The 282448-nt window shown below is 48.2% G+C and overlaps 14 protein-coding genes and 2 long non-coding RNA genes across 49 annotated transcripts in view; 8 read left to right on the top strand and 8 right to left on the bottom strand.

Moving 5' to 3' along the window:
• The window catches only part of gab1 (GRB2-associated binding protein 1), a 39198-nt gene extending 2961 nt beyond the window's left edge, over positions 1 to 36237 (bottom strand). For 2 of the 18 annotated variants that reach the window (XM_047044621.1, XM_047044626.1), the window contains exons 1-12: positions 35846 to 36237; positions 35534 to 35657; positions 11041 to 11169; positions 10713 to 10878; positions 9156 to 9366; positions 8726 to 8803; positions 6600 to 7228; positions 5560 to 5657; positions 4449 to 4758; positions 2159 to 2248; positions 876 to 969; positions 275 to 395 (exon numbers count right to left, since the gene is read on the bottom strand). In XM_047044621.1, the coding sequence (XP_046900577.1) occupies positions 275 to 395; positions 876 to 969; positions 2159 to 2248; positions 4449 to 4758; positions 5560 to 5657; positions 6600 to 7228; positions 8726 to 8803; positions 9156 to 9366; positions 10713 to 10878; positions 11041 to 11169; positions 35534 to 35605 (1998 nt within the window). In that variant the 5' untranslated portion in view covers positions 35606 to 35657; positions 35846 to 36237. The remainder of the gene's footprint in view (positions 1 to 274; positions 396 to 875; positions 970 to 2158; positions 2249 to 4448; positions 4759 to 5559; positions 5658 to 6599; positions 7229 to 8725; positions 8804 to 9155; positions 9367 to 10712; positions 10879 to 11040; positions 11170 to 35533; positions 35658 to 35845) is intronic. The other 16 variants (XM_047044625.1, XM_047044627.1, XM_047044633.1 and 13 more) reach the window with 13 other exon arrangements.
• A 3862-nt stretch (positions 36238 to 40099) lies between these two features.
• On the bottom strand, positions 40100 to 51613 carry usp38 (ubiquitin specific peptidase 38). The gene is given in 13 exon segments (XM_047045333.1): positions 40100 to 40168; positions 40170 to 40280; positions 40844 to 41323; positions 41453 to 42173; positions 42873 to 42979; positions 43246 to 43339; positions 43515 to 43702; positions 44573 to 44731; positions 46098 to 46199; positions 49218 to 49347; positions 50025 to 50160; positions 50265 to 50997; positions 51518 to 51613. Coding segments are annotated over 12 exon segments (2979 nt in total). The 5' UTR covers positions 50947 to 50997; positions 51518 to 51613.
• Positions 51614 to 57705: 6092 nt separating this feature from the next.
• Positions 57706 to 82985, top strand: rbm47 (RNA binding motif protein 47). 8 transcript variants are annotated; one of them, XM_047044649.1, is made up of 8 exons: positions 57706 to 57801; positions 58156 to 58503; positions 77741 to 78599; positions 78710 to 79055; positions 79803 to 79826; positions 80380 to 80589; positions 81858 to 82027; positions 82340 to 82985. In XM_047044649.1, exons 3-8 carry the CDS (start codon positions 77772 to 77774, stop codon positions 82571 to 82573), a joined length of 1812 nt encoding a protein of 603 aa, XP_046900605.1. In that variant the 5' UTR covers positions 57706 to 57801; positions 58156 to 58503; positions 77741 to 77771; the 3' UTR covers positions 82574 to 82985. The 8 variants fall into 8 exon arrangements, with proteins under 8 accessions (XP_046900605.1, XP_046900607.1, XP_046900604.1 ...); XM_047044651.1 differs by having other exon boundaries at positions 57724 to 57809; positions 80383 to 80589; XM_047044648.1 differs by having other exon boundaries at positions 57724 to 57809.
• A 1107-nt stretch (positions 82986 to 84092) lies between these two features.
• Positions 84093 to 87719, bottom strand: LOC124484695. Its single transcript, XR_006957995.1, has 2 exons — positions 85853 to 87719; positions 84093 to 85697 (listed from the first exon to the last, which is right to left on the bottom strand). It is a non-coding gene; the product is annotated as an uncharacterized LOC124484695 (long non-coding RNA).
• Positions 87720 to 88202: 483 nt separating this feature from the next.
• Positions 88203 to 95280, bottom strand: chrna9a (cholinergic receptor, nicotinic, alpha 9a). Its single transcript, XM_047045737.1, has 8 exons — positions 94877 to 95280; positions 94388 to 94533; positions 93003 to 93157; positions 92468 to 92648; positions 91414 to 91639; positions 90257 to 90382; positions 89286 to 89908; positions 88203 to 88903 (listed from the first exon to the last, which is right to left on the bottom strand). Exons 1-8 carry the CDS (start codon positions 94950 to 94952, stop codon positions 88733 to 88735), a joined length of 1704 nt encoding a protein of 567 aa, XP_046901693.1. The 5' UTR covers positions 94953 to 95280; the 3' UTR covers positions 88203 to 88732.
• A 3392-nt stretch (positions 95281 to 98672) lies between these two features.
• rhoh (ras homolog family member H) lies at positions 98673 to 102989 on the bottom strand. 2 transcript variants are annotated; one of them, XM_047044712.1, is made up of 4 exons: positions 102454 to 102989; positions 101988 to 102087; positions 100357 to 100439; positions 98673 to 100007 (listed from the first exon to the last, which is right to left on the bottom strand). In XM_047044712.1, the coding sequence occupies exons 3-4, from the start codon at positions 100376 to 100378 to the stop codon at positions 99361 to 99363; spliced, it is 669 nt and encodes a 222-aa protein (XP_046900668.1). In that variant the 5' UTR covers positions 100379 to 100439; positions 101988 to 102087; positions 102454 to 102989; the 3' UTR covers positions 98673 to 99360. The 2 variants fall into 2 exon arrangements, with proteins under 2 accessions (XP_046900668.1, XP_046900667.1); XM_047044711.1 differs by lacking the exon at positions 101988 to 102087.
• Positions 102990 to 103074: 85 nt separating this feature from the next.
• On the bottom strand, positions 103075 to 117986 carry n4bp2 (NEDD4 binding protein 2). The gene is made up of 17 exons (XM_047045330.1): positions 117577 to 117986; positions 115725 to 116793; positions 115483 to 115607; positions 114843 to 114931; positions 114671 to 114747; positions 114293 to 114424; positions 112870 to 114151; positions 111000 to 112554; positions 110578 to 110663; positions 110035 to 110080; positions 109585 to 109802; positions 109136 to 109251; positions 108178 to 108289; positions 107637 to 107852; positions 105482 to 105650; positions 104903 to 105026; positions 103075 to 104632 (listed from the first exon to the last, which is right to left on the bottom strand). The coding sequence occupies exons 1-17, from the start codon at positions 117818 to 117820 to the stop codon at positions 104584 to 104586; spliced, it is 5709 nt and encodes a 1902-aa protein (XP_046901286.1). The 5' UTR covers positions 117821 to 117986; the 3' UTR covers positions 103075 to 104583.
• Positions 117987 to 118441: 455 nt separating this feature from the next.
• On the top strand, positions 118442 to 156454 carry pds5a (PDS5 cohesin associated factor A). 3 transcript variants are annotated; one of them, XM_047045935.1, is made up of 33 exons: positions 118442 to 118549; positions 119441 to 119592; positions 128384 to 128587; positions 129265 to 129351; positions 129592 to 129689; positions 133790 to 133916; positions 134027 to 134107; positions 134973 to 135113; positions 135303 to 135418; positions 135509 to 135603; positions 135741 to 135886; positions 135985 to 136136; positions 136290 to 136403; positions 136554 to 136635; positions 136737 to 136785; positions 136864 to 137003; positions 137994 to 138109; positions 140380 to 140485; positions 141853 to 142013; positions 143295 to 143418; positions 143687 to 143845; positions 143957 to 144025; positions 144268 to 144404; positions 145124 to 145247; positions 145467 to 145671; positions 147115 to 147229; positions 149668 to 149800; positions 149969 to 150088; positions 150183 to 150245; positions 150380 to 150513; positions 150628 to 150709; positions 150941 to 151227; positions 156097 to 156454. In XM_047045935.1, exons 2-33 carry the CDS (start codon positions 119479 to 119481, stop codon positions 156098 to 156100), a joined length of 3885 nt encoding a protein of 1294 aa, XP_046901891.1. In that variant the 5' UTR covers positions 118442 to 118549; positions 119441 to 119478; the 3' UTR covers positions 156101 to 156454. The 3 variants fall into 3 exon arrangements, with proteins under 3 accessions (XP_046901891.1, XP_046901892.1, XP_046901893.1); XM_047045936.1 differs by lacking the exon at positions 156097 to 156454 and adding an exon at positions 151281 to 151835; XM_047045937.1 differs by lacking the exon at positions 118442 to 118549 and adding an exon at positions 118699 to 118765.
• A 423-nt stretch (positions 156455 to 156877) lies between these two features.
• On the bottom strand, positions 156878 to 161489 carry ube2kb (ubiquitin-conjugating enzyme E2Kb (UBC1 homolog, yeast)). 2 transcript variants are annotated; one of them, XM_047045938.1, is made up of 7 exons: positions 161017 to 161489; positions 160116 to 160209; positions 159959 to 160017; positions 159724 to 159806; positions 158944 to 159043; positions 158299 to 158427; positions 156878 to 158134 (listed from the first exon to the last, which is right to left on the bottom strand). In XM_047045938.1, the coding sequence occupies exons 1-7, from the start codon at positions 161077 to 161079 to the stop codon at positions 158060 to 158062; spliced, it is 603 nt and encodes a 200-aa protein (XP_046901894.1). In that variant the 5' UTR covers positions 161080 to 161489; the 3' UTR covers positions 156878 to 158059. The 2 variants fall into 2 exon arrangements, with proteins under 2 accessions (XP_046901894.1, XP_046901895.1); XM_047045939.1 differs by having other exon boundaries at positions 159724 to 159853; positions 161017 to 161487.
• A 545-nt stretch (positions 161490 to 162034) lies between these two features.
• Positions 162035 to 170470, top strand: smim14 (small integral membrane protein 14). The gene is made up of 5 exons (XM_047045940.1): positions 162035 to 162231; positions 163228 to 163313; positions 165712 to 165760; positions 168789 to 168934; positions 169037 to 170470. The coding sequence occupies exons 2-5, from the start codon at positions 163239 to 163241 to the stop codon at positions 169070 to 169072; spliced, it is 306 nt and encodes a 101-aa protein (XP_046901896.1). The 5' UTR covers positions 162035 to 162231; positions 163228 to 163238; the 3' UTR covers positions 169073 to 170470.
• A 147-nt stretch (positions 170471 to 170617) lies between these two features.
• ugdh (UDP-glucose 6-dehydrogenase) lies at positions 170618 to 177922 on the top strand. Of its 2 annotated transcripts, XM_047045808.1 has the most exons (12): positions 170618 to 170832; positions 171111 to 171272; positions 171445 to 171546; positions 171628 to 171828; positions 172119 to 172316; positions 172427 to 172574; positions 172985 to 173079; positions 173872 to 174002; positions 174304 to 174431; positions 176187 to 176278; positions 177552 to 177662; positions 177750 to 177922. In XM_047045808.1, the coding sequence occupies exons 2-12, from the start codon at positions 171111 to 171113 to the stop codon at positions 177843 to 177845; spliced, it is 1464 nt and encodes a 487-aa protein (XP_046901764.1). In that variant the 5' UTR covers positions 170618 to 170832; the 3' UTR covers positions 177846 to 177922. The 2 variants fall into 2 exon arrangements, with proteins under 2 accessions (XP_046901764.1, XP_046901765.1); XM_047045809.1 differs by lacking the exon at positions 170618 to 170832 and having other exon boundaries at positions 171187 to 171272; positions 171449 to 171546.
• A 1389-nt stretch (positions 177923 to 179311) lies between these two features.
• lias (lipoic acid synthetase) lies at positions 179312 to 186816 on the bottom strand. The gene is made up of 11 exons (XM_047044996.1): positions 186437 to 186816; positions 185910 to 186091; positions 184583 to 184676; positions 184191 to 184271; positions 182395 to 182551; positions 181792 to 181849; positions 181487 to 181615; positions 180936 to 181081; positions 180494 to 180564; positions 180287 to 180398; positions 179312 to 179962 (listed from the first exon to the last, which is right to left on the bottom strand). The coding sequence occupies exons 1-11, from the start codon at positions 186518 to 186520 to the stop codon at positions 179910 to 179912; spliced, it is 1167 nt and encodes a 388-aa protein (XP_046900952.1). The 5' UTR covers positions 186521 to 186816; the 3' UTR covers positions 179312 to 179909.
• On the top strand, positions 186808 to 191965 carry rpl9 (ribosomal protein L9). Of its 2 annotated transcripts, XM_047044998.1 has the most exons (8): positions 186808 to 186856; positions 187470 to 187516; positions 187630 to 187745; positions 188207 to 188302; positions 188426 to 188558; positions 189621 to 189701; positions 191204 to 191322; positions 191803 to 191965. In XM_047044998.1, exons 2-7 carry the CDS (start codon positions 187471 to 187473, stop codon positions 191308 to 191310), a joined length of 579 nt encoding a protein of 192 aa, XP_046900954.1. In that variant the 5' UTR covers positions 186808 to 186856; position 187470; the 3' UTR covers positions 191311 to 191322; positions 191803 to 191965. The 2 variants fall into 2 exon arrangements, with proteins under 2 accessions (XP_046900954.1, XP_046900953.1); XM_047044997.1 differs by lacking the exon at positions 191204 to 191322 and having other exon boundaries at positions 186809 to 186856.
• A 1214-nt stretch (positions 191966 to 193179) lies between these two features.
• On the top strand, positions 193180 to 194902 carry LOC124484349. Its single transcript, XR_006957958.1, has 3 exons — positions 193180 to 193281; positions 193678 to 193824; positions 194863 to 194902. It is a non-coding gene; the product is annotated as an uncharacterized LOC124484349 (long non-coding RNA).
• On the top strand, positions 194897 to 208320 carry rfc1 (replication factor C (activator 1) 1). Its single transcript, XM_047045235.1, has 21 exons — positions 194897 to 194935; positions 195117 to 195197; positions 195966 to 196243; positions 196592 to 196642; positions 198335 to 198412; positions 198516 to 198881; positions 199362 to 199469; positions 199596 to 199775; positions 200297 to 200395; positions 200477 to 200852; positions 200986 to 201098; positions 201286 to 201400; positions 201476 to 201564; positions 201788 to 201925; positions 201997 to 202092; positions 202199 to 202449; positions 202961 to 203078; positions 203281 to 203426; positions 206222 to 206435; positions 207258 to 207446; positions 207601 to 208320. The coding sequence occupies exons 3-21, from the start codon at positions 196172 to 196174 to the stop codon at positions 207694 to 207696; spliced, it is 2895 nt and encodes a 964-aa protein (XP_046901191.1). The 5' UTR covers positions 194897 to 194935; positions 195117 to 195197; positions 195966 to 196171; the 3' UTR covers positions 207697 to 208320.
• Positions 208321 to 210709: 2389 nt separating this feature from the next.
• wdr19 (WD repeat domain 19) lies at positions 210710 to 235929 on the top strand. 4 transcript variants are annotated; one of them, XM_047045352.1, is made up of 37 exons: positions 210710 to 210813; positions 211674 to 211765; positions 211887 to 211952; positions 212040 to 212165; positions 212526 to 212641; positions 212878 to 212993; positions 213127 to 213207; positions 214227 to 214339; positions 215370 to 215543; positions 215849 to 215919; positions 216082 to 216254; positions 216611 to 216725; positions 216852 to 216958; positions 217033 to 217149; positions 217247 to 217402; positions 219444 to 219585; positions 219744 to 219948; positions 220896 to 221055; positions 223357 to 223467; positions 224122 to 224231; positions 224324 to 224381; positions 225014 to 225160; positions 227239 to 227321; positions 227684 to 227767; positions 227897 to 228043; positions 228140 to 228264; positions 228542 to 228651; positions 229428 to 229496; positions 229581 to 229658; positions 229890 to 229986; positions 231725 to 231849; positions 232159 to 232240; positions 233740 to 233890; positions 234015 to 234138; positions 234387 to 234463; positions 234598 to 234717; positions 235582 to 235929. In XM_047045352.1, exons 1-36 carry the CDS (start codon positions 210808 to 210810, stop codon positions 234710 to 234712), a joined length of 4029 nt encoding a protein of 1342 aa, XP_046901308.1. In that variant the 5' UTR covers positions 210710 to 210807; the 3' UTR covers positions 234713 to 234717; positions 235582 to 235929. The 4 variants fall into 4 exon arrangements, with proteins under 4 accessions (XP_046901308.1, XP_046901306.1, XP_046901307.1 ...); XM_047045350.1 differs by having other exon boundaries at positions 219441 to 219585; XM_047045351.1 differs by having other exon boundaries at positions 217244 to 217402.
• The last annotated feature ends 46519 nt before the right edge of the window (positions 235930 to 282448 follow it).

Raw genomic sequence — 282448 nt, 5'->3', positions numbered from 1 at the left:
TTAAAAGGAACCTCACCCAGCACCTCTGCATGTGGACTATGTGGTTAGTGTGAAAGGACCTTTTATCGTTATGTTGCATTTGAGATGATGTTGTTGCACTGTGTCTTCCTTGACACTGGACTCTGTAATACTGTTTGAACTGTCTGGTTATTTAACACAAACCGCATCTCTACATGGACTTAGTTGTGTCCTTTTTGGATCAACTTATGTGCCAAGTCTTATGAGGTGTGCGCATGTGCATGAGTGTGCGTTTGTGCATGTGCATGCTACGTACGGGCTCGTCTGAGGGCATGCTAGGGACCATGGGAACATAGTTCTCATCACAGTCGTCAGAGTCTGAGCTGGAGCCACTCTGGAGGGAGGGGGGCCGAGGGGGGAGCTGGAACCTGGAGGAGCTGGGGAGAGCCACAGCTGTTACACACACACAACCACAAATACACAAGCACTGGTGCAAACACACAACCACAAATACACACGCACTGGTGCACACACACACAACCACAAATACACACGCACTGGTGCAAACACACAGGTATCTCTCCAAGATATGTTCACTTTCTCACACACACAGAGCAGCACACGGTGTCTGAAGACAGATTAAAATGAGTCCACAGAAAATCCACAGCAAGACAAACGCACACCATGCTTGGCTTTGACTACAATGAATGCAAGGTTAGAACACACTTCTAATATCCAAGGGCCTCATTTGAATTCACTAAAATACAACCTTCCTTCCTTCGTTATCTTGGGGTAGGTAGGGATAGAGGGACAGTGAGAGAGGAAGGGAGGATGTATTTCTGAAGGAACCAAATGGGACCCTAGCTTATGCCAGGACATGGAGAGAGAGAGGGAGACAGACAGAGGTAGACACTTACTCCCGGGCGAACGACCTGGTGACGGGCGAGCGAACGGGCGCACACGGCTCCTCCCACTCTGGAAGAGGCTTGATGTCCAGCGGGGCGGGTTTAGCTGTGATAGGAGCAACCATCCATCAATCACCTCATCCCCATCACAAAACCACAACACGGAAGGATACTCCAAGGAAATGGTTTGGAGTTGCAGGTACAGTATTTGACCATGAGAGGGAGCCATTGAGCCATGTGCAATCACCCTTAAGGGATTTCTCTGCTAGATGTTCTGAGATATCATGCAAGCCAAACGTTCAAAAATGGTTGACAGAGGACCAAACCTGGCAACCCAGCATGGCTGCTGTGTGTACAGTGCTACAGTACAGTGTGTGTGTGTGTGTGTTACTGAGGAGAGCTCAGCCCATATGCTGCTGTGTGTGTACAGTGCAACAGTACATTTACATTTAGTCATTTAGCAGACGCTCTTATCCAGAGCGACTTACAGCAAGTACAGGGACATTCCCCCAGAGGCAAGTCAAGTAGGGTGAAGTGCCTTGCCCAAGGACACAACGTCATTTTGGAATTTCAATTTTGGCCTGGAATCAAACCAGCAACCTTCTGATTAATAGCCTGACTCCTTAACCGCTCAGCCATCTGACCCCGCTGTACAGAGTGTGTGTGTTACTGGGTTACCTCATGTTCAAGATATCCTGTGGCACCTCATGTTGAAGCTAATCCTTCACCGTCAACATGAGGTACCACAGGTTAGCTGCAACATGAGGTACCACAGGTTAGCTGCAACATGACGTACCACAGGTTAGCTTCAATGAAGAAATGCACATACTTGGGCCTTTATCAGGGCAGGTTAGGTGTTGGGGTTAGGATTAGGTGTTGGGTTTAGGTTTAGAGGTTAGGTAGGTGAGGACTTAGACATTCATAAGTAAGAAAAGTCAACAGTTAAATCACAATACGGTCTGATCACACACAGTCTGAAAAAGATATTGCCCTAAAAACGTCACGTCACGACAGATCAGTGATGGACCTCAGGACAGACATCAGCTATCACACAATGCATCAAGTTCCAGCATGCCACAAGTTGGAGTGACAAAATGACAGAGAAAGAGACAGAGAGAGACAGAGAGAGACAGAGAGAGACAGAGAGAGACAGAAAGTATAGGGAAGAATGAGAAATCCAGACGACAGAATGGAAAGACAGAATGGAGACAGAACAGAGAGACAGAATGGAGAGACAGTTGTTGTTTGGACCAAGATGGCGGCTGGCGTACCAAGATGGCGGCTTGCGTACGTACCCTTGCGTTGTCTCATGAAGTCCCCCACAGTGTGGGAGTCGGTGCGCTCTAGCCCCGCCCCCTTAGCCCTGATTACCTTGGGGCTCTGACCTGATTGATAGGAGAAGACTGGGCTCAGACACACAGGACCTCCACAACCTTACAACGTCCTCCTAACTAACCAGACACCCATCCGTCTGCTCCATCCATTGCTCCTAACTAACCCTGCCATGCAAGCAGCGCAAACACAGCCACACATCCACACATCCACACATCCATCCCTCCATCCATCATGCCTTCGCCAGATATCACCCGTTTATAAACGCACAGACACCAGCGTTGCTGCAATGGTAGAGCAAACGTATCCCATCATGCATCTGCATGCAATTCAACCACCGCAATTGAGAGAGTGATAGAGGGTACAGAGAGGGAATAGAAAGAGAGAGTTAAAGGGAGAGAGAGAGGCAAAGAGAGAGAGAGAGAGTGAGGTACAAAGAGAGAGTGAGGTACAGAGAGAGAGAGAGGTACAGAGAGAGAGAGGTAAGGAAAGAGAGAGAGGTACAGAGAGAGAGAGGTACAGAGAGAGAGGTACAGAGAGAGAGGTACAGAGAGAGAGAGAAGTACAGAGAGAGAGGTACAGAGAGAGAGGTACAGAGAGAGAGAGAAGTACAGAGAGAGAGAGAGGTACAGAGAGAGAGAGAGGTACAGAGAGAGAGGTACAGAGAGAGAGAGAGAGAGGTACAGAGAGAGAGGTACAGAGAGAGAGAGGCAAAGAGAGAGAGAGAGTGAGGTACAGAGAGAGAGTGAGGTACAGAGAGAGAGAGAGGTACAGAGAGAGAGAGGTAAGGAAAGAGAGAGAGGTACAGAGAGAGAGGTACAGAGAGAGAGGTACAGAGAGAGAGAGGTACAGAGAGAGAGGTACAGAGAGAGAGGTACAGAGAGAGAGGTACAGAGAGAGAGGTACAGAGAGAGGTACAGAGAGAGAGAGAGGTACAGAGAGAGAGGTACAGAGAGAGAGAGGCTGTGAGCCAGGCAGCAGGAGTTATGGAGTAGGGAGGACAGTATGTGCAAGCTCCCCTACCCACCTTCTACCTCCCTATCTCCCTCACTTTTCCCTCCTCTCTCCCTCCCAGTCTCCCTTTCCCCTCCATCTCCCTTTCCCCTGCATCTCCCTTTCCCCTGCATCTCCTCTTTCTCCCCCTCTTTCCCTCCTCCTCCAGGCCAGTTTCCATGTCCTCCCCCTGCTCCTCCCCCATCAAAGCCTCTCTTTCAATCGGGACACAAAGGGCAGCAAGGTGACAGCTCTGGCCCGCAGCTCCTCTGGGCCAGGGCCCCGGCCCTCTCCCACAGCCCCAGAATGGCCTCTTCACCCTGGGCACAAATGGCCCTTTGACTGGGAAGGGGGTGGGAGGGAGATGTGGAGAAGCTAAAAAGCTAGGCTGAGAGAGTAGAGGAGGGGAAGGATGCTTATCTGGGACACAGCAGCGATGGTTAGGATTAGGGGATGGCTGGAGACTAACGCTGCTATTTTCGTTTCACACCCTTCACACACCCTCCACACACACCCTCCACACACACACCCTCCACACACACCCTCCACACACACACCCTCCACACACACACCCTCCACACACACACCCTCCACACACACCCTCCACACACACACCCTCCACACACACCCCCTGCTACACACCCTCCACACACCCTCCACACACACACACCCTCCACACACACCCACCCTGCTACACACCCTCCCCACACACCCTCCTCACACACCCTCCCCACACACCCTCCTCACACACACCCTGCTACACACCCTCCCCACACACCCTGCTATACACCCTGCTACACACACACCCTCCTCACACACACCCTGCTACACACACCCTGCTACACACACCCTCCCCACACACCCTGCTATACACCCTGCTACACACACACCCTCCTCACACACACCCTGCTACACACACCCTGCTACACACACCCTCCCCACACACCCTGCTATACACCCTGCTACACACCCTCCCCACACACCCTGCTACACACACCCTGCTACACACACACCCTCCCCACACACCCTGCTACACACACCCTGCTACACACCCTCCCCACACACCCTGCTACACACCCCCTCCACACATAACTGTGCCTCAGCTCTGGAGTAGGTTAGAGGTTAAAGCTCGAATAGAAGCAAAGTTGTGTTAAACACAGAGTAGTACACACACACACACTTTATACACACACACCTCCATCCCCAACACACACTGCTCCGTTCCCAACACACACAGTCCTTCCTCCCAACCCCCCTCACCTTTGCGGTCAGGTTTGAGGTGGCGATCTACAGGAGGGGGCTGACAGTCGCTGATGAGTGTGGGTCTTCGTGGGGGGGTCTTGGGGCTGGAGCGGAACCCCATGTGGGCCGGGGGGGGGACCTGCTTCCCCAGGGAGGAGAACTCCAGGGTGCCAGGGGTCATGGGGACGTAGTTGGTCTCCTGGGGCCCGTCTGAGGGCCCCAGGGTTAGGGTTAGCTGGGACGGAGAGTTAGGGTTCATGGGCACATAGTTCTGGTCCACCTCCTCGGTGGACTGGCTCCCACACACTGGCATCATGCCCTTGTTTATCTGGGGGGGGGGGGGGGGGGGGGGGGGGGGGGGAAGGGACACACACAGGCAGGGGAAACACACACACACACAGGGAGGGGAAACACACACACACAGGGAGGGGAAACACACACACACACACAGGGAGGGGAAACACACACACACACACACACACAGGGAGGGGAAACACACACACACAGGGAGGGGAAACACACACACACACAGGGAGGGGAAACACACACACACACAGGTAAATTGTTTGAACGTTTTGATTAGTTAGCAAAGCTGACATCTTTTCATTTGATACTATACCTTCACATACCTATCCTATACATTTATACTGACCCTAACCCTATACCTTCACATACCTATCCTATACATTTATACTGACCCTAACCCTATACCTTCACATACCTATCCTATACATTTATACTGACCCTAACCCTATACCCTCCCAATATATTTTATTATGCTTTTTTATGCATATCAAAAAGCCTGCATTTTTCTGAGTGGTTATACAGTGAGCACAATTACTCGTTGGACAGCTACACGTTATATTACATTTACATTACATTTATGCATTTAGCAGACGCTTTTATCCAAAGCGACTTCCAAGAGAGAGCTTTACAAAAGAGCATAGGTCACTGATCATAACAACGAGGTAGTCCCAAACATTGCAAGCAGCCAAAACATTGCTTTCATACATTGTGAAAAAACTAAGTGCCAATGATTCTGTCCTCTGGCACAATGAGAGGATACATTATGTGGTGTGTATATGGGAGTGTGCATGCATGTGTGTGTGTGAGTGAAAGAGCTACTCACAAAGTAGCTGTTGAAGCTCTCGTTGAAGTCAAAGGAGCAGGTTTTGTCAGAAGGAAAAGATCTGGGAATGGAATAGCATTCCTGCGAGCCGAAATCTGCTAGATGAGAGATCCACACGCACACAAACATGACTACCATCCAGTTATCATGCTATGAAAATCTAACACCTAAACCTATTTTTTACAAAGTCAGATTCAACCCCATCCTAACCCTAACCCACAGTGACCCATCCTAACCCTAACCCACACTGACCCATCCTAACCCTAACCCACACTGACCCATCCTAACCCACAGTGACCCATCCTAACCCTAACCCACACTGACCCATCCTAACCCTAACCCAGAGTGACCCATCCTAACCCTAACCCACACTGACCCATCCTAACCCTAACCCACAGTGACCCATCCTAACCCTAACCCACACTGACCCATCCTAACCCTAACCCACACTGACCCATCCTAACCCTAACCCACAGTGACCCATCCTAACCCACAGTGACCCATCCTAACCCTAACCCACACTGACCCATCCTAACCCTAACCCACAGTGACCCATCCTAACCCTAACCCACACTGACCCATCCTAACCCTAACCCACACTGACCCATCCTAACCCTAACCCACACTGACCCATCCTAACCCTAACCCACACTGACCCATCCTAACCCTAACCCACACTGACCCATCCTAACCCTAACCCACACTGACCCATCCTAACCCTAACCCACAGTGACCCATCCTAACCCTAACCCACAGTGACCCATCCTAACCCTAACCCACAGTGACCCATCCTAACCCTAACCCACACTGACCCATCCTAACCCTAACCCACACTGACCCATCCTAACCCTAACCCACACTGACCCATCCTAACCCTAACCAAGCCATGGCGCCCTCTCAGAGCTGGATCATGTTTCTGGTTTAGTGATGAGCCTCAACCATAAGAGAACTCTGGTAGGTGTAATCTCACCTGTCACCACTGGAGGGGGCTGTGAGGACATGAAGTCTGCTGAACTGAACAGGAAGTCTGCCTGACATACCTTTCCGGATGCGGGAGGAGTCCATGGTGCCGATGGTGTTGCTACGCAGTGCTTTGCTCCCAACACTGCTGGGAACACAGTAGTTCCCGTCCGTCTCTGACACGGAGCGCGGTGTGCAGTACACGTCTGAGGGGGAGCGCTCAGCCGGGGGCCCCGGGGGGTTCCCCCCTGTCAGGGAGCTGAGGGAGGGCTTGGGGGGCCGTGGAGGGGGCACGTCCCCCCCGCCCTCTGACCCCCCCGCCCCCACGGAGGAGCTACGAGGGACCTGATAGGTGCAGTTGCTCCCCGGGGTGGGCGGGATGTCGTAGCTGACTGACAGGTTCCGTATCTGCGTCTCCATGGAGGGTTTCCGTGACGGTGTGTTGAAGACGTAGAGCTCCACCTCCCCGGGGTCCTGGGAGGGCGAGGGGGCGGGGCCGGTGAGGACTGTGTCCTGGGAGAAGCTGCGGGGGAGGTGGTAGAGGGAGGCGGAGTCTATCGAGGGCCCACGGGAGGGGGGGGAGTCGTACAGGGAGGGGGCACCGTTGTGGGAGGACGTGTGTTTGGAGGAGGAGGGGGGGGTGCGGCGGGAGGGGAGGTTGTCGTTCAGGTCAGTCTCTGAGGAGGTGGACTTGGAACAGTCATGAGCCCTGGGGAGGGGGGGGGGGAGACACAGGTTAGGGAGGTAACCCTCTTGTTCAACACACACACACAGCAGTGTTGCTCTGCAGACAGTCACATGACCAGGGTGGGTTCAGACCAGGAAGTCTGCTGGTGACAACATATTGTCCTGCTGGGTAACATCTGCTGAGGTTCACAGCTGACTGCTGGGAACACACAGAACAGCAGGAGGAGGAGGAACAGCAGGAGAAGGAACAGCAGGAGGAGGAACAGCAGGAGGTGGAGGAACAGCAGGAAGAGGAGGAGGAGGAGGAACAGCAGGAGGAGGAGGAGGGGCAGCAGGAGGTGGAGGAGGAACAGGAGGAGGAAAAGCAGGAGGAAAAGCAGGAGGAGGAGGAGGAAGAGGAGGAGGAACAGCAGGAGGAGGAGGAGGAGGGACAGCAGGAGGAGGAGGAAAAGCAGGAGGAGGAGGGTTGAGCTTTACAGATCAACAGGAAAACGAGTTAGCTGGAGTTTTCCAGTGACTGCTGTTTGGGAGGTGAGGGATCACACACACACTGATTGGGAGGTGAGGGGTTACACGGTCACACACACACTGTTTGGGAGGTGAGGAGTCACATGGTCACACACACAATAGGTGCGTTCGACATGACCCGACTTCATGCGGCGCTGCAGCCGGCTGCAGGCGGCTGACTAGAAAGTGAATTCTGGTTAGACTTTCTGTCTCACTTGAGACGGTGCCGAGGCTAGGTCACTGTGACGTAGCCATCAAAGTACCGTGAGATCGATTCGAGAACTGCCGGCTGTGTAGCCGAGCGCATTTTCTCAAGAGCAACTGCACGGGTTCTAGTGACGACACAGCTATTTCATGATTGGCCAGACTCACACACGACAACTTTGACGCGTGTTTTGTAATATTCGGACACCTTCAGTTTCGCCAACGCTCAAAAAGTTTAATTGAATACAAATTGGTTGAAGAAAGGGTTTTAGTCAGCCTCTTCACTAACGGAAAGAGTAAGTTAAATTATAAATAAAGTAAAGTAAGCAAACAGCGCTTGATCGGCCATGACTGACATCAACGTAGCAAACCACGAGAAGCTGGAATGGCCGACTTCACAAAGCCGTTTTCAACTCCTCTCCGACTGCCAGCGGCTACTCTCGCCGGTCGTTTCATGCAGCCGCAGTCCATGTCGAACGCACCTACTGTTTGGGAGGTGAGGAGTCACATGGTCACACACACACTGTTTGGGAGGTGAGGGGTCACACACTGTTTGGGAGGTGAGGAGTCAACGGAACATGGTCTCACACACACACAAATACACAATCACACGCACCTGTGCGGGCTGGGATTAGTTGTATTAATCCTAAAATGTCTGTGGCTGTGTGTGTGTGTGTGTGTGTGTGTGTGTTTGTGTGTGAATGTAGCTGTGTGTATAAGTGTGTGTGTGTGTGTATGAGCGCCTCATCTATGAATGTGTGTCAGTCCACACCAGCAGGCAGAACTAGCTGGCTAGCTAGCCACTCACAGACTAGGAGGAGGAGTCCTGCTCTCACACTCCTCTAGGAGCAAGTACTCCACTGGGGAGGGGCCACCCCGTACTGGACTACAACGCAGGGAGAGATGGGAAACGGAGTGAGACAGTGAGAGAGGGAGTAGACAGACTGGCAGACTTCTGGAGCTAGCAGCATGAGACATGCTGAGACGTTTGGGAAAAGACAAGAGTCCAGCTGAAGATGGCAAACCTGAATAAAACAATAATGCGCAAAAAACATATATAAACAATAACATAAACATCCGACATTTAGAAAGGCCAGTTTGAAGAAGAGAGACAGAAAGAGACCATCACTGAGGTACACCACACAAACACAAAAGACAAGATTAAAGATGATCAAGCTACAGTAAGACCACACACACACACACACCCCTTCCACCCTCAAACACACACACACACACACCTGTTGGGCTCTGGCTTCTTGCTCTCACAGTTAGCCAGCCAGAGGTAGTCCTGGGGCTCGTCCAGGCTGGACTGGGAGTCCAGGTGACGCACACTGACAGGCTGGTAGGGGGGGGGCACGCCGGCCAGCACCCCACCTACCCCTAGGGGAGGGGGCGTGTCCACTACTGAGCTGCTGCTGCCGCCTGATTGGTGGGCTGCTTTCACAGCTTCTAGACAAAGAGGGAGGGGGGGAGAAAGGGGAAAGAGAGAGAAAGAGTGAGGGAGAGAGGAATGGAGAGGGAGAGAGTGAGCGAGAGGTGTGTGTGTGTGTGAGCATTGTACAAAAGTCTCTCTCTCCCCCTCTCTCTCTCTCTCGTTCTACATACAGAGCTCTCATTCATTCTGACCATCTCTGCCTTTGACTGTAGATGCCTCTCTCCCTCCAGCCCATCCCTGTCTCCTTCTGTCTCTCTCCCCCCCAGCCCAGTCCTCTCCCTCTCTCCCTCTCCCCGGCCCATCCCTCTCTCCCCCCAGCCCATCCCTCTTTCCTTCTTCTGCTTGTTTTGAAGGCAGGAAAATCCCTTTACTCTCTCCATCCCTCCCCTCCAAACAGTGTGGCTGATCTCTCTACATCCCTCCCCTCCCACACTGTGGCTGATCTCTCTACATCCCTCCCCTCCAAACAGTGTGGCTGATCTCTCTACATCCCTCCCCTCCCACACTGTGGCTGATCTCTCTACATCCCTCCCCTCCAAACAGTGTGGCTGATCTCTCTACATCCCTCCCCTCCCACACTGTGGCTGATCTCTCTACATCCCTCCCCTCCAAACAGTGTGGCTGATCTCTCTACATCCCTCCCCTCCCACACTGTGGCTGATCTCTCTACATCCCTCCCCTCCAAACAGTGTGGCTGATCTCTTTACATCCCTCCCCTCCCACACTGTGGCTGATCTCTCTACATCCCTCCCCTCCAAACAGTGTGGCTGATCTCTCTACATCCCTCCCCTCCCACACTGTGGCTGATCTCTCTACATCCCTCCCCTCCAAACAGTGTGGCTGATCTCTCTACATCCCTCCCCTCCCACACTGTGGCTGATCTCTCTACATCCCTCCCCTCCAAACAGTGTGGCTGATCTCTCTACATCCCTCCCCTCCAAACAGTGTGGCTGATCTCTCTACATCCCTCCCCTCCAAACAGTGTGGCTGATCTCTCTACATCCCTCCCCTCCCACACTGTGGATGATCTCTCTACATCCCTGCCCTCCAAACAGTGTGGCTGATCTCTCTCCATCCCTCCCCTCCCCTCCCACACTGTGGCTGATCTCCCTCCCCTCCCCTCCCACACGGTGTCTGATCTCTCTCTGTGTGTAAGAGTGTGTGTGTGAGGGGGTAAAGCCAAGGTCAGACTTCTGTTATAAGAGCAGTTGGCTCCTGCAGCTTGGTGGACGTGACTCCAGCAGCCTTCTCTACTCTGACGGTTTGTGTCTATCACATGGAGGGGCAGGGCTCTCATGTTTAAAAAGAAGCCATCTGATTGGCTGTCTCCTACCCCAGCCTCCCTTTGATTGGCTCTTACCGTCGTCGGTGGGGTTAAAGCCACAGATGTCGCAGATGCAGCGGACCCACTTGTTCATGTCGTCCTCCGTGTCGGCCACCAGATAGAACACGCGGTCGATGGTCTTGATGTCAAAGATGAAGCTGTGCTCCAGGTCTTTCTTGTTGAATGTCAGACCTGCATCCACCTGGGGTGGAAACTAGCATTAGCATGGAGCGCTACAGTGTAATGATCAAGGTTTTTAGCATTTCTTTTGTAGCATTGGCATGTAGAGAAACAGTAAAAAAAAAAGAGGCAGGATTTGGGATGTAGCTCATAGCGTTATGGCTAAATATGTAGATCTCTGTACCTGTTCACACAGGTTGAGGTCGATCACTCTGATGGGCTTCTTGGCGTGGTCATTCTTATAGTACTCCAGCACATCTGGGTCACCTGTCAGACGGCCACTCCGAAGAATGAACCAGCGCTTCTTCCATGCCTGAAAAGAGGGAGGAGTAGGGGCGAGGGGGAGAGGGAGGAGGCGTAGGAGAGAGGGGGAGGACAGAGAGGAGGAGGAGGGAGGTAGAGAAGGGACAGACATGAGTCAAATAAAAAACATCAAAGCCCCCCAGACTACAAACATGGTGGCTGATAGCTGCTGCTGGTGTTGTTGTTGCCCTTCTCTGGCCACACCATAACATTAGGTGCGTTCGACATGGACTGACTGCATGCAGCGCTGCAGCTGGCTGCAGGCGGCTGACTACAAACACTGAATACTGGTTAGACTTTTTGTCCGACTTGAGACTAGGTCACTGTGACGTCGCCATCAAAGTAACGTGAGATCGATTCGAGAACTGCCGGCTTTGTAGCCGAGCGCATTTTCTCAAGAGCAACTGCACGGGTTCTAATGACGACACAGCTATTCCGTGATTGGCCAGACTCACACACGACAACTTTGACGCGTGTTTTGTATTTATTCTGACACCTCAGTTTCGCCAATGTTCAAATCCGGACCAAACTGTTGAATTTAATTAAATATTTGTTGAAGAAAGGATTTTCGTCCGCTTCTTCACTAACGGAAAAACTAAGTTCAAATATAGCTGCAAGCAGCGATGCGGGTTCCTCCGCAAAATATTATGAACATTTACATTGTAGAAGGTCAAGAGCTGGACGACAAGAGAGCAAATTGACTTAATGTTTGGCAAACAATAACAGGCTGAATGGAGATTTTAACTCAAGACTCGCTATTAATGAGCAGCGGAGAGGTACAGCAGCCTTCAGCAGCAAGATCAACCCAGTTTACCAGGAGATTAGAGAGGCCTGCACTAGGAACTATCACCCAGGCCAGGATATTGCCATTGACGAGAGGATGGTTGCCTCCAAAGCTCGCATTGGACTAAAACAATATAAAAAAGACGCCTGTTTGCTAGGGATACAAACTGTGTGTTCTGGCTGACTCCAGGAACGGTTACACGTGGGACTTTTTAGTATACGAGGGAAAGCTCCAGGGAAACAGTGGCAAGGGACTCAGCTAGGAGTCAGGAGCTAACCCTAATCCTAGGAGTCAGTGATGGAGCTAACCCTAACCCTAGGAGTCAGTGATGGAGCTAACCCTAACCCTAGGAGTCAGTGATGGAGCTAACCCTAACCCTAACCCTAGGAGTCAGTGATGGAGCTAACCCTAACCCTAACCCTAGGAGTCAGTGATGGAGCTAACCCTAACCCTAGGAGTCAGTGATGGAGCTAACCCTAACCCTAACCCTAGGAGTCAGTGATGGAGCTAACCCTAACCCTAGGAGTCAGTGATGGAGCTAACCCTAACCCTAACCCTAGGAGTCAGTGATGGAGCTAACCCTAACCCTAACCCTAGGAGTCAGTGATGGAGCTAACCCTAACCCTAACCCTAGGAGTCAGTGATGGAGCTAACCCTAACCCTAACCCTAGGAGTCAGTGATGGAGCTAACCCTAACCCTAACCCTAGGAGTCAGTGATGGAGCTCATGGACACACAGTCCCACCCTTTTCCGAGACCTCCTTCAGAAGAGGATCTGGCAAGGCTTCAAGCTGTGGTACAATTCTGTCTTACAGCTAATACCTACCACCTGTAGGCCTCTTTAGGCCTATATTTTCAAAACAAAATTTAGGCGGAAATAGAAACTTTCAATTTCCTTGCGTTCACGCTTCTATTACTCAACACCAGCAGGACCTACAGGGGTCCTGACACCAGGCAAAATAACATCAGAGTGTCACCTTTCAAAAGAGACCACAGTCATGCATGTACTCCAAATGGTTCAAGAACAGCCTTCAATTTACTTTGGGTATGCTGTTTAGGCATTTTCAGGCAAATTTAACAGGATTTTTTATTAAACAGCTCTAATTCAATCATTTTGACATACCCAGGTGAAATTGTTTATGGTACTTGAGAGCTATGTCCTCTTGAACCCTATTAGGTTCGAAAAACCATAAGTAACACAAAGATATTGAGGCAATGTGTACATTTACATAAATACGCCCCTTTCAGCCATTTTGTGTTGCATTTCTTATTCCATTTTACCCTATATGAAGACATGTATTCTACATATAGGTTACACATCTTAAGTCAATTGGATCTATGGTTCATGAAGAGAATGGTTTTGAAGGTTGTACCAAATTTGGACAGTAGAGCAAAAACTATCATGGCAGACCTTATGGGTCCTTAAGGCTTTTTTGTTCCCCATGAGAAATAAGGCATGTGCAGGCATTTTGGAGTAATGGGGCGCTGGGGAAACCCCGTAGACTTTGGGCATGGCTTATAGCGCCACCTATGGGCGTACGTGGGCCATTAGCGATCTGGGAGTAGTGAGTGAACTGTTGTATCATTGGGCCAAATTTGAAAAGGTCGGGCCAAGGACTTTTTGAACAATTGAGACATTTCATGGAGAAATATAATAATAATAGGAATACTGACAAATAAAATAGGTTCTCTCCTATCGGAGGAACCCTAATTATAAATAAAGTAAAGTAAGCAAACAGCTTGATCGGCCATGACTGACATCAACGCAGCAAACCACGAGAAGCTGGAATGTCCAACTTCACAAAGCCGTTTTTAACTCCTCTCCGACTGCAAGCGGCTACTCTCGCCGGTCGTTTCATGCAGCCGCAGTCCATGTCAAACGCACCGATTGTTAGACAGGCCACACCCACACCATAACAATAGGTGCATTCGACATGGACTGCGGCTTTGAGCATTGGCGAAACGGAAGGTTTCAGAATAATTACAAAACACGCATCAAAGTTGTCGTGTGTGAGTCTGGCCAATCATGAAATAGCTGTGTCGTCACTAGAACCTGTGCAGTTGTTCTTGGGAAAATGCGTTCAGCTACACCGCCAGCAGTTCTCGAATTGATCTCACGGTATCTTTGATGGCGACGTCACAGTGACGTGTCCTCGGCAGCGTCTCAAGTCGGACAAAAAGTCTAACCAGAATTCACTTTCTAGTCAGCCATCTGCAGCCGGCTGCAGCGCTGCATGAAGTCAGTCCATGTCGAACACACCAATTGTTAGACGGGCCACACCCACACCATAACATTGTAGGACAGGCCACACCCACACCATAACATTGTTAGACGGGCTCTCCGTCTCTCCCTCCATCGCCAGAATAATAAACAAGCGAATGGGAACCCCCTGTGCCCAAGATAACCACAGGAGAGAGAGACAGATACAGAAACAGAGAAGGCACACACACTGAATGTAAAGGTCAGCATGCCATCACCCTCCACAATCCTGCTCCTATTCTCAACCCCAGCACTGGAGACACCACTTCCTGGAGACACCACATTCACACCAGCCCTGGAGACACCACATTCACACCAGCCCTGGAGACACCACATCCACACCAGCCCTGGAGACACCACATCCACACCAGCCCTGGAGACACCACATCCACACCAGCCCTGGAGACACCACATTCACACCAGCCCTGAAGACACCACATCCTGGAGACACCACATTCACACCAGCCCTGGAGACACCACATCCTGGAGACACCACATTCACACCAGCCCTGGAGACACCACATTCACAGCAGCCCTGGAGACACCACATCCTGAGGAGACACTCTGAACTTTCCCCAGATCAAACTGCAATATCAAATAAGATAAAACTACATTTTCCATAAGTCCATACTAAGCACCGGTCAGGTTCCAGTCCACACAACGAACAACAACATAAAATCTAATATACACTGTGTGTGAGTGTGTGTGTGTGTTTGAGCGTGTGTAAGAGAGACAGAGAGAGAGTGTGTGTTAAAGAGAGTGAGTGAGAGAGAGAGACGGCGAGAGAGAGGGAGATGGACAGAGAGACAGAGAGAGACAGAGAAGGAGAGAGTGCCAGAGGGAGAGTGTGGTGGTCCATGACAAAGCAGTCTGGGGTCCAATTACCCCCCGGGGACGTGGATGGGGGGGGCAGGGGATTGGGTTACCATGGCAACACCCTTTCTTGGGTAGAGGGGCCTCGTTTAGCCACAGGGACACACTCACTGGTGGATTCACATCATTTTTACCACATTACAGACGTGTGTTTAGTCCTGTAGCAGCTAGGCTAGCAAGTTAGGGTTAGGTCCTGTAACAGTTCGGCTAGCAGGTTAGGTCCTGTAACAGCTAGGCTAGCAGGTTAGGGTTATGTCCTGTAGCAGCTAGGCTAGCAGGTTAGGGTTAGGTCCTGTAACAGCTAGGCTAGCAGGTTAGGGTTATGTCCTGTAGCAGCTAGGCTAGCAGGTTAGGGTTATGTCCTGTAGCAGCTAGGCTAGCAGGTTAGGGATAGGTCCTGTAGCAGCTAGGCTAGCAGGTTAGGGTTAGGTCAGACCTCCCCCCTCTTGACTGAGCTCTACTGTCTGGCGACAACCACCACACTACGCTGCTCTTGAAATGAATCAACCCAGAAATATGATGGTTGTACCCAGTGGAAGCAGCCTCTGTGGTGAATCCGAGGTTTATGTCCTGTAACAGCTAGGCTAGCAGGTTAAGGTTAGGGTCCAACACACCTTATATTCCTCCTCATTGTGTCAGCTGCAGGACCTACCTTGTCTGCGTGGTTCTCAGCCCAGAGAGGAGAGCCTCTGTGGGGTCAGCTGCTCCACGCTAGCCCCCTGCTCCCCTCCATGCCCTTGGCTACGCTGCTCCAGCACACCCCAAACAAACCCAATAAAAGTTTTTTTTAAATATAAAAAAACAAACAAAACAAAGACAACGCCACAGTCCTGGAAAAACAAAACCACTCTGGAGACGGCACCAGTGTGTGTGTGTGGCTGGTTGGCTGGCTGGCTGGGGAGTGGGACCGAGTGGGACAGGGACGACAGGATACCCCTGAGTTGCAGCTGTCCCCTCCTCCCTCCCTCCCCCTCCCCCCCTACTGTGGTCTAGTTGGCCGATGGGCAGGAAGACCCCCCCTCCCCCCCCAATGGATGGACAGAGACATCATTGAAGGGGGACAAGAGGAGGGGGAGGGGAAAATGGGTGAGGATGAGTGGGGGAGTGGGGTGAGGAGGAGGAGGAGGGGGGAAGATGCCATCTAAGTGGAGTCACTCTTGACAGAGACCTAGTGAACCCGCTAGGAGGGGAGGGGGCAATAAGGAGACAGAATGAAAGAACAAGTGTAGGACAGTAGACAGTTACTGTGAAAGAGACTCAACTGGCCTTTATGTTTCAAGAGGGAGGGGGTTTGTGTGGCGTGTCTGGAGGGAGGTGTGTGTGATGTGGGTGTGTGTGTGTGTGTGTGTGGCAGAGATGGGAAGTAACAAAGTTAATGTACTTTAGTAGATTTTCTCTGGGATCAGTACTTCACCATACATTTTTCTGACAACTTTTTTACTTTCACTCCTTACATTTTTTACACAAATATCTGTACTTTCTACTTCTTACATTTTCAAACCAGATTCGTTACTTTAATTTGGTGGCATGATCTCTCTCCTGTCCAAAAGTTGCGTTATGGATGAGACAGAGTGAGTTAGTGATCAAATCAAATCAAATCTATTTGTATAGCCCTTTTTACACGCAAGCATGTCACAGAGGGCTTCACATGCGCCCATAGAACTGCCCCTCAACCAACCTAAACCCTCAAGGAAGACAAGGAAAAACTCCCAGAAAAACTCCCACCGGGAGAAAAAATTGAAGAAACCTTGGGAGGAGCAATTCAGAGAGGGATCCCCTCCTCCAGAGACGGTTGGTAAGAGAGAGGAGCAGAACACAAGCTAAACATAGTCATACAGTGTCAATGGGTTTTGAAACACCAAAATCCATTGTTCGGCTTTATAGACGTTGGATGGGACCGGGAAACTCGCTGTTGGCCGTCATGGAGACTGGATTCCGGGTGACGACCTGGTTCAGCGTTGGCAGACCGACGACCAAGCAGGTCCTGACAGCTCAAACCCCCCACACCACATGTGATGTCTACATGACTGAGAATAGAGACATTCCTGATCCCCCATGGAAATATATGAGGGAGATCTTTGAAATTCTAGGTGTCAAAAAGGATTTCTAGCGAATGAGATGCGTGTCTAGTGTATTAATGTTTGTTTATATGCACATTACATTTCATGTTGTGAGGTCCAGTTACAAGCGAGACACTTAAACAAGTAGCAGTATTGGCTACTTTATCAGAACCCACACTTAAACATGAGTATCTGGACTTCTACTTGAGTGAAGGATGTGTGTACTTTTGCCATCTCTGGTGTGTGTGCATGTTATATAACCATTCTACAACATCCGGACTGTAGCACCAGAGACCGGCCTGGCCGGGTCTGGTCCTAGTCTCCACGGCGACAGGCCCCAAAAGATAACCACACACCCACAGCCCAACTGTCAACCCCCCTTCCCTACACAGATACAGCAGCATATTGTGCTGTAATTCGCTCTTCCCCCCCAGAAGGCAAAGCACACCCAATAATAAATATAGCTGCAAGCAGCAATGGGGTGGCCAAGCAGGTCAGATGACCCAGAAGAAACTTTCGACATCCTCAGAAGAGGGTTCCGAGTACACGCAGCAAGTTTGGCGTGAATCCATCAAATATTTGCTGAGATACCTAACCCTAACCCTGAGATACGACACAACTTTCTGTTTGGCGGCTCTGCTGACGATTTCAATTGGCTTTACCGGACAAACTGTTTCGAAAAATCAAAAATCATTTTGATAGTTTGTGTGAGGATTGCATTGACTATATACAGCTTTACTACAGGTAGCTAGCAACTGCGGTATACCTGGCTTCCTTTTCAGCGGCTTACAGTCTCGCTTAACAGAGAATCAGAGACATGACAAGCTTGTCGGCTTTGGCTGGATTCGAACCTCTGATGTTGCCGTTGTCAGGACACCAACTTATCCTAGTGAGCTTTTCTTAGTGCTGGAAATCACAGAATTCAGTTACTGGGTAAAAATATAGCAGTTTTTCCTGTGACAAGCGGTTGTCAGATTTGGCCCAAGTTTAAACAGCTGTAATTCAGTCCTATTTTGATATGTCAAGGTGATTGTGGTCTGAAGATAATCTGTGCCAAATTTGGTGAATATTGGATACATTGTAGTGAGTAAGGAAAAAAGTTGTATTCATTCATTCAAAATGGCGGCCTCATCAATTCGTCTGGTATCACCAGTTAACATGCGTCAGACACGGGATCTCCTAAGATATCACGAGACATAAGAATCACTTAAATACGACAAACAAATCAACAGTTATTGGTCAAAACACAATTATGCCTATTTTAGCACCCCCTAGAGCTCAAATGACCTTTTTCGGACCTCTTAATAAAAGGGTAATGAATCCATGCACCAAGTTTGGAGTCAATGCATCAAAGATTCTCTAAAATATGAACTCACTTACCTTTATCCGGATCAGTTGCTGAATTTGATTGTCTGTAACTAACAAACGGTTGTGAAAATCAAAAATCCAGGGGATATATTTAGTGAGGCTTGGTCTGAATATCATCTTCGGCAATTTTGAAAAAGATTTGCCAAGAATTGTAGGAGGAGTAGCGAAAAAACGCTTTTCATTAACATTCAAAATGGCGGATAATCTATATAAACTGGGTATGACGTCATAGAATGCATTGAACTCATCTTGATCCAGGGAATCCAATGATACCTCATTTTTGAAAATGCGGCATTTGGTTCAAAAGTAACTTTGACCCATTGGTGGCGCTAGACGGTTGGAATGGGAGACATGAAACTTGGTGAAATTGATGAGGGGACTGGTCCCAAAGAGTGTGCCAAATTTCACAACTTCTGACCATGCAGTTCTAGGGGCTGCCATAGACACCAAGAGGCGGAAGTTTAGACATAAGAAGAAGAAGAAAAGGTAGAAACACTCTGGGTGGCTGCTTGGCCGCTAATGATAATAGTCATAGTTAAATACATTCAACAATTATAACAATACGAGTCCAACATCACGTTTAGATTAGGTAAAGCTCTGAAAACGATTTAGCGCTCAAATTAATGCAAATAAGGGTATTGCGCTCGCATTTTTTGTTGAAATCCCCATTTCATACATCTCTAGATGTATGAAATATAAGAGATGTAACCTCCCACTGTACTGACTCTTAAGGCCATTGCACACTGAGTCCGAAATTTTCGTATGCGTTTTTTTGCAATCGTCAGCCTTAACATTCGGTGGCTCTGAATTTCCAAAAAAAGACTATCAAAATGCTTGCTTTGGATGTGAAAACGCAGAAAATACGAACTTTTTTTTTGACGGACGAAAGTTTCAGAGGTAAGCGCTATGGACATAACATGAGGTCGTATTTATTTTTTAACGTGCGAACATTTCGGATACGAATTTCAGACTCAACTGCAATGGCCTTAACCCCACAGGGTTAGTTTGCACTAACCCTAACCCACATGAACACCACATACCTCCAGAAAATCACATTGCCTTCAGTCTCCAAAGCAGCGGGTCTGTGTGTGTCATTTCACTTAGACACTCCCTCTAAATCGTTAGTACCCACTACCTTTACCACTCTAACCTCTACCACTGTAACCCACCCTAACCCTAACCTCTACCACTCTAACCCACCCTAACCTCTACCACTCTAACCCACCCTAACCCTAACCTCTACCACCCTAACCCTAACCTCTACCACTCTAACCCACCCTAACCCTAACCTCTACCACTCTAACCCACCCTAACCTCTACCACTGTAACCCACCCTAACCCTAACCTCTACCACTCTAACCCACCCTAACCTCTACCACTCTAACCCACCCTAACCCTAACCTCTACCACTCTAACCCACCCTAACCTCTACCACTGTAACCCACCCTAACCCTAACCTCTACCACTCTAACCCACCCTAACCTCTACCACTGTAACCCACCCTAACCTCTACCACTCTAACCTCTAAACCTAACCGTTAGTACCCCCACATGCCTCTGGGAAGATAAGGGATGTCTCACAAGCATCCTTCTCACAAACACATCACAAAGCTTCAAGGACACACACTCCTACCAATATCCTCTGCACCTTGGGTAGACAATACATTTTCTCCAGGAGATCCTGACTGAACACTTCCTGATATCACCCCCTCCCCCACAGCAGGAGCAGGGATATGATCACCTCTAGAATCACACATCAGTATGCCTCATCACCACCACTAACATGTCCGTAACACATTCCACCTCCTCTATAGCAGGCAAATGACTTCACCTCTATGGAGGGTCATTTATAAACAAATTCAAAAGTAAGACACTGAACTTGTGAACTAGCTGCTGAACTGGTGCCCTCACCACACGCAGGTTCACCTGTGTAGTCAGGTGACCCCTTCACCAGTATTGGGTGTTCTGTCTCAGTGGTGGCATGTGACCCACAGAGACACACATGACAGCGTTCCAGTGTGTGTGTGTTTCGTACAGGGTTGAACATTTGTGCATTCCTTCATGGCTGCAAATAACCTGTACTGCAACTGCTGCTGTGTAATATAACTACTCTGTCTCTCTCCAGCTCCCTGTCTCTCCAGTTCCCTGTCTCTCCAGCTCCCTGTCTCTCCAGCTCCCTGTCTCTCCAGCTCCCTGTCTCTCCAGCTCCCTGTCTCTCCAGCTCCCTGTCTCTCCAGCTTCCTGTCTCTCTCCAGCTCCCTGTCTCTCTCCAGCTCCCTGTCTCTCCAGCTCCCTGTCTCTCCAGCTCCCTGTCTCTCCAGCTCCCTGTCTCTCCAGCTCCCTGTCTCGCTCCCTCAGAGGCGATGACCAGAGTACACAGTACTAACCCTGACCTTAACAATACAAATCCTAATCCTAACAGCACACAGTACTAACCCTAACAGTACTAACCCTAACAGTACTAACCCTAAGAGTACACACGTCCTTCACTCTAGTAGAAGTACAGTCATGTTTAAAAAGACTGGTAAGTAGGGCTGCAGCAACAAATCGATTAAATTCGATTAAAATCGATTATTAAAAGCGTCAATTAGCTTACATTTGTTGTGCTGATAGCCAGGAAATGAAAGAAGGTGCAATGACAAGAAATAATATTGATAATGCCACCAAATACAAAATAGAGGGAGGGAGGGAGGGTCCTTGGGCAAGGCACTTCACAAGGGGCGCAAAACCCTCGTGAAGTGATCTGGCGATATTTCCAAACCATCCTGTTGACTTTTATGTTGTTGGAGATTTGCTAGTGTTTTAGAAACTGACATGAAGCACGGATCGCAGTACTGTCCTCAACGAGCAGCGGGTGCTGCCGTGAGCTCCTCTGCCGTCTCAAAGCACTCACAGGCGGTCAGTCTCACTATAGCCTCGCGGAGCTCCACTACTTTCCTTACTGAGGAGTTGGCAACACGGCTGGAGAGGCAAATCATACAAAGCTAGGCGCGTGTAAAGTATGCTAACCAGTATTTACAAGTATGCCAGGGAGGGACAGGGAAGGAGAGAGAGACGGATCAATACCTAAATAGGGTTTTCCTGGCCTGACCAGGTTTAGACACTCAGAGATGACCCCCTCCACGGCCTCTCTCTTCCTGCATGTTAACCAGGTTTAGACACTCAGAGATGACCCCCTCCACGGCCTCTCTCTTCCTGCATGTTAACCAGGTTTAGAAACTCAGAGATGACCCCCTCCACGGCCTCTCTCTTCCTGCATGTTAACCAGGTTTAGACACTCAGAGATGACCCCCTCCACGGCCTCTCTCTTCCTGCATGTTAACCAGGTTTAGACACTCAGAGATGACCCCCTCCACGGCCTCTCTCTTCCTGCATGTTAACCAGGTTTAGACACTCAGAGATGACCCCCTCCACGGCCTCTCTCTTCCTGCATGTTAACCAGGTTTAGAAACTCAGAGATGACCCCCTCCACGGCCTCTCTCTTCCTGCATGTTAACCAGGTTTAGACACTCAGAGATGACCCCCTCCACGGCCTCTCTCTTCCTGCATGTTAACCAGGTTTAGACACTCAGAGATGACCCCCTCCACGGCCTCTCTCTTCCTGCATGTTAACCAGGTTTAGACACTCAGAGATGACCCCCTCCACGGCCTCTCTCTTCCTGCATGTTAACCAGGTTTAGACACTCAGAGATGACCCCCTCCACGGCCTCTCTCTTCCTGCATGTTAACCAGGTTTAGACACTCAGAGATGACCCCCTCCACGGCCTCTCTCTTCCTGCATGTTAACCAGGTTTAGACACTCAGAGATGACCCCCTCCACGGCCTCTCTCTTCCTGCATGTTAACCAGGTTTAGACACTCAGAGATGACCCCCTCCACGGCCTCTCTCTTCCTGCATGTTAACCAGGTTTAGACACTCAGAGATGACCCCCTCCACGGCCTCTCTCTTCCTGCATGTTAACCAGGTTTAGACACTCAGAGATGACCTCCTCCACGGCCTCTCTCTTCCTGCATGTTAACCAGGTTTAGACACTCAGAGACGACCCCCTCCACGGCCTCTCTCTTCCTGCATGTTAACCAGGTTTAGACACTCAGAGACGACCCCCTCCACGGCCTCTCTCTTCCTGCATGTTAACCAGGTTTAGACACTCAGAGATGACCCCCTCCACGGCCTCTCTCTTCCTGCATGTTAACCAGGTTTAGACACTCAGAGATGACCCCCTCCACAGCCTCTCTCTTCCTGCATGTTAACCAGGTTTAGACACTCAGAGATGACCCCCTCCACAGCCTCTCTCTTCCTGCATGTTACGTTTCCTCCTGCCTGACCCTCTTCCTGGTCCAGTGGGCTGATGTCTAGCCCACCTGCAACCCGACACCCTGCAGACCCCCCCCCCCCCACACCGCCCCCACAGGGTAAAGCATTAACCAGAGACTGGGAGCTTAAACATGAACACGGCTCCCATCAGCCCTGAGCAGAGGAGCACAGAGGTCACATGGTAGGGGTCAGTCAGGAAGAACCACACCACCACACAACTGCTGTGCTCTTTGCTACAGGAAACACAGCTTTTACTAAGCAGAACAACTGAAGCAGCACACACATACACAAAACACATCCCTCTCTGCTGAAGTTTCCACTTTGTTGGCATTTTCTGCTCTTCCTTCTCGTCTGTTCTCTACACTGGGCAGAAACACTTCCCTTATGTCAGACAGTCGGACGTGTGCGAGTGTGTCAGCGTGAGAGTGTTCCAGACCTCCTGAGTGTTGAGGTTTCACTTCTGCAGCAACACCAGAGTTCCCAAGAGACACCAGAACCTCTTCCACACCATCTCAACCCTTCCTCTCTGCTCCTGCCTGGACTAACAGCTTCCTCTCTGCTCCTCTCCTCCCACCACCAGATCCTCTCCTCCACCCTCACCACAACAGGAGGCAGCCTCCACCCTCCAGCGTTCTGTGTCTGCGAGCGAGTCTCAGGAACACACATTCTCACATGCGTGTAAACAGACACGTTGAGAAGGACAAGATCTCCTTAGTGTGACGAAGACTCGTCCAATCAGAAACCCCTTGCACACATGGCAGCTTAGATACAGAGGGAAGGAAAGAGAAGGAGGGAGGAAGAGAAAGAGGGAAGAAGAGAAAAGGAGATCTGCTTTACCTGGTAGCGCTGAGGTCCGCTGCTGTAGGAGGAGAGCTGCTAAACACTGTCTTGTTTCGAACATGTCTGGCTACTTTCCTGCTAGCCCCCTCCCTCTCCCTCCCTCCCTCCCTCCCTCCCTCCCTCCCTCCCTCCCTCCCTCCCTCCCTCCCTCCCTCCCTGTCTGTCTGTCTGTCTGTCTGTATGTGTAGAGGCTGCATAATTCAGTCCAGTAAGTTCGGGAGCAAAACTGATGGGAGGGGGGTCTTATTGTGTTTAGTCTTGACAAGTGTTAGCAGAGTTCCAGACCTGACAAATCCACCTGATTGATTTTGTACTTTAACAAGTTAAGCTGTAGGCAACAACGGCTGACTGTTCCTTCCAACACACACACACACACCTAACAATATGGCTACCAGCTAAACCAATGAAGACTGGCCATCATGCAGCTCCCAGTCTCACTGAGCTTGACCCTCATGACAGTCTCCCACCCTGAGCACTCACAGGTGGGGTTTGATAACAGCCTGGCAACCCTGCAGCTGTGGGGGGCAGGGCCAGGGGCATGGCCAGGGAGAGAGCCTGTGGAACACTGATGACAGGAGTGACAATGACAATATTTACTTCAACTAATGGTTGTGTTGAAACAGAGTCATAGTGAAGAAAATCACTGTGTGACTTTGTATAACACTGTTGTATAACACATACTGTCTGTATGATTAATGTGTGTATTATTATTTATGATGTATGAACGATGTTAGATTTTGTCTGTACTGGTCTTGCTTGGGAGTCCAACATGAGGACCTGGGTTACATTCTTCTCCTCCAACCTCCCCTCTCCACTCCTCTCCTCCCCCACTCCTTCTCCAACCTCTCCTCCCCCACTCTCCTCTCCCTCCCCTCTCCTCCTTTCTCTAAAAGTCACATGAGCCCGTCAAATCTGCATCTCTAGAATTCAACACATTCCATTGGCATGTCAGCCCTGGTCACATGACCACAGTGTATGTGTGAGTGTGTGTGTTCACATGATCACACTGTGAACAATCGTCCATTTACTCTGGGTTAACAGCAGATGGTCAAATGTCAAAACACACTAAACTCCAAACACAAGCAGCATTAATAACATGAACCCCCAAACCAGGATGACGCGTGTGGGGCGCGCATGTTGCTGTGTGTGTCTGATGCAGCGTGTTAACAGGCCAGACAGAGCTAAACACCCCAGTCAGAACAACAACTCAAACCTCCTCTAAACGTCTTTAGACCATCTACATGGGGAAGCGTTCAAGATAATGGTTGGATTCTTCAACTGTGTACTGACCTTAAGCGCTGTCTGTCGACCACAACCTGCTCTGTTATCCAACTGCTACGACGAACGAGCGAGACAGAAAAAGAGAAGAAGACAGAGGGAGAAGAGAGAGAAATGTGGATAACCCTTTAATAGTGGCGGGCGGGCAGTTGAGATCGAAAGAGAGAGAGAGACATAGAGAGACAGAGAGAGAGAGAGACAAAGAGAGAGACAGGGAGAGAGAGAGAGGCAGGGAGTGTGTGTGTGTTCCTAACCCCTGGCCTAAGTCTTGGTCAGAGATGCAGCAGTCCCGCAGCACAACACTCGTGACAGTGGCCGCAAGAGTCACTGGAGACCACCAGTTAAAGGACTTCCCCTCCCGCTCACTCTACTCCTCTCTCTCCCTTCCTCCTTTCTTTCTCCGCCCCTCTCTCTCTCACTTCCCTTCTCCCCCTTTCCGCCCTCATCTCCTTCAGTAACCTGAGAAATTACACAGGCAGGGGCGGCATTTCACAGTTCGCCTCAGTTCGTCTCGTCCTCCCTTCTCCCTCCTTCCCTCCCATCTCCCACCCTCATCCCCCTCTTCCTGTCTCTCTCCTTCCCTACATCTTCCTAATTCTCCTCCCCCCATGTGTGTGTGTGTGTGTAGGGGGGGGGGGGGGGGGGGGGGGGGGGGGGGAGCAGAGAGACCAGAGACCAGCTGTGTTGTGTGTAGGGTTCCCCCTCTCTCTCTCACTCACCATCACCCTTCCCTTAGTCTCTCTCCCTCACATCTTCTCTCCAGCCATCTGGTTGCCATCAGTGGCTCATACAGGAAGAAGGGCTGTGAACTGCTGGGCGCCAGGGAGCCACGCCTTCCTCTCCTCTCCCTCTGATGAGTGGTCGACTCTTGATAAAGGAGACCCGCTGCATCTATCCTTCTCTCTCTCTCTCTCCCGCCATCTTCCCCTCCTTCTTCCTCTCTTCCCTCTAGAGTGGCTTCCATGATGGAGTGGTATATTGATTTAAATTCCATTTCTTTCTCTCTCACACATACACACACTCTGGGTGCAGAGTAGAAACACAGCAAAGTACAATCCAGTACAGCACACTATGCTACAGCACAGTAGATTAGAGTACACCAGGACAGGGCAGACCAGACTACCAAAGCCACGACTCTGGAAATAGACTGGGTCCTTATGACAACAGCAGTCTATTAATACAGCCTGCTGCCCTTTTGAGCACAGCTACACCAGAACCAGACACCTCCAGCTCCCAGACACTCACCAAGGAAACAGCACTCACTAACAACACTACTTTTAACAGCCCGAGTGCCAACTGGGTCAGTTCACCTAAACATACTGTCCATATGGCTGTAATGTCACTAGAAGTCCTACAGCAGATGATGTCATGGCTGCTCCTGGGACGAATGCAGGCTAAATATAGTCCTGAGGAGCGATGTGACATTCTAGAGAGAATGTCACTACACCTCTACCTCTCAAGCAGGAGTTAAGGCCAATTTATGCTTCTGCGTTTTTATGGACACGCACACAGGGAACGCCCACTCCGTCAAGGAACTCCCTCTCCTACGAGGAACTCCCTCTCCGTGCCCTCTCCAAACCCCTTGGAGAGCTCTGCGTGCACCTCCTGATTTTCCTGACCATCCGTCCGTCAGTCCGTCATTTTACCGATACCCCTTGGCTGTGATTGGTCCGTATTAAGAACCGCTTGAGTCAGGGGTGGGGGCGGGGTTGCCGTGACCAACAAGAGAACAGAATCCTTTGACCGCCATTGTTGTACGTTTTTACAATTCATATTTCAGCTAAACAGTACATGTAAATCAGCATCTGAATAAAAATGTGACGAGAAATGGGCAGTGTAGTTGCTGAAAATGTGCTTGTTTTATTGATGAAACGGCTGATTTGTAAATTTGCTCCGACTTCTAAATAACCTAGCTAGCATCGCAGTGCAGCGCCATCTACCGTTCTGGCGGTAAATTGCTTTCAGCACGCAGAGCCGTCGGAGTAGAATGAATTCAACCAATCCGTCCAACTCTGTGCGTGCGTCTGGCCGTAACGGAGTTGGAGAAGTATAAATTGGCCTTTAAACAGCACCACCTCTAAACAGAACCACCTCTGATGAGTAACAACAACATTCCCGTAACCGGGCCAGGCCGAGCCAGACTACCTAGCGTTTTCAGTCTAATGTGATCATCGTGGGAGAAGAAGCCCTTGCATGGGAACAAGTGTTTGTAATTACATAATATTTGTATGGATGTTTGTTTTAGGATTAATGATGATAATCCTCAGATGCCCGTTGGACTGCTTTAGCCACACTTCAACATGAATATGCATGTCAATAAAGCATTTTTATAGAATAGAAAACTGGCGACAGGCGTTATAATTTAATAGATAGAACATTTCAAAATAAGACAGAGACAAAAAGACAGCCCCAGACAGAAAGGGGAGCCCCTGTAACCTGATATGGTTCAGTGTCCACACACAGGGGGGTCAGCCTGTTGAGCTGGAGTCATTTGAGCCTCATGAGTTCACGTGAGGTGTGATGACTGTGAGGGGAGTTAGCCTACAGTTTGCCTACAGAGCCAACAGATCTGTGGAGGACACAGTTAACATGGCCCTCCACCTCACCCTCCAGCACCTGGACTCCCATGCATCCTATGCCAGGATCCTGTTTGTGGACTTCAGCTCTGCCTTCAATACCATCATCCCCGCCCTACTTCAGGACAAGCTCTCCCAGCTGAATGTGCCAGACTCCACCTGCAGGTGTATCACAGACTTCCTGTCTGACAGGAAGCAGTGCATTAAGCTGGGAACACAAGTCTCTGACTCCCGGTCCATCAGCACCGGATCACCTCAGGGCTGCCTTCTTTCTCCTCTGCTCTTCTCCCTGGACACCAACAGCTGCACCTCCAGTCATCCGTCTGTCAAACTCCTGAAGTTTGCGGACGACACCACCCTTATTGGGCTCATCTCTGGTGGAGACGAGTCTGATTATATGTGGGAAGTGGCCAACCTGGTGACCTGGTGCAGCCAGAACAACCTAGAGCTCAATGCTCTTAAGACAGTGGAGATGGTTGTGGACTTCAGGAAGAACACAGCCCACTCACCCCCATCACCCTGTGTGACTCCCCAGTCAACACTGGGGAGTCCTTACACTTCCTGGGCACTATCCTCTCCCAGGACCTCAAGTGGGAACTGAACATCGGCTCCCTCATCAATAAAGCACAACAGAGGATGTACTTCCTCCGGCAGCTGAATAAATTCAACCTGCAAAAGACAATGATGGTGCACTTCTACACAGCCATCATTGAGTCCATCCTCACCTCCTCCATCACCATCTGGTACGCTGCTGCCACTGCCAAGGACAAGAGCAGGCTGCAGGGTATTATCCGCTCTGCGGAGAAAGTGATTGGCTGCAATCTGCCTACCCTCAAGGACCTGCACACCTCGAGGTCCCTGAGGCGAGCGAGGAAGATTGTGGCCGACTCCTCCCACCTGGACAACAGTGTTTCCTGCATGTTGATTTTGTCATGGTGGCCCGCCACGGTAAAATTTCTCTCGCAACGGTATCAGAAATAGGGCTGTACAAAATTTTAGGCCGTCTCTCAGCAGTGATTGTGTTAGAGTGCATATCGGAGAATAGCAAGGACACATGCTTCACACCGCAGTTGAGATTGCGTATGTGAGTCCTTGAGAACTGTAAGTCGTATAACTTATGTTGTCAGTTAATTTAAGCCTGTTGTATTAGTCTATAGTTCTTGCAAATTTAAATTAAGTTAACTGTTGATTTTCGTTGTTTGTATTCTTCCACTGCTAGCTAAATTGCAATTCTATTGATTCGATAACGATTGCTGCCCTCGCTCCCATATGTATTTTAAGTGCATTATTATGCTGAAGTAGTTTTAATTAATAAATATTGGGTTTATTGTTATTATTTGCTACAGAATGCTTAGCCTATCAAGATCAAATGAAGCAAACAGTGTACATGCTTTCGAGTACCTTAATCGAAGTTTAAAAGCTAGGCTACTGACCATTTACAACAAGTTGTTCACGTCAAATATTAATTGGCAGCATTTATGCCATTTAGAACAGACCTGCCCCCACTGCAAAAAAAATCCTAGAAGAAACACTGCACTCCCTGTTTCAGTCACCCCCCTCCTGTAGAAGGCTGCGGTCCATCAGGACCAATACCTCACGCCACAAAACCAGTTTCTTTCCTGTTGGCCTTTTCAATAAGGCCAGGGTTCACACTGACTTGTATGAGTAAATGTCCTTAAAAAATTGCTTTTTGCACTGCAAAACACAATTGTATCTTGTACCATTTGTATTTCTTGTATTTTTATATTGCAACTTATTTTAATATTTTATTGTACATTTTACTTTAATTCTAATTCCACTTTGTTATTTCTAGATTATTTACCCTCAAAAATAGTTAGTCCTCATATTTAAAACCAAAGCACATTCCTTGTTTGTGCAAACTTTCATGGCAAATAAAACCCATTCCGATTCCGATTCTAACCTGGTTAGCCAGCTCCATCTGAATAAGCTGAGGATGAACAGTTGCAGACAATGCATTGCAGTAAGGCGGGCATTAATATTTTATATCTTTAACACTTATTTGTAATGGACATTTAATAATTAATGGCCCAACCCACATAATTTCCAAAGCACCAGCACTCGCTAAGGAAGCTAGCTAGCCTGGAAGACTACCGTAGCAGTGCTAACTACACTCTTCTCCTGCCTGGCCCCCCCAATGGTGGAACCAGCTCCCCACCTCCATCAGGGACACTGACTGTCTCCCCACCTTCAAGAAAAGGCTCAAGACGCACTTGTTCCGGGAGTACAACGGCACTTAAGAATGCTTGGCTGGACTTGTTAGTTAGTTTCCTCCAGGATCACAATGACTCTTATTGAGTGACTTGTTGCTCTTTTAGGTTAGATATAATTAAGTTAAGTCTTGTACTCACTGTGAAATATTTTACTGTTGATTGTTCTTCTACAGGTACAGTCCTGCACTTTTGTGGTTCATGTTGTTTAATTTGTAACTTGTATAACTGCATGCTCTTATGGGTCTTCCCTTTGGCACTTGTTTAGCTTTTCACAATGTGTGCTTCATGTTTTGGCTACTTGCAATGTTTGGGACTATCCCGTTGTTATGATCAGTGACCTATGCTCTTTTGTAAGCTCTCTCTTGGAAGTCGCTTTGGATAAAAGCGTCTGCTAAATGAATAAATGTAAATGTACACTGGGCAGGCTAACGTAGCAGTGCTAGCTAGCGTGGTAGACTACTGTAGCAGTGCTAGCTAGTAGGGTTGCCAACTTCCTCAACCCCAAATGCGGGACACTTTCTCTCCCCCCCCCCCCCGCTAATGTGTACAAATGATGTGCCTGATATGACGCTAGTTAGGGACTTCCATGGTTAATGCGAGCACGCTCCTCGCTGAGGCCAGGAGTGCTTTCAGCTTCTGATGGTGGTCTGCACTGGTGATGCAAGGCCCTTCGAGTTAATATTTCCATGCACTCGCGCTCCCTTCTGACACGCGCACCTGTTCACAGTTCACTGAATATGAATACCGGCCGGCGAGGCTGTGATTGGAAAAAGGGACTGGAGCTGTCCCGGACGGGACAAATCAAAATCACCCATAAATCGGGATGTCCCGGACAAATCGGGACGGTTGGCAACCCTACTAGCTAGCCTGGAAGGCTAACATAGCAGTGCTAGCTAGCGTGGAAGACTAACATAGCAGTGCTAGCTAGCGTGGAAGACTAACATAGCAGTGCTAGCTAGCCTGGCCAGGCTAAGAGGCCAATGCATTATAAATGCTTGTTTGTTTGTTTCCTTCCTTGTCCACATGAGGGTTTAGCCGGAACAACTGTTCCCTGTACCACACATTAAGCAGATTTAACGAATCCTCAACTTGACAAATAAGGGGGGAAAAAGAGGGCTTGTTGTTCCACCCTGGCTGCAGCCCCGTACTGCTGGCAGCTCCACACGGAGCCTGCCCTGTGGTAGGCAACTACTGCTTGGGGAGAAAGAGAGGGGAAAAGAGAAAAAGAGAGGAGGGGAGGAAGAGAGGCTAACCCTAACAGCTGAGAGGAATCACTTGGGTCTACAGACTGTTGTCAGTCCTGCTCAGCTAAAACCTCAGGGTTCCCCGCTAGAACCAAGACACACAGAGAGACCTCAGGGTTATCCGCTAGAACCCAGACACACAGGGAGACCTCAGGGTTTTCCTGCTAGAACCTAGGTAGGAACCAAGCAGGCCTCTCCCTTCTCCACTTCCTCGTGCAGCATGACAGATAACACCACGCAACCGATGCTGTGGGAGATATAGCCTGTACACTCTGCCCCCCCCTTCGCCTGCCCCCCCCTTCGCCAGCCTCCCCCTTCGCCTGCCTCACCCTACCCCCCCACCCTTCTCCATCCCTACCTCCCTCCTTACCTACCTACCTCTCTTTAAATGAGCCATTCTGTCACTTTAAACAGAGACAAGAAAAACGCAAGAGGAAGTATTAGAAAAAGAAACAACGAGAGAATGAGAGGGAGAGAGGACAGATGAAAAACTAGAGCTGATGGGGTTTTTGTAGAGAAACATTTTGATTCTTTAGCGGGGAATCTCAGGCTTGGGTTTCTGTGGGAGGTACAGCCAACCTCACACCATCGCAGGAAGGCGAGAACACTGAAAACACTGTTCTACAGAAATGCAACTGTTGTTTTTTTACATAAGCTTAAACCTAAATGTTAGTACATAAAATCTGATACAAAAACAATAGACAAAAATACCTCTAAGCCTTAGTCGAAAGATGTTTCTGCCGAGAAATGTCATACATTTTGTAGTCTCAGTACGTGTGTAACGTCCTGACTGGGTTTAACACACACACGGTCTGGGAACCCCTACAAGCAGACTGAAGCCATGACCCCCAGAGAGCTTCAGCAACCAAACTAAACAGCCTCTCTCCCCTTCTCCACTCCCTCTCCACCCCTGGCCTCTCCTCTCCCTCTCCACCCCTGGCTTCTCTCTCCTCTCCCTCTCCACCCCTGGCCTCTCTCTCCACTCCCTCTCCACCCCTGGCCTCTCTCTCCACTCCCTCTCCACCCCTGGCCTCTCCTCTCCCTCTCCACCCCTGGCCTCTCTCTCCACTCCCTCTCCACCCCTGGCCTCTCTCTCCACTCCCTCTCCACCCCTGGCCTCTCTCTCCACTCCCTCTCCACCCCTGGCCTCTCTCTCCTCTCCCTCTCCACCCCTGGCCTCTCTCTCCACTCCCTCTCCACCCCTGGCCTCTCTCTCTACTCCCTCTCCACCCCTGGCCTCTCTCCACTCCCTCTCCACCCCTGGCCTCCCTCTCTCTCTCCCTCCCCCTACTTCTTCTCCACCCCTGGCCTCACTCCCCCTGGATCATACACATCCTCCAGCCTCTCCTGCTAAAGACCCCCGGCACTCCTATCAAATAACACAGGCTCACAGGAACACTGTGCCTGAACAGCAGCACAGCCAGAGGGCAGTCCAACAGTCAGAAACAGACAGAAAGACAAAGTCAAAGTCAGAGAGACAGAGACACAGACAGGCAGACACAGTCAGAGCGACAGAGAGAAAGAAACAGACAGTCAGAGAGCCAGACACAGAAAGAAACAGACAGAGAGACACAGACAGACACAGACAGAGACTGACTTCAAAAATATCTTTATTGGGCAGTCAAAACTGCCAGCTAGACACCAGTTACATCACAACAACCATTTTGGATCCTACTTACTTGTATTGAAACAAGAACTTGAATAGTTTTACAGACACAAAGCAAAAGAAAGGTGGAAGATTTGATGTTTGGAGGGGAGAGGGCTTCGGTTAAGTTTTAACCAAGAAAGACAGACAGAGAAAGAGAGAGACAGAATTACAATAAGGGTCTTTTAGAGGAACACCAGTAGGCTTCCCTGGTTGAATGAGTCAAAGGTCACAGAGGGCTCCAGAGAGCGACTAGACCTGCAGCTTCCTCGGCAGCCTGTCTGTCACAGAGAGGCAGCACGGGACAGCCAACAAGCAGAGGATCCTTCACGCAGTGTGACACATCACATGGCCTTCAGGCCTGCTGAGTGCAGTGTGGTCGGAAATACTGTATATACATTACCTTTATGAGCTGTAGGAACAGAGGAGGGAGAGGAAGAGAGGAGGGAGAAGAGAGGAAGGAGGGAAGATGTTGGGTGGGACAGGGATGGAGCCCTGACTAGGACTTCACTTAGTAGCATCATCATCATCATCCCAACTACATGGAAACTTCTGTGATCTTCCCAGTAATAGCACTTCAGCAGTGCCTGGTCACTTGACCTAACCCAAGTCCTTCATTTAATTGGCAGGTTGCCCTACCTGGTTTCCTGCCGCTGCTGTGATTGGTCTGTTGAAGGTTCAGTTTGACCAATCAGCAACACTCCTGGAGCCAGACTAGCAGGTGAGCAGATCCCTTTAACCATAGTTACAGGTGTCTTCCCGTCACCCAGTGTCGTCTCCCCCTCCCTCATCCCTCCAGGATTCAAACACGGGTCCTCTGACACACAGCAACTACCTTTCACCAACTGCTTCAACTACTGACAAGACACCAACACGCTGGTATGGCTCAGAGGAGTTTCCACTGAGAGAGCTAACTGTGTTACAGTCCGCCTGTCAGAGGAGAGGATCTGGGGTCTGCGCTTGTGGAGAACTGCACCCTGGAGGCTGGTGCTGGAGCCCTACAAGACACACACTTGAAAAATGTGTGTGTGAGATAACAGGGAGGATATCTTTTGATATTTCCTGATGATATGCTAGCATGAGGCCGGTTAATTGACAGGCAGAGATTACATCTAGAGAGAAAGGCGCTTCTTGGAAACAGTGATTGCTATGCAAACATGCAGCCTTACTGCTAGTAGAAGGGCCCTTACATAAATATCAACATAGATCCAGTATCCCACTAAGACAACACACCAGCTGTAAGCTAAGACCTGGAGTGAGGGTGAGCAGGGCTGGGTGAGGAAGATGAGGAAGATGAGGAGGGCTGGGTGAGGAGGGCTGGGTGAGGAAGATGAGGAGGGCTAGGTGAGGAAGGTGAGGAGGGCTGGGTGAGGAAGGTGAGGAGGGCTGGGTGAGGAAGGTGAGGAGGGCTGGGTGAGGAAGGTGAGGAGGGCTGGGTGAGGAAGGTGAGGAGGGCTGGGTGAGGAAGGTGAGGAGGGCTGGGTGAGGAAGGTGAGGAAGGCTGGGTGAGGAAGGTGAGGAAGATGATGAGGGCTGGGTGAGGAAGATGATGAGGGCTGGGTGAGGAAGGTGAGGAGGGCTGGGTGAGGAAGGTGAGGAGGGCTGGGTGAGGAAGGTGAGAAATGAAGAGGGCTGGGTGAGGAAGGTGAGGAAGGCTGGGTGAGGAAGGTGAGGAAGGCTGGGTGAGGAAGGTGAGGAAAATGAAGAGGGCTGGGTGAGGAAGGTGAGGAGGGCTGGGTGAGGAAGGTGAGGAAGGCTGGGTGAAGAAGGTGAGGAAGGTGAGGAGGGCTGGGTGAGGAAGGTGAGGAGGGTTGGGTGAGGAAGGTGAGGAAGATGAGGAGGGCTGGGTGAGGAAGAGGAGGAGGGCTGGGTGAGGAAGGTGAGGAAGGTGAGCAGGGCTGGGTGAGGAAGGTGAGGAAGAGGAGGAGGGCTGGGTGAGGAAGGTGAGGAGGGCTGGGTGAGGAAGAGGAGGAGGGCTGGGTGAGGAAGAGGAGGAGGGCTGGGTGAGGAATGTGAGGAAGAGGAGGAGGGCTGGGTGAGGAAGATGAGGTGAGGAGGGCTGGCAGTTCTACTAGCCTCCCCTCTGGCATGTGTCCTGGGCACCATGGTGATGAGACAGAATTCTCCAGATAACAGATCAAATATCAGCGCAGATACAGCTGAGGTAACACACACACTTAGATACAGCTGAGGTAACACACACACAGCCAGCCAGCTGAGGTAATAGGCTACACACACACACAGAGTAGAAGCTGTTATTACTTTAAACAGGAGGTAACCTATATTGGCCTGTCAACATTAATATACAGCTTGCAAAACAGTACGTCCATTTCTCTTTGTGTCACCAACTCTTCCAGGAGCTGTACTCAGACAGATAAAGACCTTGACGCTTCCTCTCCTTGTAGCAGAAACAACATATGCTAATGAGCAGCCGACCAGGAACTAAGGGTCCTAAGCACACACATCCCTGCCCAGCAGGAGGAGTTCTGTGGGATAGTTTCACAACATTGATCTGCGTAGTCCTGCTAGCAGCCGCTGGCATTTGTAAGCAGAGGCGTGCGCATCAACTATCACAATATAAACAAGATTATTTGACTTTCCAGACGGATAAAGGCGATGTCTCCCAGTATCGGGTGCATCGCGCGAGTGCCTGAGACGTGTGAACGTGAGTCTCGTGACTGGAAAAGCAATGGATCCTGCTGATAGTTTGGGTGTGTTCTACATTACATGCTTATAACAACTTAATTTGACTTCATCAACCAGCCTCCGTTAAAACGGCAAATAAACAAGCAGGTCAGCAGCCGCTTTCATTCAAGAGCAGTGATTCGGCGAGAGCGGACGCTGTTACAGCGCGGTTACATTTGCATGGAGGCAACAATATGGATACAGTTGAAATCACTTACGTAACGTCGCAACTTTTTTTCAGGAGGCGACTTTCTCAACCAGCCCGAACACACCACATCTCCCCCGCTCATCTTCGCTCCTCACGTCAACAAGTTTGGGTTGTGGAAGCCGAAGTTGGGGGCTCTGGAAAATAAACAGGAAACCTTCAAACAAAGTACAAAAAGTTCAGATGTTCCTTTAGCAGACTAAGGAGACGGTAAAAGAATAATGCCGCCACTCCTCCCTTGACAGTCTCTCGGCGAGTCACCGACAGAGAAGACGTATCGACCAAACAACGAATAGTCTAATAAGAATCCTGAACTGTCACACACATTTCCAAGTTGTCGTCGTTTAGCAAACCTCCGCGGCTGCCTTCCTCCGGGAGTGTGCCTCCTGCCGAACACCGGACGCTTGTTTTCGTTTTCCAATCAGAATAGTCGAATCAAGCCTGGCGCCAGCAAGTGAAACTCGACAAGTTTCGTGTTCTGTTATGGGTTTTTGCTATTTCAATCAGAGTGGAACCAACCGTTCTTTGCGCAACTGGGTGTTTATTTTCTTCTGTTTCGGACGCATATTTATCCCACGACGAATACGGTGCTTTTTCACCAAGAATGCTGTGGGCCTTCCTCCCAGTTTCAGTCCGCGTGGTTCCTTAATTATGATTGACAGCTTAGTCTTTTCCTAAACTCCGCCGCCTCTGGAGCCGTGTGGAGGGAGAGGCGGCGTGAAGGAAAAAATGGAGAGTCAACTATGGGACATGTAGTTCTCAATTGTTAGCCGTTTGCTTCCGAATAAGCGTACGTACTTTTTATAAATGTTGTTTGATTTCATAAGGTCAGGATACAAAGGAAAATTATTGACAGGCAACGATGGCCGGCAAAAACTACAAACTCTGCTTGTGTTAGCGAGGACACGTCCATTATGGCAGACGTGCAAACTACACTTACCATAATGCACGCGCAGTGGAATGTGCTCGAGGAAACCACCTCCAGCGGTGCCGAGCTGCCGAACCAGTCAACCATATTTAGGCTGAGAGATACCAAACATGCAGCATAGGCTTACAACAATAACACCTCAAATTATTTTTGTTATTATTACGTTACATATCAACAGCATGATCTGAAATACAAAATGCATGCCTCAGTAAATGGTTGATATCGATTTTTTATTTATTTTTTGTCTGTCAGAACTCCCTATCTCATACCTTCCAAGATGCTGGGCTGGGTGGGTGGGTGAGCTATATAAGGAATCTTGGAACAGCATTATTATGGTAATCAGTGCCCTAAAGGACGTTACGCTCTGCGCCTGTCAGACCACCGTGATGAAGTCAGGATGCGTTTCAGAAGCAGCGCTGGTCTCATCCAGGAGAGACTGTGTGCTGGAGACTGTGTGCTGGAGGCTGTGTGCTGGAGGCTGTGTGGAGGAGGCTGTGTGGAGGAGGCTGTGTGGAGGAGGCTGTGTGCTGGAGGCTGTGTGGAGGAGGCTGTGTGGAGGAGGCTGTGTGCTGGAGGCTGTGTGCAGGAGGCTGTGTCGAGGAGGCTGTGTGGAGGAGGCTGTGTGGAGGAGGCTGTGTGCAGGAGGCTGTGTGGAGGAGGCTGTGTGCTGGAGGCTGTGTGCAGGAGGCTGTGTGGAGGAGGCTGTGTGCAGGAGGCTGTGTGGAGGAGGCTGTGTGGAGGAGGCTGTGTGCAGGAGGCTGTGTGCAGGAGGCTGTGGGGAGGAGGCTGTGTGGAGGAGGCTGTGTGTATAAGTGTGTGTACCTACTCGTGTGTATGTACTTCATTGTGAATTAATTTGTCACTAAAACGCATCTTTCAGGGCTGGGATATATTGCCATAGAAACAGTTCCTCCTGTCAGTGGTATTTTGCTGAGACATGCTTGTCACTAGGGAAAGAACAGCTGTTCTTAGGGTTAGGGTTAACCCCAACCTAACAGCTGTTCTTGCTGTTCTTTCCCTAGTGACAAAGTTCCGGGAGTACAACGGCACTTAGGAATGCTTGATTGGACCTGATGTTAGTTTCCTCCAGGATCACAATGACTCTCAATGAGAGACTCGTTGCTCTTGTAGGTTAGTTATAACGAAGTTAACTCTTGAACTCGCTGTGAAATGTTTTACTGTCGATTGTTCTTCTACAGGTACAGTATTGCACTTTTTGGGGTTCATGTTGTTTATTTTGTAACTTGTATAAGTATAACTGCATGCTCTTATGGGTCTTCCCTTTGGCACTTTAGTTTTTCACAATGTATGCTTCATGTTTTGGCTGCTTGCAATGTTTGGGACTACCTCGTTGTTATGATCAATGACCTATTCTCTTTTGTAAAGCTCTCTCTTGGAAGTCATTTTGGATAAAAGTATCTGCTAAATGCATAAACGTAAATGTAAGAACAGCAGCAGAAATTACAACTTCACAGTCCCATAGACTCCTGTAGGGAGAGGGTGGGACAGAGGGAGGGATAGAGAGAATGAGATCGAGAGGGTATAAGAGATAGGGTGGAAGAAAGGGAAAGGGTGGGAGAGAGAATGAGAGAGAGAGGGTGAGGGAGACAGAATTAGAGAGAGGGTGGGAGAGAAAATAAGAGAGAGAGAGAGAGAGGGTGGGAGAGAGAGAATGGCAAAGGCACTTTGTTTATTGAAACCAAATTAAAATGCCTGGTTCAAGAAATCATGGATTTGTGAGCAACTTAAACATTTATGAGAAAAGCATTAAAACCCCTGATACTTTTACATGCCACTGTGGTACATGAATCATCAAAGGGACAATCACTATTAATGTTTGGTGTGGTGGCTTTCTCTACAAATAGTTTCAGCCTCTAGGGTACAAGTGCTACAAATTCATCTTCGTCCTAATCCATACTAAATCATAATCATGTTGTGTCTCTAAGATATTTATAAACATCTGTGCATGTGTCAAAATCAGAAAACTAAAAGCTGGGATGAGCTATAATTAATGTTCAGATTAACCCTAACCCTAACCATGGTCTTGTAGTGTGCAGAACTTCACTATATTTCAATCGTATAAAATCAGATGTGTTCCCGATACACTACAGATTAATATACCAGTGTGATTGTTCAGTGCAACAGCATCTCTACCAAACGCTCATTGTAACAGTTAACCCTACCCCTAACCCACACACCAATCAACTAGAACTCTAATGGATGGGAGGATGAATTATTGAGTGGAATTGATTGGACCAAATGCTTTTAGATTGAGTAGAGGGGAGACAGAATCTCCAATATAAAAGCGGAAACGAGTAAAAAAAGAAAAAAGATCATCCCATTTGCAAAGTACACTAGGCTACATTACCCTGCGCTACAATACCCTGCGCTACATTACCCTGCGCTGCAATAGCCTGCCCTGCATTAGCCTGCGAGGGGTGAGGGTGCAGGGGTGAGCAGGGTTAGGGTTGTTAGGGTTAGCAGAGTTAGCAGGGTTAGCAAGTTAGCAGGGTTAGCAGGGTTAGCAGAGTTAGAGCAAGCAGGGTTAGCAGGGTTAGCAGAGTTAGCAGGGTTAGGGCGAGCAGGGTTAGCCGAGTTAGCAGGGTTAGGGCGAGCAGGGTTAGCAGAGTTAGCAGGGTTAGGGCGAGCAGGGTTAGCAGGGTTAGCAGAGTTAGCAGGGTTAGGGCGAGCAGGGTTAGCAGAGTTAGCAGGGTTAGGGCGAGCAGGGTTAGCAGGGTTAGCAGAGTTAGCAGGGTTAGGGCGAGCAGGGTTAGCAGAGTTAGCAGGGTTAGCAGAGTTAGGGCGAGCAGGGTTAGCAGGGTTAGCAGCTGGTCTGTGACAAGAAACAAACAAAAAGAAGACACTTTCAACAACATATTTTTACAGTTTAAAATGTCATTAACATTTTATACTATGAACATTGTACAGCAAGAATGAGGTACAATTCCAGTCCAATTCAGTTGGTAAAATCTGCATTATGTATCAAAAGGCACATCAAATCTACACAAAGAAAAATCTCCCTGAATGAATAACTTAACAGCTAGTAATCAGTTATGGTATCAGAATCAATGTTGTCAAGAATAACCTCAAACTTAAATTATATTATGTCAGCCTGCAAATCTTCATACCTGCAAATACATATTGGAAAACAGCTTGGAAAACATCTTTGTATTAAAGGATGAATTACAATTGTATTTTCATACCAATAGCCACTGTACACAGTACTCATGGAAACTGGTTTAAATTCCATGATTATTGAAAGCAGATTTTCAATGTTGTCTGTACATTTATTGCATACAAATGTTTCATATAGGAGAAAATGTTCTCTTATCCCCAGATAGAAACCATTACAGCTAAGAAAAGGCAGAATCCCTCCATCCCCTCCTCCCATCCCCTCTCTCTGTCTCCCCTCTCTCTCCTCCTCCCTTCCCCTCTCTCTCTCTCCATCCCCCCCTCTCTCTCTGTCTCCCCTCTCCGCCTCCCATCCCCTCTCCCTCTCCCCCTCACATCCCCTCTCTCTGTCTCCCCTCTCTCTCCTCCTACCATCCCCTCTCTCTCTCTGTCTCCCCTCTCCTCCTCCCTCTGTCTCGTCTCTCTCTCCTCCTCCCATCCCCTCCCCTCTCTCTCTCCCTCTCTCCCTCCTTCCCTCCCTCAGAACACCAGTCTACTGACGGTGTTGAAGCCCCCCCCTCCTCCACCTCCCCCCCCCCCCCCCTCCCCCCGAGGGCCCACAGCTGCCGGGGGGGTCGTTGTCATCGGGGCCGTGGGGGCGGGACGAGCAGGAGGCCGAGGACGCCTGGAGGGCCTGGGTCCGAGCGCTCAGCTCCTGCTCCTATTGGACGCAGACAAGAGGTCAGCCAATGAGCGCACAGGTCATAGGTGAGGCAGTAGCTAAAGCAAGAGCAGTGTCCACACATGTGACTCGATAGTCAGACGCTGGGGGATGTTAGTGTAAAAGTAGCTCATTAAGGATTACAATGTATTTATTCTAATTTGAGATTATAATTAGAGGTATAGATAGAACTGACAAGAGCAGGGCCTAAGACTGCCAGTGTACTTTATTACACACATAAACCTTAACCTGACTGTGTCCCAGTTCCAGTGTAGTGAGCGCCCCTAGTGGAGAGATGGCAGCACTGCTCAATGACTCAGGAGTTTGTAGCAGCAGACTGACTCATGAACACAAGCTTTACAGACAGATCAGACAGACCTCTGACACACACACACAGAGAAGGAGAGAGAGAGACTACAGGTGAGACCCACCTACAGGTGGAGGGAGAGGGAGAGAGAGAGCCTACAGGTGCAGAGAGAGAGAGAGGGAGAGAGACTACAGGTGAGACCCACCTACAGGTGGAGGGAGAGAAAGAATAGAGAGAGACTACAGGTGAGACACACCTGCAGGTACAACTTGTTGTCCTTGGTGATGGCGTCCATCAGCTCCTTCTGCAGTGGTGGCTCCGCCCCCAGCCTCAAGCCGTTGGCCCCGCCCCCTCCCCCGTTATCGTGCGAGGCTGGCGCATGCTGCCGCCGGTACACCAGCACGTACGCCGTGTCCTTGGGGAAGCGACTCGTCACATTCTGCACCGAACGGAACGACGTGAATGTCACTCTGCTGTCATTGAACAGCAGCCAATCCTTGGCCTCGTGGCCATCCCCTAAGACTCCAACTTCCTGTCTGGGTGGGGCTAAGCTCAACTCTGCTTCCCCGTCAGCATGCTCTGCCCCCAGGGAGCAGTGATTGGCCATCTGCGGCTCCGCCCCTGTAAGGTTGCGTCCGTAGGAGTAGTAGTGACCGCTCTCCGACGACATCCCAGAATGCATCACCACTGAGCTGAGGACATACGGTATGGACTGGACCCCCCCTCCCTCCTCTACCTCTCTTCCCCCCTCTCCTTCTCCCCCTCTCCACTCTTCTCCCCCTCTCTTATCCTCTCCCCTCACCTCTCCCCTCTCCTCTCTCATCTCTATCCTCTCCTCTATCCTCTCCTCTATCCTCTCCTCTACCTCTCTCGTCCCCTCCTCCTCCTCTCTCCGCGACGGCTTCAGCTTCTTGGCCAGGTTCTCGCTGCTCTCTGGAGAGTCCACCTGCAGAGGTGAGGAGGGGGAGGAGGCGTGTCGGGGTAGAGGGGCATGGACAGGCAGCCTCATGAGAGGAGGGATGGAGACGTTGTCCAGGATCTTGCGTCGGATGTGGCAGGAGGAGTCATAAGAGAAGCGGAGCAGCGTGAGGATGAGGTACTCAGGAGCCGCAACCACCCTCATCCCCCGCTCTGCACGCCGCAGCGCACCGCAGCGCTCGCAAAAGTAGGCGTTGTCCTCGTCCAGGATCTCCGGGGCCAGGAAGTAGTTCACAAGGTCGGGGACAGACAGAGCCGGCTGCTCGCCAGCCGCAGTCCCAACATGGCCGGCGGAGAAGGCGGGTGTAGGAGTGTGGGCGGGCGAGGCGGCTCTCTCCTCGCCACCCCCGTTAACGGACCCCTGGGCTGGGCGGCGGGGCTCGTCTGAGGGCCTGAAGGCCAGGGACAGGTCGGTGAAGGGCTCCTGGTTCTCTGACACGCTGTTGCAGGTCAGACAGCGCACCTCCGTGCTCACACGCCCGCCAAACATCCGCTCAATTAGTGTGGCCCCGCCCCCTTCTTCCTCACCCCCAGGGTCGCCGTTGGGGGAGACAACATTTGTCTTGGCCGGCAGGAGGGCCTGGAGGGTTTTCTCCTCCTCGTGTAACCTTGGTGACAGGAAACAGGTGTGTGTCACTGGTGTGAGGGAGGGAGTGGGGGAGGAGGGAGGGAGGAGGCTATAGTGGGTTGGAGTTAGTACAGCTGTTCTAAAAAGAAGGAAAGACCGAAAGAAGGAAACAGAGAGACAGAGACAGACAGACAGTTACCTGTCCAGGAGAGAGAGACAGACAGACAGACAGACAGACAGACAGACAGTTACCTGTCCAGGAGAGAGAGACAGAAACAGACAGACAGTTACCTGTCCAGGAGAGAGAGACAGAGACAGACAGTTACCTGTCCAGGAGAGAGAGACAGAGACAGACAGTTACCTGTCCAGGAGAGAGAGACAGAGACAGACAGACAGTTACCTGTCCAGGAGAGAGAGACAGAGACAGACAGTTACCTGTCCAGGAGAGAGAGACAGAGACAGACAGACAGACAGTTACCTGTCCAGGAGAGAGAGACAGAGACAGACAGACAGTTACCTGTCCAGGAGAGAGAGACAGAGACAGACAGTTACCTGTCCAGGAGAGAGAGACAGAGACAGACAGACAGTTAACTGTCCAGGAGAGAGAGACAGAGACAGACAGACAGTTACCTGTCCAGGAGAGAGAGACAGAGACAGACAGTTACCTGTCCAGGAGAGAGAGACAGAGACAGACAGACAGTTACCTGTCCAGGAGAGAGAGACAGAGACAGACAGTTACCTGTCCAGGAGGAAGCGGAGGTACTCAGAACAGTCCTGCTGGGAGCCAGAGTTGAACCAGGGGGGGCGGGACACCTCCAGGAAGCTCCTCGGAGAGAACGCTGCCCTCTGGAGGACACACACACACACCCTTTAAAAGAGGGGAGGGAGGATGGAGGTGGAGGGATGGAGGGAGGAAGGGTGGAGGATGTAGGGAAAGAGAGAGAGGGATGGAGGGTGGAGGGAGAGGTGGGTGGAGGGAGAGAGGGAGAGAGAGGAAGGAGGGAGAGAGAGAGGGAAGGATGGAGAAAGAGAGGGAAGGAGGGAGAGAGAGAGGGAAGGAGGGTGGGAGGGATGGAGGGTAGAGAGAGGGAGAGAGGGTAGAGGGAGCAAACCTGAGTGTGGGCCAGGAAAGCGAAGAGCAGCTGTAGTCTCTTCATCAGTGTGTGGGCGTCGTTCAGACGTAGCGACATAACCTGCCTCCTGAAACTGAGAGATGGAGGGAGGGAGGTTGATCAACACCATTAGAGTGTGTGTGTGGCAGTGAGAGAGTGTGTGTGTGTATGTGTGACTGACTCTGTGGCCATGAAAAGGGTTTATTACTACTCCATTAGAGTGTGTGTGTGTGGCAGTGAGATAGTGTGCGTGTGTTTGTATGACTGACTCTGTGGCCATGAACAGGGTCTGGATGATGCTGTTCATGTAGCAGGTGTTGCCCAGGTTGACCAGGCCGGTGCGTCCAGTCTCAGAGCGCCCTGCCAGCTGCACCACTCCAGACGAGCTAGGCTGAGACGTCCAGGCTGCCTGGTCAAGAACCAGCTTCATCTGCTCCTCACTGGGCCTGGGCAGGTCCTGGAGACACACAGCACAGGCAAAAATACCATTAAGATACTGGTTGTGCAGGGGCTTGGATGAAGGAACAAAAAAAAACAACTTTTGTTTTGATTTGTAAATCCAAACACTGAGCAACTGTTATGCTTCGTTCGTTTGCTAGCCATGATGTCTCTCCAGGAAAAAACGATATCGCTCTTGCCTTTGCCCGATCGTAGCTCAGTTTTTCATGGGCGGGCCAGATTATCTGGGCAGGCAAAGCAGAGAGAAGGGCGGTAGCCTGGCTCCTTGTGACGTCACAAGGAGGAGATTTTCAAACAGAGCAATTGAGCCTTCATTATCTCAAAGGCGGAGAAGAACACCCAGGGCTTGGTTTACACCTATCGAAAATTCTAGCCACTGGGGGACCAAAGGCAGGCTAGGGGAACTCATATTAATCTTAAATAACCTCCTAAAGTGAAGTTTTCATCTCATGTGACCTTTAACTGTAAGACGTAGAAAGTACAGAGTGAAAGTAAAAAGTTGTCAGAAAAATAAATTGTGAAGTAAAGTACTGATACCAGAAAAAACTACTTAAGTACAGTGACGAAGTATTTGCACTTTGTAACTTCCCATCTCTGATTAGCCATCCATCTCTCCTGGTCACGGCTGCAGTCCGTTTACACATGACAGGGAGCTAATTAGCGCGTAACAAATTTGAAGAGCTGAAAAGACGATATGAAAATGATAGGTGGGTGCTCTTTGCTGATGCTCCTTACTTTTGAAAGTTGGGAGCACCGCGCTACCGAGTACCAAGACACAATAGAGCCCTGAACTGTGTGTTTAGTACTCCCTTGTGACCTCAACTTGATGGCCTCCATATTAACAAGAGTTGTGCCTGTGTGGACTCACCTTGATGGCGTCCAGGATGCAGTCGTAGAGGTCTGGGAAGCCAGAGTACTGGTACATCATGCAGTGGACCAGCTCAGTGAACTGCAGCAGGAAGGCACTGCTGCTGGGCAGCCCGTCACTCCTCAGAGACTGGACCAGAGGCAGCACATGAGGAAGCACCTGTGGGGGGTACCAGGTGGGTTAGGGTTTGTGTGTAGGAGGTACCAGGTGGGTTAGGGTTTGTGTGTAGGAAGTACCAGGTGGGTTAGGGTGTGTGTGTAGGAGGTACCAGGTGGGTTAGGGTTTGTGTGTAGGAGGTACCAGGTGGGTTAGGGTTTGTGTGCAGGAGGTACCAGGTGGGTTAGGGGTGTGTGCAGGAGGTACCAGGTGGGTTAGGGTGTGTGTGTAGGAGGTACCAGGTGGGTTAGGGTGTGTGTGTAGGAGGTACCAGGTGGGTTAGGGTTTGTGTGCAGGAGGTACCAGGTGGGTTACGGTGCGTTCACACTGCAGCGGGGCGGGCAGAGCGGGGCGTCGGCTTCCAATTCATTTTCAATGAAACCAGGCGTTGACGCCCGCGTAGGGCATTGTGGGAAGGCGAGCGGGGCGTCGACGCTCGCGTAGGGTATTGTGGGAAGGCGAGCGGGGCGGCGAAAGTTGGATTTTTCTGAACTTTATGTAAATGAGGAGCGTAAAAACGCCAGCGATGGCCAATCGGGTTGGTTTCTTGTTTCTTGTAACATAGCAACTGTTGGTCATGGTAAACATTTCTAGGTTTGACAATTTCAAGATGGAAGAGCAACTCATCGTATGTGTGTCTTCATACCCAGTATTGTATGATACGTCTATGTTCGATTACAGAGACATAAACAAAAAAAATGATGCCTGGCGCAGGGTTGCTGAGGTTGTCGGCGTCCCTGGTCTGTTGTATTTTGTACTTTAATTCAGTTTCTTCACATTACGTAACTTTCTTCTGTGCTAGCTGGATAGTCTAGCTAGCTCACCCGGCACACTATTGACATTCAACGCTGAAATGCTGGCTTGCAGCCACTCGCTATCCATACAGTGAATGTGTTGTGGCAAGTCATAATCTAGCGATTGATTTGCAGAGATTTCTTGTAATATAATAAAAGGTTACACATGTCAACGTTTATGTCTGATGCATCTTTTTTTCCAGCCGGAACAAGACCCGTTCCATAGAGTGCGGGTGGCATTTAATCTTTCACTCGGCCTAAAAAAAGTGTGGAAAAAGATAACCTATTGTGTGCTGTAGATAAGATCATGTCAGATCTAGAATGCGTGTCGGATTTTTGCTTAATGTGTGTAAAAGTTGTATTTTGTCCGCACATTTGCCATGACATTATACGAACTACAACAGTGATTTAAGAGAACCACAGCTCTGAATTAATCTGTCTGACACACCCCCGACCGTGGGGCACTGTGGGAAGGCCGGCGGTGCTGAGCGGTAAAAAAGTCTGCAGTGTGAACGCACCGTTAGGGTGAGTGCAGGAGGTACCAGGTGGGTTAGGTGTGTGTGTATAGGAGGTACCAGGTGGAAGGCCTCAGGAGAATGCTGGAAGCTGAGCAGCATGTGAGCGAGGACCTCTAGCGCCCCCTGCCTCACGATGGGGTACCACAGCCGGTTCAGCACCTGCACACACAGGACACACCGACAAGCTCACACACACCACAACAACAGGGTCACACACACACACCAATAACAAGCTAATACACACACACCACAACAACAGGGTCACACACACACACCAATAACAAGCTAATACACACACACCACAACAACAGGGTCACACACACACACCAATAACAAGCTAATACACACACACCACAACAACAGGGTCACACACACACCAATAACAAGCTAATACACACACACCACAACAACAGGGTCACACACACACCAATAACAAGCTAATACACACACACCACAACAACAGGGTCACACACACACACCAATAACAAGCTAATACACACACACCACAACAACAGGGTCACACACACACCAATAACAAGCTAATACACACACACCACAACAACAGGGTCACACACACCAGGGCTCGACAATAACGATGGCCCTAACATCTCAGCTACCAGACACAGTGTAAAGTAACATCTCAGCTACCAGACACAGTGTAAAGTAACATCTCAGCTACCAGTAACATCTCAGCTACCAGACACAGTGTAAAGTAACATCTCAGCCACCAGTAACATCTCAGCTACCAGACACAGTGTAAAGTAACATCTCAGCTACCAGACACAGTGTAAAGTAACATCTCAGCTACCAGACACAGTGTAAAGTAACATCTCAGCTACCAGACAGTGTAAAGTAACATCTCAGCTACCAGACACAGTGTAAAGTAACATCTCAGCTACCAGACACAGTGTAAAGTAACATCTCAGCTACCAGACATAGTGTAAAGTAACATCTCAGCTACCAGACAGTGTAAAGTAACATCTCAGCTACCAGACACAGTGTAAAGTAACATCTCAGCTACCAGACACAGTGTAAAGTAACATCTCAGCCACCAGTAACATCTCAGCTACCAGACAGTGTAAAGTAACATCTCAGCCACCAGTAACATCTCAGCTACCAGACACAGTGTAAAGTAACATCTCAGCCACCAGTAACATCTCAGCTACCAGACAGTGTAAAGTAACATCTCAGCTACCAGACAGTGTAAAGTAACATCTCAGCTACCAGACACAGTGTAAAGTAACATCTCAGCTACCAGACACAGTGTAAAGTAACATCTCAGCCACCAGTAACATCTCAGCTACCAGACACAGTGTAAAGTAACATCTCAGCTACCAGACACAGTGTAAAGTAACATCTCAGCTACCAGACACAGTGTAAAGTAACATCTCAGCTACCAGACACAGTGTAAAGTAACATCTCAGCTACCAGACACAGTGTAAAGTAACATCTCAGCTACCAGACATAGTGTAAAGTAACATCTCAGCTACCAGACAGTGTAAAGTAACATCTCAGCTACCAGACACAGTGTAAAGTAACATCTCAGCTACCAGACACAGTGTAAAGTAACATCTCAGCCACCAGTAACATCTCAGCTACCAGACACAGTGTAAAGTAACATCTCAGCCACCAGTAACATCTCAGCTACCAGACACAGTGTAAAGTAACATCTCAGCCACCAGTAACATCTCAGCTACCAGACAGTGTAAAGTAACATCTCAGCTACCAGACATAGTGTAAAGTAACATCTCAGCTACCAGACAGTGTAAAGTAACATCTCAGCTACCAGACACAGTGTAAAGTAACATCTCAGCTACCAGACACAGTGTAAAGTAACATCTCAGCCACCAGTAACATCTCAGCTACCAGACACAGTGTAAAGTAACATCTCAGCCACCAGTAACATCTCAGCTACCAGACACAGTGTAAAGTAACATCTCAGCCACCAGTAACATCTCAGCTACCAGACAGTGTAAAGTAACATCTCAGCTACCATACACAGTGTAAAGTAACATCTCAGCCACCAGTAACATCTCAGCTACCAGACACAGTGTAAAGTAACATCTCAGCCACCAGTAACATCTCAGCTACCAGACAGTGTAAAGTAACATCTCAGCTACCATACACAGTGTAAATTAAAATCTCAGCTACCAGACACAGTGTAAAGTACCATCTCAGCTACCAATAACATCTCAGCTGCCAGACATAGTTTAAAGTAACATCTCAGCTACCAGACACAGTGTAAAGTACCATCTCAGCTACCAGACACAGTGTAAAGTACCATCTCAGCTACGAGTAACATCTCAGCTACCAGACACAGTGTAAAGTAACATCTCAGCTACCAGTAACATCTCAGCTACCAGACACAGTGTAAAGTAACATCTCAGCTACCAGACACAGTGTAAAGTATCATCTCAGCTAACAGTAACATCTCAGCTACCAGACAGTGTAAAGTACCATCTCAGCCACCAGTAACATCTCAGCTACCAGACAGTGTAAAGTAACATCTCAGCTACCATACACAGTGTAAAGTAAAATCGCAGCTACCAGACACAGTGTAAAGTACCATCTCAGCTACCATTAACATCTCAGCTACCAGACATAGTTTAAAGTAACATCTCAGCTACCAGACACAGTGTAAAGTAACATCTCAGCTACCAGTAACATCTCAGCTACCAGACACAGTGTAAAGTAACATCTCAGCTACCAGACACAGTGTAAAGTATCATCTCAGCTACCAGTAACATCTCAGCTACCAGACACAGTGTAAAGTAACATCTCAGCCACCAGTAACATCTCAGCTACCAGACACAGTGTAAAGTACCATCTCAGCTACCATACACAGTGTAAAGTACCATGTCAGCTACCAGACACAGTGTAAAGTAGCATCTCTGCTACCAGACACAGTGTAACGTAGCATCTCAGCTACCAGACACAGTGTAAAGTAACATCTCAGCTACCAGACACAGTGTAAAGTAACATCTCAGCTACCAGACATAGTGTAAAGTAACATCTCAGCTACCAGACACAGTGTTAAGTACCATCTCAGCTACCAGTAACATCTCAGCTACCAGACACAGTGTAAAGTAACATCTCAGTTACCAGACACAGTGTAAAGTAACATCTCAGCTACCAGGCCCAGCCCACATCAACAGCAGTGTGTAGTGTGTTGTTTACCAGCTCTATCTTCAGCAGGGTGACATCTATGAGGATGGTGAACTTCTGCACGGAGGCCAGCCCCTTTAGCAGGGCGATCACCCAGGTGTCCACATGGTGTGCCAGTGGCCACGACAACCAGTCTATCATCCTGCACACACACCAGGAAGAATATTTTAGGGTTGGTTGATTTATTTACTGAATGATGATTGAGAGAGAGACAGAGAGACAGACAGACAGGCAGGCAGGCAGGCAAACAAAGACGCAGACAGAGAAGCAGGCAGAGAAGCAGGCAGAGGTAGACAGACAGACAGACAGGCAGACAGACATTAGACAGAGAGGCAGACAGAAGCAGACAGAGAGGCAGACAGACAGACAGAGGTAGACAGAGAGGCAGACAGAAGCAGACAGAGAGGCAGACAGAGAGACAGGCAGACAGAGAGACAGAGAGAGAGAGATAGAGAGAGACAGAGAGAAGTATATATAGAGAAACATAGAAAGACAGATAAAGAGGGAGAGACAGACAGGGTTTAATAAGCCTGCATTGTAAGGGTGTCGGTCAGTGTGTCATGATTAGGTGGTGGGGTTGGGGGTGTGTGCGAGTCTGTGTATGTTTGTGTAGTTCCTGAATGTGTGTGACAGGCAGACAGACAGAGGTAGACAGAGAGACAGGCAGACAGACAGAGAGGCAGACAGAGGGACAGGCAGAGAGACGGGCAGAGAGACAGACAGAGAGACAGGTAGAGAGACAGAGAGAGGCAGATAGAGAGGCAGACAGAAGCAGACAGAGAAGCAGACAGAGAGGCAGACAGAGAGGCAGGCAGACACCTGCAGAGAGCCTTGGTCATGCTGGCGTCCCTGACGTTCTGGTCAGTGGAGAGGCTCTTGATGAGCACGGTGATCATCTGCAGAGGGATGTGCTGCACCAGGCTGGCCAGGGCAATGGAAGGCTCGAAGGACGGGTCTACAGGCAGGGAGAGACACCTAGACATGAGACATCTACACTATGACGTGGTAGTCCACCTGCAGCTCCACTAGGGGATGATGGAGAACACCTGAGGGCCTCACCTGTGGTGGAGATGATGGAGAACACTTCCTGCAGCGAGGGCAGCAGCATTGTAGGCTCCGCCTTCCAGATGTTCTGCAGCAGCGTCCCCACCTTGGTCACCTGACCCACATACTCTCTCAGCTCCCGCTCCTGATTGGCCGGGCAGTGGAAGTAGCCGATGGTCCTCACCAGCTGCTGGCAGAACAAGATGGCCGCCTTGTCCCTGGGGACGCACTGGCCGAAGTCTGACAGCAGCGTGGCCAGCCGGGCGCAGAGGGCGGGGTTGGGCCTCTCACACACCATCCTGAGCACCTCCGTCTGCAGCAGGCGGAAGATCTCCAGCACTGAGGGGCAGCTGATGAGCAGCCGCAGGCAGCAGTGGATGTAGTCCACCAGGGATGGGTCCTTGCGGTCCAGGGGCCCGTAGCCCTGCTGAAGGAGCCCCAGGATGAAGTCTCGGGTGAAGAAGCGCTCGAACGCAGGCCGGTGGTAGCGGCCGTAGGCCTCCAGGACCTGGAAGCCCACCTGCTTCTGGAAGGTGTCCTCTCCCAGGAGGATGAGGCGAGCGGTAAGGCTGTACAGCGCCTGGCACTGCTCCTCTGTGGCCTCCTTCTCTGCAGCCTCCACCACCTTCTTCACGATGGCCTTCTTCACCGGCACCGAGTGGGACGAGCCCACCAGGGCCTCCAGAATCTTGTCCATGGAGGTAGGACTACAGAGCAGGGGTGAAGTTGTTTGGAAGCAAATACAGCCCTTGGGAGGAGAAAGAGACAGGTTGGAAAAGAGGTATTTAGTGACATTGCATGCTGACAGAGTTTCATGGATCTGATAATCAGGAGATAAAACAATAGCTAGAGAACTATCCAAACCTTTTAACAAGGTTAACAATTAAAGGAATGCTGGTTCCTTCATTAGATCCTTCAAAAGATCAATATAAGGTGACGTTATACATATCACTTTCATAATTATCTAAGGTGAACACCATCAATAGATAGCTAAGGAGAGAGAGAGAGATATATGTTAACCAGTCTGCCTTTGCGGTGACAGGACATAGTTAGCGAGTCAGCAGATGTGCTCTCCGGCATATTAGTTTTCTTTTCGATGAGATATTCATAGTGTGCAAGCAGAGGCAACACGACTGTTGCACAATAAATATTAGCTGACGTTAGCAACCTGTGGCTAACGTTACCTACATTTTCCAAGGCTTATGTAGATGTAATTATGTAATTATGACACAGTTCATAATCAACAATCATTTTGTAAACAAACTCACTTGTAAAAAATGATCAACCAAAAATTTGAAATTATTCAAATCACTATCGCCGGCTTCCAAATCTTTCTGCTTTGTCTGTGACGAGAATGTTCTACTGTATTGTAATAGATAGCACACTAGCATTCAAAACAAGGCGGAAGCCTTGTTGTCAAATCTCCCTGCTATCAATAACATTAAAAGGGTAACTTGCTAATGTTAGCAAGCTAACGTTAGCTTCTGCCTATGTTGAGTATTAAAGCTGTAGAGCTATCAAGGCTAATGCTAGCTAGCTTGTGGAATGGAAACAAAGCAGGCCGGGGATGTCACTGACTTAGCAGAAATACAGCTGTTCAGCTAGCTTGCTAGTTCCCAAAAACAAACCAGCTAGCTTTTACAATAACTTACCCCAATAAATCATGACAGTGTCAAATGATTCTTTTTCGAACCGTCAAAATACGTTGACAGATTCGGTAGTTATTTTTTGATCCGACTTGTGAAGAGAATCAGCTGATTTAAAACATAAGAAACGTCATTCCAATGAACCAGCGGAGATGGAAGGACCCCTTGCTCTGGGATTTTCGTCTTGTCATTGCCTGCGTGCAACTCTGTCCTACTACCGATTCGTCGTTCCTAAATTGAATATTATATGGCTACAATGTTTATATTTGTAACAGTACCTAACCTTAGCTTGCAACATTTTCCATGGTATAACCAGTGTTAAAATAGTTTTGTGTTTTAATTATGTTTCTATTTGATCGATTTTAGTTTACATTCCACCTTGTAATCAATGATGGCAAAAGTGCACACATCCTTCACTCAAGTAGAAGTACAGATTCTCATATTTAAAAAAACTTGAAGTACTGACTTACACTTTTTCCCACAAGTTAAAGTAAAGATGTGTGCGCCCTGAAATACTCAAGTAAAAAGTAGCCTCTGCCAAATGTGCTATGTCCGCCACTGCTTGTATTTATGGTACATTTACATTTAGTCATTTAACAGACGCTCTTATCCAGAGCGACTTACAGTAAGTACAGGGACATTCCCCCGAGGCAAGTAGGGTGAAGTGCCTTGCCCAAGGACACAACGTCATTTGGCACGGCAGAGAATCGATCCGGCGACCTTCTGATTACTAGCCCGATACCGCTCACCGCTCAGCCTTCTGACTCCTACAGTCATGGTAGGCCAACAGTGTATGTATGTAAATTACTGATAACATGCTGATTCGATATATTGTGATGAATTTGTACAGTTCGACGATATGTTTCATTCACAAAAAGGAATAAATCCATCAGTAATAAGAACCAGAGTTGTATGTTTCCTGGAGGGAGGGATACTCGTGAAGGAAGGAAATCACAAGGACTATCAAATGGAAATGAGACATGTCTACAGATGATCCAGTAAACCCACTCTTCTCAAGCATCATGGTATGGACCACTCAAGGGCCTGGAATTATACCATGTTGTTAACGACAGAAGAAACCATTTGTTTGTGTATCCAGACTGAGGGACACTGTGTGTTTTATGTTCTCATTCTGTTTGAAACTGTTGATATGGGGGCAGCAAAGATATAGGAACAAAGCTGTATTGAAATGTAGGTTCTCAAATGTCTTAAAAAGCAATATACTGCACCTGTGTTTTCAACTGGATTTTTTTATTTTCCCCAAAAGGTTTCCAAATTAAGGTTTGCATCATTGATGAATACTTGATGAGGACTCTACTGTACTCTACTGTACTTCATTGTGCTCTGCTCTAATCTCCTCTGATGAAGGCTTCTTTGTTCTCCTCTCTCCTCCTCTCTCCTCCTCTCTCCTCCTCTCTCCTCTTCTTTCACTGTGTGTGTGAAAAAACGTATGCTATGGATGAGACATAGGGAGTTAGCGATGTCGACATGACTGAGAATAGAGATCACCCATGGCCATATATGAGGGAGATGTTTGAAATTGTTAGCTGGCATGGATTCCTGGCAAATGTCTATAGTCTATAGTGTCTTTTTGTTTGAATGTATTAATATGATGTGAGGTCCAGTTACCAGTGTGACATTACTGTAAAACAGGTAGAAGTAATGGCTACCAAATAATGCCAATACCAATAGAATTAAAGTTATTTGACTATATGGGTTAAATCAGACCAAGAATGGTCAAAGTAAGGTTAAAATGAACACACATTTAATAGCATTGCAAATGAATGAAATCAATTACAAGGCAAACATGTTGCAAAATGAAAGTTAACTTTTACCTACGCTACTATGATTATTGTAAACCAGAGATAGAAAGCAAGAAGTGAGGAAGGAGGAGTAGGACAAGCCAGAGCTGAGGAGAAGGTCCCAGGAGATCCACAGAACAATGCTTCACATTTCCCTTTATAAACAAGGACAACCAATCAGACACTTCTTGACCCTAACATATGACTAGCAGTAAAATTACACTATGTGGTGTGAGAGCCATCCAGTTGAGACCCTGTCGAGCAACTCCAGATTTTAGCATATGAAAGGTGGGGGCAGGTTGACAACCAGCCTTACACTACTTTTTACTTAAGTCTATGTCAGAGTCCACACTTCTTTACTTTAACTTGAGTTAAAGTGTCAGTTCTTCAACTTTGTTTTTTGTTTTGAGTGAACATGAGTATCTGTACTTCTACTTGAGTGACAGATGTGGGTAATTTGCCATCTCTGATAACAAGATCAACTAGTTTTTGTGTAAATGTGTTTGTAGCGTTCTCTCCAATTCACCTGCACCACTTGAACTTCCCCCGGTCACCACCAGAGGTCATCATATACCCAACTCTACCACACCCCTAGTTATACTACAATACAACTGTTACTGTAAACCGTAATATTATTATGTTACATGTGTTCAGACCACTAGCCTGCTAAACCATCCAGATTTCACACATTACCATGGTGATGGGTGTGGTTGACCAGATCACATGACCTGCTCTGTCCTGAGTGCAGGAGCAGAGACATGTACTAAAGACACTCCATTGTCATGGGACAAGGAGCTAACTAGCACGCTAAATAAATCCAGGGCTCTCAAGTCTCACATATTCGCCATGACACTTAAGCATTTCAACCATTTCTCACACTCTCACGCAACACCTTGTATTTCTCACTCTGAGAAGTAAGGGTTAACTTGTCCCGCAAAAATGTATGGCTGAGGCGCAGGCATACAGAGGTTAGGGTTAGGGTTAAGTGTTTCTGCTGAGTTGAGAGTGCCTGAAGTTAAACAGCCAGAAACAACAACCACCCCCAAACAATGGCAGGTATGGTCATCTCACGACAAACTTTAGATAAAACTTGAAAGACCCTGTAAATCTACACATACATGTTTTAGTTTTGGTGCTCCTTAATATTTGGTGGTGCTCCCAATTTTTCAAAGTTGGGAGCACCAGTGCCACCAAGTAAAAAAGTAAATTTCAAGCCCTGCTGTGTGTGTGTGTGTGTGTTGGATGTTGGAGGACCCGTGTTCAGTAATCGTGGGCTGGAGCCGGCTGGCTGTGCGTCAGTAAGCTGACCTGGAATTTTCTCAATAAAGTTCTAATCTTTTCAGGAGGCTGCACCTCAGAGATGAGTGATCTCTCTCTCTCTCTCTCTCTCTCTCTCTCTCTCTCTCTCTCTGTCTTCTGGGTCTGGTCTGGGTCTTGAGGTTTTGGGTCTGGGTTGGGACTAGTCTGGTTGAGTGCAGGAGGAAGAATATGTGACCTTGAGTAGTCAGAAACCTCAATGTGTTCGTGTGCGAAGTGTTTCATTCAAGAAAGTTCCTAGTGTTGGGTTAGGGTGCTGGGTTAGGGTGCTGGGTTAGGGTGCTGGGTTAAGGTGCTGGGTTAAGGTGCTGGGTTAGGGTGCTGGGTTAGGGTGCTGGCTGAGGGTGCTGGGTTAGGGTGCTGGCCAGTCTGGGTTAGGGTGCTGGGTTAGGGTGCTGGGTTAGGTGCTGGGTTAGGGTGCTGGCCAGTCTGGGTTAGGGTGCTGGGTTAGGGTGCTGGCCAGTCTGGGTTAGGGTGCTGGGTTAGGGTGCTAGGTTAGGGTGCTGGGTTAGGGTGCTGGGTTAGGGTGCTGGCCAGTCTGGGTTAGGGTGCTGGGTTAGGGTGCTGGCCTGTCTGGGTAAAGGTGCTGGCCAGTCTGGATTAGGGTCTTTCTCTCACTCATCAGGACCAAATTAGAACCCATCAGGTCCATCAGGTCCTTGTTTCCCCACACACACATGCACACTCACACATCCCCAATCACACAAATAAATGTACACACTTACTCACACACACTCACATACATCCACAAACTCACACACACTCTCACATTCACACACTTCACATTCACTCACTCACACACACACACAGTCTGATCTGGGCAACTGCAGCATGACAGAAAGAACAATGCCACTGTTAGGACAAGGCCGGAGCAGCACAGACTAGAAACACTGTAGCTGCACTGGGACTGTGTGTGTGTGTGTACGTACACGTGTGTGTGCGAATGTGTGTGTTTAGATATGCAGCTTGAATGTGATTCCCTGAACCAGCCGAGCAGTAACAGGATCTGCAGCAAGCCATTGTGTTCTCTCTCTTTGCCACCATGTTGTGTGTGATGGGATGATTGGAGCCACTTGATGTGTCTGAATGAGTCCTTCCCCCACTCTCTCTGTGTCTTTGTGTGACGTGTGTGTGTGTGTGTGGCAGGGTGTGTGTGTGTGTATGTGTGTGGCAGGGTGTGTGTGTCAGGGTGTGGCCAGAGTTGTGTTGTTGTATTGTGAAGATGCTTCTTTTATTTACCTCACTAAAATGTTATAGGGGTGTGTATCTGTGTGTGTTTTGTGTGTGTTTGAGGGTGTGTGTTTGGTGTGTGTGTGTGTATGTATGTGTGTGTGGCAGGGTGTGTGTGGGTGTGTAAGTGTGTCTGCTTGTGTGTGTGTAAGAGAGCGTGTATGTGTGTGTTTGGGTGTGTTAGTGAGTGTGTACGTGTATGTTTGGGTGTGTGTGTGTGTGTGTGTGGTGTGGCAGTAAGCAGGTTGAGTAAGCATTTAGGAAACGTTACAATTGAGCAACATCCTTAACTGTCTCAGTCACACACACACACAAGCACACTCCAACAAGACAAAACACAACATACACATGCACACCATGCTAATAAAACACCAGCACTTACAAACACACACTCATACACTCACACACTCAGACTCTTAGACACAGTATAAGAGAGGTCAGTTGATCTGATGAAACATCTCCTATGAATATCTCCTCTCTCTGACTAAATTTTCCAACAACACAATCTCTTTAGTTCCCTAATATATCTGTGTGTGTGCATGCATGCACAAATGTATGTGTTGTTAGTCGAAACAGAAGCTGAACTTCCTCAATCCTCCCTCCCTCTTTTTCTCCCTCCCTCCCTCCCTCCCTCCACAGTTGTGAGGAGACAAACTGTCATGGAGACGTCACCTTGAGCGTTCACCTGGAGACAGGAAGCAGGAAATTCCCTCTTTCCTGCCCTTCTGGATTCAAGGTAGATTCAAGGTTCCTTCTAGGACACATACACACATGCACAAACACACTCACAGTGAACTATGGCAACTATCAGTGAAAGAGAGGTGAACTGTGGCAGCAATTCTATATTAACTCTACAGGACAACACGTGTACAGCAGGCTTTACAACCAGGCAGAGGAAAGGCCAGAGAAAGACAGAGAGACAGTGAGAGACAGAGGGAGAGAGAGATACAGAGACATAGAGAGAGAGAGAGACAGAGAGACAGTGAGAGACAGAGGGAGAGAGAGATACAGAGACATAGAGAGAGAGAGAGAGAGAGAGACAGAGAGACAGAGAGAGAGAGAGAGAGAGAGAGAGAGAGAGAGAGAGAGAGAGAGAGAGACAGATAAAGAGGGAGAGACAGACAGGGTTTAATAAGCCTGCATTGTAAGGGTGTCGGTCAGTGTGTCATGATTAGGTGGTGGGGTTGGGGGTGTGTGCGTGTCTGTGTATGTGTGTGTAGTTCCTGGATGTGTGTGTATCTGAGGTCAACTTGACAGTAGCCTGAGGAACTAGGTGAGCAGCCTTTAACATCACGGAATGCTGGTCTGGCCCTCATCCAGACCCCTGCTAAAAGCACACACACACCCTCACACACACAGGAGAACAGGACGATAGCTTTTCCCGTCCAGAATGATAGAGAAGGAGGGGGGAGGAGGGAGTCAGATTCTGGTTAGGTGAGTTTGAGGTAACGTCAACAGCTAAGAGGGAGGGAGGGAGGGATAAGCAGTCATTATTCAGACAAGGAAATACAGGAGAAAGGACACCAAACACTTGCTTCCATCGCCATCGCTGGCAAGGTGTGTGTGTGAGTATCTGTGTGTGTTTGTGTGTGTGTTTATGTGTATGTGTGTGTGTGTATTTATCAAACTCTCAACCACCGAGCATCATACACTTGTCTGGAGGCATGCTGGTCTGTGTGTGTTTCTGTGTTTGAGTGTGTGTAAGTAAGTGTGTGCGTGTGTGTGTGTGAGTTCCCTCGCTCCTCTCCTCCTCTGTGCTCTGGAATGTGGGGCTTATGTCAGTGAGAGTCAGGTACAGCCTTCCTAATTACCACAATCCTCCCTCCTCCTCTCTTTCTCCCTCTCCCTCCCTCCTCCTCTCTTCCTCCCTCTCCCTCTCTCCATCCACACTCCTTCTCTTCCCCCGTATAGTCCGTTCTGCCCTGAGTCTGTCTGGCCAGAGCATGAAGAGAGGAGAACACTGAGGGGAACTGACTCAGACTAAAAACACCCCAAACAAGAACAGAAACTGTGACTTGCTCACCCGTTGGTGTGTGTGTGTGGAGGGGGAGGTGTGTGAGTTTGAAGAAGACATTCACCACGATCCTGCCACCATAGACAGCCCTGACAGAGGGAGAGGACAGACTGAGCGTCACCGTCAGAGAGGGAGGAGAGGAAGAGAGGATGAGAAAGTCATACATGGGACCTGAGTTTTAAATGGTGGCAGAAGGACTACGGAGACCGTGACTACGAACCCAAACCTAACTTAGCATCTTTCAGGTACAATCTCTCCCCCCTCTCACGCTCTCTCTCTCTCTCTCCCTCTCTTTTCTTCCCCATTCTAACATTTTCATTCATTATTCATTATCTATCTCCCTTGCACCTTGGACACATTAAGTAAAACAAGTTTCCTAGCACACACACCATGTCACACACACACACAAACCATGTCACACACACACACCATGTCACAAAATAAAGTTCCTGGTTTGAAGATGTTTCCATGGCTGGTTGTAGCTCTCCAGCTTAACCTTCACCAGAAGGTCAGAGGAAGACTGGAGACTGTTTGTTTTACTGTGGCGATGTGCGATCAGTTGCTGTCTGTCTGAGTGTGTGTGTGTGTGTGTGTGTGTGTGTGGGGGGAACTGGTTGAGCAGGGCGCCAGTCAGCCTTGGCTGTCCTGTTGTTGTGCAAACGGGATTTTCGAGTCGCTTCAGCTAAGTGTGTGTTTGTGTGTGTGTGGGTGGGTAGGTGTGTGTGTGCACACACGTGTCTTCATTTCTCTGTGTTTGTGTGTATAAGGTTGAAATCAAATGACCCTCTGACTCGCTGGTCTTGCTGTGAACAGATGTCTCTCTCTTTCTCTCCCTCCCTCACTCTTTCTCTCTCTCTCTCTCTCTCTCTCTCTCTCTCTCTCTCTCTCTCTCTCTCTCTCTCTCTCTCTCTCTCTCTCTCTCTCTCTCTCTCTCTCTTTCTCTCACTCTCTCTTTCTCTCTCTCTTTCTCACTCTTTCTCTCTCTTTTTCTTTCTTTCTCTCTTAAATTGTATGTTTCTAGATTAATTACGTACAGTTTTTCTCAATTGCTAGGACACATTTTTTGAATGTGTACTGTGTTTTCTCCAAACTTTAAACACACATCTTCATACTTACACTGTTTTGGACAAACCCTTGACTTTTGACCCAAAATTACTAAACACTGTAGTCAAAACCATATTATCTGTCATAAAAAACAAACTTTGCTTTCGAAATACACACAAAGCCTTCGAATAAAATGAACCTTCTGAATACCCTTTACACACTGCTGAGAGGAATTGAAAACACAACTATAAATAGGTTTTCATGAGCCAATGACTATACATTTAGTTAATTAGCAGACGCTCTTATCCAGAGCAACTTACAGTAAGTACAGGGACATTTCCCCGAGGCAAGTAGGGTGAAGTTCCTTGCCCAAGAACACAACGTCATTTGCCACTGCCGGGAATCGAACCAGCAACCTTCGGATTACTAGACCAATTCCCTAACTGCTCAGTCACCTGACTATAATGTGTCCCTGAATTTTAGATATGTTCCACCTCATGAGTTGACAATTGCAAATATTGCAATTGTCCTTCTTCCAGGATGTTGATTTTCTATTTACATTATACGGTAATTGCATTTTGAGCTCTTGTTACTGTAGTGGTCACAGTATACAAATGGTAGTACTGTTAGTCAACAACACAAATTAATCACTGTAAATGTTAATTTGGGGAACAAAGGCTAAGAAAACAAGGAAATAAACAAAGCCTTTTCACCTGGGTAACAGGGCTTGAGTACAGTACTGTTCACTCTGGGTCAGCATCCTGTAAGACCAGAGATTTTCCTCAACATCACAGGCAATGTTTTCTCAAGCCAAACAGCAGGGAAAATGCCCTTGAATGTGTGAGCCATCCCTGACAAGACTCCAGAGCAATGTCCCCACAAGCTTCTTCCATGGCTTTGAGCAGGTTGTTCTGGGATAGGGATTTCTGTCATAGTGTGGCATGGATCTCATTTGAGATTGTTGTTCTTCTTCCTCTTCCTCTCCCTTGTCCACCTCCTCCTCTCATTCTGACAATTCTGCCTATTTTTGCATCCACGATTTCAAAGTACAAATGAGCTTACCTTTGTAATCATTCTAAACCCCTGATTGCTCTTTGAGTATTTTTGATTGTTAGTGCTTACACATGGATAATTGGGGAGTCAGATGGCTGAGCGGTGAGGGAGTCGGGCTAGTAATCAGAAGGTTACCGGATCGATTCCCCGCCGTGCAAAATGACGTTGTGTCCTTGGGCAAGGCACTTCACCCTACTTGCCTCGGGGGGAATGTCCCTGTACTTACTGTAAGTCGCTCTGGATAAGAGTGTCTGCTAAATGACTAAATGTTAATGTTAAATGTTAATTGGTTGTTAGGGGTGTTTGAATTGTACTGGTTTGAGTTTACTTATCAAACGGCAGTGTTTTCTAAATGACGTAATGGTGACAATTGTGTCTTACAGTAAAATGAGAGCTGTGTTTAGACTTTTGCAAAGAAGTGTGAATGAACCTGAGTAATGTGTCAAAAAAGGTAAATTGTTTTTAAAAACTGGGGTAAATGGTGTTTTTGCTGGGAATTGGCTAAATGGTTTTGTGAGGATAGCTTACACATACCATTTTTGTCTGTTAGCAATCGAGAAAAACTGCAAATCACCTAAGTTCTTTCAGAGCAACCAACTGCCACCTCATTCATTGTCTCTCTGTCTCTTCACCCTCCCTCCCTCCCTCTCTCCCTCACCCTTTCTTTCTTTTTTTCATTGTGTAACAGAGAAAGAGGGATGATAAAGTTTGCTTCAGGAGTGAAACCAGTTTCCTCTCCAATGATGCTTATCATCCAAGAGAGAGAATGAGAGAGAGAGGAGGGAGAGTAAGGGAGAGATGGAGAGAAAAAAATAGAGAGGAGAGGGAGAGAGTAGAGAGAGAGGAGAGAGAGAGTAAGAGAGAGATGGAGAGAAAAAGAGAGAGAGAGGAGAGAGAGAGTAGAGAGAGAAGAGAGAGAGAGGAGAGAGAGAGTAGAGAGAGAGTAAGAGAGAGATGGAGAGAGAGAGAGAGAGAGAGAGAGAGAGAGAGAGAGAGAGAGAGAGAGAGAGAGAGAGAGAGGGAAAGATGGAGAAAGAATGAGAGGTCAAACCACATCCTTCCATCTATATTTTGCTGTTTCTCCCGTGGAAATGTGTAGAGGGGACAGGTGGGGAAGGGAGGGAGGACAGAAGTGAGGTGTCGGAGGGAGGGAGGAATAAAGAGAAGAAAGGGAATGAAAAGGTCAGACCAGTCATTTGAGGGTTTCTCAGGGGAGAGACCAGTCTGTCATGTTGAGTGTTTCTCAGGGGAGAGACCAGTCTGTCATGTTGTGTTTCTCAGGAGAGAGACCAGTCTGTCATGTTGTGTTTCTCAGGGGAGAGACCAGTCTGTCATGTTGAGGGTTTCTCAGGGGAGAGACCAGTCTGTCATGTTGAGTGTTTCTCAGGGGAGAGACCAGTCTGTCATGTTGGGTGTTTCTCAGGAGAGAGACCAGTCTGTCATGTTGAGTGTTTCTCAGGGGAGAGACTAGTCTGTCATGTTGAGGTTTTCTCAGGGGAGAGACCAGTCTGTCATGTTGAGTGTTTCTCAGGGGAGAGACCAGTCTGTCATGTTGGGTGTTTCTCAGGAGAGAGACCAGTCTGTCATGTTGATTGTTTCTCAGGGGAGAGACCAGTCTGTCATGTTGAGGGTTTCTCAGGGGAGAGACCAGTCTGTCATGTTGATTGTTTCTCAGGGGAGAGACCAGTCTGTCATGTTGAGGGTTTCTCAGCGGAGAGACCAGTCTGTCATGTTGTGTTTCTCAGGGGAGAGACCAGTCTGTCATGTTGAGGATTTCTCAGGGGAGAGACCAGTCTGTCATGTTGAGGATTTCTCAGGGGAGAGACCAGTCTGTCATGTTGAGGATTTCTCAGGGGAGAGAACAGTCTGTCATGTTGAGGATTTCTCAGGGGAGAGACCAGTCTGTCATGTTGAGGGTTTCTCAGGGGAGAGACCAGTCTGTCGTGTTGAGGATTTCTCAGGGGAGAGACCAGTCTGTCATGTTGAGGATTTCTCAGGGGAGAGACCAGTCTGTCATGTTGAGGGTTTCTCAGGGGAGAGACCAGTCTGTCGTGTTGAGGGTTTCTCAGGGGAGAGACCAGTCTGTCGTGTTGAGTGTTTCTCAGGGGAGAGACAGCTAGGGATGTAAGTGTGCTTGAGCAGGGTTAGTGCATGAAGCAGGATTCCCTTTCACTTTTAGTTCCTCTCTCTCCAAACCAGATCAGGAGACTTAGGCATGCAACACTGTCACACATACACACATATTTAGGCATGCAACATTGTCACACACACACGTACGGACACAAACACACACACATACGCACACACTGACACACACAAGCAGAATAGTGTGTCATTCAAAAATGCAACTAAGCCTCCGGTTCCAGACACACACACCCACATCCAAGTCATGGTCACATGACTGTCACATGATCACCTTATGCCTCCTAATGGGAAGAGAGAGACAGAGAGAGACAGAGAGAGAGAGGAGAGAGAGAGAGAGAGAGAGAGAGAGAGAGAGAGAGAGAGAGAGACAGAGAGACAGAGAGAGAGAGAGAGAGAGAGAGAGAGAGGGAGAGGAAGGAGGAGGACCTGACGGAAAGTTGCTGTAAGCACTATTGTGTTGATTCAAAGGCACCTGTAACCAGATCTGAACTCTCTCTATCTGTTTCTCTCGCTTTCCTCTCTCTCCTGGCTCCTCACTCCTCTCTCTCTTTCCTTTTTCTCCCCTCCCCCCCCCCTCTCTTCTCTCTCTTCTTTCATCACCTCTCTCTCTCTTGCTCTCCTCTCTCCTCTCTCCTCTCTCTTCTATCCTCTCTCCTCTCTCTTCTATCCTCTCTCCTCTCTCCTCTCTCCTCTCCTCTCTCCTTTCCACTCTCTCTCAGCGTGTCTCAGTACATACCTGGTCAGCACAATGGTTGCTTTCTTCCTTCTTGCTCTCTTTCTCTCCAGAAATGAACCAAAAATTACAAGAGAGAGGGGAGAGGAAGGGTGAGAGATGGAGATATACAGGACTGCACACAGGCAGATAACACAACAAACATATCCTCTCTCTATCTCTTTTTCTATCACTCTCCTCTCTCTGTCTTTCTCTTTCTCTCCCTCCTTGGTGTTACAATTAAACCCTGTTATCCCTCTCCTCTCCTCCCTGTCTTCTCCTCCCTGTCTCCTCCTCCACATCCTCTCCCTCTCATCTCCCCCTCTCTCCCCCCTCTCCCCTCTCCCCTCTCCCTTCTCCCCTCTCCCCTGTCCATCCCCCTCTCCTTCTCCCTCCCTCCCCCTCCCTCTCTCTGACCCTGGAATGGAATGTTCAGTGGGCTGAGGCTGGCTCTGTTATCCCATTCACAAAACACAGAGTAGCCAAGCTCCTGCACACACACACACACGTACACCTAGCAAACACACACACACACACACACACACACACACACACACACACACACACGTACACCTAGCAAAAACACACACACACACACGTACACCTAGCAAAAACACACACACACACACACGTACACACACGTACACCTAGCAAAAACACACACACACACACGTACACCTAGCAAAAACACACACACACACTTAGCACACACGTACACCTAGCAAAAACACACACACACACACGTACACCTAGCAAAAACACACACACACACGTACACCTAGCAAAAACACACACACACACTTAGCACACACGTACACCTAGAATGTTAACAAGCTTGTAGTAGCGTCATAGTAACAAGTTTATAGAAGGATTATGAGACCAGTGGAAACATCAGAATCAGAATCAGCTTTTTTCGCCAAGTCAGTTTGCAAAACAAGGTGTAATGTCAATTTTTGAGTTAAGAGTGTGGGGTTATTAGGGCTAGGGCTAGAGTTTTTAGGTGAGAGATTCGGTCTTGTTAATGAGCAGTAGAACAAGCTGACTTGGGACCCTTCTTACCCTAACCCTTCTTCCTTCCTTTCTCCCCTCTCTCCATCCCTCTCCCCCTCCCCTCTCTCCATCCTTCTCCCTCTTTCTGTCTCTCTCTGTCTTTCTCTCTCTCTTTCTCCCTCTCCCTCTCTCTCCTTGACCTTGGTCCATGTAACGACAAAACACCCTTTCCTGCCATTGGCTGAAGGTATGTCACATGACCCAAGCATCAGCTGCACACGGGCATGTTTTTCCATGAATTAAAACAGTATATGTAAAGAAAGTACGTGTGTTTGTTCTCTGGTCCTTCATTGGGATATTTATTCAGCTGAGTCATTCTTCTTCGTCATAAGTAGAGTAGAGCACAGGGGTCTCAGACAGACCATGTAAGATAAAGATACAGGCCTTAAAGTGACAGTGTGTTGGAGAGGGTTGGAGACCCTAACCCTAACCCTAACCCTAACCCTCCATCCCTCCACCTCTCCAACCCTTCACTCATCCACCTCTCTTCTCTCCACCTCTCCACTCCTCCACCCCTCCACTCCTCTACCCCTGTCACACTTCAGCACAATGTGTATTTGTGTGCACGTGTATGTGTCTTTAAACGTGTGTGTGTGTTTGAGAATGTAATACATTGGAATTTGCCCCCTCAGTGGGGACACTGGTCAGGGGCCTCCCAGAGGGGCAACACTGTTTCAGTTGTGGAGCTTTCAAGATTACTTTGTCTGAGATTGAGACTGATTGAGATTGAGAGATTGAGGGGAACCTAACTCTAATCCTAACCCAACTTCACACTAACCCAACCTCACCCTAACCCAACCTTTACCCTACCCATTTCTCACCCTAATCCAACCTCACCCTAATCCAACCTCACCCTAACCCAACCTCACACTAACTCTGCTTCCTCCTGAGACAGAAACTCACATCCACCAAAGTCGTTCTGCTGGTTCATCTTGATCATTGATACAGATCAAACGTTTTTCACTCAAATATCTGTGTGATGAATCACAATGTGTGTGTGTGGCAGCTGTGTGTGTGTGTTGCAGCTGTGTGTGTGTGTGGCAGCTGTGTGTGTGTGTGGCAGCTGTGTGTGTGTGTGTTCAGGGTCACAGCAGGAAACTGAGGAGACCTCTAACATCTTCACCCCCCCACACACACACTCACACACACAGCTGCCACACACACACACACAGGTTTTCTCTTTTTCCCCCACACACACTGTCTCTCTCGCTCTGTGTTATTGTTCTCTCTCTTTCTATCTCTCTCTCTCTCTCTCTCTCTCTCTCTCTCTCTCTCTCACTTCTTCCCTCCTTTTACCACGTCTCTCCCTCTTTCTTTTTAAACCCTTTAAACAACATCTGTAGTTTCAGTTGGTTTGTCAGTTGCTGTTGTAATGCAGGGATCCACAAACAGGGGGCGCTGCTGCCCGCCGCTGTAGGCACTCTGTACCAGAGTTGATTGATTTTTAGTCTTTATATTTGTGTTTACATTGTTGGTTTTCTGTATTTTGTGTTAGTCAGTGGGAACGAGATTACAGTAAAGCTTCTGACAGTAATATCTTGCAGTTTCTTACAAATCTCACAGCAGTGTCTCACCAACTCATGACAGTGTTGTCAGAGTAATGGAGGTTTTCTGTGGAAGTGTGTGTGTGTGTGTCAACAGGATTGTGTAAGTGTCTATGGGAGTGCATTTCTACATGAGTGTGTGTACGTGTAAATAGGAGTGTGTGTGTATGTGTGTGTGTGTGTGTAAAGTGTGTGTTTAAGTGGGAGTTGGGGTTTGAATGACCCAAATCCCTATCAGAGCTGTAAGACATTATTATCAAAGCGCTGCATTTCACTGATAACTGATGGAAACTGGCACAACTCCTACCAACTTGGACTGTACGTGTGTGTGTACGTACGTGCGTGCGCGTGTGTGTGTGCGTGTGAGTGATTGAAAAACAAACCTGTGTATTTGTGTGACTAGAAGACTAAATTACTCTGAGGATCAATGGCCTTTGAACCCATGAGAGAGAGAGAAGGAGAGCGAAAGAGAAGAGAGAAAGAGAGAGAGACTGAATGAGAGAGTGTATCTGTGATTGCAGGTCCTTCATTAACAGAGTCATTGGTTAATCTTTCACTCGCAATGATCTGAACATGTGCACACACACACGCACACACACAGAGGGAGAGATAACCATCTGATGAAGGAAGCTCTCTCCTGCTCTCTTGTGATCTCTCCTACTCTCTCATGATATCTCCTGCTCTCTCATGATCTTTTATGATCTTTCATGATCTCTCCTGCTCTCTCATGATCTTTCATGATCTCTCATGATCTCTCCTGCTATCTCCTGATCTCTAATGATCTCTCCCAGGTTGTTTAAAGATACACAGCTACTTATCACCAATATCCGAGTGTGTGTGTGTGAGAGAGTGATAGAGAAAGAGTGTGTGTGAGAGAAATAGAGTGTGTGTGCTTGTGTGCAGAGGGTGTGTGTGCGTTCATGTGTGACCAGTTTTTGTTATGCTGACAACAAGTTTGAAGCAGCAAATAATGGTAAACTGTTATCAAACATTAGCAGACGCCCAGAAGGCAGACATGCTAAGCTGGGGCAGGACTCTGAACCATGTACAGATCTAACCCTAACCCTGAACAGATCTAACCCTAACCGCACACACACCCATTCACCTCACAGTGATCAGCAAATCTGGTCATTCGGAGGGAGGGAGGGGGAGGGAGGGAGGGAGGGAGGGAGGGAGGGAGGGAGGGAGGGAGGGAGGGAGGGAGGGAGGGAGGGAGGGAGGGAGGGAGGGAAGGAAGGAAGGAGGGAGGGAGGGAGGGGGATACCTGTGTGAAGAGGCCCCACCTCCTTAGCATTGGGTAAACACTCAACTACCTTTGGCACCCACACATACACACACTCACACACACAAGCAGGCAGGCAGGCAGGTAGAGGGAGTGAGGCGCTAGTCTCTCCACAGGCAACAGCAGACATAGTGTTTCTGTAGAGAGATAGAGAGAGTGTGTGTGTGTGTGATTCATCGTGACTTCCACCTTCACATCACCTCCAGCCCAGTCTCAGGTGTCAGGTGTCTCTGCTCCTCTCTGAAGAAGAAGAAGAAGGTACTGTTCTTCACCTGTCCTCTCAGGCATGTTACTGGAGGAATCTGCTTCATTTAGAAACTTCTGTTTGTGGTGTTGTGTAGGTGTTGTGTTTGTAGTGTTGTGTATGTGTTGTGTTTGTGGTGTTGTGTAGGTGTTGTGTTTGTGGTGTTGTGTATGATTTAATGTATGATTTCAAGCCTGATGTCCTCATGTAGCTCTCTATCTCTCTCCCTCCCTCCCTCTCTCCCTCTCTCTCTCTCCCTCTCTCCCTCTCTCCCTCTCTCTCTCTCTCTCTCTCTCTCTCTCTCACTCTCTCGCTCTCTCTAACTCTCTATCTCTATCTCTCTCCTCTCTCCCTCTCTCTTCTATCTCCCTTCTCTCCATCACTCCATTCTCTCTCTCTCTAACTCTCTCCTCTCTCCTCTCCATCTCTATCTCTCACCTCTCTCTCCCTCTCCTCTCTCTATCAATCTCTCCATTCTCTCTCTCTTTCCATCTCTCCTCTCTCCCTCTCTCCCTCTCTCCTCTCGCCTCTCTCTCTCATTCACTCTCTCCTCTCTCCATCTCTCTTCTCTCTCTATCTCCTTCTCCCTTCCTCTTTCCCTCTCTCCGCTCCCCTCTCACCCTTTCTCCTCTCTACCTCTCATTCATAGATCCATCTATCTATGTTTCTATCTCCTGAAGTGATATCTTAGTTCTATATGAGGTGGAGTGTCCTCATGTCGTACAGGAGCATCTGACCGATTTCTCATCACATTTAACCCAGTGTACCCCAAAAGTTGACACATGGCCTTTAGCTCTTTGTGTGTATGTTTGTGTGTGTGTGTGTGTGTTTGTGTGGATTAAATGGAACGCTTTAGACAATATAGGTGAGGCTGTTGTTATCTACCATTCCTGGTTCACAATGGCATAATCAGTGGACTTTAACCCCTGTTAGGTAGGTCTGTGTGTGTGTGTGTGTGTGTATGTGTGTATGTCTGTATGTCTGTATGTATGTGTGTACCTGTGATGTGTGTATGTGTGTGTACCTGTGTGTGTGTGTGTGTGTGTGTGTGTGTGTGTGTGTGTGTGTGTGTGTGTGTGTGTGTATGTGTGTGTACGTGTGCATGTGTGTGGATTTGGCTGTATACAAACAGCACACTAAACTCTTCCTGTTGTATTTGAGGACACCCAGAAACCCAACCCAGCCTAACCCAGCCTAACCCAGCCTAACCCAGCCTAGCCCAGCCTAGCCCTGCCTAACCCAGCCTAACCCAGCCTAACCCAGCCTAACCCAGCCTAACCCAACCGTATCCAGCCTAGGCCAGCCTAACCCAACCTAGCCTAGTCTAGCCCAGCCTAACCCAGCCTAGCCTAGTCTAGCCCAGCCTAACCCAGCCTAGCCTTACCCAGCCCAGCCCAGAACACACAGCTTCACCAGGTGGTGCTGGCTGACAGACTCTGCCCTGCAGAGTAGATAAGGAGGTGTTCCGCATGGTTACTGAAATACTTTGTCTTGTAAGTCTGTGTCAGTTTCATTGTTGTGGGGCCTCCTACTTTTGACCTGTAGATACACAAAGCCCAGAGGAATGTGTGTGTGTGTGTGCGTGCGTTCATCGAGGCCAAACATGGTGTCGGTAGTTGAACAAGCTATGTTTGTTGTCTGGGTGGGCCTTACTGTATTGTGTTCAGGCCAGGTGAATGTTCAGGCCAGGTATGTGTTCAGGCCAGGTGTGTGTTCAGGCCAGGTGAATGTTCAGGCCAGGTGTGTATGACTGTGTCAGTGGTGTTATCATGAATGTGACTGTGTCAAGTTCAAGTTCAAGTTCAAGTCTTTTATTTGTCAGGTGCACAGAGCAACACAAGGTTAGACTGGGCACTGAAATTCTTAAGACAAGACAACGCAAGCACTTGGCATAACATAACATATAAGTACACAGAACAAATTTACATCTATATTTTACTATATTTATTTACATCTCTATCTATATCTATGTCAGTGGTGTTATCATGTGTGTGACTGTGTCAGTGGTTGAGCTGTGTGGCCGTGGGGGGGGTGAGCTGATGGAGTGTTTTTCCAATGATGCAAAGCTACAGGCTAATGCTAATGCTAACCCTAGCTAGTGTTGGGAAGTGACTAAAGCTCTTCACTAATGTCAGTGCTAATGCTAACCCTGTAGGGTTGGATAATTAGCAAGGGAAAAACTAGCAATATCGCTTTAGTGTAAAAGCAAGTAATAGTACAAAAGTATACAAGCTTCTGTGTTTGGTCTTGGTTAAGAGAGATAGGGAGGAATGAAGTACAAGTACTTACAGTACTTAGGTAGATTTTTCTGTACTTTACTATTATTTTTACTAGTTATTTTACCACTCACATTTTTTACACAAAATATCTGTACCTTTTACTTCTTACATTTAAGAGTCAGACTTTTTACTTTAGTTTTTTAATCTGTATTGGGTGGCATGATCAATTAAATTTCTTGTCATTGCGTGCCTTTTTTTCATTTCCTGGCTATCACATACAACAGACATAAGCTAGTCTAGCTACCATGGAGCAAGGCAGAAGGCAACCCGTAGAATATTTTTTTTAGCCCTAAAAAAGTTTGCATCATTGATGTGTACTTGATGAGGACTACAAAACTTGACTGTACTCTTGTGCTCTGCTCTGCTTTAATTAACTCTGTTTAAGGCTTTAACTCTGTTCTCCTCGCCCCTCTCTCTCCTTTCCTCTCATTTCATTGTGAAAAAAAAGTTGATAAAAAATGAAATGTTTTGTGTGTGAAAAAGAGTGTTGAAAAGGTTGAAAAAAAAAGTTGAGAAAAAGTTGCAGAATATGTTATCGATAAGATAGAGATGTCTACATGCTGAGACTAGAGACATTCCTCATAATCCATGTCCATAAATGAGGGAGATGTTCCAAATTAAACATGGATTATTGGCGAATAAATTTCGTGTCTAAAGAGTATTTTTGAATTAATTTATTAATTTGATGATATCCACCAGGTAGTAGTTAAGGCTACTTTTTACTTAAGTATATGTCAGAGCCCATTCTTCTTTACTTTAACTTGAGTAAAAAATAGTCTTTTTTAAACATGAATATCTGTCTACTTGAGTGAAGAATGTGTGTACTTTTGCCATCTCTGATTAGGACAGAAGTTGTGGAGATGAGTTGTGGTGCTACACAGCAAGCCTCTTGAAGTAGCAGCCATTTTGTGTCGAGAGGACAGAATATGAGACACAGTGCCCAATCAGCAAGCTGTGATTTCTATCATTAGGACTCTTGCGATCGGCTTGTGATTTGTTATATGATGATGGTATGACTTCCTGAAATGACTGAACTCTGCCTTATAAACTGTTACATCACAAAATGAAGTTTTGACTGGGGGGTTGAAGGTTATTCGCAGTAGTCATGACAATATAAAAACACTCCGCAAATCTCAGAATGAAGGGTTAGTGTGTGTATCTGGAGTGTGTGTGGGGGGAGGGATGTCTGGGGTGTGTGTATCTGGGGGGTGTGTGGGGGGAGGGATGTCTGGGGTGTGTGTGTATCTGGGGGGTGTGTGTGTGGGGGGGGCAGTCTGGAGGTAAATGAACTGGAAACTCTAAGTGGAGCAGCGGTGGGGGCCGGGGGTCGGGATGGGTATGGGGGGGGGAGGGGGAGGGGGAGGGGGAGGGGGAGGGGGAGGGGGAGGGGGGGAGGGGGAGGGGGAGGGGGAGGGGGAGGGGGGGAGGGGGAGGGGGAGGGGGAGGGATTGGAACTCTCTTTCTAACCCAACATTCTTCAGACAAGTTTCACTTTGAAGGTTCTCTATCTCAATGGGAGGAGGGGAGGAGGGGGAGGAGAGGGGGGGGGGGAGGGGAGGATGGATGGGAGGGGAGGGGAGGAGGGGGGGGGGGGGGGGGGGGGGGAGGAGGGAGGGAGGGGTAGGGGGGGAGGGACACAAGGAACATTTGGTTTCTCCTTCATTCCTCACATTTACAGTTTTTTTGAAAGTGTTCAGATAACAAATGTGCCCAAGACTATGATGTAGGCTATGATGTAGGGCAACAGAGTTTCAGAGCTCTGCCAGATAACATCAGCCCAAGATGGCAGCTGCCTGGTGACTGTCTGTCTGCTCTACACCTGTCTGTCTGCTCTACACCTGTCTGTCTGCTCTACACCTGTCTGTCTGTTCTACACCTGTCTGTCTGTTCTACACCTGTCCGTCTGTCTGTCTGTCTGTTCTACACCTGTCTGTCTGTCTGTTCTACACCTGTCTGTCTGTCTGTTCTACAACTGTATATCTATATGATCTACACCTGTCTGTCTTTTTGTGTGTCTGTCTGTCTGTCTGTCTGTTTGTCTGCTATACACCTGTCTGTTAGGGGTTAAGGTTTGGCACATTCCCTATGGGTTTAGGTAAGGCTAAAGTGAGCTTTTAAGTGAGTTATTGTGATCATGTCTGTGTTCGGTGGAATAGTTAAAGAAGTGTTGATGAGAGGGTGAGTTCCTTGGTTCCAAGTCGGATGAAGGAGAATCGTGCTGTAGAGACACTCCGCCTGTGAAGTGTGTGTGAGTGTGTGTGTGATGACTAAAGGGTGGATTGATGGGATCATTCCTTCACTCATTGTCATCCATGGTTGTAAACCGTTAACCGTTAACTGGTCTGCTCACCGGAACACATGAACACCTGAACACCTGACTCCTCTGGGATACATCTGTGTCCTGACCTACACACTGACTCACTCACTCACACTCACACTCACACTCACACTCACACTCACACTCACACACACACACACACACACACACACACACACACTAAGACACATACACACACATTCACACACACACTGAAATACACAAACAAACCTATAGAATTTATATTACTAATCAAAGGAAAGAGAATCACAATCACAAATCCCTTATCCTGGATCTCTGCTTCTCTCCATGTTAATGTGGCCCCTCCCCTGAGTGGCTGAGAGGAGGGGGGGTTGGTTTCGATTGGTCCTTGTGACTGCACCCTCACTCTCTCTCCCTCTCTCTCTGACTGCAACCTCCCTCTCTCTCCCTCTCTCTCTGACTGCACCCTCCCTTTCTCTCCCTCTCTCTCTGACTGCACCCTCCCTCTCTCTCCCTCTCTCTCTAACTGCACCCTCCCTCTCTCCCTCTCCCTCTGGTACTCTCTTGAAACACAGAGAATCAGGAAGACTTAACCTGAGTTTCAGGTTTCTCTCTCTCTCTTTCACTCTCTTTCAGTCTCTCTCTCTCTTTCACTCTCTTTTAGCCACTCTCTCTCTCTCTCTCTCCCCCTCCCCCCCTCTATCTTCTAGCTGGTCTCTTAGTTGCTCTGTGAGGTGTGAGGTGTTTGCTGAGCTGAAGCCGTGCTAGGACGCGTCCATTGTTGTTATGTACACACACACATACACACATACACACACACACACACACACACATACACACACAGACACACACCAAGTCATTTGTCTTGTGCTGACATGACTGGCTGGCTCCTTGGGAGAATCACACTTCCTGCTCTGGTTAGTCAACTAAAAACCACACTTCCCATCAGCCATCTCCTCACATATCTAATGTTAGGTCTTACTCGCTTATTAGTTACACTGAGTCAGAGTGTTTATGCAACAGGTGCCTTTGTGTGTGTGTGTTTCATGGTCTCCACCCTTCTCTCTGTCGCTCCACAGTCTGAGCCTCCTTCCCTGGTTAAAGTCCACGAACACACACACACATATACTCCTCACACGCACGCCTCTCACACACACATACACACCTCACACACACACACACACACACACACACACACAAGCACCTGTTTGACTCCACCTCCACCTGCTTTAGTCTTGCCCCTGCTGTAGCTGTGGCTTAGGTCCGGTGTGTGTGTGTGTGTGTGTGAGGGGGGGGGGGGGGGAGGACTGTGCTTAGTGCCCTGCTGTACCTGCCTCTCATGGAGGACTAACAGTCTGGCAGTAACAGCAGAGCTGGAGCACAGCGGAACAACTGGGGTACTTTATACATCTTTATTCCTTCTACATCTGTCTGTTTAATATAGTTATCCTGTCTTTATCGGTTTAATATACTTATCTCATCTTTATTTTTAGTTTACAACTGTTTTCTTTTAAAATTTCTTGGGTTGAACTCACCTCATAGTGTGAGCTAAACCGATTGAAGAAAGTGTTCAACTGTTGGTTGTGTGCTGTTGTTAGACATGTTGTCACCAATTTCAGTTGAAACTGTTGTTTCTGTTGTGTGTACAGAGGTTTCTCTCAGTTTTTGTGGACTGTTGGGATTGTCATGAGGCAGAGTTGTGGTGTTTGGTGTAGGCATCGTCAAGCTGTCTGGAAGACAGTTACTGTACAACGTATCCTCCTTACGTTTAATGAGTCCATGAGTTCATACTGTAGTCATCCCTTCTGTAGCCATGTTTGAGTCTCTGGAGGAAGACATTTTGAATCAGTCCCCCCCACACACACACACACAAACACACACACACAAACAAACACACACAATAGTTGTTCAGTTTGGTTGCCGTGGGACTTACATTTACATGTATTCATTTAGCTGACACTTTTATCCAAAGCGACTTCCAAGAGAGAGCTTTACAAAGTGCATAGGTCACTGATAATAACAACAAGATAGCCCCAAAAACATTGCGGGTAGCCAAAACATGAAGCACATATTGTGAACAACCAAAATAAGTGCCAAAGGGAAGAACCATAAGAGCATGTAGTTAAACAAGTTACAATTAAACAACATGAATGGCTATAAGTGCAAGTGTACCTGTAGAAAAGCAAGCAACAGTAAAAAATATTTCACAGCGAGTACAACAGTTTGTATCAGTTACCACTAACCAACAAGAGCAACAAGTCTCTAAGCAAGAGTCATTGTGATCCTTGAGGAAACTAACATTGGGACCAGCAAACCATTCCTAAGTACCGTTGTACTCCCGGAACAAGTGCGTCTTCAGCCTTCTCTTGAAGGTGGAGAGACAGTCAGTATCTCTGATGGAGGTGGGGAGTTGATTCCACCACTGGGGGGCCAGGCAGGAGAAGAGCTTGTGTTGGGACCGGGCGGTCTTGAGCGGTGGGACCAAGAACATTGGTTGTCTGAAGAAGACCGTAGGTGGCGGGTGGGGGTGTAAGGCTGCAGGAGAGACTTGATGTATTTGTGTGCAGTCCCGTTCACTGCTCGGAAGGTCAGTGCCAGGGTCTTGAATCTGATGGGGGCCGTGATGGGTAGCCAGTGGAGAGAGATGAGGAGCGGGGTAACGTGGGAGCGTCTGGGTAGACTGTAGACCAGGCGGGCTGTGTGTTTGTGTGTTGTGAGCCTGCGCCACGTGTGTGTGAGCTCTCAAACCAACATGGCGTCCTGCTATCTAACCCTAACCCTGCTATCTAACCCTAACCCTATCTAGCGCTGTGGCTCAATGTTACTCAGGACAGAAGCCAGACCAGAAGACTTGTATCTGCTTCAGTTCCATCAGGAGCACAATGAAGCACAGCGCCTACATGTAACCTCCCACAAATACAGGGTGGTAAGAGAGGTTGTGGAGTGCAGACAAAGCGCAGAGTGCAGAGGGTCGTCAGGTCGTGAGGAAAGCTGAACAAGTAATTTTTCAGCCTGTTTTCTCCAAAACTGTCAGTTAGTGTGAAGAGACTCAGCAGCTTGGTAATGAGCAACTATAACACATAGCTGACCTCTGACCCACATGGACCTTTGAAGTAGACTTTAACCCGCGCCAGCCCCTGGTTGGTTCAATCAAATCATAACTGGTTAACTGCTACTTCCTGCAACAGCCAATGTGGTAAAACACCTGTGTCCATCCTCCATTGGCGTCCCACCATCCTATGGGTTTGTGCCCTTCTGACCCCTAACCCCTGACCCCTAACCCCTGACCCCTGTTTCGGCCCTTATGGGGGAACTGCCCTTCAGGTGTATGTTTAACCCTTTATAACTATGATCTCTCTCTTCTCTCTCTCTCCCCCGTCTCTCTCTCCCTCTCTCTCCGTGTCTCTGCGCTTCTCTTTCTCATCACTCCCTCTCTCTCTCTCCCTGTCTCTCAATCTCTCTCCCTCCCTCTCTCTCTCTCCCTCTCTCTCTCTCTCTGAGTGTGTGTGGGGGTTGTGATTTGGATTGCCCATGGTTAATCATCGACCTACAGCTAGCTTAGGTTTGTTCCACACACACACCACCGCACACACCTCTGTACACCTGTACACACACTCACCACCTCCACCACACACACCTCTGTACACCTGTACACACACACACACATACATCCTCCACCACACGCACACAGTTCTGTAAAGGTCAGCTCTTGCCAAGCTAGCACAATGATGAGATTACAGGCTGGAGAATGAATAATCTTTTTTTTCTGCCCCTTCTTTCCTCTCCTTCTCTCCCCTCCTCCTTCTCTTTTGTCCTCCCCAGTTTCTCAACATCGTGTTTTTTGTCTTTAGTGTCTTAATTCCATTGTCAAAATTGTTTATTTTGAGTTTACTGGAAAAAGGACTGTACTGTGCACACATACATACACTAGAAACACCAGACACACAAACACCAGACACAGAAACACCAGACACGCAAACACCAGACACACACAGACAAACACCAGGCACACACTCAAACACTACACACTAAACACACACAAACACTAGACACACACATAACCATACACTTGCACATACAGAGACACAGTGACAGTGGTGTCGCCTGTTCTCACTTCTCCTAGGAACAGAGACTCCAAACTGACTGTTACAGTTTCAGTTCTTCTCTCTCACGAGCAGATCTGAGGAGCAGGAAGGAGAAACAGATTAGACTCAGAATGGGACATTTTGAGGGAGTTTACATCCTGGTTGGAAGCCATGATGTCGTTGTCAGATTGAGAAAGCTGAATATCCACTTCCTGATGGACGACCTTTGGGCCAATATGTAGTTGTCTGTTGCCCTTAGTTACTCTTTCTGAGAACGGTTTGTAGTTGAGGTGAACTCTGCAGTGAGCTGTGACTGAGGAGAGTCTCATAAACAGCACTAACCCTAACACTAACACTGTAAAACCGAGAGATCAGGTGGAGCTAATAAAGCTAAATGCAGCTGATAAAGAATCTGTTCTTGACAAAGATATAAAGAAGAGCCTATCGATGCCATCATTTATTGGTTCATCCAGATTAGCCTGGAGATTAAGATTCACTTCTTGTAGTGTTCTTCTGGTTGGTATCTCTCTCTCTCTCTCTCTCTCTCTCTCTCTCTCTCTCTCTCTCTCTCTCTCTCTCTCCTCTCTCTCTGTGTCTCTCTCTCTCTCTGATTCTCTCTCCCTCTCTCTCTGTGTCTCTCTCTCTCTGATTCTCTCTCCCTTTCTGTCTCTCTGTCTGTGTCTCTCTATGTCTCTCCCTCCATATCTCCCTCCTTCCCCCTCTCTCCCTCTCTCTCCATTCTTCCCCCTCTCCCCTCTGTTTCAAGCTAAGGTGCAAGTTCCAAAGTGACTTTAATACCTTCAACCTTGAATGTACCTGTGTGTGTGTGTGTGTGTGTGTGTGCGTGTGTGTGTGTGTAGGTGGGATATCGGGTCAGGTTATGCGTGTGCGTATCCATGGTTGCAAGGCTTTGCAACGTTTTACCCTGTGAACTGGTCTCACCTTCTGCTGGCAATGTCTAGACACACAAACACATACACACATACACACACACAAACACACACATACACACACATTCACACACACATGACATGGTATCTGCATAGCTAGGCCATGATTGAAGTTGTGAGCGGGGGGTTTAATACACAGTTTGGTGTTTTTCCGTTCCCCAGGCCTGCAGGGTGTTAGTGAGAATAAGAGGTTTATGTTGGGGAAGCCGATTTGAGATTGTTCTCTGTTCTGTGTTTATGAGCCCTTTAATGAAGCGGTTGTGACTGGCACGTCCACACCCTCAGGTCAGCACAGGGGCCCTCTGCTGGTGGCAGCTGGTATTGCAGCTGTTAGTGTTGGATCAGAGGCCTTTCACCTGCTGTTGACTCACAGTAGAGGGTTATGTATACCGCAGTCCTACACAGCACCCCCCTGCACACACACACCCACACACATCGTAGCATGTGACCCAGGCTTAATCAGTGAACCCTGAGCTGGGGTTTACAGCCCCTTATTCTGTGTGCCAGGGGTCAGAGGTCAGATCAGAGAGCCTGAAAAACAACAGGGCTGTAAAAAAGGTTCTCTGGATCATTTACCGACGCTCCTCCTCCCTGTGACAGGCTGAAGGAGGAACAACAAACACATGACTGATGTTAGTGTTTTATTTCACAGGGTGTGAATCCAATATAAAATGATCTTCCTGGTGTTTCACATGAGTCACAAGGCTCTGCTTGACTTGTTGCACCAGAGCAACGTCTCATCTCCACCTTTATTTATCTAAAAGATTCATCTTTCACCGCCTCTGCTTCTTCCAGGCCCTAGATCTGATTGGATGGTTTTGTCAGAATGACGGCCGAAGATCCCGCCTCCTCCTCAGCCATGAGCAGTAACTCCGCCCCCTCCAAGTCCTCTGGCCCCTCCCTTCTATCTCTCCAGCGGCCAATCCCGGTGCCAGAGGGCGTAGCGGGAGCCCCAAATGAAGGCTCCCTAGTGGCACTGATGGAGCGCACCGGCTACGGCATGGTCCAGGAGAATGGGCAGCGCAAGTACGGCCCCCCCCCAGGCTGGGCCGGTGCCTCGCCCCCCCGGGGCTGCGAGATCTTCGTGGGGAAGATCCCCCGGGACGTGTACGAGGACGAGCTGGTCCCCGTGTTCGAGTCCGTGGGCCGCATCTACGAGATGCGCCTGATGATGGACTTTGATGGCAAGAATCGCGGCTACGCCTTCGTCATGTACACACAGAAACACGAGGCCAAGAGGGCTGTCCGCGAGCTCAACAACTACGAGGTTCGGCCGGGTCGGCTGCTGGGCGTGTGCTGCTCTGTCGACAACTGCCGCCTGTTCATCGGCGGGATCCCCAAGACCAAGAAGCGTGAGGAGATCCTAGAGGAGGTCTCCAAGGTGACGGAAGGCGTTCTGGACGTGATTGTGTACGCCAGCGCCGCGGACAAGATGAAGAACCGCGGCTTTGCCTTCGTGGAGTACGAGTCTCACCGTGCAGCCGCCATGGCGCGCAGGAAGCTAATGCCCGGACGCATCCAGCTGTGGGGACACCAGATCGCTGTGGACTGGGCGGAGCCAGAGATCGACGTGGACGAGGATGTCATGGAGACGGTGAAGATCTTGTACGTTCGGAACCTGATGATGGAGACCAGCGAGGAGACCCTCCGACAGGTCAGCAGGAAAGGGATGGGTGGATGGGTGGGTGGGTTATGAATGTGAGTCATGGATAGAACACTTTCCTCCTCCCTCCTGACATCCTGATCTTCTTCCTGAACCTGCAGGTGTTCAGCCAGTGGAACCCGGGCTGTGTGGAACGCGTTAAGAAGATCCGCGACTACGCTTTCGTCCACTTCTCTTCTCGCGACGATGCCGTCCTGGCCATGGAACACCTGAACAACACGGAAGTGGAGGGCTCCTGCATCGAGGTAACGCTGGCCAAGCCCGTGGACAAGGAGCAGTACACACGCTACCAGAAGGCGTCCAAGGGGGGCGCTGCGGCAGCCGTGACAGCTGCTCCGGAAGCGCCTCAGCAGAACTATGTGTACCAGTGCGACCCCTACACCCTGGCCTACTACGGCTACCCCTACAGCACACTCATAGGACCCAACAGGGAATACTTCGTCAAAGGTTAGAGACCCTTTTCTACCCCTGCTGTTGTTGTTGTTTTTCCCAGTAGGTGGAAATCATACAAGCCTGGTTGTATGATCTATCTGATAATGATGTAGTTGGGTTATAATTACCAAATTTCTTGAGATCTAAAGCTTGAGAGTTTGAGTATGGGCACAGAACAACACTTCCTGTTTCATCACACAGCACGTCCTGTTTCATTCATGGAAGCAGATCCTACAACCAGGCTTGATCAGACACCAATGTTCCAGGTTTTGGCCCAATTTTTGTTATTTGTACTGCCAGTGAAAACATCAGTGATCATTGAACATACAGGACCTAGCTACATGTTCATTTTAAATTCATCACAAATTCTATGTAAATTTGTGATGAATTTAAAATGAACATGTAGCTACACATGAATCCTTGAATTTTCCCCTTGATTTAGAGGGATTTATGATAAGAAATCACATATTTCCCTTCAGAAACCTGATAAAGTACAACATGGAAAACTTCCTTTAGTGTCTGAATGTGTGTGACAGACTTGAGTGAATGTGTATGACAGACTTGGGTCCAGTAATTGGGGTTGTTTACCTGAAAATCATCTGTACTCAAAGTGCCAACTTTGAAGTAAATGAAACTTTCTGGAGATTTTCAAATACCTTCAAAAGGTATTTGAAGGATTTCTTGACCTGGGTCTGTGGGTGGTCGGAGGAAGAAAAATTGTTTCAAGACTTTCACAATCGTGTTTTGGTTTTTTCTCCAAAGGAGGCCCAATGATACAGACCAATGGTAATCTCTCACCTCCTTATTGGCTACTCCTACTTAAACCCTTATCCAATTAAAAATAAGCTTCTTTGTCACGTGACAAACTCTCTTGGCTTTTGTAACATCCTTCCTGTCCTGCTATTTTCCCCATTTGATTGACTAGAACACACTTCAGCATAGTTCTGATAGGGAAGACTCCTGCAACAGTGCTTCAGATCATTAGGATGTCAAAGTAGGTCCTTTGCTTCTGCGATGTCTGCATTTAAATAAAATCTCTGAACAGACAAACCCTGAAATAACACAGAAGCAGTTCTAGTTTTTATAGTGAAAGTCAGCCAGCCCGGTTGGAAACATGGCTAGAACATTATTTCCCATGCATGGGATTTAATGGATGCTTTAAAGGCTGCTAGCTACCACCTAAGGTGACTGTAGTTTAGCTACCACCTAAGGTGACTGTAGTTTCCACTAGTATTCCAGAATGTAAGTCAGCAGCTCAACAAGTCATAGGAGAGTCAGTGTTCCGACAGCTCCTCAGCCTGCCACGCTCATCAGCGCCCCCTGTGGTGTGGTTGTCCAGCAGGTACGGTACGAGGCCGTGGCCGGGCCGCAACCGCTAGCCGTACGCCCGGTCCGCGGGGGTCCTACCTGGGAGGCTACTCTGCCGGCCGTGGCATCTACAGCCGCTACCACGAGGGCAAGACCAAGCCATCTGACAAACCCTACGAGCTGGTACCGGGCCTGGAGCTGGCAGCCTCCGTCAACCCGGTCGGCATTAAACCCGGCACAAGTCAGTAGGACAGATTCCCTTTGTCCCAGCCCCCTCTGCCTTAAACTCCCATCTCCCCCACTCTGCTACCTCTCAACCCTGCTGGGGGGGGCTGTCCCAACTTGATGGTTGCCACTAGATGGTCATGGAAGAACGAACTCATAAGTAGATATGGAAGTGTTGTAGGGTACCTCGACTGGTGAGGACTTCCATTGTGTAAAGATGCTCAACATGCAAAAGGCTTGGAGGTTCGACATGGTTAAAGAGGTTCTTTCTAGCATGGCCAGATAGTGACAACCTCCCCTTGTCTCCAAGCCTCCTCTCTCCATATCTGGATCTCGTGTCTGTGGTGTTCTGTTCTGCATCTCTTCAAATCTCTCCAGATATGTCCTGCATCTCTTTAGATCTCTCCTAATATGTTCTGCATCTCTTTAGATCTCTCCTAATATGTTCTGCATCTCTTTAAATCTCTCCTGATCTGCCTTTAACACTAACAATCTTCTGATCCTGCTCAGGAAAATATGCAACATCAGTCCCTCGTCTGTAAAAACCTCCCAATGTTTCCTTGATTACCTCAAACCTTTTCTCCAATCACCAACTGTGTGCACTTTGTGTGATTACCGCCGTCATTCATTGGTTGATCAGAGGTCTAGCAGTCTGAGTGGATTTTCCCGGCACTTGGTCAGGAGCGACCCTGATTTGGATAGGATTCCACAATCCACAGTCGTCAATCCAAGTCGACGAGCATGGAATCAAAGGATCAACTTGGGCCAGTCTGAAAAGGACTTTTGTCCGTTTAAAACAATGAGTGACGTTGTGTTGGCCGTGTGTGAGTGTGTTACGGGGGGGTACCTGGGCTGAAGATAATCCAGAGCAGAGTGGCATCTTAATCCGAGTCACACCCCCAGAACACATTGCAAGCTTGTGGAACTTCCCTTTTTCTGTTTCCCTGCCAGACCTCTCACTGCTCTCAGCCTTCCCTCCCTGCTCTCTGTCATGCCAGTTCAAATCTCACTACACTTTTGACTATTTTGTATATGCTCTTGCGTGCGTCTCTCTCTCTCTCTCTCTCTCTCTCTCTCTCTCTCTCTCTCTCTCTCTCTCTCTCTCTCTCTCTCTCTCTCTCTCTCTCTCTCTTAATGTCTCTCTCTATGTGTGTCTCTCACTCTCTGCTTACTGCTCATGTCTGCATGATTTGTGTCTGTGTGTAGTGCTGCACATGTGTGTGTTCAGATGTGTGTGCAAATATGGTGTGTGTGTATCCCTCTCACGTGGGTGTGTGTGTGCAGTGGCCCTGCCGGCGCTGGGGGGACAGTACCCGGTGTTCCCTTCCAAGCTGCTGGAGGAGGGCAAGATGCACGCGGTGGAGCACCTGATGAACCCCCTAGCCCTGCAGCATGAACATGCCAATGCTCCGCCCACTGTCATGCCTGCCGTGTCCACACCCCCGCCCTTCCAGGTACACACACTTGCCATCTACACATCCTCAACCCTCCAGGTACACACACACGCAGATGTAGACAGAAACACGTGTAGATGTACGCACACTTCACATACTTACACAGATATACACACACATACACATACAGGCCACAGAAACACAGCTACAAGGGTTAGGGTTAGCCATCCTGTCAATCAACACAAAGAAAGTATAATCTGATTCACTTCCTCCACTTCCCTCCCTCCCTCTCTCCCTCTCTCCCTCCCTCCCTCCCTCCCTCCCTCCCTCCCTCCCTCCCTCCCTCCCTCCCTCCCTCCCTCCCTCCTCCAGGGCCGTCCCATCACCCCTGTCTACACCATGACCCCCAGCATGCAGCGTCTCCCCGGGGCGGGCCTGTATGGCGGCTACATCCCCGTCTCCAGCTACAACACAGCGGCTCTGGCCGCGCTGCAGAAGAACGCTGCCATGGCGGCCTACGGGGGCTATGCCGGCTACGCCGTCCCCCAGACCTTCCCCCCCGCCACCTTCCAGCTGCCGCTGCACGACGTCTACCAGACGTACTAGACCGCCACGCAGCTGAGAGGTTTCCACCTACAGCTACCTTCTAACCCTAACTGTCCTTCTAACTGACCTTCTAACTGTCCAACGTAAAGAACAAAACATCAATGTTTCGATAGTGTCGCCACATCCTAAACGTCTCACTGGGGGGGGGGCGCTACACCCACGCTAAACCGGTTTTATGTTTATTCACTCGACTTTGACCCCTGACCTACTGTCCCCTAGCATCCATGACCTTGTCTAACTTTCTGACAGACATGTGACAGCATGACTGACCCCTGACCTCCACATAGCTGTGATGGTCGTGATTGTGAACCACGTCTCAGAGCAGGGCTGACCCTCACTAACCCTAACCCTGACCCTCACTAACCCTAACCCTCACAAACCCTAACCCTTACTAACCCTGACCCTCACTAACCCTAACCCTTACTAACCCTGACCCTGACCCTCACTAACCCTAACCCTTGCTAACCCTAACCCTGACTCTGACCCTCACAGTCCCACTAGCACAGACACTTAGTAGACCATCCAAAACAACTAGCATTGGGGGAATCTGAACCTTCAACTTCTTGATCTGCGGTCAGATGCTCAACACCATCTTTCTATTCCCCTCCCCCCCTCCCAGACAGACAGACAGACAGACAGACAGACATGACATCCTCCCCCCATTCCCCTCCCCCCCTCCCAGACAGACAGACATGACATCCTCCCCTCATTCCCCTCCCCCCCTCCCAGACAGACAGACAGACATCATGCCCCTCCCCCCCTCCCAGACAGACAGACAGACAGACAGACATGACATCCTCCCCCCATTCCCCTCCCCCCCTCCCAGACAGACAGACAGACAGACATCATGCCCCTCCCCCCCTCCCAGACAGACAGACAGACAGACATAACATCCTCCCCTCATTCCCCTCCCCCCCTCCCAGACAGACAGACAGACAGACATCATGCCCCTCCCTCTTTAGAACTCTGGAGCTGGAGACACCACTCTTAATGCTTTACTTCAGTTTGAAGTGGAAAGGTTTGGACAAAAAAAACAAAAAAAAACATTATTGACTACAAAAAAAGGTTTTAAACATTTTTAATATTTTGTATTTGAAGAGTTTTAACATGAGTCATTAACATGAGAGTATTGTAGAGAGCTATGTTAAGCCTACTGATGTCCGTCCATGCTGGTAGAAGGAGATGCTTAGTAGATATACTGTGGTTCTTAAGGGGTATTTTAACTTTATATTTGGCTATATTATATTTTTTGTGTGAGTTTAAGCATCTTTATGTTTGGGTTGCGTTATGTAGCTTTTGCCTTGTTTGTATTTTATTAGAGCAACAACTGTAGAGAGTAAACTCACTTATACTTAACTGGAACTATGTTGGCTCATACCAGGTTTGAAGTCTAAATGCGGTTATTGGTAGTTTTTGAGTCTCTAGTTTTTATCCTTGGAATTAGGGTTAGGCTCTCATCCTTCTGATACCATTACTCTCAGACCAGCCGAGTAAGACTGAACTAATGTTGTTTTTGCTGTTTTGCGTTCATGTATCATGTCTTTAGCATTCGCTTTCACTGCTTGACTCTTGGAAGGTGAACAAATATGAACAGATGAGACAATTTCCTTGTACTTTTTTTTCTTGAGTGCATTTGCACTTATTTGACTACTTGGATTGAACCAAATATGCTTAGCTGGTGATGAGTGACCTGGTGGAACCTGAACACCAACAGACCTGTCACCTGCCTCTCTCCTCCTCTGCCTTTCTGCTGGAGATCTCCCTGCTCAGAGAGTTTCACATCTCGGTGATTCATATGTGCCATTATCGGTTTTACTGCAGTGCCTTTTCTATCAGAGATCTGAAAGTGCCGACCTGTGCCTAACCAAACTGATGTATGTGCTAAGGATGCTGGGGTTTGTAGTTTATCACAGGCCTACTGAAGCCTACCTCGTGTGATGTCATCTTTCTACGAATGTTTTCTCACATTTCAAACACTCCCTAAATATGTCTGAAGGCCACTAACCCTGACCTCCTCTGTGGTACTGTTGTTTCTGTCTCCCCTCCTCTGTTTGATCAAGATGCACTTAACTGTATTTATAAGAAGGCAAGAGATTGCCATTATCACATGAAGGTTCTGATGTTTAATACTTGCAGTGATGTTGTGTGAGAACGTTTTGTGGTTTCCAAACACCTGTGTGTGTGTGTGTGTAAGAGAGAGGTTTTGCTCTCATGAAGTAAATATGACCCTGAAGAATGTTAAGCAAGCACTGTTGGGGTGAAACTGCTTTGTGCTGGAATCAACTGGAACAAGACACAGAAATACACACACACATGTATACTCCTTTAAATACTAAGCTGCTGTATCATGCTGACAACGTTATCAGGGTTAATTTAGAGGCCAAACAAGCGAGTCTCAATTCAGTTTAAGAATGGAAGTGTCAAGATCAATCCATTGTTGTGTTTTTACACAAACTGTCCTCTCCACAAGAGAAACAGAGGTGGCTTTAACAAACATGAAGATACAGCTCACTTTGACATGTTTCAGACACCACAAGTCAGACCCACTGTGTTTGGGGCCTCTGCTGGTAATGTGTTCTTATATGATGACAAAAAGTCAGGATATATTTAATATATGCATTATGTGTTGTGTATGAAGAAAGAAGAAATGGAAGAAATAATATATTCCAAGAGTAAACATGTTGTTCTTTACTTTATATATACCGTAGGTAGCAAAAAGTAACTTTTTTTCTCTTTTTTTTGCCAAAGTGTCCAATAGTTTTGAACATTCAAAGTTGTTATTATTATGTTATAATTAGTCATTATTATGTTATAATTAGTCATTATTATTGTTATAATTGTGCTATTAACATGTTTTGGTTTTATTTGGGGTCCAGGGAACCAAGCAAGCAGGTCTGATTCCCAACCTAAGTCATCTCCTAGGTTTCTCACTGTGTTAGCTCCCAGAACTAAAGTCTTTCCAGAGCTAACCCTGGTCTCTAAGTCTATTCAGCAGTCCCTCCACCTCTATTACACTCTTGTAGAAACAGCCTGGTCTTCACATCGTTTAACCTCTTTACATCCTATTCACCTAATAGTGTGTGTAGTTTGACCTGGAGCTGCTAGCTTCATAAGGCTTGTTGAGCTGGCTGCTAGCTGCTAGCTGCTAGCTTCATAAGGCTTGTTGAGCTGGCTGCTAGCTTCTAGCTTCTTAAGGTTTGTTGAGCTGGCTGCTAGCTGCTAGCTTCATAAGGCTTGTTAAGCTGGCTGCTAGCTGCTAGCTTCATGAGGCTGGTTGACCTGGCTGCTAGCTGCTAGCTTCATAAGGCTTGTTGAGCTGGCTGCTAGCTGCTAGCTTCATGCGGCTGGTTGAGCTGGCTGCTAGCTGCTAGCTTCATAAGGCTTGTTGAGCTGGCTGCTAGCTGCTAGCTTCTTAAGGCTTGTTGAGCTGGCTGCTAGCTGCTAGCTTCTTAAGGCTTGTTGAGCTGGCTGCTAGCTGCTAGCTTCATAAGGCTTGTAGAGCTGGCTGCTAGCTGCTAGCTTCATAAGGCTGGTCGTTAGCCACCTAGCCGCAGCTCATAGAAAGCTAACCGCAACAGCTTGCAGGCTTTCCATAACTGGTAGCAGGCTAGCTGTTAGCAGGCTAGCTGTGTACACAGACATGTCTAATTGAAGAAGGGTTCTGCAGGAGGTAATGCCTGTTTGCAGAGCTTATCCTATGTCCTGGTCTATTCTACACTGTTTTTTACCAGTTTGTTTGTTATAAACGCTAACTCAAGCCTTATTGTATTTATAGTTGTTCAGTAGTTTAAATAAAGCATTTTCAAAAACATTGTGTGGTCCTCTTTATTGTTGAGGTAAATCTTATTACTACTACTCCACCACTGTCTATTTAAACTATTCAGCGTGAAGTGCAAAAATGACTACATCTGGGTGAGACCCTTAAATTACTAATGATAAATTCACACTCTTAAACAGCTGCAGAACACTTTGTCCATTCCTAATCTGAACTTTCTGGAACGTCCTTCATTTGCGGAGAGACCAGAGGACTTTGTCACAACGCTGCCCTTATCTAAAGGCTGAGGTGTTGCCAAGACACTAACTAGTGACATGAAAGGGATTGTTGGTTCAGAAGTAAAACATTGTTTCCTACATAACCCTTCTACCTAAACCATATTCATGTAGGATCGCCTAAATACCCCCCCCCCCCCAAAGAAAAAACATCTTGTAACTTCTATAAAACAACTCCACAACGTTTATAAAAGAGAACTTAATCTGAATGACTGAAATAGGAATCAATGTCCGTTAAGCTGGGGACCAGTAGGGAGCAGTGTTTCCTCTCAGGAGGGACTGGATTTGATACTCTGGGGCTCAAATATGAGTGAAGTCACTTATATGCTCCACTCAGGTACCCTGTTCCAACTTGCAGATCGTCTATGGAAGCAAATCAGTGACATTTGAGCCTAAAAACTTATATGTGTGTTCAAGACCATCTATAATGTAGAGTATATGTGTGTTCAAGACCATCTATAATGTAGAGTATATGTGTGTTCAAGACCATCTATAATGTAGAGTATATCTGTGTTCAAGACCATCTATAATGTAGAGTATATGCGTGTTCAAGACAATCTATAATGTAGAGTATATGTGTGTTCAAGACCATCTATAATGTAGAGTATATGCGTGTTCAAGACCATCTATAATGTAGAGTATATGCGTGTTCAAGACCATCTATAATGTAGAGTATATGTGTGTTCAAGACCATCTATAATGTAGAGTATATGTGTGTTCAAGACCATCTATAATGTAGAGTATATGCGTGTTCAAGACCATCTATAATGTAGAGTATATGCGTGTTCAAGACCATCTATAATGTAGAGTATATGTGTGTTCAAAACCATCTATAATGTAGAGTATATGTGTGTTCAAGACCATCTATAATGTAGAGTATATGCGTGTTCAAGACCATCTATAATGTAGAGTATACACACGTGTGTTAGATTGTGGTCACACGTGTGCACACCTCCCATTAACTATTTACACACGTTATAAAACCCCAGAAACAGCCTTGAGCTCTGAACTATGCTGTTTTACTGCAACACTTAACTGTAGTGTGTGTGTGAGTGTGTGTGTGTGTATGTATTTGTGTATGTATGTATGTGTGTGAGTGTGTGTGTGTGTGTGTGTGTGTGTGTATGTATGTGTATGTGTATGTGTAATGATGTGTGTGCGTATGTATATGTGTGTGTGCGTGTATCCGTGCATGTGTGTGAGTGTGTGTGGTCATGTTACAGTTTACCACGGGTATGGTCATGTTACAGAGTTTACACTAACCCTAACCAAGGGTGTGGTTTTAATAAGGTGAGCAGTGAACAAACCTGTCTGGCTGATTAAGTGTGTATTGTGTGTATTGTGTGTGATCGTGTGTGACAGAGTAATTGTGTAGAGGTATGTGTATGTTTGAGAGGAATTCCTTAAGTATTTGTGAGTGAGCAAGGAAACTGATAATGACATCTTGTGACTTTTACTTGTGTATGTTGACCCTGTCCTCTATGTCAACAACTGACTATACTGTATAGCGATGCACACAAACTCTCTCACACACGCGCATAATTAAGTAACAGAACGAATGAGAGGTAGCCATGATTACTAGGCTACTGTAGCCTGTATTATGATACATGATCATGTGGAACAAACAGTACAGTTTACAGGCATCACATGACTCAGTTTACAGGAAATGGAAGCAGAGTCCTCTCTGATGTCACAGAAGATAAATGTGAAGGTGTGTGTGTGAAGGCAGAACTAGGACTTTGGGAGCATCACAAACAGTCCACAGGTATACCCAGGGCCGGTCCTTCCTACAGGCGACACAGGCAGCCGCCAAGGGCGGCATGAAGAGGGGGACGGCATGAAAAGGGGGGCGGCATTTTTCCAAGTGCATCCATTAATTTACCCTCCCGCACAACAAGCAGGGGGCGCTAACCGCGCCACGTCATATCTCTGCAATCTCCATGTTGCGTTTGGGGGGTGGCCCGGGGGGGGGGGCGGCACTACGATTTGTGCTCCTGGGGGGGGGCTGTTGATACATTTCGCCTTGGGCGCCAGATGTGCTAGGACCGGTACTGGGTATACCCCTCTGTCCCACACCCTCCAAACCCCTTCCTCCCCCCTCCTCGAAGGTCAGGTTGCCTTGCCGATGATGAGGATGCTCATGAGGAAGACCATGATGAAGAAGATCCACATGAAGAAGCGGTCCATCACCTTGGCAACCTTCTTCCACTCAGCCCCCTTGGCGCAAGTGGCCCGTTGCTCCCGGAAACAGTTTGCTATGTACTGGATGTTCTTGACCACCTGAGAGAGAAGAGAGAGAGAAGTTGTGGTTGGGGCAGGAAGCTAGCCCTACCTGCTTGTGGTTGGGGCAGGAAGCTAGCCCTACCTGCTGGTGGTTGGGGCAGGAAGCTAGCCCTACCTGCTGGTGGTTGGGGCAGGAAGCTAGCCCTACCTGCTGGTGGTTGGGGCAGGAAGCTAGCCCTACCTGCTGGTGGTTGGGGCAGGAAGCTAGCTCTACCTGCTGGTGGTTGGGGCAGGAAGCTAGCCCTACCTGCTGGTGGTTGGGGCAGGAAGCTAGCCCTACCTGCTGGTGGTTGGGGCAGGAAGCTAGCCCTACCTGCTGGTAGTTGGGGCAGGAAGCTAGCCCTACCTGTTGGTGGTTGGGGCAGGAAGCTAGCCCTACCTGCTGGTGGTTGGGGCTGGGGCAGTTGCAGGGGCAGGTTGGCAGGAAGAGCTTCTCTGTGGGGTATGGCAGCGGCTCCTTCAGCCCTCCTGGAGGAGGCGCCTGGTAGTCCAGCTCCTCACGCCCGATGTGGTGGTACCTTTTGGGGGTCTCCCTCCTCGGCTCCCCCCCCTCCCCCCTGGAGGCGTGGTGAGGGCCGTAGTGGTGGTTGGGCGGGTGTCCGTTGGCCTGACGACCGTTGGCATGGTGGCCGTTGGCCTGACGACCGTTGCTGTAGTAATGCCTGTTGCTGTCATGATGGGGGTGATTCTGGTGGTGGTGGGCGTGGTGACCGTTGTGACTGTCGTGGTAGGGGTTGTCAGGGAAACAGTCATTGTCGTCCTGGTAACCCCCGATGCCCATGGGCTCCTGCTCGTAGAGGGACGTGCGCTTGCTCTCCGGGGTGGTGCAGTTCTCGCCCACCTCGTACACGAAGAAGAGCCGAGACATGTAGTCGATGATCAGCACCTTGGCCCAGCGAGGGACCGGCTTGGCCTCCGCACCACAGAAGTGGATGTTCATGATGAAGATAGTCAGGGAGGTGGAGGCCGTGATCATCGTCATGGTAGCAATGTAGTACTTCCCTGGAGGGGGGGTTGGGGTGGGGTCACATGTTTTCATTTCCCTCTTGAACCCTTGAGCTCTATACACGCAATCCACAAACCAGTCACTAACCCAGGCTTTGAATGACTGACATTATGTCCCTCACACATACACCCTCTCATGCACAAAAACACCTTCCCCTCCCCACCCCTGCCCTCCCCTCCTCACCCCTCTCCCCACCCCACCTCCCCTTCCAGCCTCCCCACCCCACACCCCTCTCCTCCCTCTCCTCTCCTCCCCTCCCCTCCCCTCTCCTCTCCTCTCCTCTCCTCTCCTCTCCTCTCCTCTCCTCTCCTCTCCTCTCCTCTCCTCTCCTCTCCTCTCCTCACCTATGTAGGGTACACTCTCCGAAGGCGGCATGCTCTCAGCAACCATCAGCTGGAAGACTGTTAGGGCCAGCAGCACGGTGACACCCAGAGACACCTTCTCCCCCGAGTCAGCAGGCAAATAGAACCCTGGAACACACACAAGAACCCTATTATAACCCTGGAACACCGCTGTCACACAGAACCTTAGAATGACAGTCACATAGAACCCTGGAACCACACAACTAATCAAATAGCAGGTAGACTCATGGTGGAACCACAAAGCCAACTGTTCCACACAGCTATTGTTCCACCAATAAATACGTAAACAGATCAATATTATGAACAAGGTGGTGCAACTGTCTGATGGGTTGGTTGGCACCCCACTTATAATTCCCTAAAATGATAGATCATATTTTTGCAGTCTCACAACCAGTCGCAAAGTCAATTCACAAAGTAAATATCTCACCTGCCATTGGCAAAAAGTCAATAATCACTTAAAACTCGAAGCATTCTGGATGGGTCTGTTTTTGTGCACGACTACAGTTAATGCATTACTGTCACACATCAGAGGATTATCCCTGGGTGACACAGGGTACCAGAGCAGCAGTTATGTTAGAAGTTACTCTGTTCAACTTTCATTTCATATCATTTTAAATGATCCCCCATGGACTTGGTGAAGCCATTTGCTAACCAGGCTAAGATTATCTTGATTAATGTTAATCTAACAACTGTTGAACTGATGGAACAGTTTAAATGTGAAGACGTGCCCATGGCACCACGTTAGCTAGATAAAATAACTAGATTAACTTTAAAAGGATGTCAAACCTACTCTAATGAACTCCCATAAATACCTCACCAACTTGTTAAAGAACATTGATAAAAATCTACTTAAATTAAGAGTTGTCTTGCTAAGTTGCTTATGTTTTCCCGGAGTAGCTTTGGTGAAGCCCTTGGCCACATTTCCCAGATTCGTTAAGAAGCTCTTAGAACGTTCCTACGAAGCTCTTAACGCTCTTAGAACGTTCCTAAGAAGCTCTTAGCGTTAAGAGCTTCCTTACGAATCTGGGAAACACGGCCCTTGTTGGGTTGGAGGGTTAGGGTTAGGTACATCACACAAATCTAATGCACACTCAAGTACAATACAACAACCCCAGTGGTGACAGCTTGTTTGGGCGTACCGAGCGGGGCCAGGAAGGATATGAGGAAGCAGGGCAGCAGCAGGTTGAAGATGTAGAATAAGGAGCGTCGTTTCAGCAGCAGCGTGTAGGTGATGTCAGGGTAGGGGTCAGAGCAGCAGCCGTACATGATCACGTTCCTGACGGCTGGCATCCCGTGACACTCCCACTCCACGTTCTCCACAAAGTCAGACAGGTCTCCACTGGCCATCCCCATGGCGATGTCCACCTGGAACACACACACATACACACAGAGCTCTGGAGGCGATTTGAAACTGAAAATCTCCCTGATTTGTTGCCTTTGGTTGGAACACCTGGAATGTTTTAATACTGTCAGCCCACCTAATAAGAATAATAATAGATTTTATTTGTAACGTACTTTACATTTGAAACAAATCTCAATGTGCTACAGTTAAGATTGTAAAAACAAGGTAAGAACATCAATATTAAATACAAATAGATAATGAGGTTAATTAAAACTCATAAGTTCTGCTAAAATAAATGTTTTTTGTCCTTAGATGGTTGGGGTGGGCATTCCAGATCCGAGGAACGGCAGAACAGAAAGCCCGATCACCCATGGTGCTGAGCTATAGGGGTGAGTAGTTCTTTCAGGTAAGGGGGGCATTTCCATAGACGCACTGGTGGGTGAGAAGGGAGACAGTGTATTCAATCCTGGCAGAAACGGGAAGCCAGTGGAGTGAATGGAGAATGGGTGTGATGTGGTCGTATTTTCGCACTCTCATCAGGATTCTTGCAGCACTGTTCTGAACATACTGCAGTCTCTGCTGGCTTTTGTTAGGGATCCCGATGAGAACCTTAACCCTAACTCTGACCCTAACCCTCTAACCTTAACCCTAATCCTAACTCTAACCTTAATCAAAAGGCCAACATGAACTCTTAACCAAAACCTAACCTTAAAACTATCCTAAACTCCTGTTGGACCAAGAAAAGTCCCATATAATTTCAAATGTTTCTTGTTTTATCACACTGGGGGAATGTGAGTGACTGTGTGAGTGTGTGTGTACGTGTGACTGTGTGTGTGTGTGTGTGTGCATACCTGGTTGCCGTTGTAGGTCCAGGACCCGAAGGTGAGGTTACACTGCTGCCAGTCAAAGGGAAAGAAAGACACGTCCACCACACAGGAGCTCTTGGTGATGGCTGGCTGGTCCCACGTGATCTCACCATTGTACCGCAGAACCACGTTGGTCTCTGCTGCATCTGCATTCTCCTCATCTGCCCTGCAAACACACACACACAGGGATATACACACACACAGGGATATACACACACACACAGGGATATACACACACACACAGGTATATACACACACACACAGGGATATACACACACACACACAGGGATATACACACACACACAGGTATATACACACACACAGGTATATACACACACACAGGTATATACACACACACAGGTATATACACACACACAGGTATATACACACACACAGGTATATACACAAACTGATCACTTCATCAAAGCTCCATCTTCAAGTGGGTGGTCGGTATTTAGACTGAGGAGCGAGTCTAACAGACAACTTAGTTTCACACACACACACACACACAGAGTCTGACTTGTTGTAGAGGACGATGTCTGGTCTCCAAACCAGCCCGCTGGGAATGCGTATGACCTCCAGACCGTCATAGTCCTCCTTGTCCCACTTCAGGTAGGCATCGTGCCAGATCTGCCTTATCCACAGGTAGGTGGTCAAAACCTGGTTCCTCTCATCCTGTAGAAACACACACACAGATATGCACATAAGACACAAACCCCACACACACAGACATAGACACACACACACACACAGACACCCATAAACTCACCAACAGTGAATCTGGTTCATACAGGAATGACGCATGAGTCATCATCAGGCCCAGGCGTAATACGCGATGCACAATTCTGACGAGAACCCGCGGATTTTCAATTAGAACGCATTGGTCTGAGGTCAAATGTAAATACACTTCTCAACTGATATTAGGTCTTTATTATTAAAACTTTAGCCAAAAATACTAAAAATTTAAAAGGAAACACTTATCGACCAAAATTACAGCAACAGACAGGGCCAGGGAGTTTTCAGACAATCGTTATGAGGCTAGATCAATACTTTTTTGCAAAGTTTGTCAACATTCAATCGACTATATTCGGCATCAAACTGTTGTGGACCATCTTCGGTCGATCCGAAATAAGAACAGGAAGGCTAGCGGAGTTCCGCAGATTTCCGATTTTCAGTCTGAATAACCGCAGAAAATGTGAAAAAAATCTGTGGAGGAGGGTGGAGGAGGGTCGAGGAGGGTGGAGGAGCGGTGCATGAGGGGTGGAGGAGGGTGGAGGAGTGGTGCATGAGGGGTGGAGGAGGGTTAAGGAGTGGTGCATGAGGGGTGGAGGAGGGTGGAGGAGGGTGGAGGAGTGGTGCATGAGGGGTGGAGGAGGGTGGAGGAGGGTGGAGGAGCGGTGCATGAGGGGTGGAGGAGGGTGGAGGAGTGGTGCATGAGGGGTGGAGGAGGGTGGAGGAGCGGTGCATGAGGGGGTGGAGGAGGGTCGAGGAGGGTGGAGGAGTGGTGCATGAGGGGTGGAGGAGGGTAGAGGAGTGGTGCATGAGGGGTGGAGGAGGGTGGAGGAGCGGTGCATAAGGGGTGGAGGAGGGTGGAGGAACGGTGCATGAGGGGTGGAGGAGGGTGGAGGAGCGGTGCATGAGGGGTGGAGGAGGGTGGAGGAGCGGTGCATGAGGGGTGGAGGAGGGTGGAGGAGGGTGGAGGAGCGGTGCATGAGGGGTGGAGGAGGGTGGAGGAGCGGTGCATGAGGGGTGGAGGAGGGTGGAGGAGAGGTGCATGAGGGGTGGAGGAGGGTGGAGGAGCGGTGCATGAGGGGTGGAGGAGGGTGGAGGAGAGGTGCATGAGGGGTTGAGGAAGGTGTAGGAACGTTGCATGAGCTGTACTGAGTAGAGGTGGGTGTGCCTCACCATGTCCTTGATCTGGGACAGGGTGATCTGCAGCGTGACGTTCAGGGTCTTGTCCGTGTCCTCCACCGGGCGGAGAGCGTTGGAGTAGTTCTCCATCAGGTCATTCAGCAGCTTCAGAGCATACCGCCCCTGAGCACCATGGGAAACTAAACGAGCCGTAGAGACAGAGAAACAGAGTCAAAAAGAGAGACAGAGAGAAAGAGAGTCACCAAAAAAAGAGAAAAAGATGGAGATACAGATGGAGCCAAACAGACTAGGGGGATATAGCGAGAGAGAAAAGGTAATTGTGGGTTGAAGATGAGCAGAGAAGCAAGAAAAACACAATGTGTGAAAGTGAAAAAATTTGAGGATTTCTCAAACAACTTTCTCTCACATAATTCATAACCTCAAACCTAAAATTAAGAGTACCAATACCATACTTGTCAAATAAATAAACGCCGTATGTGTATTTTGATCTTGATAAATTCTGCTCCCTTCTAGAGAACTCACCGTGCAGCAGCAAGCTGATCCACAACAGCAGAACCATCGTCTTCATCTCTGAATTATTAATCACATTCACCAGCATTAGGGTTCACCAGGGCGTCAGGGAAGGAAATGAACTCCTGGAAGTCACTGTCTGCTCTCAGTCTGGAGAACCATGCTGCTCCCTCAGCAGAACCCTCCAGAACGCTGGGTTCCCAGATCTTGATGCTTCACTGCTTGTTACTTGTGGAGTGACTTCACGTTGCTCTCTGTCCCAGTGGCTGCGTGTGTGTGAGCCACCCTGGGTCCTGTTCCGCACACACACACGCACACAGAGTATCACATAGCACACCAGGTGAAACAGGAGCTGCAGTCCTATCTGTTGCTTCCCAGGGCCTGCATACTGTAATACACACACACACACACACACGTCCTTCCTGTGTTGCACACACCACCAGTCAGCTGTCAATCACTCAGTTACAGGCTGAGAACAAAACATACATGAAACCAAAGTATGTCAAAGACCACAGCGGGCATGTCACACACATGTCACACGCATGTCACACACATGTCACACACATCTCATACACATTCGTAACTCGTACACATCTCACAAACACCTGTCTGCAGTTATATAATATAGATGTATGAACCCATGTATTCACATATATACACGTGTATATATACATTTTATGAAACAAGTAGCACATATGTGTGGTCTATGAATCGTACACCACGGCTATGATTTCTACTTCCTTAGCTAAATTCTGTATAACACATCTGCAAGCCAGCTAGCGACCTAACAAACACAGTTAGCTAACATACAAAATGCAAAAATACTTAAATCAATGATGTTAGGATTATGGCTATGTTAGCATGTTGATACTGGCTGTGCACTGTGTTTGTACCAGTGTGTTACACTTTACATGTTCAAAATGGCTATACGATTGGGGTTGACAATATGTAGTGTGTGTGAGTCATGTGTAGTGTGTGCATGTAGTGTGTAGTGTGTGTGTGTGTGTGTGCAATGTGTGTAGAGTGTAGATGTGTGTGATGTGTGTGTCTAACCCAACTGCGGCTCAGAAGTGTCACAGCCTCGCTAGCAACGGCAGACTCACACAGGTGCTTCCTGTTAGGTTAGAGAGAGGGGGAGGGGGGGAGAGAGAGAGAGGGAAAGAGAGAGAGGGGGAGGTTGGGGAGGGGGGAGGGGAGAGAGAGAGAGAAAAAGAGAAAGAACGAGGGAGGTAAAGAGAGACAGAAGAGAGAGAGAGAGGGAGAGATGTAGAGACAGGGAGAGAGGAAGAGAGAGGTAGAGAGTTGTGTGTGTTGTGTATGTGATGCTGAGAAGATGAAACTCAGAACAATAATAAGACTATAATAATAATAATAATGCTATGAACACAGATGGTTGTCATAGAGAAACATAGACTCCTTTTCTACATGCTATATGATGTAGTGCTAGTGTGTGTGTGTGTTTGTGTGTAAGAGAGTTTATTTGTTGACACTAAGCAGAGGGGAAGTGGTTTTCAGTCTGTCATCTTAAAGCCTACAGTATGATTGTGAGTGTGAGCGTGTGTCTGCATGTGTGTCTTACAGCTCACAGCATCTCCTAGAACCACAGACATCGGAGGGAGGATGAGAGAAGCAGAGAATGGCAGGACAGATAGACAGAGAGAGAGAGACATACAGATAAAGAGAGAGACACAGAGAGATAGACAGAGAAACAGACAGAGAGAGAAAGACAGACACAGACAGACAGACAGAGAAAGAGAGAGAAAGAAATAGAAAAAGAGAGAGACAGAGAGAGAAAGAGAGACAGACAGAGAGACATATGGTTGTTCAGGTGATTGAGCTGCTAGTTTCTCCTCCAGTGCAGGGAGGTCTCAGAAGGTCTCCTGGTTTAGAGCTGCTGCCACATCTCTTATCTGAACCCTCACCACAGAACACTGCCCCCACCACCCCTCTCGTGTGTGTGTATATATGTGTGAGTGCTGTATGTGAGCTTGCTGTGTGTGTGTGTGTGTGCTGTGTGTGTGCTGTGTGAGCTTACTGTGTGTGTGTGTGTGTGCTGTGTGAGCTTACTGTGTGTGTGTGTGTGTGCTGTATGTGAGCTTGCTGTGTGTGTGTGTGCTGTGTGTGTGTGTGCTGTGTGAGCTTACTGTGTGCTGTGTGAGCTTACTGTGTGTGTGTGTGTGTGTGTGCTGTATGTGAGCTTGCTGTGTGTGTGCTGTGTGTGAGCTTACTGTGTGTGTGTGTGTGCTGTATGTGAGCTTGCTGTGTGTGTGCTGTGTGTGAGCTTGCTGTGTGTGTGTGTGTGCTGTGTGAGCTTACTGTGTGTGTGTGTGCTGTGTGAGCTTACTGTGTGTATGTGTGCTGTATGTGAGCTTGCTGTGTGTGTGTGTGCTGTATGTGAGCTTGCTGTGTGTGTGCTGTATGTGAGCTTGCTGTGTGTGTGTGTGCTGTATGTGAGCTTGCTGTGTGTGAGCTTGCTGTGTGTGTGTGCTGTGTGTGTGTGTGCTGTGTGAGCTTACTGTGTGTGTGTGTGTGCTGTGTGAGCTTACTGTGTGTGTGTGTGTGCTGTGTGAGCTTACTGTGTGTGTGTGTGTGCTGTATGTGAGCTTGCTGTGTGTGTGTGTGCTGTATGTGAGCTTGCTGTGTGTGTGTGTGCTGTATGTGAGCTTGCTGTGTGTGTGCTGTATGTGAGCTTGCTGTGTGTGTGCTGTGTGTGAGCTTGCTGTGTGTGTGTGTGTGCTGTGTGAGCTTACTGTGTGTGTGTGTGCTGTGTGAGCTTACTGTGTGTATGTGTGCTGTATGTGAGCTTGCTGTGTGTGTGTGTGCTGTATGTGAGCTTGCTGTGTGTGTGTGTGCTGTATGTGAGCTTGCTGTGTGTGAGCTTGCTGTGTGTGTGTGCTGTGTGTGTGTGTGCTGTGTGAGCTTACTGTGTGTGTGTGTGTGCTGTATGTGAGCTTGCTGTGTGTGTGTGTGCTGTATGTGAGCTTGCTGTGTGTGTGCTGTATGTGAGCTTGCTGTGTGTGTGTGTGTGTGTGTGTGCTGTGTGTGTGTGCTGTATGTGAGTTTGCTGTGTGTGTGTGTGCTGTATGTGAGCTTGCTGTGTGTGTGCTGTGTGTGAGCTTGCTGTGTGTGTGCTGTGTGTGAGCTTGCTGTGTGTGTGTGTGTGCTGTGTGTGTGTGTGTGAGCTTGCTGTGTGTGTGTGTGTGCTGTGTGTGTGTGTGCTGTATGTGAGCTTGCTGTGTGTGTGTGTGTGCTGTGTGTGTGTGTGTGCGAGCTTGCTGTGTGTGTGTGTGCTGTGTGTGCTTTAGACTAAGCATCTTTAGCCCATGGTTGTCTACACCAAGAGAGGGTTGGGGTTAGGGTCAGCTAACCCTGATCTGTATGGGTTAGGGTTAGGATTAGAGAGCAACAATCTGACCTGTATGTCTTGTTTTTCATAGTTTGTCTGCATTGTTGCCCTAGATGTGGATGGTATGTTTATAATATGTTTAGATGTAGAGAGTAGGGGAAGTAAAGTGTTAACAGCTCTATTCCGTTTGTACAATAATCCAAACATATATTACTTTAAAAATATGTTTTTGCCTAATATTTAATTAATACTTGACTATGGTGATATCATTGTGTTTAATTATTACTTGATTACGGTGATATCATTGTATTTAATTATTACTTGACTTTAGTGATATCATTGGCATATTTTATGTCTTTAACTACTGACACTGCTTTAGTGATATAACCTGATACCTCTGCTTGTTGGAGAACTTGTTGCACCATAAATAAAGATAATTAATCAGATTAATTCTAAAAAGGCATTCATTTGATTACATATTTGATTACATATTTAATTACATATTTTTTCATTAATAAGGAATCAACATTTTTGCTCTGTGTTTTGTTCTTTGTTACACAAGCATTCACGAAAATGATAGAATCTCCAATTGTTTTATCCAACCATAGTGGTGCATCCATCTATTTGTTATATAAAACACATTCAAACAATACCACAACCAATATAATATAAATTACCTAATGTATTTATTTAGCTTTTAACTTTAGGATATAGAATAATAAACAATTGTGAGTCTGTGAATGTATCAAAATAATTTAAAAAATCATATTCAATATTCCTGTGAAACAATACATACAAAACAAGGTTGAATCATCATCTCTTCAATAATCCCCAATATTGTATTTAAAGAATCTATAACCTTTACGATGGTTGAAACAAAGTTTGATTGAAATGAATGTTATCTAAATTTGTGTTGATTCTTTCAACTCATCAGACAGTGACACTGAAGCCACAACAAAAAGGCACAATTTTTCAGTGAAGTAAAGTCTGATGTATTTCACACAACCAAGATTGAATTGGTGTTTTGCTCAACTCGTGTCTAATCCATCTCACACTCTTCATACCAAACACACAGCTGTGTTCCCTGGTCCCCTCGACAACTGGTCGCTGGTGACCATCCAGGTGAGGGGTCGAGGTGACAGGTTGAAGGTCAGAACACCTTGCAGGTGTTGAAATTGAATGCTCGTCGCCGAGTGCGTCTCCTGGCGTGGTTCACAGCCGTCCGCACCGCGTACTCAAACACCTGCTGCACGCCTCGGTTGCTGAGCGACGAGCACTCCAGGTAGCCCTTGGCACGGAGGTCCTGCGCCAGACGCCGGCCCTCGGAGGCGGGGACACAGCTGGCGCGGTGCGGGCCCATCTCCCGCTGGTCGGTCTGCGTGGCCACCAGCAGCAGCGGGACCCCTGGCAGCTGCCCCCGGACCTCCGGGACCCAGCGGTTCCTCACGCTAGCCAGCGAGGCAGGGTTGGCCACAGAGTAACAGACCAGCACCACGTCTGCCTGCTGGTAGGACATGGGCCGGACATTCCTGAAGGTGTCATTCCCCGCAGTGTCCCACAGCCCCAAGCTGATTTGTACGCCGTCCATGAACACCTCCACACCAGTGTTCTCGAACACCGTGGGCTTGTAGGAGTCAGGGAAGGTCTCGGAGGTGAAGCGGACCAGCAGGCAGGTCTTGCCCACGGCACTGTCGCCCACCAGGACACACTTCACTGAGGTCCCTGGCTCAGCACTGCCATTCATGGTTACCGAGTGGTGTGGGAGTTGTACTTTTCGTAGAGGGAGGGGCTGTAGTTCTGTGGTTGTAAGAGGTCAACAGGTTTTGGGGGTTAGGATTGTTGCTGGTGAGGTTTTATGATGCATTGTGATGGTCATAGTTTTTTGGTAGATATCTGAGTTGTAGTCCTGCTCCTCGGTTGACATATGTCACAGGTCATATGTCACAGGTCATATGTCACAGGTCATATGTCACAGGTCATATGTCACAGGTCATATGTCACAGGTCATATGTTACAGGTCTGGGGTCCATCTTGATGATCTCTCTGCTATGAGCTCAGTCCTTGAGGTTGCGTCCTCGCGGTCTGGCGACAAACTCAACCTCAACAACGAGAAGCTGATGACTCGACGCCTCAGATATCCACGAACCTTCTAGAACATCGGTTTCCATTGGTCTCCATGGTGTCAAGGACAGACTTGCTCAGGGCTCAACGACCTCACAGGTGGTCACCCTGAGGGAGGGTAAATAAGTTAAAGAAAAAAGATTTCCACTTGAGTATGACCTTGATCTAAATGATGTGAATGATTCTAACTGACCCAGCAGTGTAGAATTGTCTTTGACTGACTGTCATGGTGACATGGTGTAGCTGCCACCAGTGAAAAGCTCCTTGAAAACCGTTACGACCAAAAACTGTAACTCAGAGCCTCTCCACAGCCTTTGACAAACACAGATGATTATGAAACCCAAACCAACCCTAACCCTCCCCAACCTTAACCTAACCCAACCCTAACACAGATGATTATGAAACCCAACCCTAACCCTCCCCAACCTTAACCTAACCATAACCCTTCCCAAACCTTCACAACCTTAACCCTTCCCAACCATAATCTTTTCTTGCTTAAGAGGTTTGTAATCACACAAGTCTGTACAGTTTCTCTCATTGTCTAATGTCTATAGGCAGATGTGTTATAGAAATGAGGCTCCTGCTTGAAGCCTAGGATGCTAGTACAGTTTTGTTCTGTTCAGGCCCCAACCTTCTAACCCCTAACCCTAACATCAGCCTTCTAACCCTCACCCTCACCCCAACCTTCTAACCCTCACCCTCACCCCAGCCTTCTAATCCTCACCCCAGCCTTCTAACCCTCCTCACCCCTGCCTTCTAACCCTTCTAACCCTCACCTCAGCCTTCTGTCCCTCCTCACCCCAGCCTTCTAACCCTCACCCTCACCCCAGCCTTCTCACCCTAGCCTTCTAACCCTCACCCTCACCCCAGCCTTCTATCCCTCACCCTCACCCCAGCCTTCTAACCTTCCTCACCCCAGCCTTCTAACCCTCACCCTCACCCCAGCCTTCGAACCCTCACCCCAGCCTTCTAACCTCACCCCAGCCTTCTAACCTTCCTCACCCTCACCCTCACCCCAGCCTTTTATCCCTCACCCTCACCCCAGCCTTCTAACCTTCCTCACCCCAGCCTTCTCACCCTCACCCCAGCCTTCGAACCCTCACCCCAGCCTTCTAACCCTCACCCCAGCCTTCTAACCTTCCTCACCCTCACCCTCACCCCAGCCTTCTAACCCTCACCCCAGCCTTCTAACCCTCACCCTCACCCCAGCCTTCTAACCCTCCTCACCCCAGCCTTCTAACCCTAACCCTAACCCCAGCCTTCTAACCCTTACCCCAGCCTTCTAACCCTCCTCACCCCAGCCTTCTAACCCTCACTCCAGCCTTCTAACCCTAACCCTAACCCTAACCCCAGCCTTCTAATCCTCACTTAACCCCAGCCTTCTAACCCTCACCCCAACCTTCTAACCCTAACCCCAGCCTTCTCTGAGCAGGAACACTGGAAAACTCAGCACTCATGATCTTTGATCTTCTGCTGAACTCTCTATGTGCACCATTTATACGCTGCTTTGGAGACAAGCTTTAACTGTTAGCATGAGCCAGAGGTCAATATGGTAGAAGACGTGAGACACAGTCTCAGTGCATGATAATGCACTCACTCACACAGAAAAAATACACACACTCACACACTCGAACATAAAAACACACACTCACTCACAGGATGATGAGGAACAATGGGCATGTCACAGTCCTCAGCGTTTCCTCAGGGCCAAATCATTTAGGAGTTTGTTCAAATGTGGGGTTTTTTCTTCAAAAAACTATCATTTTTCAGTAGAATGAGAATGTTAGTGATGAGAGGAATTTAATAGCATTGCATATAAAAGCTACTTTTCTCCTCGCCACTGCAGCCATTTTGTAAGTCTAACCCAGTTTGTGTTAACATTTATAGTTTAAAACGTGTTAGGTCTACAATTAGGTCTTGTTGTAATTATATTTTAACTGTACTTTGGTAGAGATTATTTAAAAAGATTTAATAAGTGTGAAAATCAACCTCTCCCACTTGATTAAACTGCTAAACATTCCACACTTCTCAGTGAAGTCTTTGGGATGAGATTAACAGTTTAACAAAAAACATTTTTTGTCAGCCTACAAAATAAGTGAAAAAGTTGAATGAAACAACTCACCATGTTCCAGCCGAGACAACCGGACGATCTCAACGGCCGGAAGCCGCTTCAGCTGAAAAGCCTCCGTTTTTCTGAGTAGCTAAACAACCGTTGATATGGAATTAAAACAAGTTGGGAATCAAACACAAAGCGGTTTCTTTATTCTGTCTGTTGGTCGGAAGAGGCTAAATAAATGTGTTTTAGAAGCTCTTCACGTGAGCTTGTGAAAAGTGGAAGTTAGATGGCTCCTCACTCTCCCCCTCTCACTCTCATGAGTTCAGTACAAGCATGCGTTCAGTGAAGTGAGGAGGCGTAATGGAGCAGAGAAGTGAGGAGGCGTGGTCTGAAGTGAGGAGGCGTGGTCTGAAATGAGGAGGCGTGGTCTGAAGTGAGGAGGCGTAATGGAGCAGAGAAGTAAGGAGGCGTGGTCTGAAATGAGGAGGCGTGGTCTGAAGTGAGGAGGCGTGGTCTGAAGTAAGGAGGCGTAATGGAGCAGACAAGTGAGGAGGCGTAATGGAGCAGAGAAGTGAGGAGGCGTGTTCTGAAGTGAGGAGGCGTGTTCTGAAGTGAGGAGGCGTGGTCTGAAGTGAGGAGGCGTGGTCTGAAGTGAGGAGGCGTGGTCTGAAGTGAGGAGACGTGGTCTGAGCTGCTGTTCCGAGCATACAAAACTCTTTATTCAATTTCAATTAAATCTTTAAAAATCAACAATCCTGAATACAAAAATAGACATTTATTCTACAAGTTTGTAGAATGTAGTTTGTTTGGCATGTGCTAAGAAAGACAACAACTTTGTTCAACCAGGCTTGAAATCTTACAAAAAATATAGGTTTTTGAAGCAGCACAGAGTAAAGGCAAATCCCATACTTCCATTTTATAAAATAAACACACAACAATGTACGTAAATATAATAAAAGGTTTTGGCTATGGCTAGATACAGCACTAATGGCACTTGTAGAAAATTAAAACTTGTACCCCCAAAAAGTATTAAACGCCTCATAGACAAAGCCCTTGACAGCTTTCTAAGTGTCTACATTCAGAACGCAGCACGTGTATCTGCCACCTGTCTGTCTGCAGCTACCACCTGTCTGCTGCTACCTGTCTGTCTGCAGCTACCACCTGTCTGTCTGCCACCTGCCTGTCTGCATCTACCACCTGTCTGCTGCTACCTGTCTGTCTGCAGCTACCACCTCCCTGCTGCTACCTAGCAGGTGTACCTGAGTAAAACCCTGAATTCAAGAACAGAACATAAGAAGTGAAACCTCTTGCATTGTGATTAGTGTGTGCAGCTGTACCAAGGTGGTGCATTTTTTACACGTCAGGCTGTTAAAATATCCATAATCACTCTGGAGGCTTCAGCCTCGTGGTCCTCAGGATCCCTGTGGACCCTAACCCTAAGGACCCTAACCCTGTATTCCCTGCAGGACTAACCCTGTATTCCCTGCAGGACAACTCTAAAAAAACACCAAGGGAATCCCAGCTCTAAATTCTTGTCTTAATCAAACATGATCTACAACCTATAAAACGCCTCCACTTAAAATAATTACCAACCTGCCTTTCAGAACAGATGAAGATTCTGACTGATTGACAAGCACAGATTCAGACATAGATTATAATTAATAATAATAAAACTAATAGTAGGAATAGTAAATCGTCAGTGACCATAGTCTGTACTGAGTCTGTGCAGCCAGTCATCCCTGAGCTATGTCAATTAACATCTTAAAACTAAAATTTATCTGTTAAAATTATGTTTAAAAGTATAGCAAGATATAATTTAAGTATATTCATAAAATATTTTTGTAATACATTATACTATACAGGAATAACATTAAGAGATTATCTTGCTTTGCACCCAGAATAATGTTAAAAAATAGTGTCATATCGTGTTAATTCTTTGTCAGCTATCAAAATAACTGAAAGAGGGAGAGCGAGATAGAAGGGGAGAGAGGGGAAAGAGAAAGAAAGAGAAAAGGAGAGACAGAGGATGAAGAGGAGGTTGGTTCTGAGGGTATGATAGAGTAGACCAGTGTGGAGGTGTTGAAAAACGTGCAGTGCTTTAGACACTGTGTGTGTGAGAGAGAATGTGAGTGTTTGACTGTGTGTGAGAGAGAATGTGAGTGTTTGACTGTGTGTGAGTGTGTCTGTGTGATGCTCTCAGGTCTTCAGCGACACCAACACGAGGCCAGGTTTAGACTCTGTGTACCTGGCAGAGAGAGGGGGGGGGGGTTAGGAGGGAAAGCTGTGTGTGTACCTGTAACCATGGTTGCTGAGGTAGTGTGTGTGTGTACCTGTAACCATGGTTGCTGAGGTAGTGCAGGTGTGTGTACCTATAACCATGGTTGCTAAGGTAGTGTGTGTGTGTACCTGTAACTATGGTTGCTGAGGTAGTGTGTGTGTGTACCTGAAACCATGGTTGCTAAGGTAGTGTGTGTGTGTACCTGAAAACATGGTTGCTAAGGTAGTGTGTGTGTACCTGTAACCATAGTTGCTGAGGTAGTCTAAGACAGCGGGCCGGATGCGAGCCACGCCCCCCTGGCTGTGGTTTCCTCTTCCTGTGATGACAGACAGCCGAGGACCACACACACCCTGCTGCCACTCTGGAGAGAGAGAGAGAGGGTTAACACACACCCTGCTGCCACTCTGGAGAGAGAGAGAGAGAGAGAGAGAGAGAGAGAGAGAGAGAGAGAGAGAGAGTTAACACACACCCTGCTGCCACTCTGGAGAGAGAGAGAGAGAGAGAGAGAGAGAGAGAGAGAGAGAGAGAGAGAGAGAGAGAGAGAGAGAGAGAGAGAGAGAGAGTTAACACACACCCTGCTGCCACTCTGGAGAGAGGGAGAGAGAGAGAGAGAGAGAGAGAGGGTTAACACACACCCTGCTGCCACTCTGGAGAGAGGGAGAGAGAGAGAGAGAGAGAGAGAGAGGGTTAACACACACCCTGCTGCCACTCTGGAGAGAGGGAGAGAGTGTGTGTAGTGTGTGTGGTGTGTGTAGTGTGTGTGGTGTGTGTGGTGTGTGTAGTGTGTGTAGTGTGTGTAGTGTGTGTAGTGTGTACCTGAGGTCTTCAGCTGCAGGACATACTCCAGGGTGTCCAGGGCCTCAGGGACATGCAGCCCATGCAGGTCCAGGGTGTTCTGTGGCAGCAGGGGGGTGTTGACCTGCTGGAAGATCCTGGAGGCAGCACGCTGGTGGGCCTCCCGCATCCTCTGGCCATGGAGACGCCCCTGACACACGCACACACCACACACACACACACCATAATCACACGCACACACCATACACGCCATACACACACACCATACACACACACCATACACACACACCATACACACACAGACAAACCATACACACATACCAAAGAGAAATGGGTAGTCAAGTTAAATAAGAACTTGTTGCTGACCAGAGTTGGACTCATTAATCCACTTCTGCCTCGCCTGATTACTGGCTGCCTCACTACTGGCTGCCTCACTTCTGGCTGCCTCACTTCTGGCTGCCTCACTACTGGCTGGGTCTGTGAGTGTCAGGGTGGAGGGTCTGTGAGTGTGAGGGGGGAGGGTCTGTGAGGGGGAGGGGTGAGGGTCTGTGAGGGGGAGGGGGGAGGGTCTGTGAGGGGGAGGGGGGAGGGTCTGTGAGGGGGAGGGGGGAGGGTCTGTGAGTGTGAGGGGGGAGGGTCTGTGAGGGGGAGGGTCTGTGAGTGTGAGGGGGGAGGGTCTGTGAGTGTCAGGGGGGAGGGTCTGTGAGGGGGAGGGGGGAGGGTCTGTGAGTGTGAGGGGGGAGGGTCGGTGAGTGTGAGGGGGGAGGGTCTGTGAGGGGGAGGGTCTGTGAGGGGGAGGGTCTGTGAGTGTGAGAGGGGAGGGTCTGTGAGGGGGAGGGGGGAGGGTCTGTGAGGGGGAGGGGGGGGGGGGGTCTGTGAGGGGGAGGGGGGAGGGTCTGTGAGTGTCAGGGGGGAGGGTCTGTGAGTGTGAGGGGGGAGGGTCTGTGAGGGGGAGGGGGGAGGGTCTGTGAGTGTGAGGGGGGAGGGTCTGTGAGTGTGAGGGGGGAGGGTCTGTGAGGGGGAGGGGGGAGGGTCTGTGAGTGTGAGGGGGGAGGGTCTGTGAGTGTGAGGGGGGAGGGTCTGTGAGGGGGAGGGGGGAGGGTCTGTGAGGGGGAGGGGGGAGGGTCTGTGAGTGTGAGAGGGGAGGGTCTGTGAGTGTGAGAGGGGAGGGTCTGTGAGTGTGAGGGGGGAGGGTCTGTGAGTGTGAGGGGGGAAGGTCTGTGAGTGTGAGAGGGGGGAGGGTCTGTGAGGGGGAGGGGGGAGGGTCTGTGAGGGGGAGGGTCTATGAGTGTGAGGGGGGAGGGTCTGTGAGTGTGAGAGGGGGGAGGGTCTGTGAGGGGGAGGGTCTGTGAGGGGGGAGGGTCTGTGAGTGTGAGGGGGGAGGGTCTGTGAGTGTGAGGGGGGAGGGTCTGTGAGGGGGAGGGGGGAGGGTCTGTGAGTGTGAGGGGGGAAGGTCTGTGGGAGAGTATTCAACTGCATGAGTTAGGGGAACATAATCTACACTCGGGTGTAGATTATGTAGGTGTGGGTGTAGGTGTGTTCCACTCGGGTGTAGATTATGTAGGTTAGGGTGTAGGTGTTTCACTCGGGTGTAGATTATGTAGGTGTGGGTTTAGGTGTGGGTGTAGGTGTGGGTGTAGGTGTGTTTCACTCGGGTGTAGATTATGTAGGTGTGGGTGTAGGTGTGGGTGTAGGTGTGGGTGTAGGTGTGGGTGTAGGTGTTTCACTCGGGTGTCTCGCAAAGGGAGTGATTGATGGATAATAGTAACCCATCTAAAATCAGCATTAAAGTTAAGATAAGTTTTAATTAAAGATGAACTTTTAATGAAGTTCAATTGGTTATATAAAGTTGGATACAACTGTGCAATTAGTGAACATTTTGTAGAGAAATGAAAACATGTCGCGTCACAACAGTTATTTGCACAAATGCTCCTGTAAGGAGTTGGAAAGACGGGAGCTCGGCAGACTTGTCCTTGTTGGCACACAGCTTTGAGTGTCGTTTATTCAAGTAGGCCTTCAAGGACCAAACCTTTTGAACAGAAAACGTAGCTAACTCCCCACAACGTGACGTACACCTCACTGCGCCCTTATAAGTGCAGTGGCCCACACCTCACTGCGCCATTAAAGGTGCAGTGTCCACTTGAACCTGTCCAGGGTTCAACCCTAACCCCCCTACCTGCTGGGCGTAGAAGGAGGCCACCTCCCCCCTCCCCTGCCTGTAGGCCTCAGCTGCCTTAGAGAAGCTCTGCTGCTGCCGGCTCTGGTGCAGACGAGCCTCGGCCCTGAAGTCCTCGTACTCTGGGTCCTTCACATCCTGGTACTGCCGCTCGGCATGCTGGGACATCTGCCGCTCGGCATGCTGGGAAGAGGGGCTGTCTGGAAGTTTGCGCATCTGATGTGGCAAGGGAGGAAGTGTGTGGTGTGAGGGGTAAAAGCAGCAGTAAGAAAGATAGAGATAATCATTATTTAATAAATTAAAAACAATTGATAAATAATAAAGGTAGTGTAACAGTGATGAGGCCGTGCATGGTGTTTAAATGCGTGTGAGAGTGTTTGTGTAGTGTGTCCGAGAAAGGTATGTGTATAGAGATAGGTGTGTAAGAGAGGTCTGTGTGTATGGCACAGAAAGGCAAGCGAGAATTGCTCCAGGGTTGCCAGGCCTTTACAGATAGTGCTGCAGATTACACGCCATGTACGTGTATGGTGTGAGTGTGTACCTTTTCCCTCTCCCTGCTGGGGGTCCTGGATGGGGGAGGAGCCACGACCGTCCTCACCGGACCCTCGTCCAGCATGAAGCGCAGGAACCGTTCTGTCTGCTCCAGGCTGTAGCTGTGTATACACACATATACACACATATACACACACACATATTAGTGCTGTCAGTTTAACGCGTTATTAACAGCGTTAACACAAACCCATTTTAACAGCGTACATTTCTTTATCGCGTGATTAACATTATTTTTGGCCAAGCAAACTTTGTAGTTTTTTCACATGCTGTTGCAACAACTACTGACGTTAGAAAAACTACAAAACCACACCGGATGTAGCTAGACTGGAAACAAAACAACAGACACGCCCCACGCACTTGTTTGGGCTTGCGAGCTGGCTAAAGAGTAGTACATTTCGAGTGGAAGCCAAAATGGATGCCAAAAAAATCCTGAATGGAACATTTACTTTTAGAAAGTTGCCAAATGGTTCCATTGACAAGACCAAAGTGGTCTGTGTGTTTTGACTTTGTAAACTGAGCTATCATCGCAGCACGTCCAGTCTGAAATACCACTTGATGGCCAAGCACACAGATGATGCGAATTCTCCGCCCCCTCGTCAAAGCCAGGTGATTGCAATGTTGTTTTCAATAAAATAAAATAAACATTTGCACAAAGCAATCGATCCACTTTTCCATGTTGATAAGAGCATCAAAACGAGAAAAAATGATGGGACAAAAAGGAATCAATGGACATTTAGAATAGATAAAAATTTGCGATTAGAGTTAGCTATGGCATTAATGTGATTAATCGCAATTAAATATTTTTATAGTTTGACAGCACTAATATATATATATATATATATATATACACACACACACAACACACTTTAACCTTGTTGCCACTGCATGTGTGTCCTTTTGTGTGTATACTGTTTGTGTGTATGTGGACGTGCATGTGTGTCCCTCACTTGTGATCCCTGAAGATGTCCTTGAGGAAGAGCGTGTCCAGCGAGGGGAAGAGTTGGAACAGCTGCTTCTCTTTGAGCAGAGAAGCTCCATCATGCCTGGGTGCCTCAGTCCTGCCCTAGGGGGCACACACACACACACACACTGAAGAGCACACATACACTGAAGAGCACACACACACACACACACACACACACACACACACACACTGAAGAGCACACACACACACACACACTGAAGAGCATACACACACACACACACACACACACTGAAGAGCACTCACATACACACTGAAGAGCACTCACACACACACTGAAGAGCACACACACAGACACACTGAAAAGCACACACACACACACACACACACACTGGGGAGCACACACGTGCAACTGAGGGCTGGGGGGGTATATGGGTAATAGTGTGACTGTGTATAGTGTGTGTATGTGTGTACCAGTCTTTGCTGCAGGGCCAGCTCCTCGGTCATGATGTCTCTCAGGGACACATGTGGGCGGGACACACTCCAGTGGTCCATCAGCACCGCCTCATCCGGGGCCTCTGATTGGCCACCCAGGGATGAGAAGCAGTCTGTACCAATCAGAAAGTGGGCTAGCTGCGCCCCCTCCTTCGGTCTGGTTTTGCTCGTCTGTGATTCGCCCCAATGGACCGAACCTGGGACAACCCACACAAACACACACATAGGAGAGTTAAAAATGGGAGAATCGTGGGAACTTTGGAACTTGCTGGTTATTTGTTTATTTAGAAAGAAATAAAACCACACAATTGTTTGAGAGTGTGTATGTGGTGTGTGTCGTAGCATGTATGGTGTGTGTATATTTGTGGTGTGTGTATGTGTGTGGTGTGTGTCGTAGCATGTGTGGTGTGTTTGTGTGTGTTCACTCACTCTCCTGCAGCAGATGGTAGGAGAGTGCTGCTTGTCTCTTCTTCTCCTGTAGACACAAGTTTAGGATCACACACACACAATCGAAGATGTGGGTTTAAACTTTATCCTTCAATGTAAATGTTTATAGAGTAACATGGTGTGACCACTTACTACCTGTCCTCTGCCTCACCCTACCTCTGCCTCTCCTGACCTCGGCCTCACCTGACCTCGGCCTCACCCTACCTCTGCCTCTCCTGACCTCTGCCTCTCCTGACCTCTGCCTCTCCTGTCCTCTGCCTCACCCTACCTCTACCTCACCCTACCTCTGCCTCACCCTACCTCTGCCTCTCCTGTCCTCTGCCTCACCCTACCTCTGCCTCACCCTACCTCGGCCTCACCCTACCTCGGCCTCACCCTACCTCGGCCTCTCCTGACCTCTGCCTCTCCTGACCTCTGCCTCTCCCTCTCCTGACCTCTGTCTCTCCTGACCTCTGTCTCTCCTGACCTCTGTCTCTCCTGACCTCTGCCTCACCCGACCTCTGCCTCTCCTGACCTCTGCCTCACCTGGAGGGTGTCCTTCCAGGTCTGGTGGAGCAGCCGAGCCATGACGAGGTCCATCTGGACGGAGTAGTCATCTGCTGAGCACGCTCCTGACCCGTGGGGTAGAGGAGGAAGGAAGAGAGGATAGAAAGAGGAGGGGGAGAAGAGGAGGAAAGGAGGGGAGAGAGAGGAGATGGGAGAGAGAAGACAGAACGGAGAGGATGAAAAGAGGGAAGAGAGAGTGGAGGAGGATGGAAGAGAAGTCAGTTTAAGCATGGAGCTGTTTATATCCTTCCTGTCTTGTTTGTCATGTTTAGGGATTAGGCTTGTCATGTTAAAGAACAACAGTGAGTTGATAAAAACAATTCAGAGATCAAATGGAACAGAATCATCTTTAGACAAGTTTGTTTTATTAGTTTCCTATTCTTGGTGCTCCCGGGTGTTACCTGGGTCCATCCCTACGGGCCCAAACAGCTCAGTGAGCTGCAGAGCCAGCTCTGTGGGCAGCTTCAGTTCCACACTCTGGATGTTCACCAGTCTGCTCCTCCTTTCTTCTCTCTCCCTCCTCTTCTCGTCCGCTCGTCTGTCCATCTCCTCAAGCTGAGCCAGGAGTGAAAGCGTCGCCTCGTCTCCTGATGACTCTCCCTGCTCCTCCCCCCTCCCTGGCCCCTCTACCCAACCTCCCCCTCCACCTTCTGACTGCCTGCTGGAAACCTCTGATGTCATTTCCTGTTCTAGGGACTTTCTTCTTCCCTGGGTTGGTTCAGAGTTTCTAAACCCACTCCTACCTCCCTCTCCCTCCAACCCATCACTCCCAACCTTCTCTCTCCCCCCTCCCCTGTGCCCCCCCACCCCCATCCCTCCCCCACTATCAGGGATGGAGTCCTGCCCACTGGTGACCGCCTGCTCTTCTCCCTCTGAACCTCTTGGTGTCTCCACCTCCATCTGAACGCCCCATCTGGCCTCCAGCCCTGACCCACCACGCAGCAGTGACGCCATCGATCCCTCCATCACCTCCTCCTCTACCTCCCTGTACAGCCTCTCTCCAGAGTCCAGCAGCAGGTTGCTGGTCCAGTCCAGGTTCTGCTGGCAGGTGTCGTACAGGTGCTCCAGCTCCTCCAGGCTGACCCGTCCGAAGTGCTGTCTGAGTATCTCCAGGCTCTGCTCCCGGCTGGCGGTCCCTAGCTCCGCCTCCTCCACCTGGGAGCCCTTCTCGTGCACCGCACGGTACGGCACCCCCTGGGAGCCGGAGGGCTGAACTGCAGCATCTGAGAGCCCAGGCAAGAAATGGGACGGGTTGCTGCGGACAACGGTGATGCCGGGAAGAAGTACACCAGTGTAGGAGCCGTGGTCGTCTTGGTGATTGTTGTTGTCTTGGTGATCAAGGCGCCAGAGGAGGGCAAAGTCTTGAGGGTCGGTTTGCGTGTGGCATCCAATGGCAGAGGACACAAGAGGAGGGGTGAGGGAGCGAGGGTGGAGATCGGGTGGAGGGTCAGGTTCACAGTTGAAGCTAGGGTCAGGGTGGTGATGCTGAGGTGCTGCTGGAGGGCTGCTCTCCAGGGGGTTGGGGTTTGGGGGAGAGGGGCAGTTCTGTGTGAAGGTGAGGGCTAGCTTGCAGGCTTTCCCTGACCTGCGACCTTGCCGCTGCCTGCGCTCCTGGCTGCCTCCACTGACATGGCCGCCGTCTCCTCCCACACTGCCCTCACCTAGGGCAGGGCTGACCTTACCAACAGGGCTGCTGTCTCCTCCCCCACTGCCCTCACCCAGAGCACGTGTGACCTTGCCAACATAGCTACCGCCATCAACTGCATTGGGGTTTTGTTTGTCAGCATCAGACTCTACACCGCCTTCATCAACATGGCTGCCCTCACTAACATGGCTGCCCTCACCAGCATGGCTGCCCCCACCAGCATGGCTGCCCTCACCAACATGGCTGCCCTCACCAACATGGCTGCCCTCACCAACATGGCTGCCCTCACCAGCATGGCTGCCCTCACCAACATGGCTGCCCTCACCAACATGGCTGCCCTCACCAACATGGCTGCCCTCACTAACATGGCTGCCCTCACCAACATGGCTGCCCTCACCATCATGGCTGCCCTCACCATCATGGCTGCCCTCACCCTCATGGCTGCCCTCACCCTCATGGCTGCCCTCACCAACATGGCTGCCCTCACCATCATGGCTGCCCTCACCAGCATGGCTGCCCTCACCAGCATGGCTGCCCTCACCAACATGGCTGCCCTCACCAACATGGCTGCCCTCACCAACATGGCTGCCCTCACCAACATGGCTGCCCTCACCATCATGGCTGCCCTCACCATCATGGCTGCCCTCACCATCATGGCTGCCCTCACCATCATGGCTGCCCTCACCAACATGGCTGCCCTCACCATCATGGCTGCCCTCACCAACATGGCTGACCTCACCAACATGGATAACCTCACCATCATGATAATCTTGTACTTCCACAATTTCTGAAGCAGTATTATCACAAGAGAGAGATTCCTCTTGTGTTTGACCCTTAGACCCTGTCTCAGTAGCGCCTGGTGCGAGGACTAACCCCTCTCCTTCCTCACTTTCAGAATCAACCACTGAGCTGTGTGGCAGTGTGCACTGCTGGGAGGAGCCAGATGCCTTCCAGGCAGAAACACAGTCTGGTAGCTCAGGCCGGTCATCCCCCCCCATTCCAGGGACTTGGTCTCTCCCATCCCCTCCCTTGCCAGGTACTTGGTCTTCCCCTTTGCGCGACGTAAGATTGTGAGAGTCCTCCGCCATCTCCTCCCCCTCCTCTAATTGGTCAAAGGAGTTGGACATGAGGTTGGAGTCGTTGAGGGAGGAGGTTGTGGGCATGGGGGAGGAGTCACCTGTCTGGATCAGGTCTAGAAGTTTCCGGAACTCTGTCACATCAGGACCAGCCCGCCCTTCCAGCCTGTTGTCACGGTGACCTCCCTCCTCTTCGTCGTGTCCTTGCCCCCTCTGACCACGCCTCCTTCCCCTTTGCCCCAGTCCCCCCACTGGCCAGTCCCCCACAAAGTCCAACAGCTCCGGCCTCACCCTCTCTCCCCCCTCCCTCCCTTTCTCTCCCCCCTCCACCTGTCCATTTTCCAATTGGCTGGTGTCCTTCACCAGATCAGCAGGCTCTGGCCTATAGGAAGCGGCCTTCCTGTTACAATGACGCCTACCTCTCCTCTCCCTCTGACCAATTGATTCGGAGAATGCCATGGGTCTCTCGTTGCCATGGTGATCCAAGTTCAGCACCAGTTCCACATCACAGTCCTGGGCCACTTCCTGTTCTGCTTCCTGGTCCACTTCTTGTTCAGCTTCCTGGTCCAACAGGGCGTCTAGTTCTGCATCCAGATCCCCCAGGTTCTCCTCTGCCAGGAGTTGGGGATCTTCCTTTCTGTCTGACTTCCTGTTCCTGGGGAGGAGGGTTTCCCTGGAGCCCTGGTCGCTGTCTCCCGGCAACCTGGACTTCCTGCCGACAGGCGACACATCAGGAAGAGCGGAGAAGAAGGGGCGGGCCCTTTGGCTGGAGCTCTCAGCCAATCGCGGTTCACCTACTAGGTCAGGTTGAGCCATTTCAGAAGAAACGGGCCTATCACAGCAAGGCAGGAGGGAGACAGGAAGGGAAACACAACCATTACCATTGTCCTACCTACCTACAATAAGCTGCAACAACTTTATACCTCAACTGTTTCTAACTGTCTGAGTGAGATGGTCTCAGCTGCAGGCTTACAGGGTGGGGGTGATGTTCTGCTGGGGGGGCCTGGGGGCCTGGGGGCCCATGATGGACTGGATGGAGACCATTCGCTCATAGCCTTCCAGCATCCTCCTGATCCTGTCCACTGGGACACCGTGCTTGGTCCGTCTACACACACACACACACCAGACATGACACACCAACCATGACACACACACACAATCCAACACACACACCATGAGGACACATACGCAAGCCATAAAAGAGAAATATTATGAAATTCATTGACTTCATTCATTTATAAACGTGGTTCAAACTTCATTGGTTCATAAGTATTGACGTGCAGGTAACATATATATAGATGATAAGAATGATAATAAGAATGATACAGTCTGTTGTGTTCCTGCTGCTCACCTCTCCAGCTCTCTGGCCTTGTGCTTCCACCAGGTGTCCGGCTCACGGAACAACACCTTATACCTGTGCTTCACAGCCTGTCAGACACACAAACACACATCATATGACTTGTAACAGCAGTCTGAATACAGTCAGCTTCTCACCTGAGCTAGGTCTCATCAGAACATCTCACCTGAGCTACGTAAGGTTTCATCTCCCACCCCTGCATGTTGGTGTTGTCAATTATGATCGGGGACATGCCACTTTCAAACGCTTCCTTGGCTGACGAAGACACATAAAAGAGAAAAGAAAAATGTGTTTGTTAACTGTTAAGATATAGGGACAGAATGAGACCGACAAGCAAAATAGGAGAGCTAAAGGCTGAACGGAAAGAGAAAGACAGGGTTACGGATAGAGAGGGGGACAGAAGAAAAAGAGGGATTGAGAAAATTAGAGTTATGGATAGAGAGACAGAGGGGGTTGCAGAGAGAGAAGGTTAGGGATAGAGAGAGAGAGGGTTAGGTTAGGGATAGACAGAGAGGGAGAGGGTTAGGGATAGAGAGAGAGGGAGAGGGTTAGGGATAGACAGAGAGAGAGAGGGTTAGGGATAGAGAGAGGGTTAGGGATAGAGAGAGAGAGGGTTAGGGATAGAGAGAGAGAGGGTTAGGGAGAGAGAGAGAGAGGGTTAGGGATAGAGAGAGAGAGGGTTAGGGATAGAGAGAGAGAGAGGGTTAGGGATAGAGAGAGAGAGGGTTAGGGATAGAGAGAGGGTTAGGGAGAGAGAGAGGGTTAGGGAGAGAGAGAGGGTTAGGGATAGAGAGAGATGTGTTTACCTCTCTTCTGGTTCCACTCATGGGCGTCGCCCAAAGCAGAGGGATCGAACTTATAGTCTCCATGACGACTGAAGTAATCATCTGTGCTCAAGACAACTCCAGCTGGGTTCTGCTCCAGCATGGCCCTGTACACCCGCACACACACTTTAGAAGACACACTTGCAATCTCTGAAAAGTCAGCTATTTCTCTGTTTTTTCATGGTGCCTAACAGCCCCCCCCCCCCCCCCCCCGCCCCCTTTACCTGGCTAGCGTTGACTTGCCCGACCCTGGCGCGCCCCGCATCAGAACCAGCACCTGGCCTTCCAACCGGGCCGTACCATGTGGGAGGGGTGGCTCCGGGGCTGCGGCTAGGGCCCAGGACTTAGGAATGGTGGCAGTTGGTTTGAGAGGCGCTTGACTGACAGTCCCATGAGCCAACCAGTGCGAGGCAGACAGGGTGTGAGTGTTCCAGGTGGAGGGGTTTGCAGTCACCGGGATGATGAAGGTGGAGCCCTGGTTACCATAGGGACGAGGGCAGAACTCTGGGGCCTCTGCATTCCAGAACATTGAAGGCTCCTCACCAACAGTTCCTCTGCTAGCACTGCCCTTAGCCCTGGCGCCCCCCACCATCCCCCCAGAATTTATGGCCCTGTTCTGAGAAGGGGAGATGGACCGGTCCTTTTTCCTGTAGGCCTGGAAAGCTGAGGGCCGGCCGGCCGCTCCCAGGTCCAAAGAACTGTTGTGTTTGTCTCCAGCTGGTTCAGAGGATGTCAGGTGGCTAAAGTCCAGCAATGAGCTGTGCTCCTGGTAACCAGTCTCCCCGGAGAAGCTCAACTGGGTGACCGGGGAGTAGCTCCTGGAGGCCTGCCCCACACCGATCTCTCTCTCGGGCTGGCCGGCGCCTCTGGTCCCTGTCTCCACGCTGATCTGAAGGAGCTCAGGCAGGACCAGCTGGGGGTCTCTGGGGGCAGGCTGAGGGGCAGAGGGGGCTCTGGGGGCAGGCTGAGAGGCAGAGGGGTCTCTGGGGGCAGGCTGAGAGGCAGAGGGGGCTCTGGGGGGAGGCTGAGAGGCAGAGGGGGATCTGGGGGGGGGAGGGCTGGTCAGAGTCTCTAACTCGTGGTCGATGAGAAGGTCAAAGTCCTCCGTCAGGTGGAAGTCATCTTCTGTCCCGGTAAGGCAAGAGACCTGAGGAGGGGGGGCCAAGGGGGGGTGAGGGGTCAGGGGGGCCAGGAGGGCAGCAGCCCTCTCAAACCCAGAGATTAGGGGAGGGGAGGGGGCCACACCCTCGGCTGCTTCTGAGAGCTCCAGGAGAGAATCCATTGCATTCTCAACTAGAGGGAGGGAAGAGAGAAGAAGGGAGGGAGGAGAGAAGAAGAGGGGAGGGAGGAAAGAAGAGGGGAGGGAAGGACGAAAGAAGAGGGGATGGAGGGAGGGAAGAAGAGGGGAGGGAAGGAGGGAAGTGAGAAGAAGAGGGAGGAGAGAAGGGAGGAGAAAAGAGGGGAGGGAGGAGAGAGGTAAATAATGAGTGCTGCGTGAGTTAACACACAAGGGTATCAGGGGTATAAACTACCAGTGTATTGGGGTGATGGTATCACTCACTCTATCACATAATACACTCCTGAATCTACTCCCTGGATAGTCATGGCAGTACATTTACATTTAGTCATTTAGCAGACGCTCTTATTCAGAGCGACTTACAGTAAGTACAGGGACATTCTCCCCGAGGCAAGTAGGGTGAAGTGCCTTTCCCAAGGACACAACATCATTTGGCACGACGGGAAATCGATCCAGCAACCTTCTGATTACTAGCCCGACTCCCTCACCGCTCAGCCATCTGACTCCCACTCCCACTGACTCAGTACTCTGAATGCATCCTGTAATTTTTAGTGGCTTAATGAAGGATGACTGAGATGCAGCAGCTAGTTACATAATCATATTCTCAGTTGATTTCTGAAGTCATGATGCGGACGAGCACGCAACCACCGACCTTAATTAATAAACCTTCTGCCCCGTGCGCGTGGTACCACACCAGTTCAACTAACGAGACCCACAATACTACACCGAATATCTCAAAAGTTACGAGAGCGGCTTGTGCCTGATTTAGACTGGATTACCTTTAAAATCACATTCTGCTAGGACGATGTGAATAACTTCAGGGTCCAAATGAGAAAAAATGTCTTGCATGTTTTTCACGATGTCCTTGTCGTGATACAGCGAGTTCGCTAACTGAAGGTTCCCCCTACCCATGGCCCTGTCGTCATTACTACCGTGCGTTCGGTAGCTCGTGTTGCTGCAACTTTCGTTTGACAGTCCAGGCACTTGTGCTGGGATGTGCCCGTTTTTCTTTTTCCGTGGCATTCCCGTAGTCAAACAAGATTTGCCCCAACTCTAATGAACCCAGTGTGGCTTGATGATCCGAGGCTAGTCGTAAACTAGATAGCTAGCGAGCGTTGTGGTTGGTGTTTATCTCAATGCTAAAAACAACCGAGCGAACTAGCAGGAAGCCACACTAGTAGTCAGGTGACAGCACTCCTAGCGAATAATTTGGGAACAGAAACTCCTACACCTACCTTTGCTAAAACGTCAAATATGAACCTTCAAAGTACCGAAAAACCCATATCCATGCATTATTAACAACAGGGAAAGGAGTTACCTCGTGCACACATTTCCTTTTAAATACATGGTATAATAATATACAATAGCCTAACTAAAATATAAGAAATAGAACATTAAATGAATGATAACTACTTTGCATATTTGAGCTGTCAGTCGTAGTTTTGTTTGGTTACAAGCTCAAATGCCGCCCAGCTTTATATTTTACCCTGAACCTGGGTGGGTAGTTAGGGTCTGGTTAGGTTAGTCAGTCGAGCAAGATCAGCTCAGAACGCGCGGACATTTCAAGAGGCTCGAGACTCCCGCCTCTCGGTGTCGTGTTGCAGTACCTCCTGCAAACCGACGGCGGCGCTCTGCACCAGACCTTCACTGAAGACGCTGAAACTGCAGACCGAGGGTAGACACGGAGCTTTGTGCCGAAAGTAAACCCTGACTTGTGTCAGGCTAATGAATTAAAACGGCCCAGTTTGCGAGGTAAATATTGAAAAGCTAATATTTTATGTAGTTGCGAGTTACAGCGTTGTTTCGGGCGTAGTTGAATGTGTAGTGAGCTTTGTTGTGCATTCATTGAGATGTTCCAAATCAATCGTGGGGCAAGTTCGCTGAGGGAGAGCTTGAGCATTCTGCCTGTGAACTACCAGCCCCAGTAGTAGGAAACGATGTGTTGCTGAAGTTGAAAGAAAGAGACAAGTACATCAACAGTATATTACTACCTTGTAAACTTTTAGTATTTGTTATATACGGCAGCAATTATCTATCGGAAGGGGTATTTTTAAAGACATATTTCTGGATACTTAATTTCGGCTTCTTTGTGGCTCAAGAAATGTCTGATGTGATGGTGATCTGTAAATAGTTTGCGGCCTAAATCAGCAAGGCCAGCGATGCTAACCAGCTAGCATGGCATTTCACTGGGTTGGCTAACGTGATGGCTTGGCTGCTAGCATCGTTACTCCCATCCCGCAAATTGTAGCAATGCATGTAACTTATGAAGAGAATAGAATAGTGTAGTGTGTTGAATCTGTAATTATAGATACCATTGGTGTAAATAAATGCACTGTGTATGTTGTGGTGTAAATGCAACCTAACTGGTGCCTTCTAAAATCTTTAGGAAGAGAATATGCGAATGTGGAGCGGATATGTTGGTGTCAGGTTAGCATACGAGCTAGCACAATGTGGATTTTATTGACCTTTTACAATGAATTCCTATTTGGTGCTATATTTGACGTTGTTGACCGCTGCGTGTCTATTCCCTTCGAAGTTTATCTGCCAGAAAGAATGATTGTAAGCTGAAAATACTGTTTTAAACGGGCTTTTGTAGAAGTGCGGTAGAAGGGTTGTGTTGAACTTTTGTTTTCTGACCTATAGAGGCCAGTAGAAGACCATCTGGATTTACGTTGACAAGCATGGAGTTCCCTCAACAGCAGAAACCGGCGGGGGACGGCAAGATTACCTATCCGCCTGGGGTTAAGGAGATCACGGACAAGATCACCAATGATGAGGTGGTCAAACGGTTGAAGGTGGGTAGAAACAGCCTATAGCTGTTTAAATGAATGAGGATACAGCAGTGGTTGATAATGCTGGCTCCTGACTGTGAACCCATGCGTCTTCAGCTCAGCCAGATCAATGTCCAACCTCTGGCTTGTTGCCATCATCACTCCAACTTTGTAAACATGCCTGCAAGCAGAAGGCACAACTCTGCGTGACAACGTGTTTATAACGTTATTACTGATTATGTGACTTCCAATTTGAATTACGTGAAATATCACTGGGATGGAAGCTATGTGACGTTTTTCTTGAGTCATAAAGGCAGAAAGGAGGCCCCAATAACATCACCATGCTCTGAGTATAAGAGATGCATGGCAGCATTGCAAAGCTCTGCCGTTTTGAGCTATAACTTTAGTAACTGCAGGGATGAAGAGGTGTAACCCAGTACTAGAGAGGATTCAGCCTTAAATGGATTTAAGGCACTTCTAAGGGGAAAGAGGAGGTATTGAAAACATGACCCAATGGTCTATGAAGTAGGATTGGACTGCTGAGTCATCAATTACAAATAGTCCTACATGCATAACTACACCGCGTTCCAAATTATTATGCAAATGGTATGTTTCTCAGATTTTCCTAAATAGTCGATGCAAATGACAGTCAGTATAATATTCAAGTCATCAACTGTTAGGGTATAATTCACATTTTCTTGAACAAACCTACCAATGATAACCGTATTTTTTTCAACAAAAAAAACCCCCAAAATGCACTGTTCCAAATTATTATGCACAACAGAGTTTCAAAACATTTTATAGGTTGTAAAGAACTGAAAATGGTCATTTGTTGAATTTGCAGCATTAGGAGGTCATATTTACTGAAATCAAAAGCTAATTCACTCAAAACATCTTAACAGGGCAAGTTACATGTTAACATAGGGCCCCTTCTTTGATATCACCTTCACAATTCTTGCATTCATTGAACTTGTGAGTTTTTGGAGAGTTTCTCCTTGAATTTCTTTGCAGGATGTCAGAATAGCCTCCCAGAGCTGCTGTTTTGATGCAAACTGCCTCCCACCCTCAGATATTTTGCTTGAGGAAGCTCCAAAGGTTCTCAGTAGGGTTGAGGTCAGGGAAGGGTGGAGGCCACACCATGAGTTTGTCTCCTTTTATGCCAATAGCAGTCAGTGACACAGAGGTATCCTTTGCAGTATGACATGGTGCATTGTCATGCATGAAGAGGATTTTGCTACGGAAGGCATGGGTCTTCTTTTTGTACCATGGAAGAAAGTGGTCAGTCAGAAACCATATATACTTTGTCAAGGTAATTTTCACACCTTCAGGGACTCCAAAGGGGCCTACCAGCTCTCTCCCCATGATTCCAGCCCAAAACATAACTTTGCCTCCTCCTTGCTGACGTCACAGCCTTGTTGGGACACGGTGGCCATCCACTACTCCATCCATCTGGACCATCCAGGGTGGCACGGCACTCATCAGTAAACAAGACAGTTTGAAAATTAGTCCATGTATTTCTGGACCCACTGCAACCGTTTCTGCTTGTGAGCATTGGTTAGAAATGGCTGAAATAATAGGTTTATGTACACCTGCAAGCCTCTGGAGGATCTAACACTTTGAGATTCACGGGGCTCCAGAGGCACCAGCAGCTTGTAACCTGTTTGCTGCTTTGTGATGGCATTTAAGCCACTGCATTTGTCTGCAGCAACCTTCCTCCTTATGCCTTTATCTGCACAAACCCATCTGTGCTCTGAATCAGACACAAATCTCTTCAGTACACTGATCGTGCTTACGTTTTTGTGAAATATCTCATGTTTTGATACCTTTTCCAAGCATTGCACTATTTGACATGGCAGCAGAGAGATCCCTTTTTCTTTCCCATATTTTCCTTTAATTGGGCTCACCTGGCAAACTAATATATATATGTGTATATATGTATATGTATATATGTGTCTGAGATGGATTTCAGTGATCCAAAGAGCCCTGAGACACAATACCATCCATGAGTGTGATCGAAAAACAACGCGGTGTATATACAAACTAAACAATATAACTAAGCATATTCATAGATACAATACTGTTTAACTATGAACACATACACACTCAGAGCTGTACGGTAACTCTGTCCTCAGAGTCGCAGGTGGCAGTCCTCAGCACTGGTCTGTGAGATGTTGGACTACCATATTTTGGGGAAAATAAGACGCATTTTCTATAAACCGCACCCCACCAGAATGGGAGCTTTGTGTTTGTAAATCTGAATATAAACCGCACTGGAATAAATGCCTCACTTGATACGGCAACAATGATACCAAGCAATGCACGAGTATAGGCGATCTTACAGCAATGAGCATGCCGTTGCTACACACTTCGAAAACGACTGTTTGTATGTTTTCTATTGCCCGGGAATTACCTCAACCCGTGAGTTTTAAATATTTATGACGGTCACCAAAGTGTGTGTTATTTTTCTGAAATGGTAGCTAGCTAGCTTCAGTTAGCTTCTGTGCTAAGTAATAGAGCTGTCCCCACTCAGTCGACTAGTCGACTTTATATTACCAAAATTATATTTTGATGCGGCTTATAGAACGTTTTTATAACAAAACAGGCTTCAAAATGTACTAATAAAAAAGGTTAACAAGTAACACTAGCATGGTAGTAGCATTGCTACGAGTATTATGCTAGCTAACTTAGTAGGGCTGTCCCCAACTAAGATTTCCTTTGGCCGACCAACAATCGACTGAAACGTTTGAAAATCGACTAATCGAAATTTGAAACGCTTTTTTTTCAACAACAAAAAAAAACGTACCAACATTTTCACGATCTGACTCAATGGCTGCTGGACATTGCAGATTCAGCCGCTAACAGCTTACGAATAATAAGACTCGTATCACCAGTCCTGTTGTAACCGAATGCCAATGGTATTTAGTATCTCTTACAATGTACTACAAATAAAAAATATAGTTTGTTTAACATGCAAATCATCAGAGCACGCTTATCACTGCCTGAACTTGCAGCATAAGAACTTAAGCAGAAGCTGAGTGGGGAACGTTGCAACAGAGAAATATTTTGTTGTCTTGGCCGGAGAAGATGATGTCATTCGATTTGGATATGATTTTCATAATAGGCATATTCATTTTTCAACCCAGCGTGTTAGCATGAGCGAAGTAGGGCTAGGCCAACTTACATTTTTCAGGTGGTAGGCTACATCATGTTCGATGTTGAACTATGAAAAATAAACCGTTCTTGGCAGAGTTTGCATTCAATGTTTTTCGAGTCACCCGGTACTTTGTAAATGTACTTTAATGAAATGCTGCCATACCACAGATTTCTTTACCATTTTGACTAATAACACCGACAAAGTAGGCTATGGCAGAGTTTGTAGTTCGGCAGCCAATTGTGCTCATGGCGTGTGCAAAATACCAAAACAAAGCGCAGATTAACGAAAGTGAAAACAGTAACACCTTTATTTTAAATTATATATTTTTAGAGTTGCTTTATTTGTCTTTATTTGTATAATATAATCTACAATTTCTGTAGAGCATTTAGTTAATTCAGCAATGATGACACAAGCGGGAATCAGATCTCACACTGTCATACAGCAGCTCGACTAAAATAATCTTAGTCGACCAAGAGCATATCGACCAGAAAATTGACTAGTCGACTTAGTGGGGACAGCCCTAATTCTTAGTAATTCTGAGCAATTTTAAATGACTGTTCTGCCAAGCAGTCTGCTACAGTTTGGGTCACCTTCTGATCTGAATGTTTGTGCTGGATCTGTGCAACAATACTCATTTCAGTGAATCCCCATTTTAGTCATGCTTATCTTTCCCTTTTATCTTAAAGCTCAGCATTTAGCCTATCAGTTAATAAATGTGTGTGGCAAAGTTATTTTGAATTAATTTATACATTTTGTTCAAGATGTGAAAACAAAAACATTATTATCCCACATCATTTGCAATTAACCAAGGCCTTCTTCAGGCTTTAGAATTTTATCCTACAATTTTCAATTGCTGCCATGTTCTTTTTGGGGCTATTATTCTCAATCTCCTGTTGAGAATATTGGCCATAGGCTACTGACAGAACGGTTTACGACAGCTCATCAAATTACGCAAATTATCAGTGGGCCCAACTGCATATAGTTATGTTAAGTAGATTTGGTAGGCCTATAATTTACGCATTATAATTTACTTATAATTTACTTGCTCAAGCCCAAAACAGACTGGATTAGTCTCACTGAGTATGAAAAACTGAACTGAACTGGAAAACATCAAAAACATTTATTGCTTTTCGATAAAGTTAAACAATTGCTGGTCTTTAACATACATCTTATGTATTTTTGTGAAGATTGAAATGTATGTAAAAAAATAAAAAAGACACTTGACATATTTTCATAGCCTTATTGTTACATGTTTTACCGGTAGCAGCTCAACCATATAATTTACTTTTTTAAAATAAAATAATCAAATTAATTTTGATCAGGATTAAGTTTAGCCTATTGGTTCAGCCCGCCACAACGGTCCCAATTTCTCATGTGGCCCTTCGGGAAAATGAATTGCCCACCCCTGGTCTAGGGAGAGATGTTGGACTAGAGATGGTCTAGGGAGAGATGTTGGACTAGAGATGGTCTAGGGAGAGATGTTGGACTAGAGATGGTCTAGGGAGAGATGTTGGACTAGAGATGGTCTAGGGTGAGATGTTGGACAAGTGATGTTGGACCCAGATGTTACTATCCGGCTGTTCTGTTACTACTCTGATATCGTTAAATTGGCCCCATCACAGACACCAGTCTCGTATTACTTGGGGCTAATTAGGCCTGTTGCGATAGTCAATATATTGACTTATCGCACGGTACATGGAAATTAGTGCAATAATTGTTGGTGCCGCGATATATTTCAACTTATAATTTCTTTAATAAAAAAATTATGATTATATAATTTTTTACAGAAAAAAGAATGTCACCAACATTTTAGTCGATCCCGCTGCCTCAGTCATCTTGTCTGCTTTCTGTGTTGAAAGCGACGGCGGACCTAGCGTCTCCACACACACAGAGGGGACACTGACAGGTGAAGAGAAGGGGTGAACTCACTGTGTTTTAAAGTGTTCTGTTTCGTGACATCTACAGCTAGTTAGGAAGAACAAGTAAAAATTGACTTGGTTTCAAAGCCGCAATCTTCAGCTCCGGTGTGGGAACATTTTGTCTTTAAGCCGAATGAGATGAGAGCCAATTAACGTGAACGAGCCGGTATGTCGACTTTGTTTAAAAACAGTGGAAACAAAAAGAGGCAACTAACCTAACATCTCAACTAGCAATACAAAACTATCCCACCCAGTTTTTCAACCTGTGAACAACAACTGCAGCTGGAGCTGGAAAGGGGTCTTCCATACAGTTCTGTTACAGATGCCTTTTCCCGACAGTGCAAATATAAACGTGACAGCGCGAAATGGCGCACACTCACGGATAGCGTAACTCGCTATATAGCCAATGACATGCAGCCATTAAACACGGTAAAAAAAACAGCATTTACAAATATGCTGCAAACTTTTGACAAACACAGGGCTGCCAACTCTCACGCATTGGCCGTGAGACACGCATTTCAACCATTTCACACGCTCTCACGCCACACCTTGTATATCTCAAGCTGAAAAGGCAACGCCAACCAAGTAGCCCTGTTAACGTTGTAAACAGTAAGGGATGATGGAGTGAAACGACATTGACGCGCGAACAGCCGTTAAAACTCGCCATGGGGGGGGGTCATTATGTAATCAGTGGCATAAAATTGACTGATTTGACGTGTGTGCAATAATATCGTTTATCGCATTTCATTTTGGTGCAATATATCGCACAAGAAAAAGTAGTTATCGTGACAGCACTAGGGCTAGGCTGTTTTCTGAGGAGTTTGTGTGTGAGGGGGGGGGGGGGTTAGGGTGGCCTTTCTGAATTGCTGGATATGTGTTAAGAAAGCATTTGGTTGTGGCACTGTAAACCGGTATATTCCAACACCCCTGTTTAAAGTCGCAGATTTCATAATTTGCAGCAGGCTTAAGCCAGCAATTCGGGAACACCGGATGAGGCCACATTTGGCAAACAACATTACACACACACACAAACAACATTATACACACAAACAGGAAACGGTAGGGATCCCTGAAGGTCTGGAGTCTGAATGCTCAGGAGAGAAGGAGCAGAAGGAGGAGAGAGAAGGAGCACAGGGAGGAGAGAGAAGGAGCACAGGGAGGAGAGAGAAGGAGCACAGGGAGGAGAGAGAAGGAGCACAGGGAGGAGAGAGAAGGAGCAGAGGGAGTAAAGAGAAGCGAGGGGGGAGGGGAAGAGAAGTGGAGTCAGAGAGTCAAGCAGAGTGAGAGAGAGTCAAGCAGAGTGAGAGAGAGTCAAGCAGAGTGAGAGAGAGTCAAGCAGAGTGAGAGAGAGTCAAGCAGAGTGAGAGAGAGTCAAGCAGAGAGAGTGTAAAAGTATTCCTCTTCTCAGCTCTGCAGTTCCCAGCACCCATCCCCCACTCTGCAAGCATACCGACTGAAGAGGAAGCTCTGCTGCTCTTGTGGCTGCCAGCCTACTTACACACACACACACAGGCATAGGAAGTGGTGTATGGGTCCTAGTGCCTGTATGGTTTTGTGCGTCTGACTGTTTACGTGTTGAGTGGAAGAGGCCGAATGTGAACGTTGCATAAGGTGAGGAAAGATAAGACAACCTCAGTCCACAGCTGTAACAGTCTTAAACTGTCACTCCCCTGGTACTCTGCACTCATGGTGCCTTTCATGTTTTATATGGTTAGATTCAAAGATAAAAGAGCTCGGATATAAAATAAGCTTTTTCATATTTCACCAACTGCCATTCCTTTTGTTGAAATATGAAAGTACATTGTTTTTTTACTATAGCACTGAAACTGAGTTTCACAAGGACTCGGAAAACAGGGCGAAAGCTAGAATTTGCATGTACGTTTGACTAACAATTGGGCAATCAAACCTCAACAACAATACATTTTATACTTTAAAGCCTGTATTTGCAAATTAACAAACAAGAAACACAAGAAATGTACCTCATACAATACTTTAGGTACCTTAGAAAGTAGGTACACTATAAACTAACACGCGATGACAAATTACAAAACGTCATGATTTTGCAACAGCACACTGAAGGGGAAACGGGAACTGAATTCTCCAGAACTGTTTGCAAACTCCGGCAACGTTTTTTTAAAGGGGTGATTGACAATTTTTGGGGGGGTATTTCACTGTTCCTTAAGGTCTCGGAATAGGGTATGTAACATTGGTTGGGCTGAAAATGGCCCGGGTGCTGTTGTATTCCCCCTGATGCCTCCAGTGAATTTGTCCGCGGATGAAACGCTAGGTTTTCTCCTTTTATGGTATTCTCATGAATATATAGATGAGCTGTGCGCTGATTGTTTGGTCTACAACTAGAGAAGCTGCGGAGCAAAGACGCAACACGGCCAACAGCACTCACTGAAACATCGAAGGTGGAGACTTGAAATAAAAAAATCCAATAAATCTATTGTGTTTACACAACACTGTTTTCAACAGATTGACTAGATATCATTTGAAATTATTTTGTTAGTTGTTTCCACTTCTGTTGTCGAAGCAAACTGGATCGATTTAGGTGGGTAACGTTCGCATTACAGCTTGGCAAACAAACTGTCGTGATTCAACTCAGCTTCAGTTAGCTCTAGCTATCTTGCTGAAAAATAGATCTGGACAAACATGCATCTTGAATTGTAGATTTACATGACAACACAGGCTATTTATTTGAATGAAACGCAGTCAGGAACATGAAATAACGTTAGCCCCATTGCCAGTAAACTAAATCATCACACATTCTATCGATGCTAGATACAGGCAGGATACGTTGGCATTGCTAATAACTGTTGGCGACAACATCATACTACAGCTTGCAGCTGTGATGAACATGGGTCGGAACAGCACCTCTTTTCAGCAACAGCTTCATAGCAAATCCTGCTTTACATTGTCCCAGGTTTTCAAAGTGGTCCTCGGTTAAATGGTTCAAGTAAATGTGTAATGAGGGTCGAACTGCACAGGGATCTTCTCACAGACAAACGTCACAGCCCGTTGAGTGTTTGGTTCCTTGGGAAGACTCAGGATTGTCAGGATTCCCGGTACAGCCTGGAACACTGCATTTACGACCTTAGTCAATTTTCAATATCTTGAAAACGTATTAACTTTCTTATTTGTAATTCCTGTGAAACAGAGCAGCGTGCAGCTGGCTCAAAAAGTGTTGGAAATCTACGCGACCTCCGTTTATGTTCCTGGACCATAAAACCAGAGTGCGGGTAAATGTAAATTTTGGGGCGTGACAAAGTTGATGTGACATCACAAGTTGCACTGTTTCAAAAGCTAGCGTTTGTGGGATGGCTTTTCAAAATAGTAGTGAGAAAAGTGAAATTTTGATAGGAAAGAGGTTTCAATGGACTTTAAGGTTCACTGTATGCCTATTTTACACACCAAACTGTAATGTTTCAACTATGACAAGGTAAAATCGGTTTTGCAATCAATCGCCCCTTTAATTTTAATGACTGCAATGCAACCTTTGTTTATATTATTCTCCTCACTCTGCAACCGTTGTTTGGAAAAAATAATGTACCATAATGTACAAACACAATGTATTATGATAAGTTCCCTGAACGATTTGGGGCAATTTTCAGGAAAATCTAACTTACCTGTGTGTTTGAGTCAGATGGTGACTGACCTGTGTGTTTGGTGTGTGTATGTATGGTGTATGGTGTATGTGTGTGTGTGTGTGTGTGTGTGTGTGTGTGTGTGTGTGTGGTAGATGGTGGTGAAGACCTACATGGACATGGACCAGGACTCGGAGGAGGAGAAGCAGCGCTACCTGGCCCTGGCCCTGCACCTGGCATCAGAGTCTTTCCTCCGGAACCCCAACAAGGACGTGCGTCTGCTGGTGGCCTGCTGCCTGGCCGACATCTTCAGGATCTACGCCCCCGAGGCCCCCTACACCTCCCACGACAAGCTCAAGGTACCTGACCTCTGACCCTACACCTCCCACGACAAGCTCAAGGTACCTGACCTCTGACCCTACACCTCCCACGACAAGCTCAAGGTACCTGACCTCTGACCCTACACCTCCCACGACAAGCTCAAGGTACCTGACCTCTGACCCTACACCTCCCACGACAAGCTCAAGGTACCTGACTTCTGACCCTACACCTCCCACGACAAGCTCAAGGTACCTGACCTCTGACCCTACACATTTACATTTAGTTATTTAGCAGACGCTCTTCTCCAGAGCGACTTACAGTAAGTACAGGGACATTCTCCCCGAGGCAAGTAGGGTGAAGTGCCTTGCCCAAGGACACAACTTAATTGGGCACGGCCAGGAATCCAACCAACAATCTTCTGATTATTAGCCCGACTCCATAACCGCTCAGCCATTTGACCCCCCCCTACCTGACCTCTGACCCTACACCACCCACGACAAGCTCAAGGTACCCTGACCCTACAGCTCCCCCTTGTCCCCTGGACAATCTTACTACCACTTGTACGACAAGACTACTAGGAGACCTTGTGTTATTTGGAAGAAAAAAAAACTTAAAAGCCATGCCTATCCCTACAGCCCAACCCTGTACATGACCTTACCCCTCTCTTCACACTCTCCTCTCTATCCCTCTCCCTCCCTCGCCCCTCTCTCTCCAGGACATCTTCTTGTTCATCACCAGACAGCTGAAGGGGCTGGAGGACACTAAGAGCCCACAGTTCAACAGATACTTTTACCTGCTGGAGGTACGGAATGGGGAGGGGGGTAGGGAGGGTGGAGAAAGGGAGGGAGAGGGGGAAGGAGGGAGGGGATGAGGGGTTAAAGTTTGGGGGAAAGAAGTAAGGTTGAATTGAGAGTAGATGGTGTCTAGCTGTGTTGTGTTGACCTTTGCCCTCCCTCCTCTTCACTCCTCCTCTATTCCTCCTCCCTCTTCCTCCTCTATTCCTCCTCCCTCCTTTTCTATTCCTCCTTCTCTCCTCCTCTAGAACCTGGCGTGGGTGAAGTCCTACAACATCTGCTTTGAGCTTGAGGACTGTAACGAGATCTTCATCCAGCTCTTCAAAACCCTCTTTTCTGTCATCAAGTAAGACTGTCTGATACTCTCTCTACCTGCTCCCCCCCCCCTCTCTCTCTGTATCTCTCTCGCTCTCTCTCTCTGTCTCTGTCTATGTGTCTCTCTACCTGCTCCCCCCCTCTCTATCTCTCTCTCTGTCTGTCTGTCTCTATCTGCTTGCTCTCTCCATCTGTCTCTTCTTTCCTCTCTCTGTTTATCTCTCTCCTTCTTTCCTCTGTTATTCTTTCACTAGTGCACAGTGCCCGTGATGCAGACGGTGATTAAGATGTCAGTGAAACACACAAATACAGATTCCTTGATCAAATCAGATGTATTTGTATAGCCCTTTTTACACGCAAGCATGACACAGAGCGCTTCACATACGCCCATAGAACTGCCCCTCAACCAACCTAAACCCTCAAGGAAAACAAGGAAAAACTCCCAACAGGAGAAAAAATGGAAGAAACCTTGGGAGGAGCAATTCAGAGAGGGATCCCCTTCTCCAGAGAGGTTTTATGTATAAATATGTATTTGTTTTGCTATAATGTAGCTCCCATCACTGAGTCAGTTTACATATGTTTTATGTAGGAGAGAGAGAGAGCACACGTGCATGCGTTAATATAAGTAAAGACCTATGAGGGGGGGCCCATTCACTGGACCTTTTCAGGGGCCCAGCCATTTCTATGGGAGGCCCTGGATGTAGGACAGGACCGGGAAACTCGCTGTTGGCCGTATGGAGACTGGTTTCTGGTTGACGACCAGGTCCAGCGTTGACCGACCGACGACCAGGCAGGTGCTAAAAGCTCAAACCCCCCACACCACAGGGGATGTGTGGAGGGGGGGTGGGACAGAGAGGGGAGAGCAGGGATTAGAGAATGCCAGGAGCAGCTAACAGTTACAGTCATAATAGAATGATATCCCCCCTGGTCAAGTGTGAACGAGTGCAGCAATTTAACAGAGCAAAAAGGGGTATTTGATGCAGCCCTAGACAGCGACAGCCCCCCTCGGTTGGAACATGAAATCTGTTCCAGGTGAAAGAACTCTAAAATAAGTTATACTTATACGAATAAGGATGAAAACAACCCGTCCCCTGTTGTTTCCAACTAGTAACAGAAACTATAACAGTAACAATATACAGCAACGGACACTATAACAGTAACAATATACAATAAAAGGTTTACTTTATTTGTAACATCTAGATGTAACATCTAGATGGGGCAGTGGGAACATATAAGCTGTAATTACAATTTAAAAGTTACATGTGATACACACACAGGCAAACACACACACCAGATGTACATAGAATGTAAATACACACATGCTTACCTTCGTAGAATCGACTGTCTTTACAAATGTAGAATTTACTAAACAATAAAGTTTTTAACCTAATTTTAAATGTCGAAACAGTATCAGCCTCCTTAATTGAGATAGGTAATTAGTTCCAGAGAAGAGTTGCTCTATATGAGAACGCCCTACCTCCAGCAGTTTTTTTCTTAATTTTGGGAACCACCAGATAGCCGGCATCTTGAGATCTAAGTGTCCTTGCAGGGCAATAGGGTGCAAGGAGACTGGAGAGGTACAGTGGTGCCAATCCATGCAGAGATTTGTAAGTTAGTTGTAGAACTTTGAATTCAGCTCTGGCTTGGATAGGGAGCCAGTGTAAAAAGACGAGTAGATGTTATGTGATCAAATGTTCTTGTTCTAGTCAATAGTTTAGCAGCAGCCGTTCTGGTAATTTGCTTAAAATGGTACTCAAACGAAAGGTCTGGGTCCATTGTGACTCCCAGATTTTTTACCAGCTGGCTTTGAGAGACTTTGATGCCGTCTAAGTCTAAGGTCAGAATGGATAGATTATTTCGGTATTTTTTAGGACCGAAAATTTGAACCTTTGTTTTATCCGAATTAAGAAGAAGGAAATTTGCAGTCATCCAAGTTCTCAAACTGGAAACACATTTTTCCATAACATTTGGAAATTTGCCAGACATATATAGCTGAGTATCATCTGCATAACAGTGAACATTTACCCCAGAGCTTCTAATTATGTTTCTTAAAGGCAACATATAGAGTGAAAATAACAGAGGGCCTAGAACTGAACCCTGTGGTACTTGAACTATAGATAGTGCCCGTGATCAAATTGGTGGCACACACAGATTTCTGGAATTTTAGGGCACAGTGCCCATGATGATGTTGGTGACACACACAGACTTCTGGAATTATATCGATAGTGCAGTGCCTGTGATGCAGCTGGTGATGACTGTTCTTAGTGGTTTTGGTACCTATATTTCTCTGATCACAATTGAAATTCTGTCATCTCTGAAATACTTGTTCAACCACCATTTCTAATCTAGTCAAATCTGTGGTAGCCTACATTCATGCAAATGATTATATAGCCATAATTTTTCTGATGTTTCCGACGTTATAAATTGCGTTATGTTGATCAAAATGTACTATTTTTGTTTTTCTGTTAATTTGTCTTACCACCACAAACATCTAAACATTTAGTTCATAACAGAAATCATTACCAGGCCCAAACACGTTATTATTATTATATACACATTATTTCATATGATTAATCGCGATTAATCGCATTTAATCGCAAAATTATTAAATTTATTTAATCTGTTAAAATGTTACCCCAATAAATGTTTTTTTTGTGGAAATAACTATAAAAGGGTGTACTTAACTTCAGATAGGCCTAACTGGATGATAATGTCCATGTAACAAGTTCAGATGGAACACAACTTAAATTGTAAGGGAGTTTTATTCACTGATTAACTATACTGCTGTATAATAAACATTCACAAAATTAGACTTATTCTGGAATATAAAATACATTTAAGACATGTTGTCTCATAGCCTATTATGATATCCTGCTGCATAATATTCAAATCTCACTCAAACATACTTCATATACTTAAGCAACCACAGATTGACTTTAATATTGAACAAGACCGGTTTTATCTTGTTGAACCCAGTCAGCTGCTCGGTTTATTTGCAAGTGTTGTCTGCCATATATTACCGGAGCGAACGCTGCTAACGCTGCTGCTAGCAGTGTGCTTTGCTTGCATGTGATAGTTTCGGCTGGAAGTACTCCGGTGATAACTAAACTCAGCCTGACAATCAGTACACACAGCCTTAGCTTTGTTACTGAACCGTCTCTGAACTTTTTGAAGAAGAACTTCCCATCTAAAATCCCTCTCCATCATTCAGCTACCGTCGGCAGTCGAAATCATGTGACGACAGGTGATTCCCAGGGTCAAAAAGAAACCTGCGTTAACGTCAATTTTTTTTTGTCGTGTTAGAATGAGATTGCGTTAACGCGTTAACTTTGACAGCCTTAAAATAAACTTGTTAACTCATATTACATCTCTATTCTTTCGAAATATTTAACCTGTAAACAGAGCCCATTGCCACCAGTGTAGGTAGTCGGTCTGTGATAGCAATCAAAGGAAGTCTGTCAACCCTGAAACTGATACAGTAACTTTCACGTTTGACTAGCTACTGGTCAGCCCTGGAGATATTTGACACGGAAACGCATATCAACCAAAATTACAGCAATAGACGGGGCCAGGGAGTTTTCAGACAATCTTTATGAGGATGGATCAATACCCTTTTGCAAAGTCTGTCAACATTCAATTGACTATATTCGGTGTCAAACTGTTGTGGACCATCTTCGGTCGCTCCGACATAAGAACAGGAAGGCTAGCGGAGTTCCGCAGATATTCAGTCTGAATAACGGCAGAAAATTTGAAAAAATAAATCCACAGATTTTGTTTGGGCTTGGGCATTACATGCACAGTGGTTGAACCAGTTGTCATAATTGTAGGGTTAGGGTAAAGGGTTAGGGTGAAGGCTGATTCACAATACAGAGCTTGTTCATTTGCAATGTGCGGGCAGTTTTGAATTTCCTTTTAAATAACGAAACTGAATTTCACAATTTTTATTTCATTTCATTGCGAATGCCTTCGTTAATCGCATTAGTTCTATAAAGAGGACACGTGCAGGATATGAACTGTGCAGAGTGCCTGGTTCTTGCAGAGTGCCTGGTTCTTGAGCTGATTGTGGGAAACTAAGCACATTCTAATTTGCACACACACATGGCATTATTATCTTTCGCTTCCCCCCCCCAGTAACAGCCATAACCAGAAGGTGCAGATGCACATGCTTGACCTGATGAGCTCTATCATCATGGAGGGAGATGGAGTCACCCAGGAACTCTTGGACACCATCCTCATCAACCTGATCCCTGCTCACAAGGTACACACACACACACACACACACACCATCCTCATCAACCTGATCCCTGCTCACAAGGTACACACACACAGTATTGATGATAACGTGTGTGTGTGTGTGTCCCCGTCCAGAACCTGAACAAGCAGGCGTATGACCTGGCAAAGACTCTGTTGAAGAGGACTGTCCAGAACATAGAGACCTGCATCGCCAACGTGAGAACCCCCCTCCCCCATATCTCTCTCTGTCACCCCCCCCTCTCTTTCCCACTCCCCCCCATCTCTCTCTCCCACTCCCCTCCTCTCTCTCTCCCTCTCTCCCCTCCCCCTCTCCATCCCACTCCCCCCCTCTATCTCCCCCTCCCTCACCCCCTTTCTGTCTGTCTCCTTCTCATTTCTCTCCTTCTCGTCCTCCTCCCTCACAGCAGTAGACTGATGGAAGCTTCTAATCACATGTGACCACCTCTCCTCTTATCTCCTCTTATCTCCTTCCTCCCCCGTCCCCCCTCACTGAAGCCCTCATACCCCCTCACTGAAGCCCCCATCCCCCCTCACTGAAGCCCCCATCCCCCCTCACTGAAGCCCCCATCCCCCCTCACTGAAGCCCTCATCCCCCCTCACTGAAGCCCTCATCCCCCCTCACTGAAGCCCCCATCCCCCCTCACTGAAGCCCCCATCCTCCCTCACTGAAGCCCTCATCCCCCCTCACTGAAGCCCTCATCCCCCCTCACTGAAGCCCTCATCTCCCCTCACTGAAGCCCCCATCCCCCCTCACTGAAGCCCCCATCCCCCCTCACTGAAGCCCTCATCCCCCTTCACTGAAGCCCCCATCCCCCCTCACTGAAGCCCTCATCCCCCCCCACTGAAGCCCTCATCTTCCCTCACTGAAGCCCCCATCCCCCCTCACTGAAGCCCCCATCCCCCCTCACTGAAGCCCCCATCCCCCCTCACTGAGGCACCCATCCCCCCTCACTGAGGCACCCATCCCCCCTCACTAAGGCCCTCATCCCCTTGAGGTACGAGCGGGTAAGACACCCTAACCCTAACCACCTCTCCTCCTCTTATCTCCTCTCTCCCCCAGTTCTTTAACCAGGTTCTGGTGATGGGCAGGTCTTCAGTGAGTGACCTGTCTGAACACGTGTTTGATCTGATCCAGGAGCTGTTCTGCATCGACCCCCTGCTGCTTACCTCCGTCATGCCCCAGCTCGAGTTCAAGCTTAAGGTCTCACACACACATACATACATACACATAAACACCAAACCCTGGAAATAAGAATCAGCTTTATTCGCCAAGTACATTTGCACAAACAAGGAATTTACTATGGCTGTGTAAATGTTCGATTAATTTACACACTACACACACACACCACGAACACGCACACACATGTTGAGGGTGAGGTGTGTGTTGCAGAGCAATGATGGGGAGGAGCGTCTGGCTGTGGTTCGTCTGCTTGCCAAGCTGTTCGGAGCCAAAGACTCAGAACTGGCCACTCACAACAGACCTCTCTGGCAGTGCTTCCTGGGACGGTGAGACACACACACACCATAAATACACACACACCATAAATACACACACACCCCATAAATGCACAGTAGTCATGGTGGTGTCTCCTACAGGTTTAATGACATCCATGTCCCAGTAAGACTGGAGAGTGTGAAGTTCGCCAGCCACTGTCTCATGAACCACCCAGACCTGGCCCGGGACCTCACAGGTAGGGGGGACCACTGTCTGTATGGGTGTATTGGGTGTCTGCTTGTGTATCCAGTCACTTTCCCTGTTTGTGTGTATTGATTCTCTGGTCCAATCAGAGTTCCGTGATGGTGCTGATTATCTGTCTCGTCCAATCAGAGTTCCTGAAGGTGCGTTCCCACGACCCTGAGGAGGCGATCCGCCACGACGTCATCGTCACCATCATCAACGCCGGCAAGAAGGACCTGAACCTGGTGAACGACCAGCTGCTGGGCTTTGTACGGGAACGCACCCTGGACAAGAGGGTAGGACTCTGACTCACACACACACCTCTCCTCTCCTCCTCAGTGGAGGATTCTTAAAGAGGCCATAATGGTCTATAATCACCTCCTCTCCTCCGCAGTGGAGGGTTCGTAAGGAGGCCATGATGGGCCTGGCTCAGCTGTATAAGAAGTACTGTCTGCACCACGAGGCAGGAAAGGACCAGGCCCAGAAGATCTCCTGGATCAAAGACAAGCTACTCCACATTTACTATCAGAACAGCATCGACGACAAGTGAGGACACACACACACCATCACAAACACGACACACAGTCAAGTCTAATCTGCTCCGGTAGCCACGGTTTTATAATGAACCCAGTTCTTTGAATCTTCTCATACCTGTACTCCTGCTCCTCTCATCTCTCTTCCTCCTCCCCTCCTGTCCAGGCTGCTGGTAGAGAAGATATTTGCTCAGTACATGGTTCCTCACAGTCTGGATACGGAGGAGAAGATGAAGTGTCTTTACTACCTGTATGCCTGCTTGGACACAAACGCTGTCAAGTTAGTACACACACACACATTCTCGCACACACGCACTCACGCTCAGTTCTAATGCACCACATACACGTTCAGACATATGTACACATACTTGACACTCTTCCATGGTTTAACAAAGCTTTTTATATTTATGTTTGGGTCTCCCTCTCTCAGGGCTCTGAATGAAATGTGGAAGTGTCAGAACATGCTCCGAGGGCTCGTCAGAGAGCTCCTGGACCTTCACAAGCTTCCTGTGGTGAATAAACACACACACACACACACGTTGCTCCACACATACATGTTGCTCCACACATACATGTTGCTCCAGGGTGTAACTTTCTTCCTTTTCCTCTCCAGTCTGAGGCCAACAACACAGCCATGTTTGGGAAGCTGATGACCATCGCCAGTAAGTTGAACACACACACACCCACACCCACACACATACACATGTTTATATACACTCACACCCTCACCCCCACTCAAGAGAACCTTCCGGATGCTGGCAAGGCCCAGGACTTCATGAAGAAGTTCAACCAGGTTCTGGGAGAAGACGAGAAGCTGCGCCTGCAGCTGGACACACTCATCAGCCCCACCTGCTCCTGCAAGCAGGCTGAGATCTGTGTGGTGAGGAACACCTCTAACCCTAACACACACCCCTAACCCTAACACACACCCCTAACCCTAACACACAGCCCTAACCCTAACACACAGCCCTAACCCTAACACACACAGCCCTAACCCTAACACACACCCCTAACCACCAGCCCCACCTGCTCCTGCAAGCAGGCTCAGATCTGCGTGATGAGGAACGGGTCTGACTCTCCTGGGTCTGACCCTCCTGGGTCTGACTCCAGGGTCTGACTCTCCTGGGTCTGACTCTCCTGGGTCTGACTCTCCTGGGTCTGACTCTCCTGGGTCTGACTCTCCTGGGTCTGACCCTCCTGGGTCTGACTCTCCTGGGTCTGACTCTCCTGGGTCTGACTCTCCTGGGTCTGACCCTCCTGGGTCTGACTCTCCTGGGTCTGACTCTCCTGGGTCTGACTCTCCTGGGTCTGACTCTCCTGGGTCTGACTCTCCTGGGTCTGACTCTCCTGGGTCTGACTCTCCTGGGTCTGACCCTCCTGGGTCTGACTCTCCTGGGTCTGACTCTCCTGGGTCTGACCCTCCTGGGTCTGACTCTCCTGGGTCTGACTCTCCTGGGTCTGACTCTCCTGGGTTAACTCCTGCTGCTGAAATTCAAACAGTGGCTCCATCTCCCGATCGCTACTGTGCACACTCTGGCTCCAGACCACCAGCGCAAAATGGCAGCACCCGTATCAGGGATATTTTGGCTTTATTTTCGTACAGTGGCAGAAAGCGGAGATGTTGCCCCTTGGTTCGTTGTAGTTATAGAGAGAGAATGCGACCAGGGCAAGAAAGGGCTGAGCGAATCGCTGCGCTGCGCGCAGCTCTAATATCGGCCAAATTGGCCATGTTAAACAGTGAAAAACAAATATCAATTAATGTATAGGAAACATGCAGCCATGTCCACTCAAACATACAGATGGTGATTACTATGTGCCGGGTTGCATAAATCTGCCTATGTAATATTAACGTTTGTGTGTGTGCTTGCAGAGGGAGATCACCCGTAAGCTGACCTTCCCTAAGCAGCCCACCAACCCCTTCCTGGAGATGGTGAAGTTCCTGCTGGAGCGCATTGCCCCTGTCCACATCGACTCAGAGGCTATCAGGTACCACACACCTGCACACACCTACACACACCTACACACACCTACACCTGCACACACTTGCACACACCTACACCTGCACACACCTACACCTGCACACACCTGCACCTGCACACACCTGCACACACTTGCACACACCTGCACACACCTGCACACACCTGCACACACCTGCACACACCTGCACACACCTACACCTGCACACACCTGCACACCTGCACACACTTGCACACACCTACACATGCACACACTTGCACACACCTACACTCGCACACACACGTATACACACACACCAGGGTTTCCGGGTCTTATAAAGTCAAAAAAAAGTTTTCAACAGATTGACTACATATCATTTGAAATGAGTAAGTTAGTTGTTTCCACAGGATCGCCTTAGATGGGTAACGTTAGCACTACAGCTTAGCAAACAAACTAGCGTGATCAACTCGGCTTCAGTTAGCTCTAGCTATCTTGCTGTAAAATAGATCTGGACAAACATGCATCTTGAATTGTAGATTTACATGACAACATGGGTTATTTATTTGAATGAAACACAGTCAGGAACATGAAATAACGTTAGCCCCATTGCCAATAAACTAGGCTAAATCATTACACATTCTACCTATGCGCTTGCGTTAGCAAGCTAAACTAGTTTACATGCCTACAGTCTAGGTGTTTTCGCTATCAGCTGTTCTTCCATTCCTTGCCAATCAGCGTTAATAAAAAGCAGATGAGAGTCTGGCTAACTGTTCAAGTTCAAGAAATTCAAGTCTTTTATTTGTCAGGTACACAGAACAACACAAGGTCAGACGGACACTGAAATTCTTGAGACAAGACAACGCATGCACCTGGCATAACATAACATAAGTTCACAGAACATAATTTACATCTATGCTGAGCTTAAATAAGTGAAACTTCCTAAATATAGAGAGAGCAATAAATAATCTACTATACTAACCCTAATATTTCCTAAATATACAGATAACAATAAATGATACACTATACTAACCCTAAATGCACATAAAACCTATTACAACCCTATAACCTATTCTAACCTAGGTGGAGTACAGTACAATAGTGCAAAATTGTAGATCAGTGACTATGTCAATGACCATACAGGAGCCTGATGGCGAAGTACAGTGAGGTACAGTAGTGCAGGGGTTTTCAAAGTGGGTGCCGCGGCACCCTGGGGTGCCGTGACGCATGCTCAGGGGTGCCGCGGAATGGCCCAAGACTTAATCATTTAATGACATAAAAATAACACATAATATCAATTTCAAAATTCATTTTCTTGCAATTATATCAATTAAAATTGTATTTGCAGCACAAACAACTATAGGCTACAGTTTACAGTTGATTCAGGGCGTAACGTCGTCAACGATGCCATAGTCATGTGTCATAGTCTTGTGCCATAGTCTTGTCCCATAGTCATGTGTCATGGTCATGTGCCATAGTCATGTGCCATAGTCATGTGCCATAGTCTTGTGCCATAGTCTTGTGCCATAGTCTTGTCCCATAGTCTTGTCCCATAGTCATGTGCCATAGTCATGTGCCATAGTCATGTGCCATAGTCTTGTGCCATAGTCTTGTGCCATAGTCATGTGCCATAGTCATGTGCCATAGTCTTGTGCCATAGTCTTGTGCCATAGTCATGTGCCATAGTCTTGTCCCATAGTCTTGTCCCATAGTCATGTGTCATGGTCGTGTGCCATAGTCATGTGCCATAGTCATGTGCCATAGTCTTGTGCCATAGTCTTGTGCCATTGTCTTGTGCCATTGTCATGTGCCATAGTCATGTGCCATTGTCATGTGCCATAGTCATGTGCCATAGTCATGTGCCATTGTCATGTGCCATAGTCTTGTCCCATAGTCTTGTGCCATAGTCTTTCCCGCCATGGTGTGAGGCAGTCTGCCCTCCACCACTAGGACACCTAGTGGAGGCCAGGTGTAACTGCAGCTCTCTCACCACCTGCCTCTTAACTACCTGGTTAGGATTATATATAAGTGCTAACTACCTGGTAATGGTTATATATAAGTACTAACTACCTGGTAATGGTTATATATAAGTACTAACTACCTGGTAATGGTTATATATAAGTACTAACTACCTGGTAATGGTTATATATAAGTACTAACTACCTGGTAATGGTTATATATAAGTACTAACTACCTGGTAATGGTTATATATAAGTACTAACTACCTGGTAATGGTTATATATAAGTACTAACTACCTGGTAATGGTTATATATAAGTACTAACTACCTGGTTCTCTCTTCAGCGCGTTGGTGAAGCTTCTTAACAAGTCCATTGAGGGAACAGCTGATGATGACGAGGAGGGCGTCACCCAGGATACCGCCATCCGCTCTGGACTGGAACTGCTGAAGGTAGGGGGGAGAGAGGGAGGATAGAGAGGGAGAGAGGAGAGGGGGAGGAGAAAGGGAGAGACCGGAGAGGGGGAGAGGGAGGATTGTGTCAGAAAAGTTATAGATGTAACCCTTTATCCTGTATAAGCATGGGCGTCGCCGCAATGTAACTTGGGGGGGGTCATGTCCCCCCCACTTAAAAAAAAAAAGTTGTTTGGACCCCCCCACATTTGCGATCAAAATATTAGTGCATGACTGGTCTACTAGTCCAGCGATCTTTCCATTGCTTCACAATCAAATCCGTTCCACTTTATCAGTAGGGAGAATACCCATAGCAATAGAATTCCACTCCACGTTTTCTAGACAAACAGCATCACGCACGCAGATTCAACGCCTATACTCTTTGATCGACGCATCGCTCTTGCAGCTAGCACTTCAGACAAGACTGTTCCACAGACGAGATGGACATAAGGAGGGTTTTTTTGAGGAAGAGGAAAGTAAGTCAGAGTTGCCCAAGTTTTCACTTCAGTTGCCAAAGCTCCCTTATGAGACACTCTGACTATAATAGCATTAGTTAGCGTTAAGTCACAAAGATCCTTATGCAAACATTAGGATTATAGCTAGCTAGATAAGCAAGCTTTTTTCCTACATCTAGCACTAGGCAATAGCATACTTTATTTACCCATTACAAGTGGAACAGCATTAGTTGATTTCTTAATCTGGGTCTGAAATATGTGTTCAGACCTAGGCGTCTGTTTCAAGCAGAAAGAGATGACAAGGATGTTTTTTCCAAGTAGCTACAAAGGAAATTGCAGGTGTTTTTTTTTTTATTACCTTAACAACCGTGAGCTAATCTGGAGTTAACCTTAGCTAACATGCTAGTTTTTCTAACGACTCGAAAAAAAAGAAGAAAAACCCTTTATTTCAGAATTGTCTTCCAAATTAAACAAGGTTGCTCAACTTGTAATTTTGGCAATTTGTAGCATTTCATTAGTACATGTCAGTCTGTAACATGAAGGCAAAACTGATTCAACCATTAAAACCATATATCTTCTGAAAGCTTATAGCCTCAGGATGTTATCTAATGAGACAAGATACACGTCCTTCTCTCCATATTAGTATGCTGCCTATGCATAATAAATTCGGTATTGGTAAATTGAGTATATGGCTGATACTTTTTTGGGCTGTGTAATTTTGGGAAACTGATTCAACCACCTCATCCACGTAATAAAGCTTTCTTAACTTCTTCACTGACTGTGCAATACTTGGTCAATATTAAAATTTCTGACGGGGACAGAGGGAGGATAGAGAGGGAGAGGGGAAGAGAGGGAGACAGGAAAGTGTTGCAGTGACTAAAGAGACTGATCATGAAGGTTCTTGTCCTCCAGGTTCTGTCATTCACCCATCCCACAGCGTTCCACTCTGCTGAGACCTACGAGTCTCTGCTGCAGTGCCTGAAGATGGAGGACGACAAGGTGGCGGAGGCAGCCATCCAGATCTTCAGGAACACGGGCCAGAAGATAGAGACTGAGCTTCAGCAGATCAGATCGTAAGAGAGGGGTGGGGGGGTGGGGGGGGGGGGGGGGTGGAGGAGGGAGGATGATGAGATGTGGTACTGTCAGTCCAAATAGTGTCCTACCTGACGTCACAATGCCGTTCCGAAGCAAGGACGCGTCCGTTGCTATGCCGACCTTAAATTCCTGAGATATCAACGCGAGCTAGCAGGAAACTGTCATTGTTGCTATACTGGTTACTAGGTAGGAAATTTTGTATTTAGGCTTATTTAAACCAGTTTATTCTACTCTACTATTTAAAGTTTTCACTCGTTTGATAGCTGGTACTAGCTGGCTAGTTGTTTTCGTCAAAATAATTCACTTATTTAGCATCAATTTTAACAGAACGGGAAGGCAACGCGTATAGTATTCTACCCGCGCGTGTTGCTGTCTCGGGAATGTCGAACGAGTGAAAACTTTAAATAGTAGAGTAGAATAAACTGGTTTAAATAAGCCTAAATACAAAACTTCCTACCTAGTAACCAGTATAGCAACAATGACAGTTTCCTGCTAGCACGCGTAGATATCTCAGGAATTTAAGATCGGCATAGCGACGGACGCGTCCTTGCTTCGGAACGGCATTGTGACGTCAGGTAGGACACTATTTGGACTGACAGTACCACAGGCATATCAAAAGTAGTGCTAACAGTGTTACAGCATAACAGTCTGTCATCCCTGCAAAACAATCTGTGTGCAACACAATCTGTGTTTTAATGGTAATTACACCTGATTTGTGTGTCAAATTATACTGTGTCCCTGTAATGTAGGAAATTGGACGTGTAAAGTCTTTGAATTTGATGTTAAGTAGGTGTGGGAAGCCTGATCGTGTTTTATGCATGAACATGAAGTCGACAGCTGGCATAGTTCCCCTCCCGCCCCAGTACTGATCCCAGTATACCCTCCTCCCTCCCCAGTACTGATCCCAGTATACCCTCCTCCCTCCCCAGTACTGATCCCAGTATACCCTCCTCCCTCCCCAGTACTGATCCCAGTATACCCTCCTCCCTCCCCAGTACTGATCCCAGTATACCCTCCTCCCTCCCCAGTACTGATCCCAGTATACCCTCCTCCCTCCCCAGTACTGATCCCAGTATACCCTCCTCCCTCCCCAGTACTGATCCCAGTATACCCTCCTCCCTCCCCAGTACTGATCCCAGTATACCCTCCTCCCTCCCCAGTACTGATCCCAGTATACCCTCCTCCCTCCCCAGTACTGATCCCAGTATACCCTCCTCCCTCCCCAGTACTGATCCCAGTATACCCTCCTCCCTCCCCAGTACTCTGATCCCCGTGCTGCACCAGAAGGCCAAGCGGGGGACTCCCCACCAGGCTAAGCAGGCCGTGCACTGCATCCACGCCATCTTCAATAACAAGGAGGTGCAGCTGGCGCAGATCTTTGAGGTACACGCCACACAGCACACGCCACACAGCACACGCCACACAGCACAAGCCACACAGCACACGCCACACAGCACACGCCGCACAGCACATGCCGCACAGCACACCCCGCGCAGCACACGCCGCGCAGCACACGCCGCGCAGCACACGCCGCGCAGCACACGCCGCGCAGCACACGCCACACAGCACACGCTGCAGGATTACATGCTACACACTATTGTCCACACACTACACACCACACATGCTCCATGTCACACGTCTCCTCCCCCAGCCCCTGTCCCGGAGCCTGAATGCTGACGTCCCGGAACAGCTCATCACACCGCTGGTGTCTCTGGGGCACATCTCCATGCTGGCTCCAGACCAGTTTGCCTCACCCATGAAGTCCATCGTTGCCAACTTCATCGTCAAAGACCTGCTGATGAATGACAGGGTGGGTCCCAGAGAGAACACACACACACCATACACACACACACACACCATACAAATGTACACACACACACCATACACACACACACTGTTAAACCGTGGTTTTTGTCTGCAGTCTTTGGGGAACAAGAACGGGAAACTGTGGACAGCAGATGATGAAGTCTCACCAGAGGTCCTAGCCAAGGTATACCTCTGTCTGTCTGTCTCTCTCTCTCTCTCTCTCTCTCTCTCTCTCTCTCTCTCTCTCTCTCTCTCTCTCTCTCTCTCTCTGTGTGTGTCTGTTTCTCTCCTGAGGTCTCTGTCTCTCTCTTGAGGTCTCACTGTCACCTGAGGTCTCTCTCTCTTCATCTCTCCTGAGGTCTCTCTCTTCATCTCTCCTGAGGAATCTCTCTCTTCATCTCTCCTGAGGTCTCTCTTTCTCTTCAGGTTCAGGCTGTTAAGCTGCTGGTGCGCTGGTTGCTGGGGATGAAGAACAACCAGTCCAAGTCTGCAAACTCCACCCTCCGCCTTCTGTCTGCCATGCTGGTCAGCGAGGGAGACCTCACCGAACAGAAGAAGATCAGGTAGCTGGGGGGAGGGGTCAGGGGTGAGCGGTCAGGAATGAGGGGTCAGGGGGGATGGGTTAGGAGTCAGGGGGGAGGGGTCAGGAGTGAGGGGTCAGGGGGTAGGGGTCAGGAGTGAGGGGTCAGGAGTTTAATTACATTTGTCTGTAATCTTCATCATTCCTCTCTCCCACTTACCTCTCTCCCCCTTCCCTCTCTCCCCCTTCCCTCTCCCCCCCTTCCCTCTCCCCCTTCCCTCTCCCCCTTCCCCCTCTCCCCCTTCCCTCTCCCCCCCTTCCCTCTCCCCCCCTTCCCTCTCCCCCTTCCCTCTCTTCTCCTCTCTCCCCCTCTTCTCCTCTCTCCCCCTCCTCTCCTCTCTCCCCCCTCCCCCTCCTCTCCTCTCTCCCCCTCCTCTCCCCGTCTTCTCTCTCCCCCTCCTCTCCTCTCTCCCCCTCCCCTCCTCTTCCCCTCCTCTCCCCCTCTTCTCCTCTCTCCCCCCTCCTCTCCTCTCTCCCCCCTCCTCTCCCCCCTCCCCCTCTTCTCCTCTCTCCCCCTCCTCTCCCCCCTCCCCCTCTTCTCCTCTCTCCCCCTCCTCTCCCCCCTCCCCCTCCTCTCCTCTCTCCCCCTCCTCTCCCCCTCTTCTCCTCTCTCCCCCTCTTCTCCTCTCTCCCCCTCCTCTCCCCCTCTTCTCCTCTCTCCCCCTCCTCTCCTCTCTCCCCCTCCTCTCCTCTCCCCCTCAGTAAATCAGACATGTCGCGCCTAAGGCTGGCTGCAGGCGGAGCCATCATGAAACTGGCGCAGGAGCCCTGTTACCATGACATCATCACCCCAGAGCAGTTCCAGCTCTGCGGCCTTGTCATTAATGTAAGCTGTGATACTGTGTAGTATGATCTGTGCTCCTCTCCATGAGAAAGCTGCTAGGGTCAGCTGTGATGTGTGTTTCTAGCTGTGATGTGTGTTTCTAGCTGTGATGTGTGTTTCCAACTGTGATGTGTGTTTCTAGCTGTAATGTGTGTTTCCAACTGTGATGTGTGTTTCTAGCTGTGATGTGTGTTTCTAGCTGTAATGTGTGTTTTTCTCCAGGATGAGTGCTACCAGGTGCGTCAGATTTTTGCCCAGAAGCTGCACCTGGCCCTGGTGAGGCTGCTGCTTCCTCTGCAGTACCTGGCCGTGTTCTCGCTGTGTGCAAAGGACCCTGTGAAGGAGCGCCGAGCCCACGCACGCCAGTGTCTGCTGAAGAACATCACTGTCCGTAGAGAGTACCTCAAGCAGAACCCACTCGCTCACGGTCAGTCACGCCCCCGGACACACCCCTACTCAAGTAGGCCACACCCCCTCAGACGTGCCCCAACTCTAGCAGGCCATGCATCCTTAGACACGCCCCTACTTTGGCAGGCCACGCCCCCTTAGACACGCCCCTACTCTAGTAGGCCACGCCCCTCAGACACACCCCTATTCTAGCAGGCCACGCCCCCTCAGACAAGCACTGACTAGCAACCACGCCCCCTCAAACACGTCCTGACTCTAGCAGGCCACGCCCCCTCAGACACGCCCCTACTCAGACACGCCCATGCTCCTGGCCACACCCTGACTCTGGCAGGCCAAGCCCCCTCAGACACGCCCTGACTAGCAGGCCACGCCCCCTCAAACATGCCCTGACTCTAGCAGGCCACGTCCCCTCAGACATGCCCTGACTCTAGCAGGCTACGCCCCCTCAGACATGCCCTGACTCTAGCAGGCCACGCCCCCTCAGACATGCCCTGACTCTAGCAGGCCACGCCCCCTCAGACATGCCCTGACTCTAGCAGGCCACGCCCCCTCAGACATGCCCTGACTCTAGCAGGCCACGCCCCCTCAGACATGCCCTGACTCTAGCAGGCCACTCCCCCTCAGACATGCCCTGACTCTAGCAGGCCACGCCCCCTCAGACATGCCCTGACTCTAGCAGGCCACGCCCCCTCAAACACGCCCTGACTCTAGCAGGCCACGCCCCCTCAGACATGCCCTGACTCTAGCAGGCCACGCCCCCTCAAACACGCCCTGACTCTAGCAGGCCACGCCCCCTCAGACACGCCCATGCTCCTGGCCACACCCTGACTCTAGCAGGCCACGCCCCCTCAGACACGCCCATGCTCCTGGCCACACCCTGACTCTAGCAGGCCACGCCCCCTCAGACATGCCCTGACTCTAGCAGGCCACGCTCCTGGCCATGCCCTGACTCTAGCAGAACGTTATCCTACAGTTGTGTAAGTAAACTCATCTTCCTCCCCCCCTCTCTCCCTCCACCCCTCTCCTTCTCTCCCTTCCTTCCTCCCTCTCTCTCTCCCTCCCCCCTCTCTCCCTCCCCCCCTCTCCTTCTCTCCCTCCCTCCCCCCTCTCTCCCTTCCTCCCCCCCTCTCTCCCTCCACCCCTCTCCTTCTCTCCCTTCCTCCCTCTCTCTCTCCCTCCCCCCCTCTCCTTCTCTCCCTCCCTCCCCCCTCTCTCCCTTCCTCCCTCTCTCTCTCCCTCCCCCCTCTCTCCCTCCCCCCCTCTCCTTCTCTCCCTTCCTCCCTCTCTCTCTCCCTCCCCCCTCTCTCCCTCCCCCCCTCCTTCTCTCCCTCCCTCCCCCCTCTCTCCCTTCCTCCCTCTCTCTCTCCCTCCCCCCCTCTCCATCTCTCCCTTCCTCCCTCTCTCTCTACCTCCCCCCTCTCTCCCTCCCCCCCTCTCCTTCTCTCCCTTCCTCCCTCTCCAGAGAAGCTGGTTTCCCTACTCCCTGAGTATGTTGTTCCCTACATGATCCACCTGCTGGCTCATGACCCAGACTTCACCAAGCCCCAGGACTACGAGCAGCTAAGGGACATCAAGGAGTGAGAGATCACACACACTCACATCTACACACACACACACACACTCACATACACACATACACACACACCCCAGGGCTCTAGACTGCAACCATTTTTTGAGATTGTCTGACTATTTTTTACTACTAGTTAGTGATTGGGGTTAGTGATTGGGGTTAGGGTTATTATGATCCGTCAATCTACAATCTGCATTAAAGTTCAGAATCTAAAGATGACGTTTATGCAACATTGGACCGGTGGGTTAAGGCCGATATATGCTTCTGCGTTTTTCGAAAAACGGACACATGGGAACGCCCTCGTCTCCGTGGAACGCCCTCGAAAAGCTCTCCGTCAGCCCTCGGAGCCCTCGACGTGCACCTCCTTAATTTTGTAACTCTCCGTCGTAGCTACGGAGAGCTACGAAGACCCCCTTGGCTGTGATTGGTCAGTATTAAGTGCCGCTTGTGGGTAGGGGCGGAGTTGCCGTGATAGCAGGACGAACAGAATCCTTTGACCGCCATTGCTTGTACATTTTTTACAATTCATAATTCAGCTAAACGGTACATGTAAATCTGAATTAAAATGGGATGAGAAATGGGCAGTGTAGTTGCTGAAAATGTGCGTATTTTATTGATGGAACGGCTAATTTGTAAATTTGTTTAGACAACGACGTCTAAACAAAAAACCGTTGCGCCACCTACTCTTCTGGCGGTGAATTGTTTTCAGCACCCACAGCTTACGGAGAACCATAAACGCAGTCTATCGGTCCGTATCGGTCCGTATCCGTGCGTATCCGTGCGCCCGCCCATTCGTAAACGGAGAAGCAGAAGCATTGTAGCGACCACCAGAATGTCGCTGAGAGGCTAAATAAGGGAGATTCACTTGAGTGACGCGCTGCCAACAATTTCAATGTCCGCTCTGGAAGTTACGTTCTTCTGTTTATTTATAGGCAGATACATATATTTCTTAAACAGGACAGCAGATAGAAAAGTGCAAGTGCTTCTGTGCAAAGTGGCGATATTAAAATACATGCAATTCTTCCAGTAAAAGTTTTAGTTAATCCAAAATTCCAATAGTCAGCATATTTAGCGGTCAACAAAAAATGTGCTCTCCCTACTCACCCCCTTGCCATACTACCACAGGTGCCCAGGTGCATATATTCATTCACTAATTCCTGGTGCATATATTCATTCACTAATTCCTATGCCAATACCCGCGTGGCTTGCATACACGCCCACCAGAGACCAAAATAAAAGCACCAAAGCACAGACCAATTCAACCATGACATATGGCCGCTATAAGCATATTTCGGCCTTTAGGGTTAGTCGGTGGACCGGTCACTGTATCAGCTCACAGCAGGCACATACTGTGCAATTAGTGAGCATTTTGTACAGAGGATCCATAACACAATATAAGATTTTGGTCATATCGCACAGCCCTACTGTGAACTACAATAAAACTGCATATTATCATTAATACATTTAAAATGGGGAAAATGTGAAGAATTGTGATATAAGGTGTGCGCCCCTAAATTTCCTGTCAGGGTTCCTGTCAGGGGGGGTTAGGGTTAATTTCCTGCCAGTGCCCCTACATGTTGTTAGGGGCTACAATGTCCTTACATGTTGTTAGGGGCTACAATGTCCTTACATGTTGTTAGGGGCTACAGTGCCCCTACATGTTGTTAGGGGCTACAGTGCTCCTACTTGTTGTTAGGGGCTACAGTGCCCCTACATGTTGTTAGGGGCTACAGTGCTCCTACATGTTGTTAGGGGCTACAGTGCTCCTACATGTTGTTAGGGGCTACAGTGCTCCTACATGTTGTTAGGGGCTACAGTGGCTCCTACATGTTGTTAGGGGCTACAGTGCCCCCTACATGTTGTTAGGGGCTACAGTGCCCCCTACATGTTGTTAGGGGCTACAGTGCCCCCTACATGTTGTTAGGGGCTACAGTGCCCCATACATGTTGTTAGGGGCTACAGTGCCCCATACATGTTGTTAGGGGCTACAGTGCCCCATACATGTTGTTAGGGGCTACAGTGCCCCATACATGTTGTTAGGGGCTACAGTGCCCCATACATGTTGTTAGGGGCTACAGTGCCCCATACATGTTGTTAGGGGCTACAGTGCCCCATACATGTTGTTAGGGGCTACAGTGCTCCTACTTGTTGTTAGGGGCTACAATGCCTCACATGTTGTTAGGGGCTACAGTGCTCCTACATGTTGTTAGGGGATACAGTGCTCCTACTTGTTGTTAGGGGATACAGTGCTCCTACTTGTTGTTAGGGGCTACAGTGCTCCTACATGTTGTTAGGGGCTACAGTGCTCCTACACCCACACGTATACCCTCATATACACAGACACTCACACAAACACTTCCTTTGAACATTCCTCACAAACTCTTCCACGTAGTTCTGAACACAATGTGACTTATTTCCAACTGTGTGTTTGGTGTGTGTGTCCAGGTGTTTGTGGTTTATGCTGGAGGTACTGATGACTAAGAATGAGAACAACAGCCATGCCTTCCTGAGGAAGATGGTGGAGAACATCAAACATACCAAGGATGCTGAAAACCCTGACGACCCCAAAGCCAATGAGGTCACACACTAAACACTGCACACACACTACACACGCACTACACACACTACACACTACATACACACTGCACTGCACACACACTACATACACACACTCTCTATCTCCACCTGATGTGCGTTAGGATTAGTTGTTGACACCTAGCTAACAGGGGTGTTGTCATGGTTACAGAAGCTGTACATCGTGTGTGATGTGGCTCTGTTCGTCATCGTCAACAAGAGCACCGCCTGTCACCTGGAGGCTCCCAAAGACCCCATCCTGCCTGCCAACTTCTTCCTGCCCCAGGACAAGGTGACACATACACACCTCACACACACACACACAGCAATGCACAGCCATGTCAAGTTTCATGCAGACTGACATTGTTCCTGACTGTGGTGTGCAGGAGTTTGTGAACGATAAGGACTACCTGACCTCAGACATCAGGCAGATGCTGCTCACAGGAAAGGTAAGGGTTAGGGTTAGAGAGCTGTTACACAGCGTCAACATTGTTCTAACCTCACCCTGAAGTAGATTGTGCTCCCCTTACACTTTCTCCCTCCTCCCTTTCCTTTCCCTCCACTCTCCCTCCCCCTCCCCTAGCCCAAGCCCAGCCCTGTGCTGGCAGCAGTGAACAAACCCCTGACGGTGCCTGGCAGGAGAGTGTACACCAAGACCTCTGACCCAGCCAGCAACACCAACTCTCCCCAGCCCAGCTCCCCCGCCCTCAAGACCAGGTCCACACACTGGACACTCAAGCACACACTCTCAACATACACCGCACATGCAGCCCAGCTGCTCTTAAGAACACTGACACAGTCTGAAATGCAGCTCTTGTTTCCTGTGGGCAGGGAAGCTGGGGTGGAGTCGTCGGAGAGCGGAGCGAGGGAGAACGAGGAGAACCCCGTCATCAAGCCTCAGGAGGAGAAGAAGGTGAGGAGGAGGATTTTAGAAAAGCTGTGAGGAAGTAATTTCATTCTGAAATCCTCTCTCTATATTCCTCATTCCATTTAACCCTCCTTCTCCCCCTCCATCTCTCCCCCTCCACCCCTTCCCCTCTCCCCCTCCATCCCTTCCCCTCTCCCCCTCCATCCCTTCCCCTCTCCCCCTCCATCCCTTCCCCTCTCCCCCTCCATCCCTTCCCCCTCCCCCTCCCTATCTCAGGTGGAGGTGGCCCAGAAGGTGACCTCTGACCCCACAACAGGAGCGTCTCCCGCCAAACGTCGTGGTCGACCACCCAAGTCCACCGCCACGGCACCATCTCCCCTGGCATCAGAGAAAGAGGGTGGGGCTGGGGCTGGCGCCGGGGGAGGGGCCGGGAGAGGCAGGAAGAGGGCTGTGCCCAGCCAAGACCCCGCCTCTGACCCTGCAGTTGAGCCAATTAACATCAAGATACCAAAACAGCAGCAGCAGAGAGAGGACGGGACAAAGAGACAAATAGACCTGCAGAGGTGAGATACACTATAAACTATAATATACACTACACACTGGTAGACCTGCAGAGGTGAGATACACTATAAACTATAATATACACTACACACTGGTAGACCTGCAGAGGTGAGATACACTATAAACTATAATATACACTACACACTGGTAGATCTGCTGAGGTGAGAGGAGCAAGAGCATACTATACACTACACACTGGTAGACCTGCAGAGGTGAGATACACTATAAACTATAATATACACTACACACTGGTAGATCTGCTGAGGTGAGAGGAGCAAGAGCATACTATACACTGCACACTATAAACTATAATATACACCATATACTATACATTGCACAATATAAACAGCAAATGTTTACTCCTCGACAGGTCTGCAAACGCCTTTGTAAACCGAGATTTGTTAAAACGTTTGTTAACCGAGACCATATGTCGAGGTTTACAAACAAATCGTTTTAACAAATCGAGGAGACAAAGCGTTTGCTGACCTGTCAAAGTAAACATTTGGTTTCTTATATCCTACAACAATACGTGGGAAGATCCCTATCAAACACGTCGAATCTGGAGCAGACGCCATGTTGTCAGAGTTCAAGTTCGTCTTTTATTTGTCAGATGCACAGAACAACACAAGGTTAGACTGGGCACTGAAATTCTTAAGACAAGACAACGCAAGCACCTGACATAACATAACATATAAGCACACGGAACACAATTTACATGAATGCTGAGCTTAGATAAGTGAACTTCCTGAATATACAGATAGCAATAAATAACGACTATACTAACCCTAACACTAACACTTCTAAAATTACAGATAACAATAAATAGTACGCTATACTAACCCTAATGCACAAAAAAACCTGTTTCAACCCTATAACCTATCTAACCTAAGTTTAGTACAGTGCAATAGTGCAAATTTGCAGATCAGTGACTATGTCAATGACCAAACAGGAGCCTGGTGGCGAGGTACAGTGAGGTACAGTAGTGCAATGTTAATGAAAGAGCAACCAGTAGCTGAAAGTGACAGTGTATAAGTGACTAGTGTGCAGTAAAAAAAATGTCCATATCAGTGTCCATTGAGAAGCCTGATGACCCTTGGGTAGAAACTGTTGTCCAGTCTGCGTGTGCGCGACCTGCTGCGGTAACGCCTGCCAGAAGGCAACGGGGTAAAGAGACTGAAGGATGGGTGGGAACAGTCTGAATCAGCTGCACTTGCACTGGTGACATCACTACATCTCCAAGGCAACATATCAACAACTGAACAGAACAACTCTCTGGTTGGTTAAAAACGTTTATTTACCTCTGCGAACATTCGGGAGGTCAATAAACTGATTTATTAACTTTTGAGAATGTCTTCTGGACCAATAGGAACAGCGTATTGGTCCAATTATTACACTAGTATATAGACCAATTATTTGTTTGTAAACTTTCGGGATGTGCGCGCAATGTGGCTGCAGAAAACCGGGAAAGGATAGCATTTTTTATGGCAAAAGGACCACACGGATAATACAAATAGTTAGATTTAAAAAGACCAAAAAGATGTTGTCAACCTGTTTGAATGGTTTTCTACGGGACAGACAGCAGAACCATCTCGATTTACTGATATTTTCGGTATACTAACACATAATATCAATTGGTTACTGTTGTGTTGCATCATGTATATGTCTCATACTTCATTAACATTGATGTATTACATGTTTAACCTATAACAATAGGCCGCCATATTGTGAAGCTGAGCTAGAAATGGCTATGCTAGCTGTGTACTGTAGCCAACTGATTGAGGACTATTGTTCTACTGAACATTTAACTTTCGACTGTTGAATAAATGGGTCTTGTTAAACAAGTTTTTTATTCATCATCAGCCCACTTACAATTGACCACTTTAACAACGTGTTATGTTCCGTGTACTTATGTTACGCCAGGTTGCTTTGCTTCTTGTCCTAAGAATTTCATTGCCCAGTCGGACCCTGTGTTGTTCTGTGCATCTAACAGTAAAAGACAGGAACTTGAACATTTATATATGTAGTAGCCTACTTGATGCAAGTTGAATGTAATCTAGATAGCAAATCACACAAGCAACTGCTCAACTTAAGACAAGATAGGAGTTTGGTAAATAGAACAGAATATACAAAGCAACCAATTGCATTCATTAAAACATTGTATTATACAATATGTCCAGTGAGAGGGTCATGGTTGTCTTAATGAGTGGACCAGACATTTCTGCCGAGCGTTGAGAGCTAGCTGGACGATAGGAACCCTTAATCTGCAATTCATTGTTGCTAGCTCTAATCACTAACTACGCTAATAAGAGAAGACTAACTTTGTATGCCAACTAACACCAATAACAAGAACTAATTTGACAAACGTGACTTCAAGTGCTTATACTCATCCTGATGTTGTGATTGGTTGACAACATATCAACTATCACGTCGTATGTTAGCCTGGCTGACAGCCCAATTTAGCCCCGCCCACAAAAAAAATTGGTCGGGAAGTTGGGTCTGGGGATAGCCTGGCTGCCAGCCCAACTTCTCCCCGCCCAAAAAAAAATTTGGTCGGGAAGTTGGGTCTGGAGGGTCTCGTATTGGGGACCAACTACAGAAAACCAGAATCTGGGCGAACCAATGAAATTGCCAGGATGGGCTTTATACGATGATGGACAGATGATCAACAGTAACGTAATCATCCACGTCACAAAAGAGCGCTTAAGTTGAATTCGTTTTGAACAAACATGGCTACCGCTGGAGATCTGGGATGTTATGATTCTGCCATCGAGTCTGTTTTAGAAGACATCGACAGCGCATTAATTTTGAAAGAGGAACAGAGAGACGCAATCAAGGCATTTGTCGATGGAAAATATGTTTTTGCCGTCCTTCCTACGGGATTCGATAAAAGTTGAATTTATCAGCTGGCCCCGATGGTCACGAAGAAGATGGGACACAATGAAAACCCAGTGGCCATTGTGGTTTCTCCTTTTCTTTTGTGGAGTTGTAATCCTAAACGGAGAACTTGTTCGTATATGCATTGCCCTTTATTGTTTCACTCAAAAAGGTTGACCATGTGAACAAGTACTCCCCCTACCCTTAAATTAATTTTACAACACCGGCAAAAATCGTTTGTATTCATTCTTCAAGCATACTTCAAGTCTGCTTGTAGTTTAGTTCTGTTGACAACAACTATGCGGTGCTTAACATACGTCACATACTCTGTTGCTCTGATTGGTTGTAGATCTATCCAATTGAGCGAAGAGGCATTTGTTTTCCAGGCTCGTTTGAAACACGCCCTGTAGTCAAAGCCCAACGGAGAGTTCTCAGACTCATATTCTGACTAGAATTATGAGTATGACAACGTCAGGCTAGTCTGGGGAGGCACGTTTGGGGAAAAACCATGTCTGACCAGGAGCTGTTCGGACCAATGAAATTGTCATGCGGTTTTCAACAAACAACATACTACGTTGCTCTGATTGGTTGTAGGTATATCCAATTGAGCGAAGAGGCTTTTTTTTATGAGTTCGGTTGAAACTCGTTAAAAAAATAGTTTTAAAAGACAGACAGTCCGTCTGTCCAATCAGGAGGGTCCGTCTTCTGCTAGATTAGGCCCTACCTTTTCAGAAAGAGGTTAATGTCGTTGTGTTTTCCTATTTGCCGTATTTTCCTATTCGCCGTTGTGTTTTCCAATTTGCCGTTGTGTTTTGCTTGTCAGGGCCACCGTACAGAACCCCCTTTGAAACAAGCTACTGTAACAACGTTGTCACCGGCAGTATTTCAGAATCAGAATCAGAATGGGATTTATTCGCCATGAAAGTTTGCACAGAAAATGAATTTACTTTGGCAGGAAGGTACATACAATAAACATATAGGAACTTAAAATTTAAATATGGGGACTATCTATACTAAGGGTTCATAAGTGGAATTAGAATTAAATAAAATGTACAATAACATGGAATTGTGATTCAAACAGTACCGTCTGCTAACTGAAAATATGCCCCCTAAAACGTAAATAAGTTTGACATTAATTTAGGGAAAAATGGCTCATTCAAAATAAGTTTTCTACGAGCAAACTAGCTGCTGTTGCTAGCCAAACGTCACTGAGGGGATTGTTTGAAAGCGCCAGAAATGAGTGTTTCTTTTGACATAAAGTTTAGGCTGTGTCATGGAAGACAGCGACACACCACACAAGTTTGAGTTTAAATAAATTATTTAATGTGACATTACTTACTGTACATGAAGTCTTGATTTGCTTAAATGTACATGTGCTGCTTGTACACCACGGCACGATACTCCCTGTGCAACTGCACATCGATCCATGCGCCGTTGCTAACGTGTGGTGACGTAGCTAGCACTGAGTACCCTTCGTTGAGTAAAAGCACTTTTTGCCACAAAAACGTTGTAACCTCCTAAACCGTGCAACGGAACGTAAATAAAAATACAAGCAACGCAATTGAGACCAAGACAAATATTTTGACACAGGCGTTGTCTATGTAGTCCAAATATTGACTGATCCGATATCAGTCTAATATTAAAGTCTAAACAGCATCAGTCAGGTGTAGGTGATGACTTACAGCAGGCCAGACCGTGAGGGAACAGGTGTGCACCTTTCCACCCAGGTGGGTTTACCTGAGAGAGAGCGAGAGTGAGCATCAGAGTAAGAGTCCAGCGCAGCTCCCCCCAGACAGGGACAAACCATCTGGAGACCCCAGTCAGCCACATGCAGCCTGGGAGAGACCACCTCTGTGAGAGGGGTGCAGTGAGTTCAGTCCACGCTAGTGAGAAACAGACGGTGCAGCTATAGCATGGTAATATAGTGCATCTGTTTGAGGGGCTCACAGGAAGGGTTCAGATGAACTGTGTGTGTTGACATGTTGTCTCTGTTTCAGGTAAAGAGAGGATTCCTTCAGCCCAGCTACAGACTGTAGAGAACAGACTCTTCTCACACACACACCATCCTAATAAACCTCATACCTGCTCACAGGCCCCCCCCCCCTCCATCTGACCCTCTCCTCTGGAACCATGACGGACCTTTGACACCACTGACATGTAGAAGGTGTACGCACCTCGTAGTCATGATCTGATGCTTATTGTATGTAGGTCTTCATCTCCAAACATGTTTTTTTTTTTTCTTTGTTTGTTCCTCTTTGCTTCTTTTATGGAGCCATTTTTAAAAACATGGACATTTTCCAAAACGTTTTAACCTGGTTATTATGATGGTTGCTTATTAAATTCCCTGGGAAACCTGCTGTGCCTCCTGCCCTTGCTCTCTGCAAGCCTTCTGCTCTGTGTGGATACATTTTTGGTGTTGGCATGTCCTTCTACTGAGGTAGTCGTGTTGCTAGCGGTCCTGTCCACAGCTGTGTGGAAGCACAGAGATTGAGGGAGGCTGAAGGTTCTCCTCAAGTCTCCATCCAACAGAACAAACTGAGTTCATGAACTGAAGACTAAACCACAGCAGGATTGTTTTTCAAGGTTTACATTTTTTTAATCAAAGAATCATGATGTTCACAATAAATAACCATGGCAGAGCTCAGGAGGGAACAAAAACGAAATCTGTCCAAATCCAAACTGAGGAAGAAAAACCCAGAGATGCAACACTTTTAAATGTGTTTGTTGTCGTGCAATAAGATCCTACTGGAGGATCAGGGAGACAGGGAAAGGGGCGGCTTCATTTTTTTGTTATTTATTTTTCTTACAAAATATAGATTCAGCCATGAATGGTGTTACAGTGCTGCTGCTCTGCAGGTGGTGTTACAGTGCTGCCGCTCTGCAGGTGGTGTTCGGGTGGAGGCTACTCAGCTGTGTACAGGGAGGGGTCTCATGCTCCTGACGATCAACGGTTCCCTGCTCAGCACCAGACTGATGTTGAACACAGTGCCTGATCACTTGACTGCATCTCCAGGGAACAGGTTTTCACCTGCACTTTGCTACACTTGTTGAGATCTGCCTCAGTTGCCAGGGGGTGAGGGCTTAAAGGGGATAGAAGAAGTGTCACAAGGGGGGGGGGGGGGGACTACAGAGAGGGAGTAAACTCATCTTAAAATGCATCCTGTCCCAGCTAGTTCCACCAGACTGATTATTTTCACCACTCTGATTATGACTGTCAGTAGTTCCAGATGTCACAGCAAACAAACTAAGTTGTAAACTGATCCAAAGAGTTTTGGTACGAGGAGACATGAACGCTGATTCAAGACTCATTTTCAGTCAGGCAGCTGGGTGGGAACTTGATGCTGCATGTAGAACCGAGACTGTCCCCAGACACCCTGACCTGCCCCCCCCCCCCTCATGATGCTCACTCTTATGAACCTAAACCAACTAAACTGAATAGGAACCTAACAAGTACCTGTTCTGATCACACCTGAACTAGTTTCAAAGACAGCATAAGGCATGACGGGAAGGAACGGTGATCTGAGTTCCCATCCAACGTGGTGGTAGGTGCAGCTTCCTGTCTGGGTCTGAGTTTATGAACACGACTCAGCTGAACCAGGAAGGACAGCAGTTCTGACTGGAGGCCAGCAGTTCAATACAGTTCTAGAGCATTTCAATTCTAATATAAACTTAATTTGGGTTATAATATCCTATAAGGAACAGTTAACTATATTTACTTTCAAATGTACACAGACTTTAATGTCTATTTACAGATAACTTGATCCTAGGTTGTGTGTTCAAGGATGGGTTCTTCCCGGCTAAAGGGACTAAACCAGTTACTTTAGAACGAGGAACTCCTGAACACCACCACAGGAGCCCCAGCAGCACCGGGGGGGGGTCAGTTTGAAGGGTGAATGGGCCGGATCTGATTGAAGGCATATTCAGGAGGGGGCATGTTGATGTAGGGAGGAGTAGGGGATCTCAGTTGCTAAGCAGCAGTTCTGTTGCCGTTTCCACGTCCCAGGATTTAGAAGACAAAGCTGCTATTACTGCGTTCTGTAGGGGAGAGAAAACACGTCACGTTCTACACACTGACTGGTTCACCTTCTACACACTGACTAGTTCACCTTCAACACACTGACTGGTTCACCTTCTACACACTGACTGGTTCACCTTCTACACACTGACTGGTTCATGTCCCTGACAGTGAGAGTGCTTACCTTATCGAAGCCCATGGCACAGAGCTTGTCTATCTTGCGTGTGTAGTCTGGGCTGGAGACGGGGGCACTGGCGTACACGTGAGACCACAGACGAGCCGTCTGCTTGAACATCTCTGGGTTCTGCTTGTACTACAGGGAACACACAGCCATGTTCACTAACACACACACACAGCCATGTTCACTAACACACACAAACAGCCATGTTCACTAACACACACAAACAGCCATGTTCACTAACACACACACACACAGCCATGTTCACTAACACACACACACACAGCCATGTTCACTAACACACACAGCCATGTTCACTAACACACACAAACAGCCATGTTCACTAACACACACACACAGCCATGTTCACTAACACACACAAACAGCCATGTTCACTAACACACACAAACAGCCATGTTCACTAACACACACACACACAGCCATGTTCACTAACACACACACACACAGCCATGTTCACTAACACGCACAGCCATGTTCACTAACACACACAGCCATGTTCACCAACACACACACAGCCATGTTCACTAACACACACAGCCATGTTCACTAACACACACACAGCCATGTTCACTAACACACACACACATAGCCATGTTCACTAACCCTGTTAGTTCACTAACACACACTGACCTGGTTGGCCACAACGGCATCCTGGGGGTCGTCTGGCTCTGCGGCGGCCAGGAGAGCTTGCAGAGAGAGCAGGACAGTCCGCAGGGTCATGGCAGCCGCCCTGGGGGGGGGGGGGGGGGGTCAGAGGTCAGACTGGTCTACACACCCAGGCCCTGGTCTACACACACACCCCGGCCCTGGTCTACACACACACCCCGGCCCTGGTCTACACACACACCCCGGCCCTGGTCTACACACACCCCGGCCCTGGTCTACACACACCCTGGCCCTGGTCTACACACCCCCCGGCCCTGGTCTACACACACCCCGGCCCTGGTCTACACACCCCTGCCCTGGTCTACACACACACACCCTGGCCCTGGTCTACACACACCCTGGCCCTGGTCTACACACACCCCGGCCCTGGTCTACACACACCCTGGCCCTGGTCTACACACACACACCCCGGCCCTGGTCTACACACACACACCCCGGCCCTGGTCTACACACACACCCTGGCCCTGGTCTACACACACACACCCTGGCCCTGGTCTACACACACACCCCGGCCCTGGTCTACACACACACCCCGGCCCTGGTCTACACACCCCCCGGCCCTGGTCTACACACACCCCGGCCCTGGTCTACACACCCCTGCCCTGGTCTACACACACACACCCTGGCCCTGGTCTACACACACACCCCCGCCCTGGTCTACACACACACACCCTGGCCCTGGTCTACACACACACCCCGGCCCTGGTCTACACACACCCCGGCCCTGGTCTAACCCCAACTCACCACTGGTCCTTCAGAATGTCCAGGCAGATGGCTCCTGTTACTGAACTGATGTTGGGATGCCAGATTTTGGTGATAAACCGCACCTGCAGAGAACAGCCAGTACCAGGGTTAGGGTTAGAGGTTACTAACCCTAACCAAAACCATGAGAGAGGGAGATGACAACAGAACAGCAAAAGACAAGATAGTGTCAGACTACATAGTATCTGTATACATGCTGCAGTGCAAAGTCTCCTACCTTTGGGGGGTTAAAAGGATATGTTTCTGGGATTTTGATTTCGAGCTGAAACCTGCCACCTGTGTAAGAGAAAAGACCGGTTAGTGTAGAGTGTGTGTGTGAGTGTATGAATGTGTAAACATTGAGTGTGTGTATACATGCGTGTAAACGCTATTACCTTCATATGGGGTGTCAGGAGGTCCAGCTATCTCTCCTCTTAGCTCTGTGAAATTCTCATCCACCAAATCTACTTTAATTTGATTTCTACTCGTCTGGGGAAGAGAGTGAAGGAAAGAAAAGTCACACAGAACAGTGCGGGAGATTTAAAAGGGAAATAATTAGTGGATCTAACTCTTGGAAATATGATCTGAAATATGTTGAGGCAGGCTAACGTTAAATGGCCAAGCTAGCTGTAACTTTGTCATGGTGGCTGAACTAACTCCGCATCACGCCAGGGAAGCTAGCCACAAAGTTACCAAATAGACCTTAGCTCAAGTCATACTGCCCCTAGGTACCTACTAGTGCACATCGTATTTAATCAACTGACTAGTTTAATCTAAAATAATGACACTTTTCTATGATTTTGTGAACTGGAACAGCTATATAGCTAGCTACAGTTAGCCAGCTGTCAAAGTAGTAGCCTCCTGTTAGCTAGCTAGCTAGTCACAAATTACAAGAAAACTTACCAACCAGGTAGCTATTTGGTAATTTCTAGCTAATGTTACCCTTTCTACCAGTCAGTTTGTCCAGAGTTGATATTGACTGTCTTTACTGCAATCTGGTATTAGTGCAGAAACTTGCTAGATAAACACTGTTGCCTTCATATATTCAACCAGAGGCCTGTCCTAATGCAAAATCCGCGATATTTCCCCATGATCACACCGTTTGTCTTTACCTGACGCCGGAGAGAAATCCCCAAATGAGTCACCGGTTAGTTAGGCTTGTAGCAACCCAGCTAGCGACGTTAGCAAGCTATCTTAAGTTATCATGTTAGGGCCTCACTTTAAACCTAGATCTATGATAAACTATCTTGTTTACATTAGTTTGTTTAATTGAAAAGCTAAATTAAAATGGCACACCTCTTCGCTTTTGAGAACTTCTTTGAACTCCCGTTTGATCCTTTGGACCGCGATGTTAGCCATAGTCCGTCTGTCTCAGAGCTGGTTGCTGGACCTGAACACGGCTCCCGTCGGCTGAGTGGTTCGCTGGAGATTGTAGCTTGGATCCGCCACTACCAGTATGCTGTTTCTTCAGTCTTTCTCTTGCTGTAGCTCTTCAAAAACAGCCCAGCGAGCTCTGTTGTTTGGACAACAAAACGCTGAACCTGCGTGCCGCGACCCCCGAAATGCGTGCGCACAATGTCAGTCAGTCTGGAATCATACACACAGTAGATGAGCAAGCAGCAGGGATCTAGAAATCTTCATTGTTGATCTATTGTGCAAAGTGTGCACGTGTGCTTTTGTCTTGAAAACCCGTCATGATATTTCCTCTAAAGCACAAACCATCAAAGCCATTTCTGGGTAAGGATCATGTGACGTCTGAGCTCACTATTGACAAGCGAGATGCTGATATTGGGAGTGTGTGAGTATCTCATTTCAAGTGTAAGTTTCAACAGTATGTAGCTTATTTGTATTAAATATATATTTACCCACAAGTTCAGTTGAATTCATGCCACATAACTGTTAATCATTAGTGACACACTCTCATTCAATCACTTTCATTTATTAGTAATTAATGTCACACTCACGAATACTCTCAAAACGTGTTTCATTTTCACAGTGTTTTCAATTATTTGAATTAAGGTCGTTACAAATATGATGGTCATATAAAAATCTTAAACAGTTGGCTACGTAGTTATCATCTCAGAATAGCTTAACTGATCCACCAAATACACATTATATGGTAGGCTACAATTCAAGTAGGCCTATGTCATAACTCCAGGTATGATATGCTGAATTCCATTTAAACAAACATTATAAACTAACATGCTACATCTGTGGATATATTACCAATATATGCCCAAATACAATAAAAACCTTACATTTTCTATAATGCAAAACAACTTGTTTCTCGATGTATCCGGAAATATCGCGTGAAGTGGTTCAGGTCTATCAAAACAAACGAGAAAGGCAACAGCAAGCTGGCAGAAACCTGGAGATCTGTTCTGTCGTGTGAGCAAGTAGCCCAGGTTTCGGAAGTCTGCAGCTAGCAAACACCTAGTGGAACAAGAGTAAACAGACGTTGTATTCAAGTTCGATTTTTGTAAAGCTTTTTTGTATTTTCTTCAGTTTCAAGTAAGTGTTGTCTCAGCTTTCCTTCCTCAGCACAGAAATCCTTGATCAAATGCCGACAAACAAGCCGTAGCCTAGATGCTCTAATCTATTGCCACTATCATGCTGTAATTCGGTGTTTATAGTTAGGCAACCATAAAACCCAGATGCATAATAAACCTCCAGTTTTGTATAATTTCATGTAGTCGTGGTATTGTGCCTTAAAGCAAACTCGACAGCTGGCTGTAAAGCTGGCTGGTCGTGAATGGCTGCGTCCTTCTTCTTACCATGAAAACGGGAGCCGCAATCAAACAAATGCGAATATGATGTGGTCTTAGATCATAATTCACACGATATATTTAATCTGCATAATTTAGTTATTTTATAGCTCTAGTGGCTTTATAGTCTTGCGACGAGGGTCAATAGTCTTCAATCTTTTATAAACACATATTTGGTCAGTGCCTCGTCCGTAGCCAAAGAACCTGGCCCTTGAACTGAACGCCCTGGCCAGTATTACAGACACTAGTCAGGTGTCAGAAGTGTAGCCCACACGAGAGCTACGTTTGTATACATTAAGTCTAGGAATGTCGTTCTATATACGGACTGAAGATAGAAATACTGACTCGATATGCAGTGGTTAAAAGGTGTATTGAACCTTTGATTGCATTTACAGTCAAGGCTTACTTTCTACTGTGATCTTCTGGACTTTTAGAACTTGAAATGGGTCTGTTCCAAAAAGCTGAAATAGTTACTCTATTTAACCACATATTAAAGATTCCTGTATGTTTATTGTATTCACCTTCCTGCCAAAGCAAATTCCTTGTCTGTGCAAACTTTCATGGTGAATAAATCCCTTTCTGATTCTGATTGTGATTCTAACTAACAGCTTACCCTAACCACAAGTTCTGTTGAATTGCTTCCCTGTCTGGAATCGCCTGTGTGTGTGTCTCTTACCTGTGTGTGTGTGTGTCACACCTGTGTGTGTCACGTGTGTGTGTCACCTGTGTGTTGCTGTCCCAGGGCAGTGGGACATGGCAGAGGGAGGCTTCGACCCGTGTGAGTGCATTTGCTCTCACGAGCATGCCATGAGACGACTCCTCAACTTGGTGAGACTCCAACTACACTGTTTCCTTGGTAACACAGGTTAATACCACAGTGTTAGGGTTACCTACATACAATACAGGTTAATACAACAGTGCTTCCATGTGCATGTGAAGATGTTGCATTGCTTGCAACATTCACCAGCATTTGTTTATTTAGTGTGTTTGACTTGGGCTTGTTACGTCATGAGCCTGGTGTGGTGTGTTAGATCAGAGCTCTGGGTTAGCATCATAACCTAACCCTATCCCCTTCCGGTAAGACTGGCAGGAGGTCTATGCAGCTTCTGTAGGAGGAACCCTGAAGAGAACAGGGAGGAGTCTAAACATATCCTGGTTCCTGGTTCCTGCTCCTCTCCCTCCTCTTTCACAGGCACCTCTACACCTCTCACACCTGCTGTGGGATTCACACTTGTACTGAATAATCAACAGCACAACACAAAGCACACACAACACAGACACACACACCTCAAAACATTGCCAGTATGGATCACAAGGATCAATCCTTTCTGGTGTGTGTCTGTGTCTGTGTGTCTGTGTGTCTGTGTGGTGTGTGTGTCTGTGTCTGTGTGTCTGTGTGGTATGTATCTGTGTGGTGTGTGTGTGTGTGTGTCTGTGTGTCTGTGTGGTATGTATCTGTGTGGTGTGTGTGTGTGTGTGTGTCTGTGTCTGTGTGTCTGTGTGGTATGTATCTGTGTGGTGTGTGTGTGTGTGTCTGTGTGGTATGTATCTGTGTGGTGTCTGTGTGTCTGTGTGGTATGTATCTGTGTGGTGTGTGTGTGTGTCTGTGTATCAGGGTTTTTGATAAGTCTGCAGGTTGATGAAAACATTTAATTAAATACTTGAAGTTGTGAACATGATCTATCAAGTCTGGTATTGCAGTTGGTGCATGTTCAGGTGTGACATGGTGAGATGTAATTGGTCCAGCTTTCATGGCGTCCCGAGTAGAAGAGGGTGTGGTCTCAACACTGTGGAAAAGAACAAAAAACAGTTGTCCCTGTCATCAAAGATACTCTTTTAACAAAGCAAATATTTACACAATGTGATGAAAAGGTCTGTAGAACAGATTCAAAACTAGTGGGTTAAGATAGTGGAATTTCAACACCATAGTTCTGCCTGCAAAACCAGGCAGTTTGGTATGTATTGTTTTCTTTCTGTGACTAGCATTTCCTTCCTTCTCCATAAGAGGGTGGCACACAGCAAAGGAATTCTATGAGGTCATTGTAAACATTTGAAAGATAGGAATATGTATCATACATAATGAGGATTATATAAGCAAAAACTACAGCTTACATTGTTTGACGCTTACATGTTAGTGGATGCTCTTAAAAATCTTCTGCATCTAACCATGTCTCCCTTTTTTTCTCTGTCACCCTCCCGCCTCTCTCTCTCTCTCTCTCTCTCTCTCTCTCTCTCTCTCTCTCTCTCTCTCTCTCTCTCTCTCTCTCTCTCTCTCTCTCTCTCTCTCTCTCTCTCTCTCTCTCTCTCTCTCTCTCTGTCTCTGTCTCTGTCTCTGTCTCTGTCTCTGTCTCTGTCTTCTTCTCTTCCTCATGTATCTTTCTCTTCCTCCCGTCTCTCTTCCTCCTCTTTCTCTTCCTCCTCTCTCTCTTCCACCTCTCTCTCTCTCTTCCTCCTCTCTCTCTTCCTCCTGTATCTCTCTTCCTCCTCTCTCTCTTCTTCCTCTCTCTTCCTCCTGTCTCTCTCTTCCTCCTCTCTCTCTTCCTCCTGTATCTCTCTTCCTCCTCTCTCTCTTCTTCCTCTCTCTTCCTCCTGTCTCTCCCTTCCTCCTCTCTCTCTTCCACCTCTCTCTCTTCCTCCTGTCTCTCTCTTCCTCCTCTCTCTCTTCCTCATGTCTCTCTCTTCCTCCTCTCTCTCTTCCTCATGTCTCTCTCTTCCTCCTCTCTCTCTTCCTCTCTTCCTCATGTCTCTCTCTTCCTCCTCTCTCTCTTCCTCTCTTCCTCATGTCTCTCTCTTCCTCCTCTCTCTCTTCCTCATGTCTCTCTCTTCCTCCTCTCTCTCTTCCTCATGTCTCTCTCTTCCTCCTCTCTCTCTTCCTCTCTTCCTCATGTCTCTCTCTTCCTCCTCTCTCTCTCTTCCTCCCGTCTCTCTCTTCCTCGTGTCTCTCTTTTTTTCCTCTCTCTCTCTCTTCCTCCTCTCTCTCTCTCGCTCTTCCTCGTCTCTCTCTTCCTCCCGTCTCTCTCTTCCTCCTCTCTCTCTTCCTCCCGTCTTTCTCTTCCTCCTCTCTCTCTTCCTCCTCTCTCTTCCTCATGTCTCTCTCTTCCTCCTCTCTCTTCCTCATGTCTCTCTCTTCCTCCTCTCTCTTCCTCATGTCTCTCTCTTCCTCCTCTCTCTCTTCCTCCTCTCTCTCTTCCTCATCTCTCTCTCTCTCTATCTTTCCTGTCTCTAGCTCAGGCAGTCCCAGTCCTACTGTACAGACAACGAGTGCCTTCAGGACAGTAAGTAGAGTCAGTAGATAAGAAACAGTCAGTAGATAAGAACAGTCAGTTGATCAGAACAGTTAGTAGATCAGAACAGTCAGTAGATCAGAACAGTTAGTAAACCAGAACAGTCAGTAGATCAGAACAGTCAGTAGATCAGAACAGTAAGGGTTAGTAGAGGTTAGACAGTAGATCATGGTTGGTAAGGGTTAGTTAGGGTTAGTGAGGGTTAGGGTTAGTAGGTATGGTTAGGGGGGTTAGACAGTAGATAAGGGTTGGTAAGGGTTAGTTAGGGTTAGTGAGGGTTAGGGTTAGTAGGTATGGTTAGGGGGGTTAGACAGTAGATAAGGGTTGGTAAGGGTTAGTTAGGGTTAGTGAGGGTTAGGGTTAGTAGGTATGGTTAGGGGGGTTAGACAGTAGATAAGGGTTGGTAAGGGTTAGTTAGGGTTAGTGAGGGTTAGGGTTAGTAGGTATGGTTAGGGGGGTTAGACAGTAGATAAGGGTTGGTAAGGGTTAGTTAGGGTTAGTGAGGGTTAGGGTTAGTAGGTATGGTTAGGGGGGTTAGACAGTAGATCATGGTTGGTAAGGGTTAGTTAGGGTTAGTGAGGGTTAGGGTTAGTAGGTATGGTTAGGGGGGTTAGACAGTAGATAAGGGTTAGGGTTAGTAGGTATGGTTAGGGGGGTTAGACAGTAGATAAGGGTTGGTAAGGGTTAGTTAGGGTTAGTGAGGGTTAGGGTTAGTAGGTATGGTTAGGGGGGTTAGACAGTAGATAAGGGTTGGTAAGGGTTAGTTAGGGTTAGTGAGGGTTAGGGTTAGTAGGTATGGTTAGGGGGGTTAGACAGTAGATAAGGGTTGGTAAGGGTTAGTTAGGGTTAGTGAGGGTTAGGGTTAGTAGGTATGGTTAGGGGGGTTAGACAGTAGATAAGGGTTGGTAAGGGTTAGTTAGGGTTAGTGAGGGTTAGGGTTAGTAGGTATGGTTAGGGGGGTTAGACAGTAGATAAGGGTTGGTAAGGGTTAGTTAGGGTTAGTGAGGGTTAGGGTTAGTAGGTATGGTTAGGGGGGTTAGACAGTAGATAAGGGTTGGTAAGGGTTAGTTAGGGTTAGTGAGGGTTAGGGTTAGTAGGTATGGTTAGGGGGGTTAGACAGTAGATAAGGGTTGGTAAGGGTTAGTTAGGGTTAGTGAGGGTTAGGGTTAGTAGGTATGGTTAGGGGGGTTAGACAGTAGATCATGGTTGGTAAGGGTTAGTTAGGGTTAGTGAGGGTTAGGGTTAGTAGGTATGGTTAGGGGGGTTAGACAGTAGATAAGGGTTGGTAAGGGTTAGTTAGGGTTAGTGAGGGTTAGGGTTAGTAGGTATGGTTAGGGGGGTTAGACAGTAGATAAGGGTTGGTAAGGGTTAGTTAGGGTTAGTGAGGGTTAGGGTTAGTAGGTATGGTTAGGGGGGTTAGACAGTAGATAAGGGTTGGTAAGGGTTAGTTAGGGTTAGTGAGGGTTAGGGTTAGTAGGTATGGTTAGGGGGGTTAGACAGTAGATAAGGGTTGGTAAGGGTTAGTTAGGGTTAGTGAGGGTTAGGGTTAGTAGGTATGGTTAGGGGGGTTAGACAGTAGATCATGGTTGGTAAGGGTTAGTTAGGGTTAGTGAGGGTTAGGGTTAGTAGGTATGGTTAGGGGGGTTAGACAGTAGATAAGGGTTAGGGTTAGTAGGTATGGTTAGGGGGGTTAGACAGTAGATAAGGGTTGGTAAGGGTTAGTTAGGGTTAGTGAGGGTTAGGGTTAGTAGGTATGGTTAGGGGGGTTAGACAGTAGATAAGGGTTGGTAAGGGTTAGTTAGGGTTAGTGAGGGTTAGGGTTAGTAGGTATGGTTAGGGGGGTTAGACAGTAGATAAGGGTTGGTAAGGGTTAGTTAGGGTTAGTGAGGGTTAGGGTTAGTAGGTATGGTTAGGGGGGTTAGACAGTAGATAAGGGTTGGTAAGGGTTAGTTAGGGTTAGTGAGGGTTAGGGTTAGTAGGTATGGTTAGGGGGGTTAGACAGTAGATAAGGGTTGGTAAGGGTTAGTTAGGGTTAGTGAGGGTTAGGGTTAGTAGGTATGGTTAGGGGGGTTAGACAGTAGATAAGGGTTGGTAAGGGTTAGTTAGGGTTAGTGAGGGTTAGGGTTAGTAGGTATGGTTAGGGGGGTTAGACAGTAGATAAGGGTTGGTAAGGGTTAGTTAGGGTTAGTGAGGGTTAGGGTTAGTAGGTATGGTTAGGGGGGTTAGACAGTAGATCATGGTTGGTAAGGGTTAGTTAGGGTTAGTGAGGGTTAGGGTTAGTAGGTATGGTTAGGGGGGTTAGACAGTAGATAAGGGTTGGTAAGGGTTAGTTAGGGTTAGTGAGGGTTAGGGTTAGTAGGTATGGTTAGGGGGGTTAGACAGTAGATAAGGGTTGGTAAGGGTTAGTTAGGGTTAGTGAGGGTTAGGGTTAGTAGGTATGGTTAGGGGGGTTAGACAGTAGATAAGGGTTGGTAAGGGTTAGTTAGGGTTAGTGAGGGTTAGGGTTAGTAGGTATGGTTAGGGGGGTTAGACAGTAGATAAGGGTTGGTAAGGGTCTGAGGATGGAGTACACAGTGGGAGAGATGAACTGTTGAACTTCATCTCTCCCTCTCTCACACCCTCCCTCCATCTCTCTATCCCTCCCTCTATCCCTCCCTCCCTCTATCTCTCTATCCCTTCCTCTATCACCCCCTCCCTCTATCACTCCCTCCCTCTATCTCTCTATCCCTTCCTCTATCACTCCCTCCCTCTATCCCTCCGTCCATCTATCACTTTTTCTATCCCTCCCTCTATCACTCCCTCTGTCCCTCCCCCCTCTCTGTCCCTCCCCCCCCTCTGTCCCTCCCTCCCTCTATCATTCCCTCCTTCTACGCCTCCTTCTATCCCCTCCATCCCTCTCTCCTTCTATCCCTCCCTCTGTCCCTCCCCCCCGTCTGTCCCTCCCTCCCTCTATCACTCCCTCCTTCTATACCTGCTTCTATCCCCTCCATCCCTCTCTCCTTCTATCCCTCCCTCCCAGTACCTGGCCCTGGTGGGCCCGTCTCTGAGGACCTGACCATGCCCCTGGTGTTGCTAGGCTGGTTGGTTCTAGCTCTGGTTCTGTTCCTGCTGCGTCCAGCCAGCCTGCGAGGCTCTCAGCCGGCCGACAAGCCCAGCGGCCCCCATGTGAGTTCAGCCTCTAACCCTAGCTAACCCTAACCTTAGTTAACCCTAACCCTAGCAGGCATTTATGTTGCACAGTAATGATGTGTGTGTTGGTTTGGACAGAGCCACCCAGCCCCTCCAGCCCCCCCACTGGACTGATGCTGGGGCCAGGAGAGCCGTGCTGCACCGACATGCCCAGAACCAACGCTGCTGTTACCCTCTCTCCTGCCTCCTGCCAGACCCTGCCTCTCTCTTCTCTCTCCTGCCTCCCTCTCCTGCCTCTCTCTCCTCTCTCCTGCCAGACCCAACACTGCTGTTCCTCACATCTCTCCCTGTATCCTCTCTCCTGCCTTTTTCTCCTCTCTCCTGCCTCTCTCTCCTGCCTCCCTGTCTCCTCTCTCCTGCTTCCCTGTCTCCTCCTGCCTCTCTCTCCCTGTCTCCTGCCTCTCCCTGTCTCCTGCCTCTCTCCTGCCTCTCTCTCATCTCTCCTGCCTCTCGCCCTCTCTCCTGCCTCTCGCCCTCTCTCCTGCCTCTCCCTGTTTCCTCCTTTCTGCCTCTCACTGTCTCCCCTCTCTTGTGTCTTTTGGCTCTGGCCTGATCGGTAGTGGTAGGGGTGTAGATGTTGCTGAGAAAACACGGCGCACAGATCAAACATTCCACAGTGATGTCACAGTCCTGAATCCTAGTGCCAGTGATGTCAAAGTCCTAAATCCTAGTGCCAGTGATGTCACAGTCCTGAATCCTAGTGCCAGTGATGTCACAGTCCTGAATCCTAGTGCCAGTGATGTCATGATCTTGAATCCTAGTGCCAGTGATGATGGGACAGAGAAGCTTGATGTAGAAGGAAAATGACTCACTTAAAGTAACATTTTCATTTTTTAATCAATTGCGCCAGTTTGAAAACTTCTATATATAACATTTTCTTTTATGTTTACCATATTTCCCCTGATTTCTCAGAAGTAGCTTTTCATGTTAAGTTGAAAAGTAAAAAAGATTATAGTTACTTGGACACAAATCAAGTTGTCCTAAAATTGGGGGTGAATATATTCAAACTTGGGTCTTCTCTTTTTATAACTCTGTACTGGACTGTACCATACCTGAAATAGACTGTACCATACCTGAAATAGACTGTACCATACCTGAAATAGACTGTACCATACCTGTGCAGAAATGGTTGTATAGTAAACCGATGACAAATGTAATGTAGTTTGAGATTATACTCTTAATATTTTGTCAACACTTTTGTTAGCGTGTTTTCCTCTATTATGACTGTGTTGTTCTGGATCTGTTGGTGTTAGGGTGTCAGAATTGAAGATGTTGGGCTTGGTCCCAAAGCCCTCAGAGAGCACCCTTCCTTAAGGTGGTTACAGGAGTGCATGAAAATGTGTACACCGTCTGAATGGTTCCCTCTGACTGACTGACAGGGAACTCTGGGAGTCTGGTTCTAGTCTGGTCTGGGTTGGTTCCAGTCATCAACCAAGGCTGTTGGTTTATAGAAAGGGCTCAAACTATGCACTTTTCCTTTTTAAAACAACAAATAAACCACAGTAATATAAATATGTGTCACCTTGTTTATTGTGTGTGTGTGTGTGTGTGTGTGTGGGGGGGGTTATTTGTAGTCTTCCAAAGTTCTCAGTGACAAAGCTGTTCTCCTGAACCCTACTCCAGTCTAGCTCTGTTGACGTGGCGCTGGTTGATAGGCTGTACGTTCAGAGCTTCACGCCGTTTCCGGAAGACAACCGCTCCAGCAAGAGTTTATTTGAAGTACAGAATACTAAACTCATTTATACTGGACTTGTGCACCAGAGTAGTACTCCTAGTTTAACGTGCACTGTTATCTATTTAAACTATTGCCTTTTGATAGCATCACGTATTTGGACAACGGAACCTGAGGTTCAGGGTTTTCTGGAATCTGGAAGGTAATTTTGCTTGCTGGTCTTGGTCGTGATTCCTGATAGCTGTAGCAAAACTACGTCCAGGGTCAAGTCAACGCGCAAAACTACAATGTGATATTTGAGAGAGTTGTTTAAATGAATGCCGTCATTCGTTTTTTAATGTTTTATTTCTAGCTTCTCTGTACAGTTCATGATAACGCCGTGGACTCCCCCAACCCTGCCGTGTAGGGAGTGAAAAGATTGCGAACTGTCCACTGAACATTGGCCGCAAATTTGCATTGACGTTTGACTTTACCTTTCAGATGTTTCAGATAAAGAAAATTTGTTGCATCGGAGCGGGATATGTCGGAGGTCCGACTTGCAGCGTAATCGCTCAAATGTGTCCGGAGATACAAGTGACGGTAGTCGACGTCAACGAGTCCCGAATCAAAGCCTGGAACTCCGATACGCTTCCCATATACGAGGTAGAGCTCTAAAGGTGCTCTAGATAAACGGTCCAACTGCAATGTTACAGGTTACATTCAGTCATTTAGCAGACGCTCTTATCCATTAGACATAATACATGTAGGCTAAGTGCTCTTCATTGCCGCTTGCATTCCTCTAGTCTGGTGGTGGTTAATGAGTGTGTCTGTCCAGCCAGGCCTGAGAGAGGTGGTGGAGTCCTGCAGAGGGAGGAACCTGTTCTTCTCAACTGACATTGACTCTGCCATCAGGGAGGCTGACTTGGTGTTCATCTCTGTGAGTCCTCTGATACACACACACACACACACACATACACACACACCCTCTCTCAACCAGCCCCCTCACCCCTGGCCCCAGGTGAACACGCCAACCAAGACTTACGGGATGGGGAAAGGGAGAGCTGCCGACCTCAAGTACATCGAGGCATGCGCCCGACGCATCGTGGAAGTTTCAAACGGCTACAAGATCGTCACGGAGAAGAGCACCGTCCCGGTCCGCGCTGCTGAGAGCATCCGGAGGATCTTTGACGCCAACACCAAACCCAGCCTCAACCTGCAGGTGTGTTCATATAGTTCTTAACATTTTATTCATTCAGCAGATGCTTCCATCCAAAGCACATACGAATAGTGCATGTAGAAAGTAGAGCAGAAGATCAAGGATCAGCAGTGTAGAGTTCTGACAGTCCTAGTTCTAACCTTAACCCAAGGATCAGTAGTGTAGAGTTAGGGTTCTAACAGAGTCCAGGAGGGCTCTGTTTCTACAGGCACAGAGTGTGTGTGTGTGTAGAGCTCAAAGTTCTTTCTTTCTCCTGTCAGGATAACTGATAAGGAACTGATGTGTGTGTGCAGGTGCTGTCCAACCCTGAGTTCCTGGCAGAGGGGACGGCAGTGCGAGACCTGAAGGAGCCAGACCGCGTCCTGATTGGAGGAGATGAGACAGCGGAGGGCCAGCGTGCTATCAGGGCTCTGAGCTGCGTGTACGAGCGCTGGGTCCCCCGGACCCGCATCATCACCACCAACACCTGGAGCTCCGAGCTCTCCAAGCTGGTGGGTTAGATGGACAGCAATAACACAGTCATGCAGTAACAGGTGGATATCAGAGTACGTATCAGAGTACGTCAGAGTAAGTTATTACACTAATAACTGTGTGTGTGCAGGCAGCCAATGCGTTCCTGGCCCAGCGCATCAGCAGCATCAACAGTATCAGTGCACTATGTGAGGCGACTGGTGCTGATGTGGAGGAGGTGGCCAGAGCCATCGGCATGGACCAGAGGATAGGAAGCAAGTTCCTGAAGGCTAGCATTGGTCAGTACACACACAAACACACAAACACACACACACACACACACACACACACACACACACACACACACACACACACACATGGACCAGAGGATAGGAAGCAAGTTCCTGAAGGCTAGCATTGGTCAGTACACACACACACACACACACACACACACACACACACACACACACACACACATGGACCAGAGGATAGGAAGCAAGTTCCTCAAGGCCATGAAACTCATCTAAATAATCGCTCCTCTCACCCTCCCCCTCTCACGCTCCCCCTCTCTCCTCCACCTCATCCCTCCCTCCCTCCCCCTTTCCACCTCTCTCCATCTCTCCCTACCCCTACCTCTGTCCCTCCCTCCCCCTTTCCATCTCTCTCTCCCTCCACCTCTCCCCACCCTTACCTCTGTCCCTCCCTTCAGGGTTTGGAGGCAGCTGTTTCCAGAAGGATGTGCTGAACCTGGTCTACCTGTGTGAGGCCCTCAACCTCCCAGAGGTTGCCTCCTACTGGCAGCAGGTGGAACTGCACTTATTAACCCATTACAACCAAATGCAGATTTCAACACGTCTGGATCTTTTTGATTAGCCTGGCTGCCAGCCCAAACTTAGCCCTGCCCACAAAAACATTTGGTCGGGAAGTTGGGTGTGGAGTAGCTCGGTTGCGGAAAAACTATACTCGAACAGGAGCTGTTCGAACCAATGAAATTGTCAGGGCGGGCTTTATACGATGATGGACAGATGATCAACAGTAACGTAATCAACCTCGTCACCGAAGAGCGCTTGGGTTGAATTTGTTTTCAACAAACAACATATTACGTTGCTCTGACTGGTTGTAGGTCTATCCAATTGAGCGAAGAGTCATTTGTTTTACGAGTTCGGTTGAAACACGCTCCATACTCACAGCCCAACGGAGAGTTATCAGACTCATATTCTGACTAGAATTTTGAGTATGATAACGTCAGGCTACCTTTTGATCCCATGATAGGGTCTCTGTCCTGACAGAGTTAGGGTCTGTCCTGAAGTCTGAGGCCACTAGTCTGATACTTCTGTTTGGAATTTGTTTAAAATGTTGTACACATTCTTTCATTACAAATTATATCCACTTACCAGTTTGAGTGGAAAGTTGAATGTTTGAAAAACTTCTCCCAGCATGATCTGTGTTCCAAAGGCTTCTTGGGTTGTCACAGCTTGGCTTTCTCAAGTCTTCAGTTTCCCCGTTAAATGTTTAATATGGTCTCAGACTTGAGGACCCTCCTGTAGATATGACCCTGTCTCTCTGCAGGTGATATATATGACTGTTTCTCTCCAGGTGATAGATATGAATGAGTACCAGCGCAGGAGGTTTGCCTGTAGGATCATTGACTGTCTCTTCAACACCGTCACTGGGAAGAAGATCGCTCTGCTGGGCTTCTCCTTCAAGAAGGATACAGGAGACACCAGGCAGGTCCTCTCTCTACCTGTTGCCTCTTTCTACCGCTGTCATCTCTACCTCTTTGTCTATCTCAATCTTACTCTCCCATTCGTACTTTGTACTTTTGTTCTGCTAATATGAATCTAACCCTAATAAACGCAGGAGGGAGTGTTGGTGTGTTGGGGGCAAGGCTTCTGTTTCAACCTTAAGACTTGATCACAGACTCAGAATCACCTTTCATCTACATCCTAACCCTCCACCCTGCCTTACTTCACAAGGTGCTAGGAGTTAACAGGCGTGTGTGTTGCTGCGTGTGTGTCTTTACCTCAGGGAGTCCTCCAGTATTTACATCTCTCAGTACCTGCTGGACGAAGGAGCTAATCTGCACATCTATGACCCCAAAGTCCTGAAGCAGCAGATCCAGCAGGACCTGTCCAGCACCTTAGAGCCCAACAGAGGTCTGGCTGTGTGTGTATCTGTCAGTGTGTTGGTGTGTGTGTGTCTCTGGCACCGCACTTCAGTGTATCTCATCCTACCTGTCGGGAAGTTGGGTAGGTCAGATGGCTGAGCGGTGAGGGAGTCGGGCTAGTAATCAGAAGGTTACCGGATCGATTCACCGCCGTGCCAAATGACGTTGTGTCCTTGGGCAAGGCACTTCACCCTACTTGCCTCGGGGGGAATGTCCCTGTACTTACTGTAAGTCGCTCTGGATAAGAGCATCTGCTAAATGACTAAATGTAAATGTAAGATCCTACCAGGTCTCCTGGGGAGGCAAAGTGTCAGGCCATTGCCAGCTCTCCACTGGTGTCCCACAGGGCTCTGTCCTTGGACCCCTCCTCTTTTCCCTGTACACCACTTCGCTTGGACCAATCATCACCTCCCATGGCTTCTCCTACCACTGCTACACTGATGACACGCAGCTGTACCTGTCGTTCACCCCAACCGATCTGGGGATCTCAGCTAGGATTAAGGCCTGCCTCACAGACATCTCCGCCTGGATGACCAAGCACCACCTCCAGCTGAACCTCGCCAAAGCAGAACTTCTCATCATCCCGGCCAAAACCTCCATCTCCCATGACCTCTCAATCACCCTGGGATCTGTGATGGTGACCCCTTCTTCCTCTGCCAGGAACCTCTGGGTTACCGAGGTAAAACATATGGAAGATCAGGAGATACCTGTCTTTGCATTCCACCCAGCTGCTAGTCCAAGCACTTGTCCTCTCCAAATTGGACTACTGCAACTTGCTGCTTGCCGGTCTCCCAGCATGTGCTGGCAGCCCGTCTGGTCTTCAATCTACCCAGACATTCCCATGTTACCCCGCTCCTCATCTCCCTCCACTGGCTTCCCATCATGGCCCGCATCTGATTCAAGACCCTGGTACTGCCCTTCCGAGCGGTGAAAGGGACTACATCAAGTCTCTCCTGCAGCCTTACACCCCCACCCACCACCTACAGTCTTCTTCTGACAACTGTCTGGTGATCCCACCTCTCAAGAGCCCACTCCCAACCCAAGCTCTTCTCCTGTCTGGCCCGCCAATGGTGGAATCAACTCCCCACCTCCATCAGGGACACTGACTGTCTCCCCACCTTCAGGAAAAGGCTAAAGACGCACTTGTTCCGTGAGTACAACGTTACTTAGGAATGATTGGCTGGACCTGATGTTTCCTCCAGGAAAACAATGACTCCTATTGAGGGACTTGTTGCTCTTGTTGGTTAGTTGTAACTGATTTAACTTCTTGCACTCGCTGTGAAATGTATTATTGTTGCTTGCTTTCGTACAGGTACACTCTTGCACATTTGACGCTCATGTTGTTTAATTCTAACTTGTTTAACTACATGCTCTTGTGTTTCTTGCTATTGGCACTTATTTGCTTTTCACAATGTATGCTTGTGTATGTTTAGGCACCCACAATGTTTTTGGGGCTATCTCGTTGTTTATGATCATTGACCTATGCACTTTTGTAAAGCTCTCTTGTCTGCTAAATGAATAAATGTAAATGTGTGTCAGTGTGGCTGTGTATTGTTACTGTCAGTGTGTTGGTGTGTATTGTTACTGTCAGTGTGTTGGTGTGTATTGTTACTGTCAGTGTGTTGGTGTGTATTGTTACTGTCAGTGTGTTGGTGTGTATTGTTACTGTCAGTGTGTTGGTGTGTGAGTCTGTGTGTGTGTCTTAGCATGTGTTTGCTGACACTGTTGGAATGTTTATTTTCAGTGTCTGAGCTGGTTACCGTGACTACAGACCCGTACCAGGCTTGCCAGGGAGCCCATGCCCTCGTCATCTGCACTGAGTGGGACATGTTCAAGGTGACGCGCGCACACACACACACACACCAGATGTGCGTATATATGAATGAATGTATATGTATAAGGGGTGGGGCAAAAAATGGATTCACGTTTGAATCGCGATTCTGTCCATCTGAATTCAAATGTGACGAGAAATGGGCAGGGTAATTGCTGAAAACTTGCGTATTTTATTGATGAAACGGCAAATTTGCTCCGACTTCTCGATAACCTAGGTAAATAAACACTCGACGACGACTTCCACACAAAGACGGTTTCTCTAAGGTCGTCTTTGACAAAATATCGTTGCGCAGGGCCGGCCCAAGGCATAAGCGAACCAAGCGGCTGGGGCCCCCCAGAGAATTAAATTACAGTTTAATGTAAAAAAAAAAATATATATATATAAACAACGCCAAGCGCCCCACAAATCAATTTTCCTTAAGGTCCCGTAAGGGTTTGGGCCGGCCCTGCCGTTGCGCCACCTACTCTTCTGGTGGTGAATTGTTTTCAGCACCCACAGCGTACGGAGAACCATTAACAAAGTATATCCGTCCGTATCCGCCCGCCCATCCGTAAACCGAGGCTGTGTCTACTACCGCACACTTGTGCACTTGGAGCACTGACTGTGTCAACTACCGCACACTTGTGCACTTGGAGCACTGACTGTGTCAACTACCGCACACTTGTGCACTTGGAGCACTGACTGTGTCTACTACCGCACACTTGTGCACTTGGAGCACTGACTGTGTCTACTACCGTACACTTGTGCACTTGGAGCACTGACTGTGTCTACTACCGCACACTTGTGCACTTGGAGCACTGACGTTCAGTGCTTAGGGCGCTTACACTCACAAAACCAGCAGAATTGAGTGCACTGAAAGTACCCGGATGGCGCACTGCAAACGGTCCAAAAAAACAGTGTGACAAGAACTCTCCCAGGTCACCTTCCAGGTCTTCCCATCTCTTAGACTTCACGTCTCCCTAGTTAGGTGTCTTAAACTGCAAATGGCATCTCTATCAAATGGAGTTGAATCAATATACATTATATCAAGCTTCTTAATCAACTGTAAACTTCTCCTAAAACACATTAATTGTACATGGGCCCAACATCTATTTCACAGTAGTCAGAACTTTTATCACTGTCTTTTATCATCTGTACTTCTGACCACTGACTTATCATCTGTACTTCTACTTGAGTGAAGGATGTGTGTACTTTTGCCATTTCTGCTTGTGAGTTGGGAAGTACCAGAAGCTAGCATAGTCCAGCTGCCCTCCTCATCCCCCCTTACCCCACCAGGACTTGGACTATGAGAGGATCTACCAGCGGATGCTGAAACCAGCCTTCCTGTTTGACGGACGCAGAGTCCTGGACCACCTGCACCCTCAGCTGCAGAGCATCGGCTTCCAGGTACCTCGCACACACTCATACACAAACACTATACATATACATATACACACAATAATTAACAACCTGGATTTGTGTGTTTGTGTGTAGATTGAGACTATCGGAAAGAAGGTGACGTCTGTGCGCATCCCCTACACCCCCTCAGCCAGCCTTGCAGAGCCACCAAGCAAGAAGCCCAAGATCTGATCTGAGACCTGATCTACACACACACACACACACACATGCCTGAACTAACCCCACCCCCCACATACACACCTCTATCCTGAACTACACACACACACGCCTGAACTACACAACCCCCCCCCCCTCACACACACACCTCTGTCTTGCCACCTTCCACACCCCTCTCTGCTCTCTAGAAGAACTCTCTCTCCCAGAGTCCTTGTAACACTCTGCCACTAGGCCTCACAGCCTATAGAAACCCTGGTAGGAGTTCCCATCACAGCCTATAGAAACCCTGGTAGGAGTTCCCATCACAGCCTATAGAAACCCTGGTAGGAGTTCCCATCACAGCCTATAGAAACCCTGGTAGGAGTTCCCATCACAGCCTATAGAAACCCTGGTAGGAGTTCCCATCACAGCCTATAGAAACCCTGGTAGGAGTTCCCATCACAGCCTATAGAAACCCTGGTAGGAGTTCCCATCACAGCCTATAGAAACCCTGGTAGGAGTTCCCATCACAGCCTATAGAAAACCCAAAGCAGAAATGTTATGGTAGGTTGTATCAAGACCAGAATGTGTGTCTTTCTTCTTTGATCTTCCTGTAAGCCTAACCCTTTGATCTTCCTGTAAGCCTAACCCTCCTTAGACTCTACTCACTTTCATGTCCTTATCATATTAGTGAAAAAAGAAAGAAGATATTATTTACATTTAGTCATTTAGCAGACGCTCTTATCCAGAGCGACTTACAGTAAGTACAGGGACATTCTCCCTGGGGCAAGTAGGGTGAAGTGCCTTGCCCAAGGACACAACGTCATGTGTACTGGCCGGGAATCAAACTGGCAACCTTCAGATTACTAGCCCGATGCTCTACCCGCTCAGCCACTTGACTCCCATATTATGCATTTGCAGGTAAATCATGAACTACCTATTTTATACTGTTTCAACAATACAATATTGCATAGTTTTAACAGGACAGTATTGAGTGCTGAAGCTGTGTCTTGACTAAATAAAATGGACCAATTAAATGTGTGCAGTCATTTCCTCAAGGCCTTTGCATCCAAATAGCATGCTTATCTGCTGTGCCTTAACCCATCTGTACTGTCCATTTATGTTCATCTGTATCAAAGTAAATCAGGGTTAGGCTAACCCTATATGGGGGGTGTTGCCTTGGCCAACACAGAATTGTATCCATGCTTCGCAACTTTACAACCGACTCTGGAACCAATCATCACTCCTAATGCCTCAACCTAACAGCCAATCAGGCTGGTTAAAATAACATGACATTATTTACAAGAGCACAGATTCTACATAGATCTAGCCTCTTAAAGTACACTACAGTGCTGCGTCTAACTTTAAAATGTAATTCATTTTCTTCTACCCCTGACCTGTTTGCATGCCTGATATTGAGTTAGCCTAACCTATCTGTTTCAAAGTAGATCCATATAGGGTTAGCCTAACCCCAACATTTAATAATGATACGGAAAATATAGTTTTGTAAGTAGTTTTTATATACTATTGATACATAAAGCATGTATACATTTACACAAAATTCAGATAAACCTTTGCCAGTTTCACCTGCTAAGTCTTCTAAAAACAGGTCAAACATTGTCTCCAACATTATCTCTCAAGAATTATCTCTCAAAAGGTAGCTCTCATACACCTCTCTATTGTAGCATAACCCATCTAACCTCAATAAATCCTCAGTGCTTTGGGGCCAGTTTTCATATTTGGACCCTCCATGACCTCAAAGATCATGACTAGAATCCCTGAGACTGGTCCCAACATCCTGTCCTCCAGAACTAAGGCTCTAGGTGGAATAAAAAGAAACTATATAATGTAAATTATATGATGAAGATCCTTCAGTTGATATATTATAATAATATACATACTTGAACATGTTTATGTGGTTTATCTTGATTTCTGTAAAGTGGAGATGAGAGACTAATCTAGGGCTAGGGCTAACCCTAACCCCTGACCCTAGGACAGGAGGGAAGAAGAAGGGAAGACAGAAGAGAGGAGAAACAGGAGGGAGAAGAGAGGAGGAAGCAGGGAGGACGAGCAGCATGACCAGCAGGGGGCGATGTGCTTCTACTTGGTTGCTGCTTCAGTTCTCTCCAGCAGGTTCTTCAAGAAGAACTCACCTGGAGGGAGGACGTAAACACATGGTAAATAGAGTTTCTAGCTTGCTAACCCTGTGTTGCTGTGGTTTCTAGCTTGTTAACCCTGTGCTTCTGTAGTTTCTAGCTTGCTAACGCTGTGCTTCTGTAGTTTCTAGCTTGCTAACCCTGTGCTTCTGTACTTTCTAGCTTGCTAACCCTGTGCTTCTGTACTTTCTAGCTTGCTAACCCTGTGCTTCTGTAGTTTCTAGCTTGCTAACCCTGTGCTTCTGTAGTTTCTAGCTTGCTAACCCTGTGCTTCTGTAGTTTCTAGCTTGCTAACCCTGTGCTGCTGTAGTTGTTTCCTACCTGCTTTGTAGGAGGATCTGACGAGGGGTCCACTGGCCGTGTAGAGGAACCCCAGCTCCGTGCCCACCGCCTCCCAGTGGGCAAACTTCTCAGGAGTCACATACTCCTCCACCTACACACAACTGAGTTAAGTGTTTATATGTGTAGAACTTAAGTAGTGTCTGTTGGGCTCCATGTATTGTCCCCGAGTGTGTGTGTGTGTGTAACCTTCAGGTGGCGTCTGGTGGGCTGCATGTATTGTCCCAGTGTCAGACAGTCCACTCCTGCCTCCCTCAGCTCTGTAACCATAACAACACAATGTCAACATCCTCCACAATGGCAACATGACTAAATGTAAATGTAACATCAATGCCATGGCAACATCACACAACATCATCTCTCCCAGCTCCAGCGTGATGGAGGTCTTGGTGTGTGTGTGTGTGTGTGTGTGAGGGTGTGTGTGTACCTGTGAGTGTGTTGTGTATCTGCAGGTCAGTCTCTCCCAGCTCCAGCGTGATGGAGGTCTTGGTGTGTGAGGGTGTGTGTGTGTGTGTGTGTGTGTACCTGTGAGTGTGTTGTGTATCTGCAGGTCAGTCTCTCCCAGCTCCAGCGTGATGGAGGTCTTGGTGTGTGAGGGTGTGTGTGTGTGTGTGTGTGTGTGTGTGTGTACCTGTGAGTGTGTTGTGTATCTGCAGGTCAGTCTCTCCCAGCCCCAGCATGATGGAGGTCTTGGTGAGGCCGCGGGGCATGGCTGCTTTAGCATGCCTCAGGACGCTCAGCGATTGGTCCATGTTTGCTCGGGGGTCACGCACCTGCCTGGGGTCAAAGGTCATTAATATTAAATAAACAGGCTAAACTAACCCACATTGTTCCTGAATTTGATTTTAATAGAAACATGGAACAGTGAGGAACATGGCTCCCCTGCACCCCCTGCTGGTCAGAGTTGGTACCTACACCGAAGCCAGATCAGCACGGAAGTAAAAAAGAAAGTCAAAAGAGGTAAATCACATCCTGGTTCTATGTCTCCCACTGCAACCCTGGGGCTGTGTGGACGCAGTGGGTCAGGGGTTAGAGCAGCCTGGGGCTGACCAGGGTTGAGCCTTTCTCCGGTTCTCCGGCCCTCGGGCCCCCCTGCCCTGTATATTATCGACATTTACTTCTTCCAATACACCTGTTTTTAATCATGACTAACCCTAACCCTGATTCAGATTACAGGCTTACCTCTGCAGCTCGCGGACTGTCTCCACGTTGTGGGCATACACGTCCAGCCCTGATTGGGCGACCTTCTCCACCGCCATCAGGTCGCCACGGAAATCAGGGGTCAGACATTCCACCAGTATCCGAGAGTTCCTTAATACACATTTAATTTGGGGTAAATGTTTTGGTCTTAAAAGTCCCATAATGCTGGCGTGAGATACAAGTATGGACCTCACCACGTCTACGTTTTTACAACACATGATTTACTTTGTTTATAGATTATTTATCTAATCTATTATTTAAATGATTTCTGGTTTGAGGACGTTTACCTCTTCTTAAGGCTGGACACAGTCTTGGCGATGTGATCTGCCCCTCCGTCTGACAGGTCTGAACAGGAAGCAGGAGGTCAGGGGTCAGTCAGGGGTCAGAGCTGACCCTAGCTCATACTCTTACTGGGTCCAACAGTCTGTCAGGACTGATGACAGTTCAAATGTATTCTATTTCCATCAATTTGAAAAACAATGTCGCTGTGAGATGTCTAAACACCATATGTAATTAAAATGGTTGGTAGAAATGCAGTCTGTATTCTAATCTACTTGGAGAAGTCGTTCTTTATATTCTCCTCACTCCTGCCATTCCAGCCACTGCAAGGAAATAATAATGGTTAGGGTTAAAGGTCATGGTACCGTCAGCGATGGTCAAGGTTAAAGGTCAGGGTTAAAGGTCATTGTACAGTCTCTATCCACAGAGATCAGCACCACGTAGTCCAGCCCCCAGGCAACGATGGTCAGGGTTAAAGGTCATGGTACCATCTCTGTACATGGAGGTCAGCTCCACAAAGTCCAGCACCCAGGCAGCGATGGTTAGGATTTAAGGTCAGGGTTAAAGGTCATGGTACCGTCAGCGATGGTCAGGGTTAAAGGTCATGGTACCGTCTCTGTCCACGGAGGTCAGCACCACGTAGTCTAGCCCCCAGGCAGCGATGGCGGCCGCTGTGTTGGACGGTTCTTCAGGGTCCAGAGGCGGCGGCTGACGGGCGGTCTTCACAGAGCAGAACCGGCAGCCTCTCGTGCACGTGTCCCCCATCAACTGCGGAACAAGGGTTAATGTTACACTAACTCCTTTTCCATTGGTTAATATTAGCCGCATATCACTCCTTGTCACTGCGCTCAATCGTTTCGTGACAGGGATCAACTACATTTATTGGAATTGCTTTACAGCAGAGGTCTAAAGATTGACTGCTGTAAAAGAGGGTTGATGATTTTTGCCCCAAAAAAGCTTATAGAAATATGAAATATGCCTTATTGTGATTCCAGTATTCTGTAGAAACGTTAAAACTAGTGGTGGGCATAGATTATTTTTTAAATCTAGATTAATCTCACTGTAATCTTGGCGTTACTGTAGATTAATATGGCTCATTTGAATTCCGCCGAAGGCATTCAGAATGTGTGCTACCCAAATAATGACTAAAAGTAAGTCTTTGAGAACAGGTTTCTCAAGCCAGGTGGCGCATTAGACCAGGGGCTCATCTCCTGTTTCCAAAATGCATCACAAACTGCTTGAGAAAGCTGTTCTACTATGATAATGGGTGATGAAAATAAATTATGTTCAATAAAATGTACTTGTGTTTATCAGATTAGTTAGCTTGGCTGATAGAGCTGTGCTGACGGGCTTGCCTCGGTTGCACTCAAACATAGTAGTTTGACGAGGACTCTTCCCCTGCGCTACATCAGGGCTTGGCCCGGTGCTCTTCCGCATTAGCTAAGGGATGCTTTGCGTTTGGGTGGTATTTGAGACTGGAAGAACTCCTACAGTAAACTAATTCCGCATCGCAGAAGGTGCAAACAACCTTAGTCTTGTCGAGGTTTCCATTGGGAAGCTTCTTAAAAATACATTTTCCCTGAAGCAAACCAGGTGGCTTCATAGCTGCATCCATGTTAGCACGTCACGTTTGATGTGATAATTTCATACACAAGGCATACACACAGGTTCGAAGACTCGTTCTCGCCCCCTACAGTGCAATTCGGCTAGGTATACATCCGCGCTAAAATATCAAGGTGAAAGTCATCATAGCTTGCGTTGTATAGACCCAGCTCCCAACCCAACTTTGAGAATAGATTAACGGCAATATTTTTTTTATCGCCCAATAAGAGTCTCACGTTAACGCCGATAATGGCCCAACAGTAGTGAAAACATTTTCCTCAAATACTGAACCAGCAAACTTTGCAAAACACAACATTTGTCATTGCCAAAACTTATGGCCACAACTGTACATATCCTAACCTTATCCTTATGACCACGACTGTACATATCCTAACCTTGACCTTACGACCACGACTGTACATATCCTAACCTTGACCTTATGACCACGACTGTACATATCCTAACCTTAACCTTACGACCACGACTGTACATATCCTAACCTTACGACCACGACTGTACATATCCTAACCTTACGACCACGACTGTACATATCCTAACCTTAACCTTACGACCACGACTGTACATATCCTAACCTTAACCGTACGACCACGACTGTACATATCCTAACCTTAACCTTATGACCACGACTGTACATATCCTAACCTTAACCTTATGACCACGACTGTACATATCCTAACCTTAAGAGATAAGCGGGCACCCACCCCTTCCTCAAGTGCTACGGAGACAGGGCGTTGCTATGGAAACAGGGTGTTGCTACAGAGACAGGGTGTGCAGCCAGACTCACCATGATGGTGGCCGTTGCCGTGGCGTACTCTCCCCCTCCCCAGCACTCCCCGATGTTGGGACACCTGGCCTCCTCACACACCTGGGCAGGAAACACACACATGCCGTGGTGATGTCACACGTGCTACATAACCACATGTGGTGGTAATGTCACACGTGCTACATAAACACATGCGGTGGTGATGTCACACGTGCTACATAACCACATGTGGTGGTGATGTCACATGTGCTACATAACCACATGTGGTGGTGATGTCACATGTGCTACATAACCACATGTGGTGGTGATGTCACATGTGCTACATAACCACATGTGGTGGTGATGTCACATGTGCTACATAACCACATGTGACAGGGATCATCTGAAAGGATGACAACACGATGGTGGCTCACAGTGTGCAGGTTCAGGTCTCTCAGTGTGTTCTTCAGTTTATTAAAGTTCTTCCCAATGGGAATCTCAGTCTTCAGCCATGGAGGAAGTCTCAGCCTACACAGACACACACACAGACACTTCATTTTAAAGATGCTGTAAAGCTAATTCCATGACATCCAGTACATTATATACATGTGAAATTAGTTCCTGAAAGCGTTTGCCAAGCGCAAAAACTTTGTCGCACTGAAATGTGGAGTTAGACCGATTAACAGTTTTTCTCACGTTTTCAGCTCGGGTTTTGTATAGGCGGGGCAAAAACCCAACCTATCTACGTCACAGCGACCTATCTACGTCAGATCACAGACGATTGCCTTCTGTTACTCAGCTGGTACGATGCAAAGACAAAGTAATTAACACATAAAACACTCAGAGACTGCCGGTAGGTCTGCAATTGATTTAAATTGTGTTGCTGTTGTTGCTAAATTCAATAAATTAGAGGGGAAGGAGCTTCAGCTCCTTCAGGCAACATGCCCCCCCAGTCTCAAGCAGAGAAGACTGCTGATTTTCTTAGGATTTCAAAGCCTAATTTAACATACTTATCTGTGTTTTTTTTCATTAGAATTTGGATGTGTAGTTAACAACACATTCTTCTGTGGTGTGATTGTGTATTGAGTGACTTGTTGCTCTTGTAGGTTAGTTATAACGAAGTTAACTCTTGTACTCGCTGTAAAATATTGTCCTGTTGATTGTTCTTCTACAGGTACAGTCTTGCACTTTTTGGGGTTCATGTTGTTTTAATTTGTAACTTGCATAACTGCATGCTCTTATGGGTCTTCCCTTTGGCACTTGTTTCGTTTTTTCACAATGTATGCTTCATGTTTTGGCTGCTTGCAATGTTTGGGACTACTTCGTTGGTATGATGAGTGACCTATGCTCTTTTGTAAAACTCTCTCTTGGAAGTTGCTTTGGATAAAAGCGTCTGCTAAATGCACAAATGTAAATGTGATGAACTTAGAACTCATTTTCAATTCTACTTTACAGCATCTTTAAGACACTATGGAGAATCCATAATAGTGTGTTAACGAGTGACTATAGTGTGTTAAAATGTTCCATAGTGACCTAACAACACATTACACATGACAGTAAAGTGTGTTGGGTTAGGGTTAAATTCATATCTGGTAGTTTATGAATCCCTTCTGCCCTCCACCAGAAAGTTAACATTAGAGCATAACTCCCCGTACTCACTCGCATCCTCGACCACTGCTGGACAGAAGCTACCAATATTCTCAGGCTTCATTTACCATGTAAACAAGAAAGTGATTACTTTTATTTCAGAGCCCCACCCACCTCTCTCCTTTTTCTCTCTTCAGAGTGCCTCTGTATTCCTCCCACTTGCTCTTCTCCGACAGCTCGCCAGAGATGAAGTCCTGTAGGTCAGGTCCATCGTCCACCAACAACTCCTTCTTCCTGTCGGACCGTGTCGGAGACGACTTGGCGGCTGTTGTCAAACTGCTACTAGAATAATACACCTTGCAGGGAGACAGTCAAGTTCAACACACTGTCCAAGTCGATGAATAGTAGACTAGAAGGACTGAAACCGAGAAGCTAACTGGTAACAACGTTTATTGCTGTAATTTCAGAACAACTCAACTCTGATAGTTAACTGCTGCAATGGTGCAATGTCCTCATACATTTCTACGTAATTAACTTTAACTCAAGGCCCGTGACCATAGATCAAGCTAGCTAGTAACGCATTAGCTAGCTCTAGCTGGGCTAGCAACATTCGTGCTTGGCTAGCAGGTAACTGTGAAGTTTAGCGATCTATCTAAAGATCTAAACATCGTACACAAATTATAATGAAATAGCGTACTTACATGTGGATTGCATTTAGTATTCAGCCACAGGTGATTGCTGGATAAACGACCCGCTACAAAACAACCTTGTTTGACCAGAGCCATGACATTAGCGCCCGACAAGCAGACGGCTGTATGCTACGTCAGTTGTCTGGTGAAGACTTTGGTCCGACACAAACTCACAGACTGAAAGATAACGTTCGGCTATGTGCCTGAAATAAATTATACTTCTGAAATGTCGTGAACAAAGTTCTGGTGTAAATCTGATGTCATGATACTCAAGCAGCAACTCAAAATGGCTCAAATAAAACATATGTTTATCATAGTTAAAACTAATCCATGAAATGTCTAAACAGGTCACGGGTGGTGACGTAAGCACGCACGACTGCTACAATAACGTGATTACGTCCTTCCTTCTCCCTTTCCTCTACTACCGGCGAGGTAAGAAAACATGGACTCGATCTTGGGCTTTTAAAATCTATGTTCATCTGATCATTTCTATGTTGCACGTACATTACGTTTACATTTATAATTTCGTGGTTTGGATATGTGATTTATGTATTTTGAATTTAATCAAAAAACATCCAGATTACATAATTACGAAGGTGTTTTGCCACCGACACCATCAATCCGTTTATAGGCCTTGGCCCCGTTGTAGCCTACTTAATTATCCATTGCAAAAGTGTGATTAATGAGTTAATGCAGTTACTTCGCGTAGTTATTCTGCTGTCTGGTTTTGAATTGTAGAGGTATTGCAGATATGATCAATTGTTCTATTAATTTATGGCAGTGCTGTCCCCCTCGTAGATTTGGCTGCTAAACAAGACTAATGCTAATCAACCTTAAAGTTGATACCGGTTCATTTGAACATTGACCAATAACTGTGGTTGCGCGTAGTTGTTCAGGTTACGAAGCTACATGTCCATGATCCCAGCCATGTCGCTAGCCGGTTTTGGTTCAATGTCGGCTTCTCCTCGGGGATTATTAATACGTTGCATCTATCGACACAAACGGCAATATCAATATGGCTAACTTTAACCTCATCCGTTTGCAGAATGAAGACCATTCTCAGCAACCAGACTGTCGACATCCCCGACAACGGTAAGCCCCCTAAACCCCATTATGTTGCCCAGGTCCCTGCTTCCAAAGAGGCTCGTTATCAACCTTCAACTTGCCGTAATCAGAGGGTGTAACTTCCTTGCTCCGTGTTACAGTCGAGGTGAGGCTGAAGGGCCGGACGGTGATTGTCAAGGGCCCCCGTGGGACCCTCCGCAGGGAGTTCAACCACATCAACTTGGAGCTCAGTCTGCTGGGCAAGAAGCAGAAGAAGGTGAGTGGGGGGTCATGCTCAGGAATGCTGTAGTGTTTGACATTAAAAGCCATGTGTTGGATCAGCCCGCTGGCTTCTCAGTGGATGAGGGGACTGGATAGTGGTGGATGAGGGGACTGGATAGTGGTGGATGAGGGTGCTGGATAGTGGTGGATGAGGGGGCTGGATAGTGGTGGATGAGGGGGCTGGATAGTGGTGGATGAGGGGGCTGGATAGTGGTGGATGAGGGGGCTGGATAGTGGTGGATGAGGGGGCTGGATAGTGGTGGATGAGGGGGCTGAATAGTGGTGGATGAGGGGGCTGGATAGTGGTGGATGAGGGGGCTGGATAGTGGTGGATGAGGGGGCTGGATAGTGGTGGATGAGGGGACTGGATAGTGGTGGATGAGGGGGCTGGATAGTGGTGGATGAGGGGGCTGGATAGTGGTGGATGAGGGGGCTGAGTGTGTCTTCTGTCCACAGCTACGTGTGGATAAGTGGTGGGGCAACAGGAAGGAGCTGGCCACCGTCAGAACCATCTGCAGCCACGTACAGAACATGATCAAGGGTGTCACCATGGTGAGTGACTCCCTGACCACTGCTCCTAACTTGTGTTCAGTATTAGTGGTTTGGCTGGGTTAAGTGTTTGTTGTGATGAGCAGGAGGAGGATGTCTGAGCGGCTTGTTTCCTTTCGTCTCCAGGGTTTCCGTTACAAGATGCGCTCTGTGTACGCCCACTTCCCCATCAATGTTGTGATGCAGGAGGGCGGAGCCCTGGTGGAGATCAGGAACTTCCTGGGAGAGAAGTACATCCGCAGGGTCCGCATGAGGGCAGGTGAGCTACAACCCATACACGCCTTCTTGCCACACACACACACACACCCTCCAGTCTGCGTGAGGCCAGGTGAGCCCCACACGCGCTCAACTAGCTACACACACACACTCTCCAGTCTGTAATAGGCCAGGTGAGCTGCAACACACCTAGCTACACACAAGCACACCCTCCAGTCTGCATTATGTCAGGTGAGCTGCAACACACCTTCTACCTACACACGCCTTCAGATCCCCTCCAGGTGTGTGTGCGCATGTGAGGTACTTAAAGTGCTTGAATTATTTAAAGACAATATATACGAATTTACAAAGTAATTTAGAAGTGTTCATAAAAAACAAATATAAATAGTATTTTAGCTAAAAATTAACGCCTCAGCCCATCCCCCTCCTGCTAATTTAATTAGAGCGCCATCCGTTTTTTCTGGCATTCTTTGTTTTGCGTTATAGCATATGATCAGGTTCTCAATTAATTTAAGTGTTTTTCAAGCACGATAAGAGCCTAAATTGAAATCCATTCGGTTCTGAAGAAGCGCTGTCTGAAGCGGCATTCTTTGCACAAACACTAGACTCAAACACTGAGAAAAGCTGCTTCTTCTCAGCCAGTGCACGCCAGTACCGTATTGATTAGGCCTACTTAAGGACGAAACAGAATATTGTCAAAATGACCATTTTGACAAGCTATCTTTAATGGGTTTTAAAGTCTTAAATGAAGGTGAAGAGCTGGAAGAACTGGACTTGTGTCAGATCTGCGACATGTGCGTCAGGTCTTAGAGACAGCCCTCTAATAAACCCACTGCTGTCCGTCTCATTAATGTTACTCAAAGAACAAAAGAAAAATAGAAAATCACTAGCTGCTCTTGATTGAATAACATATGTAGCTTTAATAAGGATATATGTTTGATAAATGAGATGTCTGATTGTAGTCCTTAAACTCTCAAAATAGTGCTTGAAAAGTCCTTGAAAGTACTGGAATTTCATCATACAGTATCTGTACAAACCCTGGTGAGCGAGGCATGTTGTGCCTGTGTGAGAGACCCATGCTGATAGCTGTCCCTCCTCCCTCCAGGCGTGGCCTGCACAGTCTCAGCTGCCCAGAAGGACGAGCTGGTGCTGGAAGGAAACGACATCGAGCTGGTGTCTAACTCGGGTGAGTCCTACACTGCTGCTCCTGCATCAGCTACACTCATCCATTTACATTTTGTCATTTAGCAGACGCTCTAATCCAGAGTGACTTACAGTAAGTACAGGGACATTCCCCAAGGCAAGTAGGGTGAAGTGCCTTGCCCAAAGACACATCATTGGGCACGGCTGGGAATCGAACTTTATTACTAGCCCGATTCCCTAACCGCTCAGCCACCTGACTCCCATCCAGCCTCTGTCGGACAGACGCGCTCCACTACATCACATCCAGGTCCACGTTCTTCTCAGTCACCTCCCAATACCTTCTCTCATGCTAGCCCAGGAACCCCAGTGGTACCAGAGCTGTCCTCGTGCTAGCCCAGTGGTACCAGAGCTGTCTTCGTGCTAGCCCAGTGGTACCAGAGCTGTCTTCGTGCTAGCCCAGCGGTACCAGAGCTGTCCTTGTGCTAGCCCAGTGGTACCAGAGCTGTCTTCGTGCTAGCCCAGTGGTACCAGAGCTGTCCTCGTGCTAGCCCAGTGGTACCAGAGCTGTCTTCGTGCTATTCCAGTGGTACCAGAGCTGTCCTTGTGCTAGCCCAGTGGTACCAGAGCTGTCTTCGTGCTAGCCCAGTGGTACCAGAGCTGTCCTCGTGCTAGCCCAGTGGTACCAGAGCTGTTCCCGTGCTAGCCCAGTGGTACCAGAGCTGTCCTCATGCTAGCCCAGAGGTACCAGAGCTGTTCCCGTGCTAGCCCAGTGGTACCAGAGCTGTTCTCGTGCTAGCTCAGTGGTTCCAGAGCTGTTCTCGTGCTAGCCCAGTGGTACCAGAGCTGTTCTCGTGCTAGCCCAGAGGTACCAGAGCTGTCCCCATGTTAGCCCAGAGGTACCAGAGCTGTCCTCGTGCTAGCCCAGAGGTACCAGAGCTGTCCCCGTGCTAGCCCAGAGGTACCAGAGCTGTCCCCATGCTAGCCCAGAGGTACCAGAGCTGTCCCCATGCTAGCCCAGAGGTACCAGAGCTGTCCCCGTGCTAGCCCAGAGGTACCAGAGCTGTCCCCGTGCTAGCCCAGAGGTACCAGAGCTGTCTTCGTGCTAGCCCAGAGGTACCAGAGCTGTCTTCGTGCTAGCCCAGTGGTACCAGAGCTGTCCCCATGCTAGCCCAGTGGTACCAGAACTGTCCCCATGCTAGCCCAGGACCCACAGTAGACTACTGTGGTTTGTTGTTGTTGGTCAGCCTCCCATAGCGACCCCTGGCTGGGCTTTTCTTCAACGTGTTGACGTCAGCCATGCCCTTTCCCCGTTTAAAACAAACCCTCTACCTCACTTGTGTCCTCCATCATATGTACTATACATACATACTACCTTCCTGAGTCTCATATCCTCATCCTCACCACCCACCTCATATCCTCATCCCCACCACCCCCCAGTTTCCCTTTCCTCCTCAAATGTTTGACCTCCCCAGACCTTTAACCCTGTGACCCCTGTGTGTAGAGGGCCTGTTGCTCACCGGCCGGCGTGTGTACTCTCTGTTCCAGCCGCTCTCATCCAGCAGGCCACCACAGTCAAAAATAAGGATATCAGAAAGTTCTTGGATGGTATTTATGTGTCTGAGAAGGGAACGGTAGTGCCATTGGACCAGTAACCTCCTGTAGAGGTTAGCCCTTCAGCCTCCCCCCACCAGCAGGGGGAGCCACCTGCTTCTGTGTGTCTGTTGGTCGTGGTTGAGTGCCATGGAGATACCAATGTTTGTTTCGTATACATCACCATGGCGATACCACTGCCTTCTGTTTACATCACCATGGAGATGCCACTGTCTGTTCTGTTTACATCACCATGGAGATACCACTGTCATTGTTTACCTTCAGAGGTGTTTCTGTTCATCCATGATATCATAATTCATAGCAAGGTTGTCCCATGTAGACCATATCTAGAACACTGTCAACATTGCAGTTAAAAGGCTTATCTGAGGGCTATTGCATGGGTTTATTTGGCTTTGTCAACTTAATGCTGGAGTACATTACTAACCACATCACTCATTTATAGCTTCAATGTTAATGTGCAAAGAGTAATACATAACACATATTTAGTGAAAATTCTCCTTGTTTTGCTCACTTTGGTCCTGTCCTCCCCACAGCCGCCCTCATCCAGCAGGCCACCACCGTCAAGAAGAAGGACATCAGGAAGTTTCTAGACGGGATCTACGTCAGCGAAAAGACCACCGTGGTGGAGCAGGCAAACAACTGAACTGCCAGGATCAACTTCACCAATAAAATGTACTATTTTTCAGTGACACCCAACAACCTGGCCTCCGTCTCTTCTGTTCTGACCGAAGGCTAAACAGTCTCGGGCCCTTGTATGGTGTAGCATGAGTATGGTGTCGAGTAGAAAACATCTCAAACCTTGTGAAACAGGGGATATCCTCATTTATCCTGAGCCCCATGGTGGATTTTGCAGTCGGATCCAGAAACCTTCCTGCAAAGCCACATCCAAGCTTCTTGTTACCCTCTTCAAGGAGGGTCAAACTGAAAGACCATGATTTCTTGTTACCCTCTTCAAGGAGGGTCAAACTGATAGACCATGATTTCCTTTTTGTCCACATTTCCCCACTTTTTTGCTCTTGCAGCTTATTTCTCAAATGGAGCATTTCAGAACCTCCTCACTGATTAACACTGATTAGCCTAAAAGCAGCTGTGATTTGTGAAATATGTAGCAGGTGAATTTCAATAAATGTTTACACATCTTAAGTTCCTATCAAATTCTATATTGAATAGAGATGGGTTAGGGTTAGCTTAACCCTATCAACAAAGTATTTTATTGTCAGATGCACAGAACAACAGTCAGACTGGGCACTGAAATTTAGGACAACTCAAAGCAACCTGGCATATAACATAAGTACTCAACATAAATTAACTTATGATAAGCCAAAATATAAACTTAAATGTACAAAATGACATAAAATACAGTATTCCAAGCCTCTAATACACGTGATAACCTGGACCTATATTAACCCAAAGACAAGTGGGGTAACAGTTGGTGCAATATTGCAGATGGTGCAACCAGTAGTTGAAAGTGCCTGTAAATTTAAAAGTTAATGATTACTTGGAATGTTTAAATGTGAAATGAATTGGTTTCAAAAGATTAAGCAAAGAAACAGCCATCATGACGGGTCTTTTTAGCATTCCCTTCTTTGCATTAGAAGGGAAGTGATACAAAAAAAAAAATTCTATAATACAAAATAAAATGGATCAAAATCAAGTTAATTAATAAATACCTGGAATACTGAATGATTAAATTAATGTATTGCGAAGATATAGAAAAAAAGACACTGACATTCGTTTAGCTAGGCATGATGATGTGCAGGTTAGAGACAACAGGAAGGGTCCAACTGTTTTCTCATTAGGCCCTTAGGACTTCAGTCCAGAAGAGGTCGATGCCTTGTTTTTACAGTCAATGGTCGGTACCGATACCGGAGGCAGCTTCCTCTGAACGTGACATCATTTCCAAGCGCCGCCCTGACACAATCACAGTTCGCGCCAAGCAACTCAGCTGAAAGTGCGTAGTAAACAGATCTGACAGCAATCAATACGAGAATTACACCATACAGTTGAATATGGTAAGTAACAGGGTTAGTGCATCGATGTCCTCAGTTTATAGTTCGTAGATTCTATGTAACTGTTGAAAGTTTCCAGACACCATGCTGATCATCTTAGACTCAGAGTTAGAGCGCGCGCACACAGCACCATGCTAGCTGGTTACTTAGCAAAGTCAGATTCTCTTGCTAGCTTTTCAACTGCATATCACAACGACTGTTGGCAAAACACCAGCTAATGTTTAAACACTAACATTACTATGTGCTGTGGGTTTGCAGCAGCATGCCTTTCTTAACTGCATTGCCGTCCCAAAAGTTAACATGGCTGTTTTCCTTTAACACTGTGTGCATGTCAACATGTTGTGAATTTGGTCAAATCAAATGTCACACTACGGTCGTTTATCTTTTAATATATTTCAGGACATCCGGCGGTTCTTTGCTCCGAGCAAAGCCGCAGTTCACCAAGCAGGCCCAAATTTGAGCGCGCTCACAAACGATGTCAAAAAGAAGAAAATTAAATCGGTGTCTCCAGAGGAAGACGTGAAGAAAAAGAAAAACATCACCAAGGTAACAGACATCAACACCAGGTCACACTTGGACGCTTTACATCTGTTTGCCTCCAAAGACCACCTAAAGCAGCAGGTCATTCATTCCTGTGATAGGCCTACCTGTGTTGTCCCTCCCCGTACCAGTCAAGAACCTGGTGTTACTCTGACTGACATGAAACTGAAGCCATTCCAGGCACCACTTTAAGATGCATGTAACTGTAAGACTGTAGCAGAGGTATTTCTAGTTGTTACTTAACACTGTGTCTGGTAGCTGAGATGTTACTTTACACTGTGTCTGGTAGCTGAGATGTTACTTTACTCTGTACCTGGTAGCTGAGCAGTTACTTTACACTGTGTCTGGTAGCTGAGCAGTTACTTTACACTGTGCCTGGTAGCTGAGCTGTTACTTTACACTGTGCCTGGTAGCTGAGCTGTTACTTTACACTGTGCCTGGTAGCTGAGCTGTTACTTTACACTGTGCCTGGTGGCTGGGCTGTTACTTTACACTGTGCCTGGTAGCTGAGCTGTTACTTTACACTGTGCCTGGTAGCTGAGCAGTTACTTTACACTGTGCCTGTTGCTTGACTCTGACCACTGATGTATTGTATAACTAGAACCCTAACCGTCTGACCACTGATGTACTGTATAACCACAACAGGATGTCAGGTGGCTGAGCGGTTAGGGAATCGGGCTAGTAATCTGAAGGTCGCCAGTTCAATTCCCGGCCGAGCCAAATGACGTTGTGTCCTTGGGCAAGGCACTTCACCCTACTTGCCTCGGGGGAATGTCCCTGTACTTACTGTAAATCGCTCTGGATAAGAGCGTCTGCTAAATGACTAAATGTAAATGTAAACCCTAACCCTCTGACCACTGTTGTACTGTATAACTACTAACCCTGTGCTCTTCTGATCCTTGATATTCTGCTGTACTTTCTACATGCACTATTTTTACGTTGTCTTAGATAAGAATCAGGTAAATGAATAAAATGTAGGTAATTTGTACTGTATATATCAAATACAAGCCACAGTTTATTGACAGTTGTGCTTCCATGTTTCAGAGAACCAGTCTCAAGGCAGAGAAGACACAGCTCTGTGACAAGAAGAAGAAGAAGAGACAGCTCATAGAGTCAGGTATGACCCATCATAGAGTCAGGTATGACCCTTCATAGAGTCAGGTATGACCCTTCATAGAGTCAGGTATGACCCTTCATAGTCAGGTATGACTGCTCATAGAGTCAGGTATGACCGTGACAGTCTCCTTATAGGGATGCTATAGAATGATCAGGTTTCAATATCAACTTTCCATTTCCAGACTCAGAGGAGGAGAAGCCAGAGAGGAAGACGGAGACCTTCCCTCCCAAGAAGGGTCCAGTGCAGTACATCTCAGAGACTGGTGAGACACACCCTGCTAGTGCAGTACATCTCAGAGACTGGTGAGACACACCCTGCCAGTATAGTACATCTCAGAGACTGGTGAGACACACCCTGCTAGTGCAGTACATCTCAGAGACTGGTGAGACACACCCTGCTAGTGCAGTACATCTCAGAGACTGGTGAGACACACCCTGCCAGTATAGAACATCTCAGAGACTGGTGAGACACACCCTGCTAGTGCAGTACATCTCAGAGACTGGTGAGACACACCCTGCCAGTATAGTGCATCTCAGAGACTGGTGAGACACACCCTGCTAGTGCAGTACATCTCAGAGACTGGTGAGACACACCCTGCCAGTATAGTACATCTCAGAGACTGGTGAGACACACCCTGCCAGTATAGTACATCTCAGAGACTGGTGAGACACACCCTGCCAGTATAGTACATCTCAGAGACTGGTGAGACACACCCTGCCAGTATAGTACATCTCAGAGACTGGTGAGACACACCCTGCCAGTATAGTACATCTCAGAGACTGGTGAGACACACCCTGCCAGTATAGTGCATCTCAGAGACTGGTGAGACACACCCTGCCAGCCCCCCTCCCATTCCTCAGTAAAGTTTTAGTCTATTGCACAGCATGCATTCTCTGAGACTTGTTGCTTTGATTAAGGTTGTATAGAAGGATGTTAGCTGCATGCCTAGATGATGTATGCAGTGGTTCATCTCTTGCCCTCTTCCCCCTTCTGTTCTTTTGCTTTCTCTCTCCACCTGTGATCTCCTCAGACTCGGACAATGATGACTTCTTGTCTCTCAAGTCCTCAAGGCCCCAGAAGAATAGTGAGGCCAAACCAGGGAAGAAGAAGCAGACTGAAAATACTTTTTTGTCACCCAAGGAGACGACAAAGTCTCCTCCAAAATCTACCCAGACCAGAGTACCGGTCACCCCCACCACTGCCCCACCCCCGCCCAGACTCACCCCCACCTCTGTGATGGACTACTTTGGTAGTGGAGGTGTGCAGCGCTCGGACAGGAAGCTGGTAGCCAGTACCAAGAGGAAGGCTGTGAGTCCAACAAAACACTGAGTCTGAGAGCGCTTGCTGGAGCTACATGATTGGCGGCTATTAAAACACTAAAGAACAGTTTGTAACTTTGAGGCTGCTTACACGCTAGATGCTAGTTGCTAGACGCTAGGGAAGGTGAAAAAGAACACTGTTTAACCAATAGTATTAACCGGAAAACATTAGTATTGTCAGTAAACGGTTACACGGTTTATTATGAGCATCCCTAGCCCTGACCTTTAACCCTGACCCTGTGTTTCTGTGCGTGCTTATCTGTGCGTGTGTTTGTGTACTTGTGTCTGTCTGTCTGTGCCTGTCTGTCTGTGCCTGTCTGTCGGCGCGTGTGTCCAGGTATGTCAGGAGGAGTTGAGTGATGAGCTGCTACAGCAGATGGACATGGAGGTAGGCAGCCTGCAGGGGGCGCCATACCCTGTATCTACTCAACCCTCCCCCTCTACCTGTCCCTCCCTCCCTCTCTCTCCGGTGTTTCCTCTATGTTTATTTATCCCGCCACAGCTACATTTCTGCCACCACGGTATCAGAAATCGGGCTGTACAAAAGGCCGTTTATCAGCAGTGATTGTTAGAGTGCATGTCGGAGAATAGCACGGACACACACTTCACACCGCAGTTGAGATTGCGTATGTGAGTCCTTGAGAACTCTAAGTCTTATAAGTTATGCTGTCAGTTAATTAAGCCTGTTATTGTATTAGTCTATAGTTCTTGCAAATTTTAATTAAGTTAACTGGTGATTTTTGTTATTTGTATTTTTCCCCTGCTAGCTAACTTGCACGTGTCTGTTGATTCGATAGCTTTTGCTGCCCTTGCTCACGTTTGTATTTTAGGTGCATTATTATGCTGAAGTAGTTTAATAAATTAATAGTGGGTTTATTGTTATTATTTGCTACAGAACGCTTAGCCTATCAAGATCAAATGAAGCAGACAGTGTACATGCTTTCGAGTGGCCTACCTTAATCTATAGGCTAGGCTACTGACCATTTACAATAAGTTGTTATGTCAATTATTAATTGGCAGCATTTATGCCATTGAGAACATACTTTATGAGTGGAATGTGTCTTTAAGTAGCTTAACCTTATTGCTTTAGGGGAAATAGGACAAAAATATGTGCAATATTACATTAGCGTTTAGCCCATTACATTAACTTGCTCCGAAATATAGGGTTAGGATTATATATATATATATAACCCTATATATATAACCCTATAGGGTTATATATATATATATATATATATATATATAGGGTTATATATATAGGGTTATATATATATATAGGGTTAGAACTGAGAGGTCGGACAGACCTGCCACCACTGCTTTAAAAAATCGTTAAGGAAACACTGCTTACCCCATCCCACTCTCTCTCCTCTCACTCTACATCTCCCCCCATCCCACTCTCTCTCCCCTCTCTCTCCTCTCACTCTACATCTACCCCCTTTCTCTCTCCCCTCTCTCTCCTCTAACTCTACATCTACCCCCGTCTTTCTCTCTCCACTCTCTCTCCTCTCACTCTACATCTACCCCCCTCTTTTTCTCTCCCCTCTCTCTCCTCTCACTCTACATCTCCCCCCATCCCACTCTCTCTCCCCTCTCTCTCCTCTCACTCTACATCTACCCCCGTCTTTCTCTCTCCACTCTCTCTCCTCTCACTCTACATCTACCCCCCTCTTTCTCTCTCCCCTCTCTCTCCTCTCACTCTACATCTACCCCCCTCTTTCTCTCTCCCCTCTCTCTCCTCTCACTCTACATCTACCCCCCTCTTTTTCTCTCTCCTCTCACTCTACATCTACCCCCGTCTTTCTCTCTCCCCTCTCTCTCCACATCTACCCCCCTCTTTCTCTCTCCCCTCTCTCTCCTCTCACTCTACATCTACCCCCCTCTTTCTCTCTCCCCTCTCTCTCCTCTCACTCTACATCTACCCCCCTCTTTCTCTCTCCCCTCTCTCTCCTCTCACTCTACATCTACCCCCCTCTTTCTCTCTCCCCTCTCTCTCCTCTCACTCTACATCTACCCCCCTCTTTCTCTCTCCCCTCTCTCTCCTCTCACTCTACATCTACCCCCCTCTTTCTCTCTCCCCTAGATTGAGAAGCAGGTCCATGAGGATGAGCAGTTTGCTAAAACACTGGCCTTGTTGGATGAAGAACCTCATGCCAAGAAGGTGACGAGTCAACTGTACACACACAAACTGTCCCTGTTGTGCTCACACACTCTCGCTGTGTGTGGTTCTCCCCTGGCTGTAAGCATACTGTGTGTCCCCCCAGGCTCGTAAGCACTCTGGTCCTCATTCCTCTTCACCTGAGAAGACCAGAGCAGACTCTGCCCACAGCAGCACTTCTCACTCACAGTCCAATGGGATGGGCAGCCACAAGAAGGAAGTGATTGGTCCGTCCCCTCAAAAGGTCCTGCCTCCTAAGGCCAGTTCCAAACTGGCCATGATGAAGAGGAAGCAGGAGGGAGGAGAGAGGAGGGAGGGAGAGGAGGGAGTGGGGAAGGTCAAAGTGACCGTCTCTCCTAAGAAAGAGCCCGTCAGCCCTGCCACCACAAACAGGAAAGCCACACCCAAAACAGGAAGTGTTGTTGGAATAACCACATCCAACACATTCAAATCCTCTCCCAAGAAATCAGAGGTGAGAGCTTAAAAGCTGCCCTGTCACAGGAGACTCACTTGAATAACCCTGTCACAGGAGACTCACTTGAATAACCCTGTCACAGGAGACTCACTTGAATAACCCTGTCACAGGAGACGCACTTGAATAACCCTGTCACAGGAGACTCACTTGAATAACCCTGTCACAGGAGACTCACTTGAATAACCCTGTCACAGGAGACTCACTTGAATGACCCTGTCACAGGAGACTCACTTGAATAACCCTGTCACAGGAGACTCACTTGAATAACCCTGTCACAGGAGACTCACTTGAATAACCCTGTCACAGGAGACTTACTTGAATGACCCTGTCACAGTAGACTCACTTGAATGACCCTGTCACAGGAGACTTACTTGAATGACCCTGTCACAGTAGACTCACTTGAATGACCCTGTCACAGGAGACTCACTTGAATGACCCTGTCACAATGTGTGTGTGTGTGTGTTTGTGTGTGTGTAGAGCACCAGTCCGGAAGATGCAGATAAGAGGAGAGGCAACTCATCAGCTTTCAGAAACTACCTGAACAGAGAGGGGCCTAGGGCTCTGGGCTCTAAGGAGATACCCCAGGTAACACCATACACACACTCATTCACACAACACACACACACTCAATCACACACACACTCACACAACACACACACAAAGAAATCAAGCGCAGATGGTGTTGGTGATTGTCACATACTGCGTGTCCAGGGAGCAGATAACTGCCTTGAGGGCTGTGTGTTTGTGCTGACCGGGGTGCTTGAGTCCCTGGAGCGTGAGGAGGCCAGGAGGCTGGTGGAGCGCTACGGTGGGAAGGTGACCAGCAACATCAGCAGAAGGACCAGCTACCTGGTGCTGGGGAGAGATAGTGGGCAGGCCAAGGCCGACAAGGTACACACTCTCTCTCTGGGTCTCTGTGTGTGTTTCTCTGGGTCTCATACGTGCAGGGTTAACTGTGTGTGTCTCTCATACGTGCAGGGTTAACTGTGTGTGTGTGTGTCTCTCATACGTGCAGGGTTAACTGTGTGTGTCTCATACGTGCAGGGTTAACTGTGTGTGTTTGTGTCTCTCATACTTGCAGGGTTAACTGTGTGTGTGTGTGTCTCTCATACGTGCAGGGTTAACTGTGTGTGTCTCTCATACGTGCAGGGTTAACTGTGTGTGTGTGTGTGTCTCATACGTGCAGGGTTAACTGTGTGTGTCTCTCATACGTGCAGGGTTAACTGTGTGTGTTTATGTCTCTCATACATGCAGGGTTAACTGTGTGTGTCTCTCATACGTGCAGGGTTAACTGTGTGTGTGTGTCTCATACGTGCAGGGTTAACTGTGTGTGTCTCATACGTGCAGGGTTAACTGTGTGTGTGTGTCTCATACGTGCAGGGTTAACTGTGTGTGTGTGTCCGTCTGTCCAGGCACTCAGTCTGGGAACTCAGATCCTGGACGAGGACGGGCTGCTGGACCTGATCAGAACCAAACCAGGAAAGAAGTCCAAGTACGAGATTGCTGCTGAGGTCAGAGTCTGTCCCTGTCCCTAACCCTGACCCTGGTGTCCATCCAGGCTAACTGTTACCTTGTCTTCTTCCTGTGTGTAGAGCCAAGGCTCCACGGGGGTCCCCCTGAAGGCCTCCCCAGCCAAGAGCTCCTTCCCTGGCCCCCAGACTGCCAGCCCCTCCAAAACTGCCAGGGGCTCCAGGAGGGCACTGGGGACTGGGGGGACCCCCCCTGGCCGGGGCTCAGGGCCCAGGAGGGGGCTGGAGGGGCAAGGGGGGTCTGCTTCCTCATCCCCTGGCTCTGGTTCTTCCTCATTGGCTGACGAGGGAGCCAGTCTGCTGTGGGTGGACAGGTATCGCCCCCGCTCTCTGAAGGCTGTGATTGGTCAGCAGGGAGATCAGAGCTGTGCCAATAAGCTACTGCGCTGGTTGCAGAACTGGCATAGGAACCATGCTGGGGGAGGAGCCAAGCCTGCAGGTAAGTGGGTGTGTGTGTGTCACTCGTCCCTCGGGGGGGGGGGGGTTTCGATTGCATGAGGAAACGTATGGAAACAAACGCAAATTAACAATAATATTCAGCTTATTTCCCTCCTGTGTGTGTGTGTTGGCAGCAAGGTCGGGTAAGTTTGGCTCTGGGAAGGACGATGGTTCTTCCTTCAAAGCTGCTCTTCTCTCAGGGCCCCCAGGAGTCGGCAAGACGACCACAGCTGCCCTGGTGTGTGAGGTCAGTACACGCACACACACACCCCACCCCACACACACCCAACCCACCCCACACACACCCCACCACACACACACCCCACCACAGCTGCCCTGGTGTGTGAGGGCAGTACTAGTCACTAACCCTAACCCTGGTGTGTGAGGTCAGTACACATACACACCAATGTTTCTGCCATATTTGGTGTGTACAGGAGCTGGGCTACAGCTACGTAGAGATGAACGCCAGCTGCACTCGGAGTAAGAACAGTCTGAAAGAGCTGATCGCTGAGTCTCTCAACAACACCAGCATCAAGAACTACTACTCAGGTACACACACACAGATCCACACCACACACACACAGCCTCGACATTAATAATGCCATAATAATGACTGTGTCTCAGGCTCAGCTCAGACCGTGAGTAATAAACACGTCCTCATCATGGACGAGGTGGACGGCATGGCTGGCAACGAGGACAGAGGAGGGATACAGGTACACACGCACACACACAGCCATGCACACACACACAGCCATGCACACACACAGCCACGCACACACAGCCACGAACACACAAACAAACAGCTACACACTGACACACAGCTACACACACACGGTTATGTACGGACACACAGTGTTGTTTTTTACAGGATCAGATTTTCATCTATATTTCACTTCACTGCCTTCTGGTTGTCTGAGTGACCTCTGACCCCTGCAGGAGATGATTGGTCTGATCAAGCAGTCAAAGATACCCATAATCTGCATGTGCAACGACCGAAACCACCAGAAGATCCGCTCACTGGCCAACTACTGCTACGACCTGCGCTTCCAGAGACCCCGCCTGGAGCAGATTAAGGTACACACACACACCATCAAGTTATACATGCTTTTCATGAATAAACTTCATCAGTCTTCTTCCCCCCTCAGGGAGCCATGATGTCCATTGCCTTCAAGGAGGGCTTTAAGATCCTGCCCCCTGCCCTCAATGAAATCATCCTGGCGTCCAATCAGGACATTCGACAGGTAACAGGACAGCTGCTGTGTGTTAGTTCTGCCCAGACATCATTAGCAATCTGAATGACCCCTGACCCCAGACGACCTCTCTGTAACCATGCCAACGCCCCTGCAGGTGCTACACAACCTCAGCATGTGGTCGTCGACCCACAAGACGCTGTCGTACGACCAGGCGAGGCAAGACGCCCACGGTGCACGCAAGGACACCCGTCTGGGCCCTTTCGATGTGTGCAGGAGGGTGTTCTCCTCCGGGGGCGACACACCCAGCAGCCTCCAGGACAAGTCAGACCTGTTTTTCCATGACTACTCGTTGGCCCCCCTGTTCGTCCAGGAGAACTACCCACACGTCCATCCTGCTGCCGCTGGGTAACAGACTGCCCCTTACCTCGGGGAAGGTGTGGAGGAGGGAGGGGGAGAGGAGGTGGAGGAGGGAGGTGGTGAGGTGGGAGGAGGTGGAGAGGAGGGAGGTGTAAAGTAGCAGAGGAGACTGGCATGAGTGGAGAGTGTACCTGATTGGTTCAACAGGGAAGTATACCTGGTTGAAGTCTACCTGATTGGTTCAACATGGTAGTATACCTGGTTGAAGTCTACCTGGTTGAAGTCTACCTGGTTGAAGTCTACCTGGTTGAAGTCTACCTGGTTGAAGTCTACCTGATTGGTTCAACAGGGTAGTATACCTGGTTGAAGTCTCCCTGGTTGAAGTCTACCTGATTGGTTCAACAGGGAAGTATACCTGGTTGTAAATGGGCCCTTTCTCTCCTCGTCCTCTCCTGCTCTTCTCCATCCATTCCTCCTTTTCAACTCTCCCTCCCTCTTTCTCCTCTTCTCCCTCCTTATCTCCTCTTTCCCCCTCTCCCTGTCTCCTCCTCCGGTCCAGGGGCAACATGCAGGCCCTACTGGTGCTGCTCAGTAGAACAGCTGACTCCATCTGTGATGGCGACCTGGTGGACAGACAGATCCGCTCTCGACAGACCTGGTCTCTGCTGCCCACTCAGGTACCACACAAACACACACAAACACACACACACACTTTCTCTCTCACACACACAGACCTGATTTTTCTTTTGACACTGCGAGAAAAACCGTCAATCTACTTTTTTTATAGTTGAACAACGGGACCTGATCAAACTGCAAACTGCAGTCTTTCTCTGTGTGTGTGTGATTGACTTGTGTGTTTCATTGACGTGTGTGTTCCAGGCAATCTATGCGAGCGTGTTGCCGGGGGAGCTCATGCGAGGCTACATGTCCCAGTTCCCCTCCTTCCCCAGCTGGCTGGGAAAACACTCGTCCACCAGCAAGCACTCCAGGATCCTGCACGAGCTGACTTCACACATGAGCCTTAAGTAGGGATACACACAAATACACAAGCGCCATATACACACGATACACACACACAGGATATACACACAGGATATACACACACTAACCCCCCCGCCCTCCCACTAAGGCTGTGCCAATACATCATTTAATGCAGAATTGCGATTCTTGTATCTGAGCTCAAATCGATATTTATTATTTTGTACTTTTTATTATTTATTGGTGTTGACTGTCTAAATTAGCCTGAAGGTCAATCCTCAATATTACATTTTGACGTTTTAATTAATTTCCAATTGAGGTTCATTTTTTTTAATTAGGGGTAGTATTAAACTATATACTTTAGGGATGCAGAATTAATCGAATTTTAATCACGATCACGATTTCGGCTTCCCACGATCAAATTCACGTGATCGAACGATATTTAAAATGCGTCATTCCGTTTATAGAACGCTCCGTATCAACGTTTTTTGCATAGCCAATCTAGCGCTCCGTAAACCAATAGGTGCATTCGACATCAGCTGCATTAAACGACCAGCGAGAGTAAGTGAAGAACTCGCCCGGGGTGCCAAATGTGCTAGAACCGCCACTGTGTTCCCTGCACCACGCAGCTTAGTTTCTAGATGTAGACGGTTACAGGGGACAGAGGCCCCGTCCACACTTGCCCGAGTAAATTTAGAAACACAAACATATGTCTGCGTTTGCCCCTCACACTCCACACTAATACAGCGTATTTGGACACCGAAAACTGAGCTTTTCGAATACGCTCCCCTAGCCGGAGACATTTGAAAACGCCGGGTTACCGTAGTAGTGTGGACGGGGTTCACGGAGCTTTTCAGATACGATGACGTTCAGTTGCCTTTGCTATGGGGGTAGTTTTCGCTCTATAATGTCAAGATGAACATGGAAGGCAGGGCCGGATCCAGGGGGGGGCTGGGGGGTAGGCTGCGCCCCCCCAGATTTCTGCCGCACCCCCCAGATTCCTGTTTCAGTTGTAATCTTTATTTGTTTTCATAGAAGATACATGGGTTAAAGACGTTGACAGTAGTCTTTTAGCTTTGTTAGCCATCGACTGTTCTTTGCGTGCGTGTTTGTACCTACAAAGAAAAACCTTTCATCATCCATCGATTTCTGATCCCCAAACCATACTAGCCTACTGCCCCTGCGACAAGGGATATTAAACTCATACTCCAGAGCAGGCAGAGCGTGCTGGTCCCAGTGGAAGCACTTGTCTCTCTGTACCAAAATTACTGCTGCTATGGGTGAAGGCGAGCATGGTTTGAATGACAGCAATTCAATGCAGCCTGTTCTGCAAACGTACCCCATGCGCATTTTCAGCCACGGTCCTAGTCATCACTCTCAAACTTGGTTAGAGTACTCAGCCAAGCTACATGCGTGTTTTTTCTGCTTCCCCTGTCGACAATTTGGAGCCAGAATGATAAATACATCATCCTCATAGACAAGGTTTTAACCAATTGGAAAACGGCGGCGGTTTATTTTACATACAGCTCAAAAAACTATTTTACGCTCAAATTAATGCACAAAAAAATTTGCTCGCACTATGGAGGATCCTATCGAGCATCACATCAAACCCAGGATATGTCATGGAGCTAACTAACCCTAACCCAGGATATGTCATGGAGCTTTCTAACCCTAACCCAGGATATGTCATGACTTTGGGTTAAGCCCTGAATGTGTAGGCAATAACATCTGGCTCCGTGCCTGATTAACACTCGAATCGTTAAGCAGACTCAAAAATGATAACATAGGGTTATATAAAAAATTATACGACCCCCTTCCATAATCATGATGCCCCCCCAGAAATGTTCACTGCCCCCCCAGTCAAAGCAGGCTGCATCCGGCCCTGATGGAAGTTGAAAGAAATATGCTGCTCCATCTCTATGATTTATTTGCCAGTTTAGTTCGAGTACTTCAGGTACAAGTATTATCACTTAATAGATACGTGTTACTCCTACGCAGAAGGCGAGCGTACTCGGTGTGCCTGAACGATAAGGGGACAAGAGAGAAGACGGTTTAAACCAAACAGAGCGGTGATTCTGGATGAGACCTGGCTGAACAGCTAGCTGGTGGGACAATTTTCAAACACCAAATAGTATTGCCAGAGGAGTATGTAAACAGGGCACCATGGCGGGAGGGAGGGGCAGGAGTAGCGTAACCATGACAATGAGGGTAGTGTGGACAGGGCCAGAGTAACGTGAGGAAAATTCCACAACAGGTAGCCGTGGGTCATAAGGCTACTATCTTAACAAAGAAAACAAAAAAACCTACCTGTGACCTGCCTTTGCTCATCCCTTAAGCCAGAAAGTGTTGACAGGCTACTGTTTCTTTCCAAAAACCTGTAAAACTAAGTCTTTTCTGCATAGTTCTAAAATGTTCTCATTTGGTTACATTCTGTTATGGAATATTTGTTTTTTATTGATTTGTATATTTTGAGTTTTATTCACATCCATTCTGCAGGTACAATGCATTGTGACAATAAAATTTGATTAGGTTAAAATCAACAAATAATCGTGATAATTATTTGTGATCTCAATATTGATCAAAATAATCGTGATTATCATTTTGGCCATAATCGTGCAGCCCTAATATACTTCAAAGGACAATCTTTAACTAATCCCCATTAACAAAAGATTGTCCTTTGAAGTATATAGCCTAATATTATTTGAGGTTTTCTTTAGCACTTAGGTGAGTATCGTGATTCCGTAGTGATATCGTGATGTATTGAATAGTAAGATGTGTATCGTGATATATCGTATTGCAAGGTACTTGTCAATACCCACCCCTACCCCCCACCCTACCACAGAACACTGAGCAGCAGTGAGACGGTGAACCAGGACTACATGCCGTACTTTCGGAGGATGCTGCTTTGTCCCCTCGAGAGGCAGGGTGCTGAGGGAGCGGGCCAGGCCGTCCAGCTCATGGACCAATATCACCTCATCAGGGAGGATGTGGACAGCATCATGGAGATCAGCGTCTGGGGCGGCCAGACCGATCCCTATGCCAAGCTGGACCCCAAGGTCAGGGATCGGGGGTCGGGGGGGGCATTGAGTCTCTTTGGATGCATGTCTACTCCTGGAGGGAGGAGGATGGGGGGGGGGGCTGCAAGGGATTCGGTTCTAACCCATGGTTAGGGTCAGGGCTAAGACTAACCCTGGATGTGTCTGGTCAGGGCTAAGACTAACCCTGGATGTGTCTGGTCAGGGCTAAGACTAACCCTGGGTGTGTCTGGTCAGGGCTAGGACTAACCCTGGATGTGTCTGGTCAGGGCTAGGACTAACCCTGGATGTGTCTGGTCAGGGCTAGGACTAACCCTGGATGTGTCTGGTCAGGGCTAAGACTAACCCTGGGTGTGTCTGGTCAGGGCTAAGACTAACCCTGGATGTGTCTGGTCAGGGCTAAGACTAACCCTGGATGTGTCTGGTCAGGGCTAGGACTAACCCTGGATGTGTCTGGTCAGGGCTAAGACTAACCCTGGGTGTGTCTGGTCAGGGCTAAGACTAACCCTGGATGTGTCTGGTCAGGGCTAAGACTAACCCTGGATGTGTCTGGTCAGGGCTAGGACTAACCCTGGATGTGTCTGGTCAGGGCTAAGACTAACCCTGGATGTGTCTGGTCAGGGCTAAGACTAACCCTGGATGTGTCTGGTCAGGGCTAGGACTAACCCTGGATGTGTCTGGTCAGGGCTAGGACTAACCCTGAATGTGTCTGGTCAGGGCTAGGACTAACCCTGGATGTGTCTGGTCAGGGCTAGGACTAACCCTGGATGTGTCTGGTCAGGGCTAGGACTAACCCTGGATGTGTCTGGTCAGGGCTAGGACTAACCTTGGGTGTCTCTCCAGGTAAAAGCTGCCTTCACGCGAGCATACAACCGCGAGGTGCACCTGACCCCATACTCCCTGCAGCCAATCAAGAAGGGGCGTCGTGGAGGGGGCGGGGGGGACCTGCAAGGGGCGGAGCCCGACAGCCAGGTGCCTGAGGAAGAGGAGGAGGATGAGGAGGAAGGCCTTGATTTAGACGCCATGATCAAAGTAATTGTTGAATACTTTATTCCAGTAATACCTCACTGAGTGTCTTATCTGACAACCTATCAGGACCGGTGTGGACTAAGTGTGTGTGTGTATCTGTCAAGACTAAGTGTATTTGTGTGTGTGTGTCAGGACTAAGTCTCTTGTCTCTCCACAGCGAAAGAAAGCTAAGCCAACCAAGGAGCCCAAGAAGGAGAAAGCAGGGGATTCTGGGAAGGGGAAAGGGAAAGGGAAGGGCAAAGGCAGAAAGTAAACATTTGATCAAAAAGAAGAAAAATCTACTTAACAGGAAATCCCCATGGCTTTTGTTAGTATTGTGTACCTCTGTGAAGGACGGTGTGTTGCTATGGCCCCCTCACCCAGCACAGCCGTCTAGTCAGGAGAAACACTCACACTAACCCTCCTGAAGAACTGGGTTACTATGTGGGTTACCAGTGTGATGAACAGTAACACAGGTGTGAGCGTCTCATATAGGCAAGATGGACCTGAGAGCAGCTCTGGATGTGATCAGGTGGACGTGATCAGGTGGACGTGATCTGGTGGACGCGATCTGGTGGATGTGATCTGGTGGACGTGATCTGGATCCTCAGATCCTCACAATAGCAACGCGGCAGAGATCATGTTACTGTAGTTTTGGAGGTTCTATATGACTCAGCCCTGAAAAGATCTTCAAAACAGTTTGGTCTGCTTTGATTAGTAAGACCTGTATGTAACCGCAGTGTAAAGTTAGTTTCTTTTTTTACTCCGAATTAAACAGTATAGTTTTGTTTCTTGTTGTTATATTTAATAGAGGACCAGTTCACTGGAGAATGTCAAAACTGAGGTTTCCTGTTCCTGCTATTTTCACTGATGAGTAATAAAATGTTGGCTGTTTGTATTCTTTCTCCCTGTCATGGTTAGAGTTTGAATGTGCACATGTGTGCTGTCAGAACTGAGGAAGAGGCAGGGGTAACCAGCTCCTCAACTATCCTGAGCTATCTCCTCAGCTATCCTGAGCTATCCTCAGCTATCCTGAGCTATCCTCAGCTATCCTGAGCCATCTCCTCAGCTATCCTGAGCTATCTCCACATGAGATGGTTGGGTTTTGGTTGATTCTTTAGGCCAGGGTTCTCCAACCCTGGTCCTCGAGGGCTGCTGTCCTGCATGTTTGAGATGTTTCCCTGCTCCAGCACACCTGACTCAATGAATGGTCATTACCCGGCTTCCACAGAGCTTGATAACAACCCATTCATTTGAAACAGGTGTGCTGGAGCAGGGAAACATCTAAAACATGTAGGACAGGGGGTCCCTGAGGACCAGGGTTGAAGACCTCTGATCTAAAACATGCAGGACAACAGCCCTTGACAACCAGGGTTAGACACCCTGCTTTAGGCAGTCTTCTTGCTGTTATTGATGTTGCTTAAGACATAGGCTTGGCTCTCAAAACCGGTGCACCTGAAAGCCATTTCAGTCATGTTTATCATTAAATCTGCGTTAAGTTTGGTCCAAAAGCGTCAAGCACTGATGGCTAATAGCATTGAAGTGTTTTTATCATCCAGGAAAATTGAGTCTGTATGCTTTCATTTACATTTAGTCATTTAGCAGACGCTCTTATCCAGAGCGACTTACAGTAAGTACAGGGACATTCCCCCCGAGGCAAGTAGGGTCATGTGCTTTGCCCAAGGACACAACGTCATTTGGCACGGCAGGGAATTGATCCGGTAACCTTCTGATTACAAGCCCAACTCCCTCACCGCTCAGCCATCTGAGCCCTCATTTCATCCAGACTGGACTTTTGCAATGCACTACTGTCACGTCTCCAGCTTGTTCAAAATGCTGCCGCTATACTATTGACTGGAATAAAGACAGAACATATAGTCCTGGGCTCTAATGGTAGCTGCAGTCGTAACATGTTGTGCATTGACTGTGAATGTGTTTTTTTTTGTGTCAATGTGTGTGTTTTAATTATTCAATATTGTTAAGCACTTTGGCATACAGCTGTTATTTTAAATGTGCTTTCTGAATAAAATGGACTGACTTGGGATTCGCTCTTCAAAAACAAGCTTCAGGAATAAAATCAATTAGTTATCAAACTGTATAAAGGGCAAAAAATTCCACTACTAACCCAGGACAGTGAAATCCATCAAGCATTGGGGAAGGTAACAATTGCGCTACAATGGACAGAAGGAGATTACAAAGCTCTATAAAGTATTCAAAAATAGTAAAAGTGACAAACCTAAGTAGGCTGTCTAAAAAGATTCCCACAGCTAGAAGCATTACAGCCAGGTCCAAGGGTCCTCACAGCACTGTCGACCACTGGCTGCGGGCTGACGGGTGTGAAAGGTTTACTGGGGACCACTGGGTGTGGGCTGACGGAGGTGAAAAGTTTACTGGGACCACTGGCTGTGGACTGACGGCGGTGACATGTTTTGAGGAAAGCAGGTCAGACGCAGGGAGCACAGATTTAAAGAATAAAAACATGACTGCTCTCGGCTTTAGTAGGCCTATGTATTGTAGACAACTCCTATGTATTCGACTGCTGTTTACTCCATAAAAACTAGACGGAAAAACAAATGAATTAGGCTGCATGGCTCTGTGATGATCGGTGTGCGATATTTACACAATTTTCATTGGTCATTCTCCCTTTTTTTAATGAAACATTTAAACAAACCTTCCTTTCTCTCTGCCGGCAGGATGGAAATTATCTGACAGGCCTCGGCCGGGTTTACCAGATTCGTTAAGAAGCGCTTAACGCTAAGAGCTTCTTAGGAACGTTCTATGAGCGTTCTACAGCGCTCTTATGCTGGGGACTGTGGACACACCACCACAGGCTAATCGGGCCGATTTCGGCCGTTCCGACAATCCTAGGTAACATATGTCCCGATTATCTTGCTGGTTCCGCAGATTTTATCAGATGTTCCCTTGGTGTGAGGTGTGTTAAGAATGACCACACACTGTAGGAGCAAAACGGCTAAATCTAGGATTTTTTGGCCTCATGTTTGTGGTCTCACTATTATAAAATCTTATAACATTTTTTAAATATTTTAGTGTGTCCCCTGCATTAGAACGTTCCTAAATAGATCTTAGCGTTAAGACCTTCTTAACGAATCTGGGAAACCCTGCCCTTATTTGTACAGGGCAGAGATCACCACTGTTGTAGGCTTCAATTGTGCTTCTAAAATGGTCGTGTCCGCGGACACGAGCTGGATCCATCTGGTGGTGACAAGACAGCACTGCGTAACGCCCCAGGACTACTCATTGGCTGTTGCTATGGCATTGCCTTGGCTAATGCGGACGCTGTAGAGTGAAGCATTCTGGGACATGTACACAACTGTAGCGGATATGCTTGAGTGAAAAACATAAATCTGGCTGATAAAATAAAAAAATGAAGGTAAGCGACACGTTCATTTGATTGATTATGGCTTTCTGTATGTCGTCTCCGTTAACCTTTTTCCTAAGAGACGTAAAAACGGAGCAATGACTGGAACTATCTGTTAACAAGCGTTGTTAGCGCAAGTAGAGCAACGTTAGCCACACGCGATTGATAGCAAACGCTCGAGTAGCTTCGCATGATCACCCAGTGTTTCCCACACATAGACTAATTTGTGGCGGTGCGCCACAGAATCAACACCGGCCGCCACACATTGCGTTTCGTAAACATTTTTTTTTATCGCTATTTAGGTAAAAACACGCAGCGTATTCGTTCAGCTGCATTTCCTTTCCCTGCTCTCCCTCCGTCTCTTTCACGCACGCGTCTTTCTCACATACACACACAGTCACTACGTCAGCACACGTTAGCAACGATGCATACGCCGTTCTAGTGAGACCGACAGCTACATCAGCGAGCCTTCAGCATTAGTGCCGTAGCTAAAGGTCTAGGAAAGTTGAGGCTACTTTTCGCTAGGTACCGACGGACATGTCTTAATCGAAGGTTCCCCTTCGTTGTTTTGGTGAGAAGTTTCAAGAGCTAGCTACTTACCCGGCGTCATGGAGCCGACCAGTTAAATAGTTATTTAGCACCCTGTATGCAGCGTCGCTACCTGCATATGCAGAAATTAGTTGTTTGTTGTTGTTGATTGATTTTGTGAATTATTTCGACCCCCCCCCCCGGTCTGACATGAAACAACACCCCCCCCCCCCCCCCCCCCCCCCCGCCACATATAGCTTTCTAATCTGTGGGAAACACTGATCACCTGTTGCAAATAACCAATATTCTCTAGGGAAAGTGAATGTTTTCCTTTCCTTCCGTAGCGTGTCTTTACCCTAGCAGACAGAAGTTGGCACGGATCTACCCTGCAATACAAATGGCAAAAAACGTTGGGGAACTACATTGCTGTGTCTGGGTGAGTTAGTATTTTGAGTACTGTTTTATAAAGTCAAAAATACTGCTAGCTGCTGGGATTGATTTTCATTTTGTTGAAGCGTCTACCACCTACACCAACATGCTCTCTTCCTCACCCACAGCCCTGACAGCTCAGTGAAGATCTATGATCGACATGGGCAGAAGAAGAATGAACTTACCCTCCCAGGGTTAGTATGACTGTATTAAACTGTCTCTATGCTGTCAAAATGTCATGCCTGGCACAACTAAGACCCCCCCTCCCCTACTGAGCACAGGCGCTGCATAGCCATGGACTGGGACAAAGATGGAGACACCCTGGCTGTCATTGCTGAAAAGTCAAGCTCCATCCACCTGTGGGATGCCAATGTCAACAAGTCCTCCCAGATAGACAGTGGCATGAGGTGGGTCTACTGTAGGTCTGCTTGGGCCCCCTGGTGTGTGAAGGTGGATGTGTTGGGGCCCCTGGTGTCAAGGTGGATGTGTTGGGTCCCCTGGTGTGTGAAGGTGGATGTGTTGGGGCCCCTGGTGTCAAGGTGGATGTGTTGGGCCCCCTGGTGTGTGAAGGTGGATGTGTTGGGGCCCCTGGTGTCAAGGTGGATGTGTTGGGTCCCCTGGTGTGTTAAGGTGGATGTGTTGGGGACCCTGGTGTGTGAAGGTGGATGTGTTGGGGACCCTGGTGTGTGAAGGTGGATGTGTTGGGCACCCTGGTGTGTGAAGGTGGATGTGTTGGGGACAGACTTCCCTTACCTGCTCTTCCTTAGAGACCAGATGTCCTTCATCCTGTGGTCGAAGACGAGCCCCCTGTTAGCTGTTGGAACAGCCAAAGGAAACCTGCTCATCTACAACCAACTGACGTCACGCAAGATCCCTGTACTGGGTAACACATACACACACACAAATACATCTACACACACATATACACATACAAACATGCATGCACAAACCCATTTATCACACACATAGTACTCTTCCACAGCAATCAATATACTCAAAACATCTGACTTTTTTCTCTCCTTGTTTACCCTCATACCCACTCACGCACACACCACACACACCCCCTACACGCACAACCCACACACACACACACCCTTCCACACACACACATGCTAATAGGTAAGCACACCAAGAGGATAACCTGTGGGTGCTGGAGTTCTCAGAACCTGCTTGCTCTGGGCAGCGAAGACCGCACCATCACCATTAGCAACCACGAAGGAGATACAGTCAGACAGGTCAATACTGGCATAGCTAACACCGTTCATGCTACATAACTAACACGTAGCAGAACTACATATCTAACGCCTGACATAGCTGCATAGCTAACACCTTCCTTTCTCTGTCCCTCCCTCCTCCTCCTTCTCCCAGATGTCTGTGCGAGCTGACCCTGCGGATATCCAGTTCTCTGTGATGAAAACGGATGAGAGGTCGTCCCCAGGGGAAAGCACTGTGAGTGTGTGTTTATAGATGTGTGTTCAGTAGAGCCCGACCGATAAAGGATTTTTAAGGCCGATACCGATATGAATATTTGGTGATATAAAAATCCGATATTACGATATATCGTCCGATATATATATATATATTATTTTTTTATCTTGAAACGTGTAACAAAACACAACATTCCCAAACATTAGTTATTTATGACTCCTCACTAAAATAATATGAGAATTGTCACAACAGAAAGGAGGAACATCAAAATATATTAAAGTTCTGATAAATATCATTTAGAAAAATACAAACTTAAGATATTAAACTTAAAGTCCTTTGAATAGGGACGTTGTAGAGTGCCCTCTGGTGGACAAACTATGCAACGCCAACACTCATAACATGGTTGAAAGGTGTTTTGTCCATTTTTATTTTATTTTAAATATTCATTTTCTGTATAGATTTCTAGGTGTATATGAATTTTTTATAGATTTGACTTCAATATTGTCTTTAAATGATATCTGACTGTAAGAGTATCTTATGTTCATATATAGATACTTGAATTTTTGTCCACTTTTGTTCTTGCCACAAAAACATTTATCGGCCACTATAAATGCCGATACCGATAGTCTGGAAAATTCCTAATATCGGCCAATAATATCGGCCCGCCGATAAATCGGTAGAACTCTAGTTCATAGATGTGTGTTTGTAGATGTGCTTGTGTAGATATGTGTGCGTAGAGGTGTGTATTTTCTGAATGAGTAAATATTTGTAGTTTCATGTCTTAAATTAAACAGTTCCACCCTGTTCTAACAGTTAGGGTTAGGGTTGGAGAGAGAGAACCAGTGTTGTTTGGACCCACAAGATAAAAGAGCTGCAGAAGGACTGATTAGATACGACAGACCAACTTTAGAATGGGACTAACACTAGGCGCCTCTTGCAGAGATATTAGTCCTAGCCTCAAGAATGTTTTTATCTAACAAGACATGCTCTAATATCCTTCATCCTGCTACATCCAACTACATCCAAGCACCTGTTTCCAGGTGAGTGTTGCCGTGGGGAAGAAGACCCTGTTCCTGTACAACCTGAACGACCCAGATAACCCCATCGAGCTGGCCTTCCAGCCACGCTACGGACACATCATATCCTACCGCTGGTACTGCCTATACCTGCTGCACGCCCTCACTTACTCTAGTACTAAACCCACTATACCTGCTGCACGCCCTCACCTACGCTGGTACTACCTATACCTGGTGCACGCCCTCACCTACTCAGTACTGAACCCAGTCCTATATAAATACTAAAGATGCTCTAGTACTGAACCCAGTCATATATAAATTAGGGCTGTCAAGCGATTAAAATATTTAATCGGGATTAATCGCATTATTTCAGATGATTAATCGCAATTAATCGCAAAATTATTCAATCTATTTAATCTGTTAAAATGTTACCCCAATAAAATATTTTTTTGTTGAAATAACATAAAAAGGTACTTAAAAACTTCAGATAGGCCTAACTGGATGATAATGTCCATAAATCAAGTTCAGATGGAACACAACTTAAATTGTGAGGGAGTTTTATAAGCAACCACAGATTGACCTTAATATTGAACAAGACAGTTTCTATTTTGTTGAACCCAGTCAGCTGCTCTCTTCTTTTACGAGTTTTATCTGCCATATTACCGGAGCGAACACTGCTACCGCTACCTCTGCTAACGCTGCTGCTAACTGTGTACTTTGCTTGCATATAATAGTTTAGGCTGGAAATACTCTGGTGATAACTAAACTCAGCCTGACAATCAGTACACACAGCCTTAGTTTTGTCAACCGAGCTGTCTCGCAACGTTTTGAAATGGAACTTCCTATCTAACAGCCCTCTCCATCATTCAGCTACCGTCGGCAGTCAAAGTCATGTGACGACAGGTGATTCCCAGGGTAAAAAAAAAAAGAGATTTTTTTATGTTGCGTTAAAGTGAGATTGCGTTAACGCGTAATTAACGTTAACTTTGACAGCCCTAAAATAAATACGAGATGCTCTAGTACTGAACCCAGTCGTTTATAATTACATGAGATGCTCTAGTACTGAACCCAGTCGTATATAAATACATGAGATGCTCTAGTACTGAACCCAGTTGTATATAAATACATGACCCCCCCCCCCCCCCCCCCCCCCCCCCCCCCCCCCAGGTATGGAGATGGCTACATTATGATTGGCTTCTCCCAGGGCTACTTCGTGGTGATTTCCACCCACATCAAGGAGATCGGCCAGGAGCTGTTCCAGGCCCACAACCACAAGGACAGCCTGACTAGCGTGGCCATCTCCCCCACACTCAACAAGGCTGCTTCCTGTGGAGACAACAGGTAACCTTGACCCCCAATCCTACAGATAACCCTGCACCAGACACACTGTCTCTGCCTGCCTCAGCTGATAAGTATGTTTATTCACCTATGAGACTATGAAAGGGTTGTTTTGCTCTGGTGTGTGTGTATTGGATTCCAAAAGATTAGAAATGTAAATGGCGTGAGTGTCTTATCACAGTGATTTAAATCACCTTGTGAATATCACATAATTCACCATGTGAAGAAGGCCTGCATGGGGTAGATTATACTGTAGAAGTGTGTTACTTGAATGTGTGTACGCCCGTGTCCTAACCCTAACCCTGCAGCATCAAAATCCACGACCTGTCTGAGCTGAAAGAGATGCACGCCATTGTTAACCTGGACGATGAGACCAAAGGTGAGAAGTTTTTATAATCACAAAGAAGAACCCTAAAATCCTTAACCTAATAACCGTCACCCTAATAACCCTAACTCCAGCCCTCACTCTATCACCCCCCCCCCCCCCCGTTCTGTCCCCTCTTCACCCCCCCTTCACTCCCCCCCTCCACCTCCCCCCCAGGTCTTGACCAGCTGAGCTGGACAGATGATGGGCAGCTGCTGGCTGTGTCCACCCAGAGGGGCACCCTGCATGTGTTCCTGACACGCCTGCCCATTTTGGGGGCCAGCTGGGGCACACACCTGGCCTACCTCACCTCCCTGCTGGAGGTCACAGTCTCCAACCAGTTGGAGGGGGTAAGCACACATACACAGTCTAGCACACACATCTGCCATGCCTTCGGAGGATCGTGGGACTTGCAGTTTGCCTTTAGGTTCATGTGGGTTGGGGCGGCCTAAACCTAACCCCTGGTTACTGCCCCCTTCACCCTGGTTATCATCCCGTACCATCCCCCAAACCCTAACCCAGATTACATGTATCAGTGCTTTCAGGAGATTCCAAACCTGTCAGTAAATCTGGGACAGCATGAGGTAATCTTTCTCTGGTCCCCGAAAGATAAGAAAGGAAATTCTACTTGAATTAGGTTTATTCAAAATGTGTTTTAAAAACCAGCAGGCAGACGAAGGATCATTTGACTAAGTGTGTGTTTCAGGAATCACCTGTTGTCATAGCAGTGGAGGTGGAGCCCAGCTTCATCGCCGTGGGCCCAGACCACCTCGCTGTTGGGATGAACAACCGAGCCTGGTTCTACAGCCTGGGAGACAGAGGTGTGTGTGGACAGTATATATGTGTGTGTGTGCTCCAGGTATGCAGAAGATGGAGTACAGTATATATGTGTGTGTGCTCCAGGTGTACAGAAGATGGAGTACAGTATATATGTGTGTGTGCTCCAGGTGTACAGAAGATGAAAGATGTAGAGTACCTGGGGACGATAGGTAGCATGTGTCTCAACTCTGACTACGCTGCTGCTCTTCTGGATGGCAAAGTGCAGGTGCACATGGTGAGGAGTTTGTGTGTCTACATTATTATTCCCCCTGTATGCCAAGGCTGTAATAATGCTGTGTGTGTGTGCAGATTGAGGGGGAGGAGCAGGAGGAGCAGAGACAGACTAGGCTGTTTCCTGACAAAGACATCCCAGGTCGCATCCTCAGCCACGCCCTCACCAATGACTTCCTCTTCTACAGCACTGATGTAAGGGTCGCGACCCTTCCCCCTCTGCTCTGACCTCAAAGCCATCAGCCCTGAGGTGTGCCCTCTCTTCACCTTGTCTTCTTGTGTGTGACAGCAGGCAGGGATGGTGGTGTGTGTGCTGCTGGAGGGCTGGCAGGTGGTCAGCAGGTTCTCTCTCAGCGTGGCTGTGAGGAGGGTGTTCCCAGACCCCAACGGCACCCGACTCGTCGTCATCGACGACAAGAGTGACGGCTTCCTGCTCTGTCCCACCAGTGTGAGGAACCACACACACACACACACACACACGCTCACACACATCCTCACACACACACTCACACACACGTGTGGCCTCCTAGCTACTGCCAACCCGGCCCCAGAGGCAGAGCATCGACAACCCCTCTCAACAACTCATTGCTGTTAACGCTATCGAGCATAGACCATATTAAAAAACAAGTCAGTGCAGATGGTTACCGAAAACGCAGATATGTCCCAACTTTTGCCCCACCACTTTTGGATCTGTGGTGCCACCTCTGGCAAAAGTTGGAAAAAATTAACTGCCATACTCCATCAAATCAAAATCAAATCAAATTTATTTGTATAGCCCTTTTTACACGCAAGCATGTCACAGAGGGCTTCACATGCGCCCATAGAACTGCCCCTCAACCAACCTAAACCCTCAAGGAAGACAAGGAAAAACTCCCAGAAAAACTCCCACCGGGAGAAAAAATGGAAGAAACCTTGGGAGGAGCAATTCAGAGAGGGATCCCCTCCTCCAGAGACGGTTGGTAAGAGAGAGGAGCAGAACACAGGCTAAACATAGTCATACAGTGTCAATGGGTTTTGAAACACCAAAATCCATTGTTCGGCTTTATAGACGTTGGATGGGACCGGGAAACTCGCTGTTGGCCGTCATGGAGACTGGATTCCGGGTGACGACCTGGTTCAGCGTTGGCAGACCGACGACCAAGCAGGTCCTGACAGCTCAAACCCCCCACACCACAGGGAATGTGTGGGGGGGGACAGAGAGGAGAGCAGGGATTAGAGAATGCCAGGAGCAGCTAACAGTTACAGTCATAATAGAATGAGATCCCCACCGGTCAAGTGTGGACTAGTGCAGCAATTTAACAGAGCAAAAAGGGTATTTGATGCAGCCCCACACACCAAAACAACGACAGCCCCCCTCAGTTGGAACATGAGGCGCATAATTAGGCGCCTAATTATGTGCCTAATTATGTATTCCACACCTGCCATACTCCATCCAAATCTGTTACAGTGCAGTAGACTACCCGACTAGAATTTTTTAGAAAAACAAATATATTGTGATACCGTTACCATCCGTACTTCAAAATTATACCTTTATATACATTTTAGGCCATACCGCCCAGCTCTAGTCTAGCTGGCCTGCTGTAGGTAGCCCAGCTGTTAACTCTAACCCTAACCCTAGCCTGCTGTAGGTAGCCCAGCTGTTAACTCTAACCCTAACCCTAGCCTGCTGTAGGTAGCCCAGCTGTTAACTCTAACCCTAGCCTGCTGTAGGTAGCCCAGCTGTTAACTCTAACCCTAACCCTAGCCTGCTGTAGGTAGCTCAGCTGTTAACTCTAACCCTAACCCTAGCCTGCTGTAGGTAGCCCAGCTGTTAACTCTAACCCTAACCCTAGCCTGCTGTAGGTAGCCCAGCTGTTAACTCTAACCCTAACCCTAGCCTGCTGTAGGTAGCCCAGCTGTTAACTCTAACCCTAACCCTAGCCTGCTGTAGGTAGCCCAGCTGTTAACTCTAACCCTAGCCCTAGCCTGCTGTAGGTAGCCCAGCTGTTAACTCTAACCCTAACCCTAGCCTGCTGTAGGTAGCCCAGCTGTTAACTCTAACCCTAACCCTAGCCTGCTGTAGGTAGTCCAGCTGTTAACTCTAACCCTAGCCCTAGCCTGCTGTAGGTAGCCCAGCTGTTAACTCTAACCCTAACCCTAGCCTGCTGTAGGTAGTCCAGCTGTTAACTCTAACCCTAACCCTAGCCTGCTGTAGGTAGCCCAGCTGTTAACTCTAACCCTAGCCCTAGCCTGCTGTAGGTAGCCCAGCTGTTAACTCTAACCCTAGCCTGCTGTAGGTAGCCCAGCTGTTAACTCTAACCCTAACCCTAGCCTGCTGTAGGTAGTCCAGCTGTTAACTCTAACCCTAACCCTAGCCTGCTGTAGGTAGTCCAGCTGTTAACTCTAACCCTAGCCCTAGCCTGCTGTAGGTAGTCCAGCTGTTAACTCTAACCCTAACCCTAGCCTGCTGTAGGTAGCCCAGCTGTTAACTCTAACCCTAACCCTAGCAGGAGGACCTGCAGGATATTGCTGGTTTCCCCCCCAGCATCACTGGGCTCCTCTGGGAGAACTGGCCCGCCGACAGAGGAGTTTTTGTTGCCTATGACGACGACAAAGCCTACACATATGCTTTCCACAAGAACACCATCTACGGTAGGAGTCTCAGCACACACAGGAGAAGAAAGTTAAGAAAGTACAAAAATTCCCCAACACGTTTTTTTTCTTAAACTCTCCTCTTCTCTCTTCCCCTCTTCCTCCCCCGTCCTCCCCTCCACCTCCTCCTCTCCCCCCCTCCTCCTCCCTCCCTCCAGGTCCCCAGGTGGAATTGGTAGGGAACACCAAGCTGCCCTTCTCCCAGAAGCCCTTGCTGCTGTACAACGGAGAGCTGGTGTGTCAGACTCAGAGTGGGCAGACCAGCACCGTGGCTCTGAGCACACACACCTTCCTCACACACACACACACACACACCGTGGAGGAGCTGCGCAAACAGCTTACACAGGCACTCCAGCTTAAGAGGTGAGATACTGTCCTGACCTAAACACACTGTGGGCCTCATGTACTAACGCTTAGAGGTGAGATACTGTCCTGACCTAAACACACTGTGGGCCTCATGTACTAACGCTTTTGTGCCCACTTCAAGCTATTTGTTTTGCAATTTGCGCGTAAAAGCATGGCGAGGTATGTACAAACATGCCGCAATGAGTTAAAAGCGCAGACTGCCTGTCGCGGGAACTGAAAAGGGCAAATAGCGCTTTTCCGTGTCATGCATATGCATTCACGGGAGGGTCAGGGGAAAGTGGGAGTTTCCCATAAAGATATGGGAGGGGATGCGCAAAGTGCGCCTAATTATGTATTCGGCGGTATGTACAAAAACCGCATGTGAAAGCGCACCTCTATTTTGCGTTGAAAATTCTCCGCCTGTTAAAAGCAGCCGTAAACCAGGATACGCATATGCCTCCTGGTGAAATGGCAGCCGTAACCCGAGCAAGAGATTAAGCAGCCATACAATAGTACAGATACTGGAAGAAATCAAAGATTACATGGAATCTCCGACTCAGCGTTCACATTACATTCCAGCAGTTGTTAAACTCCTTGCTACATTACAAATATTGGCATCAGGATCATTTCAAACAGTCATCGCTGTTTCGACTTTGGTGGCTGATCCATGATAGAAAGAGAGAAGGAGGCCCATTCAATTGCGCGTTTAAATGTTCGCAATGTGCGCTATAGTGGGCGGAAAAAGGCGCTGAATACCCGATGACCTTCAGGTTTCGTAAATACGACTTAAACTGAAGTTTCACAGCGTGCGCAATCTGCAGGTTGGCCATGGCGCTAGTAACGCTACGTTTGCGAATGTACGTACATGAGACCCTGTGTGTGTTTACGTCTGTGTGTGTGTGTTTACCTCTGTGTGTGTGTGTTTATCTCTGTGTGTGCGTGTTTAACTCTGTGTTTGTGCTCAGGTTCCCTGAGGCATGGGAGCTGTGCAGGGCGCTGGGCTCTGTGGAGGGCTGGGGGGATATGGGCCGCGCCTGTCTAGTCCACATGGAGCTGCAGCTTGCTGGAAGAGTTTACCGCATGAGCTCCAACATTGGCATGGTGATGTCCCTGGAGGACATCCAGGTACATACACACAGATACACATACACACAGATACACAGATACACAGATACACAGATACACAGATACACAGATACACAGATACACATATACACAGATACACAGATACAGTACATCTTCTTATTATACGGCTCTTCAGAACGTTCCAAAAAGTACCGTTGATTTGAATGGGCCATCCCAACGTTCGCCGGTGAATATTCACCGCTGCGAAAAGATATTGACCGCTGTCATTGGCAATGGGTTTTTTGCTTCTAATTCACATCTTTCATATCATTCCGCAAGTAGTCCGGTCATTTAATGTAACGGAATGTTGTGATACAAATTACCTAACTGTAACTGTCATTGATAACTCTTAGCAATTGACCATAACATCTGCAGCGAAAGAAACGAGCAATAACATGGAAGATTTTACCGTCAATTTTAATATTTATGAAGAGTACGAGACATATGAGCGCTGGTCGCAGTTTCCAGAAAAGAAACGAAAACGGGTATCCAGCACAGATGAAAACAGGAAAAGACACAAAGACTTGGATGAGGAGGATATTAACAAAATAGAGGAGAATAGACATGAAATTAACACAAAACTGACCACTGCATGGGCTATTGGTGTTTTCAAGGACTGGTTAGTGGAGAAGGGAATGTCTGCGGATATTGAAAACTATAATGCAGACACTTTAAACCAGACTTTAAGGTAGTTTTATGGAACGGTGCAGAAATTCTCTGGTGAAAGTTATTCCGTTGCCAGTTACAATAGCCTCCGAGCTGGTATCAACCGTTTCTCCAAGCTGGACATTCTACGGAGTCCGGAATTTCTATCAAGCAACGGTGTATGCAAGTCAGTAATCAAAGACCTTCGCAGATCAGGGAAAGATACCAGCCAACACCATCCTCCCATTTCTCCTGCGGACATGAAGCGCCTAAAGGACTCGTTGGCTCTCTCTACTGATACAGCCACTGGATTGGTGCGGAAGGTGTGGTTCGATGTGCAGCTACATCTGGCACGAAGAGGTAGGGAGGGGAACCGAGACCTGACGAGGCACTCATTTCTGTTAAAAAAGGACGAAAACGGAAAAGAACACATCACTCTGTCCTATAACGCTGGAACTAAGAATCATAAAGACCCAAGAGACCCATCACAAGAAATCTATAGGGGATGCATATTTTCAGAACCTGTAAATCAAAACTGCCCGGTTTCAAGTAAAAAAACCCACCTGTCACATTGCCCACCGGATGCCACGGCTTTACATTTACATCCCCTAAGAAAGGACCAATCTCTCCTTGCCAGTGAACAAATTTGGTATTCATGGGAGCACATGGGTCACAATTTCCTCGGCCTCATGATGCCCAACATCAGCCAAGCAGCCCTTCTGTCGAAGCGTTATACAAACCACAGCCTGAGGAGCACCGCAGTCCAGCTACTGTCAATGGCAAGTCTCGAATCGCAAGAGATCATTTACATGTAGTCATTTAGCAGTCGCTCTTATCCAGAGCGACTTACAGTAAGTACAGGGACATCCTCCCCGAGGCAAGTAGGGTGAAGTGCCTTGCCCAAGGACACAACGTAATTTGGCACGGCCTGGATTTGAACTGGCAACCTTCATATTACTAGCTCGATGCTTTACCTACTCAGCCACCTGACTCCTCATCATGATCATGATAGTAACTGGGTATAGATGCGAGGGTAGCTTAAAAAGCTACTGGACTCCAACCACAGCAACAAGGGAGAAATGGAGCCAAACCCTCTCCTCTTCATCAGGTGAGCTCCTTACCTGAATAGGCTATTTCGAAACAAACTAATTATCCAATATGATAGCTTTTTATATTGTAGCCTAACCGTGGCCTATTGTGATTTTCAGCTATGTCAGGCAAAACTCAGAAACATGTTTCTGCGGACAACCCTGATCAGGAATTGAATAAAGAGATCAACTTCAACCTCCCCCGAGATGTACCACTGGTTCTCTCGAACTGCATCATCAATGGGAATATACAATTCAACTACAACAAGTAGCGTTGCCTTCCAGGGAGCATAAAACGTTGCTATGCAACATCTGCAACGCCAAAGTTCTGTTCAGTTGAAGAATTATTTTTCTCAGCGGAAGGCAGAAAATATCAATAAATTAATTCAAATGTCATTGTGTGAAGTTCCTTTTTAAGTTTATTGGCAAGTAACCGTATAATAAGCTGGATAATGTACAACCCTCCACTGCGCGTCGGGGTGTTGTTCGCCCCGTCAGGATTTATTTTGGATAATTACCTCCAGACAATACATTATCCCTTACATATTGGTGTCTCTGTCTCTGTCAGGGGATAGAAGACAAGAATCTACTGGCGGGTCATCTGGCCATGTTCCTGAATGAATACAATAGAGCCCAGGACCTTTACCTGTCCTCCTCCTGCCCTATCGCTGCCCTGGAGGTAACACATATACACACCACACAAACACACACTTACACACCACACACAGTGTGTGTGAGAGTGGCAGGTCAGTGTTACCAGCATGCTGTGTGTGAGAGTTGCAGGTCAGTGTTACCAGCATGCTGTGTGTGAGAGTTGCAGGTCAGTGTTACCAGCATGCTGTGTGTGAGAGTTGCAGGTCAGTGTTACCAGCATGCTGTGTGTGAGAGTTGCAGGTCAGTGTTACCAGCATGCTGTGTGTGAGAGTTGCAGGTCAGTGTTACCAGCATGCTGTGTGTGAGAGTTGCAGGTCAGTGTTACCAGCATGCTGTGTGTGAGAGTTGCAGGTCAGTGTTACCAGCATGCTGTGTGTGAGAGTTGCAGGTCAGTGTTACCAGCATGCTGTGTGTGAGAGTGGCAGGTCAGTGTTACCAGCATGCTGTGTGTGAGAGTTGCAGGTCAGTGTTACCAGCATGCTGTGTGTGAGAGTTGCAGGTCAGTGTTACCAGCATGCTGTGTGTGAGAGTTGCAGGTCAGTGTTACCAGCATGCTGTGTGTGAGAGTTGCAGGTCAGTGTTACCAGCATGCTGTGTGTGAGAGTTGCAGGTCAGTGTTACCAGCATGCTGTGTGTGAGAGTGGCAGGTCAGTGTTACCAGCATGCTGTGTGTGCGCAGATGAGGAGAGACCTGCAGCACTGGGACAGCGCTCTGATGCTGGCCAGGAGACTGGCTCAGGACCAGATCCCCTTCATTTCTAAGGAGTACGCAGTCCAGCTGGAGTTCATGTAGGTCCCACACACATACACACTACATACACACTACACACACAAAGCACACACACTCCTGTAACTGAGATCCTGTGCTGTGTCCTGTGCAGAGGGGAGTATGTGAGCGCGCTGGCCCACTATGAGAAAGGCTTGACCCTCAACACACAGGTAGGACACACGACCTAGGGGAGACCACACAGGTAGGACACACGACCTAGGGGAGACCACACGACCTAGGGGAGACCACACAGGTAGAACACACGACCTAGGGGAGACCACACAGGTATGAGACAGGACCTAGGGGAGACCACACAGGTAAAACACATGACCTAGGGGAGACCACACAGGTAAAACACATGACCTAGGGGAGACCACACAGGTAGGACACACGACCTAGGGGAGACCACACAGGTAAAACACATGACCTAGGGGAGACCACACAGGTAGGACACACGACCTAGGGGAGACAACACAGGTAAAACACATGACCTAGGGGAGACCACACAGGTAGGACACACGACCTAGGGAAGACCACACAGGTAGGACACACGATCTAGGGGAGACCACACAGGTAAAACACATGACCTAGGGGAGACCACACAGGTAAAACACATGACCTAGGGGAGACCACACAGGTAGGACACACGACCTAGGAAAGACCACACAGGTAGGACACACGACCTAGGGGAGACCACACAGGTATGAGACACAACCTAGGGGAGACCAGACCAGATGGAGTTCAGGTTGAGACCATAACCCCCTCCCACACACACACATACCACCCACACCCATTTCCCCAGTTCCAGGAGCACGATGAGGCGTGCGAGGGGGGCGTGGCCAGGATGTCCATTCGTATGGGTGACATCAGGAAAGGGGCGGGGCTAGCCATCCAGCACCCCAGCAGAACTTTGAAGAAGGACTGTGGAGCCATCCTGGAGAGCATGAAGGTATATATATATACAGTCGTATGCAAAAGTTTGGGCACCCCTGATCATCTCCATTACTTTCATCTATAAATTGTTGGGCGTTTGGATGAGGAACGTCTTTGTCATATATATACACATACACATCATGGACAGTGATATTTTAGCATTGAAATAAGGTTTATTTGATAAACAGAAAATATGCCATACACATCATAAAATAATTAGACACTTGCATAAATGTGGGCACCCCAACAGAAAAATCACATTCATGTTTAATAGAGCCTCCTTTTGCAAAAACAACAGCTTCTAGACGCTTCTTATATCCTCTGATGAGTGTCTGGATTCAAGATTGAGGTAATTTGGACCATTCTTCCTTACAATACATCTCCAGTTCAGCAAGGTTTGATGGGTGCCTAGCGTGGACAGCCCGCTTCAAGTCACCCCATAGGTTTTCAATTATATTCAAGTCTTGGGACTGGGATGGCCATTCCAGAACATTGTAGTTGTTCCTCTGCATAAATACCTTAGTGTATTTGGAGCAATGTTTCGGGTCGTTGTCCTGCTGGAACACCCAACTCCGCCGTAACTTCAGCTTTGTTACAGATTCTTGAACATTATTGTCCAGAATTTGCTTGTACTGAGTTGAATCCATGCGACCTTCAACTTTAACTAGATTCCCAGTTCCTGCACTAGCCACACAGCCCCACAGCATGACGGACCCCCCACCAAATTTTACTGTGGGCAGCAAGTGTTTTTCTAGGAATGCTGTGTCCTTTTGCCTCCATGCGTAACGCCTCTTGTTGTGACCGAATAACTTTATCTTTGTCTCATCAGTCCACAGCACTTTGTTCCAAAATGAGCCTGGCTTGTTCAAATGTAGTTTGGCAAACCTCAAGCGAGCCTTCTTGTGGCGCGTGTGCAGAAAAGGCTTCTTCCGCATCACTCTCCCATACAGCTGTTCTCTGTGCAATGTGCGCTTGATGGTCGAACAATGCACAGTGACACCATCTCTGCAGCAAGATGACCTTGCAGGTCTTTGGAGGTGGTCTGAGGGTTGTCCTTGACCGTCTGAGGGTTGTCCTTGACCATTCTTTTATTCTTTTATCTTTAATAACAAAGAGGCCTTTGCCTCTTAGTTATTTTTCCTGGCCTGCCACTTCTGGCCTTAACAAGAACTGTGCCTGTTGCCTTCCATTTCTTAATGACATTCCTCACAGTGGAAACTGATAGCTGAAACCTCCGGGATAACTTTTTGTAGCCTTCCCCTAAACCATACTGCTGAACAATCTTTGTTTTTAGATCATTTGATAGCTGTTTTGATGCCCCCATTTTGCCACTGTTCAGAGGAGAATCAAAGAGAAGCACAACTTGCAATTGGCTAACTTAAATACCGTTTCTAATGATTGAATGTACCTTTTTATGTAATTGAAGGCTTAACGAGTTAATCAGACTAACTTTGTGTTGCACTTAATCAGCATTTAGTAGGCAGAGGTATTCAAATCAAATAAATGATAAGGGTGCCCAAACTTTTGCACAGCCTTTTTTCACATTTGATTTAATTTCACACAACTAAATACTGCTGCACCAAATATCTTTGTCTGGAAAACACCCCAGCACTCAGTGTTAACTAGAAAAGGAATATTCAAATATTTTATTGATCTTTTTTGGTGAAGACAGGAAATTATCATGCAGCCTCAGAGAGGTGCCTAAAATTTTGCATACGACTGTATATTTATCTATATATATATTGTAGATATATATCTATCTATATATTAGTATAGAACAGAGTATCTATATTCATCCTGGAGAGCATGAAGGTATATATATATCTATCTATATATATATTGTAGATATATATGTATGTATATATTAGTATAGAACCTACTACTATCTATTCATGTGTCTTCTTATTGTCTCGCATCCCTCTGTTCTCTGCTGGGTATAACAGTGTGTCTGGGTATAACGGTGTGTGTATGTCTGGGAATAACAGTGTGTGTGTGTCTGGGTATAACTGTGTGTCTGTGTGTGTCTGGGTATAACTGTGTGTCTGTTTGTGTCTGGGTATAACAGTGTGTGTGTGTGTGTGTGTGTTCCTGCAGCAGTTTTCTGAGGCAGCACAGCTCTATGAGAAAGGCCTGTACTATGACAAGGCAGCGTCTGTCTACATCCGCTGCAAGAACTGGTGAGGGAACTGTTTCACTGAATAGTAAAGAGAGTTAACCTTGATTGCAGGGTTGGCATAGAAGTTTGTTTCTTGTAAAAAATAAATCAGGGCCCTACTCACGTGTTAGACTAAACCATGGCTCCTCCTCTGCCTGCCGTTCTGCAGCTAAAACACAAATACAGAGAGGAGGCTGGACACGCACATGCACACACACATTTGAAATCTGAACATGGTTATGACATTTGCATCGCTTTTTAGCTGTGTATTTTCTCTCCCTCTCTCCCTGTTCTTTTCTCTCTTTTTTCACTCCTCTTTTTTCCCTCCCTCCCCCCTTCCCTTCTGTCTCTTTTTCTTCCGCTTTCCCCCTTCCTTTCTCTCAGGGCGAAGGTAGGAGAGCTGCTTCCTCAGGTCTCGTCTCCCAAGATCCACCTCCAGTATGCTAAGGCCAAGGAGGTGGACGGCAGGTTAGGGTCAGGGTTTGGGATAACCTCTGTGTTTGTGTGTGTGTGTGTGTGTGTGTGTGTGTTTGTGCCATACCGTTATTGGTGTTTTGTCTTTGAGGGCCATTCCACTTGACCTCAATGCTGCCACAGGTACCAGGAGGCAGCACAGGCTTATGAAAGTGCCAGGGACTGGGACAACCTGATCCGGGTGCTTCTGGAACACCTCAACAGCCCTGAGGATGCCGTGCGCATTGTCAGGGAAACACAGAGCATCGATGGAGCCAAGATGGTTGCCAGGTGAGGTGCATGGAGCAGCATGGGACCTAACACAACATCTCGTAATGGTAAACATGCAATTAGAGTGTGTGCGTGCGTGCATGTGTGAGTTCACAGGTTTTTCCTGCGTTTGAATGACTATGGCTCAGCCATCCAGTTCTTGGTCCTGTCTCACTGCAACGACGAGGCCTTCCAGCTCGCACAGCAGCACAGGCAGATGGAGCTGTATGCTGACATCATAGGTGTGTGTGCTGACATCATAGCTGACATCTAGACGTGTTGAGTCTCTAGTCTTGAGTCTGTAGTAGGTTTAAAGTGTTAGTTGTGTGGTAGGTGTATAGTGTTGAGTGTGTGTGGTAGGTGTATACTGTTAAGTGTGTGTGGTAGGTGTATAGTGTTGAGGTTGTGTGGTCGGTGTATAGTGTTGAGTGTGTGTGTGTGTGGTAGATGTATAGTGTTGTGTGTGTGTGTGGTACGTGTATAGTGTTGAGTCTAAAGTCTTGAGTCTGTGTGTGGTAGGCTCAGAGGCGACCCAGGAGGACTACCAAAGCATTGCTCTGTACTTTGAGGCGGAGAAGACACACCTGCAGGCTGGCAGGTTCTTCCAGAAGTGTGGCCAGTACAGCCGAGTATGGGCTGCCTAAAAACTCCACACACACTCCTAAACCCTCCACACCACTCACTCTCTCTCTGTCTCTCTCTGTGTGTCTCTCTCTCTCTGTGTCTCTCTCTCTCTCTGTGTTTGTCTCTCTCTCTCTCTCTCTCTCTGTGTCTCTCTCTCTCTCTCTCTCTCTCTCTGTGTCTCTCTCTCTCTCTGTGTCTCTCTCTCTCTCTGTGTCTCTCTCTGTTTCTCTCTTTTTTTTCCTTGTTTTTTTTCTTTCTTAGTTTGATTGGAAAGTAAATTGTGAAATTGTAAGCGAAATGGGTTTGTTTGAATATGAAATGGGTGGTGTGGTCAGGGCCGCCCATAGAAATTGCTGGGCCCCTGAAAAGGTCCGGTGAATGGGCCCCCCCTAATAGGTCTTTACTTATTAACGCATGCGCGCGTGTGCTCTCTCTCTCCTACATAAAACATATGTAAACTTAGAGACTTACTCAGTGATGGAGCTACATTATAGCAAAACAAATACATCTTTATACATAAAACTTAAACATAAAGTTTTATAAATATAACAGAGGCCTTAACAACTTGTGTGGCGCCGGGCCACACACACACACACACAACAATTTGACACACTGAGATCTGCTACACTCACACCACATTTAAAACGAAATTTACCTGCCTTCATCTTTGCCTCTTATACAGCCCTGGGTGTGGTGAAACTGCTTGGTTAGCTGGCAGTTCTAACTGCTCAATAAAGGAATCGTTAAAGTCAAAGTCTCTCTCTGTGTCTCTCTCTCTCAGGCCCTAAAGCATTTTCTCAAGTGTCCCAATTCTGATGATAACCTGGCCATAGAGATGGCTATTGAGACTGTGAGTATTACCAATATGTTTGTATCATATTTGCGAAAGGAAGTTCATGTGTGAGAAGAATGATTACTGTGTGTGTGTAAGAAGGTGGGGCAGGCTAAAGAGGACTCCTTGACGAACCAGCTGATAGACTACCTCATGGGAGAGAGTGATGGCATGCCAAAGGTAATCAATAATCAATCTGACTCAATCAATTTTGGTATATTTCCTTTATCCCTCCTCTGGTTTGTTTTTCTAGTCTCTGTTTCCATGTCCAGTTTTATTTAACCTTACTGTTCTACACAATTATAGGAGATATGATGAAGGGGAGGGGGTGAGCCATTTTAGAATGTTGGGAATTCCACTCTATGCAATTTGATTGGCTGACCCCGCATCATGGCCTGCCCCCTTTCCCAGGATGCCAAGTACCTGTTCCGCCTTTACATGGCCCTGCAGCAGTACAGGGAGGCGGCCCGCACTGCTATCATCATCGCCCGCGAGGAGCAGTCTGCAGGTAGACGACAGATTAGTTAACCCTAACCCACACCAGCTAGTCCCAATCTACCAGACACACAGCAGCTAGCCCCAACCTATGGGGGAAATTCTGATGACACTGTGTACTGGAACAGTCAAGATGCCGGATTAATACCAATTATTTATTATGTACGGTACATTACCAAACAGAGCGTTCTATTGATCGATATATTGCAGGACACATATCATTTAGAGGACGCTCTTATCCAGAGCTCTTATCCCTAGCTCTTATCATGAGCTCTTATCCAGAGCTCTTATCCAGAGCTCTTATCATGCTCTTATCCAGAGCTCTTGTCATCGCTAGGTGTCGTCCAGCCGAGTAAACTCAAATCGAATAACCCAGTCTACATTTACATTTATGCATTTAGCAGATTCTTTTATCCAAAGCGACTTCCAAGAGAGAGCTTTTCAAAAGAGCATAGGTCACTGATCATAACAACGAGGTAGTCCCAAACATTGCAAGCAGCCAAAACATGAAGCATACATTGTGAAAAAAACTAAACACCTGAACCACAAAAAGTGCAGGACTGTACCTGTAGAAGAACAATCAACAGTAAAATATTTCACAGCGAGTACAAGACTTAACTTCGTTATAACTAACCTACAAGAGCAACAAGTCACTCAATAAGAGTCATTGTGATCCTGGAAGAAACTGACATCAGGTCCAGCCCAGCATTCCTAAGTGCCGTTGTACTCCCGGAACAAGTGTGTCTTGAGCCTTTTCTTGAAGGTGGGGAGACAGTCAGTGTCCCTGATGGAGGTGGGGAGCTGGTTCCACCATTGGGGGGCCAGGCAGGAAAAGAGCTTGTGTTGGGACCGGGCAGTCTTGAGCGGTGGGACCACCAGGCGGTTGTCTGAAAAAGACCGTAGGTGACGGGTGGGGGTGTAAGGTTGCAGGAGAGACTTGATGTAGTCGGGTGCAGTCCCGTTCACTGCTCAGAAGGTCAGTACCAGGGTCTTGAATCTGATACGAGCGTTGATGGGTAGCCAGTGGAGAGAGATGAGGAGCGGGGTAACATGGGAGCGTCTGGGTAGATTGTAGACCAGGCGGGCCGCTGCGTTCTGAATCCTCTGAAGAGGGCGGGTTGCACATGCTGGGAGACCAGCGAGCATCGAGTTGCAGTAGTCCAACTTGGAGAGGACCAGTACTTGGACTAGCAGCTGGGTGGAGTGCTCAGACAGGTATCTCCTGATATTCCAGATGTTGTAGAGGGTGAATCTACAAGACCGGGAGACTGCGGCAATGTGGGCCGTGAGGGGGAGCTCGTCATCCATGGTAACCCCAAGGTTCCTGGCCGAGGATGAAGGAGTCACCATCACAGATCCCAGGGTGATTGACAGATCGTGGGAGATGGAGGGTTTAGCCGGGATGATGAGAAGTTGTGTTTTGGCGAGGTTCAGCTGAAGGTGGTGCTCGGTCATCCAGTCTAACCCTAATAACCCTGTCTAACCCAGTCTAACCCAGTGTTATATAATACCTAACATCTGGTCATTCTAACCAACAATCAATCAATAAACTTCAGTCACATTATCCTAAGACATGACGATGCCAGTTGAAACAACACAGAACCTGAAAACCCTAACCAGAACCAATCTCAAAGCTCCTTCCCCCCAGGTGATAAAACTCCGGAATTTGACCATCCAAAATGGTCAACTGAACTTTTGTGGGGTCATTCACCCTCAGTAATAGTTGTGTGAACATTGTATGTTTGTTTAAGGGAACTACCGCCATGCCCATGACGTGCTGTTTAGCATGTACACAGAGCTGAAGACTCAGGAGATCAAGATCCCAGCTGAGATGAACACCAACCTGATGATACTGCACTCCTACATACTTGTCAAGGTCTGGTCACACACAGACACGCACTCTGTTGCTGATACACACATGCTGATACACAGTCATGCTGATACACACATGCTGATACACACATGCTGATACACACATGCTGATACACACATGCTGATACACACATGCTGATACAGTCATGCTGATACACACATGCTGATACACACATGCTGATACACAGTCATGCTGATACACAGTCATGCTGATACACAGTCATGCTGATACACACATGCTGATACACACTGTTGTGATGGTTGTGTGGAGGACATGGGGCTGTGTGAGTCATGGTAGTAGTTGTTGTTACAGGTCCATGTGAAGAGAGGAGACCACCTTAAGGGGGCTCGCATGCTCATCAGAGTCTCTAACAACATCAGCAAGTTCCCCTCTCGTAAGTTACTCTCTACTAACCTCACAACCCACATTGGTCCTTGGTCATCAAGTCACGACTTTGGTAGTGTTTCTGATAGGCTGGTGGCATTTAACTCTGTATAACTGGCATTTAACTCTGTATAACTGGCATTTAACTCTGTATAACTCTGTATGACTATTGACATGCCAGAAAACGTCCCTCCCCTTACCAAAAAAACATTCAAGTATACCATAAGTGTACTAAAATGGACTTTTAGTTCACTTTTGATATACTTTTAAGAAGTATGCTTAGAAAATAGTTCACTTTTGATATACTTTTAAGTATGCTTCGAAAATTGTTCCCTTTTGATATACTTATATATAATGTAAATAAAAGTATGTACAAAGAATGCTTAGAAATAAAAAATGGTATACATTTCTTGTGGAGTAGGATGTGCATTTTCTTTTACTATACAGCAAAAACAGTCAAAATACTTTAAAAGTACATTATAAGTTTATTTTGTATTTTTTATCCATCTTGTATATTCTAATTATTCATGTCTAGGAAAATCTATTATGCATTGCACATTGAATCTTTTTTGTTACTGAAGCTGTAACCTTAATTACTGCCAAAACATTTTGAAGCCCCATACTCTTATACTATACTAATAATCATCAATTGAAGTATTAATGGGAAAAAATAAAAAGCTACTTGAGAAAGAAGCAGAAAGAAGGGTTGCATTATGCATTTGAAGGTTATACTGTCAAACTGACTGAAGAACGAAGGGTTAGGGTTAGGGTTAGTGCCCCTAAATATTTACATTTATTAATAAATCATAGTAAATGGACATTTGTTAAGTTTATTTTTTGAAATACTTACATTAATTGAAAGTGCACTTGAAAGTATTCCAAAGTATACTTTGAGGTACTTTATGAAGTATACTTCATAAACTAAAAGTGTACTACACAGGCTACTTTACAGTATTCAAAAGTAAAATTCAAATACACTATAAGTGTACTTTAAAGTGTACTAAATGACCTTAAAACCGGGCCAATTCAGTTACTTAGTACAAAAATTGTATATAAATACAAATAAGTATACTGCTAGTATATAAATAAGTACACTGCTCGTATACTTAAACTACCATGATAATAGTATACTTTTTATACTTAACTATACTTACAAATTAAACTTGTATACTTTGACTTTAACGAAGTATACTTTTCTTCCAAAAGGGTCAGTATGCATGCGCCTCGTCCATTAACTGTTTATAGCGGTACAATCCCTTCTCAACGTGAGAGAAGCAAGGTGGGGCATGTGAGCAAGGTTAACTGGTTTAAATACATGTGTCTCACGGTGAATACGTGAGACTTGAGTCCTGCAAACTTTTGTGATCCAAACCCTGTGATCTAGGGTTAGACAAAGCACATATCCGCGACCCTCTCCAGAGATACACCCTTTGTCGCCACATCTTATGTGATGTTACATTAGTGTGCGGTCATCAGTGGGTAAGCAGGAGTGTGTGTGTGTGTTTGCAGACATCGTGCCCATCCTGACGTCGGCAGTGATCGAGTGTCACCGTGCCGGTCTGAGAAACTCTGCCTTCAGCTTTGCTGCCATGCTGATGAGACCAGAGTACCGCAACAAGATCGACCCCAAGTACAGAAAGAAGATAGAGGCCATGGTTCGGTGAGCACACTGTCATACCTGTTGGAGGGTTTAGATTGGATGTTGATGACAATCTGTGAGCTGAAAACCTTTTATTAAAATCCCCACCCCTTCACCCCCCCTCCCCCTCACCACCCCCCTCCAGTCGTCCAGATACCTCAGAGGTGGATGAGGAGAACACTCCGTGCCCCTCTTGTGGCTTCCAGCTGCCCCAGAATGAGTTGCTGTGTATCTCCTGCAAGAACAACCTGCCCTACTGCATAGCTACAGTAAGCACATACAACCTGCCCTACTGCATAGCTACAGTAAGCACATACAACCTGCCCTACTGCATAGCTACAGTAAGCACATACAACCTGCCCTACTGCATAGCTACAGTAAGCACATACAACCTGCCCTACTGCATAGCTACAGTAAGCACATACAACCTGCCCTACTGCATAGCTATACCCTTCCTGTGCATAGCTACACTTGGAGATACTAACTTTCTCCTCATCGTGTGCTTGCTTCCTGTCAGGGGCGTCACATGATCAAGGAAGACTGGTCAGTGTGTCCTCACTGTGAGTTTCCTGCTCTCTACTCCCAGTTCATCTTGTGAGTAACACACGCGCACAAAAGAATAAACATCCTTATAAATACAGATATATATTGAAGTTTATGATTCAATTAGTCACATTCTATCATTCAGCTCAATATTTGTGTTTTTCTGTGTTTACTTGTGTTGGAAGGCTGTTGGAAACAGAGACTGTGTGTCCGATGTGTTCTGAGAGTTTGAGTGTGAATCAGGTGAAGAAAATCTCAGACTGCTCCAACTACCTGCAACCTGACCAGGTGGAGAACTGATACAGGTACACAGACACTACAGAGCTTCTAACACAGGAGTTTTTACATTAGATCAACTTTTTTGCATTTAACTCATGATTTGCCTAAAAGCGACTTTATTCGGTTAATACATTTTCCATTTCAGTAAAAGTGGGGGGTTCATTTTCTTCTTTGGCATTGGAAGGAGGCTGCTAGGGACTCATCAGGAGTGTAGTAGCTGAAGGTAGTAAGGATAACTGCTAACCTTTAGTCTCATACAGGCTGATCATGTCATGGTGGGGTTGACCTTAGCTTTCATGTGGGAGAAGGCAGATTCACATAGGAAGGTTGATCTCCTCTAATCATAGGCCCCATAACATCTCGGTCGTTCCCCTGGATCTTCACTGCAGTTGTGTCCAGGTGAAAGAGCAATACAACATCAGTCAAACCAACCCAGCTGAGATATTCTGAACTTTAGTGGACAGGGTTGAGTAACCCCCCTGACCCAACCCTGCTGTTGATGAGCTGGATCTTTGCCTTAACAGTTCTGAAAGCTCCCAAGGGGCAGCTCCCGAGGGCAGCTTAGTCAGCAGTTCCAGTTCAGGTTACAGTTGGTAGCTCATTCTTAAAAGCATTCATAGATTGGATCATGATTTGAAACCTTTCTACTCAATGCGTGATGCCTTACAGTGGCAAACTGATGAGAATTTACCACAGACTTTGGGATGAAAGAAGAATTATCCAATCATTTGTGCTCATCGTGCGAGCTCTCTGCAGTGATGGACTGGTTGGGTAGCACTGTTCTGATGAAACTCCTACATCCTCAGACAGTCATACTATCAATGCTTGTTATTCATAACAAGTTTCACAAAATTGTTTGAATTTAATACAATTAATTTTTGTCAAAACAGGCTACCTTGATGTGCCGGCTGCCGTTGGTGTTTGGATAATCAACCTCATCCACAATCACCTTTTATAAACCCTAACCATTTCAAAACTGTAACCCTTTATAAACCCCAAACCTATATAAACTGTGTTGATTCTGATTTCCTTTGTTTTTTCAGGCTGTCGAGGCCCATTTATACCCAGTTACCTAAAACATTAAGGTATTACTGTACATAAAAATAAATCCATAACTGCTTGTTACATTCTGCTAGAAATATGTTAAATACTGTCACTATTTTATCAAATTAAAATGCTTAATTTTAATCCTCAAATGAATATTTTTCTTCATAAAATAAACAATGTGTAAAACAACGTGTAGACTTTTAATCATTATACTCTGTTCTAGCAATTTGCCTTTACTACCACAGGGACATCCCACACATACCTAACCTTATCACACACCCCACTCTTCCTTTTTAATGTTTTTGGTTCTTTAGTTTTTTTCAGTTTTATTTGATGAAGCAAGTGAACTGTTGTACTGAAGTGTTGTTCAACTGCTTACTTGAAGTGTTGCTGAACTGGCAGTGCATATTCTTATTATTATGTTCATATTGTAATATCTTATGTGACGAGTACTATTATAACCATGTATTTTGTTTTCATTTGTGGAACCCAGGAAGTATTTGTCATTAACTACACTATGTACAGGCTTTCTAGTTTTTATGCAATTATCTAGAATTCGGATGGCTGGGGGAGTACAGATCAAGAGTGGATGGTTGGGGTGTACTGTGAAAGAAATGTTGGGCTTATGTACAATTAATGTGTTTTAAAATAAGTTTACAGTTGGCTAAAAAGCTTGATACAGTGAATGTTGATTCAACTCCATTTGGTAGAGATGCCACCTGTAGTTTTATGACACCTAACTAGGAGACATGAAGTCTAGAGACGGGAAGTCTGGGTGACCTGGAAGAGTTCTTGTCACCAGGGCCCGGTTTTTCAAAAGGTTCAATCCGGATAAAATTGATCCGCATTTAGTAATCTTTTTTTTTTGCGATCTGTGATCATGTAATCCAGTTTACTTTTGAGCCAGTTTTTCAAAGGAACATCGGATCGGATCAATCTGATCCAGATAGGAACTTTTCAGGATCACCAAATCTGGATAACCAGTGCTCAAACAGGATAGGAAATTACAATGTAGAACTATAGATATGTAAAGAGCAACAAGTATAATAGCCAGTGTGGGGTCAATATAAGTTTATTTTAATTTTAAAGGAAAACACACACACACAAAAAAAAACTAAAAACAAGAAAAACCCCACCCCATCCTCTTCCAGCAGTCCAATCATCTGAGACCTACAACACATACACTGTACATTTTGGATATGTATAACAAGTTTCAAATATAGATGTATTACATAAAAAAATAGACAATGGCAAATACTCCACAATAATTTCCGACTTCCTCATCTGATGTGGAGAGACCAGCTTGTCTGAGCGTAGTCTTTAGGAGGTGGATCTCAAGTCTGGCCTTGGTTTGCAGCAGTTTGGTCAGAGTAAGTTGTTCCTCTGCCAGACGAAGCTGTGCTTCTGGTCTTTCAGTCTCTTTTTGCAGAAGTGCCTTGTAATCATCATCTTTGTTTGATGAAGGGCGCTTTAAGCCTTTCCTCTGAGATCCTGTGCAACTACCACTGGCTCAACCAATGAGGATCCAGCTTCTTCCTCAGGAACAGAGCTGAGATCCAATATAAATACGCTCACTGGATCAACCTCAGGAGGAACTGGCAGATTCTCCTCCTCCTCAATCCAAGGCTAGCTATCCCTTACAACACCTTGAATACCATGGAGAGCTAGCGACTTCTCACCTCCAATGATGTCGAGGACCACATCTGTGTAATCTCCCCTCTTAAATGGCTTGTTGCCTGTTTGTGGGTTTTTGGCTTCAGCATAGTCCTTTGTTGCCCTGGCCTTAAGATTCTTCCACCACAATTTGATTTGGTCTGTGGTACCACAGAAAGCATGCAACATAACCCTTACCTGTATTGTCCTGCACAATATTGCTACTAAGCGCAATGTCCCTCTCTGTGTTGACAATGATACACCTGAGCCCCTTGGAGACCCTAACCAACCTCCTGCATTCTGCCAGAACAAGCAAACAGGACGTGCAACAAGGGACACAATAGTTAGACACTATTTCTGATTTGGATTTCAAAAATCAGTGATTGCCATGAATATATATATCAATTAGTGACAGAATAAAATTGATTTAAAAAAAAATCTGAAAAACCCAAACTAAAGGTTTGATCCGGATCAAAACCAAGATTGGATTACGTGATCTAATCCGATTATGTAATCCGTTTTTTCTTTTGAAAAACCAATTTTTAAGATTTGATCCAATCTGTTATCCAAAATCCTAGTGGATTACTTTTGAAAAAACGGGCCCCTGGTGGGAAGAAACAGTTGGAAACAGCTGGTCTGAAGACAATGTGGATTCAACTGTATTGTTCTAGGATTTAACCAATAACAGAAGAGATTTGGTATAGCTGCATGACTGTAGGATGGACCAATGACTTTTGAGAACTGTGTGGTATAAAATGGTCTGTTGAAGGATGTTCTTGGGGGTTTAGGGCCATCAGCTGGGTAGTGCTGGTGTCTGCTGGACTCTCCGGTTCCATTCTAGACTGCTAGATGGAGCTGTATGGAATTGTCTTGAGTTATGGGCCTTGCAAAAGGGCAAGGCGAATATGGCTCAAAAAAAGTCCAAATCCAATGGAAAATATGACCGTAGGGGGGACTCTGATGAACAGGCCAGGCCAACTTTGGGGCCTCTAGGGCCTTCCTAGGCAGAGTTATGGGCCTTGCAAAAGGGCAAGGTGAATATGGCTCAAAAAAAGTCCAAATCCAATGGAAAATATGACCGTAGGGGGGACCCTGATGAACAGGCCAGGCCAACTTTGGGGCCTCTAGGGCCTTCCTAGGCAGAGTTATGGGCCTTGCAAAAGGGCAAGGTGAATATGGCTCAAAAAAAGTCCAAATCCAATGGAAAATATGACCGTAGGGGGGACCCTGATGAACAGGCCAGGCCAACTTTGGGGCCTCTAGGGCCTTCCTAGGCAGAGTTATGGGCCTTGCAAAAGGGCAAGGTGAATATGGCTCAAAAAAAGTCCAAATCCAATGGAAAATATGACCGTAGGGGGGACCCTGATGAACAGGCCAGGCCAACTTTGGGGCCTCTAGGGCCTTCCTAGGCAGAGTTATGGGCCTTGCAAAAGGGCAAGGTGAATATGGCTCAAAAAAAGTCCAAATCCAATGGAAAATATGACCGTAGGGGGGACCCTGATGAACAGGCCAGGCCAACTTTGGGGCCTCTAGGGCCTTCCTAGGCAGAGTTATGGGCTTTGCAAAAGGGCAAGGCGAATATGGCTCAAAAAAAGTCAAAATCCAATGGAAAATATGACCGTAGGGGGGACCCTGATGAACAGGCCAGGCCAACTTTGGGGCCTCTAGGGCCTTCCTAGGCAGAGTTATGGGCCTTGCAAAAGGGCAAGGCGAATATGGCTCAAAAAAAGTCCAAATCCAATGGAAAATATGACCGTAGGGGGGACCCTGATGAACAGGCCAGGCCAACTTTGGGGCCTCTAGGGCCTTCCTGGGCAGAGTTATGGGCCTTGCAAAAGGGCAAGGCGAATATGGCTCAAAAAAAGTCCAAATCCAATGGAAAATATGACCGTAGGGGGGACCCTGATGAACAGGCCAGGCCAACTTTGGGGCCTCTAGGGCCTTCCTGGGCAGAGTTATGGGCCTTGCAAAAGGGCAAGGCGAATATGGCTCAAAAAAAGTCCACATCCAATGGAAAATATGACCGTAGGGGGGACCCTGATGAACAGGCCAGGCCAACTTTGGGGCCTCTAGGGCCTTCCTGGGCAGAGTTATGGGCCTTGCAAAAGGGCAAGGCGAATATGGCTCAAAAAAAGTCCAAATCCAATGGAAAATATGACCGTAGGGGGGACCCTGATGAACAGGCCAGGCCAACTTTGGGGCCTCTAGGGCCTTCCTGGGCAGAGTTATGGGCCTTGCAAAAGGGCAAGGCGAATATGGCTCAAAAAAAGTCCACATCCAATGGAAAATATGACCGTAGGGGGGACCCTGATGAACAGGCCAGGCCAACTTTGGGGCCTCTAGGGCCTTCCTGGGCAGAGTTATGGGCCTTGCAAAAGGGCAAGGCGAAAATGGCTCAAAAAAAGTCCAAATCCAATGGAAAATATGACCGTAGGGGGGACCCTGATGAACAGGCCAGGCCAACTTTGGGGCCTCTAGGGCCTTCCTGGGCAGAGTTATGGGCCTTGCAAAAGGGCAAGGCGAATATGGCTCAAAAAAAGTCCACATCCAATGGAAAATATGACCGTGGGGGGGGACCCTGATGAACAGGCCAGGCCAACTTTGGGGCCTCTAGGGCCTTCCTGGGCAGAGTTATGGGCCTTGCAAAAGGGCAAGGCGAAAATGGCTCAAAAAAAGTCCACATCCAATGGAAAATATGACCGTAGGGGGGACCCTGATGAACAGGCCAGGCCAACTTTGGGGCCTCTAGGGCCTTCCTGGGCAGAGTTATGGGCCTTGCAAAAGGGCAAGGCGAATATGGCTCAAAAAAAGTCCACATCCAATGGAAAATATGACCGTAGGGGGGACCCTGATGAACAGGCCAGGCCAACTTTGGGGCCTCTAGGGCCTTCCTGGGCAGAGTTATGGGCCTTGCAAAAGGGCAAGGCGAATATGGCTCAAAAAAAGTCCACATCCAATGGAAAATATGACCGTAGGGGGGACCCTGATGAACAGGCCAGGCCAACTTTGGGGCCTCTAGGGCCTTCCTGGGCAGAGTTATGGGCCTTGCAAAAGGGCAAGGCGAATATGGCTCAAAAAAAGTCCAAATCCAATGGAAAATATGACCGTAGGGGGGACCCTGATGAACAGGCCAGGCCAACTTTGGGGCCTCTAGGGCCTTCCTGGGCAGAGTTATGGGCCTTGCAAAAGGGCAAGGCGAATATGGCTCAAAAAAAGTCCACATCCAATGGAAAATATGACCGTAGGGGGGACCCTGATGAACAGGCCAGGCCAACTTTGGGGCCTCTAGGGCCTTCCTGGGCAGAGTTATGGGCCTTGCAAAAGGGCAAGGCGAAAATGGCTCAAAAAAAGTCCAAATCCAATGGAAAATATGACCGTAGGGGGGACCCTGATGAACAGGCCAGGCCAACTTTGGGGCCTCTAGGGCCTTCCTGGGCAGAGTTATGGGCCTTGCAAAAGGGCAAGGCGAATATGGCTCAAAAAAAGTCCAAATCCAATGGAAAATATGACCGTAGGGGGGACCCTGATGAACAGGCCAGGCCAACTTTGGGGCCTCTAGGGCCTTCCTGGGCAGAGTTATGGGCCTTGCAAAAGGGCAAGGCGAATATGGCTCAAAAAAAGTCCACATCCAATGGAAAATATGACCGTGGGGGGGGACCCTGATGAACAGGCCAGGCCAACTTTGGGGCCTCTAGGGCCTTCCTGGGCAGAGTTATGGGCCTTGCAAAAGGGCAAGGCGAAAATGGCTCAAAAAAAGTCCACATCCAATGGAAAATATGACCGTAGGGGGGACCCTGATGAACAGGCCAGGCCAACTTTGGGGCCTCTAGGGCCTTCCTGGGCAGAGTTATGGGCCTTGCAAAAGGGCAAGGCGAATATGGCTCAAAAAAAGTCCACATCCAATGGAAAATATGACCGTAGGGGGGACCCTGATGAACAGGCCAGGCCAACTTTGGGGCCTCTAGGGCCTTCCTGGGCAGAGTTATGGGCCTTGCAAAAGGGCAAGGCGAATATGGCTCAAAAAAAGTCCACATCCAATGGAAAATATGACCGTAGGGGGGACCCTGATGAACAGGCCAGGCCAACTTTGGGGCCTCTAGGGCCTTCCTGGGCAGAGTTATGGGCCTTGCAAAAGGGCAAGGCGAATATGGCTCAAAAAAAGTCCACATCCAATGGAAAATATGACCGTAGGGGGGACCCTGATGAACAGGCCAGGCCAACTTTGGGGCCTCTAGGGCCTTCCTGGGCAGAGTTATGGGCCTTGCAAAAGGGCAAGGCGAATATGGCTCAAAAAAAGTCCAAATCCAATGGAAAATATGACCGTAGGGGGGACCCTGATGAACAGGCCAGGCCAACTTTGGGGCCTCTAGGGCCTTCCTGGGCAGAGTTATGGGCCTTGCAAAAGGGCAAGGCGAATATGGCTCAAAAAAAGTCCAAATCCAATGGAAAATATGACCGTAGGGGGGACCCTGATGAACAGGCCAGGCCAACTTTGGGGCCTCTAGGGCCTTCCTGGGCAGAGTTATGGGCCTTGCAAAAGGGCAAGGCGAATATGGCTCAAAAAAAGTCCACATCCAATGGAAAATATGACCGTAGGGGGGACCCTGATGAACAGGCCAGGCCAACTTTGGGGCCTCTAGGGCCTTCCTGGGCAGAGTTATGGGCCTTGCAAAAGGGCAAGGCGAATATGGCTCAAAAAAAGTCCAAATCCAATGGAAAATATGACGGTAGGGGGGACCCTGATGAACAGGCCAGGCCAACTTTGGGGCCTCTAGGGCCTTCCTGGGCAGAGTTATGGGCCTTGCAAAAGGGCAAGGCGAATATGGCTCAAAAAAAGTCCAAATCCAATGGAAAATATGACCGTAGGGGGGACCCTGATGAACAGGCCAGGCCAACTTTGGGGCCTCTAGGGCCTTCCTGGGCAGAGTTATGGGCCTTGCAAAAGGGCAAGGCGAATATGGCTCAAAAAAAGTCCACATCCAATGGAAAATATGACCGTGGGGGGGGACCCTGATGAACAGGCCAGGCCAACTTTGGGGCCTCTAGGGCCTTCCTGGGCAGAGTTATGGGCCTTGCAAAAGGGCAAGGCGAATATGGCTCAAAAAAAGTCCACATCCAATGGAAAATATGACCGTAGGGGGGACCCTGATGAACAGGCCAGGCCAACTTTGGGGCCTCTAGGGCCTTCCTGGGCAGAGTTATGGGCCTTGCAAAAGGGCAAGGCGAATATGGCTCAAAAAAAGTCCACATCCAATGGAAAATATGACCGTAGGGGGGACCCTGATGAACAGGCCAGGCCAACTTTGGGGCCTCTAGGGCCTTCCTGGGCAGAGTTATGGGCCTTGCAAAAGGGCAAGGCGAATATGGCTCAAAAAAAGTCCACATCCAATGGAAAATATGACCGTAGGGGGGACCCTGATGAACAGGCCAGGCCAACTTTGGGGCCTCTAGGGCCTTCCTGGGCAGAGTTATGGGCCTTGCAAAAGGGCAAGGCGAATATGGCTCAAAAAAAGTCCACATCCAATGGAAAATATGACCGTAGGGGGGACCCTGATGAACAGGCCAGGCCAACTTTGGGGCCTCTAGGGCCTTCCTGGGCAGAGTTATGGGCCTTGCAAAAGGGCAAGGCGAATATGGCTCAAAAAAAGTCCACATCCAATGGAAAATATGACCGTAGGGGGGACCCTGATGAACAGGCCAGGCCAACTTTGGGGCCTCTAGGGCCTTCCTGGGCAGAGTTATGGGCCTTGCAAAAGGGCAAGGCGAATATGGCTCAAAAAAAGTCCAAATCCAATGGAAAATATGACCGTAGGGGGGACCCTGATGAACAGGCCAGGCCAACTTTGGGGCCTCTAGGGCCTTCCTGGGCAGAGTTATGGGCCTTGCAAAAGGGCAAGGCGAAAATGGCTCAAAAAAAGTCCACATCCAATGGAAAATATGACCGTAGGGGGGACCCTGATGAACAGGCCAGGCCAACTTTGGGGCCTCTAGGGCCTTCCTGGGCAGAGTTATGGGCCTTGCAAAAGGGCAAGGCGAATATGGCTCAAAAAAAGTCCACATCCAATGGAAAATATGACCGTAGGGGGGACCCTGATGAACAGGCCAGGCCAACTTTGGGGCCTCTAGGGCCTTCCTGGGCAGAGTTATGGGCCTTGCAAAAGGGCAAGGCGAATATGGCTCAAAAAAAGTCCACATCCAATGGAAAATATGACCGTAGGGGGGACCCTGATGAACAGGCCAGGCCAACTTTGGGGCCTCTAGGGCCTTCCTGGGCAGAGTTATGGGCCTTGCAAAAGGGCAAGGCGAATATGGCTCAAAAAAAGTCCACATCCAATGGAAAATATGACCGTAGGGGGGACCCTGATGAACAGGCCAGGCCAACTTTGGGGCCTCTAGGGCCTTCCTGGGCAGAGTTATGGGCCTTGCAAAAGGGCAAGGCGAATATGGCTCAAAAAAAGTCCACATCCAATGGAAAATATGACCGTAGGGGGGACCCTGATGAACAGGCCAGGCCAACTTTGGGGCCTCTAGGGCCTTCCTGGGCAGAGTTATGGGCCTTGCAAAAGGGCAAGGCGAATATGGCTCAAAAAAAGTCCAAATCCAATGGAAAATATGACCGTAGGGGGGACCCTGATGAACAGGCCAGGCCAACTTTGGGGCCTCTAGGGCCTTCCTGGGCAGAGTTATGGGCCTTGCAAAAGGGCAAGGCGAATATGGCTCAAAAAAAGTCCAAATCCAATGGAAAATATGACCGTAGGGGGGACCCTGATGAACAGGCCAGGCCAACTTTGGGGCCTCTAGGGCCTTCCTGGGCAGAGTTATGGGCCTTGCAAAAGGGCAAGGCGAATATGGCTCAAAAAAAGTCCAAATCCAATGGAAAATATGACCGTAGGGGGGACCCTGATGAACAGGCCAGGCCAACTTTGGGGCCTCTAGGGCCTTCCTGGGCAGAGTTATGGGCCTTGCAAAAGGGCAAGGCGAATATGGCTCAAAAAAAGTCCAAATCCAATGGAAAATATGACCGTAGGGGGGACCCTGATGAACAGGCCAGGCCAACTTTGGGGCCTCTAGGGCCTTCCTGGGCAGAGTTATGGGCCTTGCAAAAGGGCAAGGCGAATATGGCTCAAAAAAAGTCCACATCCAATGGAAAATATGACCGTAGGGGGGACCCTGATGAACAGGCCAGGCCAACTTTGGGGCCTCTAGGGCCTTCCTGGGCAGAGTTATGGGCCTTGCAAAAGGGCAAGGCGAATATGGCTCAAAAAAAGTCCACATCCAATGGAAAATATGACCGTAGGGGGGACCCTGATGAACAGGCCAGGCCAACTTTGGGGCCTCTAGGGCCTTCCTGGGCAGAGTTATGGGCCTTGCAAAAGGGCAAGGCGAATATGGCTCAAAAAAAGTCCACATCCAATGGAAAATATGACCGTAGGGGGGACCCTGATGAACAGGCCAGGCCAACTTTGGGGCCTCTAGGGCCTTCCTGGGCAGAGTTATGGGCCTTGCAAAAGGGCAAGGCGAATATGGCTCAAAAAAAGTCCACATCCAATGGAAAATATGACCGTAGGGGGGACCCTGATGAACAGGCCAGGCCAACTTTGGGGCCTCTAGGGCCTTCCTGGGCAGAGTTATGGGCCTTGCAAAAGGGCAAGGCGAATATGGCTCAAAAAAAGTCCACATCCAATGGAAAATATGACCGTAGGGGGGACCCTGATGAACAGGCCAGGCCAACTTTGGGGCCTCTAGGGCCTTCCTGGGCAGAGTTATGGGCCTTGCAAAAGGGCAAGGCGAATATGGCTCAAAAAAAGTCCACATCCAATGGAAAATATGACCGTAGGGGGGACCCTGATGAACAGGCCAGGCCAACTTTGGGGCCTCTAGGGCCTTCCTGGGCAGAGTTATGGGCCTTGCAAAAGGGCAAGGCGAATATGGCTCAAAAAAAGTCCACATCCAATGGAAAATATGACCGTAGGGGGGACCCTGATGAACAGGCCAGGCCAACTTTGGGGCCTCTAGGGCCTTCCTGGGCAGAGTTATGGGCCTTGCAAAAGGGCAAGGCGAATATGGCTCAAAAAAAGTCCAAATCCAATGGAAAATATGACCGTAGGGGGGACCCTGATGAACAGGCCAGGCCAACTTTGGGGCCTCTAGGGCCTTCCTGGGCAGAGTTATGGGCCTTGCAAAAGGGCAAGGCGAATATGGCTCAAAAAAAGTCCACATCCAATGGAAAATATGACCGTAGGGGGGACCCTGATGAACAGGCCAGGCCAACTTTGGGGCCTCTAGGGCCTTCCTGGGCAGAGTTATGGGCCTTGCAAAAGGGCAAGGCGAATATGGCTCAAAAAAAGTCCACATCCAATGGAAAATATGACCGTAGGGGGGACCCTGATGAACAGGCCAGGCCAACTTTGGGGCCTCTAGGGCCTTCCTGGGCAGAGTTATGGGCCTTGCAAAAGGGCAAGGCGAATATGGCTCAAAAAAAGTCCACATCCAATGGAAAATATGACCGTAGGGGGGACCCTGATGAACAGGCCAGGCCAACTTTGGGGCCTCTAGGGCCTTCCTGGGCAGAGTTATGGGCCTTGCAAAAGGGCAAGGCGAATATGGCTCAAAAAAAGTCCAAATCCAATGGAAAATATGACCGTAGGGGGGACCCTGATGAACAGGCCAGGCCAACTTTGGGGCCTCTAGGGCCTTCCTGGGCAGAGTTATGGGCCTTGCAAAAGGGCAAGGCGAATATGGCTCAAAAAAAGTCCAAATCCAATGGAAAATATGACCGTAGGGGGGACCCTGATGAACAGGCCAGGCCAACTTTGGGGCCTCTAGGGCCTTCCTGGGCAGAGTTATGGGCCTTGCAAAAGGGCAAGGCGAATATGGCTCAAAAAAAGTCCACATCCAATGGAAAATATGACCGTAGGGGGGACCCTGATGAACAGGCCAGGCCAACTTTGGGGCCTCTAGGGCCTTCCTGGGCAGAGTTATGGGCCTTGCAAAAGGGCAAGGCGAATATGGCTCAAAAAAAGTCCACATCCAATGGAAAATATGACCGTAGGGGGGACCCTGATGAACAGGCCAGGCCAACTTTGGGGCCTCTAGGGCCTTCCTGGGCAGAGTTATGGGCCTTGCAAAAGGGCAAGGCGAATATGGCTCAAAAAAAGTCCACATCCAATGGAAAATATGACCGTAGGGGGGACCCTGATGAACAGGCCAGGCCAACTTTGGGGCCTCTAGGGCCTTCCTGGGCAGAGTTATGGGCCTTGCAAAAGGGCAAGGCGAATATGGCTCAAAAAAAGTCCACATCCAATGGAAAATATGACCGTAGGGGGGACCCTGATGAACAGGCCAGGCCAACTTTGGGGCCTCTAGGGCCTTCCTGGGCAGAGTTATGGGCCTTGCAAAAGGGCAAGGCGAATATGGCTCAAAAAAAGTCCACATCCAATGGAAAATATGACCGTAGGGGGGACCCTGATGAACAGGCCAGGCCAACTTTGGGGCCTCTAGGGCCTTCCTGGGCAGAGTTATGGGCCTTGCAAAAGGGCAAGGCGAATATGGCTCAAAAAAAGTCCACATCCAATGGAAAATATGACCGTAGGGGGGACCCTGATGAACAGGCCAGGCCAACTTTGGGGCCTCTAGGGCCTTCCTGGGCAGAGTTATGGGCCTTGCAAAAGGGCAAGGCGAATATGGCTCAAAAAAAGTCCACATCCAATGGAAAATATGACCGTAGGGGGGACCCTGATGAACAGGCCAGGCCAACTTTGGGGCCTCTAGGGCCTTCCTGGGCAGAGTTATGGGCCTTGCAAAAGGGCAAGGCGAATATGGCTCAAAAAAAGTCCACATCCAATGGAAAATATGACCGTAGGGGGGACCCTGATGAACAGGCCAGGCCAACTTTGGGGCCTCTAGGGCCTTCCTGGGCAGAGTTATGGGCCTTGCAAAAGGGCAAGGCGAATATGGCTCAAAAAAAGTCCAAATCCAATGGAAAATATGACCGTAGGGGGGACCCTGATGAACAGGCCAGGCCAACTTTGGGGCCTCTAGGGCCTTCCTGGGCAGAGTTATGGGCCTTGCAAAAGGGCAAGGCGAATATGGCTCAAAAAAAGTCCAAATCCAATGGAAAATATGACCGTAGGGGGGACCCTGATGAACAGGCCAGGCCAACTTTGGGGCCTCTAGGGCCTTCCTGGGCAGAGTTATGGGCCTTGCAAAAGGGCAAGGCGAATATGGCTCAAAAAAAGTCCAAATCCAATGGAAAATATGACCGTAGGGGGGACCCTGATGAACAGGCCAGGCCAACTTTGGGGCCTCTAGGGCCTTCCTGGGCAGAGTTATGGGCCTTGCAAAAGGGCAAGGCGAATATGGCTCAAAAAAAGTCCAAATCCAATGGAAAATATGACCGTAGGGGGGACCCTGATGAACAGGCCAGGCCAACTTTGGGGCCTCTAGGGCCTTCCTGGGCAGAGTTATGGGCCTTGCAAAAGGGCAAGGCGAATATGGCTCAAAAAAAGTCCAAATCCAATGGAAAATATGACCGTAGGGGGGACCCTGATGAACAGGCCAGGCCAACTTTGGGGCCTCTAGGGCCTTCCTGGGCAGAGTTATGGGCCTTGCAAAAGGGCAAGGCGAATATGGCTCAAAAAAAGTCCAAATCCAATGGAAAATATGACCGTAGGGGGGACCCTGATGAACAGGCCAGGCCAACTTTGGGGCCTCTAGGGCCTTCCTGGGCAGAGTTATGGGCCTTGCAAAAGGGCAAGGCGAATATGGCTCAAAAAAAGTCCAAATCCAATGGAAAATATGACCGTAGGGGGGACCCTGATGAACAGGCCAGGCCAACTTTGGGGCCTCTAGGGCCTTCCTGGGCAGAGTTATGGGCCTTGCAAAAGGGCAAGGCGAATATGGCTCAAAAAAAGTCCAAATCCAATGGAAAATATGACCGTAGGGGGGACCCTGATGAACAGGCCAGGCCAACTTTGGGGCCTCTAGGGCCTTCCTGGGCAGAGTTATGGGCCTTGCAAAAGGGCAAGGCGAATATGGCTCAAAAAAAGTCCACATCCAATGGAAAATATGACCGTAGGGGGGACCCTGATGAACAGGCCAGGCCAACTTTGGGGCCTCTAGGGCCTTCCTGGGCAGAGTTATGGGCCTTGCAAAAGGGCAAGGCGAATATGGCTCAAAAAAAGTCCACATCCAATGGAAAATATGACCGTAGGGGGGACCCTGATGAACAGGCCAGGCCAACTTTGGGGCCTCTAGGGCCTTCCTGGGCAGAGTTATGGGCCTTGCAAAAGGGCAAGGCGAATATGGCTCAAAAAAAGTCCAAATCCAATGGAAAATATGACCGTAGGGGGGACCCTGATGAACAGGCCAGGCCAACTTTGGGGCCTCTAGGGCCTTCCTGGGCAGAGTTATGGGCCTTGCAAAAGGGCAAGGCGAATATGGCTCAAAAAAAGTCCACATCCAATGGAAAATATGACCGTAGGGGGGCAAAAGGGGCCTCTAGCAAGGCGAATATGGCTCAAAAAAAGTCCAAATCCAATGGAAAATATGACCGTAGGGGGGACCCTGATGAACAGGCCAGGCCAACTTTGGGGCCTCTAGGGCCTTCCTGGGCAGAGTTATGGGCCTTGCAAAAGGGCAAGGCGAATATGGCTCAAAAAAAGTCCAAATCCAATGGAAAATATGACCGTAGGGGGGACCCTGATGAACAGGCCAGGCCAACTTTGGGGCCTCTAGGGCCTTCCTGGGCAGAGTTATGGGCCTTGCAAAAGGGCAAGGCGAATATGGCTCAAAAAAAGTCCAAATCCAATGGAAAATATGACCGTAGGGGGGACCCTGATGAACAGGCCAGGCCAACTTTGGGGCCTCTAGGGCCTTCCTGGGCAGAGTTATGGGCCTTGCAAAAGGGCAAGGCGAATATGGCTCAAAAAAAGTCCAAATCCAATGGAAAATATGACCGTAGGGGGGACCCTGATGAACAGGCCAGGCCAACTTTGGGGCCTCTAGGGCCTTCCTGGGCAGAGTTATGGGCCTTGCAAAAGGGCAAGGCGAATATGGCTCAAAAAAAGTCCAAATCCAATGGAAAATATGACCGTAGGGGGGACCCTGATGAACAGGCCAGGCCAACTTTGGGGCCTCTAGGGCCTTCCTGGGCAGAGTTATGGGCCTTGCAAAAGGGCAAGGCGAATATGGCTCAAAAAAAGTCCAAATCCAATGGAAAATATGACCGTAGGGGGGACCCTGATGAACAGGCCAGGCCAACTTTGGGGCCTCTAGGGCCTTCCTGGGCAGAGTTATGGGCCTTGCAAAAGGGCAAGGCGAATATGGCTCAAAAAAAGTCCACATCCAATGGAAAATATGACCGTAGGGGGGACCCTGATGAACAGGCCAGGCCAACTTTGGGGCCTCTAGGGCCTTCCTGGGCAGAGTTATGGGCCTTGCAAAAGGGCAAGGCGAATATGGCTCAAAAAAAGTCCACATCCAATGGAAAATATGACCGTAGGGGGGACCCTGATGAACAGGCCAGGCCAACTTTGGGGCCTCTAGGGCCTTCCTGGGCAGAGTTATGGGCCTTGCAAAAGGGCAAGGCGAATATGGCTCAAAAAAAGTCCACATCCAATGGAAAATATGACCGTAGGGGGGACCCTGATGAACAGGCCAGGCCAACTTTGGGGCCTCTAGGGCCTTCCTGGGCAGAGTTATGGGCCTTGCAAAAGGGCAAGGCGAATATGGCTCAAAAAAAGTCCAAATCCAATGGAAAATATGACCGTAGGGGGGACCCTGATGAACAGGCCAGGCCAACTTTGGGGCCTCTAGGGCCTTCCTGGGCAGAGTTATGGGCCTTGCAAAAGGGCAAGGCGAATATGGCTCAAAAAAAGTCCAAATCCAATGGAAAATATGACCGTAGGGGGGACCCTGATGAACAGGCCAGGCCAACTTTGGGGCCTCTAGGGCCTTCCTGGGCAGAGTTATGGGCCTTGCAAAAGGGCAAGGCGAATATGGCTCAAAAAAAGTCCAAATCCAATGGAAAATATGACCGTAGGGGGGACCCTGATGAACAGGCCAGGCCAACTTTGGGGCCTCTAGGGCCTTCCTGGGCAGAGTTATGGGCCTTGCAAAAGGGCAAGGCGAATATGGCTCAAAAAAAGTCCAAATCCAATGGAAAATATGACCGTAGGGGGGACCCTGATGAACAGGCCAGGCCAACTTTGGGGCCTCTAGGGCCTTCCTGGGCAGAGTTATGGGCCTTGCAAAAGGGCAAGGCGAATATGGCTCAAAAAAAGTCCACATCCAATGGAAAATATGACCGTAGGGGGGACCCTGATGAACAGGCCAGGCCAACTTTGGGGCCTCTAGGGCCTTCCTGGGCAGAGTTATGGGCCTTGCAAAAGGGCAAGGCGAATATGGCTCAAAAAAAGTCCAAATCCAATGGAAAATATGACCGTAGGGGGGACCCTGATGAACAGGCCAGGCCAACTTTGGGGCCTCTAGGGCCTTCCTGGGCAGAGTTATGGGCCTTGCAAAAGGGCAAGGCGAATATGGCTCAAAAAAAGTCCACATCCAATGGAAAATATGACCGTAGGGGGGACCCTGATGAACAGGCCAGGCCAACTTTGGGGCCTCTAGGGCCTTCCTGGGCAGAGTTATGGGCCTTGCAAAAGGGCAAGGCGAATATGGCTCAAAAAAAGTCCACATCCAATGGAAAATATGACCGTAGGGGGGACCCTGATGAACAGGCCAGGCCAACTTTGGGGCCTCTAGGGCCTTCCTGGGCAGAGTTATGGGCCTTGCAAAAGGGCAAGGCGAATATGGCTCAAAAAAAGTCCACATCCAATGGAAAATATGACCGTAGGGGGGACCCTGATGAACAGGCCAGGCCAACTTTGGGGCCTCTAGGGCCTTCCTGGGCAGAGTTATGGGCCTTGCAAAAGGGCAAGGCGAATATGGCTCAAAAAAAGTCCAAATCCAATGGAAAATATGACCGTAGGGGGGACCCTGATGAACAGGCCAGGCCAACTTTGGGGCCTCTAGGGCCTTCCTGGGCAGAGTTATGGGCCTTGCAAAAGGGCAAGGCGAATATGGCTCAAAAAAAGTCCACATCCAATGGAAAATATGACCGTAGGGGGGACCCTGATGAACAGGCCAGGCCAACTTTGGGGCCTCTAGGGCCTTCCTGGGCAGAGTTATGGGCCTTGCAAAAGGGCAAGGCGAATATGGCTCAAAAAAAGTCCACATCCAATGGAAAATATGACCGTAGGGGGGACCCTGATGAACAGGCCAGGCCAACTTTGGGGCCTCTAGGGCCTTCCTGGGCAGAGTTATGGGCCTTGCAAAAGGGCAAGGCGAATATGGCTCAAAAAAAGTCCAAATCCAATGGAAAATATGACCGTAGGGGGGACCCTGATGAACAGGCCAGGCCAACTTTGGGGCCTCTAGGGCCTTCCTGGGCAGAGTTATGGGCCTTGCAAAAGGGCAAGGCGAATATGGCTCAAAAAAAGTCCACATCCAATGGAAAATATGACCGTAGGGGGGACCCTGATGAACAGGCCAGGCCAACTTTGGGGCCTCTAGGGCCTTCCTGGGCAGAGTTATGGGCCTTGCAAAAGGGCAAGGCGAATATGGCTCAAAAAAAGTCCACATCCAATGGAAAATATGACCGTAGGGGGGACCCTGATGAACAGGCCAGGCCAACTTTGGGGCCTCTAGGGCCTTCCTGGGCAGAGTTATGGGCCTTGCAAAAGGGCAAGGCGAATATGGCTCAAAAAAAGTCCACATCCAATGGAAAATATGACCGTAGGGGGGACCCTGATGAACAGGCCAGGCCAACTTTGGGGCCTCTAGGGCCTTCCTGGGCAGAGTTATGGGCCTTGCAAAAGGGCAAGGCGAATATGGCTCAAAAAAAGTCCAAATCCAATGGAAAATATGACCGTAGGGGGGACCCTGATGAACAGGCCAGGCCAACTTTGGGGCCTCTAGGGCCTTCCTGGGCAGAGTTATGGGCCTTGCAAAAGGGCAAGGCGAATATGGCTCAAAAAAAGTCCACATCCAATGGAAAATATGACCGTAGGGGGGACCCTGATGAACAGGCCAGGCCAACTTTGGGGCCTCTAGGGCCTTCCTGGGCAGAGTTATGGGCCTTGCAAAAGGGCAAGGCGAATATGGCTCAAAAAAAGTCCACATCCAATGGAAAATATGACCGTAGGGGGGACCCTGATGAACAGGCCAGGCCAACTTTGGGGCCTCTAGGGCCTTCCTGGGCAGAGTTATGGGCCTTGCAAAAGGGCAAGGCGAATATGGCTCAAAAAAAGTCCACATCCAATGGAAAATATGACCGTAGGGGGGACCCTGATGAACAGGCCAGGCCAACTTTGGGGCCTCTAGGGCCTTCCTGGGCAGAGTTATGGGCCTTGCAAAAGGGCAAGGCGAATATGGCTCAAAAAAAGTCCAAATCCAATGGAAAATATGACCGTAGGGGGGACCCTGATGAACAGGCCAGGCCAACTTTGGGGCCTCTAGGGCCTTCCTGGGCAGAGTTATGGGCCTTGCAAAAGGGCAAGGCGAATATGGCTCAAAAAAAGTCCACATCCAATGGAAAATATGACCGTAGGGGGGACCCTGATGAACAGGCCAGGCCAACTTTGGGGCCTCTAGGGCCTTCCTGGGCAGAGTTATGGGCCTTGCAAAAGGGCAAGGCGAATATGGCTCAAAAAAAGTCCACATCCAATGGAAAATATGACCGTAGGGGGGACCCTGATGAACAGGCCAGGCCAACTTTGGGGCCTCTAGGGCCTTCCTGGGCAGAGTTATGGGCCTTGCAAAAGGGCAAGGCGAATATGGCTCAAAAAAAGTCCACATCCAATGGAAAATATGACCGTAGGGGGGACCCTGATGAACAGGCCAGGCCAACTTTGGGGCCTCTAGGGCCTTCCTGGGCAGAGTTATGGGCCTTGCAAAAGGGCAAGGCGAATATGGCTCAAAAAAAGTCCACATCCAATGGAAAATATGACCGTAGGGGGGACCCTGATGAACAGGCCAGGCCAACTTTGGGGCCTCTAGGGCCTTCCTGGGCAGAGTTATGGGCCTTGCAAAAGGGCAAGGCGAATATGGCTCAAAAAAAGTCCACATCCAATGGAAAATATGACCGTAGGGGGGACCCTGATGAACAGGCCAGGCCAACTTTGGGGCCTCTAGGGCCTTCCTGGGCAGAGTTATGGGCCTTGCAAAAGGGCAAGGCGAATATGGCTCAAAAAAAGTCCACATCCAATGGAAAATATGACCGTAGGGGGGACCCTGATGAACAGGCCAGGCCAACTTTGGGGCCTCTAGGGCCTTCCTGGGCAGAGTTATGGGCCTTGCAAAAGGGCAAGGCGAATATGGCTCAAAAAAAGTCCACATCCAATGGAAAATATGACCGTAGGGGGGACCCTGATGAACAGGCCAGGCCAACTTTGGGGCCTCTAGGGCCTTCCTGGGCAGAGTTATGGGCCTTGCAAAAGGGCAAGGCGAATATGGCTCAAAAAAAGTCCACATCCAATGGAAAATATGACCGTAGGGGGGACCCTGATGAACAGGCCAGGCCAACTTTGGGGCCTCTAGGGCCTTCCTGGGCAGAGTTATGGGCCTTGCAAAAGGGCAAGGCGAATATGGCTCAAAAAAAGTCCAAATCCAATGGAAAATATGACCGTAGGGGGGACCCTGATGAACAGGCCAGGCCAACTTTGGGGCCTCTAGGGCCTTCCTGGGCAGAGTTATGGGCCTTGCAAAAGGGCAAGGCGAATATGGCTCAAAAAAAGTCCACATCCAATGGAAAATATGACCGTAGGGGGGACCCTGATGAACAGGCCAGGCCAACTTTGGGGCCTCTAGGGCCTTCCTGGGCAGAGTTATGGGCCTTGCAAAAGGGCAAGGCGAATATGGCTCAAAAAAAGTCCACATCCAATGGAAAATATGACCGTAGGGGGGACCCTGATGAACAGGCCAGGCCAACTTTGGGGCCTCTAGGGCCTTCCTGGGCAGAGTTATGGGCCTTGCAAAAGGGCAAGGCGAATATGGCTCAAAAAAAGTCCACAATCCAATGGAAAATATGACCGTAGGGGGGACCCTGATGAACAGGCCAGGCCAACTTTGGGGCCTCTAGGGCCTTCCTGGGCAGAGTTATGGGCCTTGCAAAAGGGCAAGGCGAATATGGCTCAAAAAAAGTCCACATCCAATGGAAAATATGACCGTAGGGGGGACCCTGATGAACAGGCCAGGCCAACTTTGGGGCCTCTAGGGCCTTCCTGGGCAGAGTTATGGGCCTTGCAAAAGGGCAAGGCGAATATGGCTCAAAAAAAGTCCAAATCCAATGGAAAATATGACCGTAGGGGGGACCCTGATGAACAGGCCAGGCCAACTTTGGGGCCTCTAGGGCCTTCCTGGGCAGAGTTATGGGCCTTGCAAAAGGGCAAGGCGAATATGGCTCAAAAAAAGTCCAAATCCAATGGAAAATATGACGGTAGGGGGGACCCTGATGAACAGGCCAGGCCAACTTTGGGGCCTCTAGGGCCTTCCTGGGCAGAGTTATGGGCCTTGCAAAAGGGCAAGGCGAATATGGCTCAAAAAAAGTCCAAATCCAATGGAAAATATGACCGTAGGGGGGACCCTGATGAACAGGCCAGGCCAACTTTGGGGCCTCTAGGGCCTTCCTGGGCAGAGTTATGGGCCTTGCAAAAGGGCAAGGCGAATATGGCTCAAAAAAAGTCCAAATCCAATGGAAAATATGACCGTAGGGGGGACCCTGATGAACAGGCCAGGCCAACTTTGGGGCCTCTAGGGCCTTCCTGGGCAGAGTTATGGGCCTTGCAAAAGGGCAAGGCGAATATGGCTCAAAAAAAGTCCAAATCCAATGGAAAATATGACCGTAGGGGGGACCCTGATGAACAGGCCAGGCCAACTTTGGGGCCTCTAGGGCCTTCCTGGGCAGAGTTATGGGCCTTGCAAAAGGGCAAGGCGAATATGGCTCAAAAAAAGTCCAAATCCAATGGAAAATATGACCGTAGGGGGGACCCTGATGAACAGGCCAGGCCAACTTTGGGGCCTCTAGGGCCTTCCTGGGCAGAGTTATGGGCCTTGCAAAAGGGCAAGGCGAATATGGCTCAAAAAAAGTCCACATCCAATGGAAAATATGACCGTAGGGGGGACCCTGATGAACAGGCCAGGCCAACTTTGGGGCCTCTAGGGCCTTCCTGGGCAGAGTTATGGGCCTTGCAAAAGGGCAAGGCGAATATGGCTCAAAAAAAGTCCACATCCAATGGAAAATATGACCGTAGGGGGGACCCTGATGAACAGGCCAGGCCAACTTTGGGGCCTCTAGGGCCTTCCTGGGCAGAGTTATGGGCCTTGCAAAAGGGCAAGGCGAATATGGCTCAAAAAAAGTCCACATCCAATGGAAAATATGACCGTAGGGGGGACCCTGATGAACAGGCCAGGCCAACTTTGGGGCCTCTAGGGCCTTCCTGGGCAGAGTTATGGGCCTTGCAAAAGGGCAAGGCGAATATGGCTCAAAAAAAGTCCACATCCAATGGAAAATATGACCGTAGGGGGGACCCTGATGAACAGGCCAGGCCAACTTTGGGGCCTCTAGGGCCTTCCTGGGCAGAGTTATGGGCCTTGCAAAAGGGCAAGGCGAATATGGCTCAAAAAAAGTCCACATCCAATGGAAAATATGACCGTAGGGGGGACCCTGATGAACAGGCCAGGCCAACTTTGGGGCCTCTAGGGCCTTCCTGGGCAGAGTTATGGGCCTTGCAAAAGGGCAAGGCGAATATGGCTCAAAAAAAGTCCACATCCAATGGAAAATATGACCGTAGGGGGGACCCTGATGAACAGGCCAGGCCAACTTTGGGGCCTCTAGGGCCTTCCTGGGCAGAGTTATGGGCCTTGCAAAAGGGCAAGGCGAATATGGCTCAAAAAAAGTCCACATCCAATGGAAAATATGACCGTAGGGGGGACCCTGATGAACAGGCCAGGCCAACTTTGGGGCCTCTAGGGCCTTCCTGGGCAGAGTTATGGGCCTTGCAAAAGGGCAAGGCGAATATGGCTCAAAAAAAGTCCAAATCCAATGGAAAATATGACCGTAGGGGGGACCCTGATGAACAGGCCAGGCCAACTTTGGGGCCTCTAGGGCCTTCCTGGGCAGAGTTATGGGCCTTGCAAAAGGGCAAGGCGAATATGGCTCAAAAAAAGTCCACATCCAATGGAAAATATGACCGTAGGGGGGACCCTGATGAACAGGCCAGGCCAACTTTGGGGCCTCTAGGGCCTTCCTGGGCAGAGTTATGGGCCTTGCAAAAGGGCAAGGCGAATATGGCTCAAAAAAAGTCCACATCCAATGGAAAATATGACCGTAGGGGGGACCCTGATGAACAGGCCAGGCCAACTTTGGGGCCTCTAGGGCCTTCCTGGGCAGAGTTATGGGCCTTGCAAAAGGGCAAGGCGAATATGGCTCAAAAAAAGTCCACATCCAATGGAAAATATGACCGTAGGGGGGACCCTGATGAACAGGCCAGGCCAACTTTGGGGCCTCTAGGGCCTTCCTGGGCAGAGTTATGGGCCTTGCAAAAGGGCAAGGCGAATATGGCTCAAAAAAAGTCCACATCCAATGGAAAATATGACCGTAGGGGGGACCCTGATGAACAGGCCAGGCCAACTTTGGGGCCTCTAGGGCCTTCCTGGGCAGAGTTATGGGCCTTGCAAAAGGGCAAGGCGAATATGGCTCAAAAAAAGTCCACATCCAATGGAAAATATGACCGTAGGGGGGACCCTGATGAACAGGCCAGGCCAACTTTGGGGCCTCTAGGGCCTTCCTGGGCAGAGTTATGGGCCTTGCAAAAGGGCAAGGCGAATATGGCTCAAAAAAAGTCCACATCCAATGGAAAATATGACCGTAGGGGGGACCCTGATGAACAGGCCAGGCCAACTTTGGGGCCTCTAGGGCCTTCCTGGGCAGAGTTATGGGCCTTGCAAAAGGGCAAGGCGAATATGGCTCAAAAAAAGTCCACATCCAATGGAAAATATGACCGTAGGGGGGACCCTGATGAACAGGCCAGGCCAACTTTGGGGCCTCTAGGGCCTTCCTGGGCAGAGTTATGGGCCTTGCAAAAGGGCAAGGCGAATATGGCTCAAAAAAAGTCCACATCCAATGGAAAATATGACCGTAGGGGGGACCCTGATGAACAGGCCAGGCCAACTTTGGGGCCTCTAGGGCCTTCCTGGGCAGAGTTATGGGCCTTGCAAAAGGGCAAGGCGAATATGGCTCAAAAAAAGTCCACATCCAATGGAAAATATGACCGTAGGGGGGACCCTGATGAACAGGCCAGGCCAACTTTGGGGCCTCTAGGGCCTTCCTGGGCAGAGTTATGGGCCTTGCAAAAGGGCAAGGCGAATATGGCTCAAAAAAAGTCCAAATCCAATGGAAAATATGACCGTAGGGGGGACCCTGATGAACAGGCCAGGCCAACTTTGGGGCCTCTAGGGCCTTCCTGGGCAGAGTTATGGGCCTTGCAAAAGGGCAAGGCGAATATGGCTCAAAAAAAGTCCACATCCAATGGAAAATATGACCGTAGGGGGGACCCTGATGAACAGGCCAGGCCAACTTTGGGGCCTCTAGGGCCTTCCTGGGCAGAGTTATGGGCCTTGCAAAAGGGCAAGGCGAATATGGCTCAAAAAAAGTCCACATCCAATGGAAAATATGACCGTAGGGGGGACCCTGATGAACAGGCCAGGCCAACTTTGGGGCCTCTAGGGCCTTCCTGGGCAGAGTTATGGGCCTTGCAAAAGGGCAAGGCGAATATGGCTCAAAAAAAGTCCACATCCAATGGAAAATATGACCGTAGGGGGGACCCTGATGAACAGGCCAGGCCAACTTTGGGGCCTCTAGGGCCTTCCTGGGCAGAGTTATGGGCCTTGCAAAAGGGCAAGGCGAATATGGCTCAAAAAAAGTCCACATCCAATGGAAAATATGACCGTAGGGGGGACCCTGATGAACAGGCCAGGCCAACTTTGGGGCCTCTAGGGCCTTCCTGGGCAGAGTTATGGGCCTTGCAAAAGGGCAAGGCGAATATGGCTCAAAAAAAGTCCACATCCAATGGAAAATATGACCGTAGGGGGGACCCTGATGAACAGGCCAGGCCAACTTTGGGGCCTCTAGGGCCTTCCTGGGCAGAGTTATGGGCCTTGCAAAAGGGCAAGGCGAATATGGCTCAAAAAAAGTCCACATCCAATGGAAAATATGACCGTAGGGGGGACCCTGATGAACAGGCCAGGCCAACTTTGGGGCCTCTAGGGCCTTCCTGGGCAGAGTTATGGGCCTTGCAAAAGGGCAAGGCGAATATGGCTCAAAAAAAGTCCACATCCAATGGAAAATATGACCGTAGGGGGGACCCTGATGAACAGGCCAGGCCAACTTTGGGGCCTCTAGGGCCTTCCTGGGCAGAGTTATGGGCCTTGCAAAAGGGCAAGGCGAATATGGCTCAAAAAAAGTCCAAATCCAATGGAAAATATGACCGTAGGGGGGACCCTGATGAACAGGCCAGGCCAACTTTGGGGCCTCTAGGGCCTTCCTGGGCAGAGTTATGGGCCTTGCAAAAGGGCAAGGCGAATATGGCTCAAAAAAAGTCCACATCCAATGGAAAATATGACCGTAGGGGGGACCCTGATGAACAGGCCAGGCCAACTTTGGGGCCTCTAGGGCCTTCCTGGGCAGAGTTATGGGCCTTGCAAAAGGGCAAGGCGAATATGGCTCAAAAAAAGTCCACATCCAATGGAAAATATGACCGTAGGGGGGACCCTGATGAACAGGCCAGGCCAACTTTGGGGCCTCTAGGGCCTTCCTGGGCAGAGTTATGGGCCTTGCAAAAGGGCAAGGCGAATATGGCTCAAAAAAAGTCCAAATCCAATGGAAAATATGACCGTAGGGGGGACCCTGATGAACAGGCCAGGCCAACTTTGGGGCCTCTAGGGCCTTCCTGGGCAGAGTTATGGGCCTTGCAAAAGGGCAAGGCGAATATGGCTCAAAAAAAGTCCAAATCCAATGGAAAATATGACCGTAGGGGGGACCCTGATGAACAGGCCAGGCCAACTTTGGGGCCTCTAGGGCCTTCCTGGGCAGAGTTATGGGCCTTGCAAAAGGGCAAGGCGAATATGGCTCAAAAAAAGTCCAAATCCAATGGAAAATATGACCGTAGGGGGGACCCTGATGAACAGGCCAGGCCAACTTTGGGGCCTCTAGGGCCTTCCTGGGCAGAGTTATGGGCCTTGCAAAAGGGCAAGGCGAATATGGCTCAAAAAAAGTCCACATCCAATGGAAAATATGACCGTAGGGGGGACCCTGATGAACAGGCCAGGCCAACTTTGGGGCCTCTAGGGCCTTCCTGGGCAGAGTTATGGGCCTTGCAAAAGGGCAAGGCGAATATGGCTCAAAAAAAGTCCACATCCAATGGAAAATATGACCGTAGGGGGGACCCTGATGAACAGGCCAGGCCAACTTTGGGGCCTCTAGGGCCTTCCTGGGCAGAGTTATGGGCCTTGCAAAAGGGCAAGGCGAATATGGCTCAAAAAAAGTCCACATCCAATGGAAAATATGACCGTAGGGGGGACCCTGATGAACAGGCCAGGCCAACTTTGGGGCCTCTAGGGCCTTCCTGGGCAGAGTTATGGGCCTTGCAAAAGGGCAAGGCGAATATGGCTCAAAAAAAGTCCAAATCCAATGGAAAATATGACCGTAGGGGGGACCCTGATGAACAGGCCAGGCCAACTTTGGGGCCTCTAGGGCCTTCCTGGGCAGAGTTATGGGCCTTGCAAAAGGGCAAGGCGAATATGGCTCAAAAAAAGTCCACATCCAATGGAAAATATGACCGTAGGGGGGACCCTGATGAACAGGCCAGGCCAACTTTGGGGCCTCTAGGGCCTTCCTGGGCAGAGTTATGGGCCTTGCAAAAGGGCAAGGCGAATATGGCTCAAAAAAAGTCCAAATCCAATGGAAAATATGACCGTAGGGGGGACCCTGATGAACAGGCCAGGCCAACTTTGGGGCCTCTAGGGCCTTCCTGGGCAGAGTTATGGGCCTTGCAAAAGGGCAAGGCGAATATGGCTCAAAAAAAGTCCACATCCAATGGAAAATATGACCGTAGGGGGGACCCTGATGAACAGGCCAGGCCAACTTTGGGGCCTCTAGGGCCTTCCTGGGCAGAGTTATGGGCCTTGCAAAAGGGCAAGGCGAATATGGCTCAAAAAAAGTCCACATCCAATGGAAAATATGACCGTAGGGGGGACCCTGATGAACAGGCCAGGCCAACTTTGGGGCCTCTAGGGCCTTCCTGGGCAGAGTTATGGGCCTTGCAAAAGGGCAAGGCGAATATGGCTCAAAAAAAGTCCACATCCAATGGAAAATATGACCGTAGGGGGGACCCTGATGAACAGGCCAGGCCAACTTTGGGGCCTCTAGGGCCTTCCTGGGCAGAGTTATGGGCCTTGCAAAAGGGCAAGGCGAATATGGCTCAAAAAAAGTCCACATCCAATGGAAAATATGACCGTAGGGGGGACCCTGATGAACAGGCCAGGCCAACTTTGGGGCCTCTAGGGCCTTCCTGGGCAGAGTTATGGGCCTTGCAAAAGGGCAAGGCGAATATGGCTCAAAAAAAGTCCACATCCAATGGAAAATATGACCGTAGGGGGGACCCTGATGAACAGGCCAGGCCAACTTTGGGGCCTCTAGGGCCTTCCTGGGCAGAGTTATGGGCCTTGCAAAAGGGCAAGGCGAATATGGCTCAAAAAAAGTCCACATCCAATGGAAAATATGACCGTAGGGGGGACCCTGATGAACAGGCCAGGCCAACTTTGGGGCCTCTAGGGCCTTCCTGGGCAGAGTTATGGGCCTTGCAAAAGGGCAAGGCGAATATGGCTCAAAAAAAGTCCAAATCCAATGGAAAATATGACCGTAGGGGGGACCCTGATGAACAGGCCAGGCCAACTTTGGGGCCTCTAGGGCCTTCCTGGGCAGAGTTATGGGCCTTGCAAAAGGGCAAGGCGAATATGGCTCAAAAAAAGTCCACATCCAATGGAAAATATGACCGTAGGGGGGACCCTGATGAACAGGCCAGGCCAACTTTGGGGCCTCTAGGGCCTTCCTGGGCAGAGTTATGGGCCTTGCAAAAGGGCAAGGCGAATATGGCTCAAAAAAAGTCCACATCCAATGGAAAATATGACCGTAGGGGGGACCCTGATGAACAGGCCAGGCCAACTTTGGGGCCTCTAGGGCCTTCCTGGGCAGAGTTATGGGCCTTGCAAAAGGGCAAGGCGAATATGGCTCAAAAAAAGTCCACATCCAATGGAAAATATGACCGTAGGGGGGACCCTGATGAACAGGCCAGGCCAACTTTGGGGCCTCTAGGGCCTTCCTGGGCAGAGTTATGGGCCTTGCAAAAGGGCAAGGCGAATATGGCTCAAAAAAAGTCCACATCCAATGGAAAATATGACCGTAGGGGGGACCCTGATGAACAGGCCAGGCCAACTTTGGGGCCTCTAGGGCCTTCCTGGGCAGAGTTATGGGCCTTGCAAAAGGGCAAGGCGAATATGGCTCAAAAAAAGTCCACATCCAATGGAAAATATGACCGTAGGGGGGACCCTGATGAACAGGCCAGGCCAACTTTGGGGCCTCTAGGGCCTTCCTGGGCAGAGTTATGGGCCTTGCAAAAGGGCAAGGCGAATATGGCTCAAAAAAAGTCCACATCCAATGGAAAATATGACCGTAGGGGGGACCCTGATGAACAGGCCAGGCCAACTTTGGGGCCTCTAGGGCCTTCCTGGGCAGAGTTATGGGCCTTGCAAAAGGGCAAGGCGAATATGGCTCAAAAAAAGTCCACATCCAATGGAAAATATGACCGTAGGGGGGACCCTGATGAACAGGCCAGGCCAACTTTGGGGCCTCTAGGGCCTTCCTGGGCAGAGTTATGGGCCTTGCAAAAGGGCAAGGCGAATATGGCTCAAAAAAAGTCCACATCCAATGGAAAATATGACCGTAGGGGGGACCCTGATGAACAGGCCAGGCCAACTTTGGGGCCTCTAGGGCCTTCCTGGGCAGAGTTATGGGCCTTGCAAAAGGGCAAGGCGAATATGGCTCAAAAAAAGTCCAAATCCAATGGAAAATATGACCGTAGGGGGGACCCTGATGAACAGGCCAGGCCAACTTTGGGGCCTCTAGGGCCTTCCTGGGCAGAGTTATGGGCCTTGCAAAAGGGCAAGGCGAATATGGCTCAAAAAAAGTCCACATCCAATGGAAAATATGACCGTAGGGGGGACCCTGATGAACAGGCCAGGCCAACTTTGGGGCCTCTAGGGCCTTCCTGGGCAGAGTTATGGGCCTTGCAAAAGGGCAAGGCGAATATGGCTCAAAAAAAGTCCACATCCAATGGAAAATATGACCGTAGGGGGGACCCTGATGAACAGGCCAGGCCAACTTTGGGGCCTCTAGGGCCTTCCTGGGCAGAGTTATGGGCCTTGCAAAAGGGCAAGGCGAATATGGCTCAAAAAAAGTCCACATCCAATGGAAAATATGACCGTAGGGGGGACCCTGATGAACAGGCCAGGCCAACTTTGGGGCCTCTAGGGCCTTCCTGGGCAGAGTTATGGGCCTTGCAAAAGGGCAAGGCGAATATGGCTCAAAAAAAGTCCACATCCAATGGAAAATATGACCGTAGGGGGGACCCTGATGAACAGGCCAGGCCAACTTTGGGGCCTCTAGGGCCTTCCTGGGCAGAGTTATGGGCCTTGCAAAAGGGCAAGGCGAATATGGCTCAAAAAAAGTCCACATCCAATGGAAAATATGACCGTAGGGGGGACCCTGATGAACAGGCCAGGCCAACTTTGGGGCCTCTAGGGCCTTCCTGGGCAGAGTTATGGGCCTTGCAAAAGGGCAAGGCGAATATGGCTCAAAAAAAGTCCACATCCAATGGAAAATATGACCGTAGGGGGGACCCTGATGAACAGGCCAGGCCAACTTTGGGGCCTCTAGGGCCTTCCTGGGCAGAGTTATGGGCCTTGCAAAAGGGCAAGGCGAATATGGCTCAAAAAAAGTCCACATCCAATGGAAAATATGACCGTAGGGGGGACCCTGATGAACAGGCCAGGCCAACTTTGGGGCCTCTAGGGCCTTCCTGGGCAGAGTTATGGGCCTTGCAAAAGGGCAAGGCGAATATGGCTCAAAAAAAGTCCACATCCAATGGAAAATATGACCGTAGGGGGGACCCTGATGAACAGGCCAGGCCAACTTTGGGGCCTCTAGGGCCTTCCTGGGCAGAGTTATGGGCCTTGCAAAAGGGCAAGGCGAATATGGCTCAAAAAAAGTCCACATCCAATGGAAAATATGACCGTAGGGGGGACCCTGATGAACAGGCCAGGCCAACTTTGGGGCCTCTAGGGCCTTCCTGGGCAGAGTTATGGGCCTTGCAAAAGGGCAAGGCGAATATGGCTCAAAAAAAGTCCACATCCAATGGAAAATATGACCGTAGGGGGGACCCTGATGAACAGGCCAGGCCAACTTTGGGGCCTCTAGGGCCTTCCTGGGCAGAGTTATGGGCCTTGCAAAAGGGCAAGGCGAATATGGCTCAAAAAAAGTCCACATCCAATGGAAAATATGACCGTAGGGGGGACCCTGATGAACAGGCCAGGCCAACTTTGGGGCCTCTAGGGCCTTCCTGGGCAGAGTTATGGGCCTTGCAAAAGGGCAAGGCGAATATGGCTCAAAAAAAGTCCACATCCAATGGAAAATATGACCGTAGGGGGGACCCTGATGAACAGGCCAGGCCAACTTTGGGGCCTCTAGGGCCTTCCTGGGCAGAGTTATGGGCCTTGCAAAAGGGCAAGGCGAATATGGCTCAAAAAAAGTCCACATCCAATGGAAAATATGACCGTAGGGGGGACCCTGATGAACAGGCCAGGCCAACTTTGGGGCCTCTAGGGCCTTCCTGGGCAGAGTTATGGGCCTTGCAAAAGGGCAAGGCGAATATGGCTCAAAAAAAGTCCACATCCAATGGAAAATATGACCGTAGGGGGGACCCTGATGAACAGGCCAGGCCAACTTTGGGGCCTCTAGGGCCTTCCTGGGCAGAGTTATGGGCCTTGCAAAAGGGCAAGGCGAATATGGCTCAAAAAAAGTCCACATCCAATGGAAAATATGACCGTAGGGGGGACCCTGATGAACAGGCCAGGCCAACTTTGGGGCCTCTAGGGCCTTCCTGGGCAGAGTTATGGGCCTTGCAAAAGGGCAAGGCGAATATGGCTCAAAAAAAGTCCACATCCAATGGAAAATATGACCGTAGGGGGGACCCTGATGAACAGGCCAGGCCAACTTTGGGGCCTCTAGGGCCTTCCTGGGCAGAGTTATGGGCCTTGCAAAAGGGCAAGGCGAATATGGCTCAAAAAAAGTCCACATCCAATGGAAAATATGACCGTAGGGGGGACCCTGATGAACAGGCCAGGCCAACTTTGGGGCCTCTAGGGCCTTCCTGGGCAGAGTTATGGGCCTTGCAAAAGGGCAAGGCGAATATGGCTCAAAAAAAGTCCACATCCAATGGAAAATATGACCGTAGGGGGGACCCTGATGAACAGGCCAGGCCAACTTTGGGGCCTCTAGGGCCTTCCTGGGCAGAGTTATGGGCCTTGCAAAAGGGCAAGGCGAATATGGCTCAAAAAAAGTCCACATCCAATGGAAAATATGACCGTAGGGGGGACCCTGATGAACAGGCCAGGCCAACTTTGGGGCCTCTAGGGCCTTCCTGGGCAGAGTTATGGGCCTTGCAAAAGGGCAAGGCGAATATGGCTCAAAAAAAGTCCAAATCCAATGGAAAATATGACGGTAGGGGGGACCCTGATGAACAGGCCAGGCCAACTTTGGGGCCTCTAGGGCCTTCCTGGGCAGAGTTATGGGCCTTGCAAAAGGGCAAGGCGAATATGGCTCAAAAAAAGTCCAAATCCAATGGAAAATATGACCGTAGGGGGGACCCTGATGAACAGGCCAGGCCAACTTTGGGGCCTCTAGGGCCTTCCTGGGCAGAGTTATGGGCCTTGCAAAAGGGCAAGGCGAATATGGCTCAAAAAAAGTCCAAATCCAATGGAAAATATGACCGTAGGGGGGACCCTGATGAACAGGCCAGGCCAACTTTGGGGCCTCTAGGGCCTTCCTGGGCAGAGTTATGGGCCTTGCAAAAGGGCAAGGCGAATATGGCTCAAAAAAAGTCCACATCCAATGGAAAATATGACCGTAGGGGGGACCCTGATGAACAGGCCAGGCCAACTTTGGGGCCTCTAGGGCCTTCCTGGGCAGAGTTATGGGCCTTGCAAAAGGGCAAGGCGAATATGGCTCAAAAAAAGTCCACATCCAATGGAAAATATGACCGTAGGGGGGACCCTGATGAACAGGCCAGGCCAACTTTGGGGCCTCTAGGGCCTTCCTGGGCAGAGTTATGGGCCTTGCAAAAGGGCAAGGCGAATATGGCTCAAAAAAAGTCCACATCCAATGGAAAATATGACCGTAGGGGGGACCCTGATGAACAGGCCAGGCCAACTTTGGGGCCTCTAGGGCCTTCCTGGGCAGAGTTATGGGCCTTGCAAAAGGGCAAGGCGAATATGGCTCAAAAAAAGTCCACATCCAATGGAAAATATGACCGTAGGGGGGACCCTGATGAACAGGCCAGGCCAACTTTGGGGCCTCTAGGGCCTTCCTGGGCAGAGTTATGGGCCTTGCAAAAGGGCAAGGCGAATATGGCTCAAAAAAAGTCCACATCCAATGGAAAATATGACCGTAGGGGGGACCCTGATGAACAGGCCAGGCCAACTTTGGGGCCTCTAGGGCCTTCCTGGGCAGAGTTATGGGCCTTGCAAAAGGGCAAGGCGAATATGGCTCAAAAAAAGTCCACATCCAATGGAAAATATGACCGTAGGGGGGACCCTGATGAACAGGCCAGGCCAACTTTGGGGCCTCTAGGGCCTTCCTGGGCAGAGTTATGGGCCTTGCAAAAGGGCAAGGCGAATATGGCTCAAAAAAAGTCCACATCCAATGGAAAATATGACCGTAGGGGGGACCCTGATGAACAGGCCAGGCCAACTTTGGGGCCTCTAGGGCCTTCCTGGGCAGAGTTATGGGCCTTGCAAAAGGGCAAGGCGAATATGGCTCAAAAAAAGTCCACATCCAATGGAAAATATGACCGTAGGGGGGACCCTGATGAACAGGCCAGGCCAACTTTGGGGCCTCTAGGGCCTTCCTGGGCAGAGTTATGGGCCTTGCAAAAGGGCAAGGCGAATATGGCTCAAAAAAAGTCCAAATCCAATGGAAAATATGACCGTAGGGGGGACCCTGATGAACAGGCCAGGCCAACTTTGGGGCCTCTAGGGCCTTCCTGGGCAGAGTTATGGGCCTTGCAAAAGTGCAAGGCGAAAATGGCTCAAAAAAAGTCCAAATCCAATGGAAAATATGACCGTAGGGGGGACCCTGATGAACAGGCCAGGCCAACTTTGGGGCCTCTAGGGCCTTCCTGGGCAGAGTTATGGGCCTTGCAAAAGGGCAAGGCGAATATGGCTCAAAAAAAGTCCACATCCAATGGAAAATATGACCGTAGGGGGGACCCTGATGAACAGGCCAGGCCAACTTTGGGGCCTCTAGGGCCTTCCTGGGCAGAGTTATGGGCCTTGCAAAAGGGCAAGGCGAATATGGCTCAAAAAAAGTCCACATCCAATGGAAAATATGACCGTAGGGGGGACCCTGATGAACAGGCCAGGCCAACTTTGGGGCCTCTAGGGCCTTCCTGGGCAGAGTTATGGGCCTTGCAAAAGGGCAAGGCGAATATGGCTCAAAAAAAGTCCACATCCAATGGAAAATATGACCGTAGGGGGGACCCTGATGAACAGGCCAGGCCAACTTTGGGGCCTCTAGGGCCTTCCTGGGCAGAGTTATGGGCCTTGCAAAAGGGCAAGGCGAATATGGCTCAAAAAAAGTCCACATCCAATGGAAAATATGACCGTAGGGGGGACCCTGATGAACAGGCCAGGCCAACTTTGGGGCCTCTAGGGCCTTCCTGGGCAGAGTTATGGGCCTTGCAAAAGGGCAAGGCGAATATGGCTCAAAAAAAGTCCAAATCCAATGGAAAATATGACCGTAGGGGGGACCCTGATGAACAGGCCAGGCCAACTTTGGGGCCTCTAGGGCCTTCCTGGGCAGAGTTATGGGCCTTGCAAAAGGGCAAGGCGAATATGGCTCAAAAAAAGTCCAAATCCAATGGAAAATATGACCGTAGGGGGGACCCTGATGAACAGGCCAGGCCAACTTTGGGGCCTCTAGGGCCTTCCTGGGCAGAGTTATGGGCCTTGCAAAAGGGCAAGGCGAATATGGCTCAAAAAAAGTCCACATCCAATGGAAAATATGACCGTAGGGGGGACCCTGATGAACAGGCCAGGCCAACTTTGGGGCCTCTAGGCCCTTCCTGGGCAGAGTTATGGGCCTTGCAAAAGGGCAAGGCGAATATGGCTCAAAAAAAGTCCAAATCCAATGGAAAATATGACCGTAGGGGGGACCCTGATGAACAGGCCAGGCCAACTTTGGGGCCTCTAGGGCCTTCCTGGGCAGAGTTATGGGCCTTGCAAAAGGGCAAGGCGAATATGGCTCAAAAAAAGTCCACATCCAATGGAAAATATGACCGTAGGGGGGACCCTGATGAACAGGCCAGGCCAACTTTGGGGCCTCTAGGGCCTTCCTGGGCAGAGTTATGGGCCTTGCAAAAGGGCAAGGCGAATATGGCTCAAAAAAAGTCCACATCCAATGGAAAATATGACGGTAGGGGGGACCCTGATGAACAGGCCAGGCCAACTTTGGGGCCTCTAGGGCCTTCCTGGGCAGAGTTATGGGCCTTGCAAAAGGGCAAGGCGAATATGGCTCAAAAAAAGTCCAAATCCAATGGAAAATATGACGGTAGGGGGGACCCTGATGAACAGGCCAGGCCAACTTTGGGGCCTCTAGGGCCTTCCTGGGCAGAGTTATGGGCCTTGCAAAAGGGCAAGGCGAATATGGCTCAAAAAAAGTCCAAATCCAATGGAAAATATGACGGTAGGGGGGACCCTGATGAACAGGCCAGGCCAACTTTGGGGCCTCTAGGGCCTTCCTGGGCAGAGTTATGGGCCTTGCAAAAGGGCAAGGCGAATATGGCTCAAAAAAAGTCCAAATCCAATGGAAAATATGACGGTAGGGGGGACCCTGATGAACAGGCCAGGCCAACTTTGGGGCCTCTAGGGCCTTCCTGGGCAGAGTTATGGGCCTTGCAAAAGGGCAAGGCGAATATGGCTCAAAAAAAGTCCAAATCCAATGGAAAATATGACGGTAGGGGGGACCCTGTTTTCACTCTATATGTTGCCTTTAGGAAACATAATTAGAAGTTTTGGGGTAGATTTTCACTGCTATGCAGATGATACTCAGCTATACATGTCTATAAAGCCGGGAGAATTTCCACATGCTATGGAAACCTGTGTTTCCGGGTTGAAAACTTGGATGACTGCAAATTTCCTTCTTCTTAATTCGGATAAAACCGAGGTTCAAATTTTTGGTCCGAAAAAACACCGAAATAATTTATCCCATCTTACCTTAGACTTAGACGGCGTCAAAGTATCTCAAAGCCAGCTGGTAAAAAATCTGGGAGTCACAATGGACCCAGACCTTTCATTTGAGTACCATATTAAGCAAATCACCAGAACAGCATTTTTCCATCTACGTAATATTGCCAAAATACGAAAATTCCTCTCAAAGGATGATGCTGAAAAACTAACACATGCTTTTGTTACGTCCCGATTGGACTACTGCAATGTGTTGTTCTCTGGCCTCCCAATTACCTACCTAAAAAACTTACAGCGGGTGCAAAATGCTGCTGCTAGACTATTGACTAAAACTAGAAAGTTTGATCATATAACATCGACTCTTATCTCTTTACACTGGCTCCCTATCCAAGCCAGAGCTGATTTCAAAGTTCTACTACTAACTTACAAATCTCTGCATGGATTGGCACCACTGTACCTCTCCGGTCTCCTTGCACCCTATTGCCCCGCAAGGTCTCTAAGATCTCAAAATGCCGGCTATCTGGTAATACCCAAAGTTAAGAAAAAAACTGCTGGAGGTAGGGCGTTCTCATATAGAGCACCTCTTCTTTGGAACAAATTACCCATCTCAATTAAGGAAGCTGATACTGTCTCGACATTTAAAACTAGATTAAAAACGTTCTTGTTTAGTCAATTCTATGATTGTTAAAGGGAAGTATGTGTGTACTTTCTATGTAAACCTGGGATGTGTGCTTGCCTATGTGTGTATCACATGTAACTTTTAAATTTTAATTATAGCTTATGTTCACATTGCCCAGCTAGATGTTACAAATAAAGTAAACCTGTTACTGTATATTGTTAGTATTATTATTATTATAGTTCCGTTGCTGTATATTGTTACTGTTATAGTTTTTATTACTAGTTGGAGACAACGGGGGACTGGCTGTTTTCATCCTTATTCGTATAAGTATAACCTACTTTAGAGTTCTTTCCCCTGGAACAGATTTCATGTTCCAACTGAGGGGGGCTGTCATTGTTTTGGTGTGTGGGGCTGCATCAAATACCCTTTTTGCTCTGTTAAATTGCTGCACTAGTCCACACTTGACCGGTGGGGATCTCATTCTATTTTGACTGTAACTGTTAGCTGCTCCTGGCATTCTCTAATCCCTGCTCTCCTCTCTGTCCCCCCCCCACACATTCCCTGTGGTGTGGGGGGTTTGAGCTGTCAGGACCTGCTTGGTCGTCGGTCTGCCAACGCTGAACCAGGTCGTCACCCGGAATCCAGTCTCCATGACGGCCAACAGCGAGTTTCCCGGTCCCATCCAACGTCTATAAAGCCGAACAATGGATTTTGGTGTTTCAAAACCCATTGACACTGTATGACTATGTTTAGCTTGTGTTCTGCTCCTCTCTCTTACCAACCGTCTCTGGAGGAGGGGATCCCTCTCTGAATTGCTCCTCCCAAGGTTTCTTCCATTTTTTCTCCCGGTGGGAGTTTTTCTGGGAGTTCTTCCTTGTCTTCCTTGAGGGTTTAGGTTGGTTGAGGGGCAGTTCTATGGGCGCATGTGAAGCCCTCTGTGACATGCTTGCGTGTAAAAAGGGCTATACAAATAAATTTGATTTGATTTGATTTGACCCTGATGAACAGGCCAGGCCAACTTTGGGGCCTCTAGGGCCTTCCTGGGCAGAGTTATGGGCCTTGCAAAAGGGCAAGGTGAATATGGCTCAAAAAAAGTCCAAATCCAATGGAAAATATGACCGTAGGGGGGACTCTGATGAACAGGCCAGGCCAACTTTGGGGCCTCTAGGGCCTTCCTAGGCAGAGTTATGGGCCTTGCAAAAGGGCAAGGTGAATATGGCTCAAAAAAAGTCCAAATCCAATGGAAAATATGACCGTAGGGGGGACCCTGATGAACAGGCCAGGCCAACTTTGGGGCCTCTAGGGCCTTCCTAGGCAGAGTTATGGGCCTTGCAAAAGGGCAAGGTGAATATGGCTCAAAAAAAGTCCAAATCCAATGGAAAATATGACCGTAGGGGGGACCCTGATGAACAGGCCAGGCCAACTTTGGGGCCTCTAGGGCCTTCCTAGGCAGAGTTATGGGCCTTGCAAAAGGGCAAGGCGAATATGGCTCAAAAAAAGTCCAAATCCAATGGAAAATATGACCGTAGGGGGGACCCTGATGAACAGGCCAGGCCAACTTTGGGGCCTCTAGGGCCTTCCTAGGCAGAGTTATGGGCCTTGCAAAAGGGCAAGGTGAATATGGCTCAAAAAAAGTCCAAATCCAATGGAAAATATGACCGTAGGGGGGACCCTGATGAACAGGCCAGGCCAACTTTGGGGCCTCTAGGGCCTTCCTAGGCAGAGTTATGGGCCTTGCAAAAGGGCAAGGTGAATATGGCTCAAAAAAAGTCCAAATCCAATGGAAAATATGACCGTAGGGGGGACCCTGATGAACAGGCCAGGCCAACTTTGGGGCCTCTAGGGCCTTCCTGGGCAGAGTTATGGGCCTTGCAAAAGGGCAAGGCGAATATGGCTCAAAAAAAGTCCACATCCAATGGAAAATATGACCGTAGGGGGGACCCTGATGAACAGGCCAGGCCAACTTTGGGGCCTCTAGGGCCTTCCTGGGCAGAGTTATGGGCCTTGCAAAAGGGCAAGGCGAATATGGCTCAAAAAAAGTCCACATCCAATGGAAAATATGACCGTAGGGGGGACCCTGATGAACAGGCCAGGCCAACTTTGGGGCCTCTAGGGCCTTCCTAGGCAGAGTTATGGGCCTTGCAAAAGTGCATGGCGAATATGGCTCAAAAAAAGTCCAAATCCAATGGAAAATATGACGGTAGGGGGGACCCTGATGAACAGGCCAGGCCAACTTTGGGGCCTCTAGGGCCTTCCTGGGCAGAGTTATGGGCCTTGCAAAAGGGCAAGGCGAATATGGCTCAAAAAAAGTCCAAATCCAATGGAAAATATGACGGTAGGGGGGACCCTGTTTTCACTCTATATGTTGCCTTTAGGAAACATAATTAGAAGTTTTGGGGTAGATTTTCACTGCTATGCAGATGATACTCAGCTATACATGTCTATAAAGCCGGGAGAATTTCCACATGCTATGGAAACCTGTGTTTCCGGGTTGAAAACTTGGATGACTGCAAATTTCCTTCTTCTTAATTCGGATAAAACCGAGGTTCAAATTTTTGGTCCGAAAAAACACCGAAATAATTTATCCCATCTAACCTTAGACTTAGACGGCGTCAAAGTATCTCAAAGCCAGCTGGTAAAAAATCTGGGAGTCACAATGGACCCAGACCTTTCATTTGAGTACCATATTAAGCAAATCACCAGAACAGCATTTTTCCATCTACGTAATATTGCCAAAATACGAAAATTCCTCTCAAAGGATGATGCTGAAAAACTAACACATGCTTTTGTTACGTCCCGATTGGACTACTGCAATGTGTTGTTCTCTGGCCTCCCAATTACCTACCTAAAAAACTTACAGCGGGTGCAAAATGCTGCTGCTAGACTATTGACTAAAACTAGAAAGTTTGATCATATAACATCGACTCTTATCTCTTTACACTGGCTCCCTATCCAAGCCAGAGCTGATTTCAAAGTTCTACTACTAACTTACAAATCTCTGCATGGATTGGCACCACTGTACCTCTCCGGTCTCCTTGCACCCTATTGCCCCGCAAGGTCTCTAAGATCTCAAAATGCCGGCTATCTGGTAATACCCAAAGTTAAGAAAAAAACTGCTGGAGGTAGGGCGTTCTCATATAGAGCACCTCTTCTTTGGAACAAATTACCCATCTCAATTAAGGAAGCTGATACTGTCTCGACATTTAAAACTAGATTAAAAACGTTCTTGTTTAGTCAATTCTATGATTGTTAAAGGGAAGTATGTGTGTACTTTCTATGTAAACCTGGGATGTGTGCTTGCCTATGTGTGTATCACATGTAACTTTTAAATTTTAATTATAGCTTATGTTCACATTGCCCAGCTAGATGTTACAAATAAAGTAAACCTGTTACTGTATATTGTTAGTATTATTATTATTATAGTTCCGTTGCTGTATATTGTTACTGTTATAGTTTTTATTACTAGTTGGAGACAACGGGGGACTGGCTGTTTTCATCCTTATTCGTATAAGTATAACCTACTTTAGAGTTCTTTCCCCTGGAACAGATTTCATGTTCCAACTGAGGGGGGCTGTCATTGTTTTGGTGTGTGGGGCTGCATCAAATACCCTTTTTGCTCTGTTAAATTGCTGCACTAGTCCACACTTGACCGGTGGGGATCTCATTCTATTTTGACTGTAACTGTTAGCTGCTCCTGGCATTCTCTAATCCCTGCTCTCCTCTCTGTCCCCCCCCCACACATTCCCTGTGGTGTGGGGGGTTTGAGCTGTCAGGACCTGCTTGGTCGTCGGTCTGCCAACGCTGAACCAGGTCGTCACCCGGAATCCAGTCTCCATGACGGCCAACAGCGAGTTTCCCGGTCCCATCCAACGTCTATAAAGCCGAACAATGGATTTTGGTGTTTCAAAACCCATTGACACTGTATGACTATGTTTAGCTTGTGTTCTGCTCCTCTCTCTTACCAACCGTCTCTGGAGGAGGGGATCCCTCTCTGAATTGCTCCTCCCAAGGTTTCTTCCATTTTTTCTCCCGGTGGGAGTTTTTCTGGGAGTTTTTCCTTGTCTTCCTTGAGGGTTTAGGTTGGTTGAGGGGCAGTTCTATGGGCGCATGTGAAGCCCTCTGTGACATGCTTGCGTGTAAAAAGGGCTATACAAATAAATTTGATTTGATTTGATTTGACCCTGATGAACAGGCCAGGCCAACTTTGGGGCCTCTAGGGCCTTCCTGGGCAGAGTTATGGGCCTTGCAAAAGGGCAAGGCGAATATGGCTCAAAAAAAGTCCAAATCCAATGGAAAATATGACGGTAGGGGGGACCCTGATGAACAGGCCAGGCCAACTTTGGGGCCTCTAGGGCCTTCCTAGGCAGAGTTATGGGCCTTGCAAAAGGGCAAGGCGAATATGGCTCAAAAAAAGTCCAAATCCAATGGAAAATATGACCGTAGGGGGGACCCTGATGAACAGGCCAGGCCAACTTTGGGGCCTCTAGGGCCTTCCTAGGCAGAGTTATGGGCCTTGCAAAAGGGCAAGGCGAATATGGCTCAAAAAAAGTCCAAATCCAATGGAAAATATGACCGTAGGGGGGACCCTGATGAACAGGCCAGGCCAACTTTGGGGCCTCTAGGGCCTTCCTAGGCAGAGTTATGGGCCTTGCAAAAGGGCAAGGTGAATATGGCTCAAAAAAAGTCCAAATCCAATGGAAAATATGACCGTAGGGGGGACTCTGATGAACAGGCCAGGCCAACTTTGGGGCCTCTAGGGCCTTCCTAGGCAGAGTTATGGGCCTTGCAAAAGGGCAAGGTGAATATGGCTCAAAAAAAGTCCAAATCCAATGGAAAATATGACCGTAGGGGGGACTCTGATGAACAGGCCAGGCCAACTTTGGGGCCTCTAGGGCCTTCCTAGGCAGAGTTATGGGCCTTGCAAAAGGGCAAGGCGAATATGGCTCAAAAAAAGTCCAAATCCAATGGAAAATATGACCGTAGGGGGGACCCTGATGAACAGGCCAGGCCAACTTTGGGGCCTCTAGGGCCTTCCTAGGCAGAGTTATGGGCCTTGCAAAAGGGCAAGGCGAATATGGCTCAAAAAAAGTCCAAATCCAATGGAAAATATGACCGTAGGGGGGACCCTGATGAACAGGCCAGGCCAACTTTGGGGCCTCTAGGGCCTTCCTAGGCAGAGTTATGGGCCTTGCAAAAGGGCAAGGCGAATATGGCTCAAAAAAAGTCCAAATCCAATGGAAAATATGACCGTAGGGGGGACCCTGATGAACAGGCCAGGCCAACTTTGGGGCCTCTAGGGCCTTCCTAGGCAGAGTTATGGGCCTTGCAAAAGGGCAAGGTGAATATGGCTCAAAAAAAGTCCAAATCCAATGGAAAATATGACCGTAGGGGGGACTCTGATGAACAGGCCAGGCCAACTTTGGGGCCTCTAGGGCCTTCCTAGGCAGAGTTATGGGCCTTGCAAAAGGGCAAGGTGAATATGGCTCAAAAAAAGTCCAAATCCAATGGAAAATATGACCGTAGGGGGGACTCTGATGAACAGGCCAGGCCAACTTTGGGGCCTCTAGGGCCTTCCTAGGCAGAGTTATGGGCCTTGCAAAAGGGCAAGGCGAATATGGCTCAAAAAAAGTCCAAATCCAATGGAAAATATGACCGTAGGGGGGACCCTGATGAACAGGCCAGGCCAACTTTGGGGCCTCTAGGGCCTTCCTAGGCAGAGTTATGGGCCTTGCAAAAGGGCAAGGCGAATATGGCTCAAAAAAAGTCCAAATCCAATGGAAAATATGACCGTAGGGGGGACCCTGATGAACAGGCCAGGCCAACTTTGGGGCCTCTAGGGCCTTCCTAGAAAGAGTTATGGGCCTTGCAAAAGGGCAAGGTGAATATGGCTCAAAAAAAGTCCAAATCCAATGGAAAATATGACCGTAGGGGGGACCCTGATGAACAGGCCAGGCCAACTTTGGGGCCTCTAGGGCCTTCCTAGGCAGAGTTATGGGCCTTGCAAAAGGGCAAGGCGAATATGGCTCAAAAAAAGTCCAAATCCAATGGAAAATATGACCGTAGGGGGGACCCTGATGAACAGGCCAGGCCAACTTTGGGGCCTCTAGGGCCTTCCTAGGCAGAGTTATGGGCCTTGCAAAAGGGCAAGGTGAATATGGCTCAAAAAAAGTCCAAATCCAATGGAAAATATGACCGTAGGGGGGACCCTGATGAACAGGCCAGGCCAACTTTGGGGCCTCTAGGGCCTTCCTAGGCAGAGTTATGGGCCTTGCAAAAGGGCAAGGTGAATATGGCTCAAAAAAAGTCCAAATCCAATGGAAAATATGACCGTAGGGGGGACCCTGATGAACAGGCCAGGCCAACTTTGGGGCCTCTAGGGCCTTCCTAGGCAGAGTTATGGGCCTTGCAAAAGGGCAAGGTGAATATGGCTCAAAAAAAGTCCAAATCCAATGGAAAATATGACCGTAGGGGGGACCCTGATGAACAGGCCAGGCCAACTTTGGGGCCTCTAGGGCCTTCCTAGGCAGAGTTATGGGCCTTGCAAAAGGGCAAGGTGAATATGGCTCAAAAAAAGTCCAAATCCAATGGAAAATATGACCGTAGGGGGGACTCTGATGAACAGGCCAGGCCAACTTTGGGGCCTCTAGGGCCTTCCTAGGCAGAGTTATGGGCCTTGCAAAAGGGCAAGGCGAATATGGCTCAAAAAAAGTCCAAATCCAATGGAAAATATGACCGTAGGGGGGACCCTGATGAACAGGCCAGGCCAACTTTGGGGCCTCTAGGGCCTTCCTAGGCAGAGTTATGGGCCTTGCAAAAGGGCAAGGCGAATATGGCTCAAAAAAAGTCCAAATCCAATGGAAAATATGACCGTAGGGGGGACCCTGATGAACAGGCCAGGCCAACTTTGGGGCCTCTAGGGCCTTCCTAGGCAGAGTTATGGGCCTTGCAAAAGGGCAAGGTGAATATGGCTCAAAAAAAGTCCAAATCCAATGGAAAATATGACCGTAGGGGGGACCCTGATGAACAGGCCAGGCCAACTTTGGGGCCTCTAGGGCCTTCCTAGGCAGAGTTATGGGCCTTGCAAAAGGGCAAGGTGAATATGGCTCAAAAAAAGTCCAAATCCAATGGAAAATATGACCGTAGGGGGGACTCTGATGAACAGGCCAGGCCAACTTTGGGGCCTCTAGGGCCTTCCTAGGCAGAGTTATGGGCCTTGCAAAAGGGCAAGGTGAATATGGCTCAAAAAAAGTCCAAATCCAATGGAAAATATGACCGTAGGGGGGACCCTGATGAACAGGCCAGGCCAACTTTGGGGCCTCTAGGGCCTTCCTAGGCAGAGTTATGGGCCTTGCAAAAGGGCAAGGCGAATATGGCTCAAAAAAAGTCCAAATCCAATGGAAAATATGACCGTAGGGGGGACCCTGATGAACAGGCCAGGCCAACTTTGGGGCCTCTAGGGCCTTCCTAGGCAGAGTTATGGGCCTTGCAAAAGGGCAAGGCGAATATGGCTCAAAAAAAGTCCAAATCCAATGGAAAATATGACCGTAGGGGGGACCCTGATGAACAGGCCAGGCCAACTTTGGGGCCTCTAGGGCCTTCCTAGGCAGAGTTATGGGCCTTGCAAAAGGGCAAGGTGAATATGGCTCAAAAAAAGTCCAAATCCAATGGAAAATATGACCGTAGGGGGGACCCTGATGAACAGGCCAGGCCAACTTTGGGGCCTCTAGGGCCTTCCTAGGCAGAGTTATGGGCCTTGCAAAAGGGCAAGGTGAATATGGCTCAAAAAAAGTCCAAATCCAATGGAAAATATGACCGTAGGGGGGACCCTGATGAACAGGCCAGGCCAACTTTGGGGCCTCTAGGGCCTTCCTAGGCAGAGTTATGGGCCTTGCAAAAGGGCAAGGTGAATATGGCTCAAAAAAAGTCCAAATCCAATGGAAAATATGACCGTAGGGGGGACCCTGATGAACAGGCCAGGCCAACTTTGGGGCCTCTAGGGCCTTCCTAGGCAGAGTTATGGGCCTTGCAAAAGGGCAAGGCGAATATGGCTCAAAAAAAGTCCAAATCCAATGGAAAATATGACCGTAGGGGGGACCCTGATGAACAGGCCAGGCCAACTTTGGGGCCTCTAGGGCCTTCCTAGGCAGAGTTATGGGCCTTGCAAAAGGGCAAGGCGAATATGGCTCAAAAAAAGTCCAAATCCAATGGAAAATATGACCGTAGGGGGGACCCTGATGAACAGGCCAGGCCAACTTTGGGGCCTCTAGGGCCTTCCTAGGCAGAGTTATGGGCCTTGCAAAAGGGCAAGGTGAATATGGCTCAAAAAAAGTCCAAATCCAATGGAAAATATGACCGTAGGGGGGACCCTGATGAACAGGCCAGGCCAACTTTGGGGCCTCTAGGGCCTTCCTAGGCAGAGTTATGGGCCTTGCAAAAGGGCAAGGCGAATATGGCTCAAAAAAAGTCCAAATCCAATGGAAAATATGACCGTAGGGGGGACCCTGATGAACAGGCCAGGCCAACTTTGGGGCCTCTAGGGCCTTCCTAGGCAGAGTTATGGGCCTTGCAAAAGGGCAAGGTGAATATGGCTCAAAAAAAGTCCAAATCCAATGGAAAATATGACCGTAGGGGGGACCCTGATGAACAGGCCAGGCCAACTTTGGGGCCTCTAGGGCCTTCCTAGGCAGAGTTATGGGCCTTGCAAAAGGGCAAGGTGAATATGGCTCAAAAAAAGTCCAAATCCAATGGAAAATATGACCGTAGGGGGGACCCTGATGAACAGGCCAGGCCAACTTTGGGGCCTCTAGGGCCTTCCTAGGCAGAGTTATGGGCCTTGCAAAAGGGCAAGGCGAATATGGCTCAAAAAAAGTCCAAATCCAATGGAAAATATGACCGTAGGGGGGACTCTGATGAACAGGCCAGGCCAACTTTGGGGCCTCTAGGGCCTTCCTAGGCAGAGTTATGGGCCTTGCAAAAGGGCAAGGCGAATATGGCTCAAAAAAAGTCCAAATCCAATGGAAAATATGACCGTAGGGGGGACCCTGATGAACAGGCCAGGCCAACTTTGGGGCCTCTAGGGCCTTCCTAGGCAGAGTTATGGGCCTTGCAAAAGGGCAAGGCGAATATGGCTCAAAAAAAGTCCAAATCCAATGGAAAATATGACCGTAGGGGGGACCCTGATGAACAGGCCAGGCCAACTTTGGGGCCTCTAGGGCCTTCCTAGGCAGAGTTATGGGCCTTGCAAAAGGGCAAGGCGAATATGGCTCAAAAAAAGTCCAAATCCAATGGAAAATATGACCGTAGGGGGGACCCTGATGAACAGGCCAGGCCAACTTTGGGGCCTCTAGGGCCTTCCTAGGCAGAGTTATGGGCCTTGCAAAAGGGCAAGGCGAATATGGCTCAAAAAAAGTCCAAATCCAATGGAAAATATGACCGTAGGGGGGACCCTGATGAACAGGCCAGGCCAACTTTGGGGCCTCTAGGGCCTTCCTAGGCAGAGTTATGGGCCTTGCAAAAGGGCAAGGCGAATATGGCTCAAAAAAAGTCCAAATCCAATGGAAAATATGACCGTAGGGGGGACCCTGATGAACAGGCCAGGCCAACTTTGGGGCCTCTAGGGCCTTCCTAGGCAGAGTTATGGGCCTTGCAAAAGGGCAAGGCGAATATGGCTCAAAAAAAGTCCAAATCCAATGGAAAATATGACCGTAGGGGGGACCCTGATGAACAGGCCAGGCCAACTTTGGGGCCTCTAGGGCCTTCCTAGGCAGAGTTATGGGCCTTGCAAAAGGGCAAGGCGAATATGGCTCAAAAAAAGTCCAAATCCAATGGAAAATATGACCGTAGGGGGGACCCTGATGAACAGGCCAGGCCAACTTTGGGGCCTCTAGGGCCTTCCTAGGCAGAGTTATGGGCCTTGCAAAAGGGCAAGGTGAATATGGCTCAAAAAAAGTCCAAATCCAATGGAAAATATGACCGTAGGGGGGACTCTGATGAACAGGCCAGGCCAACTTTGGGGCCTCTAGGGCCTTCCTAGGCAGAGTTATGGGCCTTGCAAAAGGGCAAGGTGAATATGGCTCAAAAAAAGTCCAAATCCAATGGAAAATATGACCGTAGGGGGGACCCTGATGAACAGGCCAGGCCAACTTTGGGGCCTCTAGGGCCTTCCTAGGCAGAGTTATGGGCCTTGCAAAAGGGCAAGGCGAATATGGCTCAAAAAAAGTCCAAATCCAATGGAAAATATGACCGTAGGGGGGACCCTGATGAACAGGCCAGGCCAACTTTGGGGCCTCTAGGGCCTTCCTAGGCAGAGTTATGGGCCTTGCAAAAGGGCAAGGCGAATATGGCTCAAAAAAAGTCCAAATCCAATGGAAAATATGACCGTAGGGGGGACCCTGATGAACAGGCCAGGCCAACTTTGGGGCCTCTAGGGCCTTCCTAGAAAGAGTTATGGGCCTTGCAAAAGGGCAAGGTGAATATGGCTCAAAAAAAGTCCAAATCCAATGGAAAATATGACCGTAGGGGGGACCCTGATGAACAGGCCAGGCCAACTTTGGGGCCTCTAGGGCCTTCCTAGGCAGAGTTATGGGCCTTGCAAAAGGGCAAGGTGAATATGGCTCAAAAAAAGTCCAAATCCAATGGAAAATATGACCGTAGGGGGGACTCTGATGAACAGGCCAGGCCAACTTTGGGGCCTCTAGGGCCTTCCTAGGCAGAGTTATGGGCCTTGCAAAAGGGCAAGGTGAATATGGCTCAAAAAAAGTCCAAATCCAATGGAAAATATGACCGTAGGGGGGACTCTGATGAACAGGCCAGGCCAACTTTGGGGCCTCTAGGGCCTTCCTAGGCAGAGTTATGGGCCTTGCAAAAGGGCAAGGCGAATATGGCTCAAAAAAAGTCCAAATCCAATGGAAAATATGACCGTAGGGGGGACCCTGATGAACAGGCCAGGCCAACTTTGGGGCCTCTAGGGCCTTCCTAGGCAGAGTTATGGGCCTTGCAAAAGGGCAAGGCGAATATGGCTCAAAAAAAGTCCAAATCCAATGGAAAATATGACCGTAGGGGGGACCCTGATGAACAGGCCAGGCCAACTTTGGGGCCTCTAGGGCCTTCCTAGGCAGAGTTATGGGCCTTGCAAAAGGGCAAGGTGAATATGGCTCAAAAAAAGTCCAAATCCAATGGAAAATATGACCGTAGGGGGGACCCTGATGAACAGGCCAGGCCAACTTTGGGGCCTCTAGGGCCTTCCTAGGCAGAGTTATGGGCCTTGCAAAAGGGCAAGGCGAATATGGCTCAAAAAAAGTCCAAATCCAATGGAAAATATGACCGTAGGGGGGACCCTGATGAACAGGCCAGGCCAACTTTGGGGCCTCTAGGGCCTTCCTAGGCAGAGTTATGGGCCTTGCAAAAGGGCAAGGTGAATATGGCTCAAAAAAAGTCCAAATCCAATGGAAAATATGACCGTAGGGGGGACCCTGATGAACAGGCCAGGCCAACTTTGGGGCCTCTAGGGCCTTCCTAGGCAGAGTTATGGGCCTTGCAAAAGGGCAAGGTGAATATGGCTCAAAAAAAGTCCAAATCCAATGGAAAATATGACCGTAGGGGGGACTCTGATGAACAGGCCAGGCCAACTTTGGGGCCTCTAGGGCCTTCCTAGGCAGAGTTATGGGCCTTGCAAAAGGGCAAGGTGAATATGGCTCAAAAAAAGTCCAAATCCAATGGAAAATATGACCGTAGGGGGGACTCTGATGAACAGGCCAGGCCAACTTTGGGGCCTCTAGGGCCTTCCTAGGCAGAGTTATGGGCCTTGCAAAAGGGCAAGGCGAATATGGCTCAAAAAAAGTCCAAATCCAATGGAAAATATGACCGTAGGGGGGACCCTGATGAACAGGCCAGGCCAACTTTGGGGCCTCTAGGGCCTTCCTAGGCAGAGTTATGGGCCTTGCAAAAGGGCAAGGCGAATATGGCTCAAAAAAAGTCCAAATCCAATGGAAAATATGACCGTAGGGGGGACCCTGATGAACAGGCCAGGCCAACTTTGGGGCCTCTAGGGCCTTCCTAGGCAGAGTTATGGGCCTTGCAAAAGGGCAAGGCGAATATGGCTCAAAAAAAGTCCAAATCCAATGGAAAATATGACCGTAGGGGGGACTCTGATGAACAGGCCAGGCCAACTTTGGGGCCTCTAGGGCCTTCCTAGGCAGAGTTATGGGCCTTGCAAAAGGGCAAGGCGAATATGGCTCAAAAAAAGTCCAAATCCAATGGAAAATATGACCGTAGGGGGGACCCTGATGAACAGGCCAGGCCAACTTTGGGGCCTCTAGGGCCTTCCTAGGCAGAGTTATGGGCCTTGCAAAAGGGCAAGGCGAATATGGCTCAAAAAAAGTCCAAATCCAATGGAAAATATGACCGTAGGGGGGACCCTGATGAACAGGCCAGGCCAACTTTGGGGCCTCTAGGGCCTTCCTAGGCAGAGTTATGGGCCTTGCAAAAGGGCAAGGCGAATATGGCTCAAAAAAAGTCCAAATCCAATGGAAAATATGACCGTAGGGGGGACCCTGATGAACAGGCCAGGCCAACTTTGGGGCCTCTAGGGCCTTCCTAGGCAGAGTTATGGGCCTTGCAAAAGGGCAAGGCGAATATGGCTCAAAAAAAGTCCAAATCCAATGGAAAATATGACCGTAGGGGGGACCCTGATGAACAGGCCAGGCCAACTTTGGGGCCTCTAGGGCCTTCCTAGGCAGAGTTATGGGCCTTGCAAAAGGGCAAGGCGAATATGGCTCAAAAAAAGTCCAAATCCAATGGAAAATATGACC

The sequence above is a fragment of the Hypomesus transpacificus genome, chromosome 22 (genome assembly GCF_021917145.1).
Source record: "Hypomesus transpacificus isolate Combined female chromosome 22, fHypTra1, whole genome shotgun sequence".
Lineage (NCBI taxonomy): Eukaryota > Metazoa > Chordata > Actinopteri > Osmeriformes > Osmeridae > Hypomesus > Hypomesus transpacificus.
This window is presented reverse-complemented; position numbering and strand designations above follow the sequence as displayed.

Bases quoted from the DNA above. Each gene is read 5' to 3' on its own strand.
- rbm47 (XM_047044649.1), top strand. From the start codon at position 77,772: ATGACGGCCGAAGATCCCGCCTCCTCCTCAGCCATGAGCAGTAACTCC. The intron at 79,056-79,802 runs GTTAGAGACCCT...TTTTCTCCAAAG, and splicing joins CAGGGAATACTTCGTCAAAG to GAGGCCCAATGATACAGACC. The intron at 79,827-80,379 runs GTAATCTCTCAC...GTGGTTGTCCAG, and splicing joins CCCAATGATACAGACCAATG to CAGGTACGGTACGAGGCCGT.
- chrna9a (XM_047045737.1), bottom strand. From the start codon at position 94,952: ATGCTGGTGAATGTGATTAATAATTCAGAGATGAAGACGATGGTTCTG. The intron at 94,534-94,876 runs GTGAGTTCTCTA...CGGCTCGTTTAG, and splicing joins GATCAGCTTGCTGCTGCACG to TTTCCCATGGTGCTCAGGGG. The intron at 89,909-90,256 runs GTGAGGAGAGGA...CCCCCCCTCCAG, and splicing joins GGAGAGTGTACCCTACATAG to GGAAGTACTACATTGCTACC.
- rhoh (XM_047044712.1), bottom strand. From the start codon at position 100,378: ATGGAAACCGATGTTCTAGAAG. The intron at 100,008-100,356 runs GTTCGTGGATAT...TTACAACCACAG, and splicing joins GGAAACCGATGTTCTAGAAG to AACTACAGCCCCTCCCTCTA.
- n4bp2 (XM_047045330.1), bottom strand. From the start codon at position 117,820: ATGCCACGGAAAAAGAAAAACGGGCACATCCCAGCACAAGTGCCTGGA. The intron at 114,152-114,292 runs GTAAGCCTGCAG...TTGCTGTGATAG, and splicing joins CAGAACATCACCCCCACCCT to GCCCGTTTCTTCTGAAATGG. The intron at 112,555-112,869 runs GGCAGCCATGAT...GAGGGCAGCCAT, and splicing joins AGGGCAGCCATGATGGTGAG to GTTGGTGAGGGCAGCCATGC.
- pds5a (XM_047045935.1), top strand. From the start codon at position 119,479: ATGGAGTTCCCTCAACAGCAGAAACCGGCGGGGGACGGCAAGATTACC. The intron at 135,114-135,302 runs GTCTCACACACA...TGTGTGTTGCAG, and splicing joins AGCTCGAGTTCAAGCTTAAG to AGCAATGATGGGGAGGAGCG. The intron at 145,672-147,114 runs GTCAGTCACGCC...CTCCCTCTCCAG, and splicing joins GCAGAACCCACTCGCTCACG to AGAAGCTGGTTTCCCTACTC.
- ube2kb (XM_047045938.1), bottom strand. From the start codon at position 161,079: ATGGCTAACATCGCGGTCCAAAGGATCAAACGGGAGTTCAAAGAAGTT. The intron at 160,018-160,115 runs GTAATAGCGTTT...TCTCTTACACAG, and splicing joins TCCTGACACCCCATATGAAG to GTGGCAGGTTTCAGCTCGAA. The intron at 158,428-158,943 runs GTCAGTGTGTGT...TGTTCCCTGTAG, and splicing joins ATGCCGTTGTGGCCAACCAG to TACAAGCAGAACCCAGAGAT.
- smim14 (XM_047045940.1), top strand. From the start codon at position 163,239: ATGGCAGAGGGAGGCTTCGACCCGTGTGAGTGCATTTGCTCTCACGAG. The intron at 163,314-165,711 runs GTGAGACTCCAA...TCCTGTCTCTAG, and splicing joins TGAGACGACTCCTCAACTTG to CTCAGGCAGTCCCAGTCCTA. The intron at 165,761-168,788 runs GTAAGTAGAGTC...CCTCCCTCCCAG, and splicing joins CAACGAGTGCCTTCAGGACA to TACCTGGCCCTGGTGGGCCC.
- ugdh (XM_047045808.1), top strand. From the start codon at position 171,111: ATGTTTCAGATAAAGAAAATTTGTTGCATCGGAGCGGGATATGTCGGA. The intron at 171,829-172,118 runs GTGTGTTCATAT...GTGTGTGTGCAG, and splicing joins AACCCAGCCTCAACCTGCAG to GTGCTGTCCAACCCTGAGTT. The intron at 174,003-174,303 runs GCAGGTCCTCTC...TCTTTACCTCAG, and splicing joins AAGGATACAGGAGACACCAG to GGAGTCCTCCAGTATTTACA.
- lias (XM_047044996.1), bottom strand. From the start codon at position 186,520: ATGGCTCTGGTCAAACAAGGTTGTTTTGTAGCGGGTCGTTTATCCAGC. The intron at 181,616-181,791 runs GTAAACGTCCTC...ATGTGTATTAAG, and splicing joins GTGTCCAGCCTTAAGAAGAG to GAACTCTCGGATACTGGTGG. The intron at 179,963-180,286 runs GTAGGAAACAAC...TCCTCCCTCCAG, and splicing joins CAGATCCTCCTACAAAGCAG to GTGAGTTCTTCTTGAAGAAC.
- rpl9 (XM_047044997.1), top strand. From the start codon at position 187,471: ATGAAGACCATTCTCAGCAACCAGACTGTCGACATCCCCGACAACG. The intron at 187,746-188,206 runs GTGAGTGGGGGG...TTCTGTCCACAG, and splicing joins TGGGCAAGAAGCAGAAGAAG to CTACGTGTGGATAAGTGGTG. The intron at 188,559-189,620 runs GTGAGCTACAAC...TCCTCCCTCCAG, and splicing joins CAGGGTCCGCATGAGGGCAG to GCGTGGCCTGCACAGTCTCA.
- rfc1 (XM_047045235.1), top strand. From the start codon at position 196,172: ATGGACTACTTTGGTAGTGGAGGTGTGCAGCGCTCGGACAGGAAGCTG. The intron at 200,396-200,476 runs GTCAGAGTCTGT...TCCTGTGTGTAG, and splicing joins AGTACGAGATTGCTGCTGAG to AGCCAAGGCTCCACGGGGGT. The intron at 203,427-206,221 runs GTAGGGATACAC...ACCCTACCACAG, and splicing joins ACTTCACACATGAGCCTTAA to AACACTGAGCAGCAGTGAGA.
- wdr19 (XM_047045348.1), top strand. The intron at 219,586-219,743 runs GTAGGAGTCTCA...CCCTCCCTCCAG, and splicing joins CCACAAGAACACCATCTACG to GTCCCCAGGTGGAATTGGTA. The intron at 229,497-229,580 runs GTGAGTATTACC...GTGTGTAAGAAG, and splicing joins TAGAGATGGCTATTGAGACT to GTGGGGCAGGCTAAAGAGGA.